This window comes from Molossus molossus, unplaced genomic scaffold (assembly GCF_014108415.1).
Source record: "Molossus molossus isolate mMolMol1 unplaced genomic scaffold, mMolMol1.p scaffold_m16_p_17, whole genome shotgun sequence".
Lineage (NCBI taxonomy): Eukaryota > Metazoa > Chordata > Mammalia > Chiroptera > Molossidae > Molossus > Molossus molossus.
In genome coordinates, this window is record NW_023425352.1 from 32,828,691 (window position 1) to 33,117,048 (window position 288,358).

The 288,358-nt window shown below is 42.9% G+C and overlaps 9 protein-coding genes, 1 non-coding gene and 1 pseudogene across 14 annotated transcripts; 4 read left to right on the top strand and 7 right to left on the bottom strand.

Annotated features, from left to right (window-relative positions):
• Positions 1 to 8,442: 8,442 nt before the first annotated feature.
• On the top strand, positions 8,443 to 8,637 carry LOC118632839. The gene has a single exon (XR_004960095.1). It is a non-coding gene; the product is annotated as a U2 spliceosomal RNA (small nuclear RNA).
• A 3,850-nt stretch (positions 8,638 to 12,487) lies between these two features.
• Positions 12,488 to 13,441, bottom strand: LOC118632758 (C1GALT1-specific chaperone 1-like). Its single transcript, XM_036265976.1, has one exon. It carries the CDS (start codon positions 13,439 to 13,441, stop codon positions 12,488 to 12,490), a length of 954 nt encoding a protein of 317 aa, XP_036121869.1.
• Positions 13,442 to 26,751: 13,310 nt separating this feature from the next.
• On the top strand, positions 26,752 to 101,782 carry SLC16A12 (solute carrier family 16 member 12). Its single transcript, XM_036265494.1, is given in 7 exon segments — positions 26,752 to 26,799; positions 84,401 to 84,652; positions 90,564 to 90,667; positions 93,672 to 93,815; positions 95,377 to 95,956; positions 97,999 to 98,258; positions 101,002 to 101,782. Coding segments are annotated over 6 exon segments (1,554 nt in total). The 5' UTR covers positions 26,752 to 26,799; positions 84,401 to 84,449; the 3' UTR covers positions 101,265 to 101,782.
• A 12,701-nt stretch (positions 101,783 to 114,483) lies between these two features.
• Positions 114,484 to 172,345, bottom strand: LOC118632737 (interferon-induced protein with tetratricopeptide repeats 5). Of its 3 annotated transcripts, none has more exons than XM_036265952.1 (2): positions 172,288 to 172,345; positions 114,484 to 117,494 (listed from the first exon to the last, which is right to left on the bottom strand). In XM_036265952.1, the coding sequence occupies exons 1-2, from the start codon at positions 172,290 to 172,292 to the stop codon at positions 116,051 to 116,053; spliced, it is 1,449 nt and encodes a 482-aa protein (XP_036121845.1). In that variant the 5' UTR covers positions 172,293 to 172,345; the 3' UTR covers positions 114,484 to 116,050. The 3 variants fall into 3 exon arrangements, with proteins under 3 accessions (XP_036121845.1, XP_036121843.1, XP_036121844.1); XM_036265950.1 differs by lacking the exon at positions 172,288 to 172,345 and adding an exon at positions 146,205 to 146,296; XM_036265951.1 differs by lacking the exon at positions 172,288 to 172,345 and adding an exon at positions 125,383 to 125,447.
• Positions 130,633 to 172,346, bottom strand: LOC118632739 (interferon-induced protein with tetratricopeptide repeats 1-like). Of its 2 annotated transcripts, none has more exons than XM_036265955.1 (2): positions 172,288 to 172,346; positions 130,633 to 133,267 (listed from the first exon to the last, which is right to left on the bottom strand). In XM_036265955.1, exons 1-2 carry the CDS (start codon positions 172,290 to 172,292, stop codon positions 131,863 to 131,865), a joined length of 1,410 nt encoding a protein of 469 aa, XP_036121848.1. In that variant the 5' UTR covers positions 172,293 to 172,346; the 3' UTR covers positions 130,633 to 131,862. The 2 variants fall into 2 exon arrangements, with proteins under 2 accessions (XP_036121848.1, XP_036121847.1); XM_036265954.1 differs by lacking the exon at positions 172,288 to 172,346 and adding an exon at positions 146,205 to 146,308 and having other exon boundaries at positions 130,634 to 133,267.
• LOC118632738 (interferon-induced protein with tetratricopeptide repeats 1-like) lies at positions 156,754 to 172,380 on the bottom strand. Its single transcript, XM_036265953.1, is given in 2 exon segments — positions 156,754 to 158,464; positions 172,288 to 172,380. Coding segments are annotated over 2 exon segments (1,410 nt in total). The 5' UTR covers positions 172,293 to 172,380; the 3' UTR covers positions 156,754 to 157,059.
• On the bottom strand, positions 160,108 to 171,987 carry LOC118632740 (annotated as a pseudogene).
• Positions 172,381 to 188,692: 16,312 nt separating the features above from the next.
• IFIT3 (interferon induced protein with tetratricopeptide repeats 3) lies at positions 188,693 to 195,599 on the bottom strand. Its single transcript, XM_036265903.1, has 2 exons — positions 195,455 to 195,599; positions 188,693 to 190,637 (listed from the first exon to the last, which is right to left on the bottom strand). The coding sequence occupies exons 1-2, from the start codon at positions 195,457 to 195,459 to the stop codon at positions 189,206 to 189,208; spliced, it is 1,437 nt and encodes a 478-aa protein (XP_036121796.1). The 5' UTR covers positions 195,460 to 195,599; the 3' UTR covers positions 188,693 to 189,205.
• Positions 195,600 to 204,719: 9,120 nt separating this feature from the next.
• Positions 204,720 to 214,104, bottom strand: IFIT2 (interferon induced protein with tetratricopeptide repeats 2). Of its 2 annotated transcripts, none has more exons than XM_036265991.1 (2): positions 213,960 to 214,104; positions 204,720 to 207,759 (listed from the first exon to the last, which is right to left on the bottom strand). In XM_036265991.1, the coding sequence occupies exons 1-2, from the start codon at positions 214,049 to 214,051 to the stop codon at positions 206,361 to 206,363; spliced, it is 1,491 nt and encodes a 496-aa protein (XP_036121884.1). In that variant the 5' UTR covers positions 214,052 to 214,104; the 3' UTR covers positions 204,720 to 206,360. The 2 variants fall into 2 exon arrangements, with proteins under 2 accessions (XP_036121884.1, XP_036121883.1); XM_036265990.1 differs by having other exon boundaries at positions 204,720 to 207,762.
• A 25,452-nt stretch (positions 214,105 to 239,556) lies between these two features.
• Positions 239,557 to 270,527, top strand: LIPA (lipase A, lysosomal acid type). Its single transcript, XM_036265642.1, has 10 exons — positions 239,557 to 239,755; positions 242,630 to 242,741; positions 243,896 to 244,013; positions 255,329 to 255,527; positions 256,629 to 256,738; positions 258,122 to 258,258; positions 263,617 to 263,763; positions 264,577 to 264,648; positions 268,221 to 268,292; positions 269,068 to 270,527. Exons 2-10 carry the CDS (start codon positions 242,631 to 242,633, stop codon positions 269,350 to 269,352), a joined length of 1,251 nt encoding a protein of 416 aa, XP_036121535.1. The 5' UTR covers positions 239,557 to 239,755; position 242,630; the 3' UTR covers positions 269,353 to 270,527.
• A 6,393-nt stretch (positions 270,528 to 276,920) lies between these two features.
• On the top strand, positions 276,921 to 279,443 carry CH25H (cholesterol 25-hydroxylase). The gene is made up of 4 exons (XM_036265939.1): positions 276,921 to 277,001; positions 277,350 to 277,556; positions 277,770 to 277,932; positions 278,518 to 279,443. The coding sequence occupies exons 1-4, from the start codon at positions 276,921 to 276,923 to the stop codon at positions 279,441 to 279,443; spliced, it is 1,377 nt and encodes a 458-aa protein (XP_036121832.1).
• Positions 279,444 to 288,358: the final 8,915 nt, after the last annotated feature.

A 288,358-nucleotide genomic window follows, 5' to 3' on the forward strand; every position in this document is an offset into this window, starting at 1 on the left:
GCCTTTCAGAGCATTAGCGCCCGCACCTCGGTGCAGCCCAGGCAGGGGCGCCCCGCTGTGCGGAGGGCCTCGTATTAGCAGCCAAGCTCGGTTCTCCACCCAGTGTGTTGGCTCCATCAACTCGAGATCCGAGATCGCCTTCTCCGGCGTCTTCCCTGCACTGCCACCCTGCCTGGCCCCGTTGTGCCCAAGGGCCCGCTCTCACCCGTGGGCCAGCGGACTTGCCTTTTCTCGCCTGCGCGCTCACCACATTCCACCTTCTAGTGCTGTTATTTGAATGCACAGCTCTTCACCACTGAACTGTAACTTCTTTAAAAAATATATATGTTTTTATTGATGTTTTAGAGAGAGAGAGAGGAAGGAAGAGAGAGATAGAAACATCGATATGAGAGAGAAACATTGATCAGCTGCCTCCTGCACGCCCCCTCCTGGGGATGGAGCCCTCAACCCGGGCGTGTGCCCTGACCGGGAATCCAACCGGGATCTCTCAGTCCCTGGGACGATGCTCCATCCAGAGCCACACTGGCTGGGCTGAACTGTAACTTTTAAATAGAGAAACTGGGTTATATATCTTCCTATACTTATAGCAGCTAGAACACTGCTTGAGTCCACAAATGACAAGAAAAACATGGTTTATTATATGCGTCATGTAAATACAGATATAAATTAATGTTTCAAATATCTGCTTTATTAAAAATTTGTCTAAATGAGGAGAAATTTGCATAACACAAAATTAACCATTTTAAAATAAGCAATTCAGTGACATTTAGTATATTCACAACTTTGTGCAAACATTGGCATCACCCCAAAAGAAAATCCCCTGTCCATTAAACAGTCACTCTCTAGTTTTTCACACCCAGCCCCTGGCAAGCACTAATATGCTTTCTGTCTCCATGGATTTACATATCCTGGATATTTCATATAAATGGAATCAAACAATATGTGACCTTTTGTGGTTGGTGTCTTTCACTTAGCATGTTTTCAAGATTCATCAGTGATGTAGCATGTACTACTATTTTATTCCTTTTTATGGTTGAATGATTATTTTATATATTTTATTTGCAATTTATTGTGAGTACATTGCATTGGCATAATTTGACCACTAGATGGCATTACTTTCCTAAAAATTTCCTGGCCATTGCCCATTCTCTTTAGTGAAATTAACTGGTGTGAAATTCTATCAGTCTGAGGACTGCTTTCACTGCAAAGATAATTGATGCCTAGCAATTTAGCCGTTATGCTTTGACACTGCAGGATACAATATGGTATGGACCTCACCACTGTTACAGGCAACAGTCACTTCTGGGAAAGTAGACAGTACTTTTCAGATTGTTTCAAAATAACTGACTCATATTGAAAGAATTATCTTAACAAGAAATTTTTTAATAAGCTGTCAATTAATAACAATATCCCTGTCAAGACCAAAATAATAAAATAGTATAGGGGATAAAATAGTATAATGTCATTGTGAAATCCACATGAAACTTGGTTTAGCTGGAGACTGGGCTCCACCTATTAGCTAAAGGACCCTGGGCAAACTTCAAGGGACTTGCTTAGTCCTCTAGAAAAGGATGAAAGTAGATAATACCTTTTTTCTGGGATTTTATGAGCACAGAATAAAATATGTTTGTGGAAGTATATTTTAATCAGGGAAGCACTATGCTAATCGTTACTAATTTTGAGGATTTAGAAATTTATATTCATAGGTATTTATATCATACATTAAAATGTTGTTTTCTTTAAGGTAGTTAGTATAATTAAGTTCAGAGCTTACCAAGAATTTTAACAATTCTAAAAGCAATTCCAGCCCTGGTTGGTGTGGATCAATTGATTGGGTGTCGTCCCATGCACCAAAGGGTTGCTGGTTCAATTCCTGGTCAGGGCACATCCTAGGTTGTGGGCTGGATCCCCAGTCTGGGGGCATGCAGAAGGCAGCCAATGGATGTGTTGCTCTCACATCAATGTTTCTTTCTCTCTTTCTTCTCTCTCTAAAAATCAATAAAAATATTTTTTAGGAAAGCAATGCTATTTTGAGCATCTCTCTGAGATTATTATGGAAGAGAAGATCCTGTGGAGAGGAGAAACTACAGCAGTTTTAAGTAAGTGACCTCTGCACAGGAAATTCCTAGTTTGTTTAGTTTAGTTTAGTTAGATGAAGTAACTTTGACTTGATTGAAAATGTATATTATTATGAGAAGCATTTTTCCTGTCTGGTGATAATAGTTCGGAGCGTCTTTGTACCTTTAGTGCCCAACACAGTTGGACATAGAATAAGCCTTAAGTATATAATGATAAATAAATACATGAGTTCCATTTCCTATATTCCTCCCTTGTTTGATTAGGAGTTTCTTTAGAATAACAACAGTTTCAGTGTTTACTGAATTCTCATTGTCTAATAATGCCTGGCTCTCAAAAAGAAAATACAAAAAAATATTTATTGATTTATACATCAATAAATGAATAGATAAGTATGTTACTAGTAAAAATGCAGAAAGTATAGGTCTCTAGTTGACCTCGTTGCTTAGTTCAAGTTGCCCCAGCAGTTAACTTCTATAAACATCTTTTGATGGATAAAACCAAAGCAAGGAGCTGCTATTCAAAGATAGGTTTACATATGATTCATGTGACCTAAATTTCTCAAATGCAAACAATACTGAGTTGTTCACATGTGTACAAAGCACCTGGACCTTGCCCACAGAATGGGCAGAGGTGTGAGGACATGGATTGAAGGAGGTAATCCACACAAAGCATTCAGTTTAGTACCTGGCTCACAGCACCTTTGTGCTAATTAGGTAAAGGCCTCTCTGGGAAGATGCTCTGTGGGCCCACAGTTTGGGCCCCAGCTCCCAGGAGCGGCAACCTGACCCAGTGAACAATCTGCAAAATGATTTTTGGAGGCCCTGGGCTAGCTGTTGTCATTAAGAGATGGCAGGATAGAGTAGTCAGACTGCCTCTCAGTTTACCAATAACAGCAGTCTTTCTGTGCCTGGGCCCCTCACTTATAAAATGAGACAAAATGAATATTCACCTCGCTGGTTGTCATGCGGACTAAATGAGTGAATGTATACAAAACACACAGAACAGTGCATGGCAAATGTATATATTCCATAAAATGTTAGGTAGTACTATCAATATCACTCAGCCCATTTCACAATAACAGGTAGGGCAAAATTGCGGGTCCCACCACTTTGGCAGCCTTGAGGCCTGGGATGCAGGAAGGGCACGTAGGTTGCTTCCGCGTTTCGGCAAGTGTGAGTGAAGCTGCTGTGAACATCCACGGGCAGGGCTTTTGCGTGGCCATAAGTTTCAGTTCTTTTGGCTAAACATCGAGGAATGTGATTGTTGGATTTTATGGTACGAATATGTTTAGTTTTCTAAGAAATCACCAAACTGTCTTCCAAAGTGGCTGTACGGCGTTGCATTCCCACCACCAGTGAAGGAGACTTCTTGTTGCTCCACAGCCTGGCCAGCGTGTGGTGCCAGCGCTCGGATTTCAGCCATTCTGGTCGCTGTGTGGTGGTAGCTCACTGCTCTTTTAACGTGCAGTTCCTCGATGATATGGATGCCGACCATCTTTTCTAATGCTTATTTGCCATTTGTATACCTTCTTTCATGAGGTGTCTGTTCAGGTCTGTCGCCCATTTCTTAACTGGATTCGTTTTTTCTTCAGTTTCATCATCATTTTCTTTTCAGTTGTGGAGACTTCAGTAAATGCAGATCACAGGGGGGAAAAAAACACACAAAAACTTCCATAACTTAGAAAAAGCCTCAACACTTTGTTTTATACCCTTTGGGCTTGTTTTCCATGTGCATAGTTTATATGATGTATGAAGAAATGAGGATAACACTCAACTACAGAACGGCCAGGGTTTATAGATGTTCCCTGCAGAGCAGACATTTCTGTAGGATCCGCGATCTTCGTTTCCTCCCCATCATTTTACTTCAGTTCCAGATGCTCCCCACAAATTCCTTGTTTCAAGTTCAGCCTACCTCTTCCCTGTGACTGAATGACTGACAGGTGAATGTCAATCTTTCTTCCTTAGAAACCACAGTGATGTCAAGCAATGTGAATACCATATAGAAAGGTTTTCTATAAATCTCTTACAGATAATAGTTATTCACTGAAGAATTTGGAAAATTATACCAAAAGCAGTTCCTTATTTACACATGTCCAATTTACAGCTTGGTGTAGTTTTGGATTTAGATATATCTGGATTAAATCCTGGCTGTGGGTAGTAAAATGTAAGTTATTCAACCTGTCCACTTTGATCTCTCTCTCTTTTTTTTAATCCTCACCTGAGGACATTCTTCCATTTTTTTGTTCAGATTGAGTGGGAGGGAGAGAGAGAGAGAGAGAGAAACATTCATGTGAAAGGGACACATCGAGTAGCTGCCAAGCAGGGCCGGGGACAAACTGCAACCGAGGTACATGCCCTTAGCGGGAACCAAACCCAGGTCTCTCCGGACCGCAGGCCGATGCTCTAACCTCTGAGTCAAACTGGCCAGGGCCACTTTGATCTCTTTTACATTTAAAGATGGGAAGATGATATCTAATTTGTAGGGTTATCGGAAGATAATAATGACAATGATGATAAGCCTAACTGGGTTCAGTGTCTGGTACTTAGTGACCCTTCATGACTGATAGATCGCAAGTACATTCACCAACATGCTGAGCAGGTACTACAATCCAAATTGGCATTATTATGAGCTATTACCAGTGTTATTTATTCACTCAACAAACATTATCTGTCTTAAATATCTATTATGATCATGCAGATATTTACACATTGAAGATATTGAGAGAAAGCCCAGCCAGTGTGGCTCAGTGGTTGAGCATCGACCCATGCACCAAGAGGTCACCAGTTCGATTCTTGGTCAGGACACATGCCCAGGTTGTGGGCCCAATCCCCAGAAGGCGGCCAATCGATGTTCTGTCTCATCGATGTTTTTATCTCTCTCTTCCTCTCCCTTCCTCTCTCTCTAAAATCAATAAAGGAAAAAAAATTTTGTGAGGTATTGAAAGAAAAACAAAACAAAACTTCTTGCCCTCAAGATGCTGGTTTTGCACTGGGAAGGAGTATGTCACCTGCTGGAATGCAGCGGTAAGCACTGGGGTGGAATTTCGCACAGGTGTCCGAGTTTTCTGAGGGTGTGCCCAACGCTAGAGCAGGGAGAGGTTTTCCGAAGAAGGCCGTGATTAAACTTGACTTGAAGTGTGAAGAGGAGTCAGCTCAGACAGGCAAAGAAGGCAAACACAGTCTATTTGGAGACCTATCTTAAATGGATCAGGACAAAGAGAGTAACTGTGTCGGGCAGTGTAGGAAATCAAGCCCACAGGCAGTTTCAGAGGACCCCATGGTCTGACATACAGTTAGCCTTTATGCTGACCCGCCTCATTTCCTACACTTCTTTCTGGTTCACTCTGCTCCAATCCCGCTGGCCTCCTGGCTTGCCCTCCAATACTGCATACCAAGCACACTCCCAAATCGGGGTCTTTTTCTTTGCCCAGGCTCATTTGGGATGTTCTCTCTGTCAATAGCTACGGGCATGCTCCCTTACCTCCCTCACAGTTCTGCACAAACACTACTCCCCTGACCACCTGGGGAACCCTTCTCCCTGTGTGTTTCTCTGCACAGCGCTTATCACCAGCTGACGCCTTATATATTTTACCAGTTATGTATTGTTTGTCTCTGCCACTGTACTGCTTCTGTTTTATAATCATGTAAGAGCTATTGACATTCAAAGTTCATACTTAACCGTTTTCTGTGAATGAAAGCAGCAAGCATTATAATCTAAATAATTTAAGTCTGTCAACAAAAGAACACCCAACTCTATAGAAAAATGTTAACAGTTTATAGTGTTTATGCGAGCCAAATCTGAGGACATGCTTGGAAGCAAGATTTCCAGGGACTGAGAAAATATTTCTGAGAATAGCAGTTTCGCATTTCTTTTTATAAATCAAACAAGAGGCTGTAAAGAAGATTACATGACATCCATTGGTGGTGGGTTAGGGAGGCAGGAGAAAGCAAAGTGGGGTCATCTCTAGGGTTGGGTAAAATGGAGAGATCCATGTTTCTGTTATGATGGTGGGTAGAGGAGAGTCAGCACTTAACATTCACAAGAGAACAGTGAGGGGTTTCATGATCTCTTTCCTTTTAAACATTTTTTTCTTTATTGATTTAAGAGAGAGAGGAAGGGGGGGAGAGAGAGAAACATTGATGAGAGAGAATATCGATTGGCCGCCTCCTGCATGCCCCCTAGTGGGGATTTGGCCCGCCACCTGGGTATGCGCCCTGATTGGGAAACGAACCAGCAACCTCTTGGTGCATGGGTTGACGCTCAACCACTAAGCCACACCAGCCAGCGGTGATTTCATGGTCTTGTGCATTGTGCTGAAGGTTGTGCCACCAAAGGGTCCGGAAACAAAAATTACTTTGACATTTCAAAGGTGTGTTAACCATGCACAGGGCTCACTTATGACAGAGATTGACCTTTGCTAAGGAAGCTATAAGCCTGGGACATGATTACCCATCATGACCTTCCCAGTTAGGAATTTATGACCAGACCATCCTGTAAGGTTAATTTTGGTCGCTTAGCTTGTCAGGCCCACTGTGTGGCTTTCTGAACTTGTCAGGTCTACCATGCTGCCCCCTTGACATTCACAAGATGACCCTGGATATAGTGATGGGGAAATTTGTGAGAACTTTAAAAAGAGTTCACATATTTCTCATATTTAAAAAACATTATTATAGTGTCGTGGGTTGCTTACCTTTCTTCTTCTTTTTTTTTTAAGTTAGTAAGGAATATGGGAGTTAAAAATTTTAGTCCGACCACTTTCTAGCTGTGTGATCTTGTGTAAATTATTTATCTACACATTATCTACCTATAGTGTTTGAAAGGATTAAATGAAATAATGCATGAGAAGTACGTAGTATACTTATAGCCTGGGCATATAAGATTCTCAATAAATTAATGTATGTTACGCTAATTATCTCGAGAGGCAGAGAATATAGCTGAATCAATCTCAAAGCACCATATCCTTGCCTCAAAACAGTTACTGCAGTTTGAAATTCAATATGTATTTGAATGATTTTATCATAGATGACTCACCAGATCTCAAGAGCTGTGTATGTTTTGCTCAGTGGTGCCCCCTAGCGTCTCACAAGGTGCCTGGAGAGTGTTTGTGTGGGTTAACTCTCAAGGGCTGACCGCTAAGAGAGGTGGTGTAGTCCCAACAGTAATCACAAGGGGCTAGTGTTCTGTTACCTATCCCCACCCTGGCTCCATTCAGAAACTTGATTTTCAGAAAAGTGCACTTTTTAAGCCTAATCTCAAAGAAGCAAACTATTCCTTTAAGACTCAGGCTTACTGTTTTTGTCTCATTACTGCCCATAATATATAGCTATCCTTCAGTAAAAATAAAAATAAACTATAAAAGCCTGATTGTATTTGTACCCAGGGCGTGTTAAACAACAAAATATTTAATCTGAAACATTTTAAACTGGCTATCCTTCTCTGTTGGGTAACATAAAATATAATGCTATTGCAATTAGGTGAGTCTTTGCCCTCTTAAATACTCATTTATTCTGTTCATCATCATGGACCCTTTCCAAAGATCACTGCTAACCCTGGGTACTTCATTCCACAAATATTTACTGAGCGCTTTTTAGGTGCTAGGAATTTTTATGGTTGCTGGGGATTTAACTGGAGCACAAAGGTTGTATCTTTGTGTTTAGACTGGTGACATCCTGTCACGAGAGGAAGGGAACGCCTGCTTGTGGAGACTCAGCAATGTGGAAATATTTTAGAAATGTTTAGATTTATTAAGTTGGAGGAGGACTTAGAGATTATCTAGTGAACACTCAGGTGACCCACAGGGCCAGACAGATAATACAAATTAATAAGACGGGGCCAGGTGGGGACTGCCTTTAAGTGAAGAGCGCAGGTGTCTAATTAAAAGACTACTGCCCTGGCCGGTTTGGCTCAGCGGTTAGAGCGTCGGCCTGCGGTACAGAGAGACCCGGGTTCGGTTCCCGCTAAAGGCACCTACCTCGGTTGCAGTTTGTCCCCGGCCCTGGTTGGTCGTGCGGGTAGCAGCCACTCGATGTGTCCCTTCACATCGATGTTCCTCTCTCTCTCTCTTCCTCTCTCTCCCTCCCGCTCTATCTGAACAAAAAAATGGAAAAATGTCCTCGGGTGAGGATAAAAAAAAAAGACTACTGACTTCCAATGGGCTCAGGTAGAATTTTCTTCTCTTCTTTTTTACAACCCCAAATACAGCCCACTGTCCTCAATACAAACAAACCTTCACCTACGTCCCCAAATGGAAAGAACTGCTCTAAGAAAAGTGGGTTTGGAGAACCGAGAGGGCGAAGCGGCTGGATAAACGACCTTGCTCTCCACTTCACCCCTCCCAATTATTTTTAAGAAGCCAACCTGTTCATCGTTTCTGGGCCTTTCGGCCAGGATCAAAGGTAGTTAATATCTGTTCTTAACAGTTTCGTGTCTGCTGCGTCCTCTATCCGAGGACATGATATTAATTGGATTCTCAGAGCAGGAAGATGGAATAGGAACTTGCTGGGTCCACTCCGCGCGTCGACCTGGTATTGCAGTACTTCCAGGAACAGGGCACCAGAAAAACAAAACCAAACAAAATACCAAACAAACCTGTTCCAACCATGATGAATATTAAACAGTGCGAGACCACAACATGAACCATGACCAAAGGCCAGGATAGAAGTGAGGCCGCTGTTTCTCTTTCCTCAAAGAATTTTCTAGGCCATCAAGAGAGCTTCCTTTTCTAAATCTGGTTCTTCTAAGTCTCTTGCTGGATTTCACTAGGAACAGGGCACAGGGCATAACCATCTCCAGGAGCTATCAGAAGAGAAATGAGATCAGGATCGGCTAGTCATACCTCCTTCCCTTGTCATTTGTGAATCTGAGGCCAGATTTTTCAAGGGAATTTAGATTTTGAATTTTTCAAGAGCAGCTAGAAACCTGGAGTTTTGTGGAAAGCCTCCTAATTTTAGAAGGTTGCCAGTGAATGAGAACTTTTAAAATGCTATGAGAGCCAATCCAAGCTCATCTGAGAGCTAATTTTGCCTCATTGTTCAGTAGCTTAACCTCTAACCTAATCTAATCCTCTAATTTTATGGACTAAATAACAGACTCAGAGAAGTTAATAACTTGCCCACATTACCATAAACTATATTCTCTCCATCAAATCATAAAATAGCTGAAAAAAGTGGAGAAAATGTCTGACCACTCGTTAGGCAACCACTGTCAACTTCTCAAGTAGGCTTGAAATGAGCCACGCTACTTGGCAATGTTGGTGCTGAGACAGTTCAAAAGAGTGCAATTTATGCCAATAATGAATGTAGTCCCTGATGTAACGAATGATTATTGCAGAGGGACCAGTCAGGAAACAAAAGGCGCACCATGCCAGTTGCCATGGGTTACAATCAGGCATCGTGACTGTGCTGTAAAATGTGAGCAACTATGGACACAACTGCATTTTGGAAAACAACTGCAAGATAACATCTCAAGAAATTTGGAGCAAGTCAGACATTCTTCTAGTCCATAAATTTAAACAAGAGAAGTACGTATGAATTGTACTATTAAATTAAGAAAAAACTGACTCAGCCTAGCTGGTGTGGCTCAGTAAATTGATTGACGTTTCTCTCTCACATCAATATTTCTCTCTCTCTCCCTTCCTCTCTCTCTAAAGAAATCAATAAAAACATATATAGAAAAATGACTCAGTATCACACAGGAAAACACAATCAACATGTGGGTGCGGTGATGGAGCTCAGATGAATGAGGGAATGAAGGAACGTTCAAGTGAAGGCAGTTCAGGCTTCAAATTCGGGGGTCATTTCAAACATATCCAGTGGTCATTTCATGGAACCAAGGACTAAAAATATTTTGGCACCAGTGGAGAAAGTGCTATTTTTTTGACTGTTGATCACATGTGGTTAATTCTTGTGTCAAACCGACATTACGAGAGGAGGGCCATGGCTGATGTCACTACCTGATTTTGTTAAGTCTTCTTTTCCTCCCATTTACCATCTCCAGATTCTGTTACAATAGAGTGAGTGTCTATATTGTTCACTGGCATCCTAGCTCGGTTCCTGGCACTCAGAAAGCCCTGAATATCTGTTTGTTTCATTGGACTGAATTGGCTTCACTGAAACTGAAGGATCAGAAGCAATGAGAAGGACCATCTGGTTCATATCATCCACCCCCTTCGAAGATGGTACAGTTCCCTCCTCTCACACATCCACTTCCCTTAGTGATGGGAAATCCAATGTTGTGCCATAGCTGGCAAGCAGCCAAATCTAATTCAGTAACACTGCCCCAGCCTTCTCCAGAAGAGACTGTCATAATGTTCTCGGCCAAAAGCCTATATTGTCACAATGAGATTATATGAAATTAATATGCTTTTAATATAATCATAAGTATTTTTGAATTTAAGACAACCAATATTTTATAAAGAAATACTTATGTATAAAAATATAATCAAGAGTATCAATTTGTTTTAAAAGCAATTGTTACCTTAGCACCCATTAGGAAATCAAACAATGGAATGCATTCATTGATATACAATTATACCTTGATACACTAAAGTAACTGAGGGTGACAAACATAGTAGAAATTTAATATATTGGTATTGGGGGCAAGGTGACACATAAACTGGGTGTTACAATCAGTGAGAATACTGTTAAAAATTTTTTTCTTTATTGATTTTAGAGAGAGGAAGGAAGAGGAAGACAGAGGTAGAAACATCAATGAGAGAGAACATCGACTGGCTGCCTTCTGCATGCTCCCCACTGGGGATTTGGCCCACAACCTGGGCAAGTGTTCTGACTGGGAATTGAACCAGTGACCTCTTGGTGCATGGGTTGATGCTCAACCACTGAGCCACACTGGTCGGGCAAGATCCTGTTTATCATTGGACTCACAGTGAACATGATTTGATCTGTAGTAAGTGCATCTGAGACCACATATCAGGGTGGTTGATAAAGGGATTTTATTATTTTATTATTTATTTTTTTAAAATAACCTGTCATTTTAACTAAAAGCCCCAATAAGGAAAATCAGATAAATTAAAACAAAGGCTTTTACACACTACTTTGTTGATCAGTAATTTGAAGCCCAAGGTCCTCTTGAGGAAATTTTCTTTCTGGTTTTCGGGAGACCGTTAACATCATGAGCCCAGTTACAGGAAACACTGATCGCTAAAATTTCACAGTCTCTCACCCTATGGGGTCTTATCTGATTTAATACAGCATGTGCAGGCTCAATTACAGGACAAGTCTGCTCCAAGTATTTTACACATTTATAGGCACAGGAGCTATTGTATTCACCACTGGATAAAGCTTCTGGGTAGCCACTGAAATTAGGCCAATGGTAATCCAAGGTGAATGGTGAGGTTAAGGCTTCCACACCAAAAACAGCTGAAAGATGGTGCAACCATGAACTTGGGGGCATTTTCAGAATTTGAACAGGTAAACAAAACTAGAAAAGACTGGACTCAGGTAAGTGAAATTGCCAGACTGCCAAAAGAAGTTTTTCGAGGGAGACTTCCACAGAACTCATTTGCCCAGCAAAAGTAAATAAATTTCAACTAATATAGTTTTATCTGAGCCACAGCTTAGCGCTTGATTAACTGGGAAACAACACAGTTAAATGACCTTACATTCTTCATAGTCACCACTCCAATTTCAGTGTCTGCATAGAGAAGTACCGATAATTGCATTGAAATTGTGTATGTGAGGAATGCCACTAGATTAGCTCCCAGGACAATTATTAAACTCTGTAACTGTCACTTTTTCTCTTAAGGATAGATGTCAACTTCCACTTTTACATGGTTTGGGAACATTTCTTTTGTCGCTTGGTTGTGTATTTTGAGAAAGCAAAATCACTGGCATTTGCAGAGGCTTAGAACACAAACCAACATTAGAAGTAATGGAAACACAGCTAAAAGTTTTACTTTAATCACAAATTCACAACTAGAGGTCCATTTGCGTATCTTAGAAAGCTAAAAAGACGTGTTAAGTTTTTTAACCGATCAACAAAAATACGTGCTGCAGATTTTAATGTTTACAATTTACAATTTATCACATAAGTATATTTATAAATATATGCTTTATGTGCAAAATTGTTCTTAAAACATTTATTTCCAACATGTTTAAAATGCTCATACACCTTTTAAGGAAAAAAAAAACCCCACCTTATTTTAAAATATACTACTAGGGTGTCAATGGGGAAAAAAGGAGAAACATCTATTAGCACAAATACATTTTTTAAAAATGTACTACTAAATTTTAATGTGTGATTAAACCAGTGTCATCAAAATGAAAAAGAGAAGGAAAAAAAGAAAAAGAAAGAAAGAAACATACTTCTGTGTTGGATATATAGTTGTTCCTACAAATAATGACAATACATGCCGTATATGGTGAACGCATACATGCTCTTGTTTCACTTCTCAGTCACTGTCAGAACCATTTGGAGGTAAGAAAACCAAAGCATCAGTGAAAATATGCCCAAATGCCCTAAGACGGTATACCCCATACATCATCACATGCATCTCATTAGCAGTCAGTCCATTAAAAGTAACAGCCATATCTGAACAACATCCTTCTACTACCAGGGTGGGCTGATTAGTCATTGCCTCTTCAATAAAGAGCCTAAGAGGTTTGGTATTAAATACATCTTTTCCTTCAGAATCTTCTGCATTTTCGGCAAACACTCCAGCATATCTCAGGCAGTCTGCTAGCTGCTTATCTTCAGAAAGCGTCCAAATCATGCCTCCCTGCTCAGGACACATTTCAGAGACTTTTTTCAGGCTAAGTCTTTTCATTGATTCGATACTTAAGACAATTCCTCCTTCCACATCCACATAATCAAGGTCTCCAGATTTTACCGTGTGGCCTAGATAGAAAGGTTGTGATGGGTCCTTTTTTAACAAAAAATACTTTAAGTTTTCAATAATAGCAAACGTGGTGAGGTGCGCAAGGAAGAACCAGTTGTAATGGTCTCCATATTCATCAAGGGCGTATTTGTAAGCTTTTCTCATCATTAACCATGGGTCATCTGTGTCCATGTTAACTGACTCAAACACTTTAACACGTTCAGAACTGAAGAACTCTGCTTTGTCACAGTGTTTGGTCCAAGTCTCCCTCAGTGCAGCCCACAGACTCACATCTTTGGGTTTCACGAGGATGATACAGTACACCCGGACGCTCTGACTGAGCTCCACGCGTTGCTCACTCTCTGACCATTTCAAGGTCTCTTCTTTATTAGGAGCTCGTAGGTGGTGATGATCATGGTGGTACATTCTGTTTCCATAGCCCATCCTAACGTGTCCTAGCATTTTGATCAAGGCCCAGAAAATGCTTCCCAGAATTACACCCTTCAAAAATGAACTGCTTTCAGACATCTTGCCTTGGCAGGTGTGCTTCCTTGGTGGGGGTGGGGGTGGGGAAAGAGGAAGGACGGTTTTCCCGCGTCGTCGTCGCTCACAGCACTTGCTCAATAGACACAGCTCCGCGTCTAGAAAGACTCGGGTGGGAACGCGCAGCGCACGGTTTCCCCTCCGTTCGCGCGCCCCTCGGCTCGCCCGGGTCGGGCTGCTCTAGGCGCAGGCGGTGTCCTCTCGTTGGTTTCGCTCCAGGTCGGGAGGGCGGGGAGTGGAGGCCGCGGAGGCGGGGCCGTGGTCCGTATTAATGGTTGTTGTGTAATCACCTGGCATTCTCCCCCCCAAAGAGCTCGAGCTCTCATTTCTTACTGTGACATCGTGGTACCTACAGATGAACACGAATGAATTCCTCTTCGAAAGGGGAAAACAACCTGCTGACTTTATAGACTTTCCCAGCAACCATGAGCTCCACTGGGTTGGGAGAGAATGGGCTTGGGAATTTTAGGTCACCAGTCACGGATATAACTGTGGCATGGAATTTAATTTTAGGACGCGCTCACTCTCACCCCACCCCAAATGGAAGTTTCTAACTTGTCTGTATCAGGGCCTTCCACACCTGGATAACGTTGGGTTATGTCATCCATTTATCCAACAGTGGAGTTAGTTCCTAAGGCACAGGCCCCGGGCGAGGTACCCGAGACTCGACGGAACACCATGGACACGGTTCCTTCGCTCACCGAGCTTTTAGTTTAGAGCCAAACAAAAAGAAAGCAAACAAAAATTTCAAGTTGCAGTAAGTGTCATGAAGGAAACAAAAAGTCCTAAGATAAAGAAATATGGAGAGAGGGAAATTGAGTTTAAATAGAATGGTCTTGAAAGACCCTGGGAAGTGACATCTAAGCTGAGGTCTTTGCAAAAAGAAGAGCAAATGCAAAGTCCTTTGCCTCCTTGGCTTGGTGCTAAGGGAAAACAACAACAACAACAACAAACAACAACAACAAAAAAACTGGTGTGGCTAGAATGATATTGAGACTTGGGGCATGTGGCAGAAACTCATATAGAGACAGGTACGGGTGTGACACACTTAGGATCCATGGTCAGAGGAGTCAGATTTTGTTTTAGTGCTTTGAGAACCATAGAAAAGTTTTAAATTGTGAGGCGATGTGATCTAATCTAAGTTTTGAAAAAAAAATATTCTTGGTGTTCCGATGAGAATGGACTGGAGGAAGCTAAGAGCAGAAACTAGGAGATGGCTTTAAGGCTTTGCTGGGGTAGGCAAGAGAAGATGGCAGACTGGATTAGGATGGGCGGTGCAGCTGGAAATCAGGGAGGCAGCTTTTGAGATATATGTATTTTGACAAGATGATTGACAGGGCTTGCTGGTGCATTGATGTGGGAGGAAAGGCATGCCTCTCAGATTTCTGACTTGATGAGTGGAAAGGACGAAAGCCCAATGTCATAAGACCATAAAGCAGAGCTTCTCTAATTAAAGAGGGAGGAAAGAAAAAAGGAAGGACTGGGTCTTGTTCACTGAGGAGCCTTCCCCCTTTCCAACTGCCCTGTGTCTCCTGAGAATATGTATCTCAGTTTTTTAGGGTGCTGAACCACTTGAAAAGCTAGTTGAAATACCAGTTGCTACGCATAGTGTTCCTGGAGTACAGCAATTGGAGCAGATATAGACCAGAATGTTTAATAGGGATGTCTCTGGTGACTAAAGACGTGTGGCATCTTTAATAAACTTAAAATTTTTTAAAATAAAAAGCAAGGTAGCCCTGGTCGGGTGGCTCAGTTGGTTGGAGCATTGTCCTGTACACCAAACGTTTTCGGGTTGGATCCCTGGGTCAGGGTGCCTGAGGGAGGCAACCAATCAATGGTTTCTCTCTCACATCAATGTTTCTCTTTCTCTCTCTATTCCTCTCTCTCTCTCAAAATCAATAATAAAAGCAAGGTAGCTTTAAAAAAAACTATGCTTTTCTGTTCTTCACACTATATTGAAACAGAATATAACCAGCTGATGGCTATTTTTTATATTGCTGGAAAGTCTTTGAGTGGTTCTTCCAGTGGTTGGGATGAACTGCACTTTCTTAATGATGTTATGATGGCATCATCTGTTACCATAAGAACTAATTAATGTGTGTGTAAATATGTGTTTCTGCTGAAAGAAGCAGAAACAAGAGTACCCTATACATGTAATTTGTATAGCACTTAAGATGTACTTATAGCATAGACAGTAAGAGGGGATCTGGCCATGGTCCATGTACCTTGATGCTTTATGTATTTGATGCTTTATCCTCTTAAGATATTTTCTTCAATTTGCACTTTCTGAATTTATCAGAATGAATAAAGGAAACAGAAACTTTGTATTGATCTTAATGGCTTGATTACTGAGAGTCAAAAAGAGTAAATCAACCCCCCAAAAAACTGGTTGATTTTTTTTTTTGCCAATACATTTAATCAGTCCCACTGTGTTTCTGTCCAGCCAGAACCATGCATCCCTTCAAATGACTTAAAGAAGCCTTCTGGTCCTGCTGTGAGCTTGTCCTGCTCATTATCGTCAATTTTCTCTTGAAAGAGAATGTTTCCGCTCTGCTGGTATACACCTCTCCCTTCTCTGAATGGTTATCACACTAATGTGACTAATGTGGCACTTGGTACATGCTGCTTAGCAGTCAGCTGTGCATCTTTCTTATCTCTTACTAGACATTAGGGGCATTCCCCGAGGTCCAGTTCACCCGTCTGCTTTGGTTTCATCTCAGCTCTCTTGTACTGAAGATTTTCAAGCCATATCTCTAACTCCGACCTTTCTCCTTGGCCTCCGCCTGAATGTCTAACAGCCTGCTGGGTATTTCACTCCCACCTCGGGCTCCATGTATCTAATATGGAAGAGTTCACCAGCTGCTACCTCTTAACCTTTTTGTCTGTTAATGATCACCATCCTCCTGGCTGGAGTCACACATGCTTCTCATGTCTCTTCTACTCCATATCTAATCAGTCACTTTGTCCTATTGATTTTCTCTGTTCTTATTAAACTGACTTATTTACTCACTGCCAAATACAACTTGCACTTTCTCACTGCTAATATTATTACCTGTAGCTTTACCTATCAAGGGAGCATTCCTATCTACTCATTGAAATGCTCTACGAAGGAGTTCCAGCTCCACCTAGAAAGTCAGCTGGCAGCTGGCAGCTTTTCTCCCAAGCATTTTACTTTTCCTCTGTATTCTCCTAGCAAGTGTTAAATTAATTTCCTTTATAAAAATGACCATGCATATTTCTGTTTTGAAACATAGGTTGTGGTGAAGGTATTCTTGAAATATTTTACTGTTATTCAACTTCTCTCACTTGCATAACTACTTATACTTCTATTTATTTATTATTTTTAATACATTAAAAAAACTTTTTCTTTATTGATTTTTAGAGAGAGAGAAAGGAAGAGTGAGAGAGAGATAGAAACATCGATGAGAGAGAACATCTGATTGGCCACCTCCTGCATGCCCCTCACTGGGGATTTGACCCACAACCTGGGCATGTGCCCCGACCAGGAATCGAACTATCTGCCTCTTGGTGCTTGGGTTGATGCTCAACAACTGAACCACACCAGCCGGGCAGAATAGCTACTTACATTTCAATTAGAATATAAATTTCTTGGAGACAGGAACTCTGTCTTAAAACACCATTGTACTGTAGCATTATGCCTATAGAGACAAGATACTCAAAAATACTGGTTGATGTGTTTGCATTGAATTTGTCTGATGATAGAAATGAAGGAGAGACTTGTAACATAACTCAGTATGCAATTTAGTTGTTCATTAAATTAGCCCATTAAACACAAATAATTTCTTTTCTCTTCTAATATCTTGTTCACAGCATGTTATTTTTTTCCTCTTGAGAAATTGAAAAGGACATGGTCCTGCCCATTATAAAAACTGGGGTGAAAAAGACTTTTTTTTTATCCTCACCTGAGGATATTTTTCCATTTTTTGTTCAGATAGAGTGGGAGGGAGAGGAAGAGAGAGAGAGAGAAACACCGACGTGAAAGGGACACATCAAGTGGTTGCCACCCACACTACCTAATCAGGGCCGGGGACAAACTGCAACCGAGGTACATGCCCTTAGCTGGAACCAAACCCGGGTCTCTGGACTGCAGGCCGATGCTCTAACCGCTGAGCCAAACCGGCCAGGGCTGAAAAAAGACTTTTGATAGACGTGTTTGCAACAGCTTTTTAAAAATATACCATTATAAGGTACATATAAGATCTGAAGGTATTGAGAATTTATATTAGTTACCTCTTGTTTAAATAATGCCACATGACAAACAACCACAACAACTCAATGACTACAACAGCAAACCTTTATTTTTGTGCATGTGTGTGTAGGTTGGCTCTCTGTTCTGCCAATCTGAGTTGGTCTTGGTGGGCTCATTCAAGCACCTGAAGTCAACTATGGGGATAGTAGCCAGATTTGTTGACTTGGTTTGGCATTCCTGATATCTGGGATCTTGACGGGGGTGACTGTGCTGTCTGAGCTCCACCCCATGTGTTCTCTCATCTTCCAGAAGGCTACCCCAAGCTTGTTCTCATGGTGAGGTAGGGTTCTAAGACAGAGCCAGATGGGGCATGGCCCCTTAAGGTCTAGACTCAGAATTGGCCCACAATTACTTTTCTCCCCACTGGCTAAAATAATCACTAGACTATCCCTGATTTAAGAAGTGAGGAAACAGACCCCACTTCTTGATGGAAGGAGCTACAAATTCATATCGCAAAAGGTATGGCAACAGAGATGGACAGAATCCCAGATGTTTTTGTAATCAATCTGCCTCAGAGTTAGATCTTGCTTCATATGATAGCACTGTTTTATAGATGTACAATATTGGGCAATTCATTTAACCACTCTGAGTCACTTTCCCTCAATCAGAAAATAAGTACTGTGCAAATAGAATCCTGGGACATCAGAGGAACTCAATGAATACCAATAAATTCCTTACACCTTTCCATCCAGCTGTTCAGAGAAGGGAAAGAAGTGTACACCAGCTCTTAACATTATGGAAATTAAATATCTTCATTTAAATTTAATTGGAGAAACAAAGTGCTAAAACAAAACACCCACTTCAGATAAAAATGACATAAAAGTTTGAACAATAATTTGAAAATTTTTGAATAAATTAACTGGGAAATGAAGCCCAGTGTTATTAAAATCAGCAGGGCCTGTGTGCTGATCTCGAGAGTTCAAGAAAGGGTAGTTCACCAAGTCTGTGGATCAGATAATGGGGAATTTCTCTTTCTTTTCCTCATATTCCACATCTGGTTTGTTGACATAACTAGTAGCTCTTCACTTTCCTATTCTCCAGTTAACATGCATTTCTATCCCAGATGTTTTCTGAGTAAATCTTGGCTTGGTCAGAGAACTCTCAAGCTGCACAGCAGCTCTGACCCGGGAGACTGTTAATTTCAGGGATCACGTATTTCATTAGGTGTAGGGCTGTCATGGTCCTGCCCAGGGTTGCTGACTTGGTTCAGAGTAAATGCTTCATAAACACACATTAAATGAGCCTGGAGAGGAAGAACAACAGTAGAGAACAACAAAACTGATGCACAACTAACATTCACTCATTCTGCAAAGTTTTACTGAAGTTTCTACTCTGTCAGCACTGGGGAAATAGTACGTGAGCCAGAGAAGATTCCTGCCATCAAATCACTTACATTCTATGTGGTCAGGAGAGGAGTGTTTGTATTTGATTTGTTTTCAGCTAACATTTATTTTATTTTGATCCCTTGTCCCAGCATTATTGAGGTGCAATTGACAAAAAAAACTTGAATATATTTAAGGTGTACAATGTGATGATTTGATTTACATATATGTTGCAAAATAATTACATTGATCAGCTAATTAAAACATTCATCACCTCAAAAAATCATCATAGGTTTTGGATTTCTGGTCATGATGGCGGTGTATGTGAACAGGAATAGATGTGCTAATGGAGGCCCCTGTTCCTTTGGTGAGCCCTTCCCTCACGAGGCAGGCAGATGAGCACCATATCTGGGACTCCAGCAACCTGGCTTACACTGTTTGTCCTGCCCTAGTGATTACCTGAGGCCCTGCCCTACCCAACTTTCTGGCCCACCCAAGCTGTTTCCAGTGGCTTTACCATAGGATGGGCCTATCTTGGCTCCTGCTTCAGTTTCCTAAATTCTCTCAAACAAGCAGCATCTGGTCTCAGTGAGCCCCATACATCTAGCTAACTGGCCCCAGGCCTGGCACTAGAAGCAGCCATCTGCAGATTACTTGGTAGCTTATGCCTGGTGGCCCCAGGTAGAATACAGGCAGAGGCTGACCTTGCCCCAGAGCCAGCACACCCAGCGGACAGCTTCAGACCACATAGAAACACCACCACCCAACCACCTCTACAAGTGACACTCTCAAGGAGTGGACTCACTGGGTACCAGAGCCCAGCTGAAGTAAGTCTTGTTCTGTGTGGTGGGCCCTGCACAGCTGATCCTCCAAGATAGTCAGAGATCAATGGTCAGTGGGTACAGCCAGTCCTTGCAGCTGATTAGCCTGGGTAAACCTCTCCCACTGACGTGCCAACAGCAATCAAGACTCAATTACAACAGAAGTGCGTACAGTTCACACTATGGGTGCACCTTGAGGGCACAACTGGGGTGAGCAGGGAGGCTGTACTACTGGACCCTACAGGACACCTATTATAATAGCCCATCCTACCAAGCCTAGGAGACATAGCTGCTCTATCTAATACATAGAAACAAACACAGGCAGGCAAAATGAAGAGACAAAGAAACATGTCCCAAATGAAAGAACAGAACAAAACTCCAGGAAAAGAATTGAATGAAATGGAGATAAACAATCAATCAGATGCAGAGTTCAAAACACTGGTTATAAGGATGCTCAAGGAACTTAGTGAGAATGCCAAGGAACATAGTGAGGACCTGAAGATCATAAAAAGACCAGTCAGAAATGAAGAACGCACTAACTGAAATAAATAATTTACAGAGAATCAATAGTAGAGTAGGTGAAGCCAAAAAACAAAAAACACCCAATCAGAACAAAGAATCCAAAAAACTGAGGATAGTGTAAGGAGCCTCCGGTTCAATTTAAGGTGTACCAACACTTGCATCATAGGGGTGCCAGAAGGAGAAGAGAGAGAGCAAGAAATTGAAAACCTATTTGAAAAAATAATGACAAAAAACTTCCTTAACTTGGTGAAGGAAACAGACCTACAAGTCCAGGAAGCACAGAGAGTACCAAACAAGATGAGCCGAAAGAGATCCACACCAAGAAGCATCATCATTAAAATGCAAAAGGTTAAAGACAAAGAAAGAATCTTAAAAGCAACAAGAGAAAAGCAGTTTGTTACCTTCATGGGAACTCCCATAAGACTGTCAGCTGATTTCTCAAAATAAACTTTGTAGGCCAGAAAGGAGTGGTCAGAGATATTCAAAGTGATGAAAAACAATGACCCACAACCAAGATTACTCTATCCTGCAAAGCTATCATTGAGAATCGTTGGACATATCAAGAGTTTCCCAGACAAGAAAAATCTAAAAGAGTTCATCACCACCAAACCAGAATTTTTTTTTACTTTTTTTTTTGGTATGTGACCCTAGTGGGAACTGGACCCGGGACTCTCCGGTTCGCAGGCCAACACTCCAACTGCTGAGCCAAACCCAGCCAGGGCCCAAACCAGAATTATATGCAATGTTGACAGGTCTTGAAGAAGAAGAAGAACAAAAATATGAACAATAAAATGGCAATAAATACATAACTATCAACAATTGAATCTACAAACAAAATGAGCAAGCAGAACAGAAACAGACTCATAGATACAGAAAACTTTTGGTTGGTTGCTAGAGGGTTGGTTGGAGAGATGGGTGAAAAGGTGATGGAATAAAGAAGCACAAATTTGTTTTTAGACTGATGAACCTCAAAGGGAAGAGGGGGTGGACAGGAAGCGATAAACCAAAGAACTTACATGCATATATGCACAACCAATGGACACAGACAATAGTGTAGAGAAGGCAGGAGGGTGTCAATGGTGGAAGGGCGGACATCTGTGGTACATTCAACCATAAAGATAAGTTTAAGCCCAGAAAGAAAAAAAATTCATTACCTCACATAGTTACCTTTTTAAATTTTTTTTTTAATCCTCACCTGAGGACATTTTTGTATTTATCTTCAGATAGAGCAGGAGGGAGGGTGGGAGGAATAAAGAGAGAGAGAAACATTGATGTGAGAGAGACACATTGAGTGGTTGCAACCCACATGACCCCAACTGGGGTGGGGACAAACTGCAACAGAGTTACATGCCCTTAGGGGGAACTGAACCCCGGGACTCTCCGGTCCTCGGGCCAACACTCTAACTGCTGAGCCAAACCGGCCAGGGCACATAGTTACCTTTTTGTGTGTGGGGTGAAAACTCTTAAGATCTATACACTTAGCAAATTTCAGTATACAGTTCAGTATTAAATATAGTCACTATGCTGTACATTACATCCTCAGAACTTATTCATCTTATAATTAAAAGTTTATAACCTTTGACCAACATCTCCCCATTTCCCTCATCACTCAGCCCTTGGTAACGACCATTTTACTTTCTATATCTATTAGTTTTCATTTTTTATATTCTACAAGTAAGTAAGATCATATACTATTTGTCTTTCTCTCTCTGGCTTATTTCTTTTAACATAATATCCTCCAGGTTCACACATTTTTTTTGCAAATGGCAGGATTTCCTTCTTTTTTATGACTGACTAATATTCCATTATAAATATCTATATATCTATATCTATCACATTTTCTTTATCCTTTCACCTGTCAATGGACACTTAGCTTGTTTTATATCTTGGCTATTATAAACAATTCTGCTAACATTTATTAAGTACTTAATACAGCTACTGTGTTAGGCACTTCAGAATTATATATCTTATTTAACCTTCACAATGGACCTACAAAGATGGTGTTGTTATTATGCTCATTTAACAAGTGAAGAGACTTAAGTTTTGAGTTATGTAACTTGCCCAAGATTACCCAGCTAGCAAGAAACATTTGGTAACGTTTGAAGACAATTGTGATTGTCATGACTAGAAGGGTCACTATTGCCATCCAATTGGTAAAGACTAAGGATGCTGCTAAACATTTCACAATGTACAGGGCACCTCTCAACAAAGAATTATCAGGTTCTAAATGTCATTAGTGCAGAGGGTAAGAATCTAACCGAATTAGCACAGAGGCTGGGATGGGTAGCTGTTCAAGCCATATTATTTTTTCTTTTAAATATTTTTTCTTTATTGATCTTAGAGAGAGAGAAAGGGAGAGAGAAATAGAAACAGTGATGAAAGAGAACATCGACTGGCTGCCTCCTGCATGCTCCCACTGGGGATCAGGCCCACAACCTGGGCATGTGCCCTGACTGGGAATCGAACTGGCAACCTCTTGGTGCGTGGGTTGACGCTCAACCAGTGAGCCACACCGGCTGGGCATCAAGCCATATTTTTTTAATAGTACTACTGATTTTATTTTACAGATGAGAAACTCAAGGCTTACTTAGGAGGGTTAAGAAATATCATAAATTCATACTGCTAAGAAGTGGCAAAAGTAGGATTTTTACTGAGGTCTTCTAATTCCACATTCAATGCCTTTCTACCATGACTCCATGAAGAAGAAAAATGGTTAAGATTGATTCTATAGCTTCAAGTCATATTAAACAAGAGAAATTTTGCACGAGAGACCAAGGCAGTGATGTCAGAAAAGAGAAACTAGAAAGTTTGTGGGGGTGGTGGGGGGAGCTAAGAGTAGATTGTAATGATAACTTTAGTTCCTGACAGCAGCCGCAGGGGGTCTGGTGATGAGAACTGGAGTTCAGAGGGAAGTCAGAACTGGGAATGCACTGCTTTTGACAGGCAGGTGTTAGCCACAGTCATGGCCATGGGGGATCAGGATGTGAGGTAAGAAAAGATAAAGAAATAGTGACTGCATTCTACAAAAATGTTCATAAGAAAAGAAGTGAAATGATAAAAAAAAAAAAAAAAAAAAAAAGGGACCAGAAAGACAATGAAAAAAGTGGAATCTGGGAGGTGCTCATAGGATGTGATCTTATTTAAAAAGTCAGCAGAACCAGAGTTTGAGAAGATTATTCAGAAATCTGTTTTTTGGTGGGTAGGGAAAACTTTCACTATTTCCTGTTCTTTGTATAATCTGTATAATTGACAACACAAAATACATCTTTTTAATGCTTTTTAATTATCCTTAGAATCTTTATTAGTCACAAAAATAAACATTAGGTTTTATTTAGGTTCTATTTAGGCAAAATGTTTACATTTCTGTCCCCAACCCCCAACCTTCTGGTAGCTCCCAGTCTGACATGAACACCCCAAATATTATTTATTTGAAGCCAATGTTCTTATGTCTCTTTGCTGAGCCTACACATCCTTGTTTGACCAAATAACAGGAACAAACAATTTCTTCCATAATAGATGTACCCTAAGGTGTCATGCTTCTGAGCACTGCATTTGAAAATTGATTCCTCTGTACCATGGTGCAATGTGATTTCAGTTAACTTTCTTGTTATTTATTGGATAAAAGTGGTAGGGATTTAACCAAGTATGCTATACCTGCAGGCTAGTACAGGTAGTGCCCAGCTCTGAGTGGGGAGAGGAAGCAGAGGGGAGGAGGTTGGAGCACAACTGTAAATGATTGTGGACATACCAGAGCAGCTGACCACATCAGCAAAAGGTTATTTAATGAACAATGATGTACTGTAGTGCCATGTCTCTCAATTTTTTAAAAATGTAAAATGATTATTAATACTCATACTGGTTAAGATTTTTGTGTGCGTCTACTATGTGCAGGACACTGTACATTCTATGGATTATCCCAGCTTGACTTCCATAAGAACTGAATGATCTAGGTTTAATGATCAATTCCTTTACCTACCTTGGGACAGGTGAGGCTCTGACTAGGATTTAGAAAAGCTGGAATATGTGGCTCACCTTCTTACCAAAGTCCTCGCCTCTACGCATCGTTGTCTAATAGAACTTTCTGTGATGAAAGGAATTTTTATATGCTGTCCAGTATGGTAGATGCTAGCCACATGTTGGTATGGAGCACTGAAAATGTCGTTAACAGAATGGCACTGAAAAACAAACACAAAGAAAAATTGAATTTTAATTAAACTTTCGATGTAAATAGCCACATTTCATAGCCCTTTTGGATGTCACAAATAGTTATTCTAAAGATGACTACAAGCAGCATTAAAGAGCTGCAACATCGCCACCATTATAGAAAATCTATTGGATAGCACTGTTTAGGAGAAATTCTGCAGTTTTCTTTTCCTCCCTGGCGGATTTTAGGGCAAGCAGAAGGTCTTTCTCCTCCCCTTTCCAGCTTCTTCAACCTTCCGACTTCAGAGAAAGGAGGTTCCTTTTTTCTTTCCACCTTAGATTCCTCCACCCCCACACTGCTCACCCCTGTGGGATCAGCTTGTTCAACAGCCTTGAGGGGAAACTCCAAAGAGTAGTTGGAAGTGACCTTTCTCTATCAGGCACGGCCTATCAGCATTAGCCTCCTCTTCCTCATCAACAACCCACGATTACTCAACTCTCAAAAGATGACAATCATTCTGCCAGAGACAGAAGCACACAAACTAAATCTGAAAACTCTAGGAATAAAAAACAGACACAAAACCCAAACACACAGCATTTAATAAAATAAACTATTTGCTTTGGGCTTTGCTAGAGCCCCTATAAGAGCTGACTTGGAAGGAAGGCTGTGAGATTTCTTTCTATTTTCCAAAACGTTTTAAACGAACTGGCTGTCCTACATTATTTAAATGGAGAATGGGGCTTATTTGCCACCAAAAACAATGTTTAACTAAGAGAAGTGTTTTTCTGAACCGCAAAAGTATTCAAGCCTTTAACCTAAAGACCTTCACAGGTGAGAACTCAGGGCACAACCCTGCCTCTACATTTATAAGTCCATTTTCAATACCAATGAATTCTTTTACAAGCTGAATGTGCCAATTCTTTTGTGTGTTTTAGATATAGATTCACTAGAAATTATTCCTTAGATGTAACCCAGAGGTTTTTTGCAAGTGCAAAATAGGATTTAAATCCAGATTTATAGAGCAGGAAACTGAGAAGAGGCAAAAAGACAAAATAGCCACAGGATATGATGAGGAAGGGCTGTACTAGTCTCTCTCTATATATATTTTAAATACCCTAAGGTATCGTGTGGCCACTGCACAGTACCTTTCTACTCCCCTTGTCGAATTTTCCAGTAAGTCTGACTCATTTTGATACTTTGATGGACAACCAACTAAATCGACTAGGGATTCTTGTTAAAATACAAATATGATTGAGAGGTTCTGAGACTGGGTCCGAGATTTTGCATTTCTAGCAAGCTCCCTCCCAGACGATGGCAATGTTGTTGAATAGCAAGGATGTAGAAATTTACAGGAAGCTGAGCCTGGAACCTGCCTTCCTTGGGGTACCAGTTGGCAGACTCAGGCAACTCCCTGTTCAGGTCAGTGAGACTGCCGACTTAAAAGCAACGTTTGGATAGCTGGACCAACCTTAGCGCAAACAGTCAAGTTGACTGGGGGCGCGTTAAGTACCGCTCCCTGCATCTCATTCATTGTGTTCTCTCAGCAACCACACGAGGTGTACACTATTATTCTCCTTTTACAGGGGAAGACACTGAGACTCGGAGATTTAAGAAACTTGTCCAAGATCACGAGCTTTTCAGAAGAACCGAATCCAGGTCCATCTAACTCCAAGAGACAATGCCTTTAACTAACACTTCGGGGCTTCAGTTTTCTGTGCTGTGAAATGGGAAGGGCCGGCCGACAGAGTCCAGACCTGCATGCTTCTAAGGGAATCCTTGAATCATTTCTCGAGATCTTGCTTTTTGACTCTGCAGGAAAAAGTTCTTTCTGAGAACACCAGGCAACCCCCGCTTGCCTACGTCGGAGGCACGGATGGCTGTTCCTGGGGAGGGCCGAACAGTCCTGAAAGGAACTGGCTCGGAACTCCGCGGGCCCAATCGTTACATAACCTCGAGGCGTCCCTCCTCTAGGGCCCCTCACCCCTCGCCACGCCGCAGCACCGAGAGCGGATCCGAGGGACAAATCCCATTTGCCCTCTCGGCAGAAAGTCCGCGGCGGAACGGGGGGTCTGAGGACTGGGATTTCCCCACCGCGCGCTCTTCCCACGGCCTCAGCCCCTCAGGTGCCTCCGCCCCTTGTGCTCCCCGCCCCTCAGTGGCGCCCGGGGCCAGGGAAGGGGCCACCGCCCAAGGACACGGAGCGGTGGGTGCGTCCTGGAGGTATGTCTGCGCGCCACCGCCGGGGCTGCAGCGGTCCACGCGAGGTGAGGACGCAGCGTGGCCGGGCCAAAGGCCGGGGATTGCGCGGGAGGGGGTGAGAGGTGTGCGCGCTCTGGAAGAGCTGTGGGGCGCTGCTGCTGGCCCACGGGGTGCCCCGGACGCAGTCTCTTGCCGGCGACTTTGGCACCCGGACCGGACTCCCAGCGCGTGGGCCTGCGAGCTGCCTTGTTTTACCCTCTTCCCACTACCCTGCTCGGCCACCCGGCTCAAGTGACCCGGACATCCTTCGCGGCAGGGCGGTGGGGCTCCAGGGCGGGCTTGGTGGAGCTGGTGGAGGGCGCTCCGTTCGCTCCCCTCTGCCCCAGCGCCCAGCAACGCGCCAGGAGCCCGCCACGCCAGCCGGGGTTCCTCGGAGCGCCAGCCGGGGCCGGGAGACAGGTGCCCGCTCGCGCGTAGGTTTTGGCTGGCCGGCGCTCCAGCGGGCTCCGGGCAGGTGGCTGGAGACGGGAGCGGCTTTGATCTCCACCTCCGGTGGTTTTCAAGTGCAGACTTCGCCGTGCAATAGAACCCGCATTTCATCAAGATTCTGTTTTCAGTGTATTTTAGAAAATCTACCTTCTGCCTCAGGTAATGTTTCTCTCTCCTGTGTGGTGTATTAAAAACACAGCAGCACTCCAACCTTTAATGGACTAAACTTAATCTTTCAGTTGCTTCTTGCCCTCAGAGAAAAGCAACGACACGTAGTGTGGACTCAGGGAAAGGTTCGAGGCAAAACTGTAAGGCACAGTTCAAGTCCCGGAACTATGTGGTTAGCCTGCCTCATTCACAAGTCAGCTTTCCGAACTTCTTCTTCTTCTTCTTTTTTTTTATGTTGGCAGATGGGACCTGCCAGCACACTGGATAAACCCTTCCATTCTGAAGGGGCTCTAAATTAGTTCATTCTACTTATTTCTTTGCTGAGAGCTGGGCACTCTGCTGGTACAGCCAGCTTAACCCAGGAGGAAAGTCTTCAGGCCTGCCAAATTGAGAAACAGGACCTCCACCGGTATTCCAGATCATTAACTTTTAAAATCATCAACTGCCCCTGCATAATTTGCCCCGCCCCCCACCGCCAGGTAAATATTATGCCAAACTAGGCTAATGGGACCTGACCTTCCCAAGGTGCCCAACATACATCCATTGAAGAAATAGAAGGTGGAAATTAGATGTAGTAATTAAGTAACTGGATTTGGTCACTTAAAATCACAGGATCTTGAAAATTGAAAAGGATTTTAGACAGCATTTATTCAAAACTTTGCCTTATAGCCCAGGAAGTTCAGATTGGCTAAACTCATACTGTTAAATGATGATGGAACCCAGGCCAGAGTTCAGGCCTTCTTCTTTCCATTGAGTTCAAAGCATATTGCAAACAGGCATTTTGAACAAAAAAATTGTGTGACTAGAATCACCTAGTCATATCAGTTTTCTGTTCTTATTTTTTATTTATCCCTTCTTTTTGAACTGGTGGGCTTCTGAAATAGATGAGAGAGGTTGATTTAGTCAAACCAACTCCGTAGTACAATTTTTAAAAATAGAAAACCTTAATTTAAAATAATACTTATATTCTTCTTATATGACGATGATATGCTGATATGTCCCAGGTAAAGTCCCAGAAGAAGAGAATTAATTAAAACAGATGGGCTAAATTTACCCCATGCTCTCCTTGGTCTGATTCTCAGCTCCCTGATGGTGATGATTGGTTAGTTAAAGATGTGGTTTGACTTTGGAGCCCACGTTAGAGAAGTGGTTTGTATGAAGACCATTTGTGTGTTGTGATTAACACCATGACTTGTAACACAGCTGAGAAAGGAATTTTAAACAACTTATTTAGCACCTCAGCATTGTATTGCACATTTTTTCATGTTTTTCAAATTTAGTTCAATTGAACAGATGTTTATTGAGTGCCTACAATGTGCCTAGAGCAGTTCTGGGTGTTTGGGAATATGTCAACTCAACGATCAAAACAAAGAACTTTGATCCTGTGGGGCTCAAGTTACAATCCATTCTTTAGAATTTTTCCATGATTTTGTTTGATAGATAGAAGATCATTTCAGTTTTGCTTAAAGTAGGGAGACAAACCAATGTTGCAAATTATCTTCCTTCCAATCCGATGATTCTGCTGATTTATAATCATTGAAAACAAAGAAGCAAATTTAGATAAAGTTACTTTGACTTTTATGAACTGACGTTCTACTGAACAAGAATACAAATTCCCACACTTGATTATTTTATGTATGTTCATTCAGAGTTCCTGAAATTACATTTCCTTTAGTTCAGGGACATCACTGGTGACATTAAACTTAATGAAGTGTGGGAGGATTCATTTTCTCAATGGTGTCAGCGCCCCCACATTAGTGTTGCAGAGTGTAATTGTATTGGTTTGTAAGATGTAGCTTCTCATTTATTTATGAAGATGGTGTTCTGCTTTTATTTGGTCTCACCTTACATGTTGTCCCTCACTCCCCTCCATATTAAGTGGTGCCTTATTGGTAAATCCGTTACCGCAGAAGTTTTTCTGCAGGTTTAAGCATTTCTAATTCTCTCCATTGCTGTTTCTTCAAAATGGCATGGTTTGCAAGCTCAGGCATGTTTATTGTTTTTAACAAAGGCTTATCAAAACGAACTTGGCAGTTTTTCAGTCATATACAGCCAAAAAAAAGTATTCAGTGAAGCTTTTGGGTTGTTTATGCATTCCTTACCTAATTGCTTTGCTTTTTAAAATTGCTTGTTTGGAAGCTATGCTTATGAGTACCTTTCTAGTATATTTAAAAACTCACCCATTAAAGTGGTATACTAATTTAACTGAGAAAAAACAAATCCACACTAGAAGACATAGGGAGATTTTTGAGGACAAAGATTGTCTCTCTGTTTTTAATTTGTTCTACATCAAAGGACATCAGAAAGTGTCATTATCTCAGTGTCTTATTAGAAAGTGATCTTGGTTAAACCCTGGGGGAGAGTCATATTTGTGATGTCTGCCAGGCACCCACAGTAGTTAATTTTCTTTATTTGTCCACCACCTTGCTCCATCAGGTCCTCATCCCCCCTTCTTTAAAAAAATTTTTTTTTCTTTATTGATTTTAGAGAGAAAGGAAGGGAGAGGGAGGGAGAGATAGAAACATCAAGGAGCGTGAACATTGATTGGCCGCCTCCTACATGCCCCCCACTGGGGAATCTCTCTCACAACTGGGCATGTGCCCAGACTGGGAATCAAACCAGGGACCTCTTGGTGCATGGGTTGATGCTCAAGCACTGAGCCACATCAGCCAGGCATCATCCCTCCACTTCTTTTACTGCATGCTGATGAATGAATTGCTGTAGCCTGGTAGAAAGTTACACACCATTAATTATTTACCTAACTAATGTGCTCATTCATTATTACCTAATAAATGTTTATTGAACTTCTTATTAGAGATTTGTATCACCTGGCCAGTGGGGCTCAGTGGATTGCGCATAGTTCCAGTGCACCGAGAGGTCATTGGCTCGAGGTGTGTGGGAGGCAGCCAGTCGACTCATTGATGTGATTGATGTTTCTATCTCCCTCTCCCTTTCTCCCTATCTAAAAATAAATTAAAACATAAAAAAAAAAAAAGATTTGCCCTGGTCAGTTTGGCTCAGCGGTTAGAGCGCCAGCCTGTGGACCAAAGAGTCCCACGTTTCATTCCAGCCAAGGGCACGTACCTTGGTTACAGTTTGTCCCCGGCCCTGGTTGGGGTCATGTGGGTAGCAACCAATTGATGTGTCTCTCTCACATTGATGTTTCTCTCTCTCTCCCACTCTGTTTGAAGATAAATATAAAAGAATCCTCGGATGAGGATTAAAAAATAAAAAATAAAAAAAGATTTGTGTAAAGATTGCGCGGTGAGCACCTCTTTTCCTGTGCTGGTGGCCATCGGGGATATCAGGGCACAGACCTGCCTTGGGGTGAATCAGCTAGCACCCTGGTATGGAAGAAAAGACATTTAGTGACCAGCTATAATGCCAGTTATAACCACGATGAGATGCACAAGTGCTTTGGAAATTAAAAGGAAGGAGAGAGCATGTGGGCACTGAGAGGGGTCAAGGCTTAGAAAAGACTTTCCAAAGGACACATCTGAGCTGCTCCTTGAAAGATGGGTAGAATGGCAAACCTTTTACAGAGGCAGAAGGGTACACCTGTCCTTATGGGAACACATCCCTGCTTCTTTTTGAAGACGTAGAAGACTTCCTTGTGGGGACCAGTTGAGGCTGTGTTGGGTTGTATGATAGACACTTATTACCTCTACACTGTACCCTTCTGTCCTGGGTAATGGAGTACTGACCAACACTAAAGCAACTCATTGGGTTAACCAACTCCTTTCCCTCTGAAACACATACTGGTTGCTGCTCAGAGCATAGACCACTATGGCAAATAACCAGCATCATAATAAACTGGTGTACTTTGCTTTTATTAGTTCAGGCTCACAGTGGCGTTGGTCATAGTCCTATTTATTCCAGTACCATTTGCTATTGTAATTTTGCAATTTAATAAAATACTGCATAAACTGATGTAATGTGAATGGCAAACAGAGAATGCTATTTCTATAAAAACTAAGTTGATGGCCATATAGGCTCATGAAAGTAAGCCATGTTAAAAAAACAATTTCAACACATGCTACAACATGGATAGAACTTGAAAACATTATGCTCAGTGAGACACAAAAGGCCACGTATTGTACGTTTCCATTTATATGAAATGTCCACAATAGGCAAATCTGTAGAGACAGAAAGTAGATTAGTGGCTGTCAGGGTCTGGGCCTGGGGACAGCTGAGAGTGACTGATAATGGGTACACGGTTTCTTTCTGGAGTGATGGCTATGTTCTAGAAATAGGTAGTTGTGATGGTTTCACATTGTTGTGAATGTTCTAAAAACCACTGACATTGTGCCCTTTAAAATCATTAAAATAGTGAATTTTATCTCAATCAAAAAAAGACTATAAAGCTAAAAAAAAAGCAACATTAAGAAACAAGGTATTACTACTTAGGTATGAAATAGACAGCTATAAAAATTTGGAAAACTATAGTAAAAAATCTAGATGGATTTTTCACTCAGATTTTTTTCACAAGTGTCTTTAAGTTACAAGTGCTTTTAAGAAGTGGAAGCAGAAGGCGTGCGTGATCATGGCGCCGGGTCCGGCCAGGGGAAAGATGGCCAGGGAAGGGTGTGCTCTCTGTCGCCCCCCAAGAAGGGGGGCATTGTGCAGCAGTTGCCCCTTTGGGACCTGGAGGGCGGTTCCATCCAGAAGAAGATGGAACATGATGTGGCGATGAAACCAGCACCTCCCTGCCCAAGGAGCTGGGGCTGCTGAAGCCCACCCCCAACCTCCCGCCAAGAAGGAAGCAAATACTTTCCTCCTCCACCAAAATACCTTCCGAATGATGCAGCCATGCCTTCCTGCTCAGACCTCTGCAGGTGTTTGTTGAATGAAGGAATTGTTTCTGCGAGGAAAATTTTGCTTTTCAGTGAATCAGTTACCATCATTCTCTGTACAACACGCCCTCCCCTGCTGTCTGATTCATAGCATTAGCATTTGCTTTAAAAGATTTTTCAGCTCTGTGAATTGTAAGCAGCTGATGGTGATACCAAACCACTGGGACCTGTAGACTTGCAAATTCCAGCCCTTCCAGCAGAGGCTCCACTGCCACCCTCCTCCCCAGTGGTAAGACCAACATGCCTCCATATAATACAATACCTGCCTGGATCTCAGAGGAGTCTGACAAAAATTTTAACGTGCGTCCATCTTAAACAAAAAGAAATGGAGACAGGAAATCTGGGAGTGGTTTACTCAAGAAAGGCAACACAGAACTCCAGCCATGTGCTGAGAGCCAAAGGTAGTGAATGCTTTTACTTTTGTGTATGTGACTAAAGTTGTAAGAAAATATTTGAAATACAATATATCAACTTTTTGACTCTCACCTTTTACTGACTTCTGATTGCTTCAATTAAGAAAGCTCTTTTGTTTGTTTTATTTACTTTTTAAAATGTACCTTTACTGTTGAAAGTATTACAGATATTCCTCCCTTTCCCCCTGTTGATGCCCCCTCACCACACTATTGTCTGTGTCCATTGGTTATACATATATGCATATAAGTTCTTTGGTTAATCTCTTTTCCTCCCTCCTCCTTTTCCTCTGAGCTTTGTCATTCTGTTCCCTGCTTTCGTGTCTCTGGATCTGTTTTGTTCATCAGTTCATTTTGTTCATCAGATGCCACATATGAGATCATGTGATAGTTGTCTTTCTCTCATTGGCTTACTTCACTTAGCATAATACTCTGCAGGTCCCGCCACACTGTCTCAAAGGATAAGGGATCCTCCTCCTCCTCCTCCTCCTCCTCCTCCTCCTCCTCCTCCTCCTCCTCCTCTTCCTCCTCCCCCTCCCCTCCCCTCGCCCTCCCTCCTCCTCCTCCTCCTCCTCCCCCTCCCCCTCCCCCTCCCCTCCCCCTCCCTCCTCCTCCTCCTCCTCCTCTTCTTCTTCTTCTTCTCTTCTTCTTCTTCTTCTTCTTCTTCTTCTTCTTCTTCTTCTTTTTATAGCTGCATAGTATTCCATTGTATAAATGTACCACAGCTTTTTTATCCACTCATCTACTGATGGGCATTTGGGCTGTTTCTAGATCTTAGCTATTGTAAATAGCACTGCTATGAACATAGGGATGTTTATATTCTTTCTGATTGGTGTTTCATGCTTCTTAGGGTATATTCCTAGAAGTGGGATCACTAGGTCAAATGGCAGTTCCATTTAAATTTTTTCTTAATCCTCACCAGAGGATATTTTTCTATTTAACTTCAGATAGAGGGGGAGGGAGGGAGGGAGAGAGAAAGAGAGAGAGAAAGAAAGAAACATCAACGTGAGAGGGACACATTGACTGGTTGCCTCTCATACGACCCTGACCAGGACTGGGGACGAACCGCAACTGAGGTATGTGCTCTTGGCTAGAATCAAACCTGGGACTCATTGGTCCTCAGACGGATTCTCTAATTGCTGAGCAAAACTGGCCAGGCCCATTTAAAATTTTTTTTAAAGAAACTCCATACTGTTTTCCACAGTGGCTGCACCAGTCTGCTTTCTCACCCTTTTCTTCACATCCTCATCAGTATTTAAATGTTTCAGTTTCTGAAAGTACCAAGTATATCTTGAAAATAGCTCATCTCTGTAACTGGAGAGAAATTCCACGTTATGAGTCTCTCTTTATGCATGTAATGTTAGCCACTTAAGACTACAGAGGAGACCTGAACCTAGTTTTCAAGTTCCAGATCACCATAAAAATCACAACCCACCCCCTATAACTGTCTATGGCTCCCTGGTTCATGAATGTAAACAAAGTTGTAACATACATCTTAACTACACAAATACTTCAACATTTGTTGACTTTATAATTTTTCAAAATATTTCTGAGAACAGTGAACTGTTTTCATGATTATTTAACATATTACAGATTAAGGTTGTAATGATCATGGGAGTGAGCTCATATTTCACTACTGAAAGCAGGCATATTTCTGGAAATAGCAATTTCAGGTGTCTTAACCTATAACTTCAAAAGAACCCCCCTCATAGCCCATGAAGAAACCACCAACACCCCCACCCCCACCCCAAACAAAACAAAACAAAGAAATCCCTGAAACTCACAGCAAAGTCAGATTTGCTTGAAGGGAGAATGGAGCACTGCTTCTTCAGTCAGATTTAGGTTAATCAGACAACTAGCAAAAAGCAGCCGTAACCATCATTAACTGCTCATGACTGGGGGTGCCCGAACACATAGGCATCACTGCTATGAAATAGAAGTGGTTTGTCTAGGTGACGGCTGACGGCTGAGTGGTTCTCAACCCTGGCTACACATCAGAATCACCTGGAGAAGGAAAAAATGTTTGTGCCAAGTACTTACCCTCAACAATTCTGATTCAGTTGGTCTGGGATAGGACCAGGGCATCAGGAGTTTCTAAAACCTCCCTAGTGACTCTCTTGGGCAGGCAGGGTTGTGAACCACTGATTGATATAATACTTCTATCTTTTTAAATTGTGTTTTGCAATTTCTTCTCACAATGTCCACTTAGTATATGGGAAGCTCTCCCAATGGTTGAATGAGTTCACTGATTTTTTTTCCCCAATGGGATTCACAGAGCTTATATTTATAAAATGTCAAAATAAGCAAAACAATCATAATGGTATCATTACAGTCAACTAATCAATTGACCAACTTGTTTCATGCTTTTGGTGATAGCAGTGTGTGTGGCATAGGTATGTTTCCTGAGGGCAATAATTTGGTCTTTTCCTCTGCAAAAGTCTGTTTTTTCTATAATGCTTAAAGATATGTTGTTGCTTATTATGAGTTTTCTTAATTGATTGAGTTGCCAATCCTAATGCTCAACTTTTCCTCTAGATAATTTTTTATTTAATGGAATAAAAATAGATATTTTAAATATAGGACTTTTATATAAGAAAAACACTAAATAAGATTCATATAAGATAGCAGTTTAAACCTGGCCTCATATGACTTGGAATATGACTAAGTTTAGGTTTTTCTTTGTCATTAGTATTTACTGACTTTGAGAAAATGTGGTGAGGTGATCGACATAAAACATAAAAAATAACGATCCAGCGCACTACTCTATTTGTAATGACATTTGTTCTTATTTTTTAATACTCATGAAAATTCTCTCCCACCATTACCAGTCAGCTTTCTCAAATTGTGCTTTAAACCTTGGCTGGTTTGGCTCAGCAGTAGAGCATCAGCTCACGGACCAGTAAGTTATGGGTTCGATTCCAGTCAAGGGCACATACCTTGGTTGCAGTTTGTCCCAGGCCCTGGTTCGGTGGTGCGGGAGGCAACCAGTCGATGTGTCTCTCTCACATCGATGTCTCTCTCTCTCTCTTCCTCCCACTCTATCTGAAGATAAATAGAAAAAAAATATCCTCAAGTGAGAATTAAAAAATAAATTGTGCTTTAACTGTCGAATCTTGTATTAAAATATAACACCTTCATGATTCTTGACCAATAGTTTTGAACTGTGTTTTGCAGGTTTCTGGGAGTTTCAGAGTATCAGGGGCTGTTATGAGGCATGAGGAAAGTGGTGGGGGCAGGATGTCCAGTGTCCAGCTTAGGGTTCCTTTTGGTGGTCTCTTGGTCTCTTCTGCCACTAAGCAGGTGTGCCGTTCTCTTTTTTTTAAATATGTTTTTATTGATTTTTTAGAGAGAGAGAGAGGAAGAAGGAGAGAGATAGAAGCATTGATGAGAGAGAAACTTCGATTGGCTGCCTCCTACATGCTCCCCACTGGGGAATTGAGTGGCAACCCAGGCATGCGCCCTGACACAATTGAACTGGGCCCGGCCCGATTGGCTCAGTGGTTGAGCATCAACCCATGGACCAAGAGGTCGCCGTTTTATTTTTTAAAATTTATTTATGATTATTATTATTATTATTTTAATTTTTGTTACAGATGTTTCTCCTTTTTTACCCCATTGACACCCTCCTCCCCATCCCCCTCACCCTGTTCCCGGCTTTGTTGTCCATGTCCATTGGTTATGTGTACATGCATATAAGTTCTGTGGTTTATCTCTTCCCTCCCCCCACCACTCCCTCTTCTGAGGGTTGTCAGTCTGTACCCTACTTCCACATCTCTGGTTCTACCCTATTCCTCAGACTGTTATGTTCATTATATTCCACAAATAAATTATATCATGTGGTATTTGTCTTTTTCTGCTTGGTTTGTTTTGCTTAGGATAATACTTTCCAGGTCCTTCCATGTCGTCTAAAAAGATAAGAGATCTTTCTTTCTTACAGCTGCGTAGTACTCCATTGTGTATATGTACCACAGCTTTTTTATCCATTTGTCTACTGATGGACACTTGCGCTATTTCCAGATCTTAGCTATTGTAAATAGTGCTGCTATGAACATGGGGGTACATATATTCTTTCTGAATGGTGTTTCAGGCTTCCTAGGGTATATTCCTAGAAGTGGGATCACTGGGTCAAATGGAAGTTTGATTTTTAATGTTTTGTGGTAACACCATATTGTTTTCCATAGTGGCTGCACCAGTCTGCATTCCCACCAACAGTGTATTAGAGTCCCCTTTTCTCCACACTCTCGCCAACACTTGTTGTTTGATGATTTGTTGATGGCGGCCATTCTGACAGGTGTGAGGTGATACCTCATTGTTGTTTTATTTGCATCTCTTTGATGATTAGTGATGAGAGGTTGCTGGTTTGAATCCTGGTCAGGGCACATGCCCAGGTTGTGGGCCTGATCCCCAGTGGGGGGCATTCAGGAGGCGGCCAATGGATGTTCTATCTCATTGATGTTTCTGTCTCTCTCTTCCTCTCACTTCCTCTCTCTCTAAAATAAAAAAAGAAGAATAAATAAATAAAAATTAATCAATAAAAATATTTTTAAAAATTAAAAAAAAAAATCAAACTGGGACCTCTCAGTCCATGGGATAATGCTCAATCCACTGAGCCACACTGGCTGGGCAGGTGTGCTATTTTTTTTTTTATCTTCACCCGAGGACATTTTTTTTCATTTTTTTGTTCAGATAGAGTGGGAGGGAGAGAGAGAAACATCGACGTGAAAGGGACACATCGAGTGGTTGCTACGCACACAACCCAGTCGGGGTCAGGGACAAACTGCAACCGAGGTACGTGCCCTTAGCGGGAACCGAACCCGGGTCTCTCTGAACTGCAGGCCGACGCTCTAACCGCTGAGCCAAATTGGCCAGGGCGGGTGTACTATTCTTGATTTCACATTTTGGGTTGCCAAGTAAGATTAAAAAAAGTGTTTTAATTGATTTTTTAGGGAGGGAGGGAGGGTGGGGGGGGAGAGAGAGAGAGAGAGAAAGGGAAAGAAAGAAACATCAATGAGAGAGAAACATCAATTGGCTGCCTCCTGCACACCTCATACTGGGGATGGAGCCTGCAACTCTGGCATATGCCCTCACTGGGAATCAAACCCATGACCTCTTTCTTGGTGCATGGGACCACACTCGACCAACTGAACCACACAGGCCTAGCGCCAAGTAAGATTTTATTTGAACAAAGAATTTCCTGAGAAAACAAGTTTGTAAATGACTAGGCCACTAAGTTTCTAAGTTTTTGCTTCCCTTTCTCTACCAAATTAGTTCTGGTAGCTTCTAATTATTTTTAGCTACTACTATGCATCTGTGTTGAAAAACGGGAAGACTTTGGTCTCATGAACTTTATATTCTCCATGCTTGTAGGGAGAGAAAGCCAAATGTGCAAGTTAGGTGTTCTGAGCAAAAAATATAGATTGAGAGCTGTCAACATAGAGACTCTAAGTCATATATGTGGAACCAATTATCAAAGGAGAGTGTTTACAGAGAGACGTGATGGATCAAATATAAAATCCTGACAAAGAGCTGTTCAGGGTTCCCTCTTCTATACTTATATTTACCCGCTACATATTGTACCTTCATTTGCTGTTTTCCCACGTATGCTTGTGTGTAACTGTCAAGAGTGTTGGAGCATGAGTGTATATGTGTGTGGTGGGGAGGCGGGCGGGGTCAGAGCACAGGCCATGGAAACCAGCCAAGGAAGTTTTATTTTCTTTTGCAAATCCTACATCCTGCACAAAACTGTAAGGCTCCTTCTATACAACATTTAGGCACGGAATGAAAAGATAAACTTGAGTGTTCAGCTAGTAGATTCACAGTGCAGACAGCCATTGTAGTCTGCACTGTTGGCATAAACGTGTTGGCATAAAATGATTTGTTAAAAAGTATTGTGGTTCCCTGACTTTCAAATTCAGACATTTTCCCCAAGTCTTGGTTCTTCCCCTTGGCGTTCGAGCAGAGCCTGCTACATTCTAGGTGTGGTCCCACTGGGGGTAAGTACCCATTCCGTAAGGGTCTGAAGCTTCCTTTACTTTCATTGACACAGACCTGGCCCTCAGTGCTGGCCAGCTGTTTGGCCAATTTAGTTACAAGGCTCACCAGTCAACAGTGTAGTAACTTAATTTAAAAACTCATAAATGTTCTCAGAAAAAAGTCTAAGTACCCAGGTAATGAATAAATACATGCTTATAAATAAGATAAAATATTTTGCTTAATAGGTGTTTCAATGATAAAAGGATTGGTCATTGTATCAAAAATGAAGCCCCACACATTTTTTTCTCTTCTTTTTACTTCTTTAGGTTGACTTCTTTGATTATCCCACACATGCAGAGAAGATAAAATACAGGCAGCCTTATATAATAATTTTATTAGAGATGAAGGTCTCCCTAAAATTGTAAATGACATTGAGTGGCTGATGCAAGCAAACTGTCATCTCAATCATCCTGGCACACTCTGCTTTCTATATAAATTCTCACATGATAATATATCTAATTGGCAGCAAATATAGGCAATGTTAAGATAAAGTTTCAGTTTTGTGTATTATAGTTTTTTTTTTCTTTATTGAGTTTAGAGAAAGAGAAGGGAGAGGGAGTGAGAGAGAGAAACATTGATAAGAGAGAACATCAATTGGCCGCCTCCTGCATGCCCCCCACTGGGATTGGGCCTACAACCTGGGCATATGCCCTGACCGGGAATCGAACCGGTGACCTTTTGGTGCATAGGTTGATGCTCAACCACTGAGCCACACAGGCTGGGCTAATGTGTTATAGTTTTAAGCTGGGGAAGAGACATTTGAATTAGGTGAAATAGAATTATTTACCTTTGACACCCCTAATAAAATATAGTGTGATGAAATAATGTTAAAATAAATCAGTAGTTTCCCCCTTATTAGGCTGAATACCCAGCACGTGTGCGATACTTCTGAGTGCTGAAGGCCCTGAGAGTAGACAGAGCTTTACTCAAAGGCTACATCCCCAAGGGGACACAGGTGAGTGGACAATCACAGTACTGTGATGAGTCCCACAAGTGACCGCCTTCTATAGGAGTTCATAGCCAGAGGCACTGCACACTCTACATTGGTGAAACTGTTAAAGAATCAGAGAAATTCATGAACAACCCAGGAGGCCCTTCTAGGCAGCAGGAGCAAAGGTACAAAGGTGCTGACATGGGAAATGCACTGTGGACTGAAAGAACTGCTCGGTTCTTCGGGGTGATTGCTGTGGTTGGCATGCAGGGCACAGAAGAGCAGGCAGGAGCTAGGTCATTTAGGGTCATGTGTATCACACTAAGATACAAGGAGTTTTGATTTTGCTTTGACTGCTGAGAGTGGTCCTTGAAGGCTTTTAAACAGAAGAGTTGGGCAGGAGTGGGGTTTGGTGATCAAATTAGCTTGTGTTTTAAATCGATAACCCTGAATGGGGCTTCAAGACAGGTCCATGAGGGTGGCGAACTAGGGGCCCCTTGAAGTGATACAGATGGGAAATAAGGCTAATATCTCATGGTAAGACTTTTGTTTATTTTTATTTATTAAAAAACTTTTTTTTTCTTTATGGATTTTTAGAGAGAGAGGAAAGGAGAGGGAGAGAGATAGAAACATCAATGAGAGAGAACATTGACTGGCTGCCTCCTGCATGCCCCCTGCTGGGGACCAGGCCCATGCCCTGGGCATGGGCCCTGACCAGGAATCAAACCAGTGACCTCTTGGTGCATGGGTCGATACTCAACCACTGAGCCACACTGGCTGGGCAAGACTTTTGCTTTATTTATATTTATTATTCTTGGTGCTTGCTGCTCTATAGGGAATATGGTAGAGATGTTTGGTCAGGAACTTCATATTCTGTGCAAGCAGTGGAAAATTTGGGCATCACTGGCTAGTAGGCTTGGTTGAAATCACAAGATTAGATGTAATTACCGGGGAGTGTGTGTAGAGTGAAGCATGAAATGGGTCGGAAAATTGTGGAGAGTGACTAGCATGTGCTCATGTTCTACCTGGAGCACACCTTGGTCTCTGTACCTTTCTTTCTCTACCCTAATTGTCTAATATGTGTCGGTCTTTGTAACTAGACCAACTGTGAGGGTAGGACTGAGTTTTACTTACAGTGTTTCTGCAACCGCACAGCTTGAGAAAGCATCGTTCATCTGTTGAGTCGTTGTTTCTCACTGTGAGTAGTACCCTCTGCAGTTGGGCTTCAGCTGTCCCTGTGTAACTGGTCCCAGCAGTTTTCATGCTACCTGACATAGGGTAAGTGTTCGGTATGTTTATTGAATGAGTGAATAAATGACACAACATGTAATGAGTGGTCGGAAGAACCAGGGCCTAGCAAAAGAAGAAGTGCAGGTCGGTGGGGGAGAAGGATAAACAGGAGAGACAGCTGTCATGGAAATTCCAGGGAGAAGGAATTCGGTAATGAGAGAGAGGTCAATAGTGCCAAATGCTACACAAAGGTCAGCTCATTAAGAATGGCAGAGTTAGGAGTCATTGTGCATCATCAACAGTAGCTTGAGTGGTATGTAAGGGAGGCAGAAGGCAGATTCCATTCTATTGAGGTAGGAATGAGAAAAGGGACGAGGAGATGTCAGTGTGCACAGGTCCTTAAGAGTCTGGCTTTGCAAGGGGAAGAAAGTAATTGGTGGTATCTGGAGAGGCTGATGGGGGTTTTCTTCCTTTGTCTTTCCTTCTCTTCCCTTTGTTTCTATCTCCCTTCCTTCCTTCCTGCTTTCAAGATGAGAGACTTGAGTAAATTTATAGGCTAAAGAGGACCCAGTGAAAAGGTCTAGGTTTAAAATATAGGAAAGAGAAGAGGGGATATTTACTACAGGAATTTATATAAAAGGACATGCCCATCTTTAAGACAGGCAGAAAAGAGGTGAGGATGCATGCAGATATGAATAAACTGGAGGAATAGCTGAAGGAAAGAACGTGGAGGAAAATCCATGCAACAGCCCCATTCTCTCTGTAAACAGCAACTAACATGTTTTGGATACTTTCTATGTTCTAAACATTATAAAATTACTTCAAATACTGTAACTCATGAATTTCTTGAGACAACTCTGGGAAGGTGAAATTATTATTCAAAATTTACAAATGAGACAACTGAAGTATGGAGGGATTAAGGCTCTTGCCTGAGGTCATACAGTGACTGCAAGGCAAAACCAGGACACACAGCTGTTTACCATCATGCTTTTCTGCTGGAAATGATGGGTACATAGATCACTTAGGATTTTGAATAACCATATTGTGCACTGAACAGGTACAAAATAGAGTTGCTGAGTCACTCTAAGAACTTAGTCTGTGTTGGAAATGATAATTGTGTTGCATCATTAATCTGCAAGATTGAGAGGTTTCCTCTAGAAAAACTTGCCTTACCAGTTATAGGAGTGGAAATATTTGGGTGTTTGCATTGATAGGGAATTTGAGCTTGGTGACTTGGAAGAAGTGGGGGTGCCAGAGAAAGCGCAATTGGTGTGATGGGTCGTGAGCTCTAGCCTCTAAAGAGAAGGAAACGAGAACAGGACAAGCTGTTGAAATGGGAGAAAATGTAGGAGCAAGGAGCCAAAGGCTCAAGGAGATTGAAAACAAGGTACAATACTTGCTGAGGAGTTGAAGACTTGTGGAGGATAGAAAGTTGGGGTTAGAGAGGGATACTTAATCCTCATCACAACCCTAGATTTCAGAGGGGAAGGTTGACATTGTGATGATAGGTTGATGATGTGGCTTTGGGAATACATGACTGAAATGGATTGGAGGCGAATCTTATGGGACTCGGCAAGGTCAAGGTTGAGGCTGAGATCAGCAGAGATGTTGACTGGATGTTGACTAGACTCTGTCTCTCATTGGAATGGTGCCCAGAAACCCTAAGGGCTGGTCTGGACTTTAGAAAACTGCAAACTCAAATATATGATGGTCTTAGGGAAAGATAAGAAAGATTAGCCAATATCTGGCATGTAATAAAAATCACTCATTATCATTGTCAAAGAACCATTAACAGCTTATATTTTATACTGTAGTGTTTTGGGGGGAAAAACTTGAAATATCAATTGGCAAAACAACACATTTCACAAGTAACTTTGGATGCTTTAACAAATGGTCATTATTATGCTGGAAAGAAAAGACTATGTGCTCTGATAAAATCTCATCTTCCTCTTCCTTCTCCCTCCTCTTTCTTTTCTCTGGGTAGTACACAATACAACGCTGTCTGGGCAGAGAGAGGCAGCTGAAGGTCATCAGGCTTCCAGATGTAGAGTTTGTTGTCATTTGTGGGGGTGGGGTCATGGGAGGGGGGCTGGACACTTCAGTGGGAATCAGTGTGCTGTCTTTGCTTCTATGGTTAGCCATGTGATGGGAACCAGCAGCGTGCATTCCCTTTGTACAGCTGTGCATACTAGTGTCTTCTTTTTTCTCCTGCCTGTTTAGGATTTCAGGAATTCAAAACTAGAGCTGGTGTGAGCTTAGGAAGCCCCACATGTGAAGACATGGAGTACTGCATAGGATAGACTATGTGTAGTTCTGAGAGGTTGTGGCACGTATAAGTAATGTACAGTGGGGTGTAAGGAACAGAAGCTCCAACCTGGAGTGGCTTCACTAGTAAGGAGAAGAATTTCTTTAGGTAGTAGGAAGTTCAGGAGCAGAAAATCTGGGCTCTGATTTTGCACTCTGTGATTTTCTGGACTCTGTCCCTGCCATGAGTTGGTTTCATTCTCAACCTGATTCCTGTCATGGTCCCAACGATGGCTACAGTAGTTTGAAGGGTCACATGAAGATAGGAAACACCCCGTGGAAGGGGAGACGCCACATCTTCATGTCTTCACAGTAGTAAGGAAACCTCTCCCAAAAGCTCCCCAAGGACTTTTCCTCAAGTCGCTGGCAAGGATTGGGCCACTGCCTTTTCCTTAATTCAGTCCATGACCCGCACGGGGAACAGGATTTGTGTAACTTTTGATTAACCGTTGGGGATGGACCGGATGTTGATTTTCAAGAGAAGGCTGAAGCCATTATTAGATTTCAGCCTTGTCAAGGGAAAAGAGCCCCCGGTTCGTGGTTAAGCATTTGCTGGCAGTATCAACTTGGACCCAGTACCAGTGACTGTGAGCCTCTGTTTTCTGTTATAGGATCACTGTGGGGCTTGAAAATACTTTATGTAAATTTTACCGAGCTATACAAATGGTAATTATTCATTTATTAATAATAATGACAACAACAACAATAATAACAACAACTTCCATTTACTGAGCAGTTACATGTTCCAGGCACTTGCTACAGGCTTAAATGCATTTTCTTTATTGCTCACTAAACACATATCGAGCTCCAGTCATACTCAAAGCACTCTACAAAATGCTTTATTTATTATTATTATTTTTTTATCCTCACCTGAGGTCACTTTTCGATATATTTTGTTCAGATAGTGTGGGAGGGAGAGAGAGAGAGAGAGAAACATCGACGTGAAAGGGACACATCGAGTTGTTGCCACTCACACGACCCAACCAGGGCCGGGGACAAACCACAACCGAGGTACGTGCCCTTAGGGGGAACTGAACCCGGCTCTCTCTAGACTGCTCTAACCACTGAGCAAAACCGGCCAGGGCCCAAATGCTTTATTTTTGATCCCAGTTGAGCTGAGATCAGGAACAGTAAGTCTTAAGGGTAGGGACAGAGAACACGTGTGAGCTCAGTTTTACCCACGGGTTCTATTTTGGGGGCCTGTGTGCCCCAGTAGTGGCAACTGGCTGTGGGGGGTCTCTGCCAATCTCTCTGTCATTTGCCAGATTATCTTTACTAACTCGTTCAGGGCTTACTGCTCAAAGAATTTGCAAAGCACAGGTGTGTATGTTCTTTTAGAAGGTCTGATGCTTTTCTTCCCATTATTCCTTCATTTCCCCAAATATAAATTTTTTGCATACTTGTGTTTTTGAAATCGTAGAGGGATTTACAGATGTTTAATAGGTTCTTGTATATATTGTTTCAGCTGTACATAAGGAAGCCTGGATTTGTATTGCATTGAGATTTTGTGGTCGAGTGACCCATCAGGCAATGAAGTCAGTATGTGGTGGGGAGTTTTTATTTTTTCATGTTGTAAGTTGCCCTGCTTTGAGCATCATTGTGAAGTGAACTTCTTCCATATTTTGGTTTATATTCTTAAGATAGTTTCCCTGCAGGAGAATAGCTAGGTCAATTTGAACTATGTAGCTGGTTTTGGCAGGTTGGGTCACAGAAGGTTTTTAGTGGTGACAATGACACATTTGTAGCGATCCTTTGAGATGAGGTGCTTTCTCATTCTATGGTGTTTCCTGTGCCTGGGGTCATAAAATGTTTCCAGAAAATTTGAACTTACTTCTGAGACCATGTAACTTACTTTTTCTCAGGTCCTCCTCGCAGTGATAATAAAAACAGTGTTTTGGTGGCTCAGCGTGTACTGGAACTTGAGGACGTCCATCCTGGGGAGAAATGAAACTGGTGCATTTTGATTCATCTTCCCTTAGGCTGAGTTTCTGCTCCTGAGGCTTCTTGATCTGCATGCAGAGAGACTCCCTGACGACCTGTCCTTCAGACACATCTGCTTTTCATTCATAGTTCTGGCCCGCACGCTGGGGCCTCCGCTATACTGCTAAGACCGTCTTTGAGTAAATTGATGGGAAAAATGAAGTAGGAGATAACTTTTTTTTTTTTTTAACTGATGAAGGATAAATCTGGAGTATTTGTTTTGGCGTTGTGGTGGAGGTAGAAAGACTTTCATTCATGTGACTTTTTTCAACAATTCCTAAAATACTTCTCCCCCGTCTCTTCCTACCCCCCCCCCCCCCCGCCAATAATATATTGGTGAATATATATATGTAGCAATGGAAAGTCAGAGGAGTGAACTATTGTAAGGAATCGGAGGCGCTGCCGAATAAAACAGAAGAGACTGGAGAGCCACTCAGCCGAATAAACAGGGATCAGGCTTTATTGGGTACACTCCGGGCGGGTTCACAGACTCCGGGGGTCGAGTCCTAGAAGCCGCGCTCAATGTAGGGGCTTGTGTCTTTTATATCTGCCTGTTGTAGCTGGAATTTGTCCCTTAGGGTTTGGCCCTGCGGGGGCTATGCATGGAGCCTCTGGAATGTGAATGGATAAGAGCAAGATGGGACTACAGCTCGAGGCAGGCCGTTCAGGGTGGGAGGCAAGGCTGAGCAAGCGAGACAATGGTCTGGTCGAGCACTTTGCCTGGCGCCAGTCCCCAGGCTATCGGACATTCCCGACTCTGTGATAATGACAAAGGGGCGCACGTATCTTTCTGACTACTTCGTGCTGGACAGGGGCGGCGTTAGGGGAGGGGGCCCATGTCGGCATGATCCGGGCCTGAGGATCTGGTGAGAGGTTGATAATGGCTTAGCATCATGATCTCATGCACTGTCTGGCTGGTGAAGGCCTTCAGTCAGTTTTATAGTAGGGAGAAGAGTAGTCGCAGGAGACAGGGTCCGAAGGCTAGGGCTAGAAAAAGGAGAGTTAGGGGACCCATAAGCGGCAAAACCCAGTGTGCCCAGTTGGAATTGAGCCAGGTGCTCCAAGATTGATCTTGCCTTTTCCGAATGTGTTGTGCTCTTTCTTTTAAGTTATTGGCAGCACTTCGGACGAGACTGCCTGGTTAAGATAGAAGCAGCATTGCTCTTCTAGGAAAACACATATACCTCCCTTTTCTGCAGTGAGGAGATCTAGGCCCCTTCGATTTTGAAGGGTGACTGCTGCTAAGAAGTCTAGTTGATCTTGGATGCTGAAAAGGGTGGAGGCTATTTCTTCTAAAGAATTTTGTAGGTCTTCAGATAGGATGTGGAAATATGATAGAGAGGTTCCTAGCCCACCTGCCCCGAGTCCCAAAGCTCCTGTAATGCTTAGGGCAGTGAGGAGGGGTACCAGCTGTATAGCCCGTTTGTGTCTTCTTGTATTAATCAGGGTGACGTCAGGAACAGGCAGGGAGGCATCCTGGGGGACTATATTGATGTTGGGGGTGAGATATACCAAGGTGCAGGTGCCGGTCCAGTTAGTGGGGAGACACATATAGGTGGTGGACCCACACATATGGCAGAGTAGGCTGAGGAGGACAGGGATAGGCAGACACAACAGTCAGGCGCAAATGTGGAGTTGGCCTTATAGAGGAGGCGTTGGGTCAAATTCAGGGTATGGAACAGATGGGAGGATTCCAGAAGCGAAGGAGAGAAGGCGGCAAGAATGAGTGGGCAACCAGGGGCGAGGCCAGAGTCAGAAAGATGTATAGCAGAATCATAATGACTTATCATGGATGATCCAGTTAGGGCATCTTGTATATTCTGATATTGGTCGGCCCTAATGGAGTGCAGGTGAAGCGAGGCTCCGGGACTGGTTGCTCTTCTGGAATCGGGGCTTTCTTTATCCTAGAGAGATGGATCCAGGCGGAGATCCCCAACACCTTAACTGCAGAGGGAGTAGTCAGAACAACGGTGTACGGTCCCTCCCATTTAGGGTGTAGGGGTCGGGGAGAGAGGGTCTTGATTAGTACCCGGTCTCTGGGTGAAATGGGTTGGGAGAGCTCCGATCCCAGGTCAGGTCCAGGTTTAGGAAGGGTACGGTTAGCGTGTTCTCGGAGGAGGGAGCAAAGGAGGGAGAGGTAGGGCAGGTATGAGGCCAGAGGGGGTGGGGAGTCTATAGACAGAGTAGGAAGGAGGAAGGGTCTTCCGTATAGAAGTTCAAAAGGACTGAGGTGAGAGGGTCCCCAAGGCGCGGCTCGAAGACAGGTAAGGGCCAGGGGTAGCAGGTCAGGCCAGGACTGTCGGAATTCCAGGCTGAGTTTGGTTAGATGTTCCTTGATGAGGCTTTTGACCTGCTCAACCTTACCCGAGGACTGGGGGTGATAGGCCGCATGTAGTTTCCATTTGATGCCAAGAGAGACCGAGACCGCTTCAGTGACCTTGGAGATGAAAGCTGGCCCGTTGTCTGATTGGATGGAGTTTGGCAGCCCGAAGCGAGGGATGATGTCTTTCAGTAGGTGAGTGGCTACGGTTTCTGCAGTCTCTGAGGCGGTTGGGAGGGCCTCGATCCAACCTGAAAAAGTATCAACCATGGTTAAAAGATATTTTAGTTGTTTGTGTTTAGGCATATGAGTGACGTCTATCTGCCAGTCTTGTCCTGGCAGGTGACCCCGCATTTGGTGTAGGGGCCTGCGCACATGGCAAGCTCCTTGGCTGTTGGACCTGGAACAAACAGAACATGTGGCATGTGCGGCCTGGATAGCCGGTCGGAGTTTGTTGGGGTGGAGGATTGGAGATAAGAATTGGTGAAGGGCGTCGGGGCCTATGTGGAGAGACTTGTGGATCTCCGACAGTATTTGCAGTCTTTGGGCGTCTGGAAGAATTAGGAGGTCGTCTTGAAAGGCCCATCCATCCTTGAAGTGGACCCCGGGAGAAGACTGGAGAGACTTTAATTCTGTGGCTGAGTATTGGGGAGTATAGGAGCCTGAAAGAAAACAGATAGCAGGAGCCCGCCCCAGGCGAGCAGTGGATCGGGCCGTTTTATCAGCGAAAGCATTTCCCTTAGCTACAGGAGAGTTCGAAGTCTGGTGGCCCCGGCAGCGAATAACAGCTACCTGCAGGGGGAGCTGGATGGCTCGGATGAGTTTTTCGATGAGTTTTCCATTTAGGACCGGGGTGCCTTTGGTGGTGAGGAAGCCTTGTTCCTTCCAGATCATACAGTGGGAATGTGCAATCAGAAAGGAATATTTCGAATCAGTGTAGATGTTGACTATTTTATCTTTAGCCCATATGAGAGCACGGGTTAAAGCAATCAGTCCATCCTGTTGTGAGGTGGTCCCCGTGGGGAGCTGTTGGGCTTCAATGACGTTAGAGTCAGTAACTACAGCATAGGCCGCCTGTCTGGTCCCGGAGGGGTCCAGGATGGAGCTGCCATCAATATAGAGAGTGTGGTGGGCGTTAGGCAAGGGATGGTCAGCCAGGTCAGGCTGGAGAGACTAATGATGTTCCAGGATTTCTAAGCAGGAGTGTGTGGGGACTTGCTGGTCTGAGGCAGGCAGAAGGGTTGCTGAGTTGAGGGAGCCACAGCTTGAAAGAGAGATTGAAGGGTTTTCTATAAAGAGGAGATGGTATAATTGAAGTCTAGAGGGCCCAAGGTGGGCCAGGGCCTGATGCGAGAGGAGGTCGGTAAGGCGGTGGGGGGAGAAAACCTGGAGGGGCTGTTGTAGGTTGATCTTCAGGCCTCCGTGGTGAGTTCTGCCGCTGCTGCAAGGGCCCGGAGGCAAGGCTGCCATCCATGAACAGTGGGGTCCAGCTGCTTTGAGAGGTAAGCAACAGGGACCAGAGGGGGGCCGAGCGGCTGAACCAGGACCCCTATGGCTAAGTGATGTTTTTCGTCTGTATAGAGGAGAAAAGGTCGTTGGGGATTGGGGAGAGCAAGAGCTGAGGCAGAGCACAAAGCCTCAAGGAGGGTCTGGAAAGCCCAGCGGACCTCCTTAGGGGAGGTCAGGGGTCCCTCAGGGTTGTCTCTGGCTGCCTGGTAGAGTGGTCTGGCTAGGAGGGCAAAATTGGGGATCCAGTGCCTGAAGAACCCCATAAGCCCAAGAAAGGACTGAATTTCCATTGCCGAGGTCGGGGGTTGTAAGTCCCTAAGGGCCTGCAACCTGTCGGAGGTGATTGCCCGGTGTGTCGGAGCGACAAGGAGCCCTAAGTAGGTCACCGAGGGAGTCGCGATCTGGGCTTTCTGTGCAGACACCCGGTAACCCTTGGTGTAAAGAAAATTGAGGAGAGCGGTGGTGGCTGAGATATTATCTCCTTCAGAGGGGGAGCAGATGAGAAGATTGTCTACATATTGGAGAAGAGTGGATGGGGACAAATCACATTCCCTTAAGTCCTGAGCAAGAGCCTGACCAAAGAGGTGTGGACTGTCTTGGAAACCTTGAGGGAGGACAGTCCATGTTAACTGTTGGGAAATATTGGAGACCGGATCTTCCCAGGTGAAAGCAAAGAGAAATAGGAATCAGGATGTAGCGGGATGGTAAAGAAAGCATCCTTTAGGTCAAGAACCGAGAAATGAGTAGTATGGGGGGGAATATGAGAGAGGAGGGTGTAGGGGTTTGGGACTACAGGGGAGATGGGTATGACCGCTGAATTAATTATGCAAAGGTCTTGGACAAGGCAGTACTGCCCCGAGGGTTTCTTAACAGGCAGAATGGGGGAATTACAGGGGGAGTTGGTAGGAATGAGGAGGCCCTGGCTTCTGAGTTTAGATATAATGGGGTAGAGTCCTAGTCGGTGAGCCTGAGAGATGGGAAATTGGGGGTGATTGGGGTAAGATGATGGGTCTTTTAATTTGATGAGGATGGGGGCGTGATGTGAGGCAACCGAGGGGGTGTTTGTGTCCCAGACCCCAGGGTGGACTGCCGGTAAGAGCTGGACCGCGGAAGCTGAGGCAGTAGCCTGGGTAGGGCCAGAGAGTAAAGCTATTAGATGCGGCTGCTGGGGGAGGAAAGAGATGGCAGTATGGAGTTTAGATAAGATATCTCTCCCCAAGAGTGGAACTGGGCAGGCAGGCATTACTAAAAAGGAATGGGAGAACGGGTGGCCTTCGAAGATGCAGTTAAGTAGGGCCGTGCGTTTGGGGGTTGTAGGGAGCCCATCAATTCCCATAACCGAGACCTGGGAAGGAAAAGTGAGGCCCGAATGGGAGGGGAGGACAGAATAGGTAGCCCCCGTGTCTATTAAGAAGGAAATAGACTTACCCGCTACCTGGACCGTGACCCTGGGCTCGGCGAGGGTGACCAGAGTCGCAGAACCAGGGCCGCCTCAGTCGTCCATGAGCCCTAGTAGCTCCAGTGCTGGGAAATCCTGGGTCTCATTTCCCCCGCATTGAGGTGCTGAGGATTGAGCCAGGGTCGGGCAGTCCGACTTCCAGTGTCCCATTTGTTTGCATTGGGGGCAGGGCTTGGTAGGTGGCCTGGGCTGTGGGCAGGCTCTGGCCCAGTGGCCTTCCTTGCCGCATTTGAAACAGGCACCTGGAGGCGAGCGAGGTCCCCCTTTTGGGGCCTGGTGTCTTTTCGGGTTCCCTGCCGGCCGGAGGGCAGCTACCAGAGCCTGGGTTTGGAGGCTTACCTTCTGCTGGAGCCTCGCCTGGCGGGCTGCTTCAGCCGTCTCCTCCCGGGCATTAAAAACCTTAAAGGCCATTTTTACCAGGTCTTGGATAGGAGTTTCGGGGCCCTCCTCAACCTTCTTGAGCTTCTTTCTGATATCAGGGGCGGACTGGGAAATGAAGTGGGAGGCAAGGACAGTGGCCCCGTGGGTGTGTGGGACCGGGTGTGGGCAGCGACAGGGGAACTGAGGGGATTATCTGGGGGGGGGGGGAGCGGAGTGTATCCAACAAAGCCTGAATATAAGGGACTTCAGAATCTTTTCTGGTGCCTTGTGTAGACTCTGAGAATATCCCAATTTGGAAAAATTTTCGAGGAGACACCCGAGGGGGTCTTACGGTCGAGTCTGGATTCGGAATTGCCCATGGCGACAGGTTAGAGGGGCTTTGAGTGTCAGGAGAGCGGACATACAAAAGGGGTCCCTTTTGAATGCCCGTCCCTGGACGGATGTCTGTCCTGGATGGACAGGGTGGTCGTGAAGAAGCCTCAGGCGTCCCTAGAAGCAGCTTCAGACTGGGAGTTCCTGGACCTCCGGCGGAGAGGCGGGGGCGTCCCGACTTGGCCAAGGTTTGGACGGGAGACCCGAGCCCCCGACGACAGATCAAAACCCCAGAAAAAAGCGAAACGGTTTTGGAGCCTGGCTCCAATGGGTTTGGAGCCTGGCTCCAATGGGTTTGGAGACTGGCTCCGAAAACCCTAGAGAAAGAGTGAAACGACTTACGGTTTGGGAGCCTGGCTCCGAAGTCAGTGCTGGGTCGAGGGAGATTCCGAATCCAGAAGACGGTTGGCGGCGCAGGGAGAGGAGGGGGACTCTCCTCCGGACCAAAAAGTCCGGGCCGGGTCACAAAACCCTCCTCCCGGGTTTTGGCACCAGATGTAAGGAATCAGGGGCGCCGCCGAATAAAACAGAGAAGAGACTGGAGAGCCAATCAGCCGAATAAACAGGGATCAGGCTTTATTGGGTGCACTCCGGGCGGGTTCACAGACTCCCGGGGTCGAGTCCTAGAAGCCGCGCTCAATGTAGGGGCTTGTGTCTTTTATATCTGCCTGTTGTAGCTGGAATTTGTCCCTTAGGGTTTGGCCCTGCGGGGGCTATGCATGGAGCCTCTGGAATGTGAATGGATAAGAGCAGGATGGGACTACAGCTCGAGGCAGGCCGTTCAGGGTGGGAGGCAAGGCTGAGCAAGCGAGACAATGGTCTGGTCGAGCACTTTGCCTGGCGCCAGTCCCCAGGCTATCGGACAACTATTCTTAAATAAATTTAAAAATATCAGAGTTGTGACCATAATGTATACAATATAAATGGTGTTTATGTTATGTTCTCTGTACATTTCCCCAGGTACTTTTATTTTTATTTTTTTATTAATGTTGGGGGAAAGCCCCAAAAGTCTAAATTCAGGATTGATTCCAAAGACCTGACACGTAGCTTTATTCAAATTCATAAGAGCTTTAACAGGAGAAACTTACATACATGGTCGAGGCCGCTGCTTGTTCCCAGCAGTGGCTGGGAGAATCCACACCCCTCCCAGGACAGGGTCTCTCTTTTATAGGGGGTTAATGGTAAAACCATATGCTGGGTAGTCATGTGGACCACCAGAAAGAACAATGCGTTGCTAAGTTAACACATAACATCAGGCAGTTATCCCACTCTGTGCATTCATTAACCTCCTTCCTGGGGCATGCTGTTTACCTTTGGGCAGCATTATGGTTTTCCGGGTAGTCTGACAGACCTGAGGCTACAGACCGAAGTCTAACATTTCCCAGATGCCTTTGCTGCTGGAGCCATATTGCATCTCAGTGAGTTCTCCTGCAATATATTTATTTCCCCCCCAGAAAACACTAATGTGTCAGGTATGGTAATAGGCAAAAGCAAAAGAGAGTGACCATCTCTGCCTTGGAGGGGCCCATGGCCAGACTGACCACATGTTGTGAGGAAGGTGGAGACAGTGCTGTGGCAGCAACTGAGTTATTTGGGGGGGACCCCAGGACATGCCCTGTGAAGTAGGTAGAAGATGGAGGCCCAGGAGGCTGCTCCCATTGGTCACACAGCCAGTCAGTGGAGAGCCTCCATTTCAACCCAAATCTTTCTACATTCGAATGGCATGTTCTTCATTTGGTTTCTTTTTCCGGGTTTGAATTTTTTGAAATTGCTTCTAAAATAATTTCAACTTTACAGAAGGGCATAAAGGGCGGTGTGCTCCCCCCACCTGCTCCCATACCTCGGGCTTACACTGCTGACAGTTTGGTGATGTGCTCCCAGGCCACCCTCTCTACATGTCCCAATCGCCCGAGGAGATCTCAGGTATGCCGGTCTCCAGCCAGAGCAGCTGTGAGGGCAGAGGCTGGGGTCAGGAATGTGCTGTCCTCTCCAGGACCTACCTGGGTGAGGCTCATGGCATGCTGGGCGCTGGGAACGAGGACACTCCCAGGTTCCGCAGCACGTGTCCTGGCAGCCAACCCTCTGGGGAAGGGAGCGCTGTTGGAGCTGCCCTGGCCTTCTCCCTGGCTCTGGCCTTCTCCCTGGCTCTGGCCTTCTCCCCGGCTCTGGTCTGCCTGCCCAAGCAGGGAGCAGAGACCCGTACATGCAGAGGTTGGCAGCAGGGCCAGGGGCTGCCCCTTGCTCATCTCTGTTTTTCCAGTGCCTGCACTTGTTGGTGGCCAGCTACTGTTGCATGAAGGACATGAAGATGCCCAGGCCCTAGTTCTGCAGGTACAGCTTCGGGCTGATCTTGGGCAACTTGCTTCAAGATGAGAAGAGTCTAATCTCAGTTTCTCCAAATCTAAGGTGTATTATTTTTCCTCCTCATTTTAATGTTTCGGAAATGAGATGTGACTGGCATTAGATGTATATGTTTAATATGCTAATGTTTCTTAACTCATCCTTTTTCTTGAAGAGCTGTTATTAGGTCAGTGGGGTAACGTACGATTTATGTTATTTTGGGATTGTAGGAATGTGGCAGTCAGTCTTTTGAGGAGTTGTTTGGAGAACGGATCATGCCTGATAACCCACTTTGTGGATGGTAAGTGCTATATGAATATAAAAGATCAGCAAGCAGGCATGGTTCTTCCCCAGAGATGCCTGGAGAGAAACTTCTTGATTTAAAAAGTAGTCACACTTCCATTTGACCCAGTGATCCCACTTCTAGGAATATACCCTAAGAAGCCTGAAACACCAATCAGAAAGAATATATGTACCCCCATGTTTATAGCAGCACTATTTACAATAGCTAAGATCTGGAAACAGCCCAAGTGTCCATCAGTAGAAGAATGGATAAAAAAGCAGTGGTATATATACACAATGGAGTATTATGCAGCTGTAAGAAAGATCTCTTATCCTTTGAGACGACATGGAGGGACCCAGAAAGTATTATCCTAAGTGAAGTAAGCCAAGCAGAAAAAGACAAATACCACATGATCTCACTTATATACGGAATATAATGAACATAACAGTCTGAGGAATACGGTAGACCCAGAAACATGGAAGTAGGGCACAGACTGACATCTGTCAGAAGAGGGGGTGGTGGGGGATGGGAAAAGATAAACCACAGAACTTATATGCATGTATGCATAACCAATAGACATGGACAACAAAGCCGGGAACAGGGCAGGGGTGGGGTGGGGAGGGGGGTGCCTATGGGGTAAAAAAGGAGAAACATCTGTAACAAAAAAATTAATTAATTTAAAAAAATAAAAAATAAATAAAAAGTAGTCACAGTCTTCTGTTCAACAAAGTGGATGTTCTAGGCTATAAGAATATATGTTTCTGATCTCCCTTTTCTCCAGTAGGACTCAATCAGTTATTTTCATTCATACACACACACACACACACACACACACACATATACATACATACATACATATATATATATTTTAGAGAGAGAGAGGAAGGGAGAGAGAGATAGAAACATTGATGTGAGAGAGGAATATCAATTGGCTGCCTCCTGCACGCCCCCTACTGGAGATCAAGCCCACAACCCAGGCATGTGCCCTGACTGGGAATTGAACTGGGACCTCTCAGTCCGTGGGACAATGCTCAATCCACTGAGCCACGGTGGCTGGGCTGTTTTCATTTTTAAGTAAGAACAAATAAACCAACAAACAAAGCAACAAACAAACCAAAAATAAAAAAAACATGGCTCTTAAACAACTACATTTAAAAAAAATTAGATCTTGGCCAGAGCGGTTTGCCTATCTTAGATTTAGTGGATTCCTGGCCCGTCTTAGAAATATCAGATTGGCCACAAAACTGTCGTAACTTGAACAGAATGTTAATCCAAAAGAAGTGCTATGGTTCTGATGGGAAATGGCAACGTCACTTAGTTCCTACGACGAGCCCAGTAATATGAGGGGATTAAGACAGTTACTGAGACTGCCCCTTCCAGGTGGAGTTTAATTTCCAGAGCCTTCAAATGGAGAAGGCTCGAACGTGCAAAGGCTCATTCTCCCACCCTTCAACAGATGCAAAGTTCTGTCCTTGCTGCAGGAGACATCAGTGGACAGAAATCCCTGCTCTCTCAGAGTTCATGTTAGTAAAAAAACAAATCACTAAGCCAGTTAGAATGATCTCTAGAGTAAAAGTAAACAAGTCAGACACATTGGTCTGTTCTTGTGAATAAATTTTACACATTTCAATTTTGATAGCTAATATTTCTGGAGAAGTGATTTCTAGGTAAGCGAGATTACTGTATTTATTAGTGGGGGGAGCTTATTTCTGGCATTCTGCTTGGTCTGTTGCCTTCAGTTGCCAGATAACCACAATTATAAAGTATTATTGGTTCTACAAGGCAGCATCTGGTTTCTTTCATTCTGGTTTTGCTATTTAATTGAAAATAAAGCCTCGTGAAAATCCTATCTGTCCTCGTCCTGATGGTGATGACTTTCTGCTGTTAATTAACGATGATTTAGTACGGTGTAGTGACCACCCGGTCAGTGCATTCCACAGTGGGGCGCAGAGCTGTGCCTTGAGCTGGGAGCGCCCCAGGAAGCAGTCCACAGGGAGCAGTCCTCTTCCTGCAGCGTGACTCTGATGAGGTCATTAGAATAACAAGCCCGGGAGCTGGGACCTGGGAAACCGTGTGGGAAAATGGGGATTAGAAGCATTTGTGACTGCGCTTATCTTCAGTTTCAACAACCGGAACTGTGCTGGGCCTGCAAAGAGAGGCAAAGCTGAGAATTTCGGAGAGAAAATAGAGGCCGCCAGCAGGGAATGGAGTCTTCTGATTCTCACTGTTCTGTTCAGTCTTTTTTTTTTTGTTTGTTTTTTTTTTGTTTTTTGTTTTTTTGTTTTTTGTTTTTTTTTATCCTCACCCGAGGACATTTTTCCATTTTTTGTTCAGGTAGAGTGGGAGGGAGAGAGAGGAACAGAGAGAGAGAGAGAAACATCGATGTGAAAGGGACACATCGAGTGGCTGCCACCCGCACAACCGACCAGGGCCGGGGACAAACTGCAGCCGAGGCACGCGCCCTTAGCGGGAACCGAACCCGGGTCTCTCAGGACCGCAGGCCGATGCTCTAACTGCTGAGCCAAACTGGCCAGGGCTGTTCTGTTCAGTCTTCAGTGCCCTGGGACTGTGTTTAGTAAATTAATGGGTATTAAGTGCCCTGGCTGGGTAGCTCAGTTAGTTAGAGCATTGTCCCCATACCCCAAGGTTGCAGGTTCAATCCCCAGTCAGGGCACATACAAGCAACAACCAATAAATGCATAAATAAGTAGAACAACAAATCTCTCTCTCTCTCTCTGTCTCTCTCTCTCTCTTTTTCTCTCTCTCTCTCTGTCTCCCTCCCTCCTTTCTCCCATCCCTCTTTTTTAAAAAATATATTTTTATTGATTTTTATTTTTAGAGAGAAAGGAAGAGAGATAGAAAAATCCATGTGAAAGAGAAACATTGGTCGGCTGCCTCCTGCACACCCCCTACTGGGGATGGAGCCCACAACTTGGGCATGTGCCCTGACCCAGGAATCAAACCGAACATCTCAGTCCATGGCACGATGCTCAGTCCACTGAGCCACACTGGCTGGGCCTCCCTCTCCTTCTGTCTCCCTTCCTCTCTCAAATCAATAAGAAACATTAATGGGTATTGAGCTTGTGAGTGTTTGTGGCTCAGATTCCTGAGCTGCTTCACTTGTGCCCAGGAGCTCCTGCCTTCTCCTGTGTTCCAGGGTGTTGCATGGAGCCAGGAGACAGTGTGCCAAGCCAGGGTCCTAGCATTCCCCACTGGGGGATTTTCCACTGGAGGGACCTGAAGTCCTCACAGGCCATACGTATTAAAGAGGAGGTGTTGGGTTGTCATAATGAATCTGTGTTCAGCCAGCCTGTCCTCTGAGTGATTGGTGCCTCTGTCCGCCTCTTGTTAAATAATTTGAGTACTGCCCATGGTGTCATGTTCAGTTAGTAACATTTCTAAACTTTTTTCCTCCAAAGTAGGTTTAACAGTGTAGAAGTACTTAATAGATATTTTAACTTAAGTATTAATCATTATGTTTGTTATTAGTTGTTAATATATTACAGGTGGAAGTAGTTGATAAATACTTTTGAGGTCGAGGAAATAGAAGTTCTCTGGTCGAAGAGGCAGATTTTCAGAATATCTGTGAATGACCACAGTGAGTCTGACCTGACCTGTCCCATGACTGAATCACACAACATCTTTTCAGGAGAGAAAACTCAGAGGCAACCTAACTGTCCAACAATAGAGGATTTGTAAAATCAATGACAGCATCTCATACAATCAAATACTTTGCAGCCATTAGAATGATCAAAGAACATCTTTTAACATTCATGGTGTCAAATTAAGTGAAGAGTAAATTACAGATACAATGATTGTAGTTTTGGTTTTTAAGTGGTGGCAAAATAGCGATGTAATGTAAAATTTACCATTCTAACCATTTTTAAGAGTACAGTTCTGTGACATTAAGTGTATCCATATGATTGTACAGCCATCACCACCATTTGTCTTCATAATTTTTTAAATCTTCTTAAACTGAAATTCCATATTCATTAAACAGTGGGTGCCCACTTTCCCTGCCCCCACCCCTGACAACCACCATTCTGTTTCTGTCTCTCTAAATTTGTCTGCTCTACGCTCCTCACGTAAGTGGAATCATACAATATTTGTTCCTTTGTGACTGTATTATTTCACTTAGCATAATGTCTTCAAGGTTCACCCATGTGCTAATGTGTCAGAATTTCCTTACTTTTAAAAGGCTGCCTATTCCATTATGTATAGACCACATTTTGCTTATCCATTCACCTGGACCTTTGAGTTGCTTCTGTCTCTTCGCTCTTGTGAATAATGCTGCTGTGATCTTGGGTGTGCAAAGGTCTGTTCAAGTTCCAGTTTTCACTTCTTTTGGGTATAAACCAAGAAGTGAAATTACTGGATCATTGAGTATTTCTATTTTTTGAGGAACCGCCATACTGTTTTCCACGGTGGCTGCACCACTTTGGGTTCCCACCAGCCGCATGTGCACAAGTGTTCCAATTGCCCCACATCCTTGCTAACCCTCGTTATTTTGTTTTTGTCTTTTGCTTTTAGTTTTTAAATAATAGCAATTGTAGGGGGTGTGAAGTCTTAGTTTTGTTTTGAAAAAGATGCATTTCCATGTGCATAGAATACAGAAAAAATTGTCCAAAGGGTTTAATCCAAATAAAAATAGTGCTTATTAGCCCTGGCCGGTTTGGATCAGCCGTTAGAGCATTGGCCTGCGGTCCAGAGAAACCCGGGTTCGGTTCCCGCTAAGGGCACGTACCTCGGTTGCAGTTTGTCCCCGGCCCTGGTTGGGTTGTGCGGGTGGCAACCACTCGATGTGTCCCTTTACATCGATGTTTCTCTCTCTCTCTCCCCCTCCCACTCTATCTGAACAAAAAATGGAAAAATGTCCTCGGATGAGGATAAACAAACAAACAAACAAAAAAACAAAAACAGTGCTTATTAGGTGGCAGGGTGTGGATGATTTTTATTTTTTATTTTTTGCTCTATTCTCTCATTTTTCTGCATTAAGCATGTATAATATGTGGAATTAAAAAGATCTGAAACTCAAAATCAAGCGATGTCAATTCAGAGGTTGAGGGTACCTCCCCTTTGCCCTGGCTCTGCAGCCTTCACATGGGAACTCACACCAGCTGGTCTTGGACTTGATGCCGCCCCGGTCACGTTGCACCCTCCAGGTTGAGACCGGCCATGGATGCTGCAGTGTCCGAGGCCCAGCTGCCTCAGGTTCCGATGTGTAGTGAAGCAGAAACGGCTCCTTGGTCATGGGTTAGACTGCGGCTACTACTGCCACCAGCATGTGGCTTTTTGGTGCCTTAGTCTACCTTCCTCCTCTATATTGATTTTTAGCACAAAGAAATCTCCTTTGTGGGTCTGTTTACTGAATAAGGTTATGGTTGCTCATCTTAGTTGATTACCAATGAAAGGAAAGGGTCCTTTCTGTTCTGTGCCACTGTATATTCTGTGCTTTTCCAAATAGTCTTAAGGCTCATAACAAGTGTCTGTGTCAGTCTTAAAAGCAGTCAAGATTGTATATGTACCAGTTCAGAAAGAGCTGAAAGAAATCCTCTCACGGAGTAAATTACTCTCTTTACGAAAAGAAAAAGGTTGTCCAGTTTACAATAATATCGTTTAATCTTTTTAGTTGCTATATTTGATCATGTGTAGGCTGAAAGGGTGGGTTACAAAATATAAATAGGTTTGCTTTTTAAGGCTAAAGAGAGGGATGAGCCAGGAGACAGGTGATAACGGGAGGCATTCGCGAAGGGCTTCTTTACATGTGATTGGCTTTTAATCAATGATCAGTGGCCTTTTGCCTGAGCCTTTTTGTTTTGTTATGTTTTGACATGATAATTCTGGCTGCCTAGTTTGAAGTCCAAGCATTTGATACAAAGTCAAAGAGATGGTTGGAATGGTCTGAGCTCAAGCTGGTAGGACTTATGCTGGTTTTACATGGATGTAAGAAGGAGTGGTGAGATCTAAAGACTAAATTTGGGGCCTCCTCAAGATGGAAGGAGTTGAAACCAGGACAAATTGTTTTTGGAGAGGCATTAGGATAATTCCATTTCTTAATTATATTACATCTGGGTGAGACACCATCATTCATTTCATCTCAACGTTTCTTCCTGGTGCTCAGTTTTCTCACACACAGACTTCTCAGGAGAGAGGCAGTGGGTAACTTGGGGTTCTGGTTTTCCATCACCTTCCTCCTTCGCCTCCAGCCTTGTGGCACCTCGTCTCGTCATCCTCCACAGCCCCTTCGGAGGCCTGCCATCGTTTCCCTGACTGTAGCCTCAGTCAGGGTAGCTTTCAGTGGCCCAAATCGTGTGGGAACAATTGCAGACTCCACCGCAAACACTTTCCATTTCAGTCTCTTCTCGGCCTGATCGTGGGCTTGTCTTCACAGTCACTCCGAATGTACCCACCCCTCCTGACCCGCCTGGCCCCGTGGTCCTTCCCAGGTCACTGTGTGGGATTCACCTGTTCATGTCTCCTTTTTCTGGAAGCACATCTACAAATCCACGTGCTGCAGGCTCCTACTGGTCCCTCCCTCCTCTCTGTCCCCACAGTGCGAGCTCACTGCATGTTTCCCCCTCTGCCTCATCCCATGTCCGGGCACAGAGGAGGCAGCTGCCACTAAGAGGGTCCTTCACAGGCAAGCGCGATGTTGCAGGGACCTTACAGAATTCTCAGTGGGATCGGGATGGCGACTATGGCGTAGATAGTGTTACATTGGTTGTGAGTCGTTTTTGTTGCCCAAGCAAGTCACCACCTTATTTACAATATTTGTCAAATTCAACAAGTCTACATTTATATAATGTTGAATGAAGCTTGGGGGAAAAAAAAGTAAAAGCTAGTTATGTGAAAAATAAGTTGTTTGATATATTTATAAGTTAGTAAGTTTTTTATGCGAAGAGCAGGTTGCCTTATCCTCTTTGATGCCTGATATTTTGAAAGACACGGGGCTGCTTTTGAGAACACTCATTGGAGAGAGAAGTGAACTAAGTGCTTGTCTGTTTTGACAAGGACTAATTACCAAGGAGCCCTGCCCTTGACCTCAGACTGTAGGTAGAGCACACGTTTTCTATGAGCTTTGCCTGCACTGTTGCCCCTCGTCTATTCAACCTTTGATAAAGAGGTAAGAGAAAGCTGACTGCTGGCTTCTCTGGACAGATGGAGGCCTAGATGATAGGAACTCTTGATCCTCTGCCAAATTAATACGTATAAGCATCGAGTTGGCCCCAGTCTGTGGCAACCAATGTGATTCGGCAGCGGGAAACCTAACTGCATGCTCCTGATGGCGGGGTATTGACTTTACTGATGCCTGGCAAGTGTTCAGCCAAGGTAACTGATGTTTATTTGCTTCTATAATCCCAAGGGCTCGAGGCACTTGACACATTTTTGACGGCCTTCCAGTGCATGGCTCTGAAATGCCGCAGCCTCCTGGGCAAGCGTCTGAGTCCTGCCCAGGAGCAGTGCCCGTCAGGGGGAGGATGCATCTAGTTCTCGGTGGGTCCAGGAATCTTCCTGTGGGTGTCCCTCTCAGCTGAGTCCCAGCGTCCAATGGTGGCCGTGCGGGCTGTACACTCCCTAGGCCGCCCGAACCGAGGCAGGGCTTCCCAGCAGATGAGAATGTGGGCCGAGTGAGGAGCTAACCCACGTAACTGACATGAAAAGCAACATGGTGAGGAGCACGTGGTTTTCAATTTCAGAGGCAATTCATGTTTCAATTTCAATGAATGTTTGTTGGGGGCTGGTATATGTTCCAGGTGTTGGGAACCCAGCGGTGAAAATGACAGGCAAGATTCCCTGTCTCGTGGAGCTGACAGCTTTGTGGGGAAGACCAACAATAGACAACTTTTGATAAACGGGACAACTTCGCACGCTCAGAAATGTGCTATGAAGAAAATAAAACAGCCCTGGCCGGTTTGGCTCAGTGGTTAGAGCGTCGGCCTGCGGTCCGGAGAGACCCAGGTTCGGTTCCCGCTAAGGGCACGTACTTCGGTTGCAGTTTGTCCCCGGCCCTGGTTGGTCGTGTGGGTGGCAGCCACTCGATGTGTCCCTTTCAAGTCGATGTTTCTCTCTCTCTTTCTTCCTCTCTCTCCCTCCCACTCTATCTGTACAAAAAAATGGAAAAATATCCTCGGGTGAGGATAAAAAAAAAAAAAAAGAAAAGAAAAGAAAACAGCCTAATTTAACAGAGAGTTACTAGAGGTTGGAGGGACAGGGGACATGGTAAATTATTATGGTGGGGAAGGGATCTCTTAGGGAGACACATTTGACCTGAGGTCTGAAAGACAAGAGGGAGCCAGCTGTGTAAAGATGGGCTGGGGGGCATTCCAAAGAACAAAGGCAAAGACGCTGAGGCAGAAATGAGTTTGGCCTGTCTAGAGAACAGAAAGAAGGCTTAGGAAGCTGCTCTACCAACACGAAGGGGAAGAGTGGTAAGAGGCTGATACTTGAAGATTTGAAGGAGGTCAGATCATTCAAGGCCTTGTGGTTCTGAAGGAGGTTAGATGGTATGCTCAGGGCAACGAGGAAGCCATTGAAGAGCTTTAAGCAATGGAGTCACGTGGTCCGGCCAATAGTGCTGCCGTCCACCTAACTTCACATTTATATCCAATCTAAAAAGCCCTCCAAAATGTCACTCTGCCTGCTGTAAGAATGCTGTTGAGGATGCCAGTCTTACACCACAGCATTCCCTCTGATTGAGGAGGTAGGTCGTGCAGTGGTTTTAAGTTGCTCTGTTGGAATTCTAGCCTCAGATGGAATTTGTAGGGCCTCTGGAGCCAGCCCTCCAGGCAGGCTTTAGACACCTGTGTGGCCTCCTGAGTCACCAGCTTCAGTGTGCCTCCATTGCCCCGTTGTGAACTGGAGCTAGTCGTTCTTAGCACTGCCTTGCGTCACTGTTGAGATTTAGTGAATGGTGCCAGGCGTATGGCCAGCACTGTGCAAGTGTTCACTATTACTATTGTTAGGAAAAGTTGTCTGGCTTTAGGCCCATTGGTTTGTCTTTACCTTACGGAGGTTACCAATGATGTAATCAGGGGGGTTTCCCTTTGTAGTCTGTGTGCTAGAAATCTTAAGGCCAAGTTTCGTGCCCAGCCCCCCATAGGAAGTGGATTGATTTGATCTGTGTTTAACATCCTTTGTTGTTCCATTTTGTTTATGTATTTATGTGTTTAATTTTCACTGTTGAAAGGATTACAGATGTCCCCCCTTACCTCCCATTCACCCCTTCCTTCCTGCTTCCACCCCCTCCTGCTTTCCCCAAACTATTGTCTGTGTCCATTGGTTATGCATATATACATATGTTGTTTGGTTTATCTCTCCCGATGTAGTTCCATCGTCTTTCCTTTTTATATCTTAACATTTTAAAATATAATGTTCCAAATGTTTTGAGGATATTTTACATATTGTATATGTTTGATAAAAAGGAGGTAGACCACAATAGTTTTGCAACTTAATTTGTTCACATAACTATATATCTGGAACAACTTCCCTTGTCAGTCATTATACTTCATCCAATATATATAGACGAGAGACCATAGTTATTGTAATCAATTCAATCAATTGAACCAGAACTGTTAGTGTTTTGTTTTGTTTATTGATTAAAATGGTAATACATATTTTTTGTGAAATTTCAGAATAATTTAGAAGTAGATAACATGAAAATTGGACCTATTTCTAACTTTATCTTATGTAGTCTGTGTGCCCTTATACAATTTTGGGGAAATAACTACATAGGTAACATACATACATAAAATATAGTTCTAACCTCAGTAGGAAAATGTTTGTCTCTTCTTATAAAAAGCCTTCTTTATTTAAGAGTCACATGTTCTTAATGCAATCACTCCAACTCCTTCCCCAGCTCACGCAGGCTCAGACCTTGGGGGGTGCAGTGCTAGGGCTCCCTGGCATTCAGCTGCAGCCATGAAAAGAGGGCGGTTGTAAGCTTAGAACCCTGAGAGGGACCCCACGGGCGATCGGAATGCCTGGGCTCTGTGCAGGTGGGCCAGGCTCTGTCAAGTCATTGCTCTGGACCTTGTACAACTGGACCACTCTGAGCACTAGGGACGAAGGTGTTGACAAGTTGGATAACCTCTGGAGAATGGCCAAATGTTGTGTCTCCAGGGTTGTGTAGCAAAGGGTCCACTGGTCTCTACTGGTCTCTGTTCTCATCTCACTGTTGGTTCAACTTACTGTATCACCTCTGTGAGTCACTTCGGTGAGGGTCTGGAAGGATGTTAGGGCAGGGCAGGTGGTAAGTGTAGAGGCCAAGTATTGTTGCCAGGCAGGATTGGGTTGTCAGAATCTCCACATTGTTCAAGCAAAGTAAGAAATCTGGATTTTATATAAAGTCATCTTGCTCTTAAATATTGGATACTGGTTCTAATTTCTAAGCAATTCACCCTGGGGGCCCAAACAAAACATGTTGATAAGCTGTATTTGGCCGGTGGATGCCAGCTGACCATGCACTCATGACCTAGTTGAGTCCTAGGGTCTCGTCCAGTGCTCTGTAAATCTGTGGTTCTTATCTTCGATGTGTGTTTTGATGCAGCTTTATGCTGATAGACAGGCTTTCCTCCCAGAACCCAAACTCCAGGAGTGGGGAAGAGGTGGGACCAGAGTGGGCCTCTGTGGGATTGTCCTGGACCCAGTGACAGAGAGCATGTGGATCGTTGGGGCAAGGAGCCTTTATGTGGATTTCTCTGTGCAGCTGTGAACACAGCTTTCTTAAAAGAGTGACTCATTTTCTTGTTGAGCTGGGAAGGAGAGAAATAAAACACACTCCTCTAAATTTACTTAGCCTTGAGGACTGTGTGTGCACCATGAAAGAGATAAGAATCAATCAGAAACATTCTTTAAAAAATGTTTCTATTACAGTTGACATTCACTATTTTATATTATTTTCAGGTGTACAGGATAGTGGTTAGACAATTACATAAATGACAAAGTGTTCCCCCTGGTATTTCAAGTACCTGCCTGGTGCCATAGAGAGTTATTACAATATGATTGACTATATTCCCTGTGCTGTACTTTACATCCCTGTGCTGTTTTGTAACTGCCGATTTGTGCTTCTTAACCCTTCAGCATTTTTACCCAGTCCCCCAACCCTCCGTCCCCTCTGACAGCCATCAGTCTGTTCTCTGTGTCTACGAGTCTGTCAGAAACACCCTTTAATGCTGTGGTGAGGGCAATGTAGTTATGTTTTACAATTTTTGTTTTAGAAGACGTTTTTTCCCCCTGAATTGCATTGATCAAAGCCCTAGTTTCTTGTACACTATCAAAATGGGCCTATGTGTGGTCCCTCTTATATTCTATTTTGTTATTTACTTTTTTATTATGTTACTGCTTTTGTCTGTTGACCCGTCCTCAATACCACTCTTTGTCCTATATGTACATTTTTTCTTCAGATCTCTTAATACCTCCAGTCAGGTTAAATGCAGTTCATGTCTTATACATACAGAAATCATACAGTATAAACTGTTTACGAAACAACAAATTTATTTCCTTAGCAGAGAACTCCAAGGGTGGAATTGAGAGATAGCTGAATTCAGATGTTTACACACTTTCACAAATACACGTTTCTCTACCTCTCACTCCTTTTCTTCCCTGAGCTGACGTCATTTTAGGTGTGGTCTCTGCAGGTGGAGATAAAAATGGCCACCAGCAGCTCTGTGCTTCTTTTATAGGACTTGGGAACTTCTCCCAAGGGGTCCAGCAAATGCCCCAGGGTTGACTCATTTTAGTCTAGCTTGGTTCATTAAGTCTCTGAATGAGTAACTCCGACTCTCACTGGCCAGGCCTCTCTAGGAGCTTGTAGGCTCCCAAGGCACATGAAGTGAGGATGGGTAAGATGCCCCAAGGAGAAGTGAGATGTTGTTGCCGAAAGGAAAGGGCATGGATGCTGGACAGAAAACAAAGAAATAAACCCAAGAGGTCATTGTCATCCTTCTCCATGTTCTATCCTAAACGGCCTTATCTCAGGCCATGCAAGATGAAAGTTAACTTCAAGGGAAGGTCATATTGGCTACCACGAGCTCCTGAACAGCACTGGCCAGGGACCTTTGCCAAGGTGAGGTTGGCCTGGCACTTTCTGACTGGGCGAGTGGCCGTCAAAGTCATTGTCATCAGCAGGGTTCCTCCAGGCTTTTTCAAGAAGTCAACTTTGTGAGGCCTTGAATCACCCAAACATCACAATTATTCGAGGTGATTAACATTGAGGAAACATTATTCCTCATTATGGAGCATGTGAGCAAAGGAGACTGTGGCCGCATGACCGAGAATGAGGCCCCAAATTATGTTTCGGCAGCTGATGTCCGCTCTGCAGGACTGCCACCAGAGTGGCATTGTCCACAGGGACCTGAAGCCAGAGAACATGCTTGTAGACAATGAGCTGAGTACTAAACTTACAGATTTTGGCCTCAGCATCAAGTTTATCGGCCACAAGCTAAGCATGGCAGCCTCCCGAATGTCCTCCCAGAACTCTTCCTGGGCCACAGCGAGGATGGCTCTGCAGTAGACGGGGAGCTTGGGCGTGGCTCTGTTTAAGATGGTCACTGGGGACCCTGCTTTTCATGGGAGACGACTTCTGGGACTTCAGCAACAGATACTGATGATACAGCACTACCACGTCCCCTGTTTCCCATCTTTGGGATGTGAAAAACTTTTTAAAAAGTTAGTGACTCCTGACCTCAGTGACACAGGAACTCTAGAAGAATCAATGAGAGACCTATGGCTAAACATGGACCAGGAAAAGGAAGTCAGGCATTACGATGAGTCACCCTGTGACAACATGAACCCCCAGGTGACCAAGGTAATGATGAACATGGGATTTGAGTGGGACCGGATCCAGGACTCAATAATAGATAGGAGGTAGGACAGAGGGATGGCCACGTACCTAATTCTGAGAACTAAAAAACCCAAGGTGGAGGGCCACACCATCACAGTAAGATCCTTTCCTTCCCTTCCCCAGACTTCAACAGCCTCAGTACTTCCCTAAGCCAGAAGGTTCAATCATCAGGGCAGAGAGCCTGCGAGTCCTTCAGTCATCCTAGAGTCAAGAATCGCCAGTTCCAGCTGAGCCCGGCCCAGCCCCTGCAGCCTGGCCCTAGGAGCTTCCCCTCCACACACTGCACCAGCCGCTGCCGCAGCAGTGAAGTCCCAGAGCGAACCAACAAGGAAAACTCCCTCCACACTGGGCAGTCTGATGGTGGGACACCAACCCCTACCTCGGGCCACAGCCAGGGGCAGCCGGGAGGGTCTTCTGTCTGTTAGGACTCATGTGCTCTAGGCTGTCCACCAAGAAGCAGCATGGCAAATGGACCCAAGTAAAGCCAGTATAATATTTGAAACTGTGGATGGCCAAAGCAGGGCCACAGTCAAAGACCCCAGGAAGGTCAGTTCGTGCACTCCATTTTAAATGCTGTACTTGAAGAGGTTGAGCTTCAGGAGGTCGTCAACATGATGCGGGAGATCAGCCAGAGGCTGGACACAATTACCAAGTGTGAGCAGTGCAAGAAATACATGCTGTGTGTGAGGAACCCTCAGGAGAGAGAACTTGGTCCAGCGGACGATGGAGGTGTGCACACTGCCTCAGCATTCTCTGCACACAGTTCAAATCAGGAGGGCACCCGGCATCTCTGTAGGCTTTAGAAGCATTGTACCCAAATACCTGGTGGGTGTGGAGGATGGCCTGGAGCCCACTGGGGGACAAGAAGAGAGGCCTCCTGTGCTATAGGTCTACCCCTCAGCCCCGATGTGGGTGAAACTTCAGAGATTTTTTTTTTCCGGGGGCCCTTCTCCCCATCCCCGCTCTTCTTTTCTTCCATGTTTGTGGGGTGGGGGGAACAGTTCCTATTAAAGTACTAGGTTCTTCCAAGTTTGGAATAAACTGGATGCTCCAGAAAGATGTGTCTGATACTCAGTTTTGCACCCTCCCTGCACAGAGTTGGGCCTATGCATCCTCCAGCTTGAGAAGCATGTAGTGATGTAGTACTTGGCCTTAATCAGAACAACTAAAGGAGAAGTGACAAGAAGATTTTCACGGGAACTCCCACCAGCAGTGACTGTGCTTCCCAACAGAAAAGGAGCCGTTAAGTCCCTAGAAGAATGGGCACGCCATACCGTGCAGGGCCACACAGGGAAGCCCAGGGTCCATCAGAGGCAGAGGGAATTGGGAGAGATTTCCTTCCTGCGGCTCCTGGAGGTCAGCAGGAATCATCTGTCCTTGGTTCTGGGCTTTGCTCACTTCCCTCTGTGCTGGTGTCTCCCTCACGTGGGCTCTCTCTTTGAAGGCACGATGGCCACCAACAGCCACAGGCTGATGTCATGCGTCCCCAACAGAAATGGAACTTCTCTTGCCCCAGGATTCCAACATCGGGGGCTGTGCCCCGGGACCCATAGCTGTGCTCTGTGGTTGGACTCACAGCTCACACATTCTGTGGTCTGATTCTGAGTGAGGCATTTGTTGGTGTTACTGAAGTTGTCATACCTTCATTTGTAAAGGCTCAGTAATCATCCAGAGATTGGACGTGCCATCTGTGTACAATTAGGAAAAATCATTAAAGAGAGATGAGAACATGGACACAGATGTTCGGTATATAGATATTTGCCTATAGAGACAACTAAATACTGCAAAGAAGTAAAAGTTGGTTTAAATGTGCAAGAAGCATGGTATTCGTGGGTTGTTTTCCATGTCATTTCCTCTTCGCCGTTCTTCCCATTTAATTATTTAATGCTGTTGTATTGGCTTTCTATCATAAAAGGAAATTGACGGAGAAAGATAAAAGTTGCTGGGTCTCTCCTGGACTTTTTTTGTTTTGATACTCTAAGAAAAGAAGTATGAGTACTTTCAGCTATGATTAAGATATTTCTTTACTAATAATTGCTAACATTTGAACTATTTGTACCAGTAACTGGTACAAGTTTAAATCATTAAGCATTTTTTGAGTGTCCACTCTATGCCACTGTGTAGCTATCAAAGTATACACTCGCTTTACATTTTCATTTGAAAATGATTGAAAGAAACAAATGAAGATGCAAATGTATCTTCTGATATTGGAGGGAAGGAAATGGCCATCTGTTAATATGAATATTTTAATAGATATCCGGTGCTCTGTGAACCCCAGCGTACATGGCAGGCGGCCAAGATGCAGTGAGCTGAGGCACATGTCCGGGTCACACAGTCCCTGATCGTCTGAGCTGGACTTCAAAGCCAGATGCGTCTGACCCCGTGCCAAGCGCACTGTTCCTGTAATGCGTCATGCATGTTTGCAGGACAGGTTTAGAGGCTTCAACGAGCAGTAATATAATTAAGGGGGGTGGGGAACCCCCCCAATTCTTTAGAGAAGAGTATCCTGTCAGAGAACTGTGGATTTCTTTTTTATTTTTAACAACATTTTCTGAGCTATGTTATGTTACTGTTAGAGCTGTGTCATGGCCTCAGGGCCTCTCCTCAGCCTCCTCCTCAGGGAAATGGGCTTTCGGAGCCTTGTTCACACCCAGCCTCAGTGACCATGTAAACACCTCTGTGTGGAGTCTTCGGAGCGGAAATGGGAGTGGACCTTCTTCTGCAGGTCGTGAAGTTCTATTTGATGTAACTGTTATTTCCCCACACTATCTTGTTATAAAAAACTGTAATAATCATAAGATAACTGACATTTCAAATGCCGTATCCTAAGGCTCATGGAAGCAGTCTATAACAACCACAACAATAGTAATAATAGCTAACATTTATGTGAATGCTTAATATGGGGAGATTTTATGCTTTGTGATATAATATGGATTGCTTCATTTTGTTTTTTTGTTGTTTTTTTTTTAATTTACTTATTTTTGTTACAGATCTTTTTTTTTTTTATCCTCACCCGAGGTCATTTTTCCATTTTTTTGTTCAGATAGAGTGGAAGGAAAACAGAGGAAGAGAGAGAGAGACACACACATCGACGTGAAAGGGACACATCGTGCAGTTGCCACCCGCACGACCAACCAGGGCCGGGGACAAACTGCAACCAAGGTATGCATCCTTAGCGGGAACTGAACCCGGGTCTCTCTGGACCGCAGGCCGACGCTCTAACCGCTGAGCAAAACTGGCCAGGGCTCATGTTGTTTTCTTAACAAGCCCATAAAGGTAGGAATCGAGATTTGAAAAGATCAATAAAGACACTCATTTTCTCCCTCAGTTCAAAAGCTGTTTAGAGGTAAAAACAGGTATCAAACAGATGAAGATCAAAATGTCACCTGAAGTACTAATAGTACTGATAAGTGGGGAATGAGGCTTAGAACTACCAGCCAAGTAGGAATGCAGTACTTCCCCGCAAAGAAGACAGATTTAGCCAGTCGCAACCCATCACAGCCCCCAAACAACCACAGGACAACTTGCAAGGGCGCCAGCCCCTCTTCCTTTACAGTGTGGAAGAGCTGAGAAGAATGAGCACTCTCTAATAGGCAAGTGGGAAGCAAAGGAAGAGAAGGGCTGAGCTGAGCCTGGGCAGGGGTTACTTCTGAACCCATGAATCTGAAAACGAACTCTGCTTTCTGTGGGAAACAGTGAGGAGGTAGAGAAAGGCCAAGGATGCTAACTCGACTGACGTTCCTGCCACATGGAATCAATGGAAAGGAAGTCTTTGTTTCCACTTGCAGGTACTTCACATGGATCTATCCTGCAGCTCAGGAGACCACCGAGACACTAAGTAAGAGCTTGCGATGAGTAAGTGACCGAGAAGTCTAATGGGGTTGTGGAATTCGGGGCAGAATCAGGATTGAACCTGGCCAGCTAGGACAGGCTCTGACTTAGTTCGGGTACAAGGCGGGAGGAGATCTAGAAGGGAAGACAGAAGTGAGAGGGATACCAGCGGAAGTGATGAGAGTTGGCCTAACTTGTTCTGAAAGTTGGGGAGCTGTCCAAAGGACTCAGAGTGGTCTAGCATGCCCAGTTGGAAAAGCTTAATGAGTGAGATCATTAAACCATTTGAATAGCCAGTGTGCTCTTTGGGCATTTGAGTTTGAGGTACTGTGAGGCTGTTGGAAGTTTGAGTCTGCACCTGGGGAGGAAGATGGGCGGCACAGATGCACGTTTTGGAGTTGCCCATTGAAAGGTGAGAGCGCAAAAAGAGAAGATTGGTCTCACAGATGAGTTTTGTATTTGAAATATGCCAAAGGATTTGAGTTGGTGACCTTGAGCAACTTGGTCTAGTTTAAAGGGAAAGCCCAGCATTAGCTCATAACCTAACCTCATCTTTAAAGTATAGCCCTAGCCCAGGCTGGAGTGGCTCAGTTGGTTGGGTGTTATTCCATGCACTAAAAGGTTGCCAGTTTGCCCAGGCCGGTTTGGCTCAGTGGTCAGAGCATTGGCCCGCAGACCAGAGAGTCCCAGGTTTGGTTCCCGCTAAGGGCACGTACTTCGGTTGCAGTTTGTCCCCTGCCCACCCTGGTTGGAGTTGTGTGGGTGGCAACCAGCTGATGTGTCTCTCTCACATCGATGTTTCTCTCTCTCTTTTCCCCCCTCTCTCCCTCCCGCTCTGTCTGAAGCTAAATGCCAAAAAAAAAAAAGTCCTCAGGTTAGGATAAAAAAATATAAATAAATAAAAGGTTGCCAGTTGAATTTCCGTTCCAGGTTGCAGGCTTGATCCCTGGTTGGGGGTGCGCAGGAGGCAGCCGATCCATGCTTTGTTCTCACATCAATATTTCTCTCTCTCCCTTTCCTTTTCTCTTTCTTTAAAAATCAATAAAAAGTATTAAACAAACCATAGCCCTTGTGCAATATAGGGCGAGTTTACAGTTGACACTGGTGTGCAGGACAGTTTCTAGTTGCTCCTCCAAGGTCATTGTCCATTTCATTTCCACCCTGTTTTCTGGTGGTTGACATGTATGGGCTGTATCAACTGGGTTCCCTTGGGGTCAGACATGATGGGACTTGGGAGCCAGGAAGAGTGTGAGGTTGGTGTAGTTATTTCCATGTTTCTTTTACTGTCAGATCCTTGTGGATTGGCTGTTTTCCTTTACCCAAGACTCTACAGTGACTCTGTAGACCTACAGGTGGTAGTGACTTCCAACTATTACAGCTTCAGAGACTTGACTGATCTAGTTAAATTTTATGGACACAGTTCACACCTTTATAAATAATGTCTTTATTGAAGTCTCCCTGGTTTCCCAGTTCCTTGAATAATTAATATATCTAGTAGATCAGAAGGTACTTATGTTTGCCAAGGTACTAGGCCTCCCTTAATGAACAGAGGGGTCTTCTAATTTAGGAGTCTCAGACCTGGGAGGAGATGACAGAATTAGTACAAGGTGTGCAAATCCACAAATACGTGCAGCATTGTCCGTGGGCAGAATATCTTACATGGTTATCATGATTTTTCATATGTTTGTAAGTGCCTTACTGATTCATAAAATAAAAAAATGTATTTGAAAATAGTATGACATTTATTTTAACTGTTATCTTTATATATATATATATGTGTGTGTGTGTGTATATATTAATCAAGACATAACTTATATTAAAAATATAACTATTGCCATGTTTGGCTAAGGAAATATTTCAAAATGTGTAGAGTGAGCTCACACACATAAAAGTTAGGCAGAGTTCTGGGTCAGTAGGATGGAGGAGGTAAATACTGTGCTTACCTCCTCCCATGAGCACATAAAAATTACAGTTAGATAATCGAACAATCAACCTGGAAAACCGTCTGAGGACTAGCTGAGCAGAAGTCCGCTAACTAAGGATATAAAGAAGAGGCCACAGGGAGACTGGTAGGAGGGCTGAGCTAGGAAGCAGTCTGGCCTGCACCTGTATATGTGATGGCTGAGATCCAGGAGGGTGTCTCAGCTGCCTAGGTCTCCCCTGAGAAGGGAGGGGTCCCAGCCGCACACCGGTTCCTCAGCCTGGAGCACCAGTGCCAGGAAGAGGAGCCCTCACAGCACTTGGGTGAAATGGAGGGCTGTGGAAACCTGGGTGACCTCTTGAAGGGCCAGGCACAGACTCACTGGCGCAGAGGTACTCACCCTGGGCTCTGGTGGAGGGACAGAGGCTTGGGGAGCACCAGAGACATACAGGGAGAAACTGAGTTGTGTGGCTTCAGGGCCAGGGCTGGAGGGACAGCCGCCGTTGTCTCTGTGTTGAGCCCTCCTCCCTCACGGCCAGTTCTGCATTAGCCTAGTGAACTTGACTTGCCCCACCCTGGTGACTCCCTGAGACCCTGCCCACCCAACTCACACACCGCCAGGGACTGTTTCAACACGAGGCAGCTGGCCTTGACTCAAGCTGCAGTCTTTCAAAGAGAAACAACAACTGAACTCTCAAAGGTTCACAGGCTCTAGGCAGCTGGTGGCTGGCCTCAGTGTGCCTGGTGACTTGTGCTTAGTAGCCCTAGACTCAGCAATGGTTCCAAACCTAAATCACAGGTGACTCACTGAGACGTTGCCTCACCCAACTGGCGGACCGCCTGAGGCTCTTCCAGCAGTTGAGCCTATGGGCAGCGGGCAGGCAGTGGCAGGCCTCCGGGGGCCCAGTACCATTGGCTGAGCTGCCCCAGGCCTGGTACTCGTGGCAGCTGAACTTGGTTTGCAGTGTGACCTCTCCCACGCGACTCCAGGTCCTGCACAGGCAGCTACAAACCATGGATCACTTTGTAGCTCCTACCAGGTGGCCCTGGGTCAGTCATAGACATCCAAACTGGAAAGGAAGAAGTAAAACTATCATTATTTGCAGGTGACATGATACTGTATATATATATATATATATATATATATATATATATATGTATATGTATATGTATGTATATGTATATGTATGTATATGTATATGTATACAGTATATATATATATGTATATGTATACAGTATCATGTCACCAGAGAGAGAGAGAGAGAGAGAGAGAGAGAGAGAGAACCCTAAAGATACCACAAGAAAACTATTAGAACTGATAAATGAATTCAGTAGAGTAGCAGGATGCAAAATTAATATTGAAAATTAGAACTGGCCGGTTTGGCTCAGCAGTTAGAGCGTCGGCCCACGGACCAAAGAGTTGTGGGTTTGATTCTGGTCAAGGGCACATACCTTAATTGTGGTTTGGTCCCCGGCTCTGATTGGGGTTGTGTGGGAGGAAGCCAATCAATGTGTCTCTCTCATATTGATTTTTCATCAATAAATTGACAAATAACAGGTGCTAGTGAGGATGTAGAGAAAAGGGAACCCTAATGCACTGTTGGTGGAAATGCAGATTGGTGCAACCACTGTGGAAAACAGTATGAAGATTTCTCAAAAAGTTAAAAATGAAACTGCCTTATGACCCAGCAATTTCCTTTCTGGGCATATATCTGAAGAAATCCAAAACTCTAATTCAAAAGAATATATGCACCCCTATGTTCACTGCAACATTATTTGCAAGAGCCAAGCTATAGAAGCAACCTAAGTGCCCATCAATAGACAAGTTGATAAAGAAGTCACAATGGAGTATTACTCAGCCATAAAAAGAATGAAATCTTACCATTTGCGACAACATGGATGGACCTAGAGAATATTATGCTAAATAAAATAAGTCAGACAGAGAAAGACAAATACAATATGATTTCAGTTATAATGTGGAATCTAAAGAACAAAACAAATGAACAAACAAAACAGAAACAGACTCATAGACACAGAGAACAGACTGCTGGTTGCCAGTTGGGAGGGAGGTTGGGGGACCCGCTGATAGAGGTGAAGGGATTAAGAAGTACAAATCGGCACTTTCAAAATAGTAATGAAAAAAAGTTTCTAACTTTTATTTCCAGGAAGAAATTCAGGTCCTCGGTCTCACACAAAAGAGTCCACCACATTCTCAGCCTTGGCAATAAATACCCGGTCCTGTGTGTGACCTGCTGTGTGGCTCAAGCAGTGAGCAGGGCCTTACAGAGAGAAAAAATAAACACCCGAAGGGCCTGTGGAATTCGATGGCCTGTGCAGTGTGGGGCAGACCGTGGGCGGCGTGCCAGGCTCGGTAGGTGAGCCGGCCGGCAGCCCACGCTCATTTTTAGCCTCTCTTCGAACACGAGAGAGGCCAACCCAGCAGTGCAGTTCTGTTCCCAGGTTTGGCCTGGTCTGGGCTTAGGGCCCAGCCGTGCTGTGATGTACCTGGTAAGATACAATCACTCGGCGCACTGATAAGTGCTGGGAAGGCTGGTTCATCTGGTTTGCCAGTGGACAAAAGGAACAAAGCAAGGCTGGGTAATTTCTTGCCCCCAGCAATGTGGGAAGCTCAAGAATTGGAGGTTTTCTTCTCTGTTTATTGCCTACCTGTTCTCTTTCCTGCTTGCCCAGGCTCTGGAGACAGTGGTGTTTGGAGCATGGCTGTGCCCCGCGCCTAGGGAGCCCCACTGTCCCGCTGCATGCTCAGACGCCAGTCTGCACGACACCCCGGGGTGTGTGGGCTTGAAATACTTGACTGGAGTATTTGATGTGTTACCCCTCCCATCTCAACAGCATGCGGGTGGCAGTGATTCCACAGTGAGGAGACTGTGCGGTGCAGACAGGCAGCACTGTTCTTCAAGGAAAGGCTCTCTGTTGACTAACAAAGAGACTCTGTGCAGTGCACCTCCAGCCCCAAGCATCTCCTCTGCAGCCCAGAAGCCTTGAATGGAACATAGTTGACCTAATAATTCCATGTGCCGTGAAAGTGCGAACTTAGAGCTGCGCCAGGCCACCGAGCTAGACACAAGCCCGTGTTCACGGAACCGCACGTGTTTTGAGCACCAGCGTCATGCCGAACATTGTGCGGGGCACGACTGCTGCTGTATTCTTTCAAAGAGGCTACAGCTCAGGCCCGCCCCTTCTTTTACCTGTACTTCCAACCAGGAGAGGCAAGAACTCCGTTACTGTGGAGAGCGGGAGCGGGCACGCGCTCCAGGCTGTGCATTGTAGTGGCAACAAACGACTGGACTGAGAAGTGGGCATCTTTCTGCCGTTGCCTAGAACCAGCAGCTCTGTGGATGAGGAGCTGAGGGGGTGAGAAAGAATCTTGCTTTCTACTCCGTCTGCCTCTTCTGCGAATCAGGAGTGGGACCTTTTCCTCTCTTTCTGTAGACCAAATGCCATATAAATCACTCTGCTGTGTACTCTGGGTCTTGTGTAAAGTATTCGTGTCCCCAGTGTAGAAAATTTGGCAGCTTCATTAGCAAAGGTCAGTGTTTCAGTTTAGTGCCCAAAGGTCCCTGACAAACATCCAAAACTTTTGTTTGAAGTCAGTAATTATTTACTCCCTGTTACCAGGATCTGTTAGAGGACTAAGCAGAGAGAAGCAGGGTGTTAAAGAAAGACTAGTGATTTACTTTTTAAAAAATTTAAGAATATATATATATATATAATAAACATTTATATATATACATTATATATATTATAGTCCTTACTTGAGGATATGTTTAGAGAGAGGAAGGTGGGGATGAGAGAGAGAGAGAGAAACATTGATATGATAGAGAAACATTGATCGCTTGCCTCCTGTATGTGCCCTGACCAGGGACTGAACCCACAACCTTTGGCCACATGGGACGATGCTCTAACCAACTGAGCCACCCAGCCAGGGCAAGAATAATAGTTTTTTTAATTCTATTTTTTATAGCACATGTGTAATGTCTTTGAGCAACAAAATAAATAAATCCATAAGCATTAGAAGGCATCCCTAAGATCCAGAGCGTCCAAGTAGAAATAAAAGTTGGGTCCCTGGGCCAGAGACTGCATACCTAAGCAGAGAGAAAAAGGGTTTTTTTTTAACTTCCCTCCTGTTCAGTCCTTCTCGAGTTTGTCCCCGGGATCGAAGTCTGTGAGGCCACCTGCTGAAACAGTCTGCTCAGCTGCTGGAGAGGCTGTGCAGGGAGGTGTCAGGACTCTCATAGTGTGCTCGGGAGGTGGTCCTTCAGTACACAGGGTCCTCTGGGGTTCCAAGCGCAGGCCAGGATGTTAAATAGGGCCTTGAGTCCTGGGTTAAGGTAGAATCAGCAATAAATACACCAGGGAATATTTCAAAAATATTATCTGTAGTTCAGGAATATTTTAGAAATGCGTGAAAAACAGAGAGACTGGCAAATTTCATGATTCTTAAATAAAAACGAAGAAGAGTTGCCTCCTCCTTCAAAGAGGTATTAGGTAATAAAGAGTAAAGTCAGGCCCTGGCCAGGTAGCTCAGTTGGTTGAAGTGTTGTTCTGAAATGCCAAGGTTACAGGTTCAATTCCCGGTTAGGACACATATACGAATCAACCAATAAATTGATGGAACAATAAATTGATGGTTCTCTCTTATTCATTCTCTCTCTCTCTCTCTTTTTCCCACCCTCCCTCCCTCCCTCTCTCTTCCTCTCTCTCCTTTCTCTAAAAAAAAGAGTAAAGTCAGAGTACACTGAGCTTGCCCAGTCTACCAGGTGTCTTACATATTGGGTAAGAGACACTTTATATTCAATCACCTGGTTTAAAGGTTCGATGTCAGTAATTTGATGCCCCGGTTTTACAGATTAAGCAGTAGTCGTTTTCATAGAGAAAACAACTCACACAAGGTTGTGCATCTAAATAACATCACTTGTACCAATGATCTTGATATCTTTCTGCCACACACCTTTACTTATCTCTTTTGTAGCTGCAAAGAAATGTATAAAGTTAAAGACTCTGCTAAAGGTGGAGGCATTGAACACAGATGGACGGGTGGAGGAAAGAACAGTGGGAAGAGCGGTGGGAGGAAAGAACAGTGGGAAGAGCGGTGGGAGGAAAGAACAGTGGGAAGAGGAGTGTTGGGAGGAAAGAACAGTGGGAAGAGCGGTGGGAGGAAAGAACAGTGGGAAGAGGAGTGTTGGGAGGAAAGAACAGTGGGAAGAGCGTTGGGAGGAAAGAACAGTGGGAAGAGCGGTGGGAGGAAGGAACAGTGGGAAGAGGAGCGTTGGGAGGAAAGAACAGTGGGAAGAGGAGCGTTGGGAGGAAAGAACAGTGGGAAGAGCGTTGGGAGGAACGAACAGTGGGAAGAGCGTTGGGAGGAACGAACAGTGGGAAGAGCGGTGGGAGGAACGAACAGTGGGAAGAGCGGTGGGAGGAAGGAACAGTGGGAAGAGCGGTGGGAGGAAAGAACAGTGGGAAGAGCGGTGGGAGGAAAGAACAGTGGGAAGAGCGGTGGGAGGAAGGAACAGTGGGAAGAGGAGCGGTGGGAGGAAGGAACAGTGGGAAGAGCGGTGGGAGGAACGAACAGTGGGAAGAGCGTTGGGAGGAAGGAACAGTGGGAAGAGGAGCGTTGGGAGGAAGGAACAGTGGGAAGAGGAGCGTTGGGAGGAAGGAACAGTGGGAAGAGGAGCGTTGGGAGGAAGGAACAGTGGGAAGAGGAGCGTTGGGAGGAAAGAACAGTGGGAAGAGGAGCGTTGGGAGGAAAGAACAGTGGGAAGAGCGTTGGGAGGAAAGAACAGTGGGAAGAGCGTTGGGAGGAAAGAACAGTGGGAAGAGGAGTGTTGGGAGGAAAGAACAGTGGGAAGAGGAGTGTTGGGAGGAAAGAACAGTGGGAAGAGGAGCAGTGGGAGGAACGAACAGTGGGAAGAGGAGCAGTGGGAGGAAGAAACAGTGGGAAGAGGAGCAGTGGGAGGAACGAACAGTGGGAAGAGCGGTGGGAGGAACGAACAGTGGGAAGAGGAGTGTTGGGAGGAACGAACAGTGGGAAGAGCGTTGGGAGGAAAGAACAGTGGGAAGAGCGTTGGGAGGAAAGAACAGTGGGAAGAGGAGTGTTGGGAGGAAAGAACAGTGGGAAGAGGAGCAGTGGGAGGAAAGAACAGTGGGAAGAGGAGCAGTGGGAGGAAGGAACAGTGGGAAGAGCGTTGGGAGGAAGGAACAGTGGGAAGAGGAGCGTTGGGAGGAAAGAACAGTGGGAAGAGCGGTGGGAGGAAGGAACAGTGGGAAGAGCGGTGGGAGGAAAGAACAGTGGGAAGAGCGTTGGGAGGAAAGAACAGTGGGAAGAGGAGCGTTGGGAGGAAAGAACAGTGGGAAGAGGAGCGTTGGGAGGAAAGAACAGTGGGAAGAGCGGTGGGAGGAAAGAACAGTGGGAAGAGCGGTGGGAGGAAAGAACAGTGGGAAGAGCGGTGGGAGGAAGGAACAGTGGGAAGAGGAGCGTTGGGAGGAAAGAACAGTGGGAAGAGGAGCGTTGGGAGGAAAGAACAGAGGGAAGAGCGGTGGGAGGAAAGAACAGTGGGAAGAGCGTTGGGAGGAAGGAACAGTGGGAAGAGGAGCGTTGGGAGGAAGGAACAGTGGGAAGAGGAGCGTTGGGAGGAAGGAACAGTGGGAAGAGGAGCGGTGGGAGGAAGGAACAGTGGGAAGAGGAGCAGTGGGAGGAAAGAACAGTGGGAAGAGCGGTGGGAGGAACGAACAGTGGGAAGAGCGGTGGGAGGAACGAACAGTGGGAGGAAAGAACAGTGGGAGGAGCGTTGGGAGGAACGAACAGTGGGAAGAGCGTTGGGAGGAAAGAACAGTGGGAAGAGCGTTGGGAGGAAAGAACAGTGGGAAGAGCGTTGGGAGGAAAGAACAGTGGGAAGAGCGTTGGGAGGAAAGAACAGTGGGAAGAGTGTTGGGAGGAAAGAACAGTGGGAAGAGTGTTGGGAGGAACGAACAGTGGGAAGAGTGTTGGGAGGAAAGAACAGTGGGAAGAGTGTTGGGAGGAAAGAACAGTGGGAAGAGCGTTGGGAGGAAAGAACAGTGGGAAGAGTGTTGGGAGGAAAGAACAGTGGGAAGAGCGTTGGGAGGAAGGAACAGTGGGAAGAGCGGTGGGAGGAAGGAACAGTGGGAAGAGCGTTGGGAGGAAAGAACAGTGGGAAGAGTGTTGGGAGGAACGAACAGTGGGAAGAGTGTTGGGAGGAAAGAACAGTGGGAAGAGCGTTGGGAGGAAAGAACAGTTGGAAGAGTGTTGGGAGGAAAGAACAGTGGGAAAGAGCGTGGGAGGAAAGAACAGTGGGAAGAGTGTTGGGAGGAAAGAACAGTGGGAAGAGCGTTGGGAGGAAAGAACAGTGGGAAGAGGTGGGGAGGAACGAACAGTGGGAAGAGAGTGTTGGGAGGAAGAAACAGTGGGAAGAGGAGCGGTGGGAGGAAGGAACAGTGGGAAGAGTGGTGGGAGGAAAGAACAGTGGGAAGAGCGTTGGGAGGAACGAACAGTGGGAAGAGTGTTGGGAGGAAAGAACAGTGGGAAGAGCGTTGGGAGGAAAGAACAGTGGGAAGAGTGTTGGGAGGAAAGAACAGTGGGAAGAGTGTTGGGAGGAAAGAACAGTGGGAAGAGTGTTGGGAGGAAAGAACAGTGGGAAGAGGAGCGTTGGGAGGAAAGAACAGTGGGAAGAGTGTTGGGAGGAAAGAACAGTGGGAAGAGTGTTGGGAGGAAAGAACAGTGGGAAGAGGAGTGTTGGGAGGAAAGAACAGTGGGAAGAGTGTTGGGAGGAAAGAACAGTGGGAAGAGCGTTGGGAGGAAAGAACAGTGGGAAGAGCGTTGGGAGGAAAGAACAGTGGGAGAGGAGTGTGGGAGGAAAGAACAGTGGGAAGAGGAGCGTTGGGAGGAAAGAACAGTGGGAAGAGCGTTGGGAGGAAAGAACAGTGGGAAGAGCGGTGGGAGGAACGAACAGTGGGAAGAGGAGCGGTGGGAGGAAAGAACAGTGGGAGAGAGCGGTGGGAGGAACGAACAGAGTGGGAAGAGTGTTGGGAGGAAAGAACAGTGGGAAGAGCGGTGGGAGGAAAGAACAGTGGGAAGAGCGGTGGGAGGAAGAAACAGTGGGAAGAGCGGTGGGAGGAAAGAACAGTGGGAAGAGCGGTGGGAGGAAAGAACAGTGGGAAGAGCGGTGGGAGGAAAGAACAGTGGGAAGAGCGGTGGGAGGAAAGAACAGTGGGAAGAGCGGTGGGAGGAAAGAACAGTGGGAAGAGCGGTGGGAGGAAAGAACAGTGGGAAGAGCGGTGGGAGGAAAGAACAGTGGGAAGAGTGTTGGGAGGAAAGAACAGTGGGAAGAGTGTTGGGAGGAAGAACAGTGGGAAGGTGTGGGAGGAACGAACAGTGGGAAGAGCGTTGGGAGGAAAGAACAGTGGGAAGAGCGTGGAGGAATAACAGTGGGAAGAGCGTTGGGAGGAACGAACAGTGGGAAGAGCGTTGGGAGGAACGAAACAGTGGGAAGAGCGTTGGAGGAACGAACAGTGGGAAGAGTGTTGGGAGGAAAGAAACAGTGGAGAGAGTGTTGGGAAGGAAAGAACAGTGGGAAGAGTGTTGGGAGGAACGAACAGTGGGAAGAGCGTTGGGAGGAAGAACATGGGAGAGCGTTGGGGGAAAAACAGTGGGAAGAGCGTTGGGAGGAACGAACAGTGGGAAGAGCGTTGGGAGGAACGAAAGTGGGAAGAGCGTGGGAAGGAACGAACAGTGGGAAGAGCGTTGGGAGGAACGAACAGTGGGAAGAGCGTTGGGAGGAACGAACAGTGGGAAGAGCGTTGGGAGGAACGAACAGTGGGAAGAGCGTTGGGAGGAACGAACAGTGGGAAGAGCGTTGGGAGGAACGAACAGTGGGAAGAGTGTTGGGAGGAAAGAACAGTGGGAAGAGTGTTGGGAGGAACGAACAGTGGGAAGAGCGTTGGGAGGAAAGAACAGTGGGAAGAGCGTTGGGAGGAAAGAACAGTGGGAAGAGCGTTGGGAGGAACGAACAGTGGGAAGAGCGTTGGGAGGAACGAACAGTGGGAAGAGCGTTGGGAGGAACGAACAGTGGGAAGAGTGTTGGGAGGAAAGAACAGTGGGAAGAGTGTTGGAAGGAAAGAACAGTGGGAAGAGCGGTGGGAGGAAAGAACAATGGGAAGAGCGGTGGGAGGAACGAACAGTGGGAAGAGTGGTGGGAGGAAAGAACAGTGGGAAGAGTGTTGGGAGTCGCTACCAAGCAAGAGGTCCCAGGACCGGTGTTGCCTTTTCTCTAGCTGCATCCTGACTGTAAGAAATGTGTAGATTTTCTACCGATTCCGGGATTGCTTCAGCCAACTTGACTGGAGGCAACGTGAAGGATTTGCCCCACTCATGGACTGTTTTCCTGGAAGGGTAGTGACTCTTAGCAAGAACTCTTTACAAATGAATAGATTTTTCAAAGCAAGGACGAGGAAGGCAAGGGAGTGAAATTGAGGCTATATCCCAACTTGTACTGATAAGGGGTAATCTTAGAAAAACGTTATAATATAGCAACACCTTTTGTTTCAAAAGAATTTTTCTGAAACCAGAATGAGATGCAGAGTTCAAGTATATGTTAGTGGTTGGATGCCAAAATCAAATAAATTGGAGGCTGATTAGTAAAATGAAGAATTGTGTGATGGCCACATGCTTGCTTTACTTAGAGTTTTAGGTATACCATCAACTCAGTAGAAGACTTTTCCATATTTGTATAGTGTCAAGTGGGTTAATTATTCACAGGGATGCTCAGGCTATTATTCCAGGGGGTCTGCAAGCTGCTGCAGAGTCGCTAGGAAATGAGGTTAGCCCGTCTAACCCTTTCTCTGCTTCTGAGTACATATCACTAGAGGAGCTGATTTAGAAGAAACTCACACGAGTTGTTTTGAGCACGTCGACCCCCATGCTAACCTCGTGGGTTCCCCTGTCACAAGAATAGGTGCTTAAGCTTTGGCATTGCTTGGATGGCATGTTGAAGTGCCCAGGGACAATTTTGAAACCTGGAGGGCAGACGGGCAAATGTGCTGTCCAAACTCGGCCAGAGCCGCCCCTCTCCACTCGGATTCAGATGGAGCCACTTCAGGTGGGTCCCTTCACTTCTCTCAGCTGCAGCTTCGCCGTCGTGAAAGTTTCTGCAGTGTGTGTGGCTTCAGGGCGACTGTTCGTGAAGGATTATTGGTAAAGCTGTTGCATACGGATGCTTTCGGAGAAGTTTCTCTCCCATCCTGGAATCCTGCGAGGATGTTCCTTGTTCTGTGGTTTTACCCAGGTTGGCTCTAACTCACAACAGACCTTTGTTCATTCTGCTGTCACCGCAGTTGTACTTGGGAGCATTCTATATTTTTATTTGTCCTTACGCCATTGACTTTTTTTGTTTTTGAGAGAGATCCTCACAAATTGGTTCTTAACTTCTAAAAGGTGGGAATGCTGAAGAGGGGATGCTCAACTAAAACAAATGAAAATGGAATCTGGGGACAGCAGAGGCCAAGTAACTGTAAATGATGCTTAATATTTTTGTAAAGAAACAGAACATTCAGTTTTGCCAGGGGCTTTAACCCACAGTGTGCCCTCTAAGGAATAATCATATACCTTTCACTGTGCAGTATTAATAAATGATATGGTTATTTTTGGTCCTTGAGAAACTATACAAAGAAGATTTTTGTGCTTAGATTTACACTGCAAAAATAGAAATATCTATTTAAGAAATTTATATATAAAATGGGATTGAATACAGTTTTAAAAATGAATCATAACTTAATTATTCCAGCCTAGTTATATTCCTTTTTGCATATTCTGCCTATTCTCTGTGACAATTATAAGTACACACTTTACAGGGTTTTGTACAGCTTCTCTTACAAGATACACACAATTTGAGAGACTTCTTTTAAAACAAGTATTTTCATTGACTTTTAGAGAGAGGAAGGAAGAGGGAGAGAGAAACATTGACATAAGAGGGAACTAATTATCAGAGAGATACAAATTAAAATGACAGTGAGCTATCACCTCACACCTGCCAGACTGGCTGCCATCAACAAATCAACAAATGACAAGTGCTGGCGAGGGTGTGGAGGAAAGGGGACTCTAGTACACTGTTGGTGGGAATGCAGACTGGTGCAGCCACTATGGAAAACAATATGGAGTTTCCTCAAAAAATTAAAAATGGAACTGCTATTTGACCCCGTGATCCCACTTCTAGGAATATATCATAAGAATCCTGAAACACCAATTAGAAAGAATATATGCACCTCCAAATTCATAGTAGTGATATTTACAGTAGCTACAATCTGGAAACAGCTCAGATGAGTGGATAAAAATACTGTGGTACAATTGCACAACGGAATACTATGCAGCTATAAAAAGAAGGATCTCTTACCCTTTGAGATAGCATGGAGGGACCTGAAGAGGCTAACTGAAATAAGCCAGTCAGAGAAAGACAAGTATCACATAATCTCACTTATATGTGGAACCTAGTGAACAAAATAAACAGATGAACAAAATAGATCCAGAGACATGGAAACATGGAATAGACTCTCAGAGGGATGGACGTAGTGGGGCAGGAAAAGAATAACTAAAGAACTTATATGCATGTATGCATAACCCATGGCCATACACAGTGTAAAGGCCTGTGGGGGGGGCATGAAGGAGCGGGGTGGAGGTGTCAGTGGTGGAAAAAAGGGGGGACATCTATAATACTTTCAACAATAAAGATAATTTTTTTAAAAGGCTAGGGAAAATGGCATCAAACTAGGTGAATGTGGATTCAGCTAAAATTCAAGAGGATCTATCATTGAAAAAGAAGGAGGATGGGTACCAAGGACAGCTAAAGCTTTTGCCCCAGTCCAGTATTTTTAGTTACAAAGAATCATATGTAATGGGAAAGTATTCATCCTTTTTGCCCTGTGAAAAACCAACAGTTGGAGATGTCAGTATAATAAAATTATGTCCTGATTTTTTATTTTAGATGGCCTCCAGTAACCCACGTGCCAGGTAGCATTCTATGCCAATCTTGAATGTCAACAGGAAGTCGCTGGACAGTGAACTCGACCAAGATCATAATTGGGCAATTGGAGTAACTTGGAAAAGGAGAAAAAAGAATGGAAACCATGACAAAAGTAAATAGAGCTCGGTCCACCTCCCCGCCAGATGGAGGTTGGGGCTGGATGATTGTGGCCGGCTGCTTCCTTGTCACCATCTGTACCCGGGCAGTAACCAGGTAGGGGCAGTTTCTTCTTGATTTATTAAGATCATCTGGTTTGTCTTTTTTATTCTAAGTCTGCTTCATTCTATTTTTGAACCTGTCATAGTGAAAATATATATGTAATTGTATGGTGTGTGTGTGTGTGTGTGTGTGTATTTTCTTTGCTCGGATATCTTTTTCTCGGTAAGGAATGTGATTTTTCTGACACTGAAAAGTTCTGAATTGTGGTCTCTTCTATAATATCTGGTACATAAACCTAAAGTGTGAGGACATTTTTAGACCAAATAATGTGGCTATTCCAGCCATTTGTTTTCATAAGTGGCTCGTCCCAGAAAAGAAAAACATACCAGGTTAAAACAGTCCTTGAAAACCTCTTGACTCACTAGATACTGAGCCCTTGGAAGCATAAAGCCTTGTATTTAAATGCTTTGGCTTCATTTTGCACTTGGCTGTGGTGGTGGAGGCTGAGCTCAAGGCCGAAGGGGAGCAACAGCCTAAATGCAGGGTCACTCACTCACTCACTCACTCTCCTCTCCTCTCCTCTCCTTTTCCTTTTCCTAGGTGCATGTTTTGAGAAAGTTTCTTTTTTAAAAATTTATTTTAGTTTTCAGTTGTAGTTTGCATTCACTATTATGTATTAGTTTCAGGTGTACAGCATAAAAAATATGGAATGCTTCAAGAATGTGCGTTTTATCTCACATTTTATCTCGCAGGGGGTCATGCTCATCTCTGTGTTGTTCTAGTTTTAATTTTTTTTCTTTATTGATTTTAGAGAGAGAGGAAGGGAAAGGGAGGGAGAGATAGAAACATCGATAAGAGAGAACATCAATCAGCAGCCTCCTGCATGCCCCCCATTGGGGATCAGGCCCACAACCTGGGCACGTGCCCTCACCGGGAATTGAACCGATGACCTATAGGTGCATGGGTCGGCACTCAACCACTGAGCCACACCAGCCGGACATCGTCCCGGTTTTAGTGTAGGTGCTACCGAAGCGATCACATCGCTCTCTTTTTCCTCTGTCCGAGAGCATAGTGTCGAAAGTGCCCGAGTTAAGTGAGTGGACATTGAGACTCACTGGAACAGATTGGTACACGGGCCAGCACTTTCCTCACAGGTGCTCCCGTTCAGACTGAACTCTTCTTCTCTGGAAGCTCACACTTGGCAGCAAACGAAAGCAATTTGCACTAATAACTTTATTTGATGGCATCATCAATAAAAACATTGATGTTACCTTCATAACAAAAAGAAGCAGGATGCTTGTTTTTGCTACAATAAAGGTTAGTTAATTATGCGTCGCGTTAAATGGTAGATTCCTTTCGAGTAATACAGTTGGCGTTGAGTTTGATTTTGCTCCCACCTGTGTTACGGAGCTTGTGTTCTGGGGGTGAGGAGGTCGTAGAGTTAAAAGGAATCTTTTTCATATTGGTTTTTACCTGGGGAAGCTTCCGTCATTCCATGATGGGAAAGTTCTGGAGGTGAGCTCTAGGAAGGGCTGCTAGAAACCGAAAGGAGGATTGTGCCTGTTAGAGGTCACTGGGAGAGGCTGACAGAAGGGTACCTGAGCAGAATAAGCTTATAGGAAGAAAAGTGTGAAGACCCAGCCAGCATCAGAATCTAAATGTCATGAGCCAGGAAGCAGCCAAGAGAACCTGAGACGGACGAGGAAATCAGCCTGCAGGGTCTGCCAGTTCAGAGAATCAGTGCCTACCCGGCAGTTAATTTTTTCTCCCCCTCCCCCCCCCGCCAGTTTTAATGAGAAATAATTGACATACATCCCTGTATAAGTTTAAGGCATAAAGCATGATTTACATATACTGTGAAATGATTACAACAGTTTCAGCTAACACCCACTTCTCATATAGATACAAAAAAAAAAAGAAAAGAAAAATCAGATTTTGTCCATGATAAGAATTCTTAGATTTATTTATTTTTTAAATCCCTTCCCTGTATATCATACAGCAGTGTTAGCTATAGTCATCATGTTGTACATTACATCCCTAGTACTTATTTTTTTAAATTAATTTATTTTTGTTTCAGATATTTCTCCTTTTTCCCCCATCGACACTCTCCTCCAGATCCCCCCCCCCCCCGCCCCATCCCCAGTATTGTCTATGTCCATGTTTATGCATACATGTATATAAGTTCTGTGGTTTATCTCTTCCCTCCTCCCACTTCCGGCCCCCTCTTCTGAGGTTTGTCAGTCTGTACCCTACTTCTATGTCTCTGGGTCTATTTTGTTCATCAGTTTGTTTTGTTCATTATATTCCACAAGTGAGATCATGTGGTATTTGTCTATTTCTGATTTGCTTGTTTTGCTTAGGATAATATTCTCCAGGTTCCTCCATGTCGTCTCAAAAGATAAGTGATCTTTTTTTCTTACAGCTGCATAGTATTCCATTGTATACATGTACCACAGCTTTTTTATCCACTCATCTATTGATGGACACTTGGACTGTTTCCAGATCTTAGCGATTGAAAATAGTGCTGGTATAAACATAGGGGTACATATATTCTTTCTGATTGGTGTTTCAAGCTTCTTAGGATATATTCCTAGAAGTGGAATCACTGGGTCAAATGGCAGTTCAATTTTTAATTTTTTGAGGTAAAACCATATTGTTTTCCATAGTGGCTGAACCAGTCTGCATTTCCACCAGCAGTGTACTAGAGTCCTCTTTTCTCTACACCCTTGCCAGCATTGTTTGATGATTTGTTTGTGACAGACATTCTGACAGGTGTGAGGTGATACCTCATTGTTGTTTTAATTTGCATCTCTCTGATGATTAGTGACGTTGAGCATTTTTTCATATGTGTCTTGGCCATTTGTATGTCCTGTTTGGAGAGGTGTCTATTTAGGTCCTCTGCCCATTTTTAAATTGGGTTCTTTGTCTTCCTTTTAATGAGTTGTATGAGTACTTCATATATTTTGGAAATTAACCCCTTATCTGATATATCATTGGTAATTATGCTCTTCCATATAGTGGATTCCCTTTCCATTTTTTTTTAATCCTCACCTGAGGACATTTTTGCATTTATCTTCAGATACAGCAGGAGGGAGAGAGGTAGGAAGAAAGCGAACAAAATATCGATGTGGGAGAGACACATCAACTGGTTGCCACCCACATGACACCAACTGGGACCAGGGACTAACTGCAACAGAGGTACGTGCCCTTAGTGGGAACCAAACCCGAGACTCTCTGGTCCACTGGCCGATGCCCTAACCACTGAGCAAAACCATCCAGGGCCCCTTTCCATTTTGATACTTGTTCATTTTGCTGTGCAGAAGCTTTTTAGTTTGATGTAGTCCCACGTGTTCCATTTTTTACTTTGTTTCTCTTGCCCCTAGTACTTATTTATTGTATAACCGGAAGTTGTAACTTTATTTAAAAAAATATGTTTTTATAGATTTTTTTAGAGAGAAAGGAAGAGAGAGAAATAGAAACATCGATGTGAGGAGAAACATCCTTTGGCTGCCTCCTGCATGCCCCCTACTGGGGATCGAGTGCACAACCCAGGCATGTGCCCTGACAGGAATGGAACTGGAACCTCTTAGTCCATGGGGCCATGCTCAATCTACTGAGCCACACCAGCCAGGCTGGAAGTTCTACCTTTTAACCACCTGGCTCTACTTCCTCATCCCCCACCCTCCACATCTGATAACCACAAAGCTAATCTCTTTTTCTATTAGTTTTGTATTGTTTTTGTTTTTTGTTTAAAAAAATCCACATGTAAGTGAGATCATATAGTTATTTGTCTTTCTCTTTCTGACTTATTTCACCTAGCATAATGCCTTCAATACTGGATCACATGGTGGTTCTGTTTTTAATATTTTGAGGATCCTCCATTCTGTTTTCCATAGTGGCTGTACCAGTTCATAGTTCCACAACAGTGTATAAGGGTTCCTTTTTTTCTAGCATTTGTTACCTCTTATATTTTGAGCATGGTGTGGGTGATAGCTCATTGTAGTTTTAATTTGCATTCCCTAATGACTAGTAATGTTGAGCATCTTTTTTATGTACCTATTCACCGTTAGCACATATTCTTTGATGAAATGTCTATTTAGGTGCATTGCCCATTTCTTTATTTGGGTTATTTGTTTTTTTTTTACTGTTGAGTTGAATGAGTAATTTATGTTTTGGATATTATAATACCCTTTATCAGATATATGATTTGCGAATATTTTTTCCCATTCCATGAGTTGTCTTTTCACTTTGTTAACGGCTTATTTTGCTGTGCAGAGCTTTTTAGTTTGATATAGTCCCATTTGTTTGATTTTTATTTTGTTGCTTATGCTATAGGTGCCATATCCAAAAAAATCATTACCAAGAGCCATGTCAAGGAGCTTTTGTCCAATGTTTTCTGCTAGAAGTTTCATGGTTTCAGGTCTTACATTTAAGTCTCTAAACCAGTTCAAGTTAATTTTTGTGTGTGAGTGGTGTAAGATATGGGTTCAGTTTCATTCTTATACATGTGAATATCCAATTATCTCAGCACCATTTGTTGAACAGACTGTCTTTTCTTCACTTTAGTTTCCTTTTCAATTATTAGTTGACTGTAAATGCTTAGGTTAATTTCTGGGCTCTCAATTCTGTTCCATTGATCTATTTGTCCATTTTTATGCCAACACCATACTGTTTTGATGACTATAGCTTTATAATATAGCTTGAAATCAAGAAGTGTGATACTTCCTGTTTTGGTTTTCTTTCTCAAGATTCTTTGGCTATTTGGGGTTTTTATAATTAACTATTTTTCAACATAAAAATTTCTCATCTCCTTGTTTCTATCACTGTTTCTGTATGCCCCCACATATGTGTGTCTGTGTGTGTGAGTGTGTGTATACATCCATATTTTTCCGATTGCATAAGAAAGCATGTTCATTGTAAAAATACAAAATGATGAATAAAGACAAAAAATAAAATAATTTATAATCTTACAATTCACATGCAATGACTAGTACTTTTTGGTTCATATGTTTTCAGGCTATTTTTTATTGACATAAACATATATTTATAAAAATAAGCCCTTACCATATGAACTATTTTGTAACTTACTTTTAAACTTAATGTTTATTTTCAGATCAAAACAGATAAAATCATTGTTAATACCTAATAATATTTCATATTTTTGATATGCTAAAATTTATTTAACCAGTCCCTTAATGGACAAATAGGTTGGTTATAATATTCTATTAATAATTCTCCAGAACATCTTCTTTTATGTATATCTAATATCATCATCATCATCATCATCATCTGTTTATTATTTTTGATTAAAACCTAGAACTGAGCCCTGGTCAAGTGGCTCAATTGGCTGGAGCATTGTCCTGTACATCAAAAGGTTGCCAATTTGATTCCCAGTGAAGGCACTGACCCAGGTTGTGGGTTTGATCCCCAATATAGAGAACAACTGATCAATGTTTCTCTCTCTCTCCCCCTTTTTCTCCCTAAAATCAATAAAAACATATTCTCGAGTGAGGATAAAAACAAAAACCAAAAAACCCAAAAACCTAGAAGTGAATTTGCTGGTGATGTTTAACTCTTTATTGTCAAATTTTAACTTTTATAACAACCTCTTACATGTTACAGATGTTAGTTAAATATTAAGATGAATAAGAATACATGTTTGTGGCCTGCCATCTTTTTTGTAAGACCTTCTCTATAGCAGCGATCTTCATATCCACTTGACTTCAACAGCCCCTCTAGTGGACGAACACTTGTTCTTATCCTTTAGAAGGGCCCAATGGCTAGCTTGGTTAGCTTCTGATTTCCCATTGACTATGGTCCAGCAGAGTTTCACTGAAAACCAGTTTAAACCCATGAAGACTGGAACACTGGATGGAACCAAAGCTTTAAGCTCTGATTCAAATTCACATTCATTTTCTTTCTTTCTTTTTTTTTTGGTATAACATGCTTGTACTCTCTTTTTCAGATGTATTTCAATTTTTTTTGTGGAGTTCCAGACATACTTCACTCAGGATTATGCACAAACAGCATGGATCCATTCCATTGTGGACTGTGTGACCATGCTCTGTGGTAAGTATCACTAGGGACAGATAATTATTGGCTACTGCCAAACTGTATATGACAATGATCTTCTACTGCCTTTGATCACCAATTTTTTCTTTGTAGAAAGACTATTGTAAAAATTGGCTAAGACTACAAGAAAAGGTTGATCCTACCTTCAGCCAAACCTAGTAAGACATGCTCTGGGAATTAATGTTTTTGGCTGATGTCAGATGGAACAGATAATTAATCATGCAAGAGAACAGATACTATTTGGTTCTTCTATATAAAGATAGGATACTGGGCATCATAGCACTTGTCCTGATTTTGGAAGCAGCTAATCATACAGTATATACTTGGCTTCTTTCTTCCAAATGCTGTGATCCCCTCATTCTCCAGTCTTTTTTTTTTTTTTTTTATCCTTACCCAAGGACATTTTTCCATTTTTTACTCAGATAGAGCGGGAAGGAGAGAGAGGAAGAGAGAGAAACATAGATGTGAAAGGGACACATCGAGTGGCCGCCACCCACACGACCCAACCAGGGCCGGGGACAAACTGCAGCCAAGGTACATGCCCTTAGCGGGAACCGAACCCAGGTCTCTGTGGACCGCAGGCTGATGCTCTAACTGCTGAGCCAAACCGGCCAGGGCTCATTCTCCAGTCTTATAAACAGTCCCTGGTTAGCACCGTGAGCCATTTCTATATGATCTCCTTAAATGAGTGCAAACAATATGTGCATTGCATCTCAAGTCTTTTTTTTATTCCATTTCCTTCCCAGAGGTTTCGAACTTTGTCTCATAAATTTCATCATTTTTCATGCATAAATCTTCATTCTTAGAGAAGTATTGGGAAGGATAGGATGGTGCGACCCTGAGATGAATACATTCACCACGGCTATCATTTCATTCAAGAAACCCCAGTGGTGCTATGTACAGGGTAAATAGAGGGTTTTCTACATAAATGGAATTTCTCATTCTATTTATATAGTAGAGGTTGAGATTTTTAAAAATCGCTTTCAAACCAAAGTTACTGAATTAGTGGCTTAGAGAGTTTCTGAGATTGAATAAAATGGATATGCTCTATTTGCATGCTAGACCCATTTAATCCTCTCATTGAGATGAATCCTGAATATTTTAGAAAAGTGCTATCTCCAGGCCATGTCTTTGTGGTAAAGAGAAATACTATATTATTTAGTAACTTATAAATAATATTACCTGATTCCATTCTGGGTACTAGTTCATATTTATTTGTAGAAATAAAAAGTACATACTCAGGACTCAATCGACTTGGGTTGAAATTTATTTCCTTTGTTGGGAGGAATTTGAGAGCAATTCTAGAACTAAAAGATTTCATGAGATGGCTAAATTGACTCTTCTGATAACACTGGAAGATCTTAAGGGATAAAAAGAATAATATCTGTGGGTTTTCTAGCCTGTCTATATATGTACATATTTTTTAAACCAATGAGACGGTCACTGGGTCTTCAGGGCCATGTGCTTAGTCACAGCCTCTCTATGAGCAAGTCAAGAGAGCCGTGTATATCTTTCCCAAAGGTCACAGGTGACTTATTTCCCTCACTGTTATCTTTTGGAGACTATTTATAATCCCCCAAAGAGGAATAAATGACCAATATGGTCAAAATGACCATGTGAGACACTGACCCAAAGCAGGGTCATGTTAACATGACCTTAAATATGCAGCACATTTAAATTCCATGTAAGGACTTGCAGCCTGTTGTACCCAGTTACCATATGCCTACTTGCTCACCTGGCAATATTCGTTAAGCGCAGAGTATGAACTAGAGGCTGCAGCATCACATCTAAGACACTCACTGGGGACATATCTGCCCTGTAATGAACAAAGAAGTGAACATTTTTCATTGGCTTTGGTGAACATTTTGTCACTTTTCCAATAACCATAGCAGCAGCAGCCTGGAAAATTTTCAGGAGATTTGCTCATTCCTATTCTCTAGAGGTTATATATATGGCCAGCTACTGTTTTAACTGGACAGCAGACATCAGGCTGATGACTGATTCTATCATGTACATTTGAATCAGGCCTAAATTTCAACCTCATCAATACAAAAATTATTCTCCACTGATACCAGAGAACTGGCTTTTCTGATCTTGTTACTAGGAGTACTGGTATTAGCATGAACTGTTCCTTAGAAACAAATTCACTTGCTTTTCTTACCCATCCCCTTGCCATGAGTTTAGGAGACTCAAGAAGCCAGAGGAACAGGTTGAAAGAACCCTGAACTTGGTATCAGTGAACTGAGCTCTACTTCTTGGTGGTCTTGGGCATGTTGTATTCCCTCGGGCTTCAATTTCTCATTGGCCTTTTCCAGCCTTAATCAATATTCTACAAACCTGGAAACGGGTACAATTCTGACGCCTTGTTAAACCACAAATAGAGCGAGGCCCACCAAAATGTCACCATGGGTGTGAGCATTTTCCTAGATTGTTCTGGGTTTCGATTTCTCATCCATAGGGTCTCCTAAAGCTTAAAAAAACAGTGCCAGATTGTGACATTTGTCCATCATCTTTCTGCCTGGCCTCTTCTTGTATAGCACTGCTGGCCACCTGGTGATGCCCACTTTCCTTCTTCACCAATTAGCCGCCATCATTATTGCTAATGGTGTATGACTGATACTGCATGAAAAATACAAGGTACATCCATGAGCAAGTGACATGTACTTTTAAAATGAAGAGTTGATTCATTGCTTTACCCCCTCCCCCCCACCAATCCTGGGATTGTGGCTGTAATAGAATGGAGAAGTGGAATGAGTACTGGAATGAAGTCAGGACACTTGATCCTAACTTCAACTTTGCTGCTTAATTCTCTTTGTGACCATGGACCAGTCATGTTCTCTCTCCTCAGTTTCCAAATCTGTAGAATGAGTGTGCAGGGGCTGAGGGTGGGGCTGGATGCTCTAAAGGTCAGTGGTTCTCTGCTCTGCCAATGCAGCACCCCAGCCTTTTCACAGTGCCCTCAAGGCCTTTCTGTTGAACCTATTTATTATTGTTTTTGAAGCTCCACTTGGGAGTGTTGTCAGTAACCATTTATCCTGTCAAGTGGGAATCATGCTGGGTGGCTTGCTTGCATCTACTGGTCTCATCCTGGGCTCCTTTGCCACCAGTCTGAAGCATCTCTACCTCACTCTGGGAGTTCTTACAGGTAAGGGCAATTGCACCCCTTGTCTCACCCCACCACATTCAGGAGTTGTCAAGCACATCAACAGAGCAGTAATTCATAAATTATTCACTTTGTTAGATGCATAATTGAGCTGACCTAGCGTGTGTCTACCTACCTGGCAGCCAAACAAAAGAGCTGGGAGTGCAACTGATTGTACGGCTGCAATGAAAACACATCACACTTGAACTCAGCCACACAACGGAAGTGACTGCTGGCTTTCCCTCTGGCAGAGGCATGTGGCTGAGAGTCTGTGCAAAGAAGCCTCGAGATATTAGCCAGGGCAACATAAATTTTCAGCAATGATCATTCTCCCAATATCTTTGACAAGATGTTAAAATACTATCTGCAGTTGACTTGAGTTGCCCCTGCTTTGTAGTGAATAGGATTGTCCAATAAATGGGGGTTTCAAATTTTAAGAAGTGAATATTCTCCTGTTTTACATTCTCTCTCAATGTTATGGAAGTATACTTTAGAGAATCATAATGAACCCCATGGAAAGAGAAGCAACATATCTATTCCATAAGGGGACTGTGTAGGATCAAGGTGGGGCCGGTTGGTAGGACTGGAGTAGCAGTTTGCCCATCACTCAGAGGGGTGTGGGAAGTTGCACTAACTCACGTCCAGCACTGTGCCTCAGTGGGTAGCACGATCAGGCCAATAAATGGTTTAACTCACAGACAGCCTATATATCTAGCTCTGTTACCTCAGAAAAGTATCCGCCCTATGTAACCCAAAGGGTCTGGCTCCTAGCGTGTCCAGTCATCCCAGGTTAGCAGAGATTGTCCTGGTCTTAGCACTGAGTCTCCCATCTGGGACACCCCTGAGGTCAGGCCAGTTGGATGACTGGTCACCCTGAGCTGCAGCTAAAGGGAGTTCTTTTTCTTCCTTGACCTTAGATGCTATGAATTCTAGGTTTAAAGCCCTTCAGATTTTCTTGATTTAAAAAGAATAGATGCTGAAAATCTTTAAGAGGCCTCCTGCTGACTTCAAGAGATATTTTCAGGTTACTCTGTCCATGTGATGTTCATGTATAAATTGGCATGATGTTTTCCAATTAGGTGAAATTACTCTGGAAGTTTCATGGGGTCATATGTGCTATTTACACCCAAATTTTAGAGTAGTCCAGATTATCAGACGTGTGTCTTCACAGGCAGTAAAGCTTTGAGGCAATTCTCTGGATAATTTAAATTAAAAGGAGGTGTTGGGGAGAGTAAATTTTATAGGTCAGCACTAGCCTGATTTTTTACTTAATTGAAATTTATAGGTGTAATAGTGTTTAAGTTCTTCATTTCATTTTTTTTTTTTTTAAAAGAAGTCATATTTCCTTAAAGCTTTTCTTCCCAAGAAGAAAGTCATATATATGCTATGTTTTCCAAATTGTGGATGGCTGGTGAGGGGAGACAGATTCCTTTTCAGCTTGGTGTTTTAAAGGGGTTAACAGAAGGTCAGATTTTCTTCAAAGCAAGTAACTTCATTCCGAGATATTTTCTTGCACCGGCTGTTTTTGGTGTACCAGCACCCACAGAGTCCTCTTTATCCTCAGGTCTTGGATTTGCACTTTGTTACTCTCCAGCTATCGCCATGGTTGGCAAGTATTTCAGCAGACGGAAAGCCCTTGCTTACGGGATCGCCATGTCGGGCAGTGGCATCGGAACCTTCATCCTGGCTCCTGCGGTTCAGCTCCTCATTGAACAGTTTTCCTGGCGGGGGGCGTTACTCATTCTTGGGGGCTTCGTCTTGAACCTCTGTGTTTGCGGTGCCTTGATGCGGCCCATCACTCTTCGAGAGGACCGGACAGCTCCAGAGCAGAACCATGTCTGTCGACCTCAGAAACAAGACTGGAAGCCGGCGTCTCCCTGCTCCCCGGGGGCTGCAGGACCAGGGCAGACCTGCCGCTGCTGCTCCTTGCAGCAGGAGTACAGTTTCTTACTGCTGTCGGACTTCGCCGTGTTCGCCGTCTCCGTCCTGTTCATGGCTTACGGCTGCAGCCCTCTCTTTGTGTACCTGGTGCCTTATGCGCTGAGCGTGGGAGTGAGTCACCAGCAGGCTGCCTTCCTCATGTCCACGCTTGGGGTGATCGACATCATTGGCAATGTCACATTTGGATGGCTAACCAACAGAAGGTAAAGTCTGTGAAACCACCTTGGTTCCCCATCAGGGGACTAGAAGCTTTGACTGTCACTTAACCCCCTTTGCCTGGAGGATACGTAGGTCTGAATAATGTTAACGCGTTTTCAGTGTCCAAAGGCAACTGGCTTGCTGGTTCTTCGGGTCAGAGGTTGGCAAACTTGTTCTGTGAAGGGACAGGTAGCAATGTTTTTGGCTTTGTGGGTCAGATGATCACAACTACCCAGCTCTGCTGTCGTAGCCCCGAGGCAGCCACAGGCAACGTGTGAACACAGTGGAAGTGGCTGTTTCAGTGAAGCTTTATGTAAGGACACAGTAAAGTGAATTTTTTATATAATTTTGATATGTCACAAAATGATCTTTAGATTTTTTTTTCCCCTCCAACTACTCAAAAATGGGAAAACCATTCTCAGTTTACGGACAGCGCAGAAACAGGTCGCGGGGTGGGGAGGGGGCTGGATGTGGCCGTGGTTTGACGACCCCTGTTCTAGATGGTTTAGGATGGTGGGTGTTTCCAAATTGCCAGACACTAGGGCAACTATAAGTTCTGGTGAGACATTTAATTCCATCCTATGCAAGTCAGTCCTCAGGTAAGACAACCTATAGCTGGTGTCGCAGTTTTAGTTTGTTTTGAACCACACCAGAGACTGCTGGCGGTGGGAAAGGGTGTAGGATCCAGTCTAGGAAGGAGGACCAGGTGCGGTAATAACACCTTATCTGGGGCCACATACTTAGGTTTGATAGTGCGAATAGCAAATACTTCCATTATAATTTCAGGCTTAGAAACCAAAGTTACAAGAAATCTACTGAGCGGTTTCTTTCAGCTAATGCTTATCAGTTTGGATTGAAGACAGCAGGCTACTCATATTCTCATAAATGATGGACTCTTCACACTTGAGCTATGACCTAGGAGACCTATCATCTTGTGGTGTCTCACACATTATGTCTTTGGTAATTAATTGGGATCCAACTGCCATTCTTCAGTGTTATGAATATAATATTTAAGATTAATTCCATATTTTTAATGGTTAAGGAAGTGGGGGAGAGCAAGGGGTACCTGTCTTTACAGTCAAATAACTCAACAAGAAGCAGTCTGGCGTAGATCTGATAGAGGGATCTCTTGTCTGGGATATACCACACCTGAGTTCCTGTGCTGGCTCTGCCCCTTATTATCATTGGGACCTAGGGAAAATCACCTAACTCTCGGATCCTCAAGGGTCTTTATCTGTAAAATGGGCCAGTGCAATATTTTCCTGTAAACCTCACAGCATTTTGTGAGGCTCAAATGAGACTGTGGGTGGAAAAACATTTGTTGAGCATAATCTGCTTGTGCTGATATTATATAGAATCTTTGAAATAATTGGTATCAGAGATGGTTTGGGAGCTACAGAGTAAAAATATTAGTGGGAGTACCACTAGGGAAGTCTTGAAATAAGACTTAGTCCTAGTACATGACCTTCACAGTCGCTGGCGAATCATTTCAGTGTCCTCTTCTTATGGCTTCTTCCTTGTGTAACCACTTGGGTTATTTTTAGAGCATATATGTTATGGCAGATACCCATAGATAACATATCTGAAAGCATCTAATATGATAGAGTTCTAGAAAATATTAGTGTCTTGAAACTCTGCAAGTTATTTTATGACTGTCCTTGGAGTAGTCCTATGAGATAGGTAATTTTCCTATTTTATAGCTAAAGAAATTGAGGTTGGAGTTAAGCAGTTAGTAGGTAATAGAACTGGATTCAAACTTCTTTCTAATTTTAGACCATAAATGATTTTCTAACACACCATGCTTCCTGGGAAGATAAATTCTTACTTTAGCATATGCTAGAAGGATAGGAATATACCCGAAACTAATAAAAAATAATATTGAGTATCAACTGTAATTGAAAAATAGAATGAAGACATCACAGATAACACATGATGGGGAAGCCATCTCTGTGAATAAATGCCAAGCTTCCTGCCGGCTGGCCTGGTTCCAAAGGTCTTTGATAGAACCCGTGCATACGGCACTCATTCTCGTGCTTCAAATCCACAGGTGTCTGAAGAATTACCAGTATGTTTGCTACCTCTTTGCCGTGGGACTAGACGGGCTCTGCTATCTCTGCCTCCCAATGCTTCAAAGCCTCCCCCTGCTCGTGCCTTTCTCCTGTACCTTTGGCTACTTTGATGGTGCCTATGTGACACTGATCCCAGTAGTGACTGCGGAAATAGTGGGGACCGCCTCTTTGTCGTCAGCCCTCGGCGTGGTGTACTTTCTTCATGCAGTGCCCTACTTGGTGAGCCCACCCATAGCAGGTAAGTTCCAGAGAGACCCCCACCCCAGCCACCTCTTCTCTTTGTGGTCTTGATGTGAAAACAGGGAACTCACACACAGAAAGTGAGGATTGGAAGTACATTGGGGAAGAGTGGAAGAGAAAGGGATGTGGGAGCCACCAAAACACCACGATCTCACCTTACTTCTTTGTTTTGTAATCTAATGAAGTAGGGACCTTAGCCTTCTTGGAAAGAAAGTGTCCCAAATTAGGGTCTTGGTTCCATTCCATGCTAACGATGAGAGCAATGGCATGGAGCAGCTGTTCAGACTTCTGCCTGAAGCTGAGCACATTCAGAGGGGAGTCTGGTGGGAGCGCAGGATTCTAACAGGAGATGGGTGGTGAGGCTGAGATCATGTGTCATAGAGAAGTGACCTGAGTGGCAGCCAGAGGAGGGGCCCTGTGCTCTTCAAAGACTATGGATACAAAGAGTATATTTTAGAAAATGTGCTCTAGCAGTTGATTTGGTCATTCAGGGGAGAAGCAGTTAGGGTTTTATAGTTCAGGAGCAAACTGGTAATGGCTCAAACAGGGGGCTATTGCGGCAGAAATAAAAATGAGCTCTAGGAGCAAGGAGGAAGTTTTGTAAAGAAAGACAGAAACACACACACACACACTTATACACATACATACAAATCAGCTGCATTTAGCATGTGAGGGTGAAGGAGAGAAAGAAGTCCAACATAACTTAGAAAATAATGGCATGGTTAAAAGAAATAAGGAATTTGGAGAAAGTAGCTTTGCCAGAAAAAAAAAAAAGTGAATTTAATATTTACACATACTGAGATATATGAAACACCCAATAAAATGACCCCTAGAGCTGTGTCAGAGTGAAATCTGAGCTTTAGAGGGAGGACACATTTGACATACAGATTTTGGATTCATCAGATAAAGCATTTTCAAACTGTAAAATGCTATAGAAATTTAAAGCATGATGAAACAAGTGATTCAGTAAATATTTATTGCTTGTGGACAGCCGCCTTGTTCGGCACTGTTGCTATAGCAGCAAGCTCATCAGAACCTGCTCCTCCTTCCTGGAGTGTGTGGTCAGGACCAGTGTCTCTCAGATTGAGGGCCTGGGACTATCTGCCTTAGAATCCCCTGGCACCCTTGTTAAAAATACAGATTCCTTAACCGTCCCTCTGTGATCAGAATCTTTGGGGATGAGTTTCAGGAATCTAAATTCTCAGCCAGCTTTCTTGCGATGCTCAGTCTCACTCGGTTGACACTAACAGATCCAGATAATTACCCGCTTAAATTAGAACCAAGAGAATGAAGGACTCTGAAGATAGGCAAAAAGAAATGAGCTAAACATTTACCTAGAAGCAAAGAAGGGGATGTCGTAAAGAAGGCAGGATTTCTGTTTTAGCTGCCGCTCGGAGTAGATAGTGTAGGGTTATTTCCACAGCCCAGGAAGTGATAAGCAGCCAACAGGGGAAAGTGCGGCAGATCAATGGCTACAGATGAAAATTCCTGGTCAGTTTCAACTCCATGGTATAGGACCATAGGTTTGGTGCTTCTTGTATGGAAACTGCTCCCCAAATGTTCCTACTTCCTCCCTTCATTGCCAGTTTTGTTTGCTGACCTTTAGGAGCCGTGTGATTCTGTTAAAAAGTCCTGGGACACGGAACGAAATTGGGATTCCTGGATCCTTTTTCCAATTAGGGCCTTTATTTGCTCAATCAGACAGTGTACTTCTTGACAGGTATTAGAGGGTTAGGGTGTGAGTTCTTGTAATCTTTCTCTTATTTAATCACCTTTAAAATGACAGCTCTCTACTCAGTCTCTTCTGTTTGGTGTTGTAGAAATGCTCAATCAAACCACAAGATAACCAGAGTTTTGGGGAGTACTCTGGACTGCAGGAAAGTGTGTGGGGCTTATGACAGTTTCTACATGCCATTTTTAACTAATGGATTTGAAGTGGGTGAGAGGAGACACCGTGTACTTCTCTGGTGGATTTTCTTAGCATATAGGTAAAGTTCGGAGGAGTTTAACTTTTTAATCGCAAAATAATTGCCTGCCAAAGTCTAATTTTACCCCATTGATTCTCTGATCATTATGGCCCATATTTTGCATAACATGTGCCCTGGTTCTCCTAAAAATTTAGAGCCAGAATAGATGTTGCGATTAACCTGTTGTAACAAGAGATAAGAGGAAAAAAAGCTGCGATAGCAGAATTATGCTTTCTGAAATTTGCAGTTGCAACTTCTAAAACGGCCTAAAGTTCTGGTTTTCAAACTGGATGGGGTACAATGGCTGGATCCAATTGAAAATTTGGATTCTGCTTTATCCAGAAACATGTACTGAATTGAAGATAGACAGTATATGTTTGGGAATACTACTAGCATTTTGTATGATTATTTTCTCTTAACACCCTAGGCAATTGATCCCAGCATCAACAATTTGAATGATGCTACTTTTATCTTTCTACCATATTTCATGGGATTAATAATATTAAGACATATTTATTTTGTGAGTATTAAGAATGTGACACCCCTCCAGGCACTTGACATCATAACAGCCATCCATTCTAGACATTTCCCTAGAAAATAGGACGCATTTTTCAGTTACTGCACAGTATTTTTGGGATATCTCCTTTTTGTGTCAAGATTATCAGGGTGGTGCTGGCAATCTGTTGTTATTACCTTACAGAGAATTAGACTGCAGAACGGGTAAGTAATTGGATTTTCAACTCAACAATATGATTTTGCTGTTTCTGGTTGCAGGGTGGCTGGTAGATACGACGGGCAGCTACACAGCAGCATTTCTTCTCTGTGGATTCTCAATGATATTTAGTTCTGTGTTGCTTGGCTTTGCTAGACTTGTAAAGAAGAAGAAAAACCCCCAGCTGCAGTTCCTTGCCAAAGAATCCGATCCCAAGCTGCAGCTCTGGACCAATGGATCCGTGGCTTATTCTGTAGCAAGTGAATTCGATCAGAAAGACGGAGAATCTGTGGCTATTGCTGTGCCTGGTTACAACCCCACATGACCAGTGGCCTTGAACCTGGAATCTGCAGGGCAGGGGAGGTGGGACCACTGGATTGTACCTGTTCCTAAAGCATTTTATTTTGGCAGGAGCATTGCCTTCCAAGGAAATTATTATTATTGTTTTATTGATATATTTATAGGGGGAAATAGTGAATAACAAAGCAAGCTGAACTGGCTCAGAGTTTCCTCATTTGGAATTTGTGCTCATAATTAAACTCACATCATTCAGGCAGTGAGCATCACTCAGTGGAGAATGTTAGACCATTGCTGATATGATTAGCTGTAATTAGGGGTAATTTCAAGGCATGATCAAAGCAGATGACACTGGGCAGCAGCTCTGTCTTAAACTCTTTGCTCCTCCACCTCCTCTCTTCACTTAGAAGGTAAATGGAAACACTGACATGTAGGTTTGCTTACTTGATGCTATTTGGAGGAGGGGGTCAGCTTAGATGTGGTAGTGGAAGGTGAAGATGCCAGAGTTTTTTCACAGTGGAGCTTCTCATTAGGGTTTTAAACAGGAGTGTTGAAGAATACTTACACACACACACACATACACACACACACATATATGTACACACACACGTATATATATATATACACACACACATACATATATGTATACACACACACACACACACACACATATATATATATATTTTTAATCCTCACCCAAGGACATGTTTTCCATTTTTTGTTCAGATAGAGTGGGAGGGAGAGTGAGGAAGAGAGAGAGAGAGAGAGAAACATCGATGTGAAGGGAACACATTGAGTGGCTGCCACCCGCACGACCCAACCAGGGCCGGGAACAAACTGCAACCGAGGTACGTGCCCTTAGCGGGAACCGAACCCGGGTCTCTCTGGACCCTGGGTCAAAGCTCTAACCACTGAGCAAAACCGGCCAGGGCAGAATACTTTATATTTTTTAAAAGACCATGATTAATATAGAACAAAATTGACCGCCCCCCCGCCTTTACTCCTCAGCTAGCCCTTGCTTTGGCAATGGGTGGGCACCACTTTGAGAATCCAAAGAATTATGGAATGCTATGGTTGGAAATGATCTGAAGGGTGGCTGGTGGATCTTCTGTCTGAAAGTGTGCCCCAGAGACTGAGAGCTTTCATCTGAAAACCGTGTCCCAGGCTCTCACCTCTGTTACTATCACATGTAATTCTTCAAATTTAGCAGAATGCACCAAGTTGTAAAGGCAATTTCTATCTAAAATGTTAACACCAACACTTCCCATCCCGCCCCCTAGAAAAAGAGCTCTTATTTATAAATTGCAGACACATTCCTGTTAAGAATGGAAAATATCGGCAGTATTCCAACTGGCCAGGAATTGAATTTTTGAATCAGCAGGTCTCTGGTGAGAGTTTTCTTTTCAGATCAGACATTTAGGTTTATTGTTACCCAAAACTGTCTTGGGGGTTTAGCCTGAAAAATATTATTCTAGAGATATTCTAAAGGTAAGATTCCTTTCTCCCTGTGTTACTTCCTGCTCAATTGTCCACTATTCTTCGTCTCTTCGTGGATAATCATTAGAAAGTTGGTGGATATTTTCAGCTGAATAAGAAGACATCAGGGGTTAACCTCAGCATCATAGCACTCTCATAAATGATAGCTTTGGTCAGCGGAGAGGGAGGAGAAGATTAAGAAGGCTAGTGGGGTGCTATTTTACAATGTATGAACTCTTTCACATTCCTTAACCGACTGGGTTAGAATAGTTTACTAATTCCGAAGTACTCTACTTTCTTATGATTTGGGATAATTTCTGAGTCTTCAGATTGAAGAGGGAAGGCATGGGGAGAGAAGAGACAGCCAGGTCCCCCTGTGTGTCTCTAACCAATAAAAAAAATTTTTTTTAAAATTGATTTTAGAGAGAGAGGGAGGGATAGGGAGAGAAAGATAGAAACATCAATGAGACAGAACATTGATTGGCTGCCTCCTGTGTGCCCCCCACTGGGGATTTGGCCCACAACCTGGGCATGTGCCCTGACCGGGAATCAAACCAGCGACCTCTTGGTGCAGGGGTCCATGCTCAACCACTGAGCCACACCGGCCAGGCTGTCCTAACCATTTTAAATACACAGAATGATAATCCTGAACCTCAAATTATGTTGCACCTATAAATAGGGGCACACACAATTGAAAGGGGATTTTAATTGTTGAACACATTTAAATCTGAACCTCAAGGAAATATCTTGACCTTGAAGACCATTTAATTCACTGTCCCCAAGAGGTCTCACAAATGTCCTGCCAAAGAAATTAAGAGACAAAATATAGCAATGAGGAGATTCTAGGTAACTGAGCATGTTCATCAAGAGTCTTTGCCCATAACTGGATTATTTTATAAAATTACATATTAATACATTGCTTTCAGAATGAAATACTGACTTGGTTTGATGGGATAAAACTGTAATATTTCATAGTTGTTTTCCAAAGAAATTTGAATGTTACTTGTTATCTTCTTACTTAGTTTGAGAATTTAGTTTTGAATGTTGTCATTTGTAATTGTTTTGAGTAATGTTTTTTCCCCTTTATTTTATTATTTTTTTCCATCACCATTTATCCCCCATATACCCTCTCCCACCTCTCCCCACTCCCCTCCCCAGCTACCACACTGCTGTCCGTGTCCATGAGTTTTTTCTCTTTTTTGAAATTTTAAGAAAATTTTGGAAAATATCTGTAAAAAGTTAAAGTTAAAAATCAAGTTATATGTGTTTAGAATAGCACTTTACACAAAATGTCATTTCTTGAACCTTCAAGTCTAAAGATTATTTTGAAATATAAAAAGTTCTTAATATTATTATATATATATATCTTAGTAATGATCATAGTAAAATTTTATTTATCTGGTCCTGGAATACAATTTCTCTAAAGTAGTATAAATATTGATGAAAAAGAGCATAGCTTTAAAAAAGATCAGAGCTTTTAAAATTTTGTGTAATATATTTGGGATATTTTGACTTTATACATGCATAAATTTGTATTTTATTTTTCTCTGCAGGGGGCAGCATTTTTTTTTTTTTATCCTCACCTAAGGACATTTTGTTTGTTCAGGTAGAGTGGGAGGGGGAGAGAGAGAGAAACATCGATGTGAAAGGGACACATTGAGTGGTTGCCAGCCGCACGACCCAACCAGGGCCAGGGACAAACTGCAACCGAGGTACGTGCCCTTAGCGGGAACCGAACCCGGGTCTCTCTGGACTGCAGGCCGATGCTTTAACTGCTGAGCCAAACTGGCCAGGGCAGGGAAGACAGCATTTTTAGAGAACCAGTAGGAAAATGTAGATTTTAGAGACTATCATTGTCATCTACACAAAATTTTACTGTTAAGGTCCCATGCCTATATTGTTTATTTCAAATGGAGGGATTCATGAGAATGATGTGTTTTGTGGACCTGAGAACAAAATTGTGGTGAGATGATCCCAGACCTTAAATATTTCTTCATGCCATTGCAAGCTCTATTCTGAAATTGACCGAGTAGGAAAGAAAGCAAAGGACACTAAGTGCTGTAGATACTTTTTCAGATTGTGATTTCTCTAATAGATCAGAAATTTATGCTAATATTTTCTTATTTCAAAAGCTTAATAAAACGAGTTTATAGTCATGTTTGGAAAAACGTTTTTCCCCTGCACAAGGGGTTTGGATTGGATGGTGAGTGGGCCTGTCTGGATCGCACTAAGATGTAACTGGCATGAATGAAAGTATGTGGTAGCAATCAAATATTTTACAAAACAAAAACCATTTATTGAGCACTTCCAATGTGTTAGCTAGTGTGCTAAGCACTTCCTGTGCATTGTCTTTTTTTAATCCCCATAATAACCTACATTATCACCATTCTATAGGTGTGGAAACTGAGGCACCAGGCCCACAGCTAGTGACTCAGAGGTCCCTGCGCTCCAGCACCTCGTGAAATCCTGTAAAACTGGAGAGCTGTCTGATTCTGGGGGCTGCCTTCCTCCCTTCTGCCCACCTGGATCGTCTTCTTATGTGGGTTTAAGAAGCCATTTGGAAACAGGCCCTCTCTTGGGCAGATCAGATCCTTTGGATTATGCTTCAGTTTTCCATTAGTATAGATGGGAAGATTCTAGTCTGAAAATTCCCAAGTTTTCCCCAGAGTCTGGTTCTATCAAGACCACTACTTCCAGGCTAAGTGCCTTAATTTGCTGTCTGTTGATCCAGGTTTCTCTTTGAGAACATTAGTGTGGGGGGAGCAGGGAGACAGTTGGGGTACACTTTGTCACAGAAGGGAGCTCTGCTTTCCCCAGTACTGAAGTCTGCTTTCTCAGTCAGGACTGGAGTCCTTTGTGAGTGCGTACCCAGTGATGATGAAGATGGCAGTGTCAACTTGGCACTCCCCTCCCTGGTCCCAGTAGTTACAATTCTGAAACCGTTTATTGAAATAGAGTGAATTCAAGGCAGACATCTGAGTTTCTCTTCTCATACTTCAAAGTTTGAGTCTTAAAACAAAAAAACCCCACAACTCTAGCAAATAATAGATTTTGATAGCTGTGGCCAAAGCTGCTACCTGATTGAGGCCTGAGTGTAAAAATGACACAACGTGTTCAACCCAGATAGACAGGCTGTATTCGATAGCTCTGCTGTGCTCAAATGGAGTGCAAGCCTGGGGATGGGGCATCACTCGTGCAGGAGCCCTGAACCCTGGGAAGACGGAACACGTGTGCCTCACGCGTGAAAAGATGGAGTTTCAGGTATAGGCACCACACAAGCTGTTTTCACTTCGCACAAAAGCTTTGTGCTAGGGTTTGCCTAGGAGCAGAGGTCCCTGACTGGAGTCTTCTGCCCAGTCCTGTGCTGTCCTCTATCTAATAGAGATGTTACTTGATCAGTAATAGGGTGTTACTGATCATTAGCATGCTGGCAAGAATTAAAAAATTTTTTTTCTCTATATTGATTTGAGAGAGAGAGGAAGGGAGAGGGAAAGAGAGATAGAAATATTGATTGGCTGCCTCCTGCATGCTTCACACTGGGGACTTGGCCCACAACCCGGGCTTGTGCCCTGACCAGGAATCGAACCGGTGACCTACCGGTACATGGGTTGACGCTCAGCCACTGAGCCACAGCAGCTGGGCACATGCTGGCAAGCATTTTAAAGAGTGGGTAAGAGGAGATAATCAACCAGTGTGTACTTATTAAGCACCTCCTTGGAACCTGCTACCATGTTATATAAGGTAGGGAATTCAAATACTCCTAGCACCCCCTCCACGATCTCGAGTTCACTGCCTAATCGGTAAATCGAAATGGACACAGGTAAGAGCCACACCAAGAGCTATCAAATTCTGAGGCTGAGGACTGTAGGCTCAGGGATCCAGGGAGGAAGAATTCATTGTGCACTGGAGAGATTTGAGGAGGTTCCGAGGAACCCAGGCCAGGTATGGGACTGAATGGGTTGAAAATCTGCCTCGACTCTCCTCTAGGAGAAGAAGCTGGGAGTAAGGGAAGGATGTGGGCAGCCACTTTATGTGGCCTTCTGAGGTTCCAGCTGATACCTCAAGTCAATGCAAAACCAAACACAAGTTGACACTAATAAATGTTCTGGTGAAGGGACCCACAAGGGTGTTTGAGACTCTTGGGATTGGTGGGATTTGGAAGTCGCTCTTGGCTTCTTTAAATTGAAAACAAATTTTCAGAGCATGGAGTTAAATGTCAGTATTCACCTCTCAACTCTAAAAAGGGATCATTTGTAAGTTCTCTCTCTCTCTCTCTCTTTTGGTGTGCTTGTTCCTTTATTTAAAAAAATTTTTTTATTGATTTTTAGAGAGAAAGGAAGGGAGAGGGAGACAGAAACATTGTTGAGAGAGAATATTGATTGATCACCTCCTGCATGCCCCCCACTGGGGATTGGGCTCACAACTTGGGCATGTGCCCTGACCTGGAATTGAACCAGCAACCTCTTGGTACATGGGTCAACACTCAACCACTGAGCCATACCGGCCAGGCCCTTAATTTATTTCTGATTTAAGTATAGTTGATATATAATCTTACCTTGCTTTTATTAGTTTCAGGTGTACACTATAGGGATTTGACACATTTATATCTTACAGTGTGATCACCCCACTAATTCTAGTAATCATCTGTCACCATGCACACTTATCACAGTAGTATTGACTATAGTCTCCTTCTCCTTTTCACCCCTCCCCCCCTTCTGGTAACCATCCCTTTGGTCTGTTTCTGTTTTTTTTTTATTTTTTTTTGGTTTGCTTGGTTTTTTAGATTCCACACATAAGTGAAAGAAACTACATGGTATTGGTCTTTTTCTGCCTGACTTATTTTATTTAGTATAATATCCTCTAGATCCATCCTTGTTGCAAATGGCAAGATTTCATTTTTTAAAATTTCTGTGTAATCCATTATATCTATATCTATATCTATATCTATATCTATATCTATATATTGATATACATATCTATCTATCTATCTATCTATCTATCTATCAATCAATCAAACATCTTTTTTATCCATTCATCTATCAAAGGACACGTAGGTTGCTTCCATATATTGTAAATATTGTTGTAATGTACGAGGGGTGCATATATCCTTTCAGATTAGTTTTTGTTTGTTTGTTTGTTTTGGATAAATACCCAGAAGTGGAATTGCTGGGTCATATGGTATATCTATTTTTAGTTGTTGTTTTTTTAAAGAAACGTCCATAATTTTTTCCACAGGGCTGCACCAGTCTGCAATCCCACCACAGGGCTCCCTTTTCTCCACATTCTTGCCAACGCTCATAGCCATTCTGACAGGTGTGAGGTGGTGTCTCATTGTGGTTTTGATGAGCATTTCTCTGATGATTAATGATGTTGAGCACTTTTCTCTTCTGAAAGGGTCCAGAGCTTCAGGGAAGCCTCTTTTCTTTTCTCTCCTCTCCCCTCCTCTCCCCCCCTCCTCTCCCCTCTTCTCCCTTCTCTTCTCTGTTCGGTTCTCTTTTCTTCATTGACATATTGTGCAGCACTGCCATCTGGTGGAAGTGGTGAGGCCACCTCCTTTTGGTGATGCCTCCAATCATAGTTCAACTGGACGAGGCCAACCTTAGAAGAAACATTCAAGGTTGTTGTTTCCTACTCTTCTGGTCCTCAGTCCTGCTATTACCCATCCAACATTTATCCTCTTCCTCTGGTAAGTACAAACAGAGGGATAAAGATGCTATGTGGTGTTTTCCAGTGTTTTGATTGCCCAGGTCATTTCTGTACATGGAGTGTCAAAGTCAGTATGATGATGATTTTGGTTCATTTGTCTATGAATAACCATGGGTAGAATTTAATAGAAAAAAAATATTGAGATCTCCGCCTTCTTTGGGAACCCAGATTGCCATCTTGGGTTACATTCTTGGTCCCCTACTAATGTGTTAATTGATTTGATGTGAATGGATAAAGGATTAAATTAAATCATAGCACAAAGAACTCAAACACATACCAGAATTCAAATTTTGAGAAATATTGAAGCAAAATGACATAGGGGAGTATATTCTGTGTCAATTTGGAAGCATAAAACAACATTCATATTATACTATATACAAATTATGACAGATTTAGTGATTGAATTTACTTTAAAATGTACAATTCTTGTGAAATTGTGAGGGGATGCTATTTATTTGTAACAATTCCCTCCAAAGCAGAGCATATCACATTAAAATAAAAGACCCTTTTGTTGAACTAAGCAATTCAATGAGCTTGGTTATGCATAGGTGGGTCTGTGGCTGAGGATGAGGTGTCAGAACTGAATTGCTCTGTTTAAGGAAAATAGAGGAATTGGTTTTTATTTCAGAGGAAGAAGAGTACAGATAGGAAAAGAGGGAATGCTTAGAATCATGGAAAGAGGCAGGAACATCAAAAAATATTTGATGGTCTTTTCTTCTCTCTCTCTAGCCTTCTCCACCCCCCACCCCCATCCCTTTCCCTCCCTCCTTCTATGTGCACGCTCTCTCTTTCAAAAGAAAAACAGGAGCCTGGCCGTTGTGGCTCAGTAGTTGAGCATCGAGCATCGACCCATGCACCAAGAGGTCACCAGTTCGATTCCAGGTCAGGACACATGCCCAGGTTATGGGCCAAATCCCCAGTGGGGGGCATGAGGAGGCAGCCAATCGATGTTCTCTCTCATGGATGTTTCTATCTCTCCCTCTCCTTTCCTCTCTCTCTAAAAATAAAGAAAAAAATTAAAAGGAAAACAGAAATGATCTAATATTAAGTTTCAAGCTGTGAATTCTTGTTTCCTGTAGATTCTGCTCAATGAAAGGTTTTCATACACAAATTACCTGATTTTTATTTGGGGGTTTGTTTTTGTCTTGTTTGTTTAGGTACATAAGGTTGCTGGAAACGAGAAAGCATGTGAAGTGAGGTGAAGCTACCCTTAAGCTAAATTAATATTCAGTGGAATTCAGGGCTCAGAGGCACTTTCCAAAGTCCCTGACTTGGAAGCTGAAGGCAGACCCAGTGATCTAGAGGCAGGCCATCCCAGCCTACGTCTGGTTCCGTGCCTTGCAGCACTCTGGTAACCTCGCCTTCTTGTGCTCTCTCCACATTGGCTTAAGGTTCTGACTCTGGTTGGTGTGCTTGGGAGATGTACACTTCCTCCCAAGGACAAAGGACTAGGTGTCCTGGCTTCTAATTGTTTACTGATTCTTCAGCCTTACAAAGTAGGCTGAGGAATATATTCCAAACCTCTGATTTCCAACATCCAACTCTTGAGACAAGCCTCTTCCTTCCGTTGAGTCCCTTGATTTCCTTTTATTAAAAATATTTATATGCTTGTATGCATAACCAATGGACATAGACAACAAAGCTGGGACAGGGTGGAGGGGAGATGGGGAAGACAGTGTCAAAGGGAGAAAAGGAGAAACATCTGTAACAAAAATTAATAAAAAAAATATTTTTTTTATTGATTTTTTTTGGGAGAGAGGAATGGAGAAGGAAAAACATCTATGAGAAACATTGATTGATTGCCTCCTGGACGCCCCTTACCGGGGATTGAGCCCAAAATCCAGGTATGTGCCCTGACCAGGAATCAAACCAGCAACTTTTGGGGGATGATGCCCAACCAACTGAGCCACACCAGCCAGAGCAAATCCCTTGATTTCTTAGGCCATTCTCTCCAGGGGTTCAGAGCAGCTTTAATCCCAGCATCAAGGGTCAGCTGATATGGACAACTAGTTCCCTTTCATAATTCCTCCAGCTTCGGGACTCTATGTACACAGTGCTGGTGACCTATGATTACAGGATGTCTGAGCTCAGTGTGATCCTCTGTAGCATTCTCCCAAACTCTCTATAAAGGGTAACCCTATATTTTCATATCCTTTTCCCCCAAATTTTGACTATTTAGAACATATTGTATAGGTTAAATGCTAGATTTTAGCACTGGTCTCTGTGTTTAAATACTTTTCCCACTTATTAGCTGGGTGTCTTTTTTTTTTTTTTATCCTCACCCGAGGACACTTTTTGCATTTATCTTCAGATAGAGCAGGAAGGAGAGAGGGAGGAAGAGAGAGAGAGAGAGAAACATCAATGTGAGAGAGACACATTAACTTATTGCCACCCACAGGACCCCAACCGGGGCCAGGGACAAACCGCAACCAAGGTACGTACCCTTAGCGGGAACCAAACCCGGGACTCTCTGATCCGGGGGCCGATGCTCTAACCTTTGTGCCAAACTGGCCATGGCTAGCTGGGTGTCTTAATCTAAATTTCTTTGTTCACATACAAAAGGAAATAACAAAAATGCTTGTCTATAGGGATTTTGTAAGTTTAATACATGTAATGCATGTAGTACACCACCTGGTACCCATTATATACTATGGAAGAATTAGCTCTCTTATTCACGTGGCACTAGAATCTATGGATGTGGTTAAACGAGCATTTCCTCTCAAGGGCTTTGCATCAATCTGGTGGTGAGTTAGGGACATACTTATATAAAGAGACCTGGTCTACAAACTCACTTTGAACTCCTGGATGTTCATCTCTTTCTTTCCCCTCTCCCCTTTACCCTGGGGCAGGAATGGAAGCTCATGCAGCAATGGCACTTTCTGAAGGATAGGAAAGGCCAGTGTGTCCAGGGTGCAGTCCAAGTGACATCAGTCCATGCTTGCCCTTCAGAGTCTATCCGTGCATGTTCCCATGAGGTACGGCTTTCCCGAAGCTCACACATCTCAGCTCCACTATTTTGATGCTTACTCTGCCTATATGCTGCCATGAAAGAGGTATTAAACATTCTGGTTCCCACTTACAGAAGACTTCTAGGTTCAGAGCAGACACAGGGCTGTATACATGGCATTTCTGTGCATGTGTTGAGTAATTAGATGCTGTTTTCAAAATTCATTTAAAGTGAAGTCCAACAAAAACGCTTAATGAACAGATTTATCTCTGAAACTGCCAGAGAAGGTGGGACTTCTGTTTGAGGAGGAATGAGGTGCATGTGGGTGGCTTGTTCACAGGGGGAAAAGGAAGCTACGGAGAAGAAATCACACCTCAGTGATGCCAAGAAGATCGGCTAAGAAGAGAATGGGAGAGGAGTGAGAGGCTGGTCCTGGGAGAGAAGTAGGGAGAGAAGGGGGTGTTACAGCAGAAAGATAAGTGATGAAAGGCTGTGGCCGTTAAATATAACCCGGCTCTGCTGTTCTGTGGGGAGGGAAAGAGGAAGGAGGTCAGGTCTTTGGGAGGAGGCTGTCCTACCCTGCCGTGGTGCCTACGGTGTGCTTATTATAATGCTACCTCCCGATGTACTGAATGTAGACTTTATCTCCTGATTAAGTGAGGATTGATTATTGAATTAACTCACATAAAACTATTTCATCAAGTTTAACTATATCTCTTGACTTTCCTTTCTGTAACAGGAGGTTTTTTGTGTGTCTCTACCCTTTCCTTAACCTCTTTCCCTCTTCTCTTTTCCAACTCAAATATTTTCAGAGTTGTAAACCTTTATGTTCCATTCTTTAACCATAATTAATTACTGATCCAAAAAGCTGAAAAAAAAAAAATGAATGGCATTTATAGTATCTAAAGATGATTTAATCTATAGCCAGTGAGTAATCTAATTACGTTTCTTTTACCAGGTGGGTTCATTTGACCTCCAAGAGCAGACACCACAACAGTGTTTAAGATCAAACATCTTATTAGGGCAACACCTGTGAGAGAAAAACGGATGGGGACAAGGAGAGGCTGGGGGAGCCATCAAATGTGATGCGGGTCTGACTCCAGTGCAGAAGAGAGAAGGAAGAGAAGTTGGGTGGAAGCATCTGAGACCACGGTACAGTTTTGAGGAGAATACGGCAAGGCTGGTGGGGAGTCCTTGAGTCCAAGCCACCGGTCAGAGGAGTTCTGCCTCTCCTGGGTCAGGGCCTGAATTCGTATCCCAAGCTGGGAAGCATGGCCTCAGGGCAAATGCAGTGACGGATGTCAGTGTACAGCAGATGAGACCCTCAGTCATTTATACTCCCTGTTGCTGGAGATCTGAGATGCTTCTTGTGGCTACCATATTAGGGTTACAATGTTATTACCCATGAACTACTCAAAGGAGACTATTCTAATTATCCAGGCCAGTGGAGTCTCATTTCTTATAATCCACCAATTATAAAAAGAACATGCCACATTTTAATTTATAATTTTCATGTTCTTTAATCTCAGCAATAAGCACATTCTATAAAAGAACCATTCTTGGGCCTGCTTGTGTTATAATGACATCACAGCCAGATAAACTATCAATTAAGGTTTTTTTTTATCCTCACCCGAGGACATTTTTCCATTTTTTGTTCAGATAAAGTGGGAGGGAAAGAGAGGAAGAGAGAGAGAGAGAAACATCGACGTGAAAGGGACACATCGAGTGGCTGCCTCCTGCACGACCCAACCAGGGCCGGGGACAAACTGCAACCGAGGTACATGCCCTTAGCAGGAACCGAACCCGGGTCTCTCTGTACCGTAGGCGACGCTCTAACCGCTGAGCCAAACCGGCCAGGGCTCAATTAAGGTTTAAATGGTATAACATATTATTGGTTATAGGTAGAAACTGTCAAATAGGGAAGACGGATGCTGAACTGGGAGCAAGAAGAAATTAGGTAGTTGTGAATTTTTAAGTCATATCACCAATCTGGGTCCCAACTTTCTTATTAATAAAGTAGGCTGGAGCAGGCGCTTTCTCAGGTCTTCCTGGTCTGAAGTTCTGTGCGTCTATGTGATTTTTCTTGAACTGATATACTTTGCGTGGACTCAGTCTAGAAAAGAACAGTGACTGCTTGTGTTGTCCTTGAAACTGGCAGATGGCACAGGATCAGCTGCTAAGACGAGTGCTGCACCCAGAGGGACAGGAAGCGTGTTGAGAGCTCCCTGACTCGGAGGCCAGTTGTCCTGCCAGCTGATTCATGTGCTGAAAGGGTTGTTCTCAGCGTTTGTGAGGCTGGTGGCATCGCCTTGCTGTTCAATAAAATAGTTTCCAAGATCACTTTGGAGATTTGGGAAAGAGGCATTTCTCTCTTCCACAAGGGTCAAATTACCCCCAAGGGCAATTATAAGCACTTTCCTGGGCATATTTTTGGTTTGTCTAAAAAAGATTAGATCTTTGAAGTTCCTAAAGACAGACCAACATGTATAAACTTCAGGCCATAAGTGTTTAGTTAAATGGAAGGAATACATTTCTAAGAGTAAGGACTATCTGAAGATGAAATGGTCATTTAGGAAGATAATTCAAGCCATCAAAACTTGAAGTTTTGGTGGTTAATTGATAAAGGTGAACTCTGAGGTCTTTTTTAAACTCAAGAGTCTATGAAATAATCTCTAAATAATTATAAATTTTAGGCAGATAATTATTGACAAAATTTAAAGTTATTATAAACATATTAATTTTAGTTCAGTATTTATAGTTTTATTTTTCATATACCGATTTTATACTTTCTTAGTATGTTATGACTTCTTATATATTTCAATATTTTAATATCTAGTGAATTTTACAGTCATCTCATAACCTTAAATCTAGTATTTCAATATAGAGGCTTATAGTTATATCTTTGTCTTGATACCATAACTGTATTTATTGCATATGAAGTGCCTACTTGGGAACATCACCTTGATTATAGCATTATTCCCAATGAGAGAAAATGACTTTTGCAAAATAAAATATTCTAGTATTGAATTTCTAAAATACTTGAATAAAGATCATTCCCTTTCCTATTCTTCCTTCTTGAATAAACAAATAAAATAAGCAAAATAAACAAAACAGGAGGGACGTAAGTAAAACGAACAAAGAATTTAATTCACGAGATACATTGCAGTATACATGTATGTTTGAGTGCACACAGAAAAAATATCTGGAAGGATACATATCAAATTCTTAACAGTTTACCTTGGGGACGTAGGACTGGGGTAGAAGGAAGGGAGTGCTCTTATTTTTAAATTCATATACTTCTGCAGTGTTTGAAATTTTACAATGATAACTCACTACTTTTATAATAATCAAAACCATAATAGAAATTAAAAAAATAAAAATAGCAACAAAAAGTAAAACACACACATACACATTAGTTTTAAGAGCTACATTGGAGGTATAGAGAATTAAAATCACATGACACACTTTTCTACTAATACTGGTGGTAAATATAAACAAAGAAACAACATTAGAGAAGCCCCTTTTAGCAACATCCCAAATTAAAAAGTCTCACGATAACAGCCCTTAAACAGTGACCCCAGGTGAATCTTAAAAGCGAAAGCTGGGCTTACCTATTCCTGGAGGATCTATAGGAAAGCGTGTCAATCTGAGAACTTCAGACAAAAGAAATAGCTTCACAGAAGTAACCTGGAATTCTAAAACAGTTAACCAAAGGCCAGAAATTGGGGGGTATAAGAACTCTACCCAGCCCAGACCCAAAACTAAATCACTGAAATTTTGGAAATCTAGGGATATAGGTTAGAAACTTCTATTTTATGCATTTGCTTATCATTTTTTCCAATTGCTCAAGTGGTCTGCTTTCTATCTCAATGATTGTAACCTAAAAATACTGCAATTCTAATTGAAAAAAATAAAATTAATTCCATCTAGATTCAGTTTAGGTTTATTCTTCTAGTTAAAGAACCAGAGAAACTTGAGACTAATGATTTTCCATGATTCATATTTTTTCTCATAACTGTTTCTAGCTACTTAATGAACATTTTGGGAGCTAATACTTCTGATTTCTCATAGGTCCCTAAAGTTCTGTATTTGAGGAAATCTTTTTTTCTCATGTTCTTTTTTCTTTTATTGAAGTCATCTGAGATGACAAACTTTTATTATGAACTTTTTCTTCCAACAAAGAGGATTCTTCAGGTTGATGGTTAAATATCTTCATTGAAGTCAGGACATCTGTAACTGGAAGGTTCCCCCTTTTGTAAGCGACATAATTCAGAACTTAACGAGTAGAATTCTGCGCTCCAGAAACAGTGTTCCTGACCTAGGTGGCAATGATTCATGTAGGGTTATACTCGCTGCATAAGTGAGTAATATGGGAAATCTGACAAAACTGAATCAGAATGTTATAAATAGCAGAGATAAAGGGTATAAAGTCATAATGGCCATGCCATTTCAAAGTTACCATTTAATGTTGCTGTTTCTTCATGAATGATAGTATTTTCATTTTTTAAAAAAGTAGAAAACAGCAAATAATTCATCATAATGTATATAAAGTAGTTAACATGATGCCTGGTACACAATAACCATTCAATGAAAATGGACTATGTAATGAATGGATTAAAACAATAAACAAAAATATAAGAAACCAAAATAGAAGAGCTTTAAAATTGACTTCCTGGAGTATGCAGTTAAATGGAAAGTCCAAGCTCACAGAGAGCACTGAGGAACTCTGCATTTTCGGGATCTATCTTTTGGGCCCGCTCGTAGTACTCAGCAGCTTGCCTCTTTTCGCCCTCCAGCTTGTAAACAAACCCTAGCGCACTTAAACTCTGCACATCTGAAGCATTGTGACCAAGTCTCTTGGTAGCCAATTTCTTCAGAGCGCTTGTCAGTTTGGTACGGAGGGAAGACCTGTCTTTGACTTTTAAGGCTTCCAAGTAATGGTGGATGGCAGTGTTTTCTGATTTACGGTGGAATTCCTGAAAGCGGCCGTAGTGGTAGTGGATCTGATGCTTGTGATCGTCAGTTATGTTCTCCAGACGCAGGGCTTTCTGGAAAATGTCTTCAGCATTGCTGTACTGGCCCCCCTCAGCATACATGTTGGCCAGGTCTGTGTAGGCAAATGCGAACATAGAGTCTCGCTCCACCGCGGCCTTGAAATGAAATATAGCGGATGTAATCAGCCCATCGACTTTCAGCTTATCTTTGCCTTTAGGTCTGTTGCGCGTGGCCTTCTTGATTTGGATCATCTGTGCCCTATAGCAAAGTCCCATCTGGTGATGCAGGAAAGAAGAGGTCGGTGTTACCTCCAAGGCCTTCTTCAGAAGTTCAAGAGCTTTGTCCCAGGAATTTTTTCTCCTGTAGAATTTGGCTGCGTAACGAAGGACATACGGTTCAGCTGAGATCTGGTCCAGGATCTCCTCAATATACTTTTCCCCTTCAGCTTCTGCGTGCACATCTTGAAGCTTCAGTGCCAGGAAAACCTTGATGTAGGTGTTGTCGGGGTTCAGGGTGACAGCCTTCCGCAGAGGGCCCAGAGAGAAGCTCTTTACAGAGCCTTCTCTGTCCGAATCATCCAGCCGGTACACTGTGATGGCATAGCCGATGTTAAATTCCGGATTGTCCGGTTCCACTTCCAGAGCCTTCTCAAACGCGGCTTTGGCCTTTTGGTAATATTTTCCGCCAAATTTCAGGAGTGCCCACCCTTTCTCACAGTCAATCTCAGGACACTCCATTTTGTAGTTGAAAGGGCTGGACATTTTCTTGCAGACATCCCCCACCTTGGCTGTGTACTCCTGGGCTTCCTTAAGCTGGTCCATGTGATAATACACCCAGGCGTAGTTTCCCCAGGTGACCAGGCTCCGGACTTCCTCTTTGTCTGAGTGTTCCCGCTGGATTATTTCTTCCGCTTGCTCCAAGCACTTGAGGGCATCTTGATTTTGGCCTTTTAGGTGTTTCACATAGGCCAGTAAGTTATAAAGAGTGAGTCTGGACTTGGTGGTAAGAAATTCAAGCTGTTGCCCAATTGTATCTTCCACATCGAACAGATCGATGTCTTCCTTAAGTAAATTCCACGTGAAGTGGCATTCTAACTCCGACAGAATGGCCTTCAAGGAGTCCTTGGGAATCTCACTGTCAAAGATAAAATCCGTTTAAATTTCTAAATAAAGGAAACAATCCATTTTTAAACCTTAAATACTGTTCTTTGCTTAACCACCACTTTCCTCTTTTATTTGATCTTACAGTTCAAGCACAGGCTCCTATAGCTTTATACTAGCTTCCTCTGTGTACAGTGATGTTCTAGAAATAGTTCATTAAATTCTCATTATTTATCACAAAATTCTGGAGATGACAGCGCTTTCTATGTTACAGGCTATCTATTTCCCTTTGGCAGTCATTATCTCACAAGGACCATGTATTTTTAGAGAGGAAAATTTAAATGTTTTATTTCCTAGCCTTGAAAATTGAGAATAATAAACATATACACAGCCAATAATTAGTATAAAATTTTCATGTCTGTATTCTTAGTTAGAAATAAGGAGTACATCGAAGGAGACAGAAACCACAAGAATATATCATTTTTTCAGAGAAAGGAAGGAAGGAGGGAAGGAGGGCAGGGACGGGGGAGGAAGCCAAGCCTGCAGAGAGAGAAGTCACAGAAACAGACAGGAAAAGGCATACCAAGAGATGGGGAAATGCACAAGTTTGAGAGAGATTAAAAAGAGAGTGGCAGATTTAGAGAAAGATGGGGAAAGGCGGTAAAAAACTTAGTAGGTGTTCATGTAAGTGCCATACTCTCTGACCTCTGGGGTTTAGGCAACAACAAAGACTGACACCTGTTAGTAACTTATCAATGCCCTTAATATTCAAATATCTGTTGAACTCTCCCAAGACATGGAGTAGTCTCCACAGGACCCACTGGAAACACTGTCTTTGAGCTAGGAAGACGAAGAAGAAGGGATAGGAAGTATTTATTACTGAGAGCCTTTTCCGTGCAAGGTCTTCGGAAGAACCCTGAGGCTGTAACTGTGAACAAGACTTGTAAGTAAACAGTCAATTACAACTCAGCATGCCAATAAAGTTCCATGGAAGTGATCCAGAAAGGGTACACAGGCTAGTGTGTAGGTATCTGTGGTTTTTACTTGGTGAGGATCCCTTCTTTTGGCCTTCCTTTGTGAAACAACCTCTCACCCTAATCTCAGTCCATGTGATTTGAGATGGGTGGCCACCCTTCACTCCAGTCTGTGGGAAGGCATGAGATATTCCAGCCATTTCTTGGTCCCAGTGATTTATTTGGAGCATGTCCAATTAAAATATATTTTTGCTGAAATGGGATTTTGCTGAAACTATCTCCCTTCCTTCTAAAAATTTTAAACTGGTAGAATACAAGTTTGGAGAGCCCTCTTGCCTTGGGAAGAACCTGCCTGAGAAAGAATGTAACAGAGGAAAGCAGAGCTTTGATAGAAAGAAAGATAGTTGGCTCATGTTACTGACTAAATACTTGGATTCAGTTTTGCCTGGATCACCTTGTTGACCCATGGACTTATATTTACTTAAGCAAATAATCTCGCTTTCTCTTCTTGCTTAAGCAATTCAAACTGGCTTAAGCCAGTTTGAATTGGGTTTCTTCTGTCTACAACTGACAAAGTCCTGATTAATATACCTAGCTTTGTTTGTTTGGTTGGTTGATGGTGAGGCAGTCAGGAAAGTCTTTCTAAATATACTATTGGCTATAATTAAAGGTCACAAGAAAGATGTATAAAAAATTACTTAGGGTTTCTCTCAAAGAGGGAGATGCTCTAATTATGAGATGAATAGTGCATAGTGTGTATTTCCTTTTCTACTGCACACAGGACCCCTCTCCTTTGAATGTAAAATGTAAATACGTATTTGTATAAATGTTTATGGGAACTATAGTAAGATTTCCATCACTGAACAGTTATTGATCATGTCATAATCATACATGGCAGTATTCTAGTTGTAGTGGATATAATAGAGCACAAGATAGAAAAAGGTCCTTTCTTCATGGTAACTCCACTCTGGAAGAGGAACAAAATATGTTGACAGAAAATAAACATATATACAAATCAGTGGACAACATAATTCTGGACAATAATAAGTGATAAGAAGAAGAAAATCAGAGTGATGGGATTAAGTGCTAGTGGTGGTAGGGGTCCCTCAGTTATGATTGTTAAGGAATAGCCCTTATAAAAGCGGCAATTGAATTCAGTTCTCAACAATGAAAAGGAGGCAGTCACAAAAGATCCGAGGGTAGAATGGTCTAAGCCAGTGCTTCCCAACCAGGGTGATTTTGCCTCCCAGGGGACCTTTGGTCATGTGTGGAGACAATTTTGACTGTCATTATGGAAGGAATGGCTACTGGCATCTACAAGATCAAGGCCAGGGATACTGCTATATACCCTACAATGCACAGGTCAGCCCCAACAAGCAAGAATGATCCAGTCCAAAATGTCAGTAATGCTGAGGTGAGAAACCCTGGTTTAGGCTGAGGTGCCGGCGAGTGCAAAGGCCCTGATGTGGGAACAAATTTGGGAGTGTTCAAGGGACAGAAGGAAGTGTGGCTGAAGCATAAACGAAAAGGAAGAGTAGCAGGATATGAGGAGTCAGTAGTAGGCAGGGACAGATAATTTAAATTTTCCTCTAATTGCAATGGAAAACCATTGGAAAAAATTTTTAAGTAGGGAAAGGAAAATGTTTGAGAAAGACAAGTATCACGTGATCTCACTTATATGTGGAATCTAATGAACAAAATAAACTGATAAATAAAATAGAAACAGAGGCATGGAAACATGGAACAAACTGGCTAACCTCAGAGGAAAGGGGGGAGAAAGATGGGAAGAGCTTAACCAAAGAATGTACATGCATACATCCATTACCCATGGATACATACCATAGGGTGGTGAAGACCTGGGGCAGAACAATGGGGAAAAGAAAAGGGGGAACATCTCTAATGCTCTCAACAATAAAGATTTACAAATAAATAAGTAAATAAAATAAAATAAAAATTGTTCTGGCCCGGCTGGTGTGGCTCAGTTGACTGAGAGGTCCGGTTTGATTCCCAGTCAGGGCACATGCCTGAGTTGTGGGCTCGATCCCCAATAGGCGTGCAGGAGGCAGCCGATCAATGTTTCTCTCTCACACTGATGTTTCTCTCTCTGTCTCCCTTCCTCCCTCTCTAAAAAACAAACAATAAAAACATATTTTTAAAAAATTGTTCTGGATGCTCTGTGGAGAATGGACAATAAACGGTCAAGAGGGGAAGTCGGGAAATTAGTGGGAAAACTATTTATTCCACAACTATTTATTGAGAGCCTACTATATGCCCAACACTGTTCTAAGTGTTGGGGATACAGCAGTGAACAAAACAGGAAAAAAAAATCCTGACTTTATGTAGCTTACATTCTAATGGGGTGGGGTGTGGCACAAAAAGACTGAAAAATAAATGAAAATATAGAGTATGTGAGATAATAAGTGCTAAGGAGGAAAAATAAAAGCAGGAGAGAAAAGCAGGTGGCTGGCAGGAAATGGGTAGCATGGCCAGAGCAAACCTCCCTGAAAGGGACACGAAGGCAGCTACTGAGGAATCCAAGGAGAGAGGAGGTGGCTTACATTCGGGTGGCAGTGGGTTAGGAGGACTGGATGGTTTATTTGGAGGCAGAACTGACAGGTCTGTTCCATCACAGTTTCCTGTTCTTCATAGCTCTTATATCAATATTTGCTGGGGGTTGGAAGGGAGGAGAGAGTGCTTTGAATCAAATGTGAGATTAAAGTGAGTTGGACTGAGCCTTTAGGAATTGAAAAGGGGCCCTTTTAGTAGCAACAAGTGACAGAAAATTTGCAGAACTGGATTAATTACACAACTAGTAGTAGTGATTAAAAAAGATAAAACCATTTCATATTTATAATCTAATATACTACTCCATGAAATGTTTTCCAGTGTTTATAAATACTGAATGTAAATATTAATACTTGACTTAATATTATATTTAGTAGACATTTAAATGAACTTATTGTAAACTTCAATTTTTATAATTTTTTCATATTTATTCTTTCTCTGTTTGTGAATATAAATACATACCTCCGGTATGCATGGGTCCAACACTTTAGTGACTATAGGTTCTAGACTAGAGCTTTCCAATAGAGCCCCCTGCCATGATGGAAATGTCTCATCTGTATTCTACAATATGGTACACACACGCCACACATGGCCACTGATCATTTGAAATGTACCTAGTACAACGAAGAAGCTGAATTTTCAGTTTTATTTACTTTAATTAACTTAAATAGTCACATAGGACTGGTGGCTACTGTATGGAACAGCTAGAGACATTGGGATTTAGGGCTTAATAGACAAAAAGGCCTCAAGCCCGACAGGTTAGAGCTCTCATTTAACTTGAAATTTCTGTTATTTTATTCAAGGTGGAGAGCTAAATTAAATGGCAAACAAGGATATATCTGAAAAACAACTTTATGCTTATCACCTGGGTTCACTGTATATTCAACTCAATGGTGTAAATATAAACTATTTATAATATACTGTCTAGAATCATGTGAGTACTCAAAAAACGACTAAAGCTACCATTCACTGATGGTCTACTACATGCCAGGCAGTGTGCTAGCCACTTTATATAAATTACATTGATTTTTAGAAAAATCTCTTATTATTTTCACGATTTTATGATGAGGACTGGCAGGAAGTTTAAATTACATGTCTAAGGTTACACAGCTATAAAGAGGCTGAGACAAGATCCAACCCCAGTTCTGCCTGATGCAAAAGCTGTGCCTTTCAACCATAATACTATATACTATCTCTACTAACACACTGGAGGGTTTTTGTTTTTAGTTTTTTTTAGAATAGTTTGCTTTAAAACATAGGATACAGCTAATGTATATAAAACTCACTTCACTTCAGGAGGACCTAAAGAGAAAACAGGAAGGGATTTTAGAGCAGGTAAGAGGTTGGTGTGACTGACCATTGGAAAAGACATTCCAGATATTTAAAGGTCTCGGGTTAAGAAAACAGTAATTTCATATATGAAAACATTCCACTTCGCTGGAATTGTCTTGAGATGGACCTATTTCTCACCAGGACGTGCTTCACACAGTACACAGAGAGAGGATGGCAGAGAGAGATTTATTTAAAGAGAATCAGTGATTCTCTCAAACAACAGAGAGCTGGGTAAAAATAAGTTAAAAGTGATCCGAAGGAAGTACAAGAATCTTAGTTAACAACAACAAAAAAGAATCTTAGTGAGTAAAGATATAATTATCATCGTTAAGATAAGTGAATTAAAATACTTTCCCCACAATCCAATTAAAGACTTTCTGTTGTATACGCTGATGCCCTTGTAAAGTATTTCCTCTATCCCTGATCTCTCCCTGAGTTCCAGACTTGCCTCATTTTTAGTCCAAACAAACACATCCAGTGCAGAAATGTGGATCCCTTGAGTCTGTTCTCCCCTCAGTCTTCCCCACCTGGTTTGGCACCTCTTACTTCTACAGGCCAAATAACTGAGGAATAATCTTTGCTTCCTCTTCTCTCAACCCTTCATCCAAATCCAAGAGGAAGTCCTGTTAATTCTACTGCCCAGATACATCTTAAATCTACCCACTCTCCCCCATTTCCACTGTTATTACCTAGCCTAAACCACAACTACCTTTTCTTTGAGCTGGGACAAAAATCTGGTCTCCCTGTCTCCACTCTTGGTCCCCATATAACTAGTAAACTTGAAATTATAAACCAGATTGTGTCTTAAAATCTCCAAATGGCTTCCCAACACCCTTAGAAACCATCCAGCCACACCCTACAAGTCCCTAAAGGAGCTGGCCTTGTCTAGCCATCCAACCTTCTCTCCTACTACTCTAGTCTTCCTCATTCACTGTGTTTTAAACACACTGACCTTCTTCCTATAGTGAAAGGACTTTCACAACTGTGAACTGGAATGCTCTGGTGCTAAAATTTTTGAGTGACCATCTCTTTCCTGTAACTCAGCTCAAATATTCCCTATTTAAGAGGCCACCTGAGGCAGAGCTCTCTAAAATAGCCTCCTCCATTCTAGATCCTTCTCTTAGGCCATTACACTGTTTTATTTTCCTTATAGCTCTTACTGCCTTTTGAATTATGTTGATTACTCATTTATCTACTGTTTGTCCACCTCTCCATTTATATATAAGCCCCATGAGAATAGAAACCTTGTTCTGGTTTTATTTTTTCTTCTCCTTCCCTAGTATCTATTACGTCAGGCATATAATAGAAGTTCAATAAATAAATATTTGTTGAATGAATGAAGTTATATACTGGTAGCTTCTGGCATGTCCAGTCCAGAGGTGTAGGTTTAGCATAAAGAGCAGCTGAATTTCAGATGAAGGAATTCCTGCTAGTTTTCCCCTTCCTGCTAATGGCTCCAAACTTTTTCCCACTTCAGTCTTTCCTCTCCACTTGTCTTCATATCTTGGCACGCTCTCTGTCTGGCTGTGTGTCTGGATTTCGAAAACGGGTTTGAACTGTTCCCTATGGTCCTCACCGGAAAACCTGGCATGATTACCCCTGGGTACTTTGTTCTTTTCTCTGTCCGATGTACCTGCACCAAAATCATGGGCAAAACTTGCCATGCCCTTACCAACCTGCCCAGATCCACCACTATATGAGCCTCTCAGCCTCCTGCCCATCCAGAGTAAAACGAACACTGGCCTCTGCTCTAAGGGTTTCTACCAGCTCAACCCCAAGACGACGAGGGGGGCTGTCTGGGGAATTATGAATGTGGATGGTGAGATCTGAAAGGGACATTCAACCAGCCACGGAAGCACTCTGCCCAACTGACCCACCAGAAGTTTTACTTTTTAAACTTTGTCAACTTAATTTTTTAACTTTGCCTCTGGAAAAAGCTGGCAGAGAGAGACTTTCGTGTCTGAAAAGGCAACATTTATCTTTTAGTAATTTTCTTCCCAGTTAGAAGCAGTCTTTCATTGTCCTTGAGAAACAGTACCCAATGGGATCCATCCCTCTTCCACCCCACCCTACATAAACATATTCAGTGCACCGCCCCCCCTTTTCCCCCTCGTTTTTTCAGGCCCTTCCAGATACCTCCCTCCCTTCCACAAATGTTAGAAGTTAGGGACTTATTATTATTATTACTATTTTACTTCTAATAATAGGCCTAAGAGATGGATGCCATTAATTTTCGACAGATAAGAAACAGACTCACAGTTTAAACATCTTGGCTTTGGGTCACCCAACTAGTAGAACAAAGGGTTACCTGCTTCAGGCGCCCACGATCTTAACCTCTCCTTCCTCCGCTTTATAAACGCAAATGGTTCACTAACCACGCTCAGGGGCAGGATGCTAACCCCGAGGGTACCAGAAAGGGCACGAAAACGGCACCATCACCGTCAATCAGGAAAGGGGACGGATCAAGAAACCCTCGTAAAGTAGCGGTTTGGGCGGAACAATAAAAATCTGTGCGTGGTTCAGAAAAGGTAGCTCGCGGGAAGGGAAGAGCTCGGGCCCAGAAACCAGAAAGGCAAAATGGCAGGAGACGCCTGTGCCGCCTGGGGCTGCGGCCAAACTGCGGCTGCCGACGGGAGGGAAGGGCAGCTGCAGGCCGGGGGAGGGAGGACGGCGATCGGCCTGCGGAGGCCCGTGCCACGTAGAGGCCCCGCCGGAGCGCCCTCGGCCACCACGCTCGGCCGCCGCCTCCGCAGAAGAGCCGCAGCGGGAGGACAAGCCTCCGGGCGCGGCGCCTGGACACTCGGCCGACAGTCCCGACCGCAGAAGCCTCGGAGGATGGGGACTCCGGAGAAGGGTGGGTTCGGACACCCTCCCCGAGAGGCCCGATTTCAGGCCCGGGACCTGGACAGGGCTCCCGGGGGCGCGGGAGGGGGCGGGGGGCTCGGCCTCTTCCCGGGCCGCAGCGCTGCGCTGGAAACGGAATAAAAGAAAACGCCGGTTTGAAACAAAGGCCTAGGCGGAGTGCGGGCGGAGAAGCGGGACAGCCTTTACCTCATGGTGGCCGGGCTCTGCGGGTCGTCCTGGCAGGCGGAGGTCCCCTCGGGCTTTCGGCTCGGGACCGGGATGCTGCTCTGCTGCGCGGCGGGGCGCGTGCGCGTGCGCGTGGGTGCGGCGACGGGCGCGCGCCTCCCGCGTGGCGTCCGCAGCGCTAGGTCGGTGCCAGGGCGTTTGTCTTTGTTAAAGGCAGGACCCGAGCGAGAGGAGAACACCAGAAGGTGAATCTGATCCCCGACCAGGCGGAGTCCAGCTCCACGAAAAGGAAACTTCTGGAAGGGATGAGTAGGGACCCCTTACCTTCCAATCCCTCCCTGTCCCAGGGGCGGATTTAGGGGAGACGTTTGCGGAGCTCAGGGTCGTTCGTTTAGAGTTGAATTTGCAGCTGTGCCTCTGGACCTTAGTCTCCCTGAGTCCCCGTGACACTAGATTAGCCTTTTCAAAAATAATAAAATCACAGGATAATGTTAAGTGCTATTTTTGTTGTGAGGGGGCAGTGATATTCTTTCCAGCTTTGTGCATCCTGATCTGCAACTGGAGAACCTGTCTTGATTCAAGAAATAACATTGCAATGATGTGTGTGCCTCTGTGCCATTATTTCCATTGAGTAAACTTAGATACATTTTTGGGTCAAAATGTACATGTACTTTAAATTTTGGTAGGTACTGCCGAATAGCTTTGTAGAGAGGTTTATACACCCCTACTCACAATTGTATAGTATTTGCCTTCCCTGCTCTTGCTAACAGTGCTTCCTGTAATAAGTTCCCAGTAAAGGTGGGGGTGGCATTGCCAATCTAAGCCAAAAGGGCCAAATATCCATACACTAAAAGTTTTGTTCCCTTTGACTTCAATCATGCATTCATTCATTTAATAAATTTTATTGAACTGCTAAGAGCCACAGCAGACACTGTTGATAAGAGCATTGAATGAAACAGATAAGGGATCTACCTTTGTGGAGTTAGTTTCTAGTGCGTGAGATGAAGATAAAGAACAAATAAAACATATGTAGATGGTTCTATGGCAAAAAAACAACAACAAAACGGAGTGTTGGAGTTCAGGGTATTTTGCTTTACAGATATGTGGGTGAGGGAAGGTACCGAAAGTGGCAATTGAGCGAAAGAGTAGTGAATGAGTGGGATACTCGGTTAGGGAAGAGGGCTCCAAGCAGGGGAAACAGTAAGCATACAGGCCTGGAGGTAGGAGCAGAGTTGGCTGGCCTGATAGTGTGGTTGGAGTGGAGAGAGCAGGGAAAAGTTGTAAGACATGAGATCAGAGAGGTAATGGGTGTGGTGGTGGCTTGTAGGCTATTGTCATATTTATGTTAAGTAGGAAACCACATTTTGGAAAGGTACTGAACGGTTTCAGTAGAAAAATAAACTTAAAATTTTCTTCTTACCAAGGATGTAGTAAAGCTTAATAGAGCTCTACTGTTTGAAAAAATTTCCAGTGCCTTGACCATACTTTTACTTTCTTGTTCCTACTTCTTTCCTTTTCTTTCTCTCAGCTGTATCTGGTCCAAGAGATAGTCTCTGCTTATTGAGGTTTAAATGAATAGCAAGCAATCAGTGGTAAAAATCAAAGGAAGAAAACCTGGTTATCTATTATATGTTTTAGAAATTCAAATTCAGAAAGACAAAGCCATCTATAAACATTTTAAAGGAATATACATTTTCAGGATTGAGAAGAATGTCCTGGCTATTGAGTGGATGTTGAACATGCTGACATTACTAGATTGGATTTAAGTAGCAATTGTTTTTTCAGACTATTGGATCGGGTGGATTCTTGGGAAAATCAATAGTGTATTGTCCTTTGAATTTCTTCTTATGAACATGTAAAACACAGCAACAGGAGAAAAAGGGAAATAAAGGGTCAAACATGTCAATTGATCTAAAATCTACTTGGGAAACTGAAACTTAAGTAATAAGTAGGTATTCCTCAAGTTTCAGAATAAACACTCATTTTTAATGGCTCTTCCGGAAAATAGATGTAAGTCAGAGTTTCTCAGCCTTGGTACTATTGACATTTAGGCTGGATAATTCTTTGCTGTGGGAAGCTGTCCTGTGCATTGCAGGATGTTTACCCAGCATCTTTGCATATACCCACTAGATGTCAGTAGAGCCCTGCAGTTGTGAAAACTAACATTGTCTCCAGATGTTGGCTAAAGGCAACTTCCTTTTGCCCTGAGAACAGAATCCTCCTCTTCCCTCTTCCCTTCCCTCCACCTCAGCTGAAAAACATTGCTACATATAATGCCCTCATATATACTCCTAATTGTTTTATTTTATTTTTTTATTTTTTTATTTTTTTTTTATCCTCACCCGAGGACATTTTTCCATTTTTTGTACAGAGTGGGAGGGAGAGAGAGGAAGAGAGAGAGAGGGAAACATCGATGTGAAAGGGACACATCGAGTGGCTGCCACCCGCACGACCAACCAGGGCCGGGGACAAACTGCAACCGAGGTACATGCCCTTAGCGGGAACCGAACCCGGGTCTCTCCGGACCGCAGGCGGACGCTCTAACCGCTGAGCCAAACTGGCCAGGGCTACTCCTAATTGTTTTAAAAATTAGTTTTCACAGCACAGCCTGCAAGAGCTAGGAGGTGAACTTAGGTAGGAGAGAAAAAGTTGAATACAGATTAATTCAGTGTTAGAATTCAGGAAGAGGCCAGGGTGAAAGAATGGACATCAAGGGGAATGTAATGGAAGGCATACTCCCTTGAGCATGGGACTCCAGAGTGGAGGTGTCTGTGTCACATTTGGTCTGGCTGGGGACAAGATGCAGAGCTGTGGACACACACTGAAGGTGGCTAATTCAAGGTGGAGCAAGATATAGGGTAGATTCGGTCCTTAGTCCCAATACAGTTTCACCTCTAGCAGCACCATGACAATGGAGATATTGGTGGCCAGGGTGATCCCCAAGGAGCTGTAGCCTGCAATGTAGATAGCAATTAGGAAAGACCTGGGCTAGGATACCTATCACAGTAGTAAATGGCAGAAGCTGTTAACTTGGACGGATCCCTGGGCACTTTGAGAAATCTTGAGTGGCAGGATCTCTAAATAAGGATAACTGCAGTCCTGTCAGTTAGTTATGTGAGGGTAACAAACTCCTGAAATTCAATTATCCATTTAAAGAGACCTCTTGGCAATTCCTGGAGATCTTCATGTATAAGCTCAGTAATAGTATTTTCTATACCAGAGAATATCTATTTTTCTGGATTTGCTGCTTATTGTTTCTCTCTGCAAGCATTCAAGCTATCCCACACTTTAATTTTACTGAGCTCTTTCAGAGCTGGGAAGGATGGAACACAGAGATGGTATTAGGTCATAAAACACACTAATGATGTCCGGCTGGTGTGGCTCAGTGGTTGAACGTCGACCCATGCACCAAGAGGTTGCCGGTTCGATTCCCAGTCAGGACATATGCCCAGGTTGTGGGTTTGATCCCCAGTGGCAAGCATGCAGGAGGTGGCCAATCTATACTTTCTGTCATCGACGTTTCTATCTCTCTCCCTCTTCCTTCCTCTATCTCTCAAATCAGTAAAGAAAAAAAAAAAAAGTTAAAAAAAAAAAACCACACTAACGAACCCTGTTCTCTGGAGATTATCAAACACATATCACAGGAACACATTACATAATCCAGAGACTTATAGTGTATTAATGAGCTCTCCTTTCTGGGTGCAAATGATGCATAGCAATTCCTGGGAAGAGTTACCTAATGGAGAATCAACCAATCCAACAATTATTTAGTTTTAATGTTTCTGACTCTGGGAGAGTTGGCAGTGGTTAGATTTATCTTAGCACCACACAGCCTCCCTCTCTCCCAAACTCAGTGTTTTCAGAGAACTGCGTGGATTGCCTTTCTCTGTTGTTAGTGGGAATGGGTTTCTTAGAACGCTGCTGGAATAAGCATTTCTGGAGGCCCCTATGGGAGAATGAGATATGGTAAAAAGCTTTATTTGTGTAAAGTTACATTCCTTGGTTTGCAAAGTCCCATTTTCCTTAAACCAGTCCTGGAAAATATGCAGCTGTGGATTCAGCAGAGCCAGAAGTAGGGCCAGTGTCCAGAGTTTCCATTCCATGGTGGAGTTGAGTCCAGCAGTGTCACAGTCTATTGGTCCATTGTGTGGGGGGTCCACATGGCTGTGGGACACATGGGCAAGTGGAGGAGTGGGACAGCCCCACAAGTCAGGAGTCAGGTGCAGCAGTAAGAGTGCAAGAGAGAGAACTCCCTTTGTTTAGCGGTTTAAACATCAAATCTTCCCTTGCTTGCAGTGGCCATGACTATTCTGGCCAATGATTCGTTCCCAGTTGTGATTGACAGGCAAGCATCTTCTCTCATCACCCAGACCTTACTGGGCATGCTTCTAAACTGCCTCTGTCCCTCCAGTCCCTTCCCCCGTGGATCTGTGGGGAATAGTCCTGGAGAGTGTTAAACTGCAGCTTCCTGGCAAAACTGTACAAATGGCATGCCTGTATTATCTGGCCTTCCCTTTGCTCCTTTCCTGTTAATTAATAACCAGGCTATCACAACAGTAAGGTATTTTGTGAAATCTAATACATCTCTAGTTTTAGTGATAAGAAAGTACGAAAGATTGCTTCTGTATAAGTCTGATGCCTCCCCTCACTGACAGAAATTTTACTCACTCTAATTCCTATAAAATTTCAATAGCAATTCAAAGCCCAGCCCAATATTCCTTGTGGACTTGTATTCTCATGGATTTAGGAGTTCCCACCAAGAAGTGAAGGGAACCTAGAAGCTGGTTAATATACAAAAGGATTTTCCCCAAAGATTTTCTCTGGAGGAAGTATGGCTGTACCAACAACTAATTTCAGTCCAATGAAACCCATTTCAGACTTCTGACATACAGAACTTTCAAATAACAAATCTGTGTATTTTTAAGCCAGTAAGTTTGTGGTAATTTTTTTACAGTGCACAATAGGAAATTAATATATTCTCCCCTAAAACATATACAGCAATAAAAAAAAATGACATTGCTTTCTTATTTTTTCCTTTTAAAAATATTATTTGTTGTAGATTACCTTTCAATAAAATGTCATAATCAACGGTGATTGCCACAAGTGATCTTACAGATCATTTAGCATATTTCATATTTCTTTCTTTTTTAAAATATTTTTTATTGACTTTTAAAGAGAGGAAAGGAGAGGGAGAGAGAAGCATTGATGTGAGAGAAACTTCTATTGGCTGCCTCCTGCACGCCCCCTACTGGGGACTTAACCCACAGTCCGGGCATGTGCCCTGACTGGGAATGGAACACCTGACCTCTTGGTGCATGGGAGGATGCTCAATTCACTGAGCCACACCAGCTGGGCTGTTTCATATTTCTTGATCTAATTATATAAATAGCAGCAATTGACCGAATAAATAATGTTTCAAACAAACTAGCAGAAATCAAGAGAAACTATTTGGAACAGCTGACAAGAAATTAAATTTCAAGTATCTTCATGAAGAAACCTGACCTTTGATTGATTGTGTCATTGTTTTACTGTCTGTCTCTCTCACTAGACTGTAAACTATATGAGGTTTGGGCAAAATGTCTGGTTCTTTGTTTTTTCTTTTTCACTGAAGGAGTAGAATATGCCACCCCCAAGATGCCACATAATTTTGAGCTGAAGGCAGTTGAGAAGCAGATATAAAAAAGCTCTCTCCCATCACCCATCTGTGTAAAAGTAGCACATAAATCCATGAAGGTGTCCCACCTCCCCTGCCAGGAAAGACAAGTGAATCACCTGCAACAACTCACTTAGCCCAGTCACTACCAAAGGCATCTACATAACAAACCTTACTAACTAGCAGCTGTCTTCCAGTAGTTTTCCCCTTCCTACAATTCGGCACCCTAGAAACTCAAAAGTTCTTTTTCTTTGTCTTATCACTTCTCTGAAAATTCATTGTTTTTTTGTTAAGATGTTATATAAGCCCAAGATCTAACCACCCCTTTAATGGTGAGTACTCCTCACTGGATATTGCCACCAGTATGTGAAATGCACATCTTAATGAACTTTTGTTTGTTTTTCTCTTGTTATTCTGTCTTTTCTTAGTCTAATTTATGAGGCCCCAGTCAAGAAACCTAAGAGGGGTAGAGAAAAAGGATTTTCCTTACATCACCATAATATATTTGGTATCTAGCACTGAAAACTATGTGTTGATCAAATGAATGATTCATTTTACTTTATGTAAGTACAGTGTTTTATTTGTTGCAAATCTACTTAACAAAATGTTTTCTACTATATAGCATTCACAGAGAAAAGGTACATCTCTTTCTTACACAGAGACATGTGTAATCTGTTTCATTTTCTGAATACAGGTAGTATTTTATCAGTTTTGAGTAATTGTTCAAAAATTACATGTTTCTGAAAGCAGCAAGCAGAAACGATGATTAGTACACATTAACATAAAATCAAATGAAATGTGAAAGTGGGCCATATTTCAGCACCTAAGGGACATGTCCCACACACTTCTCACTCATTAGCCAGCCTCAGGGCCTGCTCATAACACTCCAGGGCTTTGTTCATTTCTCCTTTCAGTTTGTAGATGAACCCAAGGATGCTCAAGCTTTCTATGTCCTCTGCATTTCTTCGATGTTTCTTTAAAATTAATTTCTCCAAACTAGTGATACTTCTATCTCTTACTACTGTTGGCTTTTCAATTTTTATTGCTTTCAAATAATAGATCATTGCACTGACTTCAGATTTCCTTTGAAATTCCTGATATCGACCGTGGTGGAGATATAACTCTTGCAGTTTTTCATCTTCAAGTGGTGTCATGCGGAACACTTTTTGATAAAGATCATCAGTTTTTGCGTAGTCGCCTGCTTCTATGTACATATCTGCTAGGTGTATATAAGCAATGTCAAATGTTGGCTTTTGTTCCAGAGCAAATTCAAAATGAGATATGGCTAATCTGGTTGTTTTGTTGATGTTTTCTCTGTCCTGTCCTCTAGGCTGCCAATTTGCCGTTTTCTTCATTTGAATAACTTTTGCTCTATAGCAAAGCCCTATCTGGTGATGCAAGAAGGCAGAGGAGGGTGTTGCCCGCAAAGCGGTTTTTAAGAGCTGAAGAGCTTTTTCTATAGAACCTTTTCTTCGATAAAACTTGGCCGCATATCGTAAGACATAGGTCTGTGAAGATGTGTCGGTCAGTGCTTTTTCAATGTACTTTTCTCCCTCAGCTTCTCGATTGAAATCCTGCAGCTTCAAGGCAAGGAGAGCCTTAATATATGCATCTTCTGGATTTAGCCTGACGGCCCGTTCTAGGGGCTGCAGACAATATGCCTCATCGATCTGTGATGTTTTGGTAAAGCCATCCAGACGATACATAACAATTGCATAGCCAGTGTTGAATTCAGGGTTTTCAGGGTCCACTTCCAGAGCCTTCTCAAAGCAGGCTTTAGCCCGTTCATAATTCTTTCCTCCACATTTCAGCAAGGCCCATCCTTCCTCACTGTCCATCTCTGGACTCTCCATTGTGTAGCAGGAGGGACTGGCAAACTTCTTGCAAGTGGCCTCCACCTTGTCCAGGTAAATCTGGGCGTCTGGCAGTCTGCCCATGTGGTAGTACAGCCAGGCATAGTTGCCCCAGTTGACCAAACTGCTCACATCTGACTGGTCGGCGTGTTCTGTCTGGATTAAGTCTTCAGCTTCTTTCAAACACTCCAGGGCTTCCTTATTCTGACCTTTCAGGTGTTTCACATAGGCCAGTAGGTTGTGTATTCCCACATTGAATTTTGTGTCTAGGAAATCAATCTCATCGAAGACCCTGTTTTCTAAATCAGGCAGTTCAGTGTCTTCAATCAGCAACTTCCATGTAAAGTGACATCTCAATTGCTCCAGCCTAGCTTTGATCTGATCTTCATCAGCATTTTTACTATGGAAACAAAAGCAGATTTTTTAAAATCTTTACCCAAGGATATTTTCCCACTTCAGATAGAGTGGGAGGAAGGGAGGAAGAGAGAGAGATTCATTGATGGGATAGAGACACATGGACTGGTTGCTTCCCTCACAACCCTGACCAGGGCTGGGGGCTGAACTGAAAGCAAGGTACGTGCCCTTGACCAAAATTGAACTCGCAACTCTTTGGTCCATGGGCCGATGCTCTAACCAATGAGCCCAACTGGCCAGGGCAAGCAGATTTTCTTTGTTAGGTGAGGAATAGATAATGGAAAGAAGCCAAATAAAATACTTCATATCTATAGCTTAGTCTTGAAAAGGACATACCTGCCTTGATTTTCTAAATTTCTCTACAGTTGACCCTTGAGCAACATGGGTTTTAACTGGCTGGATCTACTTGTACCTGGAATTGTTTCAATATAGTTGCCCCTCCCTATCAGAGGTTTCACATGCAGGGATTCAACCAGTTGTGGAGGGAAAACTGTATATTTGCATTCCCAAATGGGGATGAAAAATATTCCTGTTTTTGATCTATGGTGGGTTGAATCCTCAGATGCCAAGGGTTGACTATAGAGTTTTTGACTGTGTAGGGATGGGGGATTGGGGTGGGGTTGGCATCCCTACCTTCCTCATTGTTCAAGGGTCAATTGTATTTCTAACAACTGTATGAAGTTTGAATATAATTTGCTTACCTCCATAGGCTGGCTCCAGCACTTTTTATCCAAGTAATCTTTTTATGCTTCAGAATCCCATTTGTGAAATGGGAATAATAATACTTATGACAATGGGTTTGGTGAGGATTAATAAGTCATATATGTAAAGCATAGAGCATATTGTGTGCTATATAAGAGTCCTGACCCTGGCTGGGTAGCTCAGTTGGTTAGAGCATCTTCCTGGTATTCCAAGGTTGCTGGTTCAATCTCTGGTCAAGGCACATATAAGAATCAACAATGAATGTATAAATAAGTGGAACTGGAACAACAAATTGATATTTCTCTCTCTCTCTCAAATCAATAAATAAAATTTAAAAAAAAGAGTTTTCTATTTTCATATTAATATAATTTAGATAGAGCCCAGGTAGAAATGTAGAACTTCAGGACTTAGTCTGCAGGTTATGCAACAAATAAGACCACCTAAAAAAAGATAATTTTGACCAATTATTTTTTCCACTTACTATTTGGAAATAATTATAGATTCACAGAAAGTTGCAAAGGTAGTACACACTGTCAGTGTACCCTTCACCCAGTTTCTCCCGATGATTATATCTTATACAGCTATAGTACAATATCAAAATTAGGAGATTGGAATTGGTAAATATGTGTATAGTTCTATGTCACTTTATTACATGAGTAAATCCATGGAACTACCACCTCAATCAAGATACAGAACTATCCCACCACCCCAAAGATCCCCCTATACTATCTCTTTATAGTCACATATGTCTCCTCCTTCCCTCCCCTGAAATCCCTAGCCTCTGAGAGCCACTAAGTTGTTCTTTATCTCTATAATTTTGTCATCTCAAGAGTGTCGCATAAATGGAATCCTACAGTATGTGACCTTTGGAGATTGGCTTTTTTCATTCATCATTGACACTTTAGTTGTTTCCAGTTTGGGCCTATTACAAATAAACTGCTATGGACAGTTGTATATAAGCTTTTGCCTGTATAAACAAAAACAAACAAAATAAATTTTCACTTCTGAAGGATAAATGACCAGGGGTGCAATAGCTAAGTCATATGATAGGTGTGTGCTTATGTTTTTAGGAAACTGCTAAACTATTTTCCAGAGTGTTATATCACTTTACGTTCCTATTAGCAATGGATGAATGTTCCAGTTCTTTGGATCCTTATCAGCATTTGTTTTTTTCACTTTAAAAAAAAAATTTTAGCCCGGCCTGGAGGTTCATTGGTTGAGTGTCAACTCGGGCATCAAGATGTCATGGGTTCGACTTCCGGCAGGGCACATGCCCAGGTTGTGGGCCCGATCCCCAGGGGGGAGCATGCAGAAGGCGGCCAATTAGTGTTCTCTCTCATGGATGTTTCTATCTCTCTCTCCCTCTTCCTTCCTCTCTCTCTAAAAATCAATAGAGAAAAAAAATTAAATAAAAATTTAGCTCTTCTAATAGGTGTGTTATAAGCTCTCATTGTGGTCTTTGCATTTCCCTAATGGCTAGTGGTGTGGAACTTGTTTTCATGTGTTTATTTGGCATCCACATATACTCCTTGGTGAAATATCTCTTCATATCTTTTGCCTATTTTCTTTATCTTTTTCTTTTTTATCCTCACCTGATGACATTTTTGCATTTATCTTTAGATAGAGTGGGAGAGAGAGGGAGGAAGAGAGAGAGAAACATCGATGTGAGAGCGACAGATACATAGACTGGTTGCCACCTGCACTACCCCAATCAAGGCCGGGGACAAACTGCAACTGAGGTACATGCCCTTAGCAGGAACAGAACCAGGGTCTCTCTGGTCCTTAGGCCGACACTCAAACCACTGAGAAAACCGGCTAGGGCTTTTTGCCTATTTTCTAATTGAATTGTTTTTTATTGTTGGGTTTTAAGATTTCTCCGCCCCCATCATTGACCCCCTCCTCCATGTTCCCACTCCTCTTCTGCTTTCCCCAAAATATTGTCTGTGTATATTGGCTATGCGTATATACCTATAAGTTTTTTGGTTTATTGTTGGGAGCCAGTTGGATGTCTGACAGAGTCCACAGAGCCTGGAAGTCTAGAGTCAGAGACTCGACCTCTCCCACAATCTCAAGGAATTAGGCCTGCATTGTGTTTGTGCAGCTCAGGGTTAAGTGTGACCTAATGTACCTTGAAATCCCTGCGATAACAGACTGGGTGTGCCTGGGTGCTCCTGTTATCCTCAAGGCAAACAAATTCTATACAGCATTGTTGTAGCCCCGGGCATTATATCAAGAAGATCCTGCTTTCTTACTCACTAAACTTTTGCTGTAAGGTATAAAAGGCATGTAATAAAGCATATTGAGGCTGATCCTGCTGAGGACAGTCCTCCTGATCCCATATCTGTGTCTTTGTCTTCATTCCCACCGCTGGAACTCAGGGACTCTGCTGTCCAGGCTGGTTCCTGGCACTTTATCTCTTCCCATCCCCCTCACCCTCTTCCCTCTGATGTTTGTCAGTCTGTTCCCTGCTTCCATGTCTCTGGATCTATTTTGTTTTTAATTTATTGATTTTTTAATCCTCACCTGAGGATATTTTTTTCCCATTTATCTTTAGATAGAGTGGGAGGGAGGGGGGAAGAGAGAGAGAAACATCAGCTGGTTGCCTCCCACATGACCCTGACCAGGGCTGGGACTGAACCAAAACCAAGGTGTGTGACCTTGACCGGAATTGAACCTGAGACTATTTGGTCCATGGGCCAACGCTCTAACCGCTGAGGTAAACCAGCCAGGGCTCTGGATCTATTTTGATCGACAGTTTATTTTGTTTAGGATATTCCATAAATAATTAGAACATGTGTTGAGAATTCATTATAGATTCTAGATATTAATCTTTTGTGAGGTTTGTGGTTTTCAAGTACTCAGTGTGTAGCTTGTCTTTTTATTCTTTAATAAGGCCTTTTGACTAGTAAATGTTTTTACTTTTGATGAAGTATAATTTATTGATTTTTTTTTTCTCTCTTATGGATCATGCTTTTGGTATCATGTCTAGGAAGTCTTCACAAAGCTCAAGTTCCTAAAAATTTCTCCTATTATTTCTTCTACAATTGTATAATTTTGCATTTAAATTTATGATCCATTTTTAGTTAATTTTTGCATAAATTATGAAGATTAGGTGGGTAGCTTTTTTTTTAACCTGGGGATATCTAATTTCTCAAGCACCATTTATTGAAAGATTCTTCTTCCTCCATTGAATTGCTTTTGCACCTTTGTCAAAAATCTGTTGGCGGTACTTGTGCAAGACTTTCTGTGTTCCTTATTCCACTGATCTCTGCTTATCCCTTCACCCCAATACCATAAATCTTGCTTACTATATGTAATCAGTCTTAAAATTAGATAGGGCAACTCCTCTCACTTTATTCTTTTTCAAAATTGTTATTCTAGTTCCTTTGCTTTTCTATATAAATTTTAGATTAATATTGTCTGTATCTATGAAAAATCTCAATGGATTTTTATATCAATTAGGGGAGAATTGATATTTTTACTATGTTAAGTCTTCTAATACATAAACATGCTATATCTCTGTTTATTTAAATATTCTTTGATTTCTTGCATCAGCATTTTATAGTTTTAGGCACTCAGGTCTTGTACTTGTTATGTTAAATGTACACTGAAGTATTGCTTTTTGAGCAATTTAAAATTATATTGTACAGTACTTTTAATTGAGTTTCCAAAGTTCATTGCTAGTATATAGATATATAGATATACAACTTTTTTTTTTTTATCCGAGGACATTTCTGCATTTATCTTCAGATACAGTGGGAAGGAGAGAGGGAGAAAGAGCGAGAGAAACATTGATGTGAGAGAGACGCATTGACTGGCTGCCACCCACAAAACCCTATGGGGCTGGGGACAAACTGAAACCGAGGTACATGCCCTTAGCGGGAACCGAACCCGGGTCTCTCTGGTCCATGGGCCGACGCTCTAACTGCTGAGCCAAACCGGCCAGGGCAACGTTTTTTTTAAAAAATGTCCGTCTTATATCCACAACTTTGGTGAATTCACTTGTTAGTTCTAGGAGTTGTTTTATAGATGCCTTCGGATTGTCTTTTCAGACCATGGCATCTGTAAATAGGGACACTTTTATTTTTCTTTCTGATTTATAGACCTTTTATTTCCTTTTCTGCTTAGGGAGAACTTTCTTTACCTGTTCCTTTAGGCTGGGTGAGCTGGTAACAAATTCTTAATTTTCCCTCATCTAAGAATATATTGATTTTCTCTTCATTCCAGAAGAATATTTTTTTTGCTGGATATAGAATTCTGGGTTGAAAGTTCTTTTTCTTTAGCACCTGAAAAATGTTGGGCTTCTTTCTTCCAGACTTAATGGTTTCTAACAAGAAATTAGCTGCTATTAGAATTGTGGGGTTTTTTTTTTCTTTTTCTTTTATAGGTAAGGTGTCTTTTCTCTCTAATAAGTTCATGCTTGTTTTTCTTTGTCTTTGGTTTTCAGAATTTTGACTATGTGTTGGATTTCTTTGGGTTTCTTCTGTTAGAGTTTGCTCAGCTACTTGAAATTTGTTTCAGATGGGACAGTTTCTAGCATTCTATATTTAAGTTCATAAAGTCTTTCCTCTGTCCTCTCAGGTCTGCTGTTGAGCCCATCATTGAAATTTCATTTTAGCTATTGTACTTTTCAGTTCTAAAATTCCCATTTGGTTCTCCTTTATAGCTTCTGTTTCTTTTCTGAGACTTTCTGTATTTTCCCTTGTTTTGGGTGTGTCTACAATTTCTCACCAACACATTTGTATGATCGTGAGTCTAAAATCCCTGTTAGATAATACTAACCTCTGTGCCATTTTAGTGTTGTCTGATTATTCTTTCTCATTCACATTGAGATTTCCTGGTACTTTGTATCACAAGCAATTGTAAGTTGAAACCTGGACATTTGGGTGTTATATTATGAACCTCTGAGTCACATTTAAATCTTTTAGCAGGCCTCCTCTAATACCACTGTGCTAGGGGAAAGGGGAGGACACCTCATTCCACACTGCCAGGTCAAGGTGGAAACCTGTTTACACACATGTCTTTTATTAATACTTTATGGGAGGCCTGGGCTCCTAATTATTCCAGGATGCAGGTGGCAGTTCAGACTCCCTCCGGGCCTCTGCTGGTACCGCCCTGGCTGGGAGGAGCAGGTGTGCCTTGTTACTCTTCCCCCCGTGGCCTTAACTGGTGTTGAGAAATAAGGTGAGTAGAAAATGCTGAACTCCACTAGGCCTCTGGGTGGTGGTGAAAAGCCTGAACTTCCTAGGCCTTTCTTATATCACCTCCGTGGAGAGTGAGAGGGCACCTCATTACTACCAGGTAGGGGTTGATGTTCAGAATCCCTTTGTGGCCTTCACTGATGTTGCAGAGAGGGACCCTTGCTACCACCCCAGTGGGGATGAAAGTCTATACTCCACTTTGCCTTCTGGCGCTGCCTTGGTGGAGGCCAGGGAAGGGAAAGAGTTGGATGCCTAGCTCTAGCCTGGGAAGAGTAGACGTCTAGGCTCCCCACTCAGCCTTTGCTGGCAGTGTTCAGAATGGGGCTACAGGTTTTGTTTGCTTGCTTCTGTGGAATTAGTCTGGAGTAGAATGATTGTTGTTTATAAGTTTTCTATCTTGCTAGGCTATCCCTTTCTTCGTCCTTTGGCTGGAGGGAGCAGGCTTTTCATGAGATTTTTCTGTCTCTGCCATTTGGCATTATTCGGTTACTGGCTTCTCCAGCACTCAGTCTGGGATACACACAGAAAAGAGAAAGCCCATAAAACTCACTGCAGTGTCATTCCTTGAGTTCCAAGTTTCCTAGCTGGTGTGTCTTCTTTTATTCACCATTCAGTGTGTTCTTATATCTCACATGCAGGGTTTGTAACTTACTTAGCAAGGGGAAAAGGGAAATATATATCTACTTCATCTTTCTGGAGGCAGAAGTCTTTTGCCAAGTATTAATATGGTTTACTCCACACCCATCACTAACATGGCATCAAGAGAAATTCTGCTAGAAGGTAGGTGTGTGTGTGTGTGTGTGAAGTAGGGTGAGGAAAGGGGCTGTTGATTCTTCCCCCAAGTTCTTTATTTAGTCTTGTAAGTGAAGCCATTTATTTTGTTTCCCAAGGGGAAGAAAAATTCCTCTTACTCCCTTGTAGGACATTACCAGAATAGAGAATCAGGCCTAACCAAGGTCTCGAATGGTCACGTTGGACCAGAGAATGTAAGGATGCGTTGACCTGACATGTCCTATTGGATAGAGTTAGCCAGTCTTTGGACGAGGTACTGAAGAGTGGCAGACTTCTCTCAGTGAAGGCAGATAGGCCTACTGCACTGGGAAGAGGAAACTGAGGGGAAGGAAACACTCTACATGTCCAAGTAAGGAAGGAATAGTTGTCTTTTACTGAGTAAAAATGTGGCCCGGACATTTTCTTGCTGTCTCGGTCACATTAGGCACTCGACGGTTCCCATGGGAAAGAGGCAACCAAGGTGAATATCATCTCAATGAGTAACTCCCTCACCTTTCATTCAAATTAAGTTACTTAAATACAAAAAACCACAATCAAACAATAAAAATATTAGATGCTGATCTAGAGACCACAGGTATATGCATATATGAAATCTTTCACAACAGAGAAAAGCTCAGGACCAGATGGCTTCCCTGATAAATTGCACCAAACATTTTAAGTGTCAGGAGCACAGCTGAGTTGGGAGAGAGAGATAGCTGAACTGCCAGGTGTCCAAGTAGCCAGTCAAAGCAACAAGTCCGAAATGAGAGTTAAGCCTTTAATTTTATCGCATTGATATACCTTAGAGTACAAAACTGGAGAAAAGGCCAACTCTCCTATTTCATTTCTCCCTCACAGAATGGCACACCAGTTGAAGTTTAGGTAGATCAGCACAGACATGGTTGAGAGCCCTGAACAAATGTTTCTGGTAGTTAATGGACCCTCAAGTCCAGGGAAGGGTGAGCATAAGAGTCAGGGTGGAAAAGTACTGGCTACTGAGTCATAGCGGGAAAAAGTGTCTTCAAGTTTTCCTCTTCTCTCCCCTATATGTTGGTCTCCGCAGAGGTGCCTAAAAAGACCTCTGCCCAAGGCTTCAAATGAAGAAACTAAAGAACTAAGGTGCCTTGGCTGGAATGCAATTAAGGAAAGAAGATAATAAGCCAGAAGGGCCTAAGTCATTGACCATCATTCTTTCAGAGACAGCAGTAGTTCATTGGCTGTGCCCCAAATCTGGTGTGTGACAGGCAGCCTTCCCCTGTGAGACCTGTGAGGAAAACCCTGTAGTTTCCTATGGTCAGGTCTGAAAAATCACATGTAGATTTTAAATCAGGAGTTAGACTCCTCATAAAAAAATAAAATAAGATAAAAATTAACACCAATTGTTTTTTTTTGTTTTTTTTTTATGAATTTTTATTTATTTTTTTGTTACAGATATTTTACCTTTTTACCCCATTGGCACCCCCCACCCTACCCCCCCTCCACCCTGTCCCCGGCTTAGTTGTCCATGTCCATTGGTCATGCATACATGCATATAAGTTCTGTGGTTTATCTCTTCCCACCACCCCACCCCCCATCCCCTCTTCTGAGGGATGTCAGTCTGTGCCCTACTTCCATGTGTCTGGGTCTACTGTATTCCTCAGACTGTTATGTTCATTATATTCCGTATATAAGTGAGATCATGTAACACCAATTCTTAAACTCTCTAATATATTAAATGGGAAGAACACTATACTTTCAAACTTACAAAGTCCATGAGGCCAATATTACTGTGATAACAAAGCCAAACAAAGACAAAAAGAAAAAACTCAAACTACAGATCAATTTCTCTTATAAATATTGATGCAAAATTCTCAACAAAATCCTGGCACACTGAATTTAACAGATTAATAAAAGGATTATACCCCCTGACAAAGTAGGTTGCATTCCTGGAATGCAAGAATGGTTCAATGTATGACAATCAATCAATTTAATATAGAACATTAACAGAATGAAAGAAGAATAACCACACTCATCATCTCAATTGATGTAGAGAAAGCATGTGACAAAATCCATCACCTTTTCGTGATAAAAACACTAAAAAAACTAGAATAGAAGGAAACTACTTCAACATAATAAAGGCCATATATTGAAAATCCACAACTAGTATCACTTTCAATGGTGAGAGACTGAAAACTTCTGTAAGATCAGAAACAAGGCAAGAATGCTTGCTTTTATCCCTTCTAATCAACATAGTACTGGAAGTCCTAACCAGAGTAATTAGTTAAAAAAAAAAAAAGAAGTATAATAAATCTAAATTGGAAAAGAAGAAGTAAAATATATCTCTGTTCAAAAACAATATGATCTTGTATATAGACAATCCTAAATATTACACACAAAAACTGTTAGAACTAATAAACAATTTTAGCAAAATTGTAGTATGCAAAAATCAGTTGTTTCTATATACTAGCAAGAACAATCTAAAAAGGAAAGCAATTCTATTTACAATAGCATCAAATAGAATAAACACTTAGAAATAAACTTTTGCAAGGAGACAAAAGACTTATACACTAAAAAACATTGCTGAGAAAATTAAAGAAGACACAAATAAAAGGAAAGGCATCTTGCATATATGAATTAGAAGACCTAAATTGTTAAGATGTAAATACCACCCAAAGCAATCTATAGATTCAATGCAATTCATAGCAAATCTCAATAGGTTTTTTTTTTTTTTTGCAGGATAAAAAAATTAATCTCAAAATTCATATGGAGTCTTAAGGGATCTCATATAGTTAAAACAATCTTGAAAAAGAACAAAGTTGATGGTGTAACACTTTCTGATTTCAAAACTTACTACAAAACTACAGTAGTCAAAACAGTGTGGCCTTGGCATAAAGACAGACATTTATACAAGTGGAATAGAATAGAGAGCCCAGAAATAAACCCTCACATATATGGTTGCATTAGTCAGCGAGGGCTACCATGTACCATAGATGAGGTAGCTTAAACAAAATAAATTTACTTTTTCATAGTTCTGGAGGCTGGAAGTCCTAGATGAAGGTGCCTACTGATTCCTTTCCTGGTAAGGTGTCTCTTTCTGGCCTCTGCACATGGCCTTTCCTTCATGGTTCAGGGAGAAAGAAAAAGAGTGCTTTTCCTCTTCTTACAAGGACACCAGTCCTATTGGACTAAGGATCCACCCTTATGACCTCACTTAACCTTTCTTACAGGCCCTATTTCCAAATATAGTCACATTGGGGGTCAGGACTTCTAATATGGGCTTGGAAGGTGGGGGAACACAATTCAATCTATAACAATGGTCACATAATTTTTGACACAGGTGCCAAGACTATTTAATGGGGAAATATCAGTGTTTCAACAAATGTGTTGGGAAACTGGATATCCACATGCAAAAGAATGAAATTGAACCCTTACTTTACAGCATACACACACACAAAAGGAACTCAAAATGGAACAAAGACCTAAATGTACAACCTAACACTATGAACATCTTAGAAGAAAATATAGGGGAAAAGCTCCTTGACATTGTATTTGGCAATGATTTCTTGGATATGATATCAAAAGCACAGACAACAAAAGTAAAAATAGGTAAGTTGTATGTCATCAACATTTCAAAGTTTTGTGCACTAAAGGACACTATCAATAGAGTGAAAAGAAAATTCACAGAATGAAAAAATACATTTGCACATGATATATCTGATAAGGGATTAATAAGGAGACTATATAAATGACACAACATAACAACAAAAAAAAACCAAACAACTGATTACAGAATGGGAAAAGGACTAGACTAGATAGTTTCTCCAAAGAAGATATACAGATGTCCAATAAGCACACGGAAAGATGCTCAACATCAGCATGGGTGAAATGCAAATCAAAACCATAACAAGATACCACTTCATATTCATTAGGATGACTATTATAAAAAACAAAACAGAACAGAAAATAACAAGTGTTGGCAAGGATGTGAAGAAATTAGAACCCTTGTTCATAGTGGAATGTAAAATGGGGCAGCAGCTGTGGAGAATGGTGGTGACTCCTGAAAAAATTAAGCATACAATTACCGTATGATTCCGCAATTCTACTTCTGTGTACATAACCAAAATAAGAGGAAGCAAGAACTGGAACAGATATCTGTATACTTGTACTCGTAGCAGTGTTATTCACAATAACCAAAAGATGGAAGCAAAGCAAGTGTCCGTCAATAAATGAATGGATAAAACAAAATGTCCTATATACATGCAATGGAATATTACTTAACCTTTAAAAAGAAGGACATTCTGACACATGCTACAACATGGATGAATCTTGAAGACATCATGTTAATTGAAAGGAACCATTTACAAAAGGCCACATATTGTATGTTATCATTTACATGAAATATCCACACTAGGCAAAGCCATAGAGACAGAAAGCAGATTCATGGTTGCCAGGACCTGGGTCAAAGGATGAGCGGGAGTGACTGCTTAATTGGTATGGAGTTTCCCCTCAGAGTGATAAAAATTTTCTTGAAGTAGATACTGATGATGGATGTACAACATTGCACATGTACAAAATACTGCAAAATTGTATACTCAAAATCAGTTAAAATGGCAAATTTTATCTTATGTGTATTTTATCACAATAAAAAACCATATTACTGGCCTGAATAGAAATTCTTCAAATGATATATGTATATTTTTTTCTAGTACATGTTGAAATAAGCACAAATGCACTAATACATAAAAGCTAATTAAGAGGCCATCTGAAATTAACTCATAAATCCCCACTGGAACCCTTTAAGAAACAGTGGTTTAAAGGTTAAATAAAGTGTCATTGAATAGAGACTCTGGTTCATATCTCAGTTCAGTCACTTATTACCTGTGTGATCTGAACATTTGTTGTTGTTAATCCTTACCAGAAGATATTTTTCCATTGATTTCTTTTTTTAGGTAGAGTGGAAGGGAGGGAAGAGAGAGAGAGAGAAACCGCAATGTGAGAGAGACACATCGGTTGGTTGCCTTCTGCACAACCGTGACCAGGTGGAGATGAACCTGTAACCCAAGTATGTGCCCTTGACCAGGAATCTAACCCAAGACCCTTTGGTCTGCAGCCCGATGCTCTAAGCACTGAGTAAAACAGGCCAGGGTGATCTTAACATTTTAAAATCTAGATTCATTATTGCACAATCAGTATGAGTACCTGCCTTACAGTTTTTGGTGTTTTGTTTTGTTTTGTTTTGAGTATTAAATAATTACACAATGATTTTAGAAGCCAGCTGGCACTTAATAAACTTCCAGAAAGTGATGGCTATTTTTATATTGTAATAATAATAGTTACCAGTGACAACCCAGTCTGTCTGTCTGTCTGTGGACCCAAGGGATGGGGGAGGGTTGATCAAAGCTTTGTAATTGCACATTTTCCAGAACTTTTGTCCCTTCAAAATTTTACCCATCGGAGCCCTGAGGGGAAATTTGCAGATCAATATTGATTAATGTCTTTTTAAAAAATCTGCTAATATCAGGGATTGTTTGAATCTAGATTCAGTTTGGACAATATAGAAATTCCCACCTTAAGTTCTTTAGCTAAAGGAGATATAGATGTCCCCCAGCACAGGACTCCAGCCAGGCCCCAGGGACAGGAGGCTATCAGGGACCTGCAGAGCGCCCAGCTTCCCCAGGGTATAGACTTTCTACTAACCTTAAATCCAAGCCGACTGAGAAAGCCTGACAGAGGAGCTCAGCACTGCAGATGGAGAGACCAGAAGGAGGAAGGCTTTGTGTTCTAGGCAGTGAGCTTCTCCTCCCACATCCCTACACGTCCCTCAAGACACCCGAGAGACCTCAGGTGTGCCGCTCAGGCGGCTGTGTGGGTTTTGCATTTCCCCCAGGGCAAGGAACCCGCTAAAAGCTGTCTCTGTCCAGACAAGCTGTCCATTCCCTCTCTGTCAGACAGAAGTGAGTTTCGTGGAAAATAATTTCAGAGATTGGGATTATCTTCTCCCTGCAAAATTCTTTTCCCATTTCCCTCCTCTTCTTTGGACTTTAACATGAGATAAGCTTCCTTAGGGTGATGCTAACAAAAATGAACATGCCTGAATTAATAAAATAGTTTATCTGTGTGCATGAACACACACACACTCAGTTCACAAGAGGATGCTCAGAGGAGTGAGGAAACTAGAAATCACTAAAATTAAGACTGTTGAAATATTAATGATTAACATTTTCTTCAGAAACTCTAGGGAGAAAGGCAGGGAAGCAGAGAAACCTTTACCTCATGGTTGCTGTGAATTGGTCAGCCGTTTGCAGTATTTTGGTTAGCTGGAAGGCTCCTCGGAGATTTGACCAGCCTGTCTTGTAGGTTTCCACAAGAATGTAAGCCCCAGGGCAGGGTTATATAAGGAAGCTCAACATCAACTGATCTGATAACCTGTGGGTGTGTCGTTCCAAGAATAACTTAGAAAACCAAGGTAAAAACTGAAACTGGAAAATGAAACTGAATTTTCAGTTTCTGCCGAGGAAACTGAAACTGAAACCGTGAGTGCTTTCTTTGTTGTGAAAGCAAATTGAGAAGATAGTGAAGAACAGTTTTAGAGCCCTGGGCGTTCCTCTCTGAGGTTCCATCCCCACCTTATACAAACCTGGGAGCCAGGAGAAGCTCACAACGTAGAGTCACCCGGATCTGGAGCCAGGGATATGTGTGACAACTGGCTGTGTGAACTGGCCAAGGTCATGATTCAGGTCTGTGCCTGTTTGCTCATCTGGAAACAGAAATTGCTCCATAATGGTATAAAGTTCTGCAAATCTCTAACCTGGAGTTTTAACCCAACTTTGCTCCTGTTTTCTGAGAGCATGTGTCTTACTAGTCTATGCCTTTGCATACCCTTCTGGAGAATGGTCATTGACAATAAGAAGCCTGTCACCTCTTCCTTAAACACAGGGACCGAGAAAGAGTATGTGCTACCATCTTGAGATTTTAAACAAAACACGTTCATGTTGAATGACATTTTCTTTCTTTTAGTGCTCTCTCTTGTAGTTATCAAATGTGCTCTCATTCACCAGACATGACTGTCACACCTATGCAGGAGCATTGTCCAGTCCTGTGGTGCCCATGGCACCCAGCCGTGTCCTGCCCCAACCTGGCCCATGTCATCTTCTGTACTTGTGTGTGTGGAAAGAGTTGGAGAAAAATAAGTGCTGAGCCTGGGATTCTGGGTACAGGCTCATCTCCTATTACTAGTTAGTGCCTGCCAAGCTCCTATTTCTCCCCATTTTTCATGGGAAATTGCCCCCACTTTCCTCAACGCTGTAGAAAAGTGGTGATTTCCCAGCAGGGCTGCAAAACAAACTTATCCCTAAACACAGTTAATTTAATCATGGGTAAGTGCTTATTGAGAGGAGACCAACTTGATTCACTGGAAAGCTGACACAGGGAAGTGCTGGACCAGTAACATATTACATTTGGGTCCATTCTCAGCCATGGTTTTCTTTGTGGCCTGAAAATAATAAAAACAAGGGAAGCTTAGTCACAGGGAAGAATATCGCGTGAGCCTGGCCACTGTGGCTCAGTGGATTGAGTTTGTCTCATGGACTGAGCGGTCCCAGTTCGATGCCTGGTCAGGTCGCGTACCTGGATTGTGGGTTCGATCCCCAGTGGGGTGCATGCAGGAGGTGGTCGATCGATGTTTCTCTCCCACATCAATGTTTCTCTCTCTCTCTTCCTTCCTGTCTCTCTTAAAAAAATCAATAAAACATATTGAAGAAAAAAGAGTATCAGTTGATTGAGCTGAGAAAAAGAGAGAATTTGAGACAGGAGATGTAAAGCTCTAATGGTATCTTTTGTCTACGGCTTCACCATTCAAAGTTAAGGGGCGAGGACCATGTGCTGTGTCTTATGAGGTTTCCAAGCAAGTTCTGAGTTGTATGAAACCAGATTACCAATAACTGTACCTGGGACCATATTAAGGGGTATTCCTAGTGCTGCAAAAACCCAGTAACTGGCCTGGCCGGTATAGCTCAGTGGTTGAGCATCGACCCACAGACCAAGAGGTCACTGGTTTGATTCCCGGTCAAGGCACATGCCCAGGTTGTGGGCCTGATCCCCAGTGGGGGGCATGCAGGAGGCGGCCAATCAGTGTTCTCTCCCATAGATGTTTCTATTTTTCTCTCCCTCTCCCTTCTTCTCTCCCTCTAATATCAATAAAGAAAAAAAAGTTAAACAGAAAATAATCCAGTAACTGGCCAGGGTTTGGAACCAGATCTGCCTCATACCCTAAAATAGAACTTCAGTCCATTGTTGCTTGTTATGGGGGTTGGTGGCTGGATTCCTGATGACTGTGCAGAAAAGGAAGAATTGAGGGAGGTAGCCCCATTTTCAGTTAGCCTCCTATATATAGAAGGAATCTCCTATGGTGTAAATATATATATACCCACTCGTAATTAAGTGACCAGGATACAGTTACTTTGGGTTTGAGCATGAAAGAAACAAACAATCGACCTGGTTGAGGAATAAAGGAAATAAGCCAAACACCAAGAGAATCTCAATCTTGGATCACTTGTGCAGGAGGTAAAACAAGTGGTTTCGCTTAGAGGGTCCTGCATTGCTCCAGCATGGATTACCCACATTATGAGTGAAGTTCCAACTTAACATTAACTGTAGTTCATAGAACTTGAGTTCAAACATTAACAACTACCTGGTATATAGAAGCATGTAAATAAGAGGTGATGATGATGATTTTAAGTCATCAAGTTAAAGTAATGCTTTCTTGGGAAAAAAAAGTGACCTATAATTTGTCTATTAAAATAATAAGCATAAGAGGAACAGCTGCAAGAACATTTTCCTCTTAGAAACATTTAATTGGACACACTGCCAGATCTAAAAAGTTTCTCTTCATTCCCTCCCGCCTAGTTCATCTCCCGTCTCAGCCCTCACCAAATCTAAAAGCTTCTACTATGACATTGTGACTGAACGTAAAGAGTTCTTCTCGCCCTGGCCAGTTTGGCTCAGCGGTTAGAGCATTGGCCTGCGGTCTGGAGAGACCCGGGTTCGGTTCCCGCTAAGGGCACGTACCTCGGTTGCAGTTTGTCCCCGGCCCTGGTTGGTCGTGCGGGTGGCAGCCACTCGATGTGTCCCTTCACGTCAATGTTTCTCTCTCTCTCTCTCCCTCCCACTCTATCTGTACAAAAAATGGAAAAATATCCTCGGGTGAGGATAAAAAAAAAAAAAAGTTCTTCTCTTGATGAGTAGAGTCCAGGGAACTTCAACCAAGGCAATCTATGAGCAAAGGGAGTTTATTACTAGCAGCAAGTAAGGAGAGCACTGGGAATATCTCTGGAAGCACTGTCTCTCCGAATGGACAAGGAGTATTACCTTTCCTGGGATGAGGACATTGGATGTAGAGGCTGGCTCATGCTAGCGCTGGTGCTGTCTTGTGGTCAGCCTCACAGGGTGCATCCTTGTAGTGCAAGACAGCTTAACGAAGATTGTTAATTTCACAACTCAGCAACCTTTTTAAACCGATTCTGCTTACCCCATCCTGAACTAGTCAGAAAGATCTGCACACATAAAAGTTTCAGAATAAATAAGACAGTTTATCTATGTATTCTGATAAATATTCAGGCTATAAAAAGTGCTGAAATAAATGAATTAGAAACTCTCTCCTTTTTGGGAACAAGGTGTCTTTGGAATTCTTGGGGAGAAGAGCAGTTGGGTTTATAATTAGGTAAAGGCAGAGGCAGACAAAATGTTCCTTATGCTATTGCTGTGAACTGGCTGCGGTCTTGGTTCTCTAGGGCTCTGGCTCAAGCTGGTTATGTATTCAGAATCTTGTCCAGTGCCTCCTTGGGGTAAGCACACCCATGAGTGATGCAAGACAGACAAGCATTTCCCAGCAGGTGAGGCTCAGTTGGTTAAGGGTGGTCCCGTGCTGGTTGGTGGTTCGATTCCTGGTCAGGGTACATGCCTCAGTTGTGGGCTTGATCCCCAGTGGGGGCGGGGAGTGCAGGAGGCAGCCGATAGATGTTTCTCTCTCGTGGATGTTTATTTCTCTCTCTCCCTTTCCTTTCAGCTCTCTCTAAAAAAGAAATCAATTACAAATATTTAAAAAAAAAAAAAAAGAGATGAGCACTAAAGAGAGAGCAAGAACTGAAGAAAATTAAACTTTTAGAAAATGAACTTTCAGCTTTGGGCACGTTTCATTCCCAGGAGTCTAGCTAGGACCCACCCGGAGTGATGGACCAGGAATGATAAGCCACTTCACCTCTGTGAGCCTCACTTTCCATATCTGATAAATAACTGATTTGGAGTAGATTATTGGATCTCAACCCCCTGCTGCACACTAGAATTATCTAGGGAGTTTTATGAGTAACACTAACTAGAACCCATTCCAGACCAATTGAATTCATTTTTGGGATTGGGCCCCCAACCTCAATTTTGAAGTACATGAGGGCTGAAACCAGGGCCATGATGATCTCTGGTGTCTACGGTGTGACTGAAATTCCCTGAATCAGTGATCTGGGACTCAGTGCCTGGAGGTACTTCCCTTTCCGTGAGGCCCCGACTCAGTGTCTTCATCACTTGTCCTTGTTTCCCTGACTGCACAGTGTCTCTTCCTGATCCATAGGATGGGATGGAAAAAGAATGGAATCTTGAGTGTTTGACCACTATATAAAAAGTATGCACTATGCCCTGGCCAGTTTGGCTCAGCGGTTAGAGTGGTGGCCTGCGGACTGGAGAGTCCCAGGTTCGGTTCCTGCTAAGGGCACGTACCTTGGTTGAGGATAAAAACAAAACAAAACTATGCACTAGCTTTTGAGATTATTCCTAAATACTTCCAATCAGATCCATGGAGAAGGACTCAAAGACACCAGAAGTCCTTGTTATGAGTGGTCGAATGATTTTCGTATCTTCTCATGGGTCTTCCTATCTTCTGCTCAGCCCATCTTGCCCACAGTTTGGCTGACTGCAGCATATTCAAGTACTAACTGAATTTTTATCCTTTCTTTTTCTACATTATTTTGAAACAGTTGTAGACTCACAAAAAGTTGCAGGAAGATTCTTGCAATCTTCGGGCACCTTCCCGGCCCCACATCTAGCCCACATCTGGACCCCAAAGAGCAACAGCATATGTAACTATTGTACAACGTCAAAATCAGGAAAATGACACTGGTACTATGTGTATGTTTTAAAGATAAAATATATCATGAGTTCATCTTATAAATTCAAGTTTATAAGATTTTACTTAACCTAATTGATCTTACATCTGTGTAATTTATCTCTCCCAAATTGACCATTTCTTTTCCTTTTTTAAAAAAATATATGTTTTATTAATTTTTTTTAGAGAGAGAGTAAAGGAAAAAGTGAGAAACATCGATGTGGGAGAGAAACATTGTTCGGCTGCCTCCTGCACTCCCCCTACTGGGAATCAAACCAGGACCTCTCTGTCCATGGGACGACGCTCAATCCACTGAGCCACACTGGCTGGACTGAATGTCTCTTTTCTAAGTGATACCAACATTCCTGTGGTCTATTCCACAATACACTGACAATAGTCTCAGAATAACAAAATCAACAAAACGCCCTTAAAGAAACTCAGGCAGAGTTTAAGATTAAAAAAACAAACAAACTAGGTTTATGTTTGTCTATAAGATATATTCTTTTATGAATGTAGAGTCAAATTACAGTATATAAAAAATCACCTGGAATACTTCTTTTCTTTTTTTTTTTTAATCCTCACCCGAGGACATTTTTCCATTTTTTGTTCAGACAGAGCGGGAGGGAGAGAGAGGAAGAGAGAGAGAGAGAAACATCGATGTGAAGGGACACATCGAGTGGTTGCCACCCACACGACCAACCAGGGCCGGGGACAAACTGCAACCGAGGTACGTGCCCTTAGCGGGAACCGAACCCGGGTCTCTCTGTACCGCAGGCCGACGCTCCAACCGCTGAGCCAAACCGGCCAGGGCTGGAATACTTCTTTTCTATGTGGCTTTATCCTCTATCCCATATGTATATATTTGCCTCACTTTGATTTATTTTTTAGATATTGTTTTGACCTTTTCATCCTAACATTTTATGATGAACATCATCAAACAGAAAAGTTGAAGGAGTTTTATAACAAACACTAATATACTCATTACCTAGATGCTACAGTAACATTTTACTAATTTTCTTTATTACGAATCAATTCTTCCATCAATTTCTCTGTCCTTCTATTTATTTTTTGTGATTGCATAACAAGGCAGTCAGTACGATTAATTGGTAAAGTATTTCAGCACACATATTATTATGGCTTAGTCACCCCTTGTTTATGAGGAAAAGACAATATTGCCACTCTAGTAGTTTTCTACCAGTTAAATCTAATAAATCTGAAGGTTGGAGTTAGGGAGTTTTGCTATTATAAATAGGTGAGTGAGAGAAAGTTTTGTTAAGAAAGTGGCCATGGAGCAAAGACCTGAACCAGGTGAAGGGGTGAGCACTGTACCTATGAGGCTAGGGAAGAGGGCTCCAGGCAGGGGAAACAGTAAGCATACAGACCTGGAGGTAGGAGCAGAGTTGGCTGGCCTGATAGTGTGGTTGGAGTGGAGAGAGCAGGGAAAAGTTGTAAGACATGAGATCAGAGAAGTAATGTGTGTGGTGGTGGCTTGTAGGCTATTGTCATATTTATGTTAAGTAGGAAACCACATTTTGGAAAGGTACTGAATGGTTTCAGTAGAAAAATAAATCTAGAATTTCCTTCTTACCAAGGATATAGTAAAGCTTAATAGAGCTCTAATGTTTGAAAAAATTTCCAGTGCCTTGACTATACTTGATTTCCTTGTTCCTACTTCTTTCTGTTCCTTCCTCTCAGCTGTATCTGGACCAAGAGACAGTCTCTGTTTATTGAGGTTTAAATGAATAGCAAGCATTCAGTGGTAAAAATCAAAGGAAGAAAACCTGGTTATCTATTATATGTTTTAGAAATTCAAATTCAGAAAGACAAAGGACACCTATAAAAATTTTAAAGGGATATACATTTTCAGGATTAAGAAGAAAGTCCTGGCTATTGAGTGGGTGTTGAACGTGCTGAAATTACTAGATTGTATTTGAATAGCAATTGTTTTTTTCAGACTGTTGGATTGGGTGGATTCTTGGGAAAATCAATAGTGTATTGTCCTTTGAATTTCTTCTTATGAACATGTAAAACATAGCAACAGGAGAAAGAGAAATAAAGGGCCAAACATGTCAACTGATCTAAAATCTGCTTGGGGAACTGAAACTTAAGAAATAGGTAGGTATGACTCAAATTTCAGAATAAACACTCATTTTCAATTGCTCTTCCAGAAGATGGATGTAAGTCAGAGTTTCTCAGACTTGGTACTATTGACATTTAGGCTGGATAATTCTTTGTTGTGGGAAGCTGTCCTGTGCATTGCAGGATGTTTACCCAGCATCTTTGCATATACCCACTAGATGTCAGCAGAGCCCTGCAGTTGTGACAACCAACATTGTCTCTAGATGTTGGCTAAATGCAACTTTCTTTTGTCCTGAGGAGCGGAGTCCTCCTCTTTCCTCTTCCCTTCCCCCCACCTCAGTTGAAAAACATTGCTACAAATAACGCCCTCATGTATATGCCTAATTGTTTTAAAAATTAGTTTTCACAGCATAGCCTGAAAGAGATAGCAGATGGATTTCAAGTAGGAGAGGAGAAGTTGAATACAGATGAAGAGAATTTGGGGATGTCAAGACAATACCAAGTCACTGCTAGCTTCCCAAGGCTTTTAAGAAAGGATAATGGGGACAATGTTACAGACTATATATCGAAACGCTTTGTGATTTGACACATTGAGAACTCCTGTGCCTTCAGAATATCAATCACCACAACTGCCAGTGTACTACCAGAACAATAAGAAGTCATGGATGACCCAGCTCTTCTTCCCAGATGCCCTCTGAATTGCTCTGCCGGCAAAGTGAGGAAATACCGGTTGGAGAATAACATGCCTCTCAAGATTTTGTTTGTTGTTGATAATGCTCTTAGACATCCTCCTTTATTGATGATCTTCATCCCCATATCAAAGTGGTGTTTCTCCCTCCAAACACCATTTCTTTGAGCCAACCAATGAATCAAGGAGTGATAGCAGCTTTTAAGGCCTACTCCCTCAGGAGGAGCTCTGCGCAGGCTATTGCTGCCACTGCGGTGGGGGAAGGTGCAATTCCGGAAGCATTACAGCATCTGTGTCCACACAGAGTTTTGCTTAGGCTTGGGATGATGTCACCGAGGAGTATGATGGACATCTGAAGAAGAAACTCAAGAGGTTCATCCGTTACTTCAGTGGATTTGCCAGTGATGAGGAGCTTGCAAAAATCAATAAGGCTATGGTTGAGATGGCGAAAAACTTTAATCCGGGCGCAGAGCTCCTAGAGGTGGTACCTGAACAATGGGCCATTGAGGAGTTGTTGGAACTGGAAGAAACACACATAGCTGAAGAAGAAGCAAGAGAAAAGAAAATTGCAGGAGAAAAGAAGACTCCCCCCTCCCCACACTAAGACAATTTACAATGGAGGGTTTAGCAGAAGATTTGCAGACGTCAACAAGCTTCTAAAAGAGATCGAAACCATAGACCCCCAAACGGAAAGGTTTTTATTAATACAGAGGAATGTTCATGGGGCATTTTTGGCTTATAAGCACATCTGTGGTGAAAAAAAGAAACAAACGAAGCAAACCTCCACAGACATATTTCTGAAAACAGTGACATCTCCTCAAGAACAGCCTCAGGCAGGTTTTTGGAAGGTATTCCAGAAGCAGGCATTGTCATCATAAGAGATGACAGCTACATGCTTGCTATTGTCCCGGGAGACCTTCCAGTGCCACACGATATGGAGTGGAAGACTGACATTGATGATCCCGACCTCCTGTAGCCCTAGACTAATGTGTGTGTTTGTATCTTAGTTTTGTTTTTTTTTTTTTAATCCTCACCCAAGGACATTTTTTGTTCAGATAGAGCGGGAGGGAGAGAGAGGAAGAGAGAGAGAGAGAAACATCGACGTGAAAGGGACACATCAAGTGGCTGCCACCCGCACGACCAACCAGGGCCGGGGACAAACTGCAACCGAGGCACGTGCCCCTAGCGGGAACCGAACCCGGGTCTCTCTGTACCGCAGGCCGACGCTCCAACCGCTGAGCCAAACCGGCCAGGGCTGTATCTTAGTTTTTAACAAAAAGTTTAAAAAGTAAAAAAAAAAAAAAAAAAAATTTCAAGAGAAAAAGCTTATAGAAGAAGGGTATAGAGAAAAAATATTTTTGGATAGTGTTTGTGTTTCAAGCAAAGCAAAGTGTTATTACAGAGTCAAAAAGTTATTGAAAAATATCTATTTTCAAATAGTATAGTCTAAGTGGTATTTATAAAGTCTATAGTAGTGCACAGTGATGTCCTAGGCTTTTATATTCCCTCACCACTGACTCCCTGACCCACCCAGACAACTCCAGTCATGCCAGCTCCGCTCCTGGGAAACGCCCTATACAGATGTACAATTATTTTAAATCGTTTTTCTGTATTTTTACTGCACCTTTTTCATATTTAAATATGTTCAGATACACAAATACGGACCATTGTGTTACAATTGCCACAGTATTCATACTGCATATAGAATCATACGGTGCAGGTTTGTAGCCTAGGAGCAATGGGCTGTACCAGATATCCTGAGTGTGTAGTAGGCTAGACCAGCGAGGTTTGTGTAAGTGCATTCTAATGCTTGCATCGTGATGAAATCGCTCCACCATGCATTTCTCAGAACTATTCCCATTGTTAACCAACACGTGACTACTTGTTTTACTGTCTGTCTCTCTTACTAGATTGTAAGTTGCATAAGGTTTGGAGAAAACGCCTGCTTGGTTCACTGCAGGGAAGCGGAATATGCCACTCCAAAGTATGCTATGTTGGCATAAGGATTATTTTGAGCTGAAGGCAATTGAGGAGATGCAGATACAGGTATCCCTACTTTATACCACTTTGCTTTTATGAAAAGATGTATATTAGCACCTGGGTTTGCTAATTGAAAGTTTTGAAGAGGTTTCTCACTTTTATGAAATAAAGGCAAAAAGAATAGTATTCATCATTTGTTTTGCACGGAGCGTTTGTAGGGGCAGAGCACTACCGCAGCGGCGAAGCCCCTTCCCCCAGGAGGTACACTCAGCATCCAGCACAACATTGCCATGGCTTTGAGTTGTGTCTGTGAGCATCTGTGCTTTATCTGATTCCATTAGCCAAAAATCTCCTAAGGTAATTGCTTCTTTGCTTTGTACTATTTTGGCTTACAAAAGATTTCACAGAATGCTTTACTTTTAGCTGGGGGTGGGAGCTGTAGAAAAAAAGCTCTGCCATTTCCCTATCTGCCTAAATAGGTGATCACCTAAAACAACTTCTGGTCTGTATCCGCCCAGAGTCACTACCAAAGGAGTCTATATAACAAACCTTACTAACAGCAGGTGTCTTCCAGCAGCATTGCCCCATGTATTTACCTTCCTCCAATTCACCACCCTAGAAACTCAGTTCTTTTCATTTGCCTTACCAATTCTCTAAAAGTTTATTGTTCTTTTGTTACGATGTTATTTAAGCCCGAGTTCTAACCACCTCTTTGAGTTCCTCCACATTGTATAGTCCCATGACTATGAAAGATGCACATGTTTATAAACTTTTGTTTGGTTTTCTCTTGTTGGTCTGTCTTTTCTTAGTCTAATTTATGAGGCCCCAGTCAAGAAACCTAAGAGGGGTAGAGAGAAAGAATTTTTCTTACATCACCATAATATGTTTGGTTTCTAGCACTGAAGACTATGTGTTGATCAAATGAATGAATCGTTTTACTTCATGCAAGTGCAGTGTTTTATTTGCTACAAATTTACTTAACAAACTGTTATTTCTATTATATAACATTCACAGAGAAATGGTTTATGTCTCTCTTCCTCTCTCACACACACAGAGACACATATATTCTGTTTCATTGTTTTCTGAATACAAGTAATATTTTTATCAGTTTTGAGTAATTGTTCAAAAATTACATGTTTCTGAAAGCAGCAAGCAGAAATGATGATTAGTATACATTAAGGTAAAATGGGCCATATTTCAGCACCTAAGGGACATGTCCCACACACTTCTCACTCATTAGCCAGCCTCAGGGCCTGCTCATAATACTCCAGGGCTTTGTTCATTTCTCCTTTCAGTTTGTAGATGAACCCAAGGATGCTCAAGCTTTCTATGTCCTCTGCATTTCTTTGATGTTTCTTTAAAACTAATTTCTCCAAACAAGTGATACTTCTATCTCTTACTACTGTTGGCTTTTCAATTTTTATTGCTTTCAAATAATAGATCATTGCACTGACTTCAGATTTTCTTTGAAATTCCTGATATCGACCGTGGTGGAGATATAACTTTTGCAGTTTTTCATCTTCAAGTGGTGTCATGCGGAACACTTTTTGATAAAGATCATCAGTTTTTGCGTAGTCGCCTGCTTCTATGTACATATCTGCTAAGTGTATATAAGCAATGTCAAATGTTGGCTTTTGTTCCAGAGCAAATTCAAAATGAGATATGGCTAATCTGGTTGTTTTGTTGATGTTTTCTCTGTCCCGTCCTCTAGGCTGCCAATTTGCTGTTTTCTTTATTTGAATAACTTTTGCTCTATAGCAAAGCCCTATCTAGTGATGCAAGAAGGCAGAGGAGGGTGTTGCCCGCAAAGCGGTTTTTAAGAGCCGAAGAGCTTTATCTATAGAACCTTTTCTTCGATAAAACTTGGCCGCATATCATAAGACATAGGTCTGTGAAGATGTGTCGGTCAGTGCTTTTTCAATGTACTTTTCTCCCTCAGCTTCTCGATTGAAATCCTGCAGCTTCAAGGCAAGGAGAGCCTTAATATATGCATCTTCTGGATTTAGCCTGACGGCCCGTTCTAGGGGCTGCAGACAATATGCCTCATCGACCTGTGATGTTTTGGTAAAGCCATCCAGACGATACATAACAATTGCATAGCCAGTGTTGAATTCAGGGTTTTCAGGGTCCACTTCCAGAGCCTTCTCAAAGCAGGCTTTAGCCCGTTCATAATTCTTTCCTCCACATTTCAGCAAGGCCCATCCTTCCTCACTGTCCATCTCTGGACTCTCCATTGTGTAGCAGGAGGGACTGGCAAACTTCTTGCAAGTGGCCTCCACCTTGTCCAGGTAAATCTGGGCGTCTGGCAGTCTGCCCATGTGGTAGTACAGCCAGGCATAGTTGCCCCAGTTGACCAAACTGCTCACATCTGACTGGTCGGTATGTTCTGTCTGGATTAGGTCTTCAGCTTCTTTCAAACACTCCAGGGCTTCCTTATTCTGACCTTTCAGGTGTTTCACATAGGCCAGTAGGTTGTGTATTCCCACATTGAATTTTGTGTCTAGGAAATCAATCTCTTCGAAGACCCTGTTTTCTGAATCACGCAGTTCAATGTCTTTAATCTGCAACTTCCACGTAAAGTGACATCTCAGTTGAACAAGTCTGTCTTCAATGAGATTCTCATTTGATTTATCACTGTAAAAATAGACAAAACTTATTTACAGTTTTTCAGAAGCATTTGATCCAATGGAAATAAAGCCAGAACTTTGAGTAGTCAAATATTACGCCCAAGTGTTTCTGATTCATTCTCTGGTCTCCGCTCAGGGCTCTACGATTGTGTCATTAGGACAGAGAGCAAGTTGACATTAAAACCTTGGGAAAATGCTAACCACTTCATGGTTCCAACATGAAGATGATTCAGAAGCAATCTAAAAAGAGATTACTTCTCATGTCAAATAATTTCAAAATCACCCTCCACACCGCGAAACTCTTTTCTCCTGACCCTTCTCAACATTGCAGTGCACCACTAATGCTGCCTGAAGGCATACGGAGCGAGGGTGGCTTCCTTACACCTGTTCAGTATTTCCAACCTATAAACACAATTGATTGGGTTCTCTCACTTTGCGGGAAGGATTCTGAGCAAAATATGCGAGCCAAATATGGTTTTGAATGACGGGTTTCACAAATACTTAAGCTAGGGTGGAGAATGTAGTTCTATCCTGACACATATACCTGAATTAACTTAACCGATTCCAGAGAGATTGAAAAATGGGTGGACCCACCTCATAGTGAGGAACCTACTGCACAGGCACAGGTCAGAAGTGGGGGGATGGGTGAACATGGCATCAGGTCAGATGGGCCAGTGCAAGAAAGTAGTAAGTCAGTGGAATTCAGTGACCCTGATGTCATGCAGCATAGTTATTATGAACAGGTATTCAAAATCTCAGTAATTACCGTGAGCATTAGCTACCCATGGGGAAGAGAGAATAGCAATGAGCCGGTGGGACAAGAGGTTTTCTTTCCATTATTTAATCCTCCTGAAGTTCTGTTCCCTCTCCAAGAATACGAGAGGAGAGAAATAAATATCTCTAATACTTGAAAATGTCATCCACACATTCTATGTAGTTATATCGCATCAATGTCTTCAACCAATTACCTCTATTCCACACTTAACATGTCTTCCACCCATCAGTCCCAAGGAAAGACCCCAGAGGGGACCCTTATGAACTTTTTTTGTATTCCAATGGAGAGCAATTTTTATATAAATTTTACCATTCTGACTCACAATATCTAACTATAATCTAATCACAAAACAGACTATGAAACACCGCCTTTGGAAAATAAAGGGAGAGATAACAAATCCAGGTGAGCAGAGGGTTCTCAGGCCCTGCTGCCTCTGTGAACACAGCTGGCAGTTCGGCATCGCTCTCTCATCTCCCTAAACTCCCCACACTGCCGAGCCATCTCCCCGGGCCTCGAGGTGACATCCTGATCGGAATTTGTTCTTGCTTAAAGGCATAACTGAGTGAATGACCACTCAAGTGAGGACATGCAGTGACCTTCCTTTTCACTACCTATCTGTGGCCAAAATGTATTTTCCAATGAAGTGTGTGTGTGAGTGCGTGTGTGTGCGTACGCGCATCGTGTTGGAGTGAGATGAAGAGTGAGTAAAATAAATATTGTTGTTGTTTTTTAATATTTTTTTCTTTATTGACTTTGGAGAGAGAGGAAGGGAGAGGGAGAAAGAGATAGAAACATTGATGAGAGAGAACATCGATTGGCTGCCTTCTGCGTGACCCCCACTGGGGATTGGGCCCACAACCTGGGCATATTTCCTGACTGGGAATTGAACTGGGGAACTCTTGGTGCATGGGTTCATGCTCAACTACTGAGCCACACTGGCCAGGTGGCTGATAGGCTTTTTATAACAGAATGCAGACTATCTCAGAGATGCAGGTGATGGTACTCCTGAGGCCTCTGAGAGGCACGGATAGAGGCTCAAGGAAAAACATCCACCCAAGACAATGGGTATGGGAGTCCAGGAGATTGTCAGCAAGTCCTGGAGATGACAGCCTGCAGCACTAATTGCTGCGGGTTCTGCACGTGACAGTTAGCCCAACAAGGTTCAACCGTAGAGACAAGCTCTGGTCAACAGTTCTGGGATGGCTGTTCGTTCACCTATCACCTTGACCAACAGAAGAGCGCTGGTCATTTTGGGGTAGGAGTAGCAATTACTTGCCAGGCACTGGTACTCTGTGTCTTCTGTGGGGTTATCTTTGAATACTGTGGGCTCATTTGAGTCTATGATGTGACTCTCCAAAATGTCACTTGCTTTTAAAAGGTGATAAGAAATAGGCGAGGTTCCATTTATGGATTGGCAATTGACTTCTATGGTCTGTCCCTCTATCATCTCAGACTTGGAGTCATAAAAAATCCTGGGTTCGGAAAGTATTTCACACACAGTTATCTGGACTGTGTTGCTTTTCTTGAACACCTTGCCAATGCCTGCGCCGCAGGTGTATACCCCACTGTCCCATTCTGAGGCTCTCTTGGTGAAAGTATTTTTTTTTTTGGTACATGCCCCTAGTGGGAACCGAACCCAGGACTCTCTGGTCCGCAGGCCGACATTCTAACTGCTGAGCCAAACCGGCCAGGGCTTGGTGAAAGTATTATTCCGTGACACAATCATGTCTCCCTTCTGGATGGTGAAGTTGTCTGCAGTTGCTCCTGAGGTGGCACACCACAGGTGCAGGCTATCACCCTGGTCCAGACCAGTGGCAGAAGATTCCAGCTTCGGTTTGGAAAAAAGCTCTGTTATGTTGACCACGATGCTGCTGACCTTGGACATCTGGCTGGTGTAGTTGCCACTGTGCTCCACGGTGGCCATCGCTGAATAGGTGGCCGCATTGCCCTGCCTGCTGTGCGCCACAATCCCCTTGTCCTTCTGGATTATGATTTCCGGAAATGCCAGGGCCATGGGTGCCACTTGAATGGTGCAATTAATGTGCATCTGAGTACCTTCTGAGATCGGCCCCTCAGGGTAGATACAGAACTTGGGACTGGAAAAAGATTCCCTCATGGTGACCATCGCTCCTGGTGGTTTCCAAGGTCTCCAGGTGTGTCACAGAAACGGTGCTGGCTGTATACAGGAAATAGAGCACACGTTCCTGCTCCTGGCTGTGGATTCTAGCACCACAGTATCCTGGTTCGGAGAAGATCTTTTTATTTTTGACTTGATCTCTTTTGTTTCTAGGTTGACTTTTTTTTTATTGTGAAATGTACTGGGCCCTTTTCCTCTGGGACAGAACAATTCATCATCACGACCCCACCTTCTATCACCTCCTTCTTGCCAGCATCACTCTGGGAGGGGGCGCTCCTCTCACCAACACCTCGTGCTCCAGTGTGGTTTCACCTTGTGGTTCAGAATCACAGTGCATTTGTATGTCCCTGAATCGTAGACCCAGACTTGGGGGATGATATAACTCTGTGATCTCTGTGGAGGAGACATTGAGAAACAGCACATCATCCTTATAGAACAGCACCCAGTGCTGAGGCTTAACATGAGACTTGGTGCTGATGTCCACGCTGCACCGCAGGGTCAGGTTCTCCCTGTTTCACACCTCCTGGTTTGGCAGGATTACCATGTTGATGCTGTTGATGGTGAAAGAGTTTTCTTGAGCCTCAAGGCTTGAACAGAGCAGAAGTGTCAGCAGGGCTCCTGGCCACATCTTGCCTGTAGTGAACCCCATCTGAATCCTAAAAGCCAGACTTCAGCCAGTCAGTTCTGCTTTTGGGCCCTGCTCCTAAGGCAGAAGGTGCGTCCCATGCACTGCAGGTGAGGAACTGCTCAGTCTCCATGTGGCTTCTTCTCTAATTCTGTAGTTGTAGGACTTCCATTCAGCTCGATTTCAGGCAGTTCTGGAGGATGGTTGTTCTGTAGTTCAGTTGTAATTTTGGTGTGGTTGTGGGAGGAGGGGAGACCGCGTTTACCTATGCCGCCATCTTGACCGGAAGTCAAATCAATATTGTTTTTAAGAATGCTCACTGAAAATACTCACCACCAGCAAAAGACATGGAATCAGGAGAGCTTTCAATCCAAATGCTCCCCTCGGCTCACTTCAGTCCATGGTCTGATGAGGACAGATATTGTTCCGGGAAGATCATTAACACAGACATGGCCTGAGGAGCTGCTAGAATATTTATGGAGGAGCCATCTGGGTTTTCTTTTTTAAACTAATTTTTTAAAAATTTAATTAACATAGTGTTATATTAGTTTCAGGTGTGAAACAGTGACTCAACGTTTACATACCTTACAAAGTGATCACTACAAAAAGTCCTGTAATCATCTGTCACCATCCATAGTTTTTACGATGTTATTGACTCTGTTCCCTATGCTCTACACTATTACCCATGACTTAAACATGCAGCCCAGTTCTGCATCTCTGCCCAGCCAGAGCCTTTGTGAGATGGAGAGAGAGGCCCTCCTTCTTCTGGGTGATCTAATCTGGGCCAGAGTAACATGTGCTGCTGGGTGGAAATTATACCGGATTTCAGCCCTCACTGGGACTGCAGACATTCAAGTGCACACAGCTTTACAGGGCTGCCCTGAAACCTGCTAGCAGAGGGTTATTGTTCTTTCTTACAGATGGTTGTTCATCACCATGTGTCATCTTTTACCTTCTTCTTGGCTTGGGCCCTGGAAAGACTAGGGAGTAGACTGTCAGCACAGAGGCCTCTCCACTCTACAATAGGAATGCTGAGGAACTAATGTCTTCCTGTAATGTAGTGAGTACACAGAATGTACTGTTATTAGCAGTATAAGTATGATGATCCTATTAGAAGTATGTGAATGTGTGTGGTGACCTAACCCCTCATGTATGTAGTAGATACACATTTTAATGTGGGTTTTATCCAGAGACCCCCTTAGGCTGCCTTAGGTTAGGAGGTTCTACAAACATAACTACAGGTCACTGCAAATCCTCTTGGAGAGCCTTGCTCCTTGGGCTGGGGGAAAGATGCAGACATTGCTAACATCATTGTATGACCAGCAGTCCATTATATTCAAAAGAGAGAGTTGGAGACTCTTGTGGTGAACTCCATCGCAATCCCTCCCTTGTGATCTCTTCGTGGGACAAGTATAGCTGTGTGTTGGAGAAGGAATCCTGAAGGAGGGGCCCCTTTTTCTGGAAGCTCTTCCTCTCCCACTGACTGCAGTGGCAGATGGGATGACAAGCAGGTGAGAATACTTTCGAACAGAAAATATCTTCTGCAGTTTGCCAGTTCTAACCAAACCAGGAAAGAAAGTGATGTGTCCTCTTTGGAACAAACACATCACAACCCTGATAAGATTTCTTCTCTTCTAACATCCAATAGAGTGGCTGAATGGCCTCTCAAATTCGAGCTGGAATCATGACCACCTGGAAGATTTATAACACACAGATTGAGGTTCCCTTTCCCTCCCACCCCCACCCCAAGTTTGAATCAGTAGGTCTAGAGTGAGGCCTGAAAATATGATTTTATTTTTTATCCTCACCAGAGAACATTTTTGCATTTATCTTCAGACAGAGCAGGAGGGAGAGAGGGGGGAAGAGAGAGAGAGAAACATTGATGTGAGAGAGACACATCGAGTGGTTGCCACCCACACGACCTCAACCAGGGCCAGGGACAAACTGCAATCGAGGTACATTCCCTTAGCAGGAACCAAAGCTGGGTCTCTCTGGACTGCGGGCTGACGCTCTAACCACTGAGCCAAACCAGCCAGGGCTGAAAATGTGCATTTTTAACAAATTCCCAGGGGATGTGAATGCTCCTGGTCAGGGGACTACACTTTAAGAGCAGTTGATTTAGTGAAAAGCAAATTTCATAGTCATCACAATTGCCGTTTCATAGTAATCACGAGACTTGGAATCAAAAAGAACGGGAAAATAGCCATTGTAAAAACAGCTTCTTCTCTGTCCCACCTGGATTTTATCTATGTTACCTGAAAGGATCTAGATGCTGTCTTCCTCTAGGCCTCTCTGTCGTCTGGGAAACTGTCACTGCATTTACAGAGTGCTACAGAAATGACCACTTTGGAATTAAGATAGCTTTCTCATTGATTCTCGTAAGAGCACTGTGGCCCGAGTAAGCTCTGTAATGGGACAGTTAGAAATATACCACTGTGTATATATTGTCCCACCTCTCTGGACCTACCTTCCTACATTCTTCCCTGTGCTGTGTGCTCATGGACCGTATGAATTTCATTAATGGGACCTCTTTAAGTTTTGACTTCCTTTTGGGTTAAGCCCACTGGGAGGAGTCAGCCAGAAGTTACAGCTCAGAAGGTGAAAGTCATGGTGTTAATTCCTAAATTCCCACTGTGCCAGGCTTTGGGTTATCAGTGGTTGAGTTTTTCACCAAAGGCCTTTTGAGAAGCCCTTCACCTACAGAAACAGCTGAGGGTCTCAACAGGTCTGGTGACTGCTCACCCATCCTTTTGCCTAGAGTCACCCCTGTTGGGAGGCCCTGGGTCCAGCACCATTATCTTCTGCTGATTTTCCACTCCTTTTTTTTTTTAATTTTTATTTTCACCTGAGGACATTTTTCCATTTTTTGTACAGACAGAGTGGGAGGCAGAGAGAGGAAGAGAGAGAGAGGGAAACATCGATGTGAAAGGGACACATCGAGTGGCTGCCACCCGCACGACCAACCAGGGCTGGGGACAAACTGCAACCGAGGTACATGCCCTTAGCGGGAACCGAACCCGGGTCTCTCCGGACCGCAGGTGGACGCTCTAACTGCTGAGCCAAACTGGCCAGGGCGACTCCACTCCTTTTTTTTTTAATTTTTTAAAATTAATTTATTTATTTTTGTTCAGATGTTTCTCCTCTTCCCCCCTCCCCACTCCCTGCCTTATCCCCAGCTTTGTTGTCCATGTCCATTGTTCATGCACAACTGCATATAAGTTCTGTTGTTTATCTCTCCCCCACCACACGCTCTTCTAGGGATTGTCAGTCTTTACCCCACTTCCACATCTCTGGGACTACTCCATTCCTCAGACTGTTATGTTCATTATAGTCCACAGATAAGTGAGATCATATGATACTTGTCTTTCTCTGTTTGGCTTGTTTCACTTAGTAGAATACTCTCCAGGTCCCTCCATGTCATCTAAAAGGATAAGAGATCTTTCTTTTTTACAACTGCATAGTACTCCATTGTGTATATGTACCACAGCCTTTTTATTTATTTATTTTTTTTATCATCACCTGAGGACATTTTCTGATAGTTTGTTCAGATTGGGAGGGAGAGAGAGAGAGAAACATTGACATGAAAAGGACACATGGAGTGGTTGCCACCCACATGACCCAGGGCCGGGGACAAACTGCAACTGAGGTACGTGCCCTTAGTGGAAACCGAACCCGGGTCTCTCCAGACCTCAGGCCGACGCTCTAACCGCTGAGCCAAACCGGCCAGGGCTACCACAGCTTTTTTATCCATTTGTCTACTGATGGACATTTGGGCTGTTTTCAGAACTTAGCTATTGTAAATAGTGTTGCTATGAACATAGGGGTACATATATTCTTTCTGATTGGTGTTTCAGGCCTCGTAGGGTGTATTCCTACAAGTGGGATCACTGGGTCAAATCGAAGTTCAATTTTTATTTTTTAAGGTAACACTATATTGTTTTCCATAGTGGCTGCACCATTCTGCAATCCCACCAGCAATGTACTAGAGTCCCCTTTTCTCCAAACCCTCGCCAACACTTGTTGTTTGATGATTTGTTGATGGTGGCCATTTTGACAGGTGTGAGGTGACACCTCATTGTTGTTTTAATTTGCATCTCTCTGATGATTAGTGATGTTGAGCATTTCTTCATATGTCTCTTAGCCATTTGTACGTCCTGTTTGGAGAGGTGACTATTTAGTTACTCTGCCCATTTTTTAATTGGGTGTTTGTCTTCCTTTTGTTGAGTTGTATGAGCATTCTATATATTTTGGAAATTAACCCTTTATCTGATGTATCATTGGCAATGATGCTCTCCCATACAGTGGGTTGCCTTTCCATTTTAATGATTGTATCTTTTGCTGTGCAGAAGCTTTTGAGTTTGATGTAGTCCAATGTGTTTATTTTCTCCTTTGTTTCTGTTGCCTTAGGTGGATGTATCAGTAAAAATTCTGCTGCATATGATGTCTGAAATTTTGTTGCCTACATTTTGTTCTAGGATTTTTATGGATTCATGAGTCACATTTAATTCTTTTATCCATTTTGAGTTTATTCTTGTGTATGGTGTAAGTTGATAGTCTAGTTTCATTTTTTTTGCATGTAGCTGTCCAATTTTCCCAACACCATTTATTTTACTTTTTTAATTTATTTTTTATTTATCCTCACCCGAGGACATTTTTCCATTTTTTGTTCAGATAGAGTGGGAAGGGGGGAGAGAGAGAGAGAGAGAGAGAGAGAGAGAGAGAGAGAGAGAGAAACATTGATGTGAAATGTGAAAGGGACACATCGAGTGGCTGCCACCTGCATGACCAACCAGGATCGGGGACAAAATGCAACCGAGGCATGCGCCTTTAGTGGGAACCAAACCCGAGTCTCTCTGGACCGCAGGCTGACGCTCTAACTGCTGAGCAAAACTGGCCAGGGCCCAACACTATTTATTAAAGAGGCTGTCTTTACTCCACTGTATGCTATTGCCACCTTTGTCAAATATTAATTGAGCATATTGCCTTGGGTCCATTTCTGGGTTCTCTGTCCTGTTCCACTGGTCTATGTGCATGTTCTTGTGCCAGTACCAGGCTGTTTTGATTACAGTAGCTTTGTAGTATAACCTGAAATCTGGTAATGTGATCCCTCCAACTTTGTTTCTTTTTCAAGATTTCTGTGGCTATTCTAGGTCTTTTTTGGTTCCATATGAACTTTTGAAGTATTTGTTCTAGTTCTGTAAAGTATGTCGTTAGTATTTTGATGGGGATTGCATTGAATCTATAGATTGCTTTGGATAGTATGGACATTTTAATGATGTTAATTCTTCCAATCCATGAACAAGGTATGTGTTTTCACTTTTTATATCTTCCTCTATTTCTTTTTTCAATGACCTGTTGTTTTCTGAAAATAGGTCTTTTATTTCTTTGGTTAAGTTTATTCCTAAATGTCTTAATTTTTTTGCTGCTATGATAAATGGGATTGTTTTTTTAGTTTCTCTTTCTGTGAGTTCATCATTGGTGTATAAGAATGCCATTGAGCCCTGGCCGGTTTGGCTCAGCGGTTAGAGCGTCGGCCTGCGGTCCTGAGAGACCCGGGTTCGATTCCCGCTAAGGGCACATACCTCGGTTGCAGTTTGTCTCCAGCCTTGGTCGGTTGTGCGGGTGGCAGCCACTCGATGTGTTCCTTTCACATCGATGTTTCTCTCTCTCTCTCTGTTCCTCTCTCTCCCTCCCACTCTACCTGAACAAAAAATGGAAAAATGTCCTCGGGTGAGGATAAAAAAAAAAAAAAAAGAATGCCATCGATTTCTTGACGTTAATTTTGTATCCTGCTACTTTGCCAAATTCATTTATTAAGTCTAGTAGATTTTTGATGGAGCCTTTGGGGTTTTCTACATATAGCATCATGTCATCTGTGAATAATGACAGTTTCACTTCCTCCTTTCCAATTTGGATCCCTTTTATTTTTCCTTCCTGTCCGATTGCTGTGGCTAAGACTTCCAGTACTATGTTTAATAAGAGTGCCAAAAGTGGGCACCCTTATCTTCTTCCTGTTCTTAAGGGAAATGCTTTTAATTTTTGCCCATTGAGTATGATGTTGGCTATAGGTCTTTCATATATGGCCTTTATTATGTCAAGATATGATCCCTCTATTCCCACACTGCTGAGCGTTTTTATCAGAAATGGGTTCTGGATTTGGTCGAATGCTTTTTCAGCGTCTATTGATATGATTATGTAATTTTTATCTTTCATTTTGTTTATGTGATGTATCACATTTATTAATTTGTGACTATTGTACCAGCTTTGCATCCCTGGGAGGAATCCCACTTAGTCATGGTGAATACTTTTTTTGATGTATTGCTGGATTCAATTTGCAAGTATTTTGTTCAGGATTTTGGCATCTATGTTCATCAGGGATATTGGTGTGTAGTTTTCTTTCCTTGTAGTGTTTTTTTCTGGTTTTAGAATTAGAATTATGCTGGCCTCATTAAACGAGTTTGGAAGTCTTCCTTCTTCTTGAATTTTTTGAAATAGTTTGAGGAGAATGGGTATTAGTTCTTCTTTGAATGTTCGGTAAAATTCCCCCGTGAAGCCTTCCGGGCCTGAGCTTTTGTTTGCTGGGAGAGTCTTAATTACATCTTCAATTTCTTTTGTTGTTATTGGTCTGTTCAAGTTTTCTATTTCTTTCCAGTACAGTTTTTGGACACTATGTTTTTCTAGAAATTTGTCCATTTCACTTAGATTGTCAAATTTGTTGCCGCGTGATTGTTCATAATATTTGTTGACTATTCTTTGTATTTCTGTGGTGTCAGTTATTATTGGTCCTGTTTCATTTCTGATTTTGTATATTTGGGTCGCTCTCTTTGTTTCTTGGTGAGTCTAGCTAAGGGTCCATCAATTTTGTTTATCTTTTCAAAGAACCAGCTCTTTGTTTTATTGATCCTTTAAATTGTTTTTTTGGTCTCTATGTCATTTATTTCTGCTCTGATCTATACTATTTCCTTCCTTCTACTTGCTCTGGGGTTTTCTTTTTGTTTGCTTTCTAGTTCTTTAAGTTGTGAGGTTAGATAGTCTATTAGAACTATTTCTTGCTTCTTGATGTAGGCCTGTAGTGCTATGAACTTCCCTCTCAGAACTGCTTTCACTGCATCCCATTGATTTTGTGGCGTTGTGTGTTCATTTTTATTGGTTTTCCAGGAATTTTTAAATTTCTTCCTTGATCTCCATGGTAACCCATTCATTGTTCTATAACATGCTATTTAGCCTCCATGTGTTCAAATGTCTTTGCATGTTCTTGTTGCAATTGATTTCTAGTTGCATGCCATTGTAATCTGAGAAGATGCTTGATACTTAAATCTTCTTGAACTTATAGAGACTTAGTTTGTGCCCTAACATGTGGTCGGTCTTTGAGAATGTTCCATGTGCACTTGAGAAGAATGTGAATTCTGTAGTTTTGGGGTGTAATTCTCTGTAGACATCTATTAAATCCATTTGGTCTAGTGCTTCATTTAGAGTCTGTGTTTCCTTGTTAATTTTTTGTCTAGAAAATCTATCCAGTGATGTCAGCGGGGTATTGAAGTCCCCTGCTGTGATTGTATTGCTGTTGATTTCTCCTTTGAAGTCCTCCAAAAGATATTTAATATATGTTGGTGCTCCTGTATTGGGTGCATATGTTTACCAAGGTTATATCTTCCTGTTGGATAGATCCTTTCAATATTATGTAGTGGCCTTCCTTGTCTCTAGTTATGGTCTTCATTTTGAAATTGATTTTATCAGATATGAATATTGCTACCCCAGTTTTTTTTGCTTTCCATTTGCTTGAAAGATTTTTTTCCATCCCTTCACTTTCAGCCTATGTGAGTCTTTTGTTGTGAAGTGAGTCTCTTGTAAACAACATATATGTGAGTCATACTTTCTTATCCAGTCAGCTACTCTGTGTCTTTTTATTAGAGCATTCAAACCATTCACATTTAAGGTGATTATTGATATTTACTTATTTATTGCCATTTAGTGTGATTCTATTTTTGTTTCTATTTCTTCTACTAATTACAGCAGTCCTTTTAGCATATCTTGCAGCGCTGGTTTAGTGTTAATATATTCCCTTAGCCTTTTTTTGTCTGGGAAGCTCTTTATTTGACCTTCTATTTTGAATGATAGCCTTGCTGGAAGGAATAGTCTTAGATTCAGATTCTTGTTTTTCATGACCTTGATTATTTCATGCCACTCCCTTCTGGCCTGTAGTGTTTCTGTTGAGAAGTCAGCTGAGAGCATAATGGGGATTCCTTTGTAGGTAACCTGTTGCTTATCTCTTGCTCACTTTAAAATTTTCTTTGTTGTTTCCAGTCAAGATGGCGGCGTAGGTAAACGCGGTATCGCATCCTCCCACAACCACACCAAAGTTAAAACTAAACTACAGAACAACCATTATTCAAAACTGCCTGAAATTGAGCTGAATGGAAGTCCTACAACTACAGAATTAAAGAAGCTGTATTGGGACTGGTAGGAGGGGCGGAGGCGGAAGGGCTGGTCCCACACCCATGTGTGGCAGATAAAAATCAGGAGGACACCTTGGCTGGGAAGGTCCTCCTCAAAGACTGAGGGGTCCCCATCCCACACGAGATGTCCCGCTCAGGGTTCCAGTGCCAGGAAGAGAAGTCCCCATAACTTCTGGCTGGAAAAACTAGCGAGAACTAAGGCTAAGGGAGGCTGAAACGGCTGGAGCCCCAGTCAGCTCCTTAAAGGGCCCGCACATGGACTTATCCTCTCCCTCTAAGCTTGGAGGGGAGGCAGCTTGAGGGGCACCAGAAACATACAAGGAAGAACTGAGCTGTTTAGCACTGAAGCGAGGGCTGGAAAGGGGGCTTTCTCTGGGACAAACATGCTGTTAGAGGCCTTTGTTCCTTTGGTGAGCCCTTCCCTGGGGCAGCAGACAGCTGCCATATCTGGGATTCCAGCAACCTGGCTCACACTGGTAGCCCTGCCCTGGTGATTCCCTGAGGCCCCGCCCTGCCCCACCCAACTTTCAGGCCCATCCAAGTTGTCGTCAGTTGCTTAACCATAGGACTGGCCTGTCTTGGATCCTGCTTCAGGTTTTCCTAAGTTCTTTCAAACAAGCAGCATCTGGTCTCAGCTAGCCCCATACCTCTTGTTAAGTAATACACAGAAACAAACACAGGGAGGCAGCAAAATGAGGAGACAAAGAAACAGGTCCCAAATGAAAGAACAGAACAAAACCCCAAGAAAAGAACAAAGTGAAATGGAGATAAGCAACCTAACAGATGCTGAGTTCAAAATACTGCTTATAAGGATGCTCAGTGAACTTAGTGAGGGCCTCAAGAGCATAAAAAAGGACCAGTCAGAAATGATGGAAGCACAGTCAGAAATGAAGGAGGCATTAACTGAAATAAAGAATAATTTACACAGATTCAATAGTAGAGTACATAAATCCAAGAAGCAAACCATTGATTTGGAATATAAGGAAGAAAAAACACCCAATCAGAACAGCAAGAATAAAAAGAATCCAAAAAACAGGATAGTGTAAGGAGCCTCTGGCACACTTCAAGCGTGCCAACATTCGCATCTTGGGGATGCCACAAGGAAAAGTTAAAGAACAATAAATTAAAAATCTGTTTGAAACAATAATGGCAGAAAACTTTCCTAACTTGGTGAAGGAAACAGACATACAAGTCCAGGAAGCACAGAGTGTCCCAAACAAGATGAACCCCAAGAGGCTACTATGGGGAATGGTGCTGGGCTCCGGGCTATCTGTGGCTTCCCCAACCAGCACCTTGGGAGCTCTACCACTGTGCACCAGTCTGTGTTGACACAGTGTCTACTGGTCCGATGGTGCCTGGTGCGCTGGTGGCTCAGGTTGCTGGGCCCTAGCTGCTCCCACTGCCTCCTCCCAGGGAAGATCTGGGCTCTTCCAAAATGGTGGGACCTCCCCGCAGTGCAGGGAGAAGTGCCCTGAAGGGCCGCTTACCGTGGTAGCCGGCTGCTCCGTCCACAGCACAGGAACCTTCTGCTCCACGGCTCTGCACTGCCAGGGTTTGGTCGTCCACCTTCATGTCCACTCACACTCTCTCACACACTCGCTCACTCTCTCACACACTCACCCTCCCTCCGGTCCTGCCTGCTGCCCTCTTTCCACTCCTTCTTAAAAGGCCCTCTTATTTAACTCTCCTCAGTTACCAGGTAACGGGTGCTTGTCAGAGTCAGAAGTGTGAATGAATCTGCTCCTTTAGCAGGAGGCCTAATAACTGGCCCTTAAGGAAAGTTTTGGAATTTCAAATAGCACAGAAACAAGATCAACAAAGCAGAAAAAGTCTGTACCTCATGGCGCCACAGATAGCAAGAGCAGGTTCTGGTGGGGAAGAGGCTGCTCTGAAACTTGGACCACAGAGTTCTAAGGCTTCTAAGGTAAACAAGGTGTTTATATATGGGAGATGCACCTAGCCGATTTGGCACACCCTGAAGGCCCAATAGAATTGGCAGGTCTCCATCTTGGTGAAGATGCAACTCAGAGAGGGCTATCTCTGCTTGATTACAGTACATGCTCGGCTTTGGCAATTGAGAGGCTGTTACTGAGAAGCAGTTTTGATATGCAAATTCCCTACAGGGGTCAGTGTGGCCTAGGGCACAGAGGACACCTGGACCTTATGATGACTTCAGTGTTGTGGAAAGATGGATAGCGGACGGAGATGTAGGTTTTTGTACAACATGTCAAATTCTTGTCTAATTTGTAACTATCAACAAAGTACCCAGTGATGTGATTCCAGGAAGATTTGCAATGGACTAGGGTCAGTGGCTTATGCCTAAGGAAATAATCCAGAGAGCCACTGTTAATTTGTGGGTATTCAGAGGTGCCTCATGTCGTGACTCTGACTCTGCAGCTGCTGAGGTGGGGTGCTCTGCTGGAAGCTTCGCCCAGGGCAACCTTGATAATCCCACCTTGGGTCTCAAGGCAGGGAGCCTGGCAGCAGACATCCAGCCTTTCCCAAGGGGGCACCCACTGTGTACGGGAGAAGAGATTTTAAGTGGGAGGGGTCACTTCCAGCTAGCTATCCCTTACTAGTCCTGTTCAGATGGAAAGCTGTTAGCAGGCTAATTGAGTTTTCAGGTGAAAATGCATCTCTTCTGCAAGGCATCAGTGCTACCCCTACTCTGAAAGAAAGGAATGGAAATGTAAACAAATTCTGAAATGAATGTCAGCAGGGCTGTTTGCACTCACAGCAGTATTGCTTTGGATTTTTTTGTGCATAAAATCATCGCTTAGTGACTGTGAGTCAGAGAAACAGAGCAAGTGTTTACCACGTGATCACTATGCACTTGGCAGCAGTTCTGCTTCTGTGGGACTCTGGCTCAGCCGATTAGACATTCAGAATCTTGTCCAGTGTGTCTTTGGCATAAACAGAGCCATGAACCACACAGGACAGGGCAGAGAAAAGGAGGGAGGAAACAGCCAACTTAGTGTGGAAATGTGTCTCTGTGTGTGTTTACAAATAGAAAAGAACAATGGAAACTAGAGAGAGAAAAAATGATTTTTAATAGATAGAGTTCCTGCCCAAAGAAATGAAACTTGAGCACTGAACTATGAGTTCAACATCAGAATTCAAGGACCAGCTCCGTGTTTGACTGATAAGCTGGGAGAATTTGATTGAATGTCAGCTCGGTTAGTTGCCTTATCAGTTAAATCGATAGGTTGGCCTTGGACAGTAATTGCAACCCTGACTGCAAACTAGACAATTCCCTGTGAAACTTGAAATATATATATGCCTGAGCTAATCTGAGTGCAATGAATCAGAATCTCTGGGAGTGAGGCCCAAATATCAGAATTATCAGTAATCAACAACAACAACATTGAAAAATACACCAAGGTAATTTTAAGCCATGTGCAATCATGGCTTAAAACTACTGAGCTAGATTTTTGCTACTCAGAGTGTGGTCTGCGCACCAGCAGCAATAACATCAACTAAAGTTTATTAGAAGTGCAGAATCTCAGACCCCTCTATGCACCTACTAAATTAGAGTCTTCCCTTTAACAAGAAGTTCAGGTGATTTTCCAGTATGTTAAAGTTTGAGAGGTACTTTCTTAGATGATTCCTAGTCCCTTTCAGGTTTAAATGCTATGGAGGATGGACAGGGACTCATTCCTACTACATACCTATCTTTCTATGAGGCTATAAATCAGTAACTTCATTTCTCTGTGTCTGGTGTCCCTATATGCACCTTAAAAATGCACACAATATAATGAAGGAACATAGATCAAAATGTTTTGACCTCTACACGCAGTGTCTGGTGTTTGCTTTTGAGATAACTCATGTTTGCAAACATGTGCCAATCATCCACAGAGAAAATACTCAGGCACCAAGAACTATTCTGCTCTGAAAGTGTAAGCAATTTTCATACCATCTCAGGGATCCTAGTGGCTATCTGTGGCCCATCATGATTTACATCTCTGACGGACTCCCATGTATTCCAGTTCTAACTGAATTTTCATGATTTCATGATTACTGCTTAAGATTCCTTATCTGTAAGCAGGCCATAGGCTGAGGCTATGTCGAGATCCTGAAGTGGCTGTTGACTGACGTGCAAAGGTGCTTGGTCTTTCATGGACACCCTCAGCCTCCAGCTCAGCCAGTCTCTCTATATTGAGGTCCAAGGTGGGTCCCCCTGGGGCAGGGGGTGGGGTAGGGGGAGACTTGGCTAATCTCTGCTGGGGCTGGTCATTACTCTAGAAGAGTGATTCTCAACAAGAAGTGACTTTTGCCCCCCGCCCCCAGAGACTCTGGCAATGTCTGCAGGCATTTTTTTTTGTCACAACTAGAGATGGGATGCTACAGATATCTAGGGGGTAGAGGCCAGGGCTTCTGCTAACCATCCTACAATGCACAGAACAGCCCCACTACAGAGAATTATCTGGCCCCAAATGGCAATAGTGCCAAGACTGAGAAATACAAATTTGTTCTGAAAAAACTTTCCTCAGGGATGGAAGTGTTCTAACTCTGCTGTCTGGAGTGGTAGCCGCCAGCCACAAGCTACTACTGAGTGCTTGAAATGAAAGTAATGGGTCTGGGAAATTCATTTTTAGATTGTAATTAATTTAAATACCTAAGTAGTAACTATAGGATTGAATAGCACAGCTTCAGATAAAGGTCTGCACTGAAATGCTTGGCTTACTCCACCCACCTTGATGGAAACCAACAGGCAACTTGGGAGACATCAATTTCTTGAGCATGTGACGTTTACATCCCATGCAGTTCATTAAGAAACTGCCCATATCTTCTGGGCACTGTGATCTTTGGCTGTATGCAGGGAAATATATGTACATATTCCTGCTTAATAGGAGGCTAGTAATGTCATTTTCTCTGCCATTTCTTCCATGTGTATATTCCAATGAGTATGTAGCTACTTAAAAAGCAACAACAAAAAACCACCTCCAGGATCTGTGTGCTTGTGTCTAAATACTTCATATTGTTCCAGGTAGAACTTGCTTAGAAGCAACAGATGATGGCAATAGACAGCACAGGCAGCTTATTTTACTGGTTAATAAGCTTTATCTATTGCCCTATGGCTTCTTCTTTAACCTCCCTCCGTCAGCTTTTTCATAAACATTTTGAAGCTTCTTGACAAAGATATTGTAAGCATACCAGGTTTCAGGACTCAGCTCGGGGCCCAGCTCTTAGGGTTAGGGGGAGCTTCTGGGGTAGATCATCCAGCTAGTTCTTTGGGATTGCCAACAACCTGGGCTGTTGGGCTTCTCTTCCAGAACTTTATTGAAACACATCTTAACCCTTTTATTGCACTTTTCTCCACATTATTATTCTGCAAATTCTTTCTCATGAGTAATCTCTAGATACTGGATTCTCTGAAACCTATTGCAAAACTTTCTGCCTTGGCTATGAGCGTCTGTGCTTCTGAGATCATGTCAGATGTAGGAGAACCAAAATCCAACACTCCTCCATGATAAAAACTCTCAGAAAACTGGGAACAGAGGGAAACTTCCTCAACTTGACAACGAACACCTACACAAAGCCTGTAGCTAGCATCATATTTAGTCACAATTATACTTAATAATACGAAGGTAGATGCTTTTCCTCTAAGGCCAGGAACAAAGGAAGGATGTCCCCTCTCACCAGTTGTATCAATACTATACTAGAATTCCTGGCTAATGCAGAAAGACTGAAGAAAAAATAGAAGGTATACAAATTGGGAAGAAAGAAATAAAACTGTCTTTGAAGATGACGTGATTTCTATATAGAAATTCTCAAGGAGTCATAAACACACTCTTAGACTTAATATGCAACTATAGTAAAATAATAGGTTACAAGGTAATTATACAAAAGTCAACGACTATTGTATACACCAGCAATGAACAATCAGAATTTGAAATTCAAAACAGAATATATTTATATTAGCACCAAAAAAAACCAAGAGCCACTTAGGGATGGATAAATCTGATAACATATATACAAGGTCTACATGGGAAAAAGTAGAACACTCTGATGAAGGAAATCAAAGATCTAGTTCAATATTCATGACAAGAAGAGTCAGTATGGTTAAGATGCCAACTCTTGCCCTGGCCAGTTTGGCTCAGCGGTTAGAGCGTCGGCCTGCGGTCCGCAGAGACCCGGGTTCGGTTCCCGCTAAGGGCACGTACTTCGGTTGCAGTTTGTCCCCGGCCCTGGTTGGTCGTGCGGGTGGCAGCCACTCGATGTGTCCCTTCACGTCGATGTTTCTCTCTCTCTCCCTTCCTCTCTCTCCCTCCCAATCTATCTGTACAAAAAATGAAAAAATATCCTCGGGTTAGTATAAAAAAAAAAAAAAAAAAAAAAAAAAAAGATGCCAACTCTTCCCAAAATGATTTATATATTAGAAAAAATGCCAATCAAAATCTTAGCATATTATTCTGTGGATATCAACAAATGAATTCTAAAGTTTTTATAGAAAGACAAAAGACCTAGAATAGCCAACACAGTTAAAAGAAGAACAAAGTTGGAGGTCTGACACTAAACTACTTCAAGACTGACTATGGAGCTACAGTGATCAAGATAGTGTAATATTAGTCAAAGAGGAAACAAATGGATCAAGGGAACAGAATAGAGAGCCCAGAAATAGACCTACTCAAATATAGGCAACTGATCTCTGACAAAGGGACAAAATAATTCAATGAAGAAAGGATAATCTTTTTAATAGTGCTGGAACAACAAAACATTCACACACAAAAACAAAACAAAACAAGATTCTAGACATAACCCTTACACCGTTCACAAAAATGAACTCAAAATGGATCATAGACCTAAATATAAATGCAAAGATATTAAGTGATAACATAAAATAGAATCAAAGTGACCTTGGATTTAGCTATAGGATTTTAGATATAATACCCAAAGCACCATCAATAAAAGCTGCTGATAAGTTGCACTTTATTATTGATAAGTTGGATTCTATTAAAATTAAAAACTTCTGCTCTTTGAAAGACACTATTAAGAGAATAAAAACACAAGCCACAGTCTGGGAGAAAATATATGCACAACATATATCTGATAAAGGACTTGTATCCAGAATACACAAAGAATCCTTTAAACTAAACAATAAAACAAAACAAAAAACAATTAAAAATGGGCACAAGCTCTAAATAGACATTGCACCAAAAAATATGTATAAATGGTAAATAAGCATATGAAAAGATGCTCAACATTACATGTCATTAGGGTGTTGCAAATTAAGACAGCAGCAAGAGCCCTGGCTGGTTTAGCTTAGTGGTTAGAGCGTCCACCCATGGACCAGTGAGTTGCAGGTTTGATTCCAGTCAAGGGCACGTACCTCGGTTTCTGTTTGTCCCTAGCCCTGGTTGGGTTGTGTGGGAGGCAACCAGTCAATGTGTCTCTCTCACATGGATGTTTCTCTCATTCTCTCTCTCCCTCCCTTCCATTCTATTTGATGACAAAAAGAAAAAAAATATATCCTTGAGTGAGGATAAAAAATAAATAAATAAAAACAGCAGCAAGGTATCACTGTACACCTATTAGAATGGCTAAAATTCAAAACACTGACGACAGCAAATGCTGGTGAAGATGTGGAGCAACAGGAACTCTGATTCATTGCAGGTGGGAATGCAACATGGCGCAGCCACTTTGGAGGACAGTTTGTTACAAAACTAAAGAAACATCCCCTTACTGTACAATCCAGCACTCGTGTTCCCAGGTATCTACCCAAATAAGCTGAAAACTTATGTTCACACAAAACATGCACATGAGCAGCTTTATTTATAATTGCCAAAACTGGAATCAGTCAAGATGTCCATCATTAGGTGAGGGGATAAACAACGGTGGTGTGTCCAGACAGTGGAATATAATTCAGCAGTAAAAAGATATGAGCTATCAAGCCACGAAAAGACATGAAGCAACCTGAAGTGCATATTGCTAAGTGAAAGAAGCATCTAAAAAGGCTATATACTGTATGATTTTAACTACATAAAATTCTGGAAAAGGCCAAATTATAGAAATAAAAAAAAGATCAATGGTTGCCAGGGGTTAGAGGGAGTGGGAAATGGATGAATAGGTGGAGCACAGAGAAATTTTAGGGCAGTGAAACCCTTTTTATAATAGTGTAATGGTAGATGCATGATGTTATATACAATATAAAAAGTGAATCCTAATGTAAACTATGGATTATAGTAATAAGGTATTAATTTGGGCCATCAGTAGGCTGTGCTATACCACAGAATGCAAGATTTTAACCATAGGGGGTCCTGTAGGGATGGGTGAGGATGTGGAGCAGGTAGTATACTAGAACTCTGTACTTTGTGCATTTTTTTTTATTCTCACCTGAGGACATTTTTGCATTTATCTTCAGAGAGAGTGGGAGGGAGAGGGGAGGGAGAGAGAGATAAACATAAAGGTGAGAGAGACACATCGAGTGGCTACCATCCACACGACCCCAACCAGGGCAAGGGACAAACTGCAACCGAGGTACGTGCCCTTAGCAGGAACTAAACCTGGCACTCTCTGGTCCATGGGCCGATGCTCTAACCACTAAGCCAAACCGGCCAGGAACCTGTGCATTTTTTATAAGCCTAAAGTGCTCTATAAATGAAGTTTATTAAGTGAAAAAAAACAAAGACTGTTACGATAAGGTTGGGCAATTACTGCAGTAGGGGGAGGGTAACTATGGCAGTAGGGAGATGGGTCTGATCATAAGACCTGCAAATATCTCAAAGATTAGTCAGAAAGAGCTTTTGTTTTCTGTGGAGGAGTAAACATGGCTAGAAAGAACTGGGTGTGGGTGAGGAAGGAAAATGGTTGGCAGGATCTAACATCCGAATTTTGAGAGAGACTGTTTGGCATTCCAGTGCTGTTCAATCTGAGGGGTGAGCCAGATTTCAGGGTCCTGTGGGGGAAGAGAGAAATGCAGTCAAGTTAAATTTACAGGCCTTCTGTTCAAATCAGTCAGTGTGGACAAATCATTCACCTAATCATTTAGGAGACCCAGAACGGGAACTTGGAGGGTCTGCGTTTGGCCTTGTCATAGGCAAACGAGGGGGCCTGATGAGCCTTATCTAAGTAATAGGGAAAAGGGTGATTCTTTGCAATTTCACAAAAGAACACGAGAGGATTTGAAACCGACAGGTTGGTTACTTCTAGGTCCCAGAGCCACTCAGGCAGGGCCAGGTTGGCTGCTGGCAGAGAGGGAGGCAGACCTTTAATATGTATGGTCCATGGGTAAAATGCTTTAGTGTTGCCAGGCTACGGCTGGATTAGTCAATTCCAACCGAAAAGAATGGGGTTTTGGTAAACTCCACTGGGTCTTATCTAAGGGATGCACAGGGGAAGGCCCTGGAGGTGGGAGACTACTGCTCACAAGGATTTTGGCAGAGTCATATCAGGAACTTATACTTGCTTATGACTCTGCAGGCTGTTGTCTAGGGCAGGCACTGGGTTGAAGGGCCAATGTTGGTTTAAGGCCTTCAAGCTCCACTTCAGGCTGCTTGCCCCAACAAAATATTTACTGAGAGAGCAACACCACGGAGTAGCTAAGCAAAACTCGCAACATTTACAGGTGGGGAGAGGGTGGGTAAATATTTTGACCATAGACATTTTCTGGGAGCACGGGGCTGAGAGAAAGTTCAACATTTTCTACATCCTTCCAAATTGCCAGGTGCTTGCAGAGTTCTGTCACTCCCGTGTCCTCTGGCCTCTCCGGGCTTCATGTGTTTGTGGAGGCAGGAGACGTCACGCTAGGCTATGAAGCCTTAGAAAAACATACTGACATCATGATGTCAGCAAATTCACTCTGTCGGGGTTGAACAGCCGCAGAAAGGGATTAGACCTGCCAATGATTTATCAACACTGCGTGATAAGCCTCAACCATCTGGCTGCCTCTGGGAGCCACAGTTTTCTTTGTGAACTCCTGTGTCTATATGTATGTCATTAAAACGATGTTTTTTCTTGTTAATCTGTCTCTTATCAGTTTGATGCATGGACCTAGCCATTGAATCCAGGAGGGTAGAGCGGAAAAGACTTTTCCTCCCTTACACTATCTAAAAGCCCCAGTTCCGCTCCTGAGTTCTCCCAGAACACCTTAATAAACTTCTGCTTGTTTTTCTCTTGCTGATGTTCCTTTGTCAGTTTAATGGGCAGGGTCCCAGGCCGAGAACCTGAGAATAAGGCAGGATAGACATAAACTAGGGGGAAATCCCGACAAGTGGAAAGAGAACGTGGGAAGGGACATCTCAGGCCAATAAGCCATTGGATCTCTCCCCAGAGCCCCGCCTCCACCGTGATCAAAGAGAATAGCTTGTGGCAGGAAACCCCTGGGTGGCTGCAGAAGTCAACAAGACTGGCTAAAACAGGCTCCATCCAAGATGGAGAAAAAGTTGACCAGAGACTGACCCCAAAGCTCATTATATCATCATTATAATGAAAACTGACACCACAGATGGAAGGGGGTCCCCCGAAGAGGGTGAAGGCAGGATACTTCCCCAATGAGTCATTTTAGGAATAAGGGCCCGGCCCACCAGAAAGCAGAGACAGAATTTGGTACCACAAAGTTCCAAAACCAGAAGCATGGAAAAATCCCAGGATCTGCTGACCACATGCAACCCGCTGGCAGGTGTGCTCACGTCCACCAGGATGTGCACTCTTCCTTCTCTGACAGCAGTGCCCCGTGGGACTTGCAACCAGGGGAGCAGCGGGCGGTGGCAGCCACTCTGGAGCTCAACTCCTGATCCTATCTCCAGGAACTGAGTCCTAGCCTCTTTCGTTTCTTCTGCCTGAATAAAACGCCCTTTTGTTCTCATATTGCCTCATTCTTGAAATCTTTCCTGGGTGAGTCAAGGGCCTGGAGGTCACCTGACACGAGAAAGTTCCTGAACCATGCTGGGGCAGGGCCAGCCCCCGGCACAGAACCGGTTTGGTCACAGGAGGATAGAGGAAAAGAAATTTCCTCTATTACACTACAATATATCTCACCAATGATTATTACTATGTGCTGAATCTATCAGACTTTTTAGCAAATGAGCAAACCTGAGAGTGGTCTTGGATCCCCTCACCTCATGTTAGAAGGACCCTGACTCATGAAATACGCTGCAAGGACTATTTGGGAAAGGGGCAGAGGTGACCAGCCTTTGGTGCCTGGTGGCTGTGGAGTTATCAGTGGTGTGCAATGCGGCCGAGCTACTGTCTGCTGGGAAAGGTTTAAGTTACCTGTGGAGTTTGAAGCTGAGATATCCAATCCTAAGAGAGTTGTCTTGAGGATTCAATCTCTGGCTGCTTCTGGCCCAGCTCGATAAAGTGAGGGAAAACTTTGCCACCAGGGAAATGTCTTGGGCTTTTATTCTCTCCTCACAGTGGGAAGAGAAAGAGCTGAAACATTTCCCAAGGGGAGCTTTGGATGGACCAAAAATATGAAAGGTTGGTATTGCTATTTCTTCCAAGTAAGAGGAAAAAGTGGTTAAGCAGTTGGGGGGCTGGGTGGTGGTGCTTGTTCCACTCATTTCTTCATCCTGGAGGCTGGTCACTGCCATGATACGCCCCCGCCCCTCCCCTCCCATTCCAGCCCCAGTCTCCCCAGGCCTCTGAATGTTAACTCTGTAAGTGCTGAATTTACTGAGAGGACTTTCGGTACATTTGTAGTGGGGAATCAAAAAAAGAGATGGCTTTGTGTTTTGTGACCATTCCATTGGGACATATGATGAGGTTAATATAAACTGTTACATGCTTATAGTTTGAGAAATGCTAGTGGGATCATCTCAGTCAGAGAAAGCTGCCATAACAAAAAAAAAAAACTGTTAGTGGAACACCACTTTCTTGCTTCTTGCAGCTTGTGCGGGGATTGGAATTCAAAGGTTTTGAGTGTTGGAAACAGAACAAATCTTCATAACGTGTGGATTTTTTTCTATGAGTCTCTGGGAAAAGGGAGACCCCCTAAAAAGAGAGGCAATCTCGAGATGGAGACACTCTTTTGAAGTTTGAAGAAGCAGGTGTTAGTTGCTGATGAGCCCTTGTGATGTCAGATGTCTGACTCTCAGAGGCTGGTGATTTTCCAGGCCCCTGTATATGCTTTTGAGTGAGTCATTAGGATTCTAAGATTGAAAGACAGAAAGGGCTTAGGACAGCCTAGCTTGTCTCTGGGGCCTGGGCTATGGCTGGCTGGCCCAGCCCAGTCCAGGTTTTGTTGCTACTGCAAGACAAGCAGGTGACTCTTGAAATCTGGAACTCACACATCCTGACTGCCTGGACCTGACTCTGAGCTGAACCTGGGGCTGACTGACACCCTTAGCTTGCGCTGTGTCGACCTGGAAGAGGATTCAGTGAACAAAACCAGACCCTGGGAGCTTTGCACATGTAGGGCACCCCTCCGTGGAGCCCCAATTTATGAAAACATCACTGATGCTGGCGCAATTTCTCAGGTCACAAACAAATGCCCCAGGAAAAGCATTTCTCTGATTAACCATCTGAAACACAGCAGATCAGCTCTCTCTCTCTCTCTTTTTTTTTTTATTGTAGAAGAGGGAAAAAGTCTTTTTCCTTTGTCCATCTTAGGTTCTTTAACAGGGCCCTGCAAATTAGACTGACAAAAAACAGATTAACGAGAGAAAAACAAACAAACAAACAAACATGTGCATCATGCGTACTCATGGAGAGACCTAGCGGTGAGCAACTCAAAGGGACAGGCAGAACTTGGGTTGTATAGCATCCTAACAAGGGGACAATACATTTGTAGGAAAGTGACAATACAAAAGATACAGACTTTGAGCTTCCAGAGGCTGCAAATTGTGAAAAGATAACTACATGAGGGGAATTAAAGAAACAAGAAAAATCTCTAATAGACTATCTAACCTCACAACTTAAAGAACTAGAAAGCAAACAAAAAGAAAACACCAGAGCAAGTAAAAGGAAGGAAATAGTAAAGATCAGAGCATAAATAAATGACATAGAGACCAAAAAAACAATTTAAAGGATCAATGAAACAAAGAGCTGGTTTTTGGAAAAGATAAACAAGATTGATGGACCCTTAGCTAGACTCACCAAGAAACAAGGAGAGAGAACCCAAATACACAAAATCAGAAATGAAAGAGGAGAAGTAACAACTGACACCACAGAAAAACAAGATTGTTAACAGCTACTATGAACTATTATATGGCAACAAATTAGACAATCTAAGCAAAATGGACAAATTCCTAGAAATGCACAGTCTCCCAAAACTGGACCCGGAAGAGATAGAAAACCTGAACAGACCAATAACAACTAAGGAAATTGAAGAGGTAATCAAGATTCTCCCAGCAAACAAAAGCCCAGGCCCAGATGGCTTCACGGGGGAGTTTTACAGAACATTCAAAAAAGAACTAACACCCATTCTCCTCAAACTATTTCAAAAAATTCAAGAAGAAGGAAGACTTCCAAACTCATTTTATGGGGCCAGCATAATTCTAATTCCAAAACCAGAAAAAGACTCTACAAAGAAAGAAAACCAAAGGCCAATATCCCTGATGAACGTAGATGCCAAAATCCTGAACAAAATACTAGCAAATTGAATCCAGCAATACATCAAAAAAATTATTCACCATGACCAAGTGGGATTTATTCTAGGGATACAAGGCTGGTACAATATTCACAAATCAATAAATGTGATACACCACATAAATAAAATGAAGAATAAAAACCACATGTTCATATCAATAGATGATGAAAAAGCATCTGACAAAATCCAGCATCCATTTCTGATAAAAATGCTCAGTAAGCCCTGTCCAGTTTAGCTCAGCAGTTAGAGCGTTGGCCTGTGGTCCAGAGAGACCCGGGTTTGGTTCCTGCTAAGGGCACGTACCTTGGTTGCAGTTTGTCCCTGACCCTGGTTGGGTCGTGTGGGTGGCAACCACTCAATGTGTCCCTTTCACGTTAATGTTTCTAGCTTCCTCTTTCTCTCTTCCCCTCTCTCCCACTTTATCTGAACAAAAAATAAAAAAAAATGTCCTTGAGTGAGGATAAAAAAAAAAAGCTCAGCAATGTGGGAATAGAGGGATCATATCTCGACATAATAAAGGCCATGTATGAAAGACCTACAGCCAACATCATACTCAATGGAAAGAAACTAAAAGCATTTCCCTTAAGAACAGGAACAAGACAGGGATGCCCACTTTCGTCACTCTTATTTAACATAGTACTGGAAGTCTTAGCCACAGCAATCAGACATACATGAAGTAAAAATAAAAGGGATCCAAATTGGAAAGGAGAAAGTGAAACTGTCTTTATTTGCAGATGACATGATATTATACATAGAAAACCCCAAAGACTCCATCAAAAATCTACTAGATTTAATGAATTTGGCAAAGTAGCAGGATACAAAATTAACGTCAAGAAGTTGACGGCATTCTTATACACCAATAATGAACTCACAGAAAGAGAAACTGAAAAACAAGCCCATTTACCATCGCAGCAAAAAAATTAAGACACCTAGGAATAAAGTTAACCAAAGAAGTAAAGGACCTATTTTCAGAAAACTATAGGACATTGGAAAAAGAAATAGTGGAAGGTATAAAAAATGTGGAAGCACATACCTTGTTCATGGATTGGAAGAATTAACATCATTAAAATGTCCGTATTACCCAAAACAATCTATAGATTCAATGCAATCCCCATCAAAATACTAACAACATATTTCACAGAACTAGAACAAATACTTCAAAAGTTCACATGGAATCAAAAAAAGACCTCGAATAGCCACAGCAATCTTGAAAAAGGAGGACAAAGTAGTTGGGATCACAATACCAGATATCAGATTATACTAAAAAACTACTGTAAACAAAACAGCCTGGTACTGGCACAAGAACAGACATATACACCAGTGGAACAGAACAGAAAACCCAAAAATGGACCCAAGGCAATATGCTCAATTAATATTTGACAAAGATGGCAAGAGTATACAGTGGAGTAAAGACCGCCTCTTTAATAAATGGTGTTGGAAAAACTGGACAGCTACATGCAAAAAAAAAAAAAAAAATGAAACTAGACCATCAACTTACACCATACACAAAAATAAACTCAAAATGGATAAAGGACCTAAATGTGACCCATGAATCCATAAAAATCCTAGAACAAAATGTATGCAAATTTCAGACATCATATGCAGCAGAATTTTCACTGATACATTACCTAAGGCAACAGAAACAAAAGAAAAAATGAACACATGGGACCATATCAAACTAAAAAGCTTCTGCACAGCAAAATAAACAACCATCAAAATGGAAAGGCAACCCACTGTGTGGGAGAGCATCATTGCCAGTGATACATCAGATAAGGGGTTAATTTCCAAAATATATAGAGTACTCATACAACTCAACAAAAGGAAGACAAAGAACCCAATTAAAAATGGGCAGAGGAGCTGAATAGACACCTGTCCAAACAGGACATACCAATGGCCAAGAGACATATGAAGAAATGCTCAACATCACTGATCATCAGAGAGATGCAAATTAAAACAACAATGAGGTATCACTTCACACCTGTCATAATGGCTGCCATCAACAAATCATCAAACAACAAGTATTGGCGAGGGTGTGGAGAAAAGGGGACTCTAGTACACTGCTGGTGGGAATGCAGACTGGTGCAGCCACTATGGAAAACTATGGTGTTACCTCAAAAAATTGAAAATTGAATTGCCATTTGATCCACTGATCCCACTTGTAGGAATATACCCTAAGAAGCCTGAAACACCAATCAGAAAGAATATATGTACCCCCATGTTTATAGCAGCACTACTTACAATAGCTAAAATCTGGAAACAGCCCAAATGTCCATCAGTAGACAAATGGATAAAAAAGCTGTGGTACATATACACAATGGAGTACTATGCAGCTGTAAGAAAAAAAGATCTCTTATCCTTTGAGACAATATGGAGGGACCTGGAGAGTATTATCCTAAGTGAAACAAGCCAAGCAGTAAAAGACAAATACCACATGATCTCACTTATTTGTGGAATATAATTAACAGTCCGAGGAATTGGGTAGTCCCAGAAATGTGGAAGTAGGGTACAGACTGACAACCCTCAGAAGAGGGGATGGTGGGGGGAGGGAAGAGATAAACCACAGAACTTATATGCATGTACGCATAACCAATGGACATGGACAACAAAGCCGGTGACGGGGTGGGGGGAATGGGGAGGAGGGTGTCAATGGGAAAAAAAGGAGGAACATCTGTAATAAAAATAAAATTTAAAAAAAAGTTATGATTGTTGAATGCGACACTTTGATTTGTGATCATGAAGAAAAAGAAAAACTTAGCATGTGGGGAAGTACAGGGGAGGGGAGAGGCATTAACGGTCTTTGTTTTTCAGAAATTGTTTCTGGAGGCTTTCCTTCCTTCCTGAAGGCAATCTGCCCATTTCACCCTTCCCACCCATGCCAGTGCTTTGAATTCAGACCGCTGAGCCAGTGAGCACAGGGGACAGCAATGGGCTGGCAGGGTGGGGGCCAGCTCCTGAACTTTCCACTCAGGAAACCTTAGACATCATCTTCACTCATGAGGCAGATGAACTGGTATTGAGGATGAACAAATATTTGGAAGTGTCAGGCAGCCCTTCTAAAACCAAGGACTCCCCTGAACTTTTTGGACTGGACTGGGACCCCAGGGTGGGGAGCTGTACAGTGGAAGGCCACACTTGGGGAGCTTATTAACCTGTACTGCCTGACTAAGGCATTTCCTGCCTGGGGCACCCGAACAATTGTAAATTGTTTCCAGGGGTACCACGTGTGTCTTCTGAGATTGTACTTCTCATGTGTATTTCTGATGATTGTGATAATGCTTCAGCCTAGGAAGGCAGCCAGGTCAAATTATTGGCCAGAGTTGTGCTGTGTCACCAGGTAAAAAGAATGGTACAGAAACTCAAGGAGGAAGTGACCTGGACTTCAAACACAGAACTTACTAATTAGTAGGATGACTAAATTCAGGATCCCTGAAAAGCATAACTGAGGCCAATACTGTAAGAGCTCACCCTGACATGTGGGATCCTACTGATAACACTTTGGCTGTAAAGACACCTTGACTGAGGATAGACTATGCAGAAAAGCATAGGCCAGAGACCATGATCCTTAGAAAGGTCTGCTTGCAGGGTTGGCCCTTAGTGGGCATCTGGGAACCTGGATTTTTGGAGTGTTCCCACCATTCCCTACCCAATAAGCATGGTTACTGTTTGTGCAAACGATGTGATTCATGTCGACATCTGCTTTCCTTGTGGGAGTCTGGAATTTTGGTATGTATGTGTTAAGCAGAGTCCCTATGCAACTAGTCCCCAATGAAACTATTGGCCATGGAGTTTCTAATTAGCTTCACAAAAGTTGTCACAATTTGATGTTGGAGAAATCAAGCAGATCCTGTATGATCCTATTGGGGGAGACTTTGGGAAATTGTGCCTTGTTTCCATTATTCTTGGATCCAGGCACCTTTTCCCTGTGCTGATTTTCCTTTGTACCTTTTTGTTGTCATAAATCTAGCTGTGAGTACGACTCAAGGTTGAGGTCTATAAATCCTTCTAGTGAAAAAGACCAGACCCACGGGCTGTCCTGAGTTTTCTGTTGCTGACTTCTTAGATTTTTCACTGGCAGAAAACAAGGCTGCAGCTGTTAGGAAATGCTCTCTCCATCTGGCCGAGCAAAGGAGAAAAGGCAAGGACTGGGCAAGTGTGGCTCTCTCTTCAACCTACCCAAGTTCTTGTGAGGATTCCCCTGTAAGACTCAAATGGCTGCTCTTAGATTCCCAAACCACGGGAACACTGGCTAGGGACACAGCATCGTTCTCGGATACCTGGGATAAGGGGCTCCTGTAGATGCCAGTTGCAGGTATGTTTCCACATAATTTAGCAGAGAGAAGGAGCAGGGATATCAAAACTCTTCTGTTTATTATCTAAAATTAGAGTCAATATTTCTCCATAATCATGGTGAATGTGTGTGTGTGTGGGGGGGGCCTGTAAAATGGTATTTAGCAGGGAAGTGATTGCTGAGGTGTTGCTGGGTACTGGGCTTGGGTGAGGCTCCTGAGTTGCAATGAAAGTCATAGTTCCCATAGCCCTGGATGGGCTGGCTACAGGGTGAGAGTGTTAGTTCCAAGGAGGAGCTAAAATGGGCATGTTGAGAATAGTGTGGCAGGCTGTCACAATTACCCACCATCCTTAACAAGAGAAACTTGGGGAATGAATCTTTCTCTTAGTCACACATGCAAACCACACAATTACATCTATCCTGGGTGGAAAATTTGAAATTTATTATAGCATTACTATTAACAATACATCTTTACTGTAGTATCACGATCAAAAATACAAACATATATATGTATATGTGGCTGAAGTCAAGAGCAATACATAAGGAATACTGCAGGGTTAGTCAAAAGCTAGTCTTCTAGAAAGTCCAGAAGGTTAAATAGTAATGGGATGAAGAAAATGAGATTCTATTGGTAGGCAGGTACCAGCTATGACTCTTGGCAAATGGGGGATTTCTGGTACACTGTATGCAAACTGAGATAATCACATCTTGCAGATCTGAAGCACTGCTTCTAGTAGTCATTCATTATTAGACAACTGAGTATGGCTGGTATGGAACCAGGGAGACAGACATGAGCAAACAACTCTCTAACAATGTACCTTAAAGCCACCTCACTCAGAAGGCTCAGATTGGGGAACTCCTGCCTTCCCACCCTTCTTCCCCTCGTGACCACCATTCCAGGCTTCCCCGTCTGTGCCTTTGCCTCCCCTCTGTGTCAGCTCAGGGGTGGAGGGGTTTCACTGAGACTGGAGCTGCTGCACCCTGGCCCACTTCTGCACTGCCTTCTTCAAGCTCCGATGCTGGCAGGAAAAAGCTGCTTATGCCTGAAGGGCTGTTCCTCAGCAGGAGGCCCAGCTCCTTCTCAAAACACCCAGCTGCTTGCAGCAGGTCTCCATTCAGCTTGTGAGTTAATCCTTGGAGATACCAATCATTCTGTGCGGTCTGTGGAAGCTGATTTTCAGCCCCGTTCTGTGGCTGGTACTTCAGCTTCTCCTTCTCTGTCCTCAACGGATGTAGGACAGGAGTGTCTTCAGATCTCCCATTATGCTCCTGAAAGTTGGAGTAGTGCGGATGGAGTGGTTTCCTGTTGGCCTCGGAGAGCTCCTTACTGCAAGGTGTCTGATGGCATTGTTCTGTTTCCAGCTCAGTGAGATCAGAATTTGCAGCCAGAGGATTTGGTTCTTTCTTAGCAGCTTTCTTCAAATAGTGCATAGCCTGTTTCCTCAGTTCTTCGATCTCTCCATTTCTAGGAGCTTCAGAGTCCCCTCGGTCCTGAATTTTTTGCACTTTTGCCTGATAGCAGTGTGCAATCAGGTGACAGAGGTAGCGACTGTTTGGCAAGGATGTCAATGCCTTTTGAAGCAGCTCAATAGCTTTGTCTAGATCACCTTTTTCCTGGTAAAATTTGGCCGCACTTTGAAGAACATCTCTTTGGCAAGGAGCTCTCTCCAGGGCCTCTATCACCCATAGTTCTCCTTCAGCTTCTTTCTTTGTCTTTTGCAACTGGAGGCCCAAGAGAACTTTGATATACTGATTGTCAGGATTGAGCTCAATGGCCTGCTTCAGGACAGTGGCGCAGAACTGCTTCGGGGGTTCTTCGTCCAGATAGTACATCGCGATTGCCAGCCCAGAGGAGAATTCTGGGTTGTCGGGTTTCTCTTCCAGAGCCTTCTCAAAATACACCTTCACCCTTTCACTTCGCTTTGCTCCGCACTGGAGCAGCGCCCACCCTTCCTCACAGTCAAGCTCAGGACACTCAATCCTGTACGGATTTGAAAACTTCTTGCACACTCGGCTGACCTTGTCCACGTAGGCCTGGGCCTCTGAGAGCCTGCCCAGGTGGTAGTAGACCCAGGCGTAGTTGCCCCAGGTGACCAGACTGCGGATTTCTGCCTGGTCCCCGTGCTCTTGCTGGATCGCCTCTTCCGCTCTCCGTAAGCATTTCAGAGCTTCCTCATTCTGACCCTTGAGGTGTTTTATGTAGGCCAACAGGTTGTACATTGTAGCTTTGGACTCATGATTTAAAAATTCGATCTGGTCACACACTCTATCTTCTAGATCATCTGCGACACGTTCTTCCTTAAATAAGTTCCACGTGAAATGGCATTTCAGCTGTGGAAGGATTTTCTCCAGAGAGTTCTTGTTGACCTCACTGTGGAGAAAACAAACACGGTCACTGTAATGTGTACCTGTCAAGCATGGCACTATGTGATGCAATTACAGGTTAATTGCGCCTGTCAACTTGACTGGGCCATGGGATGCTCAGACATCTCGTTGAACATTCGTTCTGGACATATCTGTGTTCCCAGAAGAGCCTAGCATTTGAATCAGTGGACTGAGGACAACAGATTGCCCTCCGCAACTTTCCCTTGGCCCGAGGGGGCGGGGAGGAAGGCAGAGAAAGGGTGAATCTGCTCCTTCTGCGTGTCTGGCTTGGTGGGAACATTCCCTTAGACTGGAACATATACCACAGGCGATCTGGTTCTCATTTTTTGGACTCAGACCAGAGCTACACCACTGGCTTTTCCGTGTCTGCGGCTTACAGACAGTGGATCACGGCATGTCTCAGCCTCCATAATTATGTGAGCCAATTTCTCATACTACTCTCTCTCTCTCTAGCTCATTTACATATATAAGTATACATATATATGTATGTATGTATACCAGCATTAGTTGGGAATCTTTAAAAAAAAAAATAAGGGCAATATAAAAAAAAGCAGTAAGAATGAATGTTTACAAATTAGGTAGAACTAATACCAAAAAGGGTTAAAATTCTCAAAGAGGAAAAGCAAAACGTCCAGTTGTATAAAGCCCCTTCCCTTGCAAGAAATGGGCATAAGGCTAAAGACCCAGTTTGGTTTCCCTGCTGAAAATGTACAAAATAACAGTACAACCACTTGAAGTGAAACGCTGTGAGTCCATTCCTGGAACCTGCCTGCTTTCGATCTACGGGAAGCTGAGGGCCAAGGTGCCAGGCAGAGCGGTGGGAGAACGGCCCAGAGTTCTCCGTCCACCTCTCTCCTTCAAGTGCAAGCTGAGGACAACACGCGCTCAGTGAAGCCTGCGGTCTGCAGTTACCTGACTGAATTTCCTCCGTTTACCTGACTGAATTTCCTCCGTTGTAGTGCTCAGCATAGTTGACTTCTCGGCTAGCAAAAACATGGAAGAGCCTGGAACAACTTTCAGCAAGCATCTGCTGTCTCTTCCCAGCCTTTGTGGGCCGGGCCCGACATCAACCAGCAGTGTATCTACACATCTCCTACTGGTCCTGGTAATCCGGAGAACCCTGACTGATGCACACCTCTAAATTTTCCTAGACAGGGGAGCAGGTATTACCACTCCCTGAACTAACCTTTGGCAGCTATGGTCTGTGTGAGAACCCACAGAGGACATCTTTCCCACTGGGTGCACAGATGTGCAGTGGGCGGGGCAAGGCGGGTGAGATGAGAGGCCTGCAGGGAGAGGAACTGGGATCTCTAGTCCTGCTCAGTTACTAAGTCAGGGCTCAGGCCGCACAGATTCTGAGGAGTAAGTTTTATTTAGCGATCCAATGACCCTTTACAGTGCTGCCTTTTTGTGTCACCCCGTTAGCTTTGGGGGACACTAAGAAAAATAAAGTTATCCTGGCCGTCTCTGCCCCTTGGAGCTCACAGTCTGGTTGGAAGGAGCCTCGAGAAGAAGAGAACCCCGGGGGGGTGCCACCCTGCTGTGTGACCCGGTTCTTTCCCTTCCTCCCCACCACGTCCCTACCTCTACACACCGACTCATGAGGGCTTTGTTTCCGTCTGATGGAAGCAGTGTCCTGGGCAGCCCAGATCCCCAGAGAGCACGACTTTGTTTCAAGAAACAAACAACATCCACAAGTTTGTGGTTTGTAGTTGAAGGACACCAAGGGAGATCACTTGCCTTACTTACTGTGAATAAGTTATACAAAATTGCAGTGTGTTCTCACATCTGTATTTGCTTAGGGCTTAGGGTATGGTTACTGAGTTAGAGCTCCTCCTTTCTTACCAGTGGATGCTTGGCCCCTTAACATTGGAAAGAGCCCCCAGAGATCATTAAACCCAGTGCTGTCCATATTTTTTTAGCTCACAGGCTAGCACAATTTTATAAAAAAAAATTATGAACAAATAAAGTTGTCAATTTGTTTGATAATCCAATGACATGAGGAGGAATTTCATCCCCACACACTAACCATCTGTTCTTACCAACATTTTATTAAAAAAAGATAAAGGAAGCATTTTTATTATCATTGGCAATAGTAAATCTGTAACTATCAGTAATTACTTATGCTGCCTTCAGCTTTAAGGACACACACAGTCTGAAAGTTAGGGGATGGAAAATGATACTCCATGCAAACAAACAAACAAACAACACACAGAAAAAACCCCAGGAATAACTGTACTTACATTGAAAAAACTAAATTTAACCCAAAGACTGTAACCCAAAGAAGCAAAAAAGGTTATTATATAATAATGAAGGGGTCAGTCTAATAAGAGGATATGATATTTGTAAATATTTTGAACCCAATGCACGTACATCTAGATATATAAAGTAAATATTGATAGACCTGAGAGAGAAATAGACAGCAATACAATAATAGCAAGGGACTTTAACACCACTTTCGACAAGGGATAGATTATTGGGCAGAAACTCAATAGAGAAACATGAGGCTTAAACAACAGGCCAACCCAGGTGAACTTCAACATTTACAGAACATTCCACCCAACAACAGCAGAGCACACACTCTTCTCAAGCACACGTGGAATATTCTCCAGGACAGCGCAGATGTTAGGCCACAACACAAGTCTTAATAAAACTGAAGAGCGAAGTCATATCAAGCATTTTTCTGACCACTGCTATTCAGTCATAGCAGAGAAGAAAATCCTGCCATTTGCGACATCATTGATGGACCTTGAGCATATTATGCTAAGAGATATGAGGCAGACAAAGGAAATACCGTATGATATCTCTTATATTTGGAGTCTAAAACAAAAAAAATCAAATGCATAGAAGTAGAGTAGGAAAGTGGTTGCCAGGGACAGAGAGTGGGGAAGATAGGGAGAGGTTGACAAGAAGGTACCAGCTTTCGTCTCTGAAACGAGGAAGGTCTGAGGACCTGAAGGATAATAATGGTGACCATCGTTAATAACACTGTACTGTACAACTGAAATTGCTAAGAGAGTAGAATTAAATGTTCTCACCAAAAACAAATGAACAATAGAGAAGGGTAAACATGTGAGGTGATGAATGTGTTCACTAACTAGATGGGAGAGGGAATCCTTTCACAATGTATCAAAATGACTACAATGCACAGTTTAAATATCCTTATGACTTTATGCGTCAGTTATACCTTGAGAGACCTGAATTTGCAAAAAATGGTCCTAGCAGTTCTCGTCACTTTTTCTTCTATGTAGTTGAAATACATGAAACACTGCTTTTCTTTCACCTTCAGTTTTTATTATATATTTGTTATATGTTGATAAACATATTTATATGTTCATATGTAATTGGCATTTATGATGACACTAACATATTTGAGTAGGTAAAAATAGAACATTTGATGATAATGCTGACTTAATTACAAAATACTGTTGCCTTTCTAGTGCTGCTGGTATGGCTCAGTGGATTGAGCATCTGCCCAGGGACTGAGAGGTCTTGGTTCGATTCCTGGCCAGGGCACATACTGGGGTTGTGGGCTCGATCCCCAGTAGGGGGTATGCAGGAGGCAGCCAATCATTGTATCTCTCTCACATCAAGTTTCTTTTTCTCCCTGCCTCTCTCTCTAAAATATCAATAAAAACATTTAAAAAAATACTATTGCCTTTCTAAAACCCAAACTCCACTTGCCAACTTTTCTCACTTAATAATTTATATCATGTGTGTTTGAAAGTTGCTCTAAAAATTAAATATGTATGTATAAAATTAAATAAATCACTGAACAATAACTAAGTTCAGCTATGTAAAGGGAGGACAGGAAGCAGGTGGAATGAAGGCTGCAGGAACTTGACCAGGCTTTATTTCTGATCAGGAATGCAAAATGCAGGGCCCAGGAATTTGCATTCTAATAGAGTACTCAGCTTGGTTTGTTATACCAGCCAGCTGGACACAGTTGAAAAACTGTAACACTTTCTCCCTGTGTAACACTTTCTCCCAGGGGAGGTCTGGCCGAAGAAGACATAGTCCTCAATTCTGAAAGAGCACCTTGCAAGGTAGAAGTGGCCTCACTGTATATTGGAGTTTTGAAGTGCTGAATTAGTAGCACATTTGCTAAGAAATAAGCATGCTTTTATTTATTTTATTAAAAAGAATTTTTTTCTTTATTGATTTTTAGAGAGAGAGGAAGAGAGAGAGAGCAAAAGAGAGAAACATTGATGAGAAAGAGCATTGATTGTCTGCCTCCTGCATGCCCCCCAGGGGGAGATCAAGCCCACAACCTGGCCATGTGCCCTGACCAGAAATCGAACCAGTGACCTCTTGGTGCATGGGTTGACGCTCAACCACTGAGCCGCACCAGCCGGGCATGCATGCTTTTAAAATAACCACAACCACAACCACAGAACTCACAAAACCTCTGATTTAGTCTTACAATATACAAGAAACAGAAGAGGGACCAGGACCTCCGGGAATTGTCCTCCAGGCCCTGTCCTATTTGCCCAGATTTTGCCTGAAAGTACCCTAGCAGAGTATCCCTCTAGGCTCTCTCAACAAGCTCCAGTCTCTTCCTGGCCCTACCTCGCAGCTGGGAGCACTTCCCTCAGGGAACTTAGGCTGCTTGACTGTGAACAGAAAAAAAAACCCACAGAAATAAAAAAGCATGAAATGCTAAGACAGATTCATGATATAGTTAAGAGCAATGCATCTTTAATCTGTAAGCAAACTCCGAATCAGGATAATTCTGAAGTAGCTGTCAGAACAAGACTCGTGAGAAATGCTCCACTTCCTATCAGAGAAGCCAGGCATATTTACCTCATGATGGCTGTTCCCTGCGATTCGGAGAAGCGGGGATCCAGGCTGATTTTACGTTCTGCCTATGGATTGCAAACAGGTGCTGAAGAGTTTTCCAGCCCTGATGCTGTTCCTCTGGTCTGTGCTTTTATGAGCTAGAAATGGAAACTGAAACTGATGCAATGCTGTCCAGATTCTGGGTGAGGAGAAACTGAAACTGGCGTGAGAGCTAAGCTCACTCTCTGCTGGGGATGTTGTTCTGCACAGTTTTTGCAGTTGTGTTGGAGAGTTTGGAAAAGGCACTAGAGATGACCTGCTGATTCCAGACCCTACTCCTAGAGACTCTGATCCAGTCTGCAGTGTGGCCTGGGGCTTAGGAATTTGCGTTTTTACACGCACCCTGGAATTTCTGTTGCAGGAGTGAAACCAAGGGTCCTTAGGACTTTAATTCAATTTAACTTTAAATCTTAGTCCTAGAAATCATCTCTTTCTTTATAGGTATACCCCTCGGAGATGAGCCTTTCCTCCAGATAATCCCCAATGCAGAAGACCGGATCTGACTAGTGATAACAGTGTCTGGACCTCTGGCAGGCTAAAGATATGTTATGAAACATAACTAAAGCTCTTAGCTATGTTTCAGCTCCTGAGCCCTAAAGCAGAACCCCACCCCCACCCCCCGGCTACTTTCCCATGAGACCAGACAGAGGAATGCCAGGACGAATCTCAGAGCTGTCCTCAAAACCTAAAGAAGTGACTCATTACCCTTACCTCACCTCCAACCAAGGAGCTCCCAGCATGACCCTGAACCCTTCACCCCTGGGGTAATGTAATTTGGCCCTATGTAACCTGTCACCTACGTGCCATGGGGGAGTTCGAACTTTTGCTCAAAAGCTTCCTGTTCTCTGGGGTGGCACCATTCCTAATAAAATAGCCAGTGTTTTTCCACTGCCATTATGGGTGTCTAGTGTTTGGCTCTGCTAGCACTGGGCGAAGGAACTCTTTCTGTTCTATTACGGGAGTTCGTTCCGGTACCACATATTGAAAAACAATGTTCTAGAGGTGTTTTGAAAAGCAGTTTTCTATTAACTTGCAGCGGGTAAGGGTGGGGGGGGGGCATAATGTAATGAATCAGACGTTCTAGAATAGAGAAAAATAACTACAGGATACCTGTTAAGGTATCTCTTTGACCAGCTCTGAGACATTTCTTGAATCACATCATTTAGTCTCATTTTCTTACTTTTATTTATTTTTTATTTTTTTTATCATCCTCACCCGAGGACATTTTTCCATTTTTTGTTCAGGTAGAGTGGGAGGGACAGAGAGGAACAGAGAGAGAGAGAAACATCGACGTGAAAGGGACACATCGAGTGGCTGCCACCCGCACGACCAACCAGGGCCGGGGACAAACTGCAACCGAGGTACGCGCCCTCAGCGGGAACCGAACCCAGGTCTCTCCGGACCGCAGGCCGATGCTCTAACCGCTGAGCCAAACTGGCCAGGGCTCATTTCCTTACTTTTAAAATGGCCTAGAAGGAATTGCCTTTTTCCTTTCATCCCAATGATAGAAAACTATGCCATGGGTGGGTGGGGGAGGGGGGGTCCATTTATACCTTCATCTAAGGTTTGGCCCCAAAGAGTGAGTCGCCATCAAAGAGTGGTCCTCACTCTCCAAACAGGGACCCTGAGGGCCTAGCTCTCCCAGTCCCTATCTCTTCTCTCTAACATGAGCATAAATAAAAGCATGAAGACATTTCATCCTTTTGGCTTTTGTGCACAGAGCTGGGAAATGCTTGGCACTAGATTTTGGCATGTGGGTAATGACCCTATTCTGACATCTACTCTCTCTGTGCAGTCTTGGGTTAAGTAATTTGCCCTCTGACCCCTATCTTTCTCACTTAGAAAGTGAGGCTCATAAAAAACAGTAGTTCTTACCCTGGCCAGTTTGGCTCAGCGATTGAGCACTGGCCTGTGGACCAGAGAGTCCCGGATTTGGTTCCTGCTAGGGGCGTGTACCACACACACACACACACACACACACACACACACAATAATAATAATAGTTCTTCCTGCCTAGGGCTATTGGCAAGATGATATGAGATAAAGCCTGTAAAGCACTTAACAGAATACACTACCTACTACTGATCACATAGAAACCGTCACAACCGTGATTACTGGTATATTTGTGGTATGATTTTAAATGAATTTTGAGTGAGTAAAGGGAGCAACAGAGTTCCTCAGTGTACGGGGCAGAGGAGGGCACCCCTGAGCCAGCCAACAGGTGCTAGGTATTTCCCTGAGTAGCTCCCCCTTTCTCTCCCCCTTTCCCAATTGTTAGCATTGCTGGGGAGGAGCAGCTGACCCTGAGGTGGCCCCTGCAGCCTCTGGGAATGGGCACATTGATGTGGACTCTAGAGAGCATAGACTGGAATGTCCCCTCAGACTTCCTCAGGTCAGTGACTCTGGACAGGTCTCTGCAAAAACTCTGGGACAGATCAAGGTTCTGGGCAGAGCCAGGTTTGATGGTCCTCCTTACTCACAGAGGCACAACTGACATTGCTTATGACCAGGAGCTCGTTATATAGAAAGAGACAACCCGAGTCACTTGGCTGTGGATTCCTCTGACCCTTGCACGTGGGAGCCCTGCATCTTCTTCCTGCACTCCCTGAGTGGTCACCAAGATCCTTCCTCCCAGGCAATTCATTCCTCAACCTGTCCCTAAAATGTTTGATGGGAAAGACTTCTTTTTCTCTCAGTTCTCTCTCCTGAGGCTCTATGTGCAGGCAGAACTCCAGCAAATCTATATGCATTAAAAATTTTTTTTTTTTTTGTCCTCACCTGAGGACATTTTTGCATTTATCTCCAGACAGAGCGGGAGGGAGAGTGAGAGGAAGAGAGAGAGAGAAACATCGACATGAGAGAAACACATCAAGTGGTTGCCACCCACACAACCCCAACCAGGGCCGGGGGCAAACTGCAACCAAGGTACGTGCCCTTAGCGGGAACTGAACCCAGGACTCTCTGGTCTGCAAGCCGACGCTCTAACCCCTGAGCCAAACTGGCCAGGGCAATCTACATGCATTTTTAAAATTAAGTGTACTAAGGTTATACTTTACCCACAATAAAATGTACCCATTTTAAGTGTGTCGTTTGATGAGTTTTGATGAATGCATATACTCATGTAACTACCTGCACTAACTCCTTATAGACTATCTGCATCATCTTCAAAGTTGCCCCTGTGTGCCTTCCTAGCCGATTCAGCCCCATCTGCTACCATGCCCTGGAAACCATTTTTCTGCTTTCCATCACTGGAAATTAGATCAGTATTAGAAAAGTGATGAGGTCATTATGGTGCTTAAAAGAATTTTCTTTTTATGTTTCTATTGATTTTTTAGAAGAGAGAAAGAGAATTATCCATGTGTGAGAGAAGCATCAATTGGCTGCCTCCTGCACGCCCCCTACTGGAGATCAAGACCCTACCTGGGCATGTGCCCTGATGGGGAATCAAACCAGGACTTTCGAGGCTCAATCCCCTGAGCCATACTGGCAGGGCAAGGTCATAATGTTTTGAAGAGAAATTATTTTCTGCTGCTCACGAGCTCTCATCACAGCAATAAAAAATCAACTCTAAGCCTTCAGTCTGTTTTCATATAAGAAATGGAAAAAATAAATGCCCATCTGTAAGAGTCATGTCGGCCACGTCCCGCCTTGAAGTGGTCAAACTTTCAAGGCAAAATTCCTCGCACAGTGAGTTGGGTTTGGACTAGCAGTTCCATCTTTAATAGTATCTGCTGAAAAGAAAAGCTTCCTTTTAAAATGACAAGAAAGCCCTGGTCAGTTTGGTTCAGTGGTAGAGAGTCAGCCCGTGGACCATGAGTCGTGGGTTCAATTCAGGTCAAGGGCACATACCTCGATTTCAGTTCATCCCCTGCCTTGGTCAGGGTCGTGCGGGAGGCAAGCAGTCGATGTTTCTCTCTCTCTCCCTTTCTCTTCTTCTCTCTCCCTCCCACTCTATCTATGAAGATAAATAGAAAAATACCCTCGGGTGAGTATTAAAAAATAAAATAAAATGACAAGAAAGATGCATATATGCACAACCAACTGACCGACTGACACGGACACTAGGCTGGGAAAGGCAGGAGGGGGCGGACGCAGGAAGGAGGCGGTCAATGGGGAAAAAGGGGAGACATCTGTAATACTTTCAACAATAAAAAATAAATAAAATGACAAGAAAGCCTTTTAGTGCTTCAAAGAAAAACAATAACAATACCCCATAAACAGTAGTTCTCTTATTTCTGACACTGAACCAGCAAACTTCTTTGTGCCTGAGTGGATCTAACCACTTCTGCCAAGCTATCCCATCTCCTGGCTCCCAGCTCCACCAGCTGTTCCAGGGAACAGTTCTGAAAGTTTAGGGAGCTGAGTGCGTACCCCCCCCCCAAAGAAAAAGTGTCAATGCTGATGAAAGCATGATTAGTCCATAAGCAACAGGACAACTCAGGAACTTGCTGAACCTGAGACATTCAGTTTCTGATTTGCATGCAAGATAAGTGGTAACTATGCATTCTTATCTCACTAACCTCATGACTTCCGGTCTGCTTCTCTGCTGGTCTCAAAAGCTGGGCCCAAGATTCAGAAATCTTCCTCTTCGTGTTGTGAAAGAACCAATTCTTGAGGAGCTATTTAAAGGAGTAGAGGGCATGGCGGGGGTGTGTGTGCGTGTGCGTGCGTGTGTGTGTGTGTGTGAGGCATGAGTTATGCTTTCTCCCTGTTTCTGAAAGATTGCCTTTATGACAGAGAAGAGAAACTGGAAAGTGAAACTGATTTTAAATCAGGAGGAGGAAAATTTAAACTCAAGCTTGACGTGAGCTCTGTTATCAGTTGAAGAACATTGCTTACAATTGACTCACACTACAGGTCAGCACTCCCTATGACCTCGAATCTAAGGTGGGTCCCAGGAAACTGCATTGTCAATAGTCTATAGGAGATTCAGACATAGGGGTTTCTGGGACCACATGATGTGAAACACTGTTCCAGAAATATCTTCGGAAAGGTAGTTTTATCCAGTTGTGGGAGACAATTTGTACTTGGAGGCCCGGATTTATAAAATTCTGCATATTTAGCTCACTAGCTCTGGGGTTAGCCATGAACCACCACTGCACCCTAATCTTCTGTTGTGCCCATACCAAGTACAGGAAGCAGAGCCCCAGAGAGAACCTTGAGCAGTTTAGATCTTTGAGTAGTCAGGGGTAATCATTTAATTTTCCCAGTTGTAAAATGGGAAAGAGTAACACGTAATATTGTTTAATAGCTGACTAGCTGATAAATTTATATACCTCCATTTATGTTCTGAGCTCTGAAGGAGTCATATTACCCTAAGAGATTTATTTTTTCATTTTTATAATATTTCTGAAGGGGTTCAAATAAATTCCCCCAAAATGTGCCACTTTGGCAAGTGGACTAGTTTGAACTGAAGATACTCAAGACCCAGCAAACTCAAGAAAAGCTTTAAAAAAAAATTTTTTTTTTCTTTATTGATTTTTAGAGAGAGAGGAAAGAAGAGGGAGAAAGAGATAGAAACATGCATTAGAGAGAACATTGATGGGCTGCCTCCTGCATGCCCCCCACTGGGGATCCGGCCCACAACCTGGGCATGTGCCCTGACCGGGAATTGAACCAGCGATCTCATGGTGCCATGGATCAACCAACGCTCAACCAGTGAGCCACACTGGCCAAGGAAAAAAGCTTTTACCTCTCCCTTAACTCCATAAATGAATTTAGATAGGCACACAAAACAATGCAAACAAACCAAGAGGTTAACAATAGAAGATGATGAAAGAGAAGCTTATTTTCTTTATACATATTTATAATAAGAATACTCGTTTTTAAACAGTCATATTAAAATGTAATTCACATACCTTACAATTTACCCATTTAAAGTATAGAATTCAATAGTTTCAGCATTTCACAGAGCTGTGCAACCATCATCACAGTTAATTTTTTAAATTTATTGTTGAGTTTGGAGAGAGAGAGAGGAAGGGAGGAAGAGACACAGTGCTATGTGGTTCCACTTATTAATATAATCATTGGTTGGTTCTTCATTCTGCCCTCACCTGGGACCGAACCCACAGCTTTGGCCTATGAGGAACACACTCTAACCAACTGCTCAGTACCAGCCAGGGTACAATCAATTTTAGAATATTCTCATTACTCTCTAAAGAAACTCTACACCCCTTTTGTTGTCACTTCCAATCCTACCATCCCTCCCAGCCCTAGGCAACCCCTAATCTACTTTCTGGTTCTATATTTGCCTACTCTGGATATTTCATATAAAAAGAATCATACAGTATGTGGCTGTCTTCTTTCACTTAGCGTGATGTTTTCAAGATCCATCTATGTTGTAGCATTTATCAGTAAGTACTTACTTTATTTTTCTTGCCAAATAAAAAGAGTGGCTGCCATCCATATGACCCAACCAGGGCCGGGGACAAACTGCAACCGAGGTACGTGCCCTTAGCGGGAACCGAACCCGGGTCTCTCTGGACCGCAGGCTGACTCTCTAACTGCTGAGCCAAACCGGCCAGGGCTAGATATACCTTTTTAAATATATCAGTTCAGTAGCTGATGGATCTACTTTTTGGTTATTATGAATAATGCTACTATGAAAATTCATGTACCAGTTTATGTGAATATGTTTCATTTCTCTTGGGCATATACTTAGGGATGGAATTGCTGAGTTGTATGGTAGCACTTTGTTTAACAATTTATAGAAGTACCAAACTGTGTCCCAAAGTTTCTGTACCATTTCACATTAAAATATTTTAGTCATTAATGATTTCCCCCCTCGCTGCCTCAAGAAGGTGTGGATTACCAGCAAGGACACAGCTGCACTGTAAATCATAAGGAACATTTCTAATTCATCCGCCCAAGTTACTTCCTTTTCCCAAGTCACTGATGGGGAAATGGTGGAGGGAAGGAGGGTGGGAGGAGACTGGAGCTTATGGTCTCCAGTTGGAACCCACAGTTCCCAGGTTGAAATCCAAGGTTGACTGTGCACATGGCAGGGACCCTAACACAGTCTTGTGTTTTGTCTTCAGGATCCAAATGCTGCCACGCTCCCAGTCCCACTGGACGCAGGTTGTGCAAGTCAGCTGACATGCGTGGGAAGGGAAAATGAAGGTGGAGCATGTCTCCGGTCTGCTGCCTCCAGGGGCTGTGTCTGAGTTCTGTGGAAACGTGGATGTGAGCGGAGGCGGAGGAATCTTCCCCTGAGGCCTCTGAGGCTGAGAAACGATGAGCACAACTTGGAACCCAGACAAGGCTGAGAGGTTCTCCTCACTCCTCCACGAGGGTGATGACACTTGAGAACATCTTTGGCAGGGATTCAGTGCTCTCACGGTGGCAATCAAATCCAGAGGCTAATGAGATGTCTTGAAGCCCTTTATTGGGAAGACAGTGATGGCTGAGGGTGTGAAACCATACTGGTGGCTACTGTGCCAGACTAGCTCATCAGCACTTAGGAGACACCTGCTGAGGGCATGCTGTTTACCAGGGTGAGCACAGGAGGGGAGTCACATGTCCTGCACTGGGAGATGTGCTTAAGAGCCAGGGAATTATACATCATTCCAGTTAATGTAGCTCCATTTGTTCCCCGGAGTGACATTTCAGGAAACATAGCTATATAGATAATTTTCTGTATTGTTTTCTAGTTATCTCTGCTAGCTTTAAGTCCTCAAATAAATATTAAGTGTAATACGTCATGCATCTCTTGCCTACCTTTTCCACCTTATTCGTTTTAGGGTTCTGTTCCTGGTGGTATGACATGCATGAGCAAGATTACGTAGACCTGGTGTTCCTTCTTCAGCACGCTAGAGGTGCCAGTGGTCTTCACTCAAGGTCAGTGTACCTGCCAATTTTACCTTCCACTCAGAACATGCCTACTTTCCCTCCCCAGGCACCAGGTACAATCATAATTACTCAGGCAAAGTGAGCTAAACCTCCTCGTGAGACACACTATACAGTCCAGTCCAGTGGAATGAGTTTGCCTTTGCAGCTGGTGTGAATCATGTTTTCCGCCTCTTGAAAAACGAGACCTCAGGGCATCATGTTTCTTCGTATTCTTTACTTAGTATGCCTTTCAGACCGTCTCCAGGGTAGGGCATACAACAGAATCAGGGGCACCTCCGCTTTTCTCATAATGGAGGTCCGACAAGGAGAACGTGTGGATGGAAGCAGACGTTAACAAGACTGAACAGAGAGAAGGCAGCAGCCCACCACTGTCAGTGTGGGGACAAGGTGTTGGTGTGCAGGAGGGTGGTGGCTGTCAGGGTGTAACCTGCAGTCCTGGACTCTCAAGAAAACTGCAGGGGGAAGAAAAGTGTGTTCTTTCAGTGGCTATGATGTGAGACCAGCTTAAGTTTTCAGAGCCAGTTCATACCCAGTGTAACATTTCATTTCTTAGTAACTGAGTCTGGAAGAGTCAAGGTACATCAAAATTTCAGGAAAACCAGAACACCTCTGTGTGTTCCATCACATATAAATTATTTTTTAAGAATTTCTTTTCTTTACTGATTTTAGAGAGGAAGGGAGAGGGAGAGAGAGAGAGAAACATTGATGTGAGAGAACATCGATTGGCCGCCTCCTCCGTGCCCCCCACTGGGGATCGGGCCCACAACCTGGTCATGTACTCATGTACTCTGACTGGGAATCCAACCAGCAACTTCTAGGTGCATGGGTCAACACTCAACCACTGAGCCACACTGGCTGGGGCCCATATAAATTATTGATTAATTAAATCTATGACTTTTTTGGGAATCCATACGGTGCATACTGATGGTCTCAGGGCACACAATATTATTTTTGATACAGAAAATAACACAAAAGCCATTGTTACAGTAGTTGGAATTTTTAATTTAAAAAGAATCTTGAATTGTATACAATGTTTTAATTGCTTAATAGAAATGTTAATATATACTTAATTTGATTGAAACATATTTGACATATACCATTGTGTTAATTATAGGTGTACAGCATGTTGATTTGATACATTTCTATATTGTAATAGGACTGCTATTGTTTGACAGTTAGTACCTTTCTCTCACCTTATAATTATTATTTCTTTTTGGTGGTGGGAATAACCTAGAGTCTAGGCAAGGCGGATGATAACACATTACTGTTGTCTATATTCACTGTATTGTGCATTAGATCTCCATTACTTATTTACTAGATACAAGCTTGTATCCTTAAACAACATCTCTTTTAACCCCCCCCCCCAATTCGCAACCCCAGATAACACCTTTTAAATGTAAACTAATTCCAACAGCAACATTTTGCAACCCAGAGGGTGATGGATGGTCTCGTCCTGGGTCAGCTGACCATGTTTTGGGTCACACCAACCTTGACATTATAGGCTATTCAGTGTCTACCTACAAAGTTTCAATCACCCAAAACATACCATTAATTTGGAGGCTTTCATAACAATTTTCAGGGTTAAGAGAATATTCATATCAGCAAATTTACAATATTTCCATTAGTGGGAAAACCTTTCATTACTGGTGTCATTTCCCATGATCTTTCACTAGGTCCTTAGCCACCAAATAATTCCCTATTCTGCTGCTTTCCTATCCTTTGAAACTGGAGTCATCAAAGCTTTTTTTTTTCTTTTCTTTTTCCCTAAACAAAGTAAGTCTTCAGTCTATACAGAACTTTTCCTAATAATGGTTAAGAAAATGAAAATTTCTCCATCTGATTACAATCTGCAGCGATAAACCAGCATTCCCCTCTGTCTTTTCCTGTTCCCACTGGTGAGACATTTATTTCTCCATACACTTTTTTTTTTTTTTAACAGAACATGATTATATTTAATATACAACTTTGGTACAACCAAAAAATAAAACACCACAGTAAAATAATAGCAAAAAAAAACCCCATGAGAAATGGTTAACATCTTCAGTCATAAACAAGCTCTTAAAAACCAGTAACAGAGGCACTATAATCCAAGGGACCTGGAAAAAAGAAAATGAAATACAAATGACGACTAAGATTAAGAATACATGATTGAGCTGAACAGGAGCAGAAGAGTAATTTCTCTAACATCACAGTGGCAAGAATAAAAACACTGGCATGCAAAGTCTTTCAGTTTTGAGCAGTGTTGTCCAGTTGAAGTCTCAGGAACAAACACTGGGAGAGAGTGATGAGCATCTATAAATAGGGAGGAATCTAAATTTGACTTAAAATATAAATTCTCCAAACACTTTTTAAAGAGATATGTTATTCTGTTTTCTAGCATACCGTACAGAATCCTTTAAAAAAAGAAAATTCTTCACATGTATTACGATCACAGGAGTGGAGGTGAAATCTCCCCATGTGCCTCCCGAACCTCTATGCTGTGACTGACTCACCCCATCGCTCCTCCGAGATATGTCCCTTGAAGATTTGACTGATTCTCTGCTCTCTATTATTCAAACTATGTTCCCGCCTCAGTTAATAGGACGACTGGACTGCTGTTGTAGGACAGGCTAAATGAAGGATTATCTGGGGCAGAGGAGAAAGAAGGCAGAAGGAACCGAAAGTGCACATCCAGGCCTATCTAAACTTTGGTGTCCCTGCCTTTGGATGGACAGAGCACATTCCTGGACAGGATCTCAAATAACTGGATGGAAAAGCATTGTGAAAGTGGCCCAGGGTCACACATGCCAACTGGGAAACGGCCCTTTTACTAAGTCACAGGACACCCTATTCTACCCTTAGTCTACTTCCTCTCCTGGAACTCCCTGAGCAATTCAAGTGTTAGCCTTTGGCCCAACAGAGTTTTTCCATAACCCAATTCAGTTCTGTGCCATACATGTTGTCAAAATATTTTGATACCAGCTGCGAGGAGGGTTTCAGCTCCCTCCCAGGAGTAGCCCTAGGGGCACCACATCCAGACCCCTCATTCCTCCTCTAGAGATGCTGAAGGGCTGAGGCGTCCAGAGGCCAAACCCCTCTCAGAGTTTTCATCTACTGGTAACTTTCCCCCATTCAGCTTCTGAAGAAATGCCAAAAGATGCAAGGTCTCAGGATCCTCTCTCCTTCTAGAAAGCCTGGTTTGGGCAATACGTTGCAGTTTGTTCTTCATCTTCTCCGTCACCTGTGGGTCACGGTTAATTTTCACACCTTCTATGAAATGCTGGATGGCTTTGCTCGCACACTTCATATCATACCACTGAAAGTTGCCGTATCGTAGATGGAGCACTTGCTGGTCTACAGGCGTGAGCTCTTTGCTGAATTCTTTCTGGAAGTAATACTCTGCTTCTTCATACTGATGGGCCTGTGCGTAGAAGCAGGCAAGATAGGAGCAGACGTGGGGGAGGTTTCCATTGAGCTCATCGGCTTTCTTCAGATGATCCACAGCATGTCCCCGTAGCTGCCAGAGGTCCTCTCCTTCCCCACACGTTCCATCCGAAACTCCCTTCTGACCCTGGAGCACTTTCGCCCTGTAGCACATCCCGATGGAGTAATGCAGGTAGGCGTTGTGGGGCAAGCGTTTCACGGCCCTTTTGAGCAGCCTGATGGCTCTGTCCCAGTCATGTTTTCTCCGATACAGCATTGCTGCACCGCGAAGCACATCCGTGGCATACGGGGCTCTCTCCACTGCTTCTGCAACTAACCTCTCTCCTTCACCTTCCTCCTTCATCTTCTGAAGCTTCAGAGCCAGGAGGACTTTGAGATACTGGTCGTCAGGGTTCAGCCGAATGGCCTGCCTCAGCGCCTCTTTGGGATTCGGAGGCACTGGCCGTTCATCCAGATGGTAGCTCGCGATTGCCAGTCCCGAGACGAACTCTGGGTTCTTCGGGTTCTTCTCCAGACACTTCTCAAAACACACCTTTGCCCTCTCGACGTGCTTTCCTCCACACTGCAACTGAGACCAGCCCTCCTCGCAGTCCAGCTCAGGACTCTCCATTCTGTAGGGGCTGGAAAACTTCTCGCACACTCGTCTGACCTTGTCCACGTAGGCCTGGGCCTCTGAGAGCCTGCCCAGGTGGTAGTAGACCCAGGCGTAGTTGCCCCAGGTGACCAGACTGCGGATTTCTGCCTGGTCCCCGTGCTCTTGCTGGACGGACTCCTCTGCTCGCTGCAAGCACGCCAGCGCCTCCTGGCTGCGGCCTCGGTGGTGGTTTATGTAGGCCAGCAGGTTGGACTTGGTGGCTTTGAACTCACTCTTCTGCTGCTCGCCCTGGTGACACACCGTGTCTTCGATATCGTCCAAGGAACGTTCTCCCTCTAACAAGTTCCAGGTGAAATGGCAACTGAGCAGCCGTAGGCAGCTCTCCAAGGAGTTTTCAGCGGTCCTGCTGCGGGGAAAGGCAGAAATATGGACATTTTGAGACACAGCACAGATTCACCGGGCACGAAACAGGGAGCGTGGCAAACACAATTCTCCTCCTCCGAAAGGGAGTGAAGCCCAATCAAAAAGAACAATATTTCAGCCCTGGCTAGTTTGGCTCAGGGTTAGAGCATCGGCCTGCGGTCCAGAGAGACCCGGGTTCGGTTTCTGCTAAGGGCGGTACCTCGGTTGCAGTTTGTCCCCAGCCCTAGTCGGGTCGTGCAGGAGGAGTCAGCCACTCGATGTGTCCCTTTCACATCGATGTTTCTCTCTCTCTCTCTCTCTCTTCTTCTCTCTCCCTCCCACTCTATCTGAACAAAAAATGAAAAAATGTCCTTGGGTGAGGATTAAAAAAAAAAGAACAATATTTTCTTTTTTCCCTTTCTGTATTTTGGTATACATGTTAAAGCAGGGGAAGCAGGAATCAGGTGACTGGGCAGCAGAAGAATTAGGGAGGGCTCTGGCCAGTGAGGCTCAGTGGTTAGAGCATTAGCCCCAGGACAGAAGGGCCTCAGTTTCAATTCCTAGGCAAGGGCATGTACCTGAGTTACAGGTTCGATCCCCAGCCCTGGGCAGGGTCATGTGGGAGGCAACCAATCGATGTGTCTGTGTCACATCAATGTTTCCTTTTCTCTTTCCCTCCCTCTCTTCCACTTTCTCTAAATATTTATAAATGTTTTTATTTATTTTTTAGAGAGAGAGGAAGGGAGAGAGTGGGAAACATCAATGTGAGAGACATCAATCGGTTGCCTCCTGCACGCCCCCTACTGGGGATGGAGCCTGCAACCTGGACATGTGTCCTGACGGGGAATTGAACTAGGACTTCTCAGTCCAGGACACTCTATCCACTGAGCCACACAGGCTGGGTTTTCTCTATAAACCAATGGGAAAATATACCCAGGTGAGGATTAACAACAACAACAAAAATTAAGGAGAGGGCAGTGGCTAGGTTTCCCTAAATAAGGCAGTATTGTTAGGTCGAGGACCCTTAGCTTCCTGCTCGTGGGGCCTCTGCAAGGCCGCCAAAGCTGTGGGAACCGATTCCAGCGAGGCGTTCTGTACTTTTCAGAAGGCTGGTTAATTGCTTTTTGTTTCTGTTCTTCCTCTTACCTAACATTTACTTTTTAATTTGAAGATTTTTATCTTTATAATTTTTTCTTCTCTTAATGTTTTGCCATCCTGATTTTATTATTTTTTGTATTAATTTTTTTCTTTTTATCCTCACCCGAGGACATTTTTGCATTTATCTTGAGATATAGTGGGAGGGAGAGAGCAACATTGATGTGAGAGAAACACATCGAGTGGCCACCACCCACACAATCCCAACTGGGGCCGAGGATGAACTCTTAGTGGGAACCGAACCTGGGCCTCTCTGGCCCGCTGGCCGACGCTCCAACCACTGAGCCAAACCAGCCAGAGCAAAAAAATTTTTTCTTTATTGAATTTAGAGAGAGGAAGGGAGAGAGAGAGAGGGATAGAAACACTGATGAGAGAGAACATTGACTGGCCTCTTCCTACATGCCCACCACTGGGGATCGGGCATGTGCCTTGACCAGGAATCGGTGACCTCTTAGTGCATGGGTCAATGCTCAACCACTGAGCCACACTGACTGGGCTTGCCATCATGATTTTAATCTTGGCTGTCCCTCTGAGAGTTCACTCCATTTTATTCCTTAGTTCCCCTTAATTTGTCTTCTTAATCTCTATTACTTCCCATTTCCTGTCTAATTATTTGAGCTTTTCATATATCCTTAATTTATTTTCTTTGTTTAGCCAAATCTTTCTTTATTCTTTTTTTTAAAAAAACATTTTTTACTTTATTGATTTGAGAGAGAGAAGAAGGTAGACGGAGAGAGAGATGGAAACATCGATGAGAGAGAACATCGAATGGCCACCTCCTACATGCCCCCCAACTGGGAATTTGGCCTACAACCTGGGCATGTGCCCTGACCAGCAATCAAACTAGTGACCTCTTGGTGCATGGGTTGACACTCAACCACTGTGTAACACTGGCCAGGACAAACCTTTCTTTTTCTTTTTTTTTGGTATGTGCCCCTAGCGGGAACTGAACCCGGGACTCTCTGGTCCGCAGGCCAACGCTCCAACCGCTGAGCCAAATCGGCCAGGGCAAACCTTTCTTTTTTTAAATCAAATTGGTTTTGTTTGTCTTTTTATTATTTTGATCGTCTATATTCTTATTTGTTTTGAACTTTTCCATTTTAACCATTTAAATCTTAATTTCAACCATTCTTCATTTTTATTCATTTCCCCTACATTTGTATTATTCCACCTCCTAACTTGACTAATACTATATACATGGTAGCAGTCTTAAACTTTTGTTGTGGAATAAATATAATCATCTCCCTCCCCAATTTCTTAGATTGCCAATTCCTGTTCTTAGCATGTCTCGTTGAGTTGATTTAGTAATAATTTTGCTTGAGTCCTCTGGAAAGATTTCCCATTCCCTTTAGTGTTGGTCCTCAAAACAAACAAACAAAACCAACCAAACAGAAACAGCAAAACAGACAAATAAACAAAACCCTATCTTGAATAACTGGAGATGAACTGGTTAAAACTCATGAATAGCCCAAAATTGTTTTTCTACATTGCTTTTGTATTGGAGTCTCTGAAATCTTCCTTTTTTTTTTTTCTCAATTAAAAATTTATGGTATATATAACTGGCCCTTTTATCAGGAGCTGATATTCTAAATATTACAGATTCTGACATGGATGGACTGATACTATTGCAATAACCTGGTTATTATTTAACAAGAAAAGAGTAAAGGGAAGATTAGCTAATTTAATATTTCAGGTCTATTTCTCACTGATCGGTGGGGGAAGGGAGTGTAGACACATGCCTGAAAAGGTCTGAGTGATGTGACAGATACTTACCTGTCCATCACACCTGGGAGTGAGTCAGTGTCCAGAACAGGTGTGGCCACTGAAAGCATGTGAAACCAGAATATTTAATCTCCTAGACAAAAATGTTCTCTCTCTCTCTCTTGCTGCCTGCACCAGACTGCTTATTTGCCATGTGGCCCACAGCCATGTGGGACCCACACAATGGACTGATGGACTGAATCTAGCCTGATCCTGGGTGGCTGGTCTGGACCCGGCTGCCTGGTCTAGACCCGGCTGCATCATGGAGTGGCCTCTGGATTCTGGCCTTATTTCTGACCTTGCCAGATCCACAGCTGGCCCTCTTCCAGGACTGGATTGAGAGAACTGGGACACCACAACCCCAGAAATACAATTCCATGCCAACAAAAACCACTCATTCTCCCATGGGGGCGTCTGGAAATCCTTATTCCGACTATACCCTAAGAATCTCCTACCCATAAATCTTGGAGGGATCTAGCCCCCTCATCCCAATCTCATCATACAAGAGATAATCTGGGAAGTCATGTAATGTGGCAAGGATCACTTTTGAAATATCTGCCCAAATGGAAGATTATATTCCATTTTCCTCCTATCCCCTAGCTTTCAAGTTTTATACCCCCTTTTCATTCCACCTTTTGATTACACCATGGCTGGGTACCCAGACTCAAGTAAAAGCTGAAAATGGACTGAGAGGGAGCGAGGGAGCCAGAGGCAATTTTCACGAGTTAAGAAGAGTACTATGGCCTGGCCGGTGTGGCTCAGTGGTTAAGCATCGACCCACACACCAAGAGGCCGCTGTTCAATTCCCGATCAGGGCACATGCCCAGGTTGTGGGCCCAATCCCCAGTGGGGGCATGCAGGAGGCAGCCGGTCAATGCTATTTCGCATCGATGTTTCCATCTCTTCCTCTCCCTTCCTGATGGCACCATATTCTGCATTATGTGCTATAGAGAGAATGACTCAGGTGCACTTGGAGAAGACAGAGCTGAGTCCCAAGTGTCCCAGTGTCCTGTTCTAGTCCTTCTGGGGTTGCCATGGTCCTGTGTCAGGGTCCTGGGAGCCATTCTAGGCGCTTTAAATCAGTGCCTGCTCATTTATGTCACTTGGAACAAATGGAAACTTAACTACCCCAAGCAGAATAAACAAAAAATAGGAAGGGAAGTGGGCAGGGATGTCTGCTCAGGGAAGGAAACTGCCCTTTTAAAGCCCCAGGCAGGTCTTAGAGAAGAGCCGGGTTGTCTGAGTCTCTCATGTAACATGTGGGGAGGAGGGGGAGGAGGCAGAGTTCCGGGAGACTTCCTGGGGTAGTGTCTGCATTGTAATGACACGTGAAAAGATGACGTCCAGTCTCACCTACCTTCCTTCTCAGTGAAGTTATGGGAAGATTTGCTTAAGCACATGAGCTTTTTAGCTCCTTTCTCATCTTATAAAAGAAACAGAGAGATACAGTTGAAATGATCTCAAACATAAAATATCTAGTCAATTGTGCATTTGCAGCATAGAGACATTTAACGTACACACTTATGTGAAATCCCTTTGTGCAGCCATTCAAAAGGCAACCAATTTCACTGCACAATTATGGATTATTATTTCCACTGGTGAATTGAAAGCTGGTCCCAGATACTTGCTTCCTGGACTCATATTTGTGACTTATGCTTCTGATGCCTCTAGAAGTCCTAACTATTTATGGTACAGCGATTTGTTTTTCGCCCTGCTTCTGGTCTGGATGAATCCAGTGACACTGTCCACCAGGCTCAGAGGTAAAGCTGTCCCTGCAGAGTCTGAGTCAGTACCAGCACCACTGAGGAAGACCCTGCAATGCACACCCTTGGCCCTCATCCCAGAACTCAGAATTTGGGGTGGGGATGGGGGATTGACCCCACGAATCTGTCTTTAACAAGCTCACCAGGTGATTCATATTTGAGCTCAAATTTGAAAACCACAATCTTAGCGCACAGAGGGGCAATGCATAGTGCATTGAAAATCAAAGAAAATTAGGAGATTCATGGGTCTGTATTATCATGAGAAAGATTCTATGAGAAGACTATATGCTGAAATTCTAAGAAGTAGAAACAATTCTTAGTACCATAGAAACAGACATCTGGAAATGTCTCAAATCTTTTTTTCCTATCATGGAGACTAGCAGGAAAACCACCTTTCCAGCAGACCAGGCAACTTCCAGAAGAATGGCATTGTGTCCCCCAGGAAGTAAGTGCTGGGGCTGGCGACCCTGGATTCTGAGCTCCCAGGACTGACGCTGAGGCTCACCCCATCCTCAGACTGGAGGGAAAAAAGCTTCCTTCCGACCCAATGAGCTAACACTTCCTCTCCAGGGCAAAATTCCGTTTCTGGGGTATAAGAGGATCATCTCTAATTCATACTTAAGAATGGATAACTCTAGCCCATTAGTTGAATTTTGGGGTAACTTATATTTCTGTTGAATGAATGAATATATTTTGTCAGTCCTGATGCAAATCTGAGATGAATTATCAGCACGGAGAAAGACAAGTACCATATGATGTCACTCACATGCGGAATCTAATTAACATTCTGAAGTAGCAAGCAAAATAGAGACAGACTCATAGACAGTGAGCAGGCAGACAGCTCTGAGTGGGGGATGGTGAAAGGAGGGGTTGAGCAAAAAAGAAAAAAAAAGAGGTAGAACTCATTGACCAGGACAGTCCTGTGGTGATTGGTGGGGAGGGGTGGAGGTGGAAGACAGTATAGGGGGTATGAACTGTGATGGAAAAAAAAAATTAATTAATTAAAAACAAACAAAAATGAAGAATTTGAAAAAAATAAAAAAGTAAACTCCACCTTCACATGAAGTGAGTTGCTACTCTGACTGCATTTTAAACATCGCTCAAACACTTTAAACACTGCTTTTATTTTGTTAAATGAGAACCCTATTCAAAGCCCCTTACTTAGTTCTTTGAACCACTAAGAAACAAAAGAGAGTCTTCAGGAGCAACTCCTCCAGACCTTGGAATGAAGAATCTGCCTGATTAAATCCTTCTCGGTCCCCCCACTCCAGCCTCGGTTCCCTCTGAGCTCAGCTCTCAGCTTCCCCAGGGAGAGTCGCCCTTCGGAAGCTGGACCTTGTGAAACAGAAAAACGATTCAGGAGTCAGCTGGCAGCCTAGAGCTAGGAGCAGGGTACAGGCTGGATTCAAACTGGCAAGCAAAGCAGTTCGGGAACCTGCCTTTTACAGCAGCGCGCTGCCTAGAGTTCGCCTTCCAGCCACAAGGCTGATTAGACCTTCCCTGCGCCAGAGAGAAGGCTCACCTCATGGTGCTCTGTCTGCTCGGCTCCTCTGGGAGGCTGCAGTCCAGGCTACTGTGCTGCTCAGCAGTCTTCCTCCTCTGCCCCACACACATACTGACTGATGCGACCTATATATACCCAAGCATCCCCTGGTTCCTTTGCCGTGTTTACTAGCAACCGACTTTAGGAAAAACTGAAACTGAACAGGGGAAGAGGCAGGGCTCTGAGAGGAAATGCAGACGAGTGAGACCCAGCCCTTGGACTCTCTCCTCTGAGAGCTGAATCAGAGGGACATTCTCTTGGTGAATGGTACTCCTGTCCTCATCAGCTGACATCAAGGGAGCCCAACGTGCAGGATTTGTTTACCCAGCACTCCGCCTCACTCAGCTCGCTCTTGTTACCAGCATGACTCACCGACCACTGGAAGGAGCAGTTAGGTAACCGGCACAGGGCAGAGGGTGCCTTGATTCACTCCCCGCTGAATCCCCAGTTCTTACAATAACTCGTGGCACGTGGCAGGCATTCACGAAGTAGTTGCTGAATGAATGAATACACGATAGAACTGTGGGCTCTGACGGCAGTCGCCCTGCGTAGACACCAGGCTGCTTTGGAATGCTGCGACATTGCAGAAATGAGTGGACGGCTCCATGCCTCAGTTCCCTCTCCTGGGAAGTGAAGACAGTCCCCTACCAACTTACCATGGTGCCGTGAAGCTCAAGTGAGTGAATACATGAAATACCTGATTCTAAGGAGAATAGTGCCTGACACATAATAAGTAAATGTTAGTTTTTATTTTAATTAATAAGTAAAATCATTAACCAAAGAGACCAGAAGGGAAACCTTCAATGTTTGCCTTTTCCAGAGCTTTAGCTCCCCTGATATTTCACGATCCATCATGATTACTAACCTAAGCCAAACAGTTCCTAACATCTCTACGTATCGGTGGTTTCCCTGAGTTCCACGGCATTTTAAATCCTGGTGAGGCACTTTGGTATCCAGAACCCAAATTGCAATCGGCAGCCACCGAGGAAGTGCACTTTCTTTGCTTTTTCCGAATTCATACCCTTAATTACAATGTACGTAGACCCAAGGGGGAAAAAGAAAACAGCACCAGGCTTCTTTGGGGACAGGAAATTACACAGCATAGGAGAAACATACGCTCTGGCAAAACCCGGCCTTGATGAGCCTGGTCCGTCAGTCTCAGATAAAGCATTACTCTTTGTGGATTTTACTGCCCAGGACAGGGTGGCAGGTATGCTTCTTGGCAACGCTCTACCCTTTTATTAAGATACACAGCTAAGCCTATCCCAGTTGGAAATCCTTACTTTTGGACCTCACTTCTATTTACAAGTTCTATTCCATACTTGCAGAAATGTATGTTCAATGTGCAAGAAGTGCTGAAATAAGAAACTAGGAACACTGTGGGTTTTGGTTTTGTTTCTGGAACGTGTACTCAAGAAAACGATCAGATAGAAAGGTTTCAATCTTAATGAAGAGACTGCTTTGGGAGGAGCACAGAGGAAGTAAGCGGTCACTGGGTTTTGAAGAGCCCAGAGGTGTGGATTCGCTCTTCAGAAATCTGTATTGTCAGTGCCTGTGTGTAATCCACCTTATCAGGGGTGAATCACCCACCTGCTCTGGGGTGAGTGAGAACACCTGATGTGCTACAAAACAGAAACTGGAAAGGAAAATCAACTCTCTCCTGGCAATAGTTCTATTTTGAGAAAAATGAAACTGAGTTGGTCTGATTAGTCTGGTTGTTACAAATGTTTCTGTCTGTCTTAACAGAGGCCCAAGGCTGCCCTGTCTAGACTAAGGGAGACACCTTGTTTGCTGTTCCCAGAATAAGGAAAGCCACCTTTGTAGCATCAGCTACAAAGTGGTCCTGTAATGTTTCCCTTTTCTCGCCACCTCGAGTTTAATGTGTTTTTAGCCCTAGAGTATTGCATAATCTCTTATTATCTCTAAATCCAACCCACCTCTATACTCAACGTTCTTCAATTACTCAGCTTGAGTTTGACATCGGTTTCCTGCTAGGAACCTGACTTAGACAAAAAAAGGGAGGAACTCTTAAAAATCAAAACCTAGTATCTGAGAACAAAATGGCAGATGAAATGAGGGTGTTCCCTTTGTGACCTTGTATAAATTGTTTAACCTTTCTGAGACTGGATTCCTCATATCTTTTGTGAGGATTGAATGAAGTGCCTTTCACATTTTCTGACACATAGGAAGCATCTGAAAATGTAACTGATGAGTATTATCATCATGTATAACAACAGCTTACATTCATGAGAGATCATCTCATCTAATATGCACAGCAGCCCCAAGAGGTAGGTGGTAAGTATCCCATTTACAGATGAGGAACTGAGAGAGAGAGAGAGAGAGTTTCTTACACAATAAGTACAATGTCATATCAACTAACCAAATGTGTGTGTGTGTGTGTGTGTGTGTGTGTGACTTCACTCCCTAATCTCTTAACCATTAAAACCATCACAGGATTTTGTGGTTAGTCAGAACAGTAATCTAGATGTTCGTGATAAAATGCCATAACAGTTTACTTTAAGTAAAACATCATCCTACATAACCTGGGTGGGACTGGTTTAATCAAGTGAAAGGCTTCAAGACAGAGGAGAGGCTTCCCGGATGAAGAGATCCTGCCTGCGGACAGCAGCTGCTGCCCGCGCCCAGAGTTCCAGTCTGCCTCTCTTGACAGGTTGCCCTGTGGATTTGGACTTGCCTTCCCAGCCCTTACAATAGGCCAGTTCCTTACATTCGATCTCATATATATCTCGTCCTGCCTCTGCTTCTCTGGTTGAATCCTGACTGATACAGAGGTTTATGGACAAAGGATGCTCACTGCAGAATTAGTTACAACTGCTTAAATATTTAAACAAACTAGATGACAGTTCATAAACAAACAAACAAACAAACAAACAAACAAAAAAAAAAAAACATTTAAAGGCATTGCAGGACTATCAGTTGAACACATGAGTCTGTTTTAGCTTCTTCCTCAAATCATACTAAAATGACAGAGTTTGTAAAGGCTTAAATCCATAAAGGGAAGAGAATAGTAGAGATCACAGAGGCAACAAAATCTTGGAAACTGAAAGAGCTAGACAAGAGGTCATTTCTCAAGTTGCATGAAACTTGAGAAAACAACATCCATCAGCAGTGGGGGGCCCCCAAGCATCAGTCCAACTTATAATGCGCCAAAGGCTCCCGAATGAATGGCACGAATCAGTGTATGAAGACTAACATCTGAATAATAAGAGTTCTACAGGGGACAAAGAAAGTGAAAGAAAAAAATTATTCAAGCCCAGCCAGCGTGGCTCAGTGGATTGAGCATACTCCCATGGACTGAGAGGTCCGAATTTCATTCCCAGTCAGAGCACATGCCCAGGTTTCAGGCTCAGTCCCCAGTAGGGGGTGTGCAGGAGGCAGCCAATCAACGTTTCTCTCTCATATGGACATTTCTATCTCTCCCTTCTTTTCTCTCTAAAAAAATCAATAAAAACATATTTAAAAAATTTTCAAGAAAATCCAATTAAAAATCCAATAAAATTTTCCTGAATTGAAAACTATAAATTTCCAAATGGAAAGAAATAAACTTTTACCAAGTACATGATGGTAAGCTTTTAGAACACTGGTAACAAAGAGAATTCTGTAAGTTCTGAGGCGAGCGGGGAATTTATAGTAAAAAAAAAAAATTCAAATGTTTTTAGACTTCTCAACAACAATAGTAAAAGCTAGAAGATAAGGGAGAAATGCCATAAAAATAGTGTGGGCAAATCATTTCTAACTTATAATTCGAAATATAGGCAAATAATTACTTAAATGGGAGGAAAGAATACAGCCACTTTTATACTTTTATGCACTGTTCCTGAAGAAGTCCAATCAAAAGTGGGAGTGAACCCTGGTAAATAAAGAAATGGGGTTTAGGGAACATAGGATCCAGTGCAAGAGAAGGTCCAGTACAAGAGGGAGGTGAAGGAAAACCCTAGAAGAAGGCGAAGGGAAATGCTTGCTACTTGGCTGCCCTGCTGGGAGAGAAACCAGTGCAGGAGCAGATTAACCGTCCTAAGAGTGATGTCCCCAGAAATGTAAAATGACAACTCCCTTGATATTTGAAAACATGGAGAAGAGATTTATTTAACTAGAGGAAGTTTGGTTGGGGCTGAGATAGTGATACCTACTTAGACATCTAAAAACAAACAAATAATAATAATAAAAAAGAACACAAATACTCTTTTTGTTTGTTTCACTTTACTTTGGAAATAAAATGAAACAAAACCCAGGAAAAGAATGGTCACTGTAGAACAAGGCATGGCTCCATTGTGAATAGCATGTATGTGGTTGTAATCATCTAAATACTGAATATTAATTGAATCAAAATCATAAATGATATTGGGATAGGAGGATGTGGGAGAGGAGCTGTGTGTGTGTGTGTGTGTGTGTGTGTGTGTGTTGGGGGAGGGACTTCTATGGTGGAAAGCCAATAGGTAATGCCTAAACATTTTTTAAAATCCTGAATTTCCAATATAATCATATTATTTAGTGTAAGAAAATAAATAACACAATAGTCACTAAAAGAATTATAAATGGTTGCCCCTAGAGAGTGGGAAATACGGTGAAGAAGTGTTACTTCTCCCACCTTATAGAGTATTGACTATTTTAGTGGTGTGAATGTATACATTTGATTAAACTATAATATAAAAAATCAGAAAAGAAGAAAGGGAGGAAAGAGGGAAAGAACTAAGGAAAGAAGGAAAGAGGAAGGGAGGAAAAAAGGAGAGGAGAAAGAAAGAAAGAAGGAATGGGTAGGGGAAGAAAGGACACAGGGAAAGAAGGAAGGTAAAGAAATCACCATACATCCATACTTGGCAACATTACTGTGAAGTCTTCAATAGTCATAATATAAAAAAAAAAAAATTAATAACATGGAAAAACTCTCACAATATAATGCTAAGTGAGAAGAGGAAACTGTATATAATATATACTCTAAACTTAAAAAATATTTTTCCTCAAAATCTGTTTTATAAATGTTGAAATGTTTCATTTATGGTTGGTTATATATAATAGATGATACGAATTTCCCTCTTATATTACTGGTATTTTCCCAAAGTTTTTAAGTGTGCTTATATAATTTTTAATCCTTAAAAATGTCCTTCATAATTTTAATTTTAATTTGTTGTTGTTGTATGTGTGTTCTTTTGTTGTTTAAAGATCACTGAGGATTAAAAATAAAACAGAAAAGGGAGTGTGGGCTCTGGGACTAACCAAATCTAGCTTCTCTGGAGGTTTGGGGTACCTCAGAGATGTGGGTTCTGGTTTAGTGCCTGGCTGTGGTTCTTTGGGAAAGATGAGCTAAATCCATCCTTTGCTAGGACAGCCACTGCTGAGCTTTGCTAAAGAGATACATTTTCTTTTAAAATTATAACTAAATAACCCCAAGCTCCTGACTTTTCCTTTCAAATAAAAAACAGAAAGCCCTGGCCAGTTAGCTCCGTGGTTAGAGCTTTGGCCTGCAGACCAATGAGCCGCAGGTTGGGTTCCGGTCAAGGGCAGGTACATTGGTTGCCCTTGCATGTGGGAGGTGACCAGTCCATGTGTCCGTCTTACTTTGACGTTTCTCTCTCCCTTTGTACCTCTGTCTCTCTGTCTCACTCTCTCTCTCTCTTTCTCTCCCTCCCCCTCTCCTGCGCTATCTGAGGATAAAGGGAAAAATATCCTCCGGTGAGGATAAAAACAAACAAACAAAAATCCCAAACAAAACAGAAAAATGAAAGCCTGGTTTGCATCCTTAACAAATTAAAATGTGCACACAATAGAATGAAATACATTTGCCTCACCCCCACCCCCAAAGACTCCTGCACCCTTTCCTCCCCATCCCTCTTACTTCAGCCTCTGGCCACTTGTTACGCTTTCTGAAAGCTCCATTAGGGAGAGACTGTGTGACTTCGGAAGTGCTCCAGACTGTAAAATGCATGAAAGAATATCTAGATGAAAGTACATTAAATATTTAAGCAGACGCCTAAATCAAGCAATTAAGAAAAATCTGCCTTGAAACTTTCAAAGACACTAGACACAATTTCAAGGGATCAATACAAGATGAAAACCATTTACCTCATGGTCGTAGGCCAAGTGCTGCCCAGTGGCCCTGGGGTGTCTGGCGAAGGCTGGTCAGCAGCTCAGAACTGCCCAGCTGCCTGCAGACTCCTGTGGTCAAGACTCCCGTACTGTCGACAAAGGGTCCCTTTATGTGCACTTGTAGATATGACAGGGACCCTTTTCCTGGCAAGCACGACTTTCAGCGACCTGGTTTGCTGCTAGCAGAAATGGAGATTTTTAGCAAGAGCTTCGATCTTTCTGGTTGGGAACTCAACTGGGACGGCCAGTTCTGGAGGAAGCCTATGGAAGGAAGTTCAAGGCAGGGGAAATTTACCAGGGAGGAGCACGGAGAGAACTAGAAATGTAAATGACCCCTGGACCTGTGTGGCTTCAGGAGAGCTGCTGCCACCCGAGACACCCCTAGCTAATACGGATTGAGAATCTTCACTCAAGGCTTTAGAGAACCTAGCTTACTCCATCTGACACCCATGAGAGAGCTTGCCATTTACTATAGGAACAGGAGAAGACTCAGGGAGCTGAAGCAACCAGCTCAAGGAGGCTCATCCAGGTCTGATGCACCCTAAAACCTCACTTGTTTAGTTGTGGGGTTTGAGAGCAAGGACGGTCTGGATCTGAGCTACATGGGTTCAGTTACACACTGTTGGTGGGAATGTGAGTTAGTATATTCCCTACGGAAAACACCTGGGGTGTAAAACTTAAAGAGACACTTGTTCTCAGGGTGGTATGAACACTGACCCTGCACTTGCATGGCTATGAGAGTGAGTGTCTCCTTAAATAATGTGCCTGAGGTGGCTCACTCCCCTTACTCTACTCTGTCTGGGTCCTGGTCCAGCTCCTGTGTTTGTAAACTCTGCCCTCTATTGGTTAGCATTCTCCACAAAATTATACTGTGCAACAGAAAAGTCACACTGACCTGAGCTGGCATTGCTCACACAATCTGTGTAGTAAAGGATTGGAGAGAATGTAGAAATAAATATAGCTACAATGTAATCTCCATATACTGTGATTAGAGAGCTATGTATGAAGGGCCTGGTATACTTTGGCACAGGGCCTTCAAGTCATGATAGCCCAAGAGCTGGAATGGGATATAAGTTGATCACTTGGTCAAACTCCTGTACTTGAAAGGAACTGAGGCTTAAAAGGATACAATAATTTTCACCGAGTGACAGAACCAGAACTGGTAGAAATAAAACTAGATCACCTATGTCCTAATTCCTAGTTTCACAAAGTATCTTTAATGGTGTATTAGGATTGAGTGAGAGAAGAGCCACCAGGAGAAATATGCAGGTATCTTACATAGGCACGGGATTTATGTGATGGTGAGAGCTGGCTAAGCAGTACCTGTGAGGCTTTTGTCTTCCTGTCTGATGCTGGAGCTTCAAGTCCTCAGGCGGGCAGTGGAGAAGGGAGGATGCATGGATGTGGGAGAGCAAAGACAGCAGGACCACAGCACGCACTGAGCATCCCTGCAACAATGCACTGGAATCCAAGTCAGCTCTCACCGCCTCCAACTCAGGCAATGTGGGGTCGCGCAGGAGAAGCTGGTGCCTTCATCATGGATCTGAACACACACCCAGCTCAGGACTCAGAGACACTGAAGGAGGGTCCAGGGGGAGTGGAGCAGTTGTAGGCCTGGCACACCAAGGGGTTGAGCCAAGAGATAGGCAATAGTGAGCCATGAGCTGCAAAAACACCCATCCTGCCATTCCAAGCACAAAGAGCGAAATGAGTGCTTCTTTTTTCCACCCTCTAGACCACATGCAAAAATGTCTCTGACTCACCCTGACTGGAATCAGGCAAAGAAGAAAATTCTGGGAGACACATTTCAGTCTGCCACACTGACACAGAACAAAGACCCCCAGTTCACAACACAAGGTCATTGTTGCCTGTCTGAGTCTCTGTTGCAAGAGCCTTAGGGCAGTGCCTCCTGCAGATTGAATGTCTTTGCAGCTGAAGAGGATGTTGAAGAAGAACATGCATTCTTGATTTCTGAGATGATGACCAAAGTCATAGTACCAGATGTCTCTTCAAAAAATAACAGCAGCACCAACAAATTAAGTCATTCTGTATCTATGTGTGTTCTTAGGGGAAGAAAACTAACACAGTCTATCCCCAGGGAAATCACCTCTCTCCCATCAAACACTAAAAGGCCAGTTCCTGTAGGGAGCTCCAGTCATGGGAATACCTGTATTCCCTTGTCATGGTCCAAGGATCAGGGGACATGTTTCCCGTCCTGTCAGATTTCAATAGCAACAAACAATATTGTTTTATGAGTCAATGAATACAAGATCTACAATGCTAAGGGACAGATATCAGTCAGAAATGTTTTTTAATAAGATCCCTGTATTTCCTAATCAAGATACGATAAAGATATGATCTGCCCTAGTGTCTCAGCTGTCCAATGCAGCAGTCTCTCTTTTTAACTTGTGAACAGAGCAAGGAGAATGGGAGCACATACATTTGCATAGCACAGTGTGTGTATGTGTTTGGTTTCGAGATGCACGTGTAAATGTTCCTTTGACAAAACAACTTCAACAAAAGCATCTATCAGTTGTCAGCAGTGACAGCTTTACATCACAGAAATGGACAAATGCTGAAATCAAGTCTTTTTTTTCTTTCTGGAGAACCAGTTACCAGCACACTGCTAAACATTTGCTGTCAGTTTACAAATAAAAGCCATCTTGATTTTGAACAAGACTAGAACGATCAAGATGTTTGTTTAAGAATGTCTTTGATTCTCTTGAGAATGTAAGGCAGCTGCTGAACTTATTAGTTCTGTTTATTTTTATTGAAAAAATATAAGAAAGAGAGCTATATGATGAGGTAGTATCTGGATATTTTTATTTATTTTTTATCGTTATTGTTGAATGTATTACAGATGTTCCTCATTTTTTCCCCATTGACACCCTCCTCTCCACTTCCGCCCCCTTCTGCTTTTCCCCACACTATTGTCTGTCCATTGGTTATGCTTATTAGTTCTTTGGTTTATTTCTTCCCACCCCCCAAGCTCCTTTCCCTTTGAGGTTTGTCAGTCTAGCAACCAATTTGTACTTCTTAATCCCTTCACCTTTTTCACCCATTCCACCAGGAGCCCTCCCATCTGGCAACCAACAAAATGTTCTCTGTATTTATGAGAATGTTTCTGTTCTGCCTGTTCATTTGGTTTGTAGATTCAATTGTTGATAGATATGTATTCATTGCCGTTTTGTTTGTTCATATTTTTTATCTTTTTCTTTAAGAAGACCCTTTATCATTTCATATAATAACGGTTTGGTAGTGATGAACTCCTTTCGCTTTTCCTTGTCTGGGAAAGTCTTCATATGGCCATTGATTCTAAATGACAGCTTTGCAGGATAGAGTCATCTTGGTTGTAGGTTCTTGCTTTTCAACACTCTGAATATTTCTTGCCACTCCCTTCTGGCCTGCAAAGTTTCTTTTGAGAAATCAGCTGACAGTCTTATGGGCGCTCCCTTGTAGGTAACTAACTGCTTTTCCCTTGCTGCTTTTAAGATTCTCTCTTTGTCTTGAACCTTTTGCATTTTGATGATGATGTGTCTTGGTGTGAGCCTCTTGGGGTTCATCTTGTTTGGGACTCTGTGCTTCCTGGACTTGTATGTCTGTTTCCTTCACCAAGTTAGGGAAGTTTTCTGCCATTATTGTTTCAAATAGGTTTTCGATTTCTTGTTCTCTCTCTTCTCCTGGCATCCCCAAGATGCGAATGTTGGCACACTTGAAGTTGTCCCAGAGGGTCCTTATGCTATCCTCATTTTTCGGATTCCTTTTTCTTTTTGCTGTTTTGATTGGGTGTTTTTTGTTTTTTGTTTTTTTTGCTTCCTTGTATTCCAAATTGATGGTTTGCTTTTTGGCTTTACCTTCTCTACTATTGAATCTGTGTAACTTATTCTTTATTTCAGTTAGTGCCTCCTTCATTTCTGACTGTGCCTCCTTCATTTCTGACTGGTCCTTTTTTATGCTCTTGAGGCCCTCACTAAGTTCACTGAGGTTCTCACTAAGTTCATCGAGCATCCTTATCAGCAGTGTTTTGAACTCAGCATCTGTTAGGTTGCTTATCTCCATTTCGCTTAGTTTTTTTCCTGGAGTTTTGTTCTGTTCTTTCATTTGGGACCTGTTTCTTTGTCTCCTCATTTTGGCTGCCTCCCTGTGTTTGTTTCTATGTATTACTTAATGAGAGATATGGGGCTAGCTGAGACCAGATGCTGCTTGTTTGAAAGAATTTAGGAAAACCTGAAGCACGATCCAAGACAGGCCAATCCTCTGGTAAAGTAACTGGCAACAGCTTGGGTGGGGTGGGGCCTCAGGGAATCACCAGGGTGGGGCTACCAGTGTGAGCCAGGTTGCTGGAGTCCCAGATATGGTGGCTGTCTGCTGCCCCAGGGAAGGGCTCACCAAAGGAACAAAGGCCTCTAACAGCATGTCTGTCCCAGAGAAAGCCCCCTCTCCAGCCCTCGCTCCAATGCCAAACAGCTCAGTTTTTCCCCATATGTCTCTGGTGCCCCTCGAGCTGCCTCCCCTCCAAGCTTAGAGGGAGCAAGTCTCTGTGGGGGCCCTTTAAGAGGAACTGCCTGGGGCTCCAGCTGCCTCAGCTTCCCTGAGCCTTAGTTCCCGCTGGTTTTTCCAGCCAAAAGTTATGGGGACTTTTTTTCCTGTCACTGGAACCCTAAGCGGGGCACCTGGTGTGGGACAGGGACCCCTCAGTCCTCAGGAAGATCCTTCCCAGCCGAGGTGTCCTCCTGATTTTTATCCACCACACGTGGGTGTGAGACCAGCCCCTCTGCCTCCTCCCCTCCTACCAGTCTCGATGTGGCTGCTTCTTTAATTCCGTACTTGTAGGACTTCCATTCAGCTGGATTTTAGGTGGCTTTGAATGATGGTTGTTCTGTAGTTTAGTTGTAACTTTGATGTGGTCGAGGGAGGATGCGATACTGCATTTACCTACGCCGCCATCTTGACCGGAAGTCCAGACCTGGTTTCTTTTTTATTTTTTTTGGTATGTGCCCCTAGCAGGAACCAAGCCCGGGGCTCTCTGATCTGCAGGCCAACACTCCAATCACTGAGCCAAACCAACCAGGGGTAGACCTGGTTTCTTAAACAGAAAACAAAAAGCACCAACCATATAAGAAGACTTGGTGCCATATCACCTGCTAGGGTTGATTATAAGGTGTAGGGTATTGTGAGGGTTGAAATGAAGAATTGATCACATAACATTCCACAAGGCATGAACGTTTAGCTGACGCTCATTGAAGGATGCCTCAAAGTTATTGGGTGATAGCAATGCTGGGGATGTCCAAAGTTTTACATGGTAATGCAAGAACAATGAAGGCTTTCTCATGGGACCTGAGGGCATTTCCTTAGGCTGAACTTCATGTTGCATATAACTGTTTAGAGCCAGAGAGAAAAGTTGAAAACAAATATGGGAATCCTTGGGTTATCTACCAAAGGCATTAAAAGAGAAACTGCCTTCATAGAGTGGAAAGTACAGCTAAGCCAGGGGGAGCAAAAAGGTCTCATCTTGAGCACTGACTTCCATATATGATAGTGAAGAACTAAAATGGTTTGATACAAAGGGATTCTCAGGTCATGTCTGCACAGTGGAGAAAATCTGCCATCAATTTGTCTCCCATGGTCACTGGAAGCAGCGGTGGTGTACATTCCCCTGGTGTTTGCATAAGTGACCTTCTAGTGACAAGACTCTAATAATTGAGGCAACTGAAGAACATGTGTTTTTATTGGTGACATCATTTATTTCTCTATTCTTAAGCTTAGTCTCCATTTTTATTTTGTTGAGAGTATGACAGCCATGCAACTGATTTGGTCTGGAGTAACTTAACTCACTAAAATTCTGTTATAGTAAGAAGGTGAAAGAGAGAGGGAATCAACTGGGAAGAGGTCAGTTTAAGTTGAATGAACTTTTGAAAGCGCCTGTATTTTTCTCTTAGATTGCTATATGTATTGTGTTGTTTTTAGCATGTGGTCTAGGAAGAGAAAAAGGAATCATGGCGCCCAGTGGCCACCACATTACTTCTACTTGCCACTGAAGGAGACCTGCTTCCCACAGGCACTGGCACTCACATTTTAAAGCAGCTACTGACAAAAAAGCAAAGGAAACACTTATTTCCTCCAAAAAGGATATGTTGGTTCTAGGAGGTAGTGCTTGTCATAGTTGCCAATAAAAAGGAGCCTATTTTTCATTTAACAGCTCAATTCTTCAGGTATCAGAAATCTTAGAAATGATAAAGTCTACAAAATTGCGGACTGGGTGAAATTGTGTGCATGAATAACCTTTCAACCATTCGAATTCAAAATAATAACACGTAAGTTGTTAAAAACATATTTTAATTGATTTTTAGAAACAGAGGAAGGGATAAGGAGAAAGAAAAACATTACTGTTCTGCTCTCACATCGATCAGCTGCCTCCTGCACACGCCAACCAGGGATCGAGCCCTCAACCCAGGCATGTACCCTAACTGGGAATCAAACCAGTAAAATTTTGGTACATGGGATGACACCCAACCAACTAAGCCACACCAGCCAAGGCCCAATGCACACGTTTTTGTCCTCACATTTTTTTCTCTAGTGGTATTAAGTTCTTTCAGAATTGAAATGAGATCTTTAAAGGGTCTACCCACCTAAAATCAAAATAATAAAATATATTAAGGAATGCCAAGGAAAACCTCAGCCTGTCCCCACCTTCTCCTATCTCCTCCACCCCTCCTCACACCCACTTCCTGCTTCAAAAAACAGGACATTGGTCAATACAAAATACTCTTGGCAAAACCCATTGGGTGTCATCCATGAAAAAAATCTATGTAAGTCCAGTTACCTGGATGCAGAAATGATGAATGCTCACCTTCCTTGGGGCTCGTCTAAGCAGTGTGGGAGCAGATTTAACTGCCAGCTTAGAATGCTGCTTCACCAGGATGGGAGAAGCCTGATGGGGTGGGGGGTAGAACCCCAACACTGACTTACATCGTGTGTGTCTGTATACTGACTCAAAATCTTGTGCTCATTAAAAACATGTCCTGAACCTGCACAGAGCACTTGACACTGTGCTGCAAAAATGAGACTTGAGGTGTCCTGAAGCTCTTTGGTCAGAGGACACCCAGCCCCCACATTCCTTCTCTCTCCTTCTTATGCCAAGGGACAAGGCAGACCCCTACATTGAATCCTGAAAATGTATCAATTTATATTTGTCCAAAACAGAGAGAAAAGGAAATAAAAATGAATATAAAAAAAGCTTTTCTCCAAAGAAGAATTTGGACGCCAGCTATTAGTTTAATAAAAAAGAAAATTCAACTCATTTAATTGCTAATGGAATCACAGTGTTCTGAGACTGTGGGTAATTTTTGTTATTTTCCTTGTGGTTTTCAGTTTTTTCTAAACGTTCTCTGTGTTCTTTTTCAAATAAAAAACACACACAAAAAAATGGTATTGTTTTTTAAAGCAATGATTTTTGTAGAGGATATAAAAGGCAGCCTCTGTGGTGGAGAAAGGTAGACTGGCCACCCCAGACCAGCTTAGGACAGGCAGGTGAGTATGCCAAGCTTGCCCCCTAGTGGGAGAGCCTGTTAGTGCCCTCCCTTTCTCCAGGGTTCCCTTGCAGAAAAAGCTCCCTGACATGGGTCTTGGCAATGACTTATTGGATATGACCCATCTTGACAATGAATTTTGGATATGACACCAAAAGCACAGGCAATACAAGTAAAAATCAATGAATGACACTTCCTCAAACTAAAAAGCTTCTGCACATCAAAAGAAACAATCAACAAAATGAAAGAGCAACCTGTGGCATGCGACAAAATATTTGCAAACCATGTATCTGATAAAAGTTTAATACTCAAAACATTTAAGAAACCCATACAACAACTCAATAGCAAAAAAACAAACAAACAAAAAAAACAAGCTGATTAAAAATTGGACATAAGATCTGAATAGACATTTTTCCAAAGAAGACATACAGATGGCCAACAAGCACATGAAAAAGTGTTCAACATCAGTAGTCCTCAGGGAAATGTAAATCAAAAATCACAATAAGAAATTACCTCACACCTATTTAAATGTATGTTATGAAAACAAAACAAGAGATAACAAATACCATTGTGGATTGGAGAAAAGGGAACCCCTGTGCTTTGTTGGTGAGAATATAAATTGGTACAATCATTGTGGAAAATAGTATGGCGTTCCCTCAAAATATTAGAAATAAAACTGCCATATGATCCAGCAATCTCATTTCTGGGTATATATCTAAAGGAGATGAAATCAGTATCTTGAAGAGGTACCTGCACCCCATATTCACTGCAGCATTATTCACGATAGCCGAGACTTGGAAACAACCTAAAATCCATATATGGATGAGTAGATAAGGAAAATGTGATACATGAATATTATTGAGTCATAAAAAGAAAGAAATTCTGCCAATTGTGACAACATGGGACTTTGAGGGCATTATGCTACATGAAATAAGGCAGATAGTGAAAGGCAAATTTCGAATGATCTCACTTACATTGGAAATTTTTAAAAATCAAACTCATAGAAACAGAGTAGAAGGTGGTTTCTTGGAGCTCAGGGGTGGGTAAAACGGTGAGATATTGGTCAGGTACAAATTTTCCATTGTAAGATGAAGACATTCCAGGAATGTACTATACAGCATAGTTACATGTACTGTACAGCATAGTTAAAAATACTGACGGTTGCTATGAGAGTAGAGCTTTAATGTTCTCACCATAGCTACAACAGCAAAATGGTATTTATGCTAAGTGAAGGATTGTAGTATGCATAGACCCAGGGAAAGGCTCTGAGATGGAAAATCTCCCTCCATAGTGGAGGGCAGGGAAGGACCAAACAAAGAGGCTGGCCACTCCAGTCTGTTAATTAATAAACTTTATTAAGGGAAATTTACCTACAAGGCCCGTCTTGGGGGACTACAAGACAAAATGGATCCCCAAACCTCTTGGCCAGTGCCAAATAATGATCTAGGGCAAAAAAGGGATGGTTATGTGCACAAGTATGTGCACGCTACCAGGTATGGGAATTACTTTAAATGCTTGACCAGATCAGGACAATGGCCTGTTCCAGGAACCAGCACATAGCAGGAGGTGGGGGAGAGGTTGTGATTTATGTCAGAACAAGCATCAATTACAATCAGATAGTCTTTAAGCAGGGCTTGCAGGAAGCAAACTTAGTTTTGGCCTGAGTCTAGCTTGTCTTAACCAACCAAATTGTAATAAATATTTCCCAATACGTATGTATATCAAATCATTTTTATCTTTTTTTAATTCTTAAATAAGACCCTTTAATATTTCATATAATGCTGGTTTGGTGGTGATAAACTCCTTTAGCTTTTTCTTGTCTGGGAAGCTCTTTATCTGTCCTTTGATTCCAAATGATAGCTTTGCAGGATAGAGTAATCTTGGCAGTAGATCTTTGCTTTTCATCGCTTTGAAAATTTCTTGCCATTCCTTTTAGGCCTGCAAAGTTTCTGTTGAGAAATTAGCTGACAGTTTGATGGGAGGGCCCTTGTAGGTAACTATCTGCTTTTCTCTTTCTGCTTTTAAAATTCTGTCTTTATCTTTAACCTTTGTCATTTTAATTATGATGTGTCTGGGTTGGGTCTATTTTCTTCACCAGGTTAGGAAAGTTTTCAGTCATTATTTTTCAAATGGGTTTTCAATCCCTTGCACTCTCCTTTCTTCTGATACCTTTATAATGCAAATGTTGTTACACTTGATATTGTCCCAGAGGTCCCTTAAACTATACTCATCTTTTAAGATTCCTTTTTCCTTTTGTTGTTCCAGTTGGGTGTTTTCCATTACCTTGTCTCCCAAATTGCTAATTCGATCCTGTTTCATCTAATCCACTGTTGATTTCATCTAATGTATTTTCATTTCAGTTATTGTATTCTTCTTATTTTTTCTACTAATTACAGTAGTCCTTTTAACATTTCTTGTAGTGCTGGTTTGGTGCTAATGTATTCCCTTAGCCTTTTCTTTTTTTGGGGGGTTGGGTCTGGGAAGCTCTCTATATGACCTTCTATTTTGAATGATAGCCTTGCTGGGTAGAGTAGTCTTGGATTCAGATCTTTGTTTTTCATGGCCTGGATTACCTCATGCCATTCCCTTCTGGCCTGGAGTGTTTCTGTTGAGAAGTCAGCTCATAGCCTTATGGGGGTTTCTTTGTAGGTAACCTGTTGCTTATCTCTTGCTGCTTTTAGGATTCTCTCTTTGTCTTTAATTTTTGGCATTTTCATTACTATGTGTCTTGGTGTGGGCCTGTTTGGGTTCTTCTTACTTGGGGCTCTCTGTGCTTCTTGAACTTGAATGCCTTCTTCCTTCACCAAATTAGGGAAGTTTTCTGTCACTATTTCTTCAAATATATTCTCTAACCCTTGCTCATTTTCTTCTTCGGGAACTCCTATGATGCGAATGTTATTAGGTTTCCAGTTGTCCCACAGTTCTTTTAAGCTGTCTCCCTGTTTTTAAATTGTTTTTTCCTTTTTTTTTTTTCTGATTGGTTGATTTTTTCTACCCTGTCTTCTAATTCACTGATCTGGTCCTCAGCTTCCTCTACTCTGCTGGTTAGACCTTCCAATGTGTTCTTTACTTCTGCTATGTTATTCTTGATTTCTTCTTAGTGGTTTTTAATTTCCAATTGGTTGATTTTCAATGTTTCTATGTCTTTATTCATGGTGCTCATGTTCTTACATATGCTGTTGAGCTTCCTCAAGATCATGGCTCTGAATTCTAGCTCTGTTAACTTGCTTAACTGTGTTTCATTTATCTTATCTTCGGTAGAGGTCTCTTGTTCTTTCATTTGGGATTTGTTTCTTTTTTTCACCATTTTGGCTATCTCAGTGGGTTTTGGAGCCTGCCAATTTTTTCCTGTGGGTGTTGGTGTTCTGCTGTTTGTGGCTCCCTCTACTGGGTTTGGATGAGTGACCGAAGTCCCACATTAAACACCACTGTCAAGTCTTACTTTCCTGGGTAGAGTTGCAAGCCTAGGAATGGTTCAGTTATCTTCTAGTTTTTTTGCATGGAGGCTATCAGTAGCAGTTACTTAAAGAGCCTTGGCTTCTTAGTTGAATGAAAAACTCCCTCAGGTGTTCAGTGTAAGATTTCCTGAGGGTGGGGCAGATGCTGGTTGTTAATAGGCCTCAATTTGCATTTCAGTGGCCACCAGGTGAGGTTGAATCTCCAAGGAGGGGCTGCCACCTCTCCCCAGAGCCCTGGAAAGTAGTAAGATGACCACCGTCTTGCATGGCTGCAACTCAGCAAAAGCTCTGAGCACCCTCCAAATCTCAAGTGTCCCCATACAATTTTAGTCCAGTCCACCCTCCCTGTGCTGGAGCCCAATGTGAGTGGCTGTGGTTATTTTAGTGCTGTGTTCCAGCTGTGCGCTGTGGAGTCGCTTGGGAGTTTAACCATGAGGGCGGGCGCTGCTCACAGCTAAGACAGCTGCTGTCCATGGGCTCCCACCCCCTCTCTGGTGCCTCTGCAATCCTACCAGGATGGGTTCAGTGTCCCTGGTTATATGGTCTTCTAAGCTGCTTTTCTGTTGCTTTTTCCTGATGATTTGTCTGTATTTTAGTTGTAATTCCAGTTGGGTCCTGGGAGATAGTCTGTGTAGCTTCCATTCACTCTGCCACCATTTTGGAATCCCTCTAATTTGTTAGATTTGATAAAGGCATGATGGCTATGTTTGTAAAATACAAGTATTTATAGATAAACTCATATTGCAAAAATGTTATTAATATTGGATGACATGTGAGGAAGAGCCTTTATACTTTTCTAATTTTGTGTATGTTGAAAATTTTCATAATACAAGGTTTTGAATAGGGGTGGCGGATAAGATGTAAGATTAAACAGGTAGACCAGGCAGGGTGATCACAAAGGAGGTGACAATAGAGCAAAGACTTGAATCAGGTGGGGGAGGGAACTCTGTGGATATTTAAGAGTATACCAGGCAGAAGTAGAATAGAAGCTGGTGCAGAGCCATGAGGTGGGAGTGTGGGAAGGGAGGAATGTACTCCAAAGAAACTGGGTAAAGCTATAGATTAGAAAGGAAAATATGATGACTGCTGGCTTTCCCTCAGCTTTATAGATGTTAATGATGTACTTTATTGCATCTTGTGCGACAGAACATTTTCACACACTACCATGATGCTAATTAAGTTTTGGCATCCTTTTGAAACCAATTTTTCATACTTAAAAAAGAGATTGAATATTTTAAGTGTAGACATTATGCGCTTTATAAAAAGCCAAAAGTCATTGCAGATTTCCAAACTAGAAAAGGTCATTAAAGCATCCTAAGGTTTTAATTTCTAATAAGGTAAATAATCAATTGCTATAACCCACATAAATTAAAAGCACTTTGGAGTCCTTCATCTTTTTTTTAAAGGGTTGGGGGTTTTGAGACCAAAAAGTGAAAAAAAAAATCACTTTGATTACCCCAGCCTTATCGATGGTCCATTTCTCCCTGTGATCTCATACAGAACTATTGCTTTGGAATTCCAAGAACTTAAGTCTCTGGGCTTAGGTTATCGGTCCTTCTAGCTCAGGAAGCAGCTTTTCAGTGACCTAAGGGACTTCGACCAAAGGTAGCTTGTTTCCTCCTTGGCAATTTTGTCTGTTTGGCTTGTTTGCTATTTTCTTTTCCTCATTTTTCTTTCTTTGTTTTAAATCTTTATTGTTGCAAGTATTACAGATGTCCCCCCATTTTCCCCTCATTAACCCCATCCTTCCCACTCCCACCCCCTCCTGCCTTCTCCACACTATTGTCTGTGTCCATTGGTTATGCATATTCATTTTTGGTTATGCATATTCATTATTCTTTTTATTTTTTTATCCTTACCTGAGGAGATTACACACACACACACACACGAATATATTTGCATTTATATTCAGATAAAGCGGGAGGGAGAGAGGGAGGAAGAGAGAGAGAGAAACATCGATGTGAGAGAGACACAGCGATTGGTTGCCACCCTTACAACCCCAACCGGGCACAGGGAGGAACTGCAACAGAGGTATGTGCCCTTAGCGGGAACTGAACCCGGGACTCCCCAGTCCGCAGGCCAGTGCTCTAACCACTGAGCCAAACCTGCCAGGGATCATTTTTCTTTTTCTCCATTTTTCATTCTTTTTAAAAATTTATCTTTACTGTTGAAAGTATTAAAGATACTCCCTCCCCATTGACCCTGCTTCCGCCCACTCCCAGGCCTACACTGCCCTAATGTCTGTGTCTATAGGTTATGCATATATGCATGCAAGTTCGTCATTGTTTTTACTCATTTCATTTTTAGGTTGATTTGTTTATTATTTTTGTCTGCTATTGTGTTTTGATTCCATTATAAAGACCAGTCTATCAGGTGAACTTGGAACTGATTTTCTTTTGAGGTGATTTGGACCAAACTTCTCAGCTGTCTTCCCAAAGGTACGCTGCCCTTAGCCCACCCTGACTCGGAGCTCGGCAGCAAGCTCGACGTGCCGCGGCCTCTCGGCCCTCTCTGCGGGGGAGAGGCTCAGACTGGCGAGGGTCTCCTCAAGAGCACTGGCGAGGCTGACTCGGCTACGGCCAAGCTGGCCCGGCACATCCTGGCCGGGAAGATCACTGGGGGGACTCAACGGAACCCCTCCAGCCTCCAGAGACTATTCCACAAAGTGGGAATCACGAAGGCTGAGACCATCTCAACACGGTGACATGTTGGAAGTGACGGAGGGAAGACTCCGTGGAGGAGAGGGTCTGCATTCCGAGTGACTCGTGGCCGTGGGAACGGAAAGAAGCTGGAGACAAATTCCACCAGTCAGTGCCCGTTGTGCAAACTGTCACCACAACTGTATTGTCCATAGAGAAAGGCAGCAAACCTGCTCTTGGATGCTGGCATGGACGTCAGACTTTGACTTCAGCCACAAATTCACCTTTTACAACAGCTGGATACCTTCCTGATGCAGCCCTGGAATCCTCCTGGGGTCCAAGCAGGACCCAGTGGGCATATGGAATCTTGAGGTTTTCCCATATACACTGGTTCACAGATTCCTGCCTTTTAATGGACAGACGTTCAAGGAGCTGTGGGATCTGCCTACTAGATTTACCTAGACTCACAGGCAACATCTATGAGTCTCCAATCTCTCACAATGTTTAACACTAGTCCTTGCACATAATGAGTGCTCCACAGATATTCCATTGATTCAGTGTACATTCTTCTTAATGTAAAATAAAATGAAATAAAGTAAAATAAAATAATGCAAGTTCTCAAGAACAAAAGCACTCTTTCTGTAGCTCTTGGTTCATGCAGTTAAAGGTGATTTACACCTTATTCAAAAATGGTTTTCTGCTTAAGGATATGTTTACTGATTTCATATGCTGCTAGCAGCACTCCTTTAAACTAAATCTATGCTTCTCAAGTAACTTCTAGTTAATCATAACTTTCTGTGTATGTTTGTGTATTGTCTTTGCATGATATGTTTGGTAGGGTTAGAGGATAGGAATCGTTTCTACCATGGCAAACAGAAGGAATCTCAGAGATCAAGTTATTTTCTTGAACATAAAACTAACCAAAGATCCAAGCATATTGAACTTGTTATCTCTGGTTATTTGGTAGTAATCCACCAAAGGTCTTTGCTATAGTTTTTCACAAAATGAAACATTTGTAGGTAAAATTCAATACCAGTAACAAATCAATCACAATAAAAATGTGAGACTATTTTTTAACATCTCAAATCAAAACAATTATTATTGGATATAAATAGCTTAACAGGTTTTTATCATAGTTTGAGAGTTTAAAAGTGGCAGATCTAAGATGAGTAAAACAATGTAGGAGGATAGGATGGAGAAATGGAGAAATTGGATTAGGACATTGAAGTCTCAGACAGAAGACTCATTCCTAAACCAGTGCTTCCAAACAAGCTTATCAAATTCAAGATGACCATGTCTATGGATTTAAACAAGAAATGCTACCATTGGGTCAGTTTCAGTATTCCCACCATAATCAAGATAATAAACATATTCACTCCCTCCAAAATTTTCTTTATGTCCTTTTGTAATCTATCCTTTTCTCCCTACCCACATGCTCCCCAAATTTCTTTTTTTCTAATCTTTCTTCTGTCAATGTGGGCTAATTTACATTTTATAGAGTTTTCTCTAAGTGAAGTAATACAGTGTAGATTATTTTTGTCCATTTTATTTCCATCAACAGAATTAAGAGTCATACATGTTGCTGTGTGCATCAATAGTTCATTATTTTTTATTGCTGAGTAATATTCCATTGTATGGATATACCATGACTTGTTTACCCATTCACCTGTTGATGGGTATATGTGTTGTCTCCAGTTTTTACCTGTTACTAATAAAGCTACAAAGATCATTTGTGTACAGATAATTTTTATTTCTGTTGGAAAATTTTTATTTCTACTTAGGAGAACAGCTGGTTATATGGTAGGCATATTTATAACTTTTTAAGAACTTTTCAAATTTTTTTCTAAAGTGTTTGTACCTTTTTACATTTCCGTAAGTAATGTGTGAGATTTCTAGTTACTTTTCATTCTGTCAATACTTTTAAATTTTATCTATTCTCATGGGTAGAGTAGTGACAGATTGTGGCTTTAATTTGCATTTCCCTGATGACTGATGATGGTGAGCATATTTTCATGTGTTTATTCACTGTCGGTATATCTACTGCAGTGATATGTTCAAATCCTTTGCCAATTTTTGATTGGGGTTTTAGTCTTCTTATTAAATTGTAAGAACATCTAATAATTTTTGTTGTTAATCTTCACCCAAGGATATTTTTCCATTGATTTTTAGAGAGATCAGAAGGGAAGGAAGGAGAGAGAGAGAGAGAGAGAGATTGATGAGAGAGAGACACATTGATTGGTTGCCTCCCACATGACCCCAAATGGGGCAGAGATCAAACCTGCAATCCAGGTACATGCCCTTGACAAAATCTAACCCTTAACCCTTCGGTCTGAGGGCTGACACTCTAACTGGTGAGCCAAACCGGCCAGTTTTTACCATTTTTTAAAAAACATATTTTTATTTATTGATTTTAAGAGAGGAAAGGAGAGACAGAGATAGAAACATTGATGAGAGAGAACATTGACTGGCCAACTCCTGCATGCCCCCCACTGGGGATTGGGCCCACAACCTGGGCATGTGCCCTGACCAGGAATCAAACCGGTAACCTCTTGATGCACGGGTCGATGCTCAACCACTGAGCAACATCGGTTGGGCCACCTTATCATTATTATAAAGTCTTTAAGAGAAGCCTTATTGAGCTATAACTCACATACCATACAGTTCACCCATTTAAAGTGTATACTTAGCTTTCAGTTTATTTAAAGTTGTATAATTATCATCATATTTAATTTTAGAACACTTCATCACTGAAAAAAGAAACCCCACACTCTGTAGCCATCAACCCACATTCTCTCCACCCCCCATCACTATCCCTAGGCAACTACTAATCTATTTTCTTTTCCTATAAATTTGCCTATTCTGGGTTTTTCATGTAAATGGAGTGTTTTGCTTTTTGTTTTTGTGACTGGCTTTTTTCACTTAGCATGTTTTCAAGGCCCATCCATGTTGTAGCATGTATCAGTATTTCAATTTTTTTTATTATGCCATAATATTCCATTATATGCATATATCACATTTTATTTATCCATTCGTCAGTTGGTGGACATTGGCTTGTCTCCATCTTTTGCTTATTATGAGTAATGCTCCTATGGACATTCATGGCCAAATTTTTATGTGGACATAAAGTTTTTACTCCTAAATAGATACTTAGGAGTAAAATTGCTGTGTCATATGGCAACTGTATGTGTAGCCTTTTGAGGAAGTACAGACAGTTTTCCGAAGCAGCTGCACTATTTTATATTCCCACTAGCAGTGTATGAGGATCCCAATGTCTCCACATTCTTGCCAACACCTATTATCTGCCTTTTTGATTATAGTGGAGATGAAGTGTTATCTCATTGTGGTTATAAAGTGTCTTTTGAAGAACAAAATTTTTCATTTGAAAAAGTCCAATTTGTTGATTTAGTTTCTTTCATGGATTGTGTTTTTCATATTGTATTTAAGAAATCTTTGGAAAGCCCATGATTTTTCTCTTTTTTTCCTGGATGTTCTATACTTTTAACTCCAAATATGTCTATGGTCCATTTTGAGTTAACTTTTGTATAAGGTGTGAGGTAAGGGTTGATGTTCACAGCTTTGCATATACAGGTAGCTATCTGATTTTACCAGCAACATTTGTAAAAAAGATTATTTTTTCTTCTCAGAATTGTCTTGGGACCCTGGTAAAAATCATTTGAGGGTCTATTTTAGTACTCTTATTTTTAAGCAGCCTTACTCCAGGGATAATTTTGCTGCAATATTGACACAATATCTTCTTGATCTTAAACCTAGTGCCTTTACATTAAAAGGTTTTTCCATTCTGGCCAAGTGGAACCTGATCTATTCCCAGCCCTGTGTGAATTTGAGGGATTTTCCCATTTGTTTCTTTTAGGTTGTTCTTTTCCTGGTCTAGTGTAGTTTCTTCACATGCAAACACTAATTGGTACTCATCCCAACATTCGAAGGAAACTATTTGCAGACCTCCAGCGTATGTGTGCTCATGCTCATGTCTCTCTCTCTTTCCCCCTCCCCTTTTCCGTCCTCACCCTCCTCTGCATCAGCCTCCACTTCAGCACTCTGGCCTGAAAACTCCACTGCCTTAGCCTTCCTGAATTCTCATCTGTCCTCTTCATTCGGAGAAATCAATGGACTTTACCTAGGTTCCCCTCTTGCTGAAGTGCAGCCTGGAAATTCTCTCCAGTCTGTTATTTGGGGCAATTGCAGGGCTCACTTCCTTCATTTTCATTTACTCAAGGATGGCTTCTTATGTTGTCTGTACCCAGTGCTTCATACTCCCCTTTTTCATCCTAGGTAGTGTCTCTGGCAGAGGCTGCTGCTCAGCCCTGCAACCTGTGGACTCTGTTGACATTATCTTCCCCCAACACCTGAGCCCTTCCTGTTGTTGCCCTCTATGGGGCCTGCCTAAACCCTATTGGACTTCCCAGCAATTCCACTTCCTGTGTAACCATTTCCTCTGTTTGGAATATCTAGAGTGGTTGTTTCCTGGTGGGGCCTTAGCTGATAGAGTTCCCCAATAGGAAAGAGAGTTGTATTTAGTAGAATACAGGTGAGAGTATTTAGTAGAATGGCGACCCCATTTAACTAAACCTATTAGCACCATCCATGGTGCCACTTTCCCACCAGCAAATCCTGTTGGCTCGACTTTATGAACATACCTAGAATCAAGTATTTTTCTCCACTTCTACTACTATCACCACTTTAGTCCAAGCCATCATTAACTTTCACTCAGATTACTGCTTGGATTACTGCAATGGATTTCTAACTAGTCTCCCTAACCCCATAGTTTACACTAGCAGTTTTCTTTTTTAAAAATATGTTTTTATTGATTTTTTTTTTCTTTAGAGAGAGAGGAAGGGAGAGATAGAAACATTGATGTGAGAAACATCCATCAGCCCCCTCCTGCACGCCCCCTACTGGGGACGGAGCCTGCAACCCAGCAGTACCCTGACTGGGAATGAAACAGGGACCTCCCAGTCCACAGGAGGACTCTTAACCCAGAGCCACACCAGCTGTGCTAAAGAGATCTTTCTAAACTCTAAACCAGATTATGTGCCTTTCTATTGAAAACCTTCCATTAGCTTCTCACCTTGTTCAGAAGAAAAAGCCTAGTCTTTACCATTGGCCCTCAAGGTTGTCAACTGTCTCCAGGGCTTCTTTTTCTACAACTGTCAGCACATTCCGTTCAGTGACACTCACCTCATGGCTTTTGCTAGAATCAACCAGGACTATTACTGCCTCAGGGCCTTTGCACATGCTAGTCTCACACCCCAGAATGACTTTCCTCCAGTATAAACATGGCTCTCAATCACCTTCCTGTTTGTGTTTAGATGTCACTTCATCAGTCCTTTTCTGATTACCTCACATATAACTGCGTTCTCCATTATTTTACTCTTTTTGTTGTTCTTCATAGCACTTTCTACTACTTTTTATGTTGCCTTTCCATTGAAAACCTTCTCATTAGAATGTCTCTTCTCATTAGAATGCAAGCAGGAGGACTGGGACCTTGTTTGGTTGGCTGCCATAGCCCTAGTGTCTCAATAATGCTTGGCATAGTTAGTAATAAAAACAAGATGTTCATCAAGATTGCTCTGCATCAGACACAATGCTAAGTGCTTTACATGGGCAGAGGGTGCCTGCCCACAGGAGCCCCTGGTGCAGGGCAGAGGCGAGGCGGTTGCCCATGCCTTTGGAGCCAGAGCCGGGTCCGCCCTGGGCTGGGAGGTGGAGACCCGGCGGCCGCACTGCTAGGGCCCGCCCACGCGCATGCTCAGCGGGGCCGCGATCTCGTTCCGAACGAAGGTCTCCAGGCTGGGCGGGGCCTCCAGCCGGGGCGGAGTCTCCAGGCAGGGCGGGGCCTCCAGCCGGGGCGGAGTCTCCGCCGCACTTCCCTGCTGCTCTAATTCGCGACGCTAATAGCCTGAGCTGCTTGCGGACGTCTGTCCTCAGGTCGGACTGCCTCCGACCCCTGCAAGTCCCCCCTCCAAGTCCTGGCCTCGGCGAGCCGCACTGCGGCTTTGGACAGCGGCCCGCGAGAACGTCTGCAGGTGAGTGCCACCCCTCTGCTCCGCTAGGTGCGGGGCGGCACCGGGTCCGCCTCCGCGGGCTCCGAGGGCAGGGTTGCGTACCCTCCCGGGGGCTCAGTCTCGCCGTCCCTCAGCCTCTGCTGGCCGGCAGCACCCTCTGCGTTTGGCCGGGCGTGTCTTGCCTGACCACCTGCGGGTGGCCCGAGGCACCTCCCAACTGCCCAGGAGTAGGGAGCCTTGTGAAGTTGTCCCCTCTCCTCGGTGCCCTTCGATTTCCCAGACAGGCGCATGAGCCGCTCGGTGGCGCTGCCCAGAGCCTTCAGACCGTGGTGACAGCCAGGATCCTCGATTCCTAGCTCCTCTGCTTCCTTGTTGTCCGCTACTCGCGTTAGCTCCTTCAGGCAGCCTGCCCGACCTAGCGAGCTAGTTAGCTCAGGGCGTGATGGAGAGTGGACTTTATTGTTGGTCTTGCTGAAAACTCTGGCCATAACCAGTTGACACTTTGCTTTCAGTACTTAACTTGGGTGAACCCCAGTTTCCTGGGGGGAAAAAGGATTTGAGTGTACTGCATAGGGTTGGTAGAGGAGTAATTAAGATAGTAGGTCTTAAGACCCCATAGCAAGAGATTGTTCTTGTTGTTGTTGTTATTATTATTATAAAGCTAAATGACAAGCTGCTTTGGAGCTCTTCTTCAGCCACAGAACCATCGGACCGCCCCTGTTCCATATTGCAAAATTTATGTTGTGCATCTAACATGTGAGTGACACTTGGTTAGGTTCTGAGGGGTTCAAAGTTGTATTAGACACCCACTCTGACCTGGAGCTGGGGTAAAATGATGGCAGATAAGCACTTCATTGGATTGTTGGAACACAGAAAGTAGTGAGGTTAAGTTGCTAAGGGAACCCAGAAAAGCACTCGAAATCCAGCCCTGGAATGTTGCCCCAAAGGGGCTTTTTTCTCCATTTACACTTGTCAGCATTCATCCCTGCAAGAATCACTTCACTAGCACGCTGAGAAACGTGCTTAGTGTTATGTTGGAAGGAAAAGTTAGCTGGCTGATATTTTCTTGAGTAGCTTCAGCTGTTACCCCTTGGAGACGCCTCTGAGGACAGTTGGTCCTAGTTCTTCTGTAGGACAGGTGGTGAACCGAAAGCAGCCCCTGCTGGATGCCTCGTTGTTTTAAACTGTGTTTATAACCTTTCATTTTTTTTTTCTCAATCTACTCCTTATTCCCTAGTAACAGTGGAGTTTTAGGAGGTTGTATTTATGATAAAAGGTAGCCAAGGACCGTACAGCCCTTTTAACCACCATAAAGAAATACAAACCTTTGAGTAAATGCAAGTGGGCTTGCTTTGCCAGTGCAGACCCCAAGATAACATTCCCCCTATCTACAAATTCAGGGTTCAACACTGCTTAGAGAAATAAGTGTAGCACCAGCAGGAATTGCATCAACAAAAGGTTTCAGTTCCTTTTGCAATCTCCTGAGAACCAATTTTTTAAGCTTTGAATAACACAGGCCTACCTTGGAGATATTTTGGGTTTGGTTCCAGACCGAATAAATCAAGCTCTGTTGCCATACTCCTCAATTGCGGTGGTCTGAAGCCAAACCCATACTGTCACCAAGGTATGCCTATCCTCAGTTTAAGCATAGTCTTTTAAAAACAGCTGTATTCTATTATTGACACACAATAAAAATATATGTGCACAACTGTGAAGCCATCAGTAAATTCAATATAATAAACCTATCTGTCACCCCCCCCCCCACACACACATAAAGCTTTCTTGTACATAGCCCTTTGTAACCCCTTCTTTCTACCCCCTTTTCCCTCAGGCAGCCGTTGATCAGTTTTCTGTCAATATAGATTAGTTTTATATAAATGGAATCATATGTAGTTTTTTTTTTTTTTTTGGTCTGACTTTGTTCACTCACTGTAATTATTTTGAGATTCATCCATTTTATTGTGTTCATTCCTTTGTATTGCTGAATAGTGTGTATATACCATAATATGATTATCTATTCACTCATCTGGGGCATTCGCATTATCCAGTTTTGGGCTATTACACACAATCTGTTATAAACATTTTTGTACGAGTCTTTGTATGGGCATACATACATGGATCTTTATAAGTGATTATATTTATTTAAAAAAATCTAGGAGGCCTGAGCTGTAGTCCCAGCCTTACCTCTAACTATCTGGGTGTCCTTCAGAGAGTCATTTCACTTTGCCTTTAACATCCATCCCCAAGTCTTTGCCTTGCTGTGATTTTGTGCCCATCACTGCCAGAAACTCGATGGTCTTTGTTGATGGTTGGAGGGGCTCAGAAGGAGGGATGGGTGGTCGTCTTTCCCTCTGTTTCTCTTGCAGGCTCTTTTCTTTCATTTCACTTTTTCCCCTTGGTGACAAATTTGAATCATGACATATAATTGTAAGCAAGGATGGAAGTGAGGGAAGAGTGGGTGGCAAGAGCTAAAACTGGCTGAACTTAAAAATCTTTAAATCACAGTTAGAGAGGGAAAGGTGGGAGATTAACAAGCTCGGGACTTTTGAGGATCTTCCTTTTTTTCAGCCTCGTTTCTTCCAAGTCCTCCCTTCTGTTATTTCTCCAGGAGCAATTTATTTAACCTCATGATGAAGTGGTGAGTGGGTGTACGAGACTGTAATGATCACCTGTTAACTGGGGGTGGCCGTTGGGGAGGTTCCCTAGTAAATAAACAATTCCTTTTTTTCTTTTTACTTCCAGATATGACTGGCATTATTTTTTTGTGTGTTCTCCCTTTACCTAACTTTAGCTTGCCCTAAACTTGGTTCTGAACTTTTTTTTGGAAACATTAATCTATCGACATAATTATGTGTAGTGAAATTTGGACAGATAACAATAGACTGTTTTAAACAGAATGAAAATGTGGCTCCTGGGTTTGGTGTTCTGCTTGGCCTTTGGGACCCTGCATTCCGAGACATCCAGAGGGAAGTGGACCCCTCTGGATCCCGAAACAAATATGAATGTGGTGAGTTTCTCAAAGTCATCTGCTTTTAAAATGCATGTGACAAATGTTAAATATTTTCTCCCATTTAGTTATGTGGGCTATGTGGAGCCCACACTCTAATCCCTTTATATCTCACAGTGCTTTTCCTGTTCACTGACTCTTAGACTCAGTGCTCGGGACTTGGCCGCCAGGTCATGTGCATTTTACAGATTGAGTCCTATTGTTAAAACTTTGTACTTCTTACTGAGATGAGTGATATTTATGTATCTCTGAATTTGAAGAACAATAAAAAAGTGTCAATATTTTGTAAAAATGTTACTGAGTGCTGCTTTTACAATACATCGAACAAGGATTGTGATTAGCAATGTTCGATAAAAAACGAAGATACCTCAAAACACATTTTGTTAGAACAAACAAGTAAAAATAATCCCTTGAGTAAGTAAAACATTTCAAAGTATTTATTCTGAAGTAACCAATAAAGTCTGGAAATACCACATTTATGCATAAAGTATTGGGAAAACAGAGATTCCTGAAAACAAAAAAAAACAAGAACAGGATAGGACCTCTAAAAATAAGGATAGTAGATCCCAGTATTAGCTGGCACATTTAGAAGAGAAAGAAGGAAGACTGTTTATTTGTGCTTGGAAGCCAGCACAGAAACAAAGAGGGCCAAAGGTCCAGTAAAATGAGTCACACCTGGTGTAGAACATGCAAGAATGATGAAACCCAATTTTGATTAACCAAACACCTATGGTGAAACACATGGATAAACAAGTGGAGGATATACTTTTGTGATGGGTGTGCTACTGGATTCAGCATGAGGCTAAAATTTCAGCCACAATTTTTAAAAAATGTTTTTATTAAACTTTTTTTTGAGAGAGAGCAAAGGAGAGAGAGATAGAAACATCAGTGTGAGAGAAACATCAGTCAGCTGCCTCCTGCATGCCCTTCACCGGGGATTGAACCATCAATCCAGGCATGTGCCCTGACTGGGAATTGAACCAGGACCTTTCAGTCCACTGAGCCACACCGGCCTGGTGATCACAATGAACTTCTTAAGTAAAGCCTGGAGAATGTCTTTGACAAGGTGTCCTCTCCTTTGCCTGTAAATATGGGTGATCTTGTCAGATTCTGTCCATAGAATTTCTGTTATAATTTTTATTTTTTCTCCATAGAGTGAAATTATCTCTTACTGGGGATTTCCTAGTGAGGAACACTTTGTCGAGACAGAAGATGGATATATTCTTTGCCTCCACCGAATTCCTCATGGGAGGAAGAACCATTCTGACAAAGGTATGAGTTTTTTCTGTCTCGAGATAGGAAAGCTTGGAATTTGGCCAGTTTTTATATCAGGAACCAGATTAAGGAATTCCTAGCGAGATTACTTTAAATTGTTAAATAGCAGAATAAGTATCTGATTTTTATTCAATCACCTCTCTAGGTGTAGCTTAATCGTTAACATTTTCTGTTTATAGACACTTTCATTGGTAAATTAAGGTTGAGATTAAGGTAATATAATAACTATCTCTTCTTCAATTTAATTTTTTTTAAAATATGTTTTTATTGATTTTTTTTAGAGAGAGGAAGGGAGTGAGAGATAGAAGCATCCATGTGAGAGAGAAACATCGATCACCTGCCTCCTACACACCCCCACTGGGGATCAAGCCTGCAACCAGGGCATGTGCCCCAACCACAAATTGAACTGGGACCTCTCAGTCCATGGGACAATGCTCAGTCCACTAAACCACACCTGCCAGGCTTACTTAAATTTTTATATGAGCAGAAGGGCCTTCTTTGCCTCAGTTCATTCCCAAATTATTGTTCAAAGCAAACTTAAAAACCTTGTATTAATAATGTAAGCTTTGGCCCTGGCCAGTTCTGCTCAGTGATTAGAGCATCGGCCTGCAGATGGGAGAGTCCTGGGTTTGGTTCCTGCTAAGGGCACATACCTTGGTTGCAGTTTGTCCCCAGCTTTGGTTGGGGTCGTGTGGGTGGCAACCACTTGATGTGTCTTTCTCAGGTTGATGTTTCTCTTTTTCTCTCCCCCCCTCTCTCTTTCCCTCTTGTCTATCTGAAGATAAATGCAAAACTGTCCTCGGGTGAGGATTAAAAAAAAAAAATGTGAGCTTTGTATCATAATTTGTTTTTTTCTTAATATAATCTGATTTATCAATTTTCTTTCTCATAAATTCTAACTATAACAAGGCTTTTAATAATGCTTAAAGTGGCCCATGATCTTTTTGAAATTTAATTTCTAATTCTTGAGATATTTAAAAAAATTATTTTTATTTATTTTTGTTATAGATGTTTCTTCTTTTTCTCCTATTGACATCCTCCTCCCAATCCCCCCCACCCCTGGTACCCAGCTTTGTTGTTTATGCCCATTGGTTACACATACATGCATATAAGTTCTGTGGTTTATCTCTTTCATCTCTCCCCCCACCCACTTTCTGAGGTTTGTCAGTCTGTACCCTACTTCTATGTCTCTGGGTCTATTTTGTTCATGAGTTTGTTCTGTTCATTATATTCCACAAATAAGTGAGATCATGTGATATTTTTCTTTCTCTGCTTCACTTGTTTCACTTAGAATAATACTCTCCATGTCGTCTCAAGGATAAGAGATCTTTCCTTCTTATAGCTGCATAGTATTCCACTGTGTATATGTATCACATCTACTTTTTTATCCACTCAGCTATTGATGGACACTTGGGTTGTTTCCAGATCTTAGCTGTTGTAAATAGTGCTGCGATGAACATGGGGGTACATATATTCTTTCTGATTTGTGTTTCAGGCTTCTTAGGATATATTCCTAGAAGTGAGATCACTGGGTCAAATGGCAGTTAAATTTTTAACTTTTTGAGGTAATACCATATTGTTTTCCATAGTGGCTGCACCAGTCTGCATTCTTACCAGCAGTGTACTAGAGTCCCCTTTTCTCCACACCCTCGCCAGCATTTGTTTGATGATTTGTTGATGGATGGCAGCCATTCTGACAAGTGTGAGGTGATACCTCATTGTTGTTTTAATATGCATCTCTTTGATGATTAATGACGCTGAGCATTTTTTCATATCTCTTGGCCATTTGTATGTCCTGTTTGGAGAAGTATCTCTTTAGATCCTCTGCCATTTTTTTTTTTTTTTTTTTTTATCCTCACCTGAGGATATTTTTCCATTTTTTGTACAGATAGAGTGGGAGGGAGAGAGAGGAAGGGAGAGAGAGAGAGAGAGAAACATCGACGTGAAGGGACACATCGAGTGGCTGCCACCTGCATGACCAACCAGGGCCGGGGACAAACTGCAACCGAAGTACGTGCCCTTAGCGGGAACCGAACCAGGGTCTCTCCGGACCGCAGGCCGACGCTCTAACCGCTGAGCCAAACTGGCCAGGGCCCCTCTGCCATTTTTTAATTTGGTTCTTTGTCTTTCTTTTGTTGAGTTGTATGAGTATTCTATATATTTTTGGAAATTAACCCCTTATCTGATGTATCATTGGCAATTATGCTCTCCCATACAGTGGGTTGCCTTTCCATTTTGGTGGTTGTTTCTTTTGCTGTGCAGAAGCTTTTTAGTTTGATGTAGTACAATGTAGTACAATTTTCTCCTTTGTTTCTCTTGCCTTAGGCGTTGTGTCAGTGAAAATTCTGCTGCATATGATGTCTGAAATTTTGTTGCCTACATTTTCTTTTAGGATTTTTATGGATTCACAAGTCACATTTAAGTATTTTATCCATTTTGAGTTTATTCTGGTGTATGGTGTAAGTTGGTGGTCTAGCTTCATTTTTTTTGCATGTAGCTGTCCAATTTTCCCAACACCATTTATTAAAGAGGCTATCTTGACTCTACTGTATGCTCTTGCCACCTTTGTCAAATATTAATTGACCATATTGTCTTGGGTCCATTTCTGGGTTCTCTGTTCTGTTCCACAGGTCTATGTGCCTGTTCTTGTGCCAGTACCAGGCTGTTTTGATTACAGTGGCTTTGTAGTATAATCTGATATCTGGTATTGTGATCCTTTCTACTTTGTTCTTCTTTTGCAAGATTGCTGTGGCTATTTGGGGTCTTTTTTGGTTTCATTTAAACTTTTGGAGTATTTGTTGTAGTTCTGTGAAACATGTTGATATTTTGATGAGGATTGCATCGAATCTATAGATTGCTTTGGGTAGTATGGATATTTTAATGATGTTAATTCTTCCAATCCATGCACAAGGTATATGCTTTCACTTTTTATATCTTCTATTTCTTAATTCTTGATATTTTTATGATTTAAAAATATATACTCTTAAATTTTCTTCTAATAAGCATGTTACAAAAATTAGTAGTGAGCTTTAGTGAAGACTTCTATTTTTTTCTTCTGCTTAAAACACGCAAAACATATATTTTATTTCAGAGAGATCATATAATCTTGGTTTCCTTCTTTTGTTAAAGTAATTTATCTTTATTGTTGAAAGTATTACAGATGTCCTATATTTTTCCTCCTCCTGACCCCCTTTACCCCACTCACACCACCCCCAGGCTTTTATCTGTGGATTATTTAGATTCCACATATAAAGAAACATATGTATTGATATACATTTCTCTTAAAAGTGGTTAGTTGACTAATATAATTAGTAATGTGAGTCATTACTACAAAATGGAGGGATCCTCAGTATAAACGAGCTTAGAGAATGTGCCTCCTCCTCTTTAAAAAAAAAATTTTTTTTTCTTTATTGATTTTACAGAGAGAGGAAGTGAGAGGGAGAGAGAAATAGAAACATTGATTGGCCGCCTCCAGCATGCCCCCCACCGGGGATCAAACCCACAACCTGGGCATGTGTCCTGACCGAGAATCGAACCGGTGACCTCTTAGTGCATGGATTGATGCTCAGCCACTGAGCCACACCGGCCAGACATCCTCATCTTTTTTTAATCACTGCTTCCAGGCTTCTCTGTTCATACAGCAATTAAGCAAATAGTGCCACATGGCCTTCGTGTATGTATCACGGCTATAGCAGGGGAAGGTGCTGTGCCCTGGAACATGAGGAAAGTGAGCTTGAGTCTTGATTTGCTCCCAGGTGGTAGAAGACCAGTTAGCAGATCAGTGCCAGATGTGTGTCAGCCCCTAAGTGTTTGTGTGGTTTCACATCTGTGGGCCTTGTGTTCTTTACCTGTAAAAATAATTGCTTGGCTGGAATGATCTCAAAGTTCCCCTTCAGTCTTTGTTACTCTCTGTTTCTATGGGGTATATTTTCTTTTCTTTTTGTTTTGATTTGTTTCGGTAGAGGTGTAGAGCGGTGGATACCCTTGGTCTTCAAAATGGGGAACAGAGACAGAAAGTACCCTACATGTGGTTATAGCTTTGGGTCCTCACCTTCTTCCTTGGTTCTGCAGAGGCGCCCCTGTGGGGGATCAGCGGTGTGTATATAACACCTGCTGTGAGCTAAGCTGGGTGGGGGGAGTTTTAAGGACATCTGTGACAGCTGACTCAGTTATCTAAGGAATCTGGTTTTCCCGAGCACTCTAGGGCAGAGGCTCTTCACCATCCTTCTCTCATATTCAGGGACAGCGTTGTTAGTGGTGTTATTTTGACTCATTTAAGCCAAATAGACAAAAAGAATTTATAAGATCCTTCACACAGAACTCATCTTCTCATTCATGCCACTTCCTCTTCTGACTTCTTCTTCTGTTAATTACACCATTGCCCTCCTAATGACCTAGACCAGAAACTGTAGAATCATTCCTGACCGCCATCCTCCAGTAGCTGTCGGATCCTCTAGGCTGCCCATGGGATGTGGCTTCAGTTCATCCCTTCCTTTGCCTTGTGAGGCCGCCACCCTACCTTTTTCTTCTTAAAAAAAAAAAAAAAATTATATTTAGAGAGAGGGAGAGAAACATCTATGTGAGAGAGAAGCACTGATTGGCTGTCTCCTGCATGCACCCTGACTAGGGATCAAACCCGCAACCTGTGCATGTGCCCTGGCTGGGAGTCAAACATGTCACCTTCTGGTGTACGGGTTGATCCTCCAACCAACTGAGCCACCTGGCCAGGACACCACCACCCTACCTTATGTTCTTGTCACTATTTAACTGGATGCCTGAAATAAGCTCAGAACCTGAGAGAGGCTTGAGCTACTTCCATTTTTAAGGCTCCCTATATATTAAAAAAAAAAAAAATTTTTTATTCACACCTGAGGACATTTTTGTATTCATCTTCAGACAGAGCGAGAGGGAGAGAGAGAGGAAGAGAGAGAGAAACATTGATGTGAGAGAGACACACTGACTGACTGCCACCCCACACAACCCCAACTGAGGCCGGGGACAAACTGCGACCGAGGTATGTACCCTTAGTGGGAACCGAACCCGGGTCTCCCTGGACCGTGGGCCAACGCTCTAACCGCTGAGCCAAACCGGCCAGGGCAAGGCTCCCTATGTATTGAAAGAAAAAAGAATTTCAAAACAGCACTATAAAAATTCCATCTGCTTATCTTTTAAGAAATCAGTGCTTTTAATACACGCAGAAATAACAACATAACACCATTGTATAATGACTTATACCACTTATGCCTCATTACAAGACACATCGAAACATTATCCATTTATGGGGGATAAAGTGAAACCGTTCCTCTTACCCTTTGTAAAGTGGGTTCCCTAGGTTTTTGGGGCTGTACTGTGATGCTGCCACACCCCACACCTCGACTTTACAGCTGTATGGCAAGCATCCTTCTGTCCTGTCCCAATGGTTCTCTCTGCCTGTTTGTAAAGCCTCATTTGGAGATTATTGGAGGTTTTATGATCACAGGGCTTTGCCACAAGGCTCCTCTACACATGCCAACTGCTCTCTTTTCTGCCATCCTCCCTGTTTTCACCCCTCTTATGTAGTTTTGCAGGATTAAATGTCTTAGAGCCCAGGCATAATTAAGTGATGTTGCCATTCAGCAATCTACAGGAGCCTGCTCCAGGGAGATACCACCTTTCCTTAATATTCTGTCCTGGGTGTTGTCTGTATTGTCCACCCCCATTCTGCACAGCAGTGGGCCTTGGATGTTCACCATGGAAACACTTCCCTGAATTAGTGAGGACAGTCATAGGCTGTGGTGTGTTTGGTGTCTCCGCTGTGGAACGGGGTAGAATACCTCTTTCACAAGGCTCACGAGCAGTGCTTAAGAACTGTGGGTTATCTAAGAAACATTTATCATTTATCAACTGCACAAGTTTAAATTGGTACCATAGCAAATTTATGAATGATATCATTGAAGTCGTGTTATTATGTTAATAAGTATCAAAGAACTACTTTCTGACACTCAAATCCAAACGAGTTATTTCCTTTTTGCTCAAGGACCCCTGGAGTTCACCTGGTGAACACCGCCTTGGAAATGTTGCCCACCCTGCGTACCATCTTCTCTGTTTTGTACATACTTTAAAAAGAACTCTTTTCATCCTTTAAAGCCCAGCTTAACTGCCAACTCTCCCCAACTGCTTAAGTAGGAAGGAGACACACACTTTCTCTGGACTCCTAAATGCTTTGCTAACATCCCTCTTGAGGTGCTTTTCTTATTTTGCTTTGCCTAGACTTATTTTCCTACTTCTTTCTTCCCATCATCCCTCCCTCAGCCACTCCTTGAAGGCAGAAGCTGTGTCTTTGTCGTCTTTGTACGCCTCAGAGCAACTCGCAGCACCAGGACTCTGCACGGTCAGCCTGAGTGACAGTTATACAGGGCAGTTTTCAGAGTTGGGGTACATACCTGGATGAAGGCAACGAGCCTTCTCTCCCGTAAAATAAAGGACCTGTGTGCACACACATTTTGTATGTATTTGTAGTAAGTTTATGGACCTAGTAAAGAATCCCCTGATTTAGACAACCATTTGCCTGTCTGGTCAAACCTCTACTAACTAGGCAGCTTGGAACGCTTATTTAGAAAGCTCTTGGGCCTGGCCAATGTGGCTCAGTGGTTGAGTGTCGACTGGTGCACCAAGAGGTCACCAGTTCAATTCCTGGTCAGGGCACATGCCCAGGTTGTAGGCCCGATTCCCAGTGGGGAGCATACAGGAGGTGGCCAATCGATGTTCTCTCTCATCAATGTTTCTATCTCTCCTCCTCTTTTCCTGTCTCTCTAAAATCAATAAAGAAAAAAATATTTGGAAAAAAAAAAGAAAGCTCTTGAGGACTGGGGAAGTAAGTGCACATGGTTTCCCAAAGCTAAGCACACTTCTGTATCACATGTTGAGCTACCCCTGCTTTTCACTAACTCCATCAGGGAATTGAAATTCAGAAATTCATCATTTATAGGGAAGTGGTTCAGTTTTTATCTTCTCAGCCTTATTTTAGAAAGTCATGGGATGTTAGCACTAGAAAGATCTCAAGAGTCCTGCCTGGGCCAGGCATCTGGAGAGCTTTCATTTTTAACATACTCTCCTGCGGATTCCAAGATAAACTTTGAGAACCTGGGTTCTAGATCAACACCCTCATTTTACTGGATGAGACAACCAAGTTCACAGAGGGAAAGGGGTTTGCTTTAGGTCAGAGGGTAGTGGGCCAGGCAGTCTGAGTCAGTGTTCTTTAAACTAGAGAGCATGGCCTTGAGTAATAAGCGTTGAGCCAGTTAATTCCATGGCAGAATATTTATTGCATTTGGCTAAAACAAGGAAAGACATACAGGCCTTGACTAAAGTGCATAAACAGCAACAAGGCAGACTTACTCCTTGCCTAATTGGGAAATACATTGTGCAGTAAAGCAATCATCGAACGAAGCACCAATAATATCTGACAAGTTTTGTATCTGATCACGTCCTGGGATTTGAATAACTGCCTTCAGTGTGCAGACAGGCACTGCGCACTTTGCCTTGGTAGGGACTCCTCAGGGGCCACCCTTTGAGGGCTGGACACGCTCCCCTTCAGATGAATCCACTTTGAACACACCTATGGATGGACTGTATCTGAAGAGCCGAGGAGTGTGTCAAAAACAAATATCTCCAGGCTCTGTCCCTGGAGTTCCTGCTTCCCTAAATCAGAACCAGGGCCGGAAAGGTGTCGTTTTCTCAGCCCCAGGTGACTTGGATCTGCAGCCGGTTTGGGGAAACAGTGCTTGGCTTGCTTTGGAATGTCTGGAATACTGACAAGCACACTTCCTCTCCCCCAGCGCTTCGTTTTCCAATGACTTTTTCTTTAGTAGTTAAAAGCAAGAGCTTTGGAATAGGCTGACTTGGGTTTCAGGTCTGGCTCTCTGCTAGGTGAGTGTTCCGGGTTAGGTTGCTTAATTTCTGTTTGCAGGAGTCAGTTCTCTTATCTTGAATGTGGGATGAATCTTACCAGCTCATTGGCAACAGTGTAATTTATGTAAAACGAAGAGCTGAGTGTACCACTGGTGTGCCAGAATGCTTGCTAGGGTTTGTCTTAAGTGGGTGGGGCAGGTTCAGGAAGCCTCCCAGGCCCTGAAGCTTTTGGAGATCTAAAGCCCAAAGGAAGGACTGAGCCAACCCTGGACTTGGGGTTTGTGCAAGCCGAGCACTGCTTTGCTGGGTGTCGAGCTTCCGTGAATTGTTCGGTCCCTTGGATGCCTGTAGAAAGGGCTAAAGAGGGGGACAGTTCTGACTTTGCATCACTCACTGTGAATGGGGGGAATGCTTGTGCACCATAAGCTCAGTCCTTGATGCCGTTTTTGTCTAGACTCTGTCTTTGCAGAGGAGAGGGGGTCCTTATGCAACTTGCCGCCTGTCTTCTAAAAGATCCTGAAAGATTTTAGGTTATGCGAGCTCCTGCCAGACTAACAAGGAGCCAGGCTGGTCCCTCTTCTTCAGGCCCAGGAGGCCTACTGCTGCCTCTGAGTTCTGGTTCGGAATCACTAGCTGTGCAACTGTGCACAGGTGACTTAGTCACACTGTGCCTCAGAGTCCTTATCTGAAAAATAGAGCTGAAATCTAGCCCCCAAGTGTATTTGTTCCCTGTTGCTGCTGTAACCACTTAACCACACACGTAGTGCCTTAATCCAACACAGATGTATGGTCCTAGAGTCCTGGAGGTCAGAAGGCCTAAGGTCAAGACGTTGGCAGGACTGTGTTCCTCCTGGAGGCTCGAGGGGAGACTCTGTCTTGCCTTTTTCAGCACCTAGAGGCTGTCCGCATTCCTTGGCTTCCTTGTGACTTCCTTGTTCTTCTTTTGGTTCTTCCTTGTACCTCAGCTGATTTCTCACATCATTTTAGAGCCTGACCCGTGAAGGCCTGACCAGACACCACCTGGTAGAGCAGGCCAGTGGCTTGGGAGGCAGGAAACTTCCCCAACCGCCCGGTCATCTTCCTCTCATGAGACCGTGAGCTTGGCAGATTGGTTTTTGGGCCTGAGTAATTCCCTTTTTACTTGCACCCACGTTTGGGTCTAAGCAGGCAGGCGGACTGTGATGGGTCACCATGGGGCTGCTTCCCTTTGCTGGCCCTGTGCTAACTGTTAGGTGACCATGATAACGTCACTTGCCCTCTCTGGTCGAAGGTGCTTTTAGGCCTACTTCTCCGCCCTAGCCCTCTTAGAACCGGTTTGGGACAAACACACCGATTGTAGGGCAGATGGGGAAGGCAGCCCTTTTCCTGTCACATTAGTTTGTTGCTCAGACACACCAGCCCCAAGTGCTGGAGTGCATGGCCCAGGCTGGTCCTTGGAAGAATTGCCTGAGCAGGCAAGGTTGCATATCATGACCCCGTCTCTCACTCTTTATCTCCTCCACCTACGGAAATTGCTTTCTTCTAAGCACTTGGTCCAAGTTCCTCCAAAATAGCTTCCCTTCTTTGGGCCGTCATTCTCTGAGGGCTTTCTGTGTGGTCTAGAATGACTTCTCTCTGGCTAACCTTCTTTCCTGTAGCGAAGCAATTACAGTGATGGACCCCGGTAGCAGACGTACCTGGGTTCATATTTCAACTCCCTCACTTACTAGCTCTCAGTCCAGAGTGGTCAAATTACATCTCTTAGTCACAATTCCCTGTCTGCTAAATGGGAACAGTACCAACTTTACAGGATTTTCACCACGGTGCCTTAGAGTTTATAAGCATGCACTAATAGCTAGCTATTATTCCAATCAGCTTTTCTCAGCAAGGTGAAAAGAAATCCAATGAACAGAAGCCAAGTCTGTCAGTTCACTTCCCATTGGACTAGCCAATGAATCAGCCTTCTCATTTTCCTTTGATATTTCAGTCCTCGTTTGCAGACAGCATTGCTGCATAGCTGTAGTGTGGAGTAGTCTAGAATTTGTACTTGACTCTTTTCCCCCCTCAAGGCTATGTTAGAAGCTTTTCAGTGCTGCCACAGCTGTTGTCATTGTTTATAGCTTAATTATTGCACCAGTTAGACTGCAATTAATTATTTGACCACTCAACCAGGAGCTTATTTCCAGCATTTCACTATGTTAAAGAATGTGCAGAAGACAAAGGGAGTTCTTATTTGTTCCTTTTGACCCACGTGTCAGTCACTACAGCCAACACTTCATTATCTCATTTATTCCTCTGAACAGCTCTTCGTGGAACTGAGACTCAGATGGGTTAAGCAACCTAATAATGGCAGCTAGTGTCTATTGAACTCTTCCTGTGTGTCAGACAGGCACTTTGCTGAGAACTTTTTGTATACTGTCTCATTATTCCCGGTAAGGTACCAGTTACATTTCCATGATGCAGGGGGTGATATAAATTCCAGGGGGTGTTGAAATACCATGCCCAAGGTGGCACGTCAGAACTAGGAGAGGACAGGTTTGACCCCAGGTGGGTCTGACTCCAAAACTCATGGTCAGGATAATGTCAGCTCCATGAGGGTGAGCCTCCCCCCACTTGTTTCTATTCTCTGCTGTGTCCCCAGCACATAGTTGGGGTGCTTGGCACGTAGTTGGTGCTCAATAATTGCTTGTTTAATGAATGACTGAATGTTTCTAACACTATGTAAGCAGCCAGAGGTCAGGTTTCTTTGACTCCCAAGTCTGTATTTTTTCTACTCTATCACTGTCTCAGGTACAAGTGAGTAGAACATAAATTTACATATAAATATATATGTATATAAATGTACATATATATATGTGAATATATATGTTTATATATTTATGAATTTGTGTGTCTGATTTTTTTTTTTTTTTGGTTTATTTTGTTAAGATACATTCTGAGAATGGAGCAACGTATAGAAACATTTAAGTTCTTAAAATACATTAAAATTTTTTGATGATTAAATCAATGTGTTTTATTATTAGATATGCAAAAACAGTTCAGTTTTGCCTGGCCAGTGTGGTTCAGTGGATTGAGCGTCCTCCCATGGACTGAGAAGCCCTGGTTCAATTCCTGGTCAGGGCACATGCCTGGATTTCGGGCTCAATCCCCAGTAGAGGGCCTACAGGAGGCAGCCGATCAATGTATCTCACACATTGATGTTTCTCTCTCTCCCATCCTCCCTCTCTCTAAAAAAAAGTCCAGTTTCACTGTTACCTTGCCAACGCTGTTCAAAAAAATATTCTTTACTTATGTTATGAAGGAGTACATTACTACCTCAATATTTTAATTTGTTTCTATTTCATTCTTTGCTTTGGGATCTTTAATGCATTATCTGAATAACAAGATATCACATTTGTTTTGCGGCTAGGTGCTGCTAGCTCCTAAATGTCCATGTTTTTCAGGTCCTAAGGCAGTGGTGTTCCTGCAGCATGGCTTGCTGGCAGATGCAAGTGACTGGGTCACAAACCTACCCAATAGCAGCCTGGGCTTCATTCTGGCAGATGCTGGTTTCGACGTGTGGATGGGGAACAGCAGGGGAAACACCTGGTCTCGGAAACACAAGACCCTCTCCGTAGACCAAGACGAGTTCTGGGCTTTCAGGTATCTTTGAATTGATTATAACAGGTGTAGTCCTTAGTACCCTTAATGCAGATGCCCTGGGAGGCTGATAGATGGATAACTCAAGGTCATATGAGAGAGGAAACTGATGGATGATGCAAGATTTTAAACCTTTTTAGGAATTTAATAAATAGCAGTAAGGGAAATTTTAGGTGAATGATTACATTTAAGAATCAGACTCAAATAGGGAATTTTAGTTATTTTTGGTATTCCTGGTGGTGTGGGAGCTGCTGAGTAAATTGTGTCTCAGAACCTTCTTCCTTCCTAAACACACCTTCCAAATGTTCACTCTTCTAGATGCTGACATTTTCCTCCTCTTTCTTTTACCTCTGGCTCTACCAGTTAATCACTGTGTGACACTGGGCATGTCATGTAAGCCCTCTGTGTCTGAGTTTTCTTGATGTAAAATGGGGATAGTCAATACCTATCTTATAAGGTTATTGGGGATTAAAGGAGAGGATACAGGGAGAGAACCTGGTACATCATAAGTGGTGGCAACAATGGCTCATCCCTCTCCTGATGACAAACATGCCCACATGTGCAAGGGTCCGGGGCACTTTGTTGATACCAGGTACAGAGGCGATCAGGCTGTGGATCCTCCAGACTTGCTTCCGTTTGTAAAACCAGAGCCCACATGACATACAAGAATGAGAAACTTCTACCAATGGATCGTACAACAATGTGTCACTTTATTGGTAATAGTGAAAATTTGGAAACTACCAAATGCCTGTCTGCAATGAATGGGTCAATTAAGTGTGGTTTATTTACAGTGAACAACCTACAGCTCTGTGTGACTGTTTAGCTGTAGCCTCACAGAAGAATACATACTGTTTCTATTTATAAAGGTCAAAAATGGGGAAAACAAATTTATGATGTAAAAAATAAGGATAATGATTACCCTTGGAGGCATGAGGGGAAGGGTCCCAGGGGGCTTCTGCAGTCTTGGGAATTGTCTTTCTTGTGCTCAGTCATGGTTTACCCAGCTGCGTTCAGTTTGTGATACATCATCAAACTTCATATTTATTATTTGTGGGCTATTTGTATATAATGTCTTAATGAAAGAGTTCCATTTTTCGCTTACAGTTATGATGAGATGGCAAATTATGACTTACCAGCCTCAATTAACTTCATTCTGAATAAAACCGGCCAAGATCAAGCGTATTATGTGGGCCATTCTCAAGGCACTACGATAGGTATGTACGGAACAATGATTGGAAGTTGATACAATGTTTTATTACAGAGTTTGTGTTTGTTCTGAAAAGTGAACTATTAAAAATAATGTTAGCCCAAATAGACTTATTTATTATTATTATTAATACTTTTAATACCAAGCAGAAATAATGATTAGGGTGAAGACAAAGAATTTCGGTAATATTTTGCCTTCTCTGGAAATTCAGACTTTAGTATAAATGGGTAAACATGTTTATGGTCCTCTTGAATTTAAAGAAATTAACGTAAGGCGTGACGTATTATATATTTTTCTAGTTAAGCAATATGAGGACGTGAGAGGGTAGAGAACAAGAAGTTTTTAAAGTGCAGAGGCTGTTAAAAGGAAAATAAGAAAGTACACAGAATTTTAAAGTTAAGTAGAATGAAGCTAACCACTAAGATGCCATGTTACACTTTATTTATAAATGGTTTTTAAAAGTCATATGCATTTTTATTTGTGCTGATTATAAAAGCAATATGTATTCATTTGAAACAAAAATAGAAAATTAACAAAGTTGAAAGTAAATAAAAATCACCCATGATTCTAGCCAACAGAGTTCCTCTGATGAGGGGCAAGGAACCTGTCCTGTGATTTAAATTATTCTCCCTTTAAGTGTTTACAATGGCCAGTATCTTTGTGTTCATGTTACATGGTCTTATTAGAATACATTCCTAGAAGGAGAATTGCTATATTAAAGGTATGCATGCTTTTAAGTGTGCTGGTACATGTGGTTAAATCGCCTCACCCTCACTACCACCAAATACTCTTTGCCAGTTGGACGCCACAAACCAAAAGCAACGTGGATACATCTTTGCCTTTCTTATTCATTTAGTTACGCATTTTTCTTCATTAATATTTCTTCTCCCATGACTTGTCCTTTGCCCCACTGCTTTCTAAAGTGACGTTCTAGAGCCAAGTTTAAGGCTAGCCGAGCCCCGAGAGGAGGCTAGGAGATATTTTAATGCTAGGGCACTCTAAATGTCTGTCTTTTCTGAGCCATTGGTAATTGATTTGAACACCTCTGGACAGTGTTCTTAGAGATGGTGGGAGGGGCACCGGTGGATGGGGGTGGCGGGGCCTAGAGGTGTTAGAAATACAGTCTTTCCTTAGCTCGGTTTATATTATTAGAGGAACAGGAAACATCCTGGTTTTAGCAACGAAGATTTCTTCCAGTGCATATCTAGGTCGAAAAATGGAAATGAGCACTTCACAAACACTTGATTTCCTAGTGTAGGCAAACTCAGTGTTTCTGCACAGTGACGTTCAGAGGACCCTGTTGCCGCTTGTTTCTCAGGTTGCCACGCACAACCACCCTTGCCCGTTCAGAGACCGTTCAGTTCCTGTTACCTTCCTTTTGTTCCCACAGGTTTTATCGCATTTTCACGGATCCCGGAGCTGGCCAGGAAGATTAAAATGTTTTTTGCCCTGGCTCCTGTGACTTCACTCGAGTTCGCTACCAGTCCTTTGACTAGACTAGGACAATTTCCATATTTTCTCATTAAGGTACTTAACCCATTTCCCGCTCACAGTTTCCTTTTCAGCTCTGAAGAATTGGCCATTAGAGGGAGAGTCGGGGCTTTTCTCCTCTCTGTTTTGCTACCAATGGAAAGTGGGATTTTTTTTCTCTCCGTGGGTTTTCTTCTCTCCCCTTCATTCCTACTTTCAGACCCTGAGGAGTCAGGGAAAGTGTATCATTAATTCATACCCGAGTCCCATGTTCTCATGGTTAACATGTCAGTGCAGATCTCCACTGATCACACAAAGAAAGTCTGGGAGAAGGTGGCTGAAACCTTCTTGGAGGTGCCTTTTATTCTATGTCTGGAGTGGTACATAGGAGTAGGCAGGAGATGGGAGAAGGACATGCCCGGTTCCCACATGCCATCCCAACACAAGCCAGTAACCTTGCGGGGGCTTAGCCCTAGAGCTGTGTGACCCCCCAGCTCTGTTCAAGGAGGAAGCAGTTTTTATGAGACGGAATCGAGAGCCAGCTGAGGGCAGATGGTCCATTATGCATGCGCTATATATGTTTTATGTCCGACATGTTTATGTACACACAGGTATGAAATCCCATTCAGTAGTACAGGCTAAACATCTACTGGCCATGTAAGAGACTTTCACAAGAAATACAGACTATACTCTGAGCTTAGAATCTGACTCACATAAGATGAGTTTCTCTGCATAGGTGACCAGACATGCAGATAAGATGTGACTTCCTCAAACCACATTAGTTTATAATGCCTTGAGTAATAGACGCATCAATTTTCATTATGAACAATTCAGAGATTACAAATGAAGTTCCCTTTAACAACCGTAGCTTCTCTTAATGCCTTCCTCCTAGTTAAGCACTGTGCTCCATTTAGGGTCTTTTCTTAGGGACCTTGTGTGTGAATTCCCAGAGAGAAATATATTGTTTTGTTTTAATGTAGACAGTATTCAACTGTATATATTGTTCTGTAGATTACATTTTTTTACTCTTGAAGAGCTGTTAATACATAAAACTCCATCACATGCTTTTTAACTGCTGCATAATAAGATTTTCATTATAAAGAATTGCTGCCTGTTAAATTGGATGCCTGGGGGAGATATTTAGGTTGTTGCTAATTTGCTCGTGCTGCACCCTTGTGCCCTTTCTTATGGAGAACTGAAATTGCTGTGTCATAGGGATGCTTTCAGTTTAATTGAATCTTTGGAGACTGTGATTTAGTAGCTTTATAAACACACAAGCTCTCCCTCCCCTCCGTGGAGATAGTGTTGTGTTAAGTCTGGAGTGGTATCCAGGATCTGAGGTTTTACCAAACATCCTACATGTTTCTAACGCAGGCCAGACAGACTGGTCTTTAGGAATTGCTGTTCCAGACACTGGTGTTTTATAATATCCTGGGAGAGTGACCAAGTGAAAGAGTGTATGTTCATAAAACCTTTGAATGTGCTGTTCTGGGAAGTATGTGTTGCTTCCATGGAAGTTGAGTATCATAACTCTTTCTCAGAATACAAAGGTGTATATTAGAAGACAGCAAAATTGACATGAGCAGGCCAGTAAATGTAAGGTGACACTCCCTTTCCCTGTAACACTGTCCTGCTTTGACGGAATCTTCAGTGGAGTTTGCCACAGCAGTGTTTAGATAACAGGTCTAAAGTACAAGACAACTTCACACCCTTTGGCGGTCGAAAGGATGGCGGTCGAAAGGAAAGCTTGGCTTGTTGTGATTTAAGTCGCTGATTCTATTCATTTGTTTTTACTAGAGAACCTCAAAAATATATACACTTATTGCATGTGACCATTATGTAGACTCAAAGCCAGATATTTTAGCAACTGATGCCTTTTTATGACCCATGACCTTCTCTGCATGTGCTGTTTACTTCCTGATTCTCCCCAGCTAATCTTAGTGTGACTAATCTGGAGAAAAGGAACTTTCCAGGAGACCTGGTATGTCTTTAGATATTCATTGGTTGCCTATAGAAAACAGATCGCTGGCTGTAGCAGATCAAAATTGCCTGAAGAGTGTTGAATATGGCCCATGCCATGTTTTAAGTTAAATTGTACATTTTTATTTTATTTTTTAATTTATTTTACAAATATTTTTTTTTTATTGATTTTAGGGAGAGAGGAAGGGAGAGGGAGAGAGAAATAGAAACATCGATGAGAGAGAACATTGACTGGCCGCCTCCTGCATGCCCCCCACTGGGGATCGGGCCCACAACCTGGGCATGTGCCCCGGTGACCTCTTGGAACATGGGTAGATGCTCAACCAACCTGTGAGCCACACCGGCTGGGCTAGTTGCACCTTTTTTAAAAAGCAGGATTTAAAAAAAATTATCTTTATTGTTAAAAGTATTATAGATGTCCCCCCTTCCTTCTCCCAGTGAGACCCCCTTTCCTCTCCCTCCACCCACTGCCTTCATCACACTATTTTCTGTGTCCATTGGTTATGCTTATATGTATATAAGTTCTTTGGTTTATCTCTTCCTGTCCCCCCTTCCCCCTTCTCCCTTTCCTCTGAGGTTCATCAATCTGTTCCCTGCTTCCATGTCTCTGGATCTATTTTGTTCATCAGTTTATTTTGTTCATTAGATTCCACATATAGTGAGATCATGTGGTATCTGTCTTTCTCTGACTGGCTTATTTTGCTTAGCATAATGCTCTCCAGGTCCCTCCATGCTGTCTTAAAGGATAAAAGATTCTTCTTTTTTATAGCTGCATAGTATTCCATCGTGTAGATGTACCACAGCTTTACTATCCACTCATCTACTGATGGACACTTGCACTATTCCATATCTTATCTATTGTAAATGATGTTATGAACATAGGAGTGCATATATTTATTCTGGTTGGTGTTTCAGGGTTCTTAGGATATATTCCTAATAGTGCAAGAGCATACAATGGAGTAAAGACAGTCTCTTTAATAAATGGTGTTGGGAAAATTGGGCAGGTACATGCAAAAAAAATGAAACTAGACCACCAGCTTACACCATACACAAGAATAAGCTCAAAATGGATAAAAGACCTAAATGTAAGTTATGAAACCATAAAGTTTTTAGAAGAAACCATAGGCAGCAAAATCTCAGACATCTCACATAGCAGAATATCCACCAATACATCATCTAGGGTAAAAGAAACAAATGAAAAACTAACAAATGGAACTACATCAACATAAAGTGTTGACCCATACACCGGGAGGTCACTGGTTTGATTCCCAGTCAGGATATATGCCCAGGTTGTGGGCCCGATCCCCAGTGGGGGGTGGGGGGCATGCAGGAGGTGGTCAATTAATGTTCTCTCTCATTGATGTTTCTATTTCTCTCTCCCTCTCATTTACTCTGTATGTAAAATTAATAAAGGAAAAAAAAAAGACACCAGCATCAAAATGAAGAGGGAACCCACTGTATGGGAGAACATATTTGCCAATGATACAGTAGATAAGGGACTAATTTCCAAAATATACAAAGTACTCATACAACTCAACAATCCCATTTAAAAAATGGCAGAACGCCTGAATAGACACTTTCCAAAGAGGACATACAGATGGCCAAGAGACACATGAAAAAATGCTCAACATCTCTAACCATCAGAGAGATGCAGATTAAAATGACAATGAGGTATCACCTCACATGTGCCAGAATGGCTGCCAGCAACAAATGACAAGTGCTGACTGGTGAGGGTGTGGAGAAAAGGACCCCCTAGTACACTGCTGGTGGGAATGCAGACTGGGGCAGCCACTGTGGAAACCAGAAGGGCATTTCCTCAAAAATTAAAAATTTAAATTAAAAAAAAAAAGAGGACATTTTACATGGAAATCTTGATAACTGATTATTTTTTGGGGTGGAGGGAAGCATAAAGCAGTTGTACACATTAGGCTGAGCGCAAGCTTCCTGGTTTACCAGTCCTCAGTGTTCTGTAATCACTCTGGGCAGGTTGGCACGTTCCATGGACTGTTCTATCATTTACATGCCTGCCTGTATTAGTTTGTTGAGACTGTGAAGAACAATTGTTCTATGACTCTCCCTGGCTTCTGCTGGTGTGCTTGGCATTCTTTGGCTTGTAGAAACATCACTGCAAGTTCTGCCTTTATCTTTGCAGGGTGTCTTCCCTGTGTATGTGCTGATCTCCCTCTGTATCTGTGTCTAGATTTCCCCTTTCTGTAAGATCACCAGTCATTTTGCTTAGAACCCACTTACCAACTTCATTTTAACTGGATTTCCTCTGTAAAGACCCAGTCTCCAAATGGGGGCACAGGCTGGTATGGGGCATTAGGACTTCAATGTCTCTTGTTTTGGGGTGGGGGAACAATTCAACCCGTAAAACTGCCTTTGTTGACATTTGAGTTTTTCACTCCTGCCTGTCCTTCCAGAGCGTAGGCATCAGCAAAAGTATAAGTCATAAAGGGACACATGTGGTTCTGTGTAAGGAAGATCTTTTTCTTATTTCCTGGTGCAGACATACATGAAGATCTGCCCTAGGGTTATAGTGATTGCCCTGGAAGTATTTGCACACAGGTTCAGTCAGTGGCTGTTGGTCAGCACTGATGTAGACCAGGAGTCAGCAAGCTTTTTCTGCAAAGGTCCTAACAGTAACTATTTTGGCTTTGTGGGCCATGATGGCGTTTGCTGCAACTCCCTGACTCTACCCCTGTAATGCAAAGACAGCCAGAGGAAACACGTGTGACTGTGTTCCAATCACCTTGATTTACAAAAGCAGGTGGTGCTGGCAGAGGAGGAGTGGGGCTCATTGTTTACTGGGGACAGAGTTTCAGTTTGAGATGTGGAGAGAGTTCTGGAGGTGGACAGCGGTGCTGGTTGTACAACGTGAATGTGCGTAATGCTGCTGAACTGAACATTTGAAAATGGTTAACATGGTAAATCTTGTGTTATGTGTATTCTGCCACAAGAAAAAAAAAAGTATTAAAGGAAACACTAGGCAATGGGCAGGATTTGGCCCACTGGCCAGTAGAATCAGCCTAGATGCATGTGCCCTAAGCAGACGCGTTGCTGACCAATCAATTTCTTTCGACTCTCTGGGAAGTCACTACCAACCCATCCAAGTCAAGTGAAACTCTTTGAAGCTGGCCCTGGGGTGAGTGAGCACTAAGGTCCTTTCCCACTGTAAAAGCCTGCTGGGAATTGACTTGATAGTCTGCCTCCTTTTCTTCATTTGAAACTTTACATAGGCATCTGTAACATCTGCTGTTGCCTTAGTAAACAGATTGCAAAAGTGCCCTCGTTTGAATGTCCACAGGCTACTGTGTCTCTTCTGAGACCGTCCGTGGAGGCGCGTGCTGCACGTCTCTGCTTCTGAGTGGGTCCTGGAGGCCCGTTACCGGAATGAAATGCTGAGGTGTTCTTGGGTTTCTTTTTCTTTTGCAGGACTTATTTGGGGTCAAAGCATTTCTTCCCCAGAATGAGTTTATGAAGTGGCTGAGTCTGCATTTTTGCAGTCACGTCGTTCTGAAGGAGCTCTGTGGAAATGCCTTTTTTGTTCTGTGTGGCTTCAATGAGAGAAATTTAAATATGGTATGTATGTTTATAATGCGACCTGCTTTACACTTTCAGTGATTTTATGGCACCTGAGAATATGCTTATTTGTGTTGGAGGATGCTGGAGAGGCAGGAATGACATTATTAGAGCTCTGAGGGGTCTTTCATTGAAGCGGCACAGGAATGGGCCCCAGCGTGGCCTGGGATGCCAGCTGCTATCCTCCGGGATGCCGCGGTCGGCGTCTTGCGTTGTCCCTGCACGGGAGCTATTGCATGAGGAGACCTGTCATAACTCACGTCTCTATATTTATATTTATTCTAGTGATTTCTTTTAAAATTTATTATAATTTTAATTTTGGAATGGTCATTTTAAAATTTATTTGAGAAAAATGTAACCCTTTGGCCAGCAAATATGCTGACGTTTCTCAATTTGTGGTTTGTAATGTTGCCATTTGAAAACAGGTTTTAATGTTCTAGAATAAAGGTTCTAGGGAATTTTTTTAAGTGATAATAATTTTTATTGTTTCAGATGATAAAAGTAAGGTATCATTGCTATATAAAATTTTAGAAAACCAGAAAGGCATGAAGAAGAAAATAAAAATGAGCAATCATCTCAACCCATACAGCTCCACGGTTACTGTGCTGCTCTATTTCCTTCATATGAACTCTGCGTGTGTGCGGTTGTATGTGTTTTTCTAGGACATGTTTGCAGTCAAAGACATTTTTCCTGCTCTTATTATATATGTGAGATTGTGGCTCTGTGGCTTGTACCTTTGAAGTGCAAGATTGTTTATTATCTGTGCCTCCTTAACACTCTTTTAAATTCTTTATTTCAACATGATTTTTGCAGACGAGAGTGGCTGTGTATGTGGCACACAATCCTGCTGGGACTTCTGTGCAGAACATGATTCACTGGAGCCAGGTAGGCCTTTCCGGGGAGCGGCTGGGATTTGAGTCAAAGCAGCGTCAGAGAGATCTGTGTACCCCATGAAGCACCTGTCTGCGAGCCCTTCCCACATGGAAGGACAGTCTGCTTACCAATCTGAGCTGGTGTCCTTCCCCAGATTCTTGGTTTCCAGTCTTTGTGTGTGTTTGTTGCTTTTATCTTCTTCCCTGGGACAAACTGTACTGTGTGTGAATTCACCAAACCCTGCTTTTGGGGTTGGCTTATTTTTTTTCTTTCCCCTCCCCTCTGTCAGTTTTTCCTTAAGTCCCACCTTTGTTATATTTCTGTGTTGCTTCGTAAAACAAGATCTTAGAGCCGCTTTGGAGACAGAAACTGCTATTTCAGTATTACCCCTTGAATATAATGTGCTGAAACATCACTGGATAAACCAGAGCTAAGCCAATCAGGGAGGTAAATAGGAGCCACCAACTTTTAATGTAGAGTTTGATTGTTTCATCACCAATCACAAAAGTAATGCATGTCCATTCTAGAAAATTCAGAAATCACACATAGGCAAAAAAATAATAAAAATTCTCTAAAGATTAAAAAATGAAATTATTCTATAATCCTACACAGAGATAGAAAATGTGTACCCAGAGATATGAACTATATCTGCATTCTATTCTATAACTCTTGCTGCTTGCATATTATTTCTACATAGATAGAAATAATAGTTATAGAAAGAGATTAATTTTTTTTTACTTTTTTGTAACTTCCTTTTTTTTTTTTTTTTTTCACCTAACGATATGTCAGGGACTTATTTCCACCTCAGGGCCTAATTTTGTAGTTTTCCCACCTAACTTTAAAAATATGAAATAACTTACTATTAAGCTCCACGCCAAGATGTGGTGGGTATCTTGGATAGCAATTTTCAAATATTAGGCAATTCCTGCCTGCATCAGAGTCATGTGAGTTGTGTAAAACTATACTTCTAATAAAATATTGTTTGAGAAAAGTAAGAGTGTCACCAGCAGAGGGCGCTCCCACCCCATTGCATACCCAAGGATAGAAACTTACTGAGGAGGCAAACGGATTCCCCTAAGGAAAGAGATTTACTAAACAGCGTCTGGGAGGACAAAGGGAGAGGGAGGGAGCTCCGTGCGGGAAGGAAGTGCACACTGACCGAGCACAGCCGGAACTGCTGCAGGGGCCTGGTTTGTACAGAACAGGTGCAGAGTAGCAGAGTGGCTGGCTTGGTTCTCCCGGTTCTCTCAACTGGTGGAGCCTCAGACGCCATGGTATGAGGAGTACCAGAAGTGAAACCATAATCTTCTCTAGGAGAGGATCGAGAAGTAACTGAAGGACATGCCCATTCATCTAAGAGAGGCTCAAGGGACTTGAGTTCATGGTGGAGCTGTTGGATTGGCTACAATCCATGCTTTTAAAAACAAAGACACCTGTGCCCCATCCCTAGAGATTCTAATTCACTTGGACTGGAGAAACTCTGCTTTTATTTTTTTTTTAAACAGCTTTATGGAAGTGTATGTGGCATACAATATTTGAAGTGTATAATTTAGTATGTTTGCACATAGGTATTTGCCCACGAAACCATCACCACAATCAAGACAGTAAGCCTATCTATCACCCTCAACATTTTTCTTCTGTCCCCTTTTAACACCCTCCTCTGCACTTCTGTCCCCAAGCAACCACCAATTTGATCTTTCATTATAGGTTAGTTTGCATTTTTTAGAGTTTTGTGTAAGTATAATCAGTGTATACTTGCTTTTATGTGGCTTCTGTCACTCAGCATAGTTATTTTGAGATTTCTCCCTGATGTCATGTATATCTGTCATTCATTCCTTTTGCTGCTGAGTGGTGAAAATTTGTATTTGTATTATTATTTTTTACATGTTTTTATTGAGTTTTTAGAGAGGAAGGGAGAGAGAGAGAAACATCGATGTGTGAGAGAACATCCGTTGGCTGCCTCCTGCATGCCCCCCACTGGGGATCGAGCCCACAGCCCGGTCATGTGCCCTGACCTGGAATCTAACTGGGACCTCTCAGTCCATGGGACGACACTCAATCCACTGAGCCACAACAAGCTGGCGAGAATTTGTATTTTTTTTTTCCAAAAAATTATGTGCAGTAGATTCTTCTGCCCAACTGGATTTGGGACCCACTGACCTGGACGTCACTGGTGCTTGCGTACCCTTCCTCAGTTGTTGGGAGTGCCAGAGTTCACCTCTCCCGGGCTGGCCTCTAAGGAACCAGGCGGGACCTGCTGAGCCTCTTAGCCCTGCGGTGGCTAAAACCCAATGTGGAATGTCATGGCTGGGTGCTAGAGCTTCCTGTGGCTTGGAAGGGCCATCTGGAAGGAATGTCCCGAAACCTTCAAACGTTCTTAAATTTACAGTTGCTCATTCAAGCCTCCTGCTTGTCTCATCAGCCATATTTCTGTCGATGGTCACTTGTTTACTTTGTATATCCAAAGTAAACAAAATATCCAAAGTAAACAAAAATACCCCTACCTTTTGGAACACATTTTACCCTCTTACCTAATGGACGATTTTTAAAAAGGCCCAGTTTCTGTCACCTCGGGAATCAGTGCACTTTTGTGGGAAGGATGACCTACCGAATTGAAGGCAGAGGCTGAACTACCCAGCTTAGTGAACGTTGCAGGCCATGTGTGCTATGCCACGTGACTCAGCAAAGTACAAATGACCCTTGACCCCACCGTCAGGGGCCTCGGCACCATGGCAGCCTGGGCTGTCAGAGCACCCTGTTGCGTGTGACAGGACAGTGTGATTTCTCTCCTGTGTGCGAGTTGAGTGTGCAGAGTTCTTGGATCAGCTGCAGACCAGTCTTCCGTTCTTGTCCCAGCTCCTTTTATCTAGCAGCTGGCCGGGGTCGAAGGCCACAGACTGAAGCCCAGAGCCTCTCTCTGGGGCCCCATTGTGGTTTTAATTCTAACCACACTGGAATGTGCCTCATGCACATTTCTGAACCAGAGTCGCTGTGGAAGGCAGTCCTGCCCTTTGCTCGCCTGCTCACTGTATCATCTGTTTGTTAAGAATGGTCGCTTTGTGCAGCTGTTCCATAGGAACTTCTCTTTGATTCTCCTCCGGGCTGTTGGCCAGCGGCTGCCATCTCCGCCTGGTGCAGGCTGCCGTGGTGCCTGCTGGGAAAGGCTTCTTTGAGGGATCTGGATGCTGGCAGGCTGAGGGCTACACTTCAGGTGTGAAGTTTGGGGGTTCCTGTGATAGGAGTTTGGGGGTGTCCTACAAGGTCATTTTATTCACATAGTACATTCAGAAGTTTACTTTTTGTTTAAATAATTGGCATTCTGTTTAAAAAAAATTCACAGCATGTACATAGCAGCTTTAGTGTGTCATACAACAGCTACTTTCCAATCACACAATGAAAAATGGAGTCGGCTAGTAAAGGAGAACAAAATAATGCATTTATTTTCAATTACGGTTTGGAAATGAAGAGTGAATCTGGGTTTGGGTGTAAAGTCGATTTCTGAGGATGTGGCTAACTCTAGCAACCTGTGATGTTACCTCAAACTGTGCCAGATAATTGTATTCCCCAAATTATCTTCTTTTTAGACTTTCAAGTTGCAGAAGTTTCAAGCCTTTGACTGGGGCAGCAGTGCCAAGAATTATTTGCATTACAACCAGGTACAGACTTTAAAATTTGTGGGCCCTGAAAACTCATCGAGGAGGCCAGCCCGAGTTGTCAGGACTCTGGCTGGGCTCAGGTGCTGTGGAAATTTGTGGGAGAGTCGACCAGATAGCGTTTCAAATCCAGAACAACCCGAGCTCTGTGGTTGGCTTGTGGACTGGGCCTTCCCTCTTTGTAACTTCCTTGGCCCTGTGTAACGACTGTTACAATCACCGTTGTACGTGACTCATCGTGATCAGAAACACAGACCTGAGAGTCAGACAAGCCTAGAATTACATTGCCTAAGTCTTTTCTTCCATATACCAATACATTTATCATTTTTGATGCTAAGTACTCTAAAGGGTAAGGCATTTTGCCATGTTTTACTTATTTAATTTTCACAACTTCCCTGTGATGATGATTATGATTAAAGATGAGGACACGCAGGCTGAGAGATATCAGTGACTTGTGTTATACCCTAGAGGGCGAGAAAGTAGGAAGGTATGAACCCCAAAGCCCCTTCCCAACGACTTGGTTCTGTTGCTTTGAATGGACGACCTGGGAGAAAACCTTCCTCCCAGGGCATTTAAACACTTGTTACTGTGCCTAGTGTGTTACTATGGTAACCGTTCCCTCATTGTGGGTTAGATTTCATTCTGGTAATAGGGACTTGAAAAGGAAACAAAGTGATTTTCAAATTTCAGTCCTTTATGTTCAATGAATTAATCAGTGGTTAATGGAGACTGTCGATTGTGTTTTTGTAAATTAGCTTTCTGTGGGTTTTTCTTACAGAGTTACCCTCCCACTTACAATGTGAAAGACATGCAGGTGCCTACTGCTGTTTGGAGCGGTGGTCGGGACTGGCTGGCGGACACCAAGGACATCAGTGTCTTACTGACCCAGATCACCAACTTGGTGTATCACGAGTGCCTTCCAGAATGGGAGCATCTCGACTTTATCTGGGGCTTGGATGCCCCTTGGCGGCTCTATAACAAAATGATTAATCTGATGAGGAAGGGCATTAATGAAAGTCAGATGGAGAAATTTACCATCAAGTCCATGATCAAACCATGTTAAAAATTTGTTGGCATAATTTTTCTAAAGTACTGATTTTTCTTTTCCAGGCCATTTATAGTTTTATATCCAAGAAAATTATGATGTTGAAGATGCCCAATTTTCTCCAGTTAGGGTTAGAAATACACTTGCTTTTGTTTGTTTTATTTAATCATGGCCAAACATGCAGCTTGTGTCTCAACCATAGTGTAGTTTCTCTAAGTCTCCTAAAAATACCACTGACTTGTGAAAGGTCATGATCGTTCTGCTTATTCATACAATTTACAGTATACAATACTGCTTTTTTTTTTTACCCCCATGTAGGACACATTGATGTGTGTTGGGATTTTTAAACTGTGTTGGTCATCGGTAAATAATCTGACACTGTTCTCATCTCATGGCCTTAAAAGGCTCTTCAAATGGCCCTGTAGTTAGGGATCTAAACAACACTTTCTCATGTTCTCCTGTAGTAGGTGCCAAGTCAAATCCAGTGGCACCCCAGCTGTGTTAATTATGAAGATCCTATAATGAATTGTATCAAATCTATCTGTGATAGCCTCTATTTAGCAAGTGTTCAATTGTTCAGATGAAGCAAAATAAGTTGCTGGAGTTTTAAAAAACAAATTCCACTCCTTAAAAAACAACAACTGTGTGTTAAATACATGGAGACCAATACACACACGCATCTATATTCATGAACTCTTTAATTGTGAGGCAGGTCATAAACCCACTTGTTTGAGAAGAAAAGTCCCGCGGAGACGATACCACTATTTTTTCCTGCAATTAATGTTTTCTCCTAACAAGCTGCCGGAGCTCAGCAGTGAAGCCAAAGCCCCAAGGCTGCCCCGGAGGAGGGTCCTAATCAATGTTCACACTTGAGAAATGTAACTGAATGCTGTAAGGTTACAGCTCAGGGAATCGCCCTGTTTTTCGGTTGTGTGTTCGTGCTTTTGCTACTCCTGATGTGTGTCCCTCTGTCAGGAAACCCACGCTCACTGGCTTTCCTCACAGTGCTGTTTCCTTAGGCGCTGTCAGATGGACAGAATAACAGTTGATATGTTTTCCTGATACAGTTACTCTAGCTGCAATAATAAACAATGCTTGGTATTGGCTAATATGTGAAGACAGCATAATGATACTTTGTAACATGAAAAATCTTATTAAACTTTTCAATAAAACTCAGTGAGCCTCATAGGCTTGACGGATTGTGTGTGTGTGTGTGTGTGTGTGTCTTCTTTATTTAATAAACATTCTCTACTCCACTTCCTCTTTTCGTAAAGATTTATGCTTTTCTTTCCCATCATCTCCCTCTCTTCCTTATAAACCTCGCTGATACTGCCTGTGAACATTTGATCTTCTCCAATGGGGAGCAGAGAGTAGTCTCAAACCTAAGGAGCATTGGGGATAGTTTGGAAATACTGGCCTTCAATGTCATCCCGCAGAGTCAACAGAGTGAGGCTGAGTGGACACTAAGCAGTGATCAACCCCACCTGCAGGTAGTGGCCTGTAACAGGCAGGGCCATGGATTCAAGGAGTGTCCACCCAATGCCCTCCATGAACGTATGAAGCAACTGAAGCCGGAAGAGAGAAGTCATGCTACAGACCCAAAAACCTATATTTTGAGGTCTAATGTGATCTCTCTCACTACTCTGTGAGCTTGAGGGCAGAAGATATATCTTACCCCAAATCTAACACACCGCTTAGAATACAGTGAGTCAATAAATATGTGCGTATTGACAATGTGTGGAAAATGATGGACTTATTTAGCTCAATAAAATTAGATGCACAGGCAACATCTGGGGCTGCACATTTAGTGGAATCTGCTTTTTCATGGCAACAACAGAAAAGAGTGAAAACATACTAGATGCAAAGTAGATATATCCCCAAGAAAATGCCATTCTCCTTTGACCAAGGAAAACTGGTTTGGCCAACCGGGTACAAGATTCTTGGCTAGGGCTGCAAAGAAAGGGACAGTGAGTAGGTGTTTTTGTTTGTTGGTTTATATCAGTGGTGAGGGAAAACTCACTGGAGAAGGGCTTCAGTGCTCTAGGGGGCTTGGTTTCTCTTGCTTTGATTGCTCTCAGGGAGGCTCCTATAGATGCTCTAGAGAACCTGTGGTCATTACAGCATCAACACACCAGACTACATTAATGAGCAGGGGCTTCATTCTATAATGCCTCCCTATTATTGCTATGTTGTTGTTTTTTTCAACATCTTTGTAAATCTCAGGGGATTTTTCTTTAGTATGTGGGTCAATCTAGAGGTGGAGTACTACATAGCCATTCTTGCTACAATTGGGTTACATTGTACACTTGCCTTTCTTGGTGACCTCTTGCTCTTGACATACGTACACAGGCTCTTTATATGAATTTTTATACCTTTATAACCTGGGCTGTGTTAATGTCATTTATTTTTAATTTTTTTTCTTTACTGCTTTTAGAAAGAGAGGAAGGGAGAGGGAAAGAAAGAAACATTGATGAGAGAGAACATTGATTGGACGCCCCCTGCGTGCCCCCACTGGGGATTGGGCCCACAACCTGGGCATGTGCCCTGACCAGGAATCGAACCGATGACCTCTTGGTGCATGGGTCAACGCTCAACTACTGAGCCACACTGGCCAGGTGGTTAATGTCATTTTATTTTATCCTTGCCTGAGAGTGTAGAACAAGGTTGGAGCTTGTGCCTCAAGAAATTCAGTAATGAGCTTGTAGGAGTTCTGACTTCTTATCATCTCTGTTTGATATAGTTCTACTGAGCAGATCCTCTGTGGTAAGAAAAGACTAGTTAATATTTGCCAACTTGGAACACAAAGACAACTGTGTGTACATGGGCAAAGCCACTAAATGAAGTCACAAGAGAGTTTTTTGTTTTTGTTTTTGTTTTTCATTCACCATAAGAGGGCACTCTTGGCTTTGTTTCCAAACCTTTCATAAGGAGGCTTTCTCCCCTTCTGGGAAGAGGCGAACTGTTGATTTATGAGCCAGTTTGTAATTGGAGAACTGGTAAATTCAACCATGTCTGCGGTCATTTCTGGGATTATGATTAATCCTGTCTAATACATAACATTTAAAAAATGTTCTCAAAGAATAGCTGTACCACATGTGACATGAAAATACAAATTTGCCTGATAGGTCCTGGCTGGTGTGGCTCAATTGGTTGAACATTGTCCCATCACCAGGAGGTTGCCTGTTCAATTTCTAGTCAGGGCACATGCCTGGCTTTTGGCCTTGATCCCCGGTAGGGGCGTGCAGGAGGCAGCCAGGAAGCAGCCAATCAATGTTTCTCTCTCTCTTTCCCAACCTTCTCTCTAAAAATCATTGAAAACATATTTTTATTTTATTTTTTAAATCTTTATTGTTGAAAGTATTACAGCCCTGGCCGGTTTGGCTCAGTGGTTAGAGCATCGGCCTGTGGTCCAGAGAGACCTGGGTTCGGTTCCCGCTCAGGGTACATACCTCAGTTGCAGTTTGGCCCTAGCCCTGGTTTGGTTGTATGGGTGGCAACCACTTGATGTGTCCCTTTCACATCAATGTTTCTCTCTCTCTCTCTTCTTCTCTCTCCCTCCCACTCTATCTGAACAAAAAATGGAAAAATGTCCTCGGGTGAGGATAAAAAAAAAAGTATTACAGATGTCCCCCCTTTTTGCCCCATTGATCCCCCTCCTCCCCACGCCCACCTCCCTCCTGCTTTCCCCAAACTATTGTCTGTGTCCATTGGTTATGTACAAATGCATATAAGCTCTTTGGTTTATCTCTTCTCCTCCAAACCCCCGCCCCACCCCTACCCCCTGAGGTTTGTCAGTCTGTTCCCTACTTCCATGTCTCTGGATCTGTTTTGATTGACAGCTTATTTTGTTCATGATATTCCATAAATAAGTGAGCTCATGTGGTACCTGTATGTGTGTGTGTGTGTGTGTGTGTATATATATATATATATATATATATATATATTTATATATATATATATATTTTTTTTTAATTGCCTAATAGAGTAGTCAGAACCTCAGACATGGGAGAGGAAATGGAAATGTCTTTAACCTTAGGCTCACACTTTACAAAGGACCAAAATTTAGACTGTTGATATTATCTCCAAATAATGAAGACTATTTTCTGTTTCTGGGTATTAAAGGTCTTTGTTCAATGCAAACATTTAAAATACACTGTAATTTTAACTCTTGTCATTAATATTTTAATAGATGGAGAGATTTTCATAATGTGACCACTGAAAGGCAACATCAGACTGTAATAAATCTGATTTTTTAAAATGTCAGTAATTCATTCAGGAGTATTTATTGTATTGTTCTAGGTGCAGATTTCAAGTTTAATTCCAAGCTAAGCAGAAAACTCTTTCTCTGCCCACAAGTTTTAGTAGTTCTAACACAAATACTCAGCATTTTACATTATGTCTTCTGGGTTTCTTAAGCTTTCTCATAAGGCTTAGATCCTCTCAACAACCCCTTTGACAGGTGAGGTGAGTATGTTCTCTGCCTGATAGGCAATGCTTGGGGAAAGCAGGAGGGAGGGGGGAGTGGGAGGAGGGGGGTCAATGGGGCAAAAAGGGGGGACATCTGTAATACTTTTTTTTTTTATCCTCACCTGAGGACATTTTTCTATTTATCTTCAGATAGAGAGAGAGGGAGAGAAAGGGAGAGAGAGAGAAACATTGATGTGAGAGGGGCACATTGACTGATTGCCTCCTGCACGACCATGACTGGGGGGAGGGGGGATGAACCGCAACCTAGGTAGGTGCCCTTGGCTGGAATTGAACCCGGGACTCACTGGTCTGCAGGCAGATGCTCTACGGCTGAGCCAAATTGGCCAGGGCCAATGTTATGCCTTTTTACGGGAATGATTTTATATGCTTTAAATATTTAAAAGAAGTTGATGAGAGTTCCAATAGCATCAGCAGAGGACCCACACACGTGACCCAGATGGGTCAAAAATCTGAAGAGAACATTGAAAATCAAACATGCACCAGCACTGTGTCATATTCTTCACCAGCATTCCCTGTTTTGTTTGGATAATGTTCTCCAAGTCATTTGTAAATTGTCCTATAAATGCAACTTCCATGTTTCATCCCAACACCACTTCTAATGTAGGGGCGCCTATCTTGAAACTGACACTGACCAGATTTTGCTCTCAGATTGGCTATAACTCGCTATGTAACACTAGTTAGTTTTGATTTTTCTGAGGCTGTCTTCATTTTTACAACCAGGGATTAGATTATCCACTCTCTATGAGTCTGAATGTATTACAGGTGTAAAACATTACAACACCTGTCATCTTTGATATTCAGAAATAATTGTTTCAGTTAAACTGATGCTAAGACAGTCTCTTTGGGAAAGAAACAACCATAACGGTCACAGAAAAAGAGATTATGCTGTAGGTAAGCACTTTGCCAACAACACGTTCTATTTTGGGAATGGGGGAGGGGGTGTCAGTATACAAAGTCTTTTGATGAGTTGATACCAAATAACTTGTAGCTTGTATTAAACATGCATACACTTGGTTGTTGTACTCTCAGAAAAGTGATTTGATCTCTGGGATAGCTAGAGAAGAAAAGATTCCTACACTCTAATCTTATCAGAGAGAATATGCCAAGATAAAAATAGGACACCGTAAGTTAAAATCAAATAGGAAAGTCCAAGAAATAGTGTGGCCAAAGTCCTAATACCATAAGAAATAAATGCCTCCTTTTATGAAAAACTGTTCCAGGGGATAAGTAGACCTAACCTACATAACCAGTGCAGAAAAAAAAAAAAATTCTAATTTTTTAGCCTCAATTTAGAGCCAATATCTTTTAAAATGTACATTGAGTCCACAAATAACTTTTGAACACTCATTATGTGCAAAGTATAATGCTTGGCTGTGGGGGGAAAATTCTAGAAGATAGAATCTGTGCCCTAAAAATACCAATTCATCTAGCAAGCTTTCAAATCAATTTTGTGTAAATTAAAAGTGTTTAAAGGTGCATACTTGCCAATTCAAGAAGTGATACCACTTTTTCAGTCACAATTAAATAGGGTTCAATTGTATTTGGTGCCATTAAGTGATGTCCAGTTTTTGGCCGCCAAACAACTTGTACCTGTGTTTGCAGCATCCTCTGTGACCTGGAATGGACAACTGATGAGAGGTTAACTGACCATGTGCTCTGAGATGGTTGCACTCATATACTGGACACAAACTTCGTCCCGGTGGCTGCGTGGATTGGAAAGGCAGGGAAGCTGGTGGTTATTCTTCCAAGTGCTGTAAGTGGGGAGAGCCCGGGCCATCCAGGCTGAAGCCATGGCTTCAAGGTTTTGCTGCACAGGGGGATGTTAAGGCGGAATATTCTAACAGGCTTAGTGATAGAGGATGGAAGAACCAAAGGAGGAGAAGAATGGGTTGGTTGGAGCGAGGGGCTCCAAGGGGACAGTCCTGACAACAGTCTAATAGCTAAGTCCAAATTAAACACAACCTGCCAATGCCACCACCCCATCCACCCAAAGCATCCAAACGTGGTAGCTGAAACCACAAGGAGAGGACAACATGAGCCCGACAGAAATTTGAAGGTTGACTTAATGTGTGTTGAGGGCAAATCTGAGGCATATGTTACTTCTGAGCAGAGTTCAGTTGGAAGTCCGAGAAAGTGAGCTGTGCCAGACCCTTCCGAGTGCTGGGGAGTCCCCGAATGCAGGCTGAGTAAATGGCATATACTATAGTCAATAGTGTGGTGTAGTTCTCAAATACACCTTCTTATCTTACCTTTTTAAATCATAGAAAAGAAAGAGCAAGGGAAAGAAGCCCTTCCTCTTCTCTCTGACATGCTACTGGAGCTGTATAGAGTTTAAGGGCTGGGTGGGAGCCATCAGAAACGGAAAAGAAGGGAGTTTCTGGGATGCACTAAGAGTGAATTGGAAAGAGCGCTGGGGGAACGGGGGTCGAAGAAGAGACTAGAAAGGTTTTCTAACCGGAAGAAACCCACGAGCAGGGAGGCCAAGGGCCTGCACTGTACCTGTCTCCACTTTTTCTCCTGTTTGGCATTGGCTGTCAAGAAGCTCAAAGCTGCTTCTGATCCTTTATCTCATCAAGATCTGAGCAGAATATCATAATCATCTGATGGCACACTGAGGTTTATTATTATTATTATTATTATTATTTTTTAAAGCTTGCCGTACAGACAGAGGCTTGGGCTTCAGAGAATGGACATCTAAGAGATATCTGTAACCCTTCAGTGACCGTCCAGGAACATACGCTGATTGGGAGGCTGTGAATTATGAATCGGCCTATTATAAATGTATGTGTATAACATCCTATATAACCCATATACACCTTATGTTATTATATATCAATATGTAAGTATATATTATGAACTGGTATATTATATAATCACATGTATAAATACATATATTAGGATGTGTATATATGCTAGATATTATATTTCTAGGCCCATATATTGGTTTATATATCTGTTGTACTTATTCTTTCCTCACAATATATGGCTTTATAACTTTTATTTCTTTTTATGTAATTTTATTTGATTTTCATTGCATACTTCACTATGCTTCAGGTAAAACGTGAACTGTAAATTTAAAATAATGTGCTTTAGCGGATATGGCAGTGTGGATGGAGGTGGAAGAGGGCATAAAGGGGATGAATGGCGATGGAAAAAATAAAATGAATGTGTCTTACTTTGTATGTGTACTATGTGCCAGGCACTGTACTTTAACATTCCTGAGACCACAGCAATAATAATAATGCCTACTTCCACGGACTGGGTGAAATCCCTTTAAGTAAAACATTTAGCTAATGCTTCGCAGACGTTGCATGGTAACATTATTATTAATATTATTATTATTATTATTATCCTATTTAATGCTTGAAGTAGACTTGTGAGAGAGCTATATTATTATTTCACTTGGAGTGGGGACAGATATGAAAATGCAAAGCTTCAAGGAGTCAAGCGCTGGCTCCAACCTCACAGACAGAAGAGGCAAAGCTGGGCCCCTGGCTTCCAAGTTTTTGTCCAAACCTATTCTCTAGGCCCTGCTAGTGTTCCAGCTACCGGGTCAAACGCGGGCCTTTCGTTGTTGTTGGTCTGGGAGGTCTCCCGAGAGCTCTCCTAGGACCGACCTCCTAGCGCTCAGTCCCTGGCCAGTCAACCCCAGTTTGATGGCAGAAAAACGCAGGGACGGAGCGGGCCTCACAGTCCGGCTTCGGATTGGGGCAAATGGGGGGCGAAGGCGAAAGGCAAGCTGGCGCCAAGCCAGCCCAGGGCAGGGCAGGGTAGGCGCAACATCTCCACCCAACAGCTCTCCAGGCTGCAGGAACACGCAAATATTCCCCTCAGGAGCAGTGGGCGCTTTACGGATTGTATTGCTTCCCGAGATGCGGGGCCTTTTTAGCCAGATCTCGGCCGGCGCTAGATGTTAAACTGAGAACTTTTTTTTTTTTTTTGTAAAGCGAAGCCTAGAAGTCGCTGTCCCCTCTTTGCGGCGACGTGTCGCCGTTCCCGTCGCGGGTCTGCGCGTTTTCGCAGCGCCGCGGAGGGATGACAGGCAGCCCGGGATTGCGGCTCCTCCGGGAGGGTCCGAGTGCGGTGGAGCCTGGAGCTTGCGGCGAACCGGTGGGGACAGATCCTCTCCAGAGACTGGAACTGTAGAGTTTCCGGTCCCGCCACCCGGACTCGTCTGATTTCCTGCGCGAATCGCCGTTGCGCGCGGCCGGGACCCGCGACTGCCTCTGAGAAAGGTTAGTTTGCCGCTCGCTTCTGGTTAAATCCACACAAGGGGTGCAGACAGAAAAGATCAGAAATACAGAAGGTACATCACTTTTTGAACATCTTAAAAAATGTAGTTATACTTGCGTTTTTATGAATACATATGCATTTCAAAAGATAAGTAATTCTGCATTGATCTCAAAGGAGTTCTTAATGGTGGCGATGGAAATATTCCCTATCTTGTTTGGGGGTGGTGATGACACAGATGAATTGAGTTGTCCAAACTCAGAAACTCGTAGAACCTTTAAAGATCTATGCATTGTGTCTTCTGTAAATTGCACGCCAATTTTAAAAAGTAGAACGTAATTCTACATGCATATGAAGTTACTGGGTGCCATTCATATTGCATATATGAAAGCCCATGAAATGCAGCTGCAGGTGTGTATTTTAGGTACTAGGTACAACTCCGTGGAGTTATTTTTTGTGTGCAAGCTCTGTGCAGCCGGGACAGGGAGAGCAGAGGCAGTGACGTCACCCAAGGCGGGGCTCCGGTCCTAAATAAAGTCGGTGGGACGCTAGCAGCCGCAGCGGCTGCCAAGCAGAGCCTCGCCATGAGCAACATCTCCGAGCTCCATGTCCCGTGTAGCGCTGGCCAGCTGTTGCTGCAGCCCCTCTGGGACCGCCTGAGGACCCTGGAGTCCCTTACCCAATCGCCCTTCTTCCCGGTCATCTTCTCCATCACCGTCTACGTGGTCTTCTGCCTGCCCTTCGTGGTCCTGGACTTCCTGTGCCCCTGGGTGCCCGCGCTGCGGCGCTACAAGATCCAGCCCAACTTCTTGCCGACGGCGCGGCAGCTGCTGCCCTGCTTGGCGCAGACGCTCTACCAGCACCTGGTGTTCGTGTTCCCCCTGACACTGGTGTACTGGGCCGGCAGCCCGGCTCTCCTGCCCGCCGAACCCCCTGAGCTGCTGCAGCTGGTGTGCCACGTCGTGCTCTGCCTGCTGCTCTTCGATGCCGAGTTCTTCGTGTGGCACCTGCTGCACCACAAAGTGCCCTGGCTGTACCGGACCTTCCACAAGATGCACCACCAGAACTCGCCCTCGTTCGCGCTGGCCACGCAGTACATGAGCGTCTGGGAGCTGTTTTCCTTGGGCTTCTTTGACATGATGAATGTCACGGTGCTCCAGTGCCACCCGCTCACCATCCTGGTCTTCCACGTGGTCAACATCTGGCTGTCGGTGGAGGACCACTCCGGCTATGACTTTCCCTGGTCCACGCACAGACTGGTACCTTTTGGGTGGTACGGGGGTGTGGCACACCACGACCTGCATCACTCTCAGTTTAACTGCAACTTCGCCCCTTACTTCACACACTGGGACAGACTATTGGGAACTCTGCGGCCCACTCACGCCAAGTAACACGCTCCCCTCCGGTGTGGGGGTGGCTGCAGTGGGGAAGGGGTTGCCCCAGAACCAGGACTGCTGTGCGTTTCACACTTGAAACAGAAGAAACACACCTGAGCTTTTTTATTTTTATATTTTAGTAAGTAATTTATTACCTGCTGGAAATGTATAGATATCTGATGTATTTTTGCAATCTGATGAAGTAATTTATAAACTATTTCTATATCAGCAAGTGTATACATGGTGTTGAATTCCAGCTCACTTCAATAGCCTTGATTCCTGGATAAATATAGACATTCATCACTGGCATATTTAGATAATCTCTAAAAGGATTTGTTTGTAGGACAAAGAATTTCCTATGCTTGAAAATGTCCTAGAACCAGGCTAAAAAACATATATATATTTTTAAATGGAGAATCTGCTTTCTGATGCTATAAGCAATATAACAGGTTCCTGCTGGACAGTGACTAAGATTATCATCCATTTTTTTTTTTTTTTTACAGAACTTTGTATTTATAAATAGAAATGTTATTTGTACGTTTAAATAGAAAAACAAACAAAATACAGAACATAAACCAAACAACTACTGGCTCCCGTTTCATTGGCATTGTGAGTAAAAATCTAAAACGGGAAGAGGGAGCTGGGATGGCAGGTATCTGTCAGAGCCTTTGTCTGCGCCCCCTTGGAAAGAGAGATATCTGGTGGCAGGGTGTTTGTGGGCGTGATAGGAGAGAAAGGGGCAGAGAAGGAGTCGGTTTGTCTGTTTTGGTCTAGAGATTTTAAAGAGGAAAAAACATTATTGTTCTGAATGTGTTTTAACTGATATCTGCTTAACAGGCAACTGAAAGAATTACCCTGTAAAGTTTTAGAGTGATTAACACTGAGCAACCATTTAGTTATTTGGGGAAGGGGAGGCGGTATTAGGGGTGAGGTGAATAGAATTAGTGGAGTGCCTTGCTTTGCAAAACTGGTGAATCATGTGTGTGACTTAGAGGGGCTGATAGGTACCGTAAGGGGTTCAGAGTACACCCTCCTTTCCATGAAACCATCTAGTGCAAATGACCATCATATGCATTGCCTCTGCTACCTGGGATTTTGTATATTCACTTTTATTTATTTTTTTAATCCTCACTCGAGGACATTCTTCCATTTTTTGTTCAGATAGAGTGGGAAGGAGAGAGAGGAAGAGAAAGAGAGAGAAACATTAAAGTGAAAGGGACACATCAAGTGGTTGCCTCCCGCAGTGTCCAACCAGGGCCAGGGACAAGCTGCAATAGAATTACGTGCCCATAGTGGGAACCGAACCCGGGTCTCTCTGGACCACAGGCTGAAGCTCTAACCGCTGAGCAAAACTGGCCAGGGCTTCACTTTTCTTAAGTAAAACAAACATGAGAACTGCGTATCGCTTTCTCAAAGAAAATAAAAAATTTAAAAAAAAAGGAGAGAAATTTGACCCTAGATCTATGGTTCCTCAATTATAAAAGGAGATTATGTCTTAGATGTTCTTGAAGATTACTTGTGACAGTAAATGTTCCTATTACTGCCCATACACCTGTCATCCATCACGTACCCCATCCAGCTACTGCCTACTTGTTTCAATTTTATTGTTGGAGTGTAATTATATAGAGTAAAGTTAAAAATCAAGACAATTTAGACAGAAAAGTATAAAGAATGGCAGCTTTGCATGTAATTCTAAGCTCACTATATATATGAACAAAACTATCTCATTTAAAAGTGCAAAATCCATCTAAACACCTGGTCTCCCCAGTCTGACAAATGAGACTCCTCCAAATCTTTGGCAAATGCAATCAGAATGTCTGGCAACTCATAGGCATTTCCCCACATTCCCTCCCAATGTGTGTGTTCACTTTGCTTCTTCACTAAAGTCACCTCCTCCTCTGTCCTTAGTAAGACCATGTTGGGACTAAAGATTATATTGATGTATAAAAGTGAAATCCATGAAAACAGGTAGTGAAATGTAAGAGGAAAATGCTGATTAGAGGTTGTATATCAATACCATGATTAACATGCTGAGTGGAGAGAGCAAAGAAGGATGAATAGGCAGGTGTGGAACGTCTGATGTAACTATGTTGTTTTGATTAGCTCCAGGCACCCCAAAGCTGCTTGCAAATCCTGGGTCATGACAGTTGATCACTGCCCACTCTCTAAGATCTTTAACAATGTGTCATGTTAACTCACTGTATAAGGGAATTTTGAACTTGGCAAATTGTACACACAGAAGTTATCTGGGTTTAGAAATACTTTCTGAAAATCAGATGCCTTATCAATTTTTAATGCCTTGGGAGGTGGAAGTGGGGGAGTGGAGAGGATGAGCAATTTTTCAGATGGTTTGAGAGCCTAACAATAACAGCGATGATGATGATCATGCAATAGTTCCCATTTTCATTCACTGCCACAGGCACTGTTTCACCTGCTCCTTACAATAGTCTGAGGGATGTACAATAGTTTTCATTATTCTTAAAAATTATTATTATTATCATCTAATGTTATGGATACAGAACTGGTACCTTCATAGGTTAAGTGACTTGCTGCAGGTTGTAAAATACTATAATTTAGAGCCAGTTTTTGAACTCAGGTCTTATAGTGTACGTTATACCTGTTCTCTGATGATGCTTAAGATAATCTCCATCTTACCAACTACTAGAAAGATGCCAGTTGCAACACCAACAAATAAATGGTCCCTCTCCACTATTTCTCTCCAGCCACTGCCCCTCCAACACAGTGCCCTCCTGGCCCATTACTTTGATGTGGATGTCCCTGGGTTCCAAGCCTCTGCTTGGCAGAAGAGAAAGCCAGGGAAAGGAAGCCTATGCCAGTCTAAGTGGGACTTGGGAAAGCATGAGGTCACAGCTCTGTTTTCTGTGTCTCTTACTGCACATCAGCTAGAGCACACGTGCTGAGATCAGATTGCCGAGGGTAGGGGGCGCGGGGGAGACCTTGACTCTGCCACTTAAAAGCTGAGCGACTCTGGAAAAGTTACTCAATCTCTCTGTGCCTTGCTTCCTTACCTGTAAAATGTAGATAATGACAGGACCCATATCACAGAGTTGTGAGAGATTTTGAGCGTCTGCTGGGTGGGTTGGAGGTCTCAGCCGTGTTTGCTATGATTGACGTTTCATGACATGAATGCAGGTCTGTCCACAAACATGGTCAAGCTCTCCCCTCTTACAGGGACCAAAGAAAGCCATGTCTTCGCCTGCTCCCATGAAAGTTGCTTTTCTTGTCATCCTTTCAAGGGCAAAGTGTTGGGAAGAGACAGACTGGAAAGTGTCTGATTCCACCTCCTCACCCCGAGTCATCCCACCTCTCCTCTTCCTGGAACTTTCACCCCTGTTCACTGCCATCTTCCTACCTATCAAATCCATGGATGCCCCCCTCCATTTCCTTCGCTTTTTTGTTAAGGTATTTGATTTTGCTAAGCAGCCTCTTCTTGGAATGTGGTTCTTGCTTGGTTTTAGTGAGATTTCTCTAAACTATTTTTCTTCCTAATTCTGTTTCTTCTTCCTTCAGGGACTGCTCTCCTCAGCAGGGAGTCAAGCCTCAAAGTAACTCTCTTTTTATTAAGAGATATCCATATTGTATGTAATAAATGTCCTTACTACCATCTTCAAGTGCACCCTCTGTCTCTGCTTGCATTACGTTCTAATACACATACAGATGAAGTGTATACACACAAATACCATATATATGTGTGAATAGACACTATATATGTATACACACTATATATGCACTCTTTATTTTTTTAATTTTTTTTTAATCCTCACCCGAGGACATTCCTCCATTCCTTATTCAGACAGAGCGGTATGTATGCATTCTTTATGTACATACCACAGACCAACTATATAGCTACATACTGTAAGTACACAGGCAAGCTTGTGTACACTATATATTTTATATATATATAAATAAACTATACATGTATACTATATGTACTTACACACATTATACACACTATATATGTGTCTACATTACATATACACATTCTATGTACACGTACCAACATTTTATATATACACAGAGAGAAATTACATATGTATATCAACTATATACATACTCACTCCCCCTCTCCTTCTACACACACACACACACACTCCCCTAACACACTACCATTTATCTCTGCCCCAACTACCATGCCTTATTCTTGATAACTATTGGTTTAGTGTTACATGAATCCTGGAAGCAGTAGAAACGAACATTTGCCATTAATCATGTCTTTCTTCATCCATTCCATCCTCTGTCACTCGTTTGTCCTAGCTTCCTAAATAAGGCCCTGCTCACAACCCACAATCTCTATTCTAGAGAAGTCCACAGTCTACTGCAAAGGAGATGACGGGCAAACAAATGCATCTAATCTAATATAGTCAGTGTGATTATGCAGAGTTTCAATGGGATGTTAAGGGAGCCCAAAGAAAGGTGGGCCAGTGAGCCACAGAAATCGTGAAGGACTGGCATGTGCTCCCCAGGTGGGCTGAAGGGCACACCCACTGGAGGAAACAGTGTGTGGAATCAGAGAGGGATGGAGGAACCTGCCGCGCTTGAACTCGGTAGGAAGCTCCGGGCACTGTGAGAACAAGGAAGGAAAGGAAAGGCATATCGTCTTGCCTCTTGACAAGCTATCGAAACTGCTTAGGGCTGTTTGCTCACCTGCCTATGTCACATGGTTTTGGGAAGGTTGTACCTAAAAGTACAAATGTGAGGGCTTGATATTATTTGTTGATTTATAATGAGTACATGAATAAATGCATTGAAAACTGGACTTGGAAAGGACATGTTAAGAAGTTTAGGTGTGTCCTCTGAGCAGTGGAGAGGCTGGGGTGGGGGTGCCACAGATTATAAGCACAGAAGTGACGTGAGTTCGTCTGGGGTAAGAAGTTAACGGGCAGCAGAGAACGGTGGGAGTGGCAAGTTTTGCCTGGATTCCAAACCTGGCTCCACTGCCTATGCCTTTTGGGACCTTGAGCAAATCACTTAATATCTCTGAGGTTTATTTTCCTCATTTGTAGAAAGAGTGTGGTAGCACCTACTGTTAAAATTGTGGTAAGAAACAGGTAAGATATTTAGAGAATGTAGCACTCTTCCTCACATATAGCAAGCACTGTAAATAGAACCTTTTTTGTTACCAGTTGTTACAAAAGGGTTATGGTTACAGGTGAGACACAATACGATGGTCCCAAGACCAGTGGAGGTGAGGTGTAGAGGGAGAGATGGATTTCTCTTTGATCGTAAAAGTTACACATGCTCATGGAAAAATGGCAAATGCTAGAGAATAGTGTAAGGTAAAAAGTAACTTCTATTCCCAGTCAATGATTTGATCCCCATTGCAGATACAATCGAAGTTAACCTTTTTTTTTTTTTTTTGCTACCAAACCAGAAGTCAGTCATTCACTGTGTCTTTCTTTCTCCCTTTCATCTGGGATCCATTAATTGGCTTTATAAGTTAAAAAATAAAAAATGCAAGTTAGTGTGAACAGAAATTCTTTAGACAAGGCTATTTTCTCTCTAAATAGTTCTTGCCTATTTCCTGTTTCTAATATCCTTTGATCGTTACTCAAAACCAGAGAAACTGAAGTTGTCTGTCTCCCACAGCACCCATGAAAGGGTCGCTTGGTGCTGCGACTGTTCTGTACCTGAAGTGCGGGCCGGAGGCAAAGCAGGCTTTCCCTGCTCCCCATACTGGAAGCTTCCCGTCCTCTCCTCTCCTCGTGCCCACCTCACCGGCAGCCCTTACAGTAGTTTTACTCTCTGCCTTCTCTCCTGGAGAAGGAGGTCTCCGAAAGAAGAGGCCATGTCTTGTAGATCTTTGATTCCTTCAAGGATCTTACACTGGTAAGTGCTCAGTCACTGTCTCTGGAGTGTAGGCTCTAGGATTTGGAGCCTAAAGCAGCTGGGATTGAGTTGCCTGATTTTTGTCTGGGGGAAGTCATTGAATCACTCTGAACATCACTTTTCCTCTCTGTGAAGTGGGTGGAGGTTGGGGTGATAATAACTGGCCTTGCCTATTTCCTCAGGCTCAAGATCAAGTGAGACAGAGCAGCAGGATGCTGACTGGATGAGTGAAGGGTCTGTAGGCGAGTGTGACTCCCACTCAGGCACTTGTGAAGGCACGGAGGTGCATGGCTCCTGCCTCCCTCCATCTCTGCCATGATGATGCTCCTTCATGACTTCCTCACTCCACCCACTGCCTCTCAGGCTCCGTACCAGCACCCTCTCCTTGTAGTCCTCTCCTCTGCACCCCCTGGTTCCTGCTTCCCTGCTGACTCCCAGGAGAACACAGGAGGGGAGGGACGTCTCACAGGGAAGAGTTTAGGGGAAATTGGCCACAGGGCAGCACAGTTTGCAGAAGCAGCCAGAGGACTAGCATTTGGTGCCAGAGTCAGAAGGAGTGTCACTCTGGCACACACCATGGACGGGCTCCAAGCCAAGAGCCACAGCCTGCTACACAAGCAGAATTTGGCAGTGAAGGGCTGTTAAAAAAAGGAGCCTCTTGCAGTTGGACACTAACTAGCAAAAAGTCACGCCCTGGTAGGCAGCTTGAGTCCCCAGTTAGGTGGAGCAAAGAAAGAAGAGTGGCTCATGCTTGGCAGTGGGTTTGATTGGCCCGAGACATAGTGCTGCTGAGGGGAGATAGGCCCACGCCGAGATTCTGTGCATGCGAAGGCTGAGACATCACCGCCCAGTTTCCCTATCTGGCGAATAAGAAAACTGAGACTCAAAGGGGAAGTGACTTTTCCTTAGTCACACAGCTGAGTGAGAACTCAGAGGCCTGCACCCTTCCTGCTTCTCCTCTCCTGGAGGCTGTCTCTTCCTGAGTAGCAGAAATGTGGTTAGGATACTATTAGGAATAATTCATTAATTTTTTTTTCTTTATTGATTTTAGATAGAGAGGAAGGGAGCAAGAGAGAGAGCTAGAAACATTGATGAGAGAGAACATCGATCGGCTGCCTCCTGCATACCCCTATTGGGGATCGGGCCCACAACCTGGGCATGTGTCCTGGCCCGGAATTGAACCAGCGACCTCTTCGTGCATGGGTTGACGCTCAACCACTGAGCCACACCGGCCGGGCAATAATCCATATTTTTAGAAAGCATTTTCATGAACACAACATACATAGCTGTGCTCATTTATAGAAACTTGAGAGAAGTGTTTATCTCAAGTGTTGCTAAGATCTATCTTAACACATAACTTTGCAGGTAATTGGTGTGGACTTTAATTGTATTCTGGCAAACTCTGAAACTCTTTGTTTGGATGACATTTTAAAAGTATCCATACAGTGGGAATCAATTCAGCAATAAGCAAGAATGAGCTATTGATATGAGCAACAACAAAGATGAATCTTAAAATAATTATGTGGAGTAAAGGAAACCAGACCAAAAAATCGTGCACTATATGGTCTGTTTATATTATGTGTATGGTATGATTCCATTTATATAAGATTCCAGAGAATGCAAATGAATTCACTGTGACAGAAAGTAGATGGGTAGTTGTTTGGGGAGAGAGAAAGATGGATCATAAAGGGGCACAAGAAGACTTTCAGAGTTGATAGATATAATCATACCTTGACTATAGTGTTGGTTTAATAGACGTATACATGTCAACGTTTATAAAATTGTACACTTTAAATATGTGTAGTGTATTGTCTATCAATTCTAAATGATGATGATGATGATGATAAATTAATCCAGGACCTCATGTTCTAATTTTTGCTTTGGGTTACTATAACAAAATACCATAGACTGAGTGGTTTAAATAACAGACATTTATTTCTCACAGTTCTGGAGTCTGAGAAATCCTAGATTAAGGGGCTGGTAGATTCAGTTCCTAGTGAGGGTCCCCTTCTTGGCTTGCAGAGAGCCTTCTTATGTCCTCACATGATAGGGAGAGAGAAAGCTCTGGTCTCTCTTTCTCTTCTTATAAGAACACTAATCTCATCATGGGAGCCCCACCATCATGACCTCATTTAATCCTAATTACCTTTCAAAGGCCTCACCTCCACCATTGGGGTTTAGGGGTGCAACATATGACTGGGGCTAGGGGTGAGACACAAACATTCAGTCCATAACAGTACTTATAAAGAATATGTGTTCTGTTGGGTGAAGTGTTCAGTAATTGTCAATTACATCAAGTTGATTAAAGTGTTATCCAAGTCTTTGTTATCTTTTCACTTGGTCTATCAATCATTGAAAGTGGGTATTTTAAATCTCTGATTATAATTGTGGATGTATCTGCCTACTTCTTCTTTAGTTTTATCAATTTTTATTTCATGTACTTTGAACTCTGTTATATGAACTACAGAAACATCTAGGGTTATTATGTACTTCTAATTTATTGAGCACCTACTATGAGACAGTCATTCTTCTACATGCTTTCCACACACAAAGTTCTTCATTTTTAAGGGCTTATTTGGTATTTACTTTCTCAGTTTTACTTGGCGCACAAAGTGGTGAAGAACCTTGTCCAAAGTTTTACAGAGCAGGATAAACCCCAAGCGCTTAGATTTCAGAGTCCTCAGTTTTGACCAGTATGCTGCTTCAGATGTGGAAGTGGGATTCAGACTTTGGGCAGGGTCAGGAGAAGGAATGTGATGAGATTATAAGCTCCTTTGAAAATTCTATGTTCTGTCGTATTGTTGAACTGGTTCATATCTTGGCATATCATGCACATCTATTATCAGATGAGAAAACAAATCATATTTCCTACCAAAAAAGAAGTAATTTATGTTGAAGCCAACATTTAAAGTCCACATGTTTCTATTTCTTTCTCTGAATGCTTTGTGTGTGGCTTGAGAGCTGACTGTTCTCTTTTGTCCCTCCATTGTACAAAAGCAGTCCCAAGGTGGCTAATGAGAACATTGAAAGTATGTTAAATACATTTGCATGAGTTTATAAAATCTATTGACAAAGAAGCTCAG

Bases quoted from the DNA above. Each gene is read 5' to 3' on its own strand.
- LIPA (XM_036265642.1), top strand. From the start codon at position 242,631: ATGAAAATGTGGCTCCTGGGTTTGGTGTTCTGCTTGGCCTTTGGGACC. The intron at 255,528-256,628 runs GTATCTTTGAAT...TTTCGCTTACAG, and splicing joins GACGAGTTCTGGGCTTTCAG to TTATGATGAGATGGCAAATT. The intron at 258,259-263,616 runs GTACTTAACCCA...TTTCTTTTGCAG, and splicing joins TTCCATATTTTCTCATTAAG to GACTTATTTGGGGTCAAAGC.
- IFIT2 (XM_036265990.1), bottom strand. From the start codon at position 214,051: ATGTGTGTGGGGCAGAGGAGGAAGACTGCTGAGCAGCACAGTAGCCTG. The intron at 207,763-213,959 runs GTGAGCCTTCTC...CTTTCCCCGCAG, and splicing joins AGCAGACAGAGCACCATGAG to CAGGACCGCTGAAAACTCCT.
- CH25H (XM_036265939.1), top strand. From the start codon at position 276,921: ATGGCAGTGTGGATGGAGGTGGAAGAGGGCATAAAGGGGATGAATGGC. The intron at 277,002-277,349 runs GTATGTGTACTA...CCTATTCTCTAG, and splicing joins AAATGAATGTGTCTTACTTT to GCCCTGCTAGTGTTCCAGCT. The intron at 277,557-277,769 runs GCAAGCTGGCGC...TTTTTTGTAAAG, and splicing joins ATGGGGGGCGAAGGCGAAAG to CGAAGCCTAGAAGTCGCTGT.
- LOC118632758 (XM_036265976.1), bottom strand. From the start codon at position 13,441: ATGTCTGAAAGCAGTTCATTTTTGAAGGGTGTAATTCTGGGAAGCATT.